This window comes from Columba livia, chromosome 3 (assembly GCF_036013475.1).
Source record: "Columba livia isolate bColLiv1 breed racing homer chromosome 3, bColLiv1.pat.W.v2, whole genome shotgun sequence".
NCBI lineage: Eukaryota > Metazoa > Chordata > Aves > Columbiformes > Columbidae > Columba > Columba livia.
Window position 1 is genome coordinate 66,020,980 of NC_088604.1, and position 288,358 is coordinate 66,309,337.

Here is a 288,358-nt window from a genome sequence, read left to right on the forward strand (position 1 = left end):
GCTTCCCTTCCATGCTTCATGCATGACCAAAAGTTTTGTTTCTAGGCCTGAAAGCCAAAAAAAACAAATACTATGTTTCCTTAAGATGCCTGCTGGCATGCTTGCTGCAGGGATGCAGGTGCAGGCATGAGAGAGGCAATGGTTGGGGCTGGAGCACCATACCTGCACCTGTTTACGCTAGCTATGAAACTGCACCTCACTGGCTTGGACTGCCTCTTTTTTTCCTCTGGCTTTTGATTTACACCCTCCTGTGGTAGTACAAAATATAACAGATTCCAAAGTTTTATAAAAATAGAAATGAGTTGCTCATCATGATTTGTACTTTTTTTATTTTATCTGCCTAAAAAAAAGCTGCTGGGTTCCACCGGACTTACAGACAGGTACCTGTGAGCTTGGGGTCAGTGTGTTCACTGGCAACACAGAGGGCAAAGTTGTTGTTCCTGGTGTCTGACCGTATTTCATCAATATTTTGGAAGGGCTCAATTATCATTCTTCTCATGTTATCATGGGCTGTTTCTTCCTGCTGGAAGAAAGTACCTACAGACACAGGGAAAGTTCCTGTATTATTTTCCTGTACTCAAGGAATGACCTAGTTGTCACAAGGGGATGTTTAAAATTGTCTGACAGAAGCCTTGGTAGTATTGCCGGTGGGAAAACACAGCTGCTTGCAAAAGGGTCTCAGCAAGATTTTCTGATGGAGCAAACTGATCCCGTAGCACAGCCTGCTGGGTGTTAGAGAGACAGCAAGTGAGGGAGAAAATCGCAGGTTTATGTGTATGAGCAGAAGTAATAGTGTTACTGCTGGAAGTGTGATGGTCTCAGTCTTCATCTGAGCAAGTTTTACAGTGACATGACAACATTTGCTGCAGGTGGAAATGGAGATGCTGTTTGGCACATCGGCCCTCTCCAGACCTGAAACAGAAGGAGTAAATGGAAACCAAGGAGGAAAAAGATGCTCTGTGAGGAAAAGCAAGGTAACACCTGAGAGGCCAAGGTGGGTGCTGGGAAAAGAGAGGTGATAATTATAGGGGCACAAAGGGGTAATTATTGCCTGTGAAAAAATGAGGGGCATGAGATCAATGGAAACCCACAATCTGCCATACAACTGATGTCTCAGAGGGGATGATTTTAAATGAAATTATTCAACATTCATGAATGGCAGCCAGCAAATTGTTAAAGCTGGTTTGTAGACCACCCTAAAAGATGAGGGTTGGGAGTTTGTTCTGTGAAAAATGCTCTCATGCTGGTGTTAAGGACTGTGGCATGCTTCTGTCCTTCATGAAATGCCTGCATAAGTCTAGTAAAATGCAAAAGCCACTGTCACAGTGTGGCACAGGAAGACAGCTGAAAATTCAGAGGCATCTCCAATGTCCTCAGCCCTTGCAATAGCAGCCACATCCTGGTCATCTACAGGCCTATCTGTGCTCTGGCGGACCTGTTGTCGAAGTAGAAGTTTTATTTTCTATGGTGCATTTTCTTAAATTTTATTTTTATTACAGACAGTAAATTCAGTTCGCCTCGGCTAGCGCTTATGTTAATAAATTGCAGCAGAGAAGAAGATGACTCTGGTGGTGGTGTCCTTTGCTGTGTAATTTGAAAATTTTGCCCTACAAATGCCAGGAGGAGCCCCAAAAAAGATTTCAAACTGCTGTAGAACACACATATCACCTTTCCAACGTAATGTTGTATTTCATCATGAGCATAATTTGTTTTCTGTGAAATAATTTATTCTGCTCATCTTGCTGATGACAAGATGAGGCACTTTGGATGGCTGTATCTTATGTGCTGTTTCTGAACCGTGTTTTCTAACACACAAAAAAGGATGAATTACAGTGTTGATACGTGTTGGAAGAAGCAGGTAAGACTCCTCACAACTGATGCAGCAAACAAACCTCAGCACTTTGGAGACAGTGTATTTGTGTATTTAATATATTTGTGCATTTTATAGTTCAGGATAATTCAGATTCTCGTATTCCTTAAAGAGTATGTGAATGTATCCAACCTCTTTTACTGAGTGTTTGCTTATATTAGTCAATAGTGCAGAGATGATACAGGCTGTTCAAATTTAATTACTTTTTAATATTCCTCATTGGAATATTTCCTTGTATCTGATGTTCCAGTGAATCGGAAGGCAAAAGAACAGGGAATGGGAGGGCTCAAGGCATGTAGCAATCACATGTAAATGATGCATCTATTGGGTGTTTCTGCACATCTGTTTACTGTCACAGCCTCTTTCTGTAAATATCTTATTTTTGTCTTGTCATGCTGTTAGTATGCAGCATCAGAAGAAAGCATTCTTCCCAGCTCCCTGCATATTGAGTCAGAGGAATAAATACAACCTGGTGGATCCAAATGTGTTAGGGGTCTGATTATTAGGACAGTCAAACCCTCTTGCTCTGAAAGATTTACAAATCAGGGTTCCTTATATCGTCGTGCAATTAGATCAAAGCAGAGAATGGTGGCATCATAACACTGACTAACACAAAAGTTATTTGTACAGTGTGTAAGAGATTTTTTTATTTCAGACCAAGTCTAAGCATCAGCTTATGATGGATCAGAATTCATGCATTGACATTAATCCTTAATAATGGAGAAGATGAGTATCATCACTAGATGAACTCTGAATAGGAGGCCTCCTATTGGTGTTTCTAATAACTATAACCTCCCTCTGTGCTGATGGTCTCTGGCTTAATGCAGTTCATTACAGCACAACACAAGACTAATTTTTTAAAGCATTTGATAGAGCATTTAAGTTGCCTTTTTATATTGCTATCATTATCTCTGTCATTTGGAACTGGAATATGGAATAATTGCAAGAAAGCTTTTCTCTCCTAAGAAAACCATGCATCAGAGTTGGCAGAGAAACCCCATGTTAATTGTGTAAAAATAAATGAAGTAGCAGCAGAATTACACATTTGCAGTCACACCGCCTGTGTTTCTGTCTATTGCTTGTGCTGCAGTAGAATCATGGAATAATTTTGGTTGGAAAAGACCTTTAAGATTGCTGAGTCCAACTGTTAACCTAACACCACCAAGTTCACCAGTAAACCATGTCCCTAAGCACTGCATCTACATGTCTTTTGAACACCTCCAGGGATGGTGACTCAACCACTTCCCTGGTGAGCCTGTTCCTGTGCCTGACAACTCTTTTGGTGAAGAAATTTTTCCTAATATTCAATTTAAATCTAGCCTGGTTCTACTTGAGGCCATTTCTTATTATTCTATTGCTTGATATTCAGGAGAAGAGACCAACACCCTCCATGGTAAAACCTCCTTTCGGGTAGTTGTAGACAGAGATAAGGTCTCTCTCCCTCAGCCTCCCTTTCTCCAGGCTAAACAGCTCCAGTTCCCTCAGCCACTCTTCATAAGACTTGTCCTCTGGACCCTTCACCAGCTAAAAGTTTTAAATTTGAATGTGCATAACTAATAGAGTTTAAAAGCAAACAAACAGAAAAAGACCCAAACAGCAAGCAAAACAAAACAAACCCCAAATCAAACAAAACCAAAACCAAATAAAACAAACAAAACCAAAACAAAGAAAAAAAACAAACAGAAAACAACAGAAAAAATAACACAACCAAAGATTTGTTTATTTGATGACTATTTAATTTTCTTCAGTTAGTTTTTAGGAGACTGAAGAATTTGCTTCAGTTTTGTGTTCAAACTTATGTTTGCTCTCTATTATTTTGGCTTTTGATGACTGAGCTTGGTAAGGGAGACTCATTTGAACCTTGTATGTCTTAATACAAAATCATGGTTCTGGGAATTAAAAAGAAGGTGAAATAAACTAACTGGGACATATTTGTAGATAAAAAACAAACTATTAAAAAAGTAGGAGCTCCTGGTATGATACCAATAAAGTGAATAAAGCTGTTGGAGAATATAACCCCTGGATGAACATGGCCCTCCTGAATATATATTTTTCAGGAAGGACAATGGCTACTATATGAATGCATTTCTGAAATGTCATGCATGCTTCTGAAACTTTGGGTACTGTTCTCACTTCCACACCAACACAGGCACTGGTATTTGCAGGCTAGTTGGCACCAAGTGATACACAATGAATGGAAATTTGGAAACCATGCCTTATAGGAAGAAAATTAAGAAGTGAAAAATGTTTCATTTAATGTATTCAAGGAAGCAGAAAGATTTTTTCAATGGTCCATTTTTTTTCGAAGGAGGATTAATCTCATCTCAGTTCAAATGAGGGTTCCGATGATAAATGCTTTGAACTGCCCTGGAGGTGCCTGCCTCTCTGCCTTAAATTTATTCGAGGGAAAGTTGGGAGAATAAATTTACTATGCTGAAGTTATCCTTATAAGAAGCATCTCATACAAAGCCAATAGGCAAGGAAGTGGCTTCTAACAGCAGGGAGTCCCTAAACTCTCAGAAAAGGCATTGCAATAGGTAGGGAGTGAAGCAATTGGCAATTCAGGCAGCACCACTTTGTAAAATGTATGAAGTAAATATACATTTTGGACAGAAGTATAAGGAGCATATAATGAGATTTCTGTCCTTTAAACTCATTGAATGAAGAATATCCTTCCTCCTCACTTTTCTTAAAAAAACGAATATGTTACCTCATGCTGTGGGATCATTTGGACTTGGTAAAACGTGGGCAGAATGGTTTTGTAGAAAATCTGATGGGAGGCTATAGCATTTGGTTTTGGTCTACAAACTGCTGGATTAGTGAATTTGTCCATAGGGATGAGCAAAACACTGTCTGAAGAAATCATGAGGGTGTTTTGGTTTGAAAGTAACAATGCAGGTCACAAGTAGCAGTAGATTTTAGGTAACCACAGCAAAACTTCATCAGGTCTCTTACAGGCCCCAAACAAATATACATCAACAACAAAATATAATTTAGAAATGAGTGAGAAAAAGGAAGCAAAGAGCACAGTATAAGTAAATCTACTGTGCAGGAAAACTCAGTGAAATCAGGATTGCCTATACTGGAGTAAAACCCAGGGCAAGGTTCTAATGTCATGTAGGTGGTTATCTCCACAAGCTATTTTACTAATTTTTCCCTTTACCACTCCCCACCCTTTTCTCTTTAACGTGACTACCTCTGCTTTGTCTTTGCTATATTACCTCCTGTCTGGTGTAAACTCAGTGGACCTACCACTGCTTCTGCCCAGCACAGCAGCAATCTTCTGTTTCTTGTGTAATGCTTTCTTTTTGGTCCTGTCCCTCTCTAGAAATGATTGTTCCTTTTACATGCATAGTTTCTATTAACATATTTGATGCCTGTTGCTGGGTTTTTTACAGAGATATCAGTGAGATAATAAAGAAAAGCATCATGTTTTTTCTCTAAGTTTACATGAAAAGAACAGTGAAATAAAATGTCATCTAAAATGTGTTACAAATAAAAAAATACTGTGAACATTCAATAATTTTACAGGTTTTAACAAATCTTTCTTCAAGCTCAGGGTGTTTCGTTTTGTCACAAACAATGTCAGCAAATTAACATGTGAATCTGTGGGTATTCCAGAAAAGGCTATTGGATTGGAAGTGATTAATTGGAGTAACACACAATAAATGTCTGTCGTCTTCAGCCATTCTACTTTTATACTCCTCAATAACGTAACACTTAAGAATTTGCCCTGGTATTACAAAACATTCTAAAACATTCACTGAATTGTCCAAAAAATGAACAAACAAACGAAAAACAAAACAAAATCTTGTATTTCTTTGGCTAATGCCAAAGGCGAATTTGAAGCTACATTAAAAGCTGAAAACCAGTTATTGTGCTGATCCTTAACAGAGAGGGTAGGAGTATGGAATGGCTGCAAAGATCCCCATCCAAAGAAAAATGCTATGTCCTGCCCTTAACCTGATGAGTCATTTTAGTGGGGAGTTTTGGAGGCTGCGGATGACTCTACATCCCAGAGGTCAGCTACCTCTTGCTGGGGAGCTGCACAGTGTCTGTGCAGCTTCCCTTGGACAATAAAGTCAATTTATCACTGCTGCCTGTCTAGGTAGGAAAGAACTAAGCTCACACAGTGGGGTTTCACTCTTCCAAAGTAACAAACTCATTAAAAGACTGAAGGCTGGAGAAACTGAACTGCCAGTGCTGCCCAAAGTGGCATCACAGTTCAGGCCACGGGGCTGACTTATTGCAGCTGCCTGTGATATACAAACGTGTCTTTGGGAGCTGAACCTAATGTGGTTTCTCTCATATTACCTCCCAATCCTTTCTTGACACCAACACATGGTTTACTGTGTCTGGATGCTCACTTATTTTCTGGCCAGGTGGTGCCCATGAAAGAAACAGAACATGGAGACTGAACACAGTTTTGCATCATCTTTTTTCTCTCTGCAGGATCCTCTTGCCTTTTGTCATTAGACTGGTTCCTGATGGCAGCTGATATGCTCCTTGAGGACAGTGGTTCTTCTCTGGGGGATCACACAGGCTAGGAATAGTTCAGAGCAGTGTGCTCAGCAGCTGCTGGCTTCCTTCATCTCACTTCTGTTCACACAGGCAGCAAGGCCACAAATATAGAGCACATATTTGCTTTCTTCTGCATCCAAAACTTCACTGAGGCCCTGTGTGTTGTACTATGCAATCACAGAACCATAGAAATGATGTTTTGAAGTGATCTCTGCATATAGTAAGTTACTTCTCTAGTATTTGTGATATTTTGCCAAATGGTGCAGTGTCTGACTGACAATCATATATCAGTTAGCATTTCTGCTTTGGACTTAGCTTCTTTGACTACTCCTGTTATATGTTGGTAATATGAAAAAACACTCAGGCCTAGAGTAAACATAGCATGACAAACTGGAAGGCTGACAAGGGTCAAATACCTTACCAGTAAATAAATAAATACATGGTGGAAAATGGAAAGATGCATGAATTTTTCACATGACAGTTCATTACAGAGGAGCTTAGGAGAGTTTCTGTGTTTCAGCCTCCAGAGGGGAGAAGCCTGAAGAGGCATCTCAGAATGAAGAGTCAACTGAAGTGGTTTAGAATAAATCAGGTTTTCCAATAGGATCAAATAGCAAGGGTCAGATGTTATTCACTCCAGAGTTCTAAAAGAACTCAGGTATGAAATTGCTGAACTACTAACTGAGTTGTATTATGCACTTTAAAAGGGGAACTACAGACAGGGGATTTTGATTTCTCAGTAAGCCAGGTATGTGGAAGAGCAGAGTGGGTAGACAGGTGGCAAATAGGACAGAATGAAGAAGGACTGACCCAGCAGTTCAGAGGTCATTGGAGGAGCTGATGAGAATGTGGAAAAAAACGAGCCAGCTGAAATACAGTGGGCATCACTTCTGAAAAACCTGTGGGACACTATATCTCCCCAAAGGCTCTTAAAGAAACCAAAGTAGAATGATGTAAAGGAAAAAAGCAAATCCTTCCTGAATTAATAACTGCACAAAAGGCAGTAGGAGTAAATAGGAAGTGGAAGGGATGTTTCCAGTGATGCCCCAGAAAGTTGCTCTCCTATTTTGTCATATGTTTAATGGAAGATGGACAACCAAAGAAGTAACAATGTTTATAAAAACACACAGTTATTTAAAGTAGTGAAAGCCAAGCCAGATGTGACAAAGAGCTATTAGCATTGGGTGGCTGGGGGAAAAAAATTATAGATTAAGGAATTTGTCCAATCACTTCATAAGGAAAAATTCCCCAAAGTCTTTTAAAAATTGTCAGTATTTCTACAACAATACAGAAAACGTGCCCGGTAGCGTTATTGGGACACCAAGACCGACTGGGACAAAACAGCTTGCATTTAAGCTAGGAAATTCTTTTAGCCTCCAAAACTCTCTAGGAGTTGCAGGTCTGCGGAGAGCCAGGCAGTAGCTCCAAGCTCTACCCTGCCTCTGGGTTTAGCAGTACAGGCAAGCTCCTTGCAGTGCCTGGGCATGTGCCCAGCTTGTTTAAATTTCTAGTAAAGGGCCTCCAAAGCCTCTGACTGCTAGAAGCTGGGAAGGAGAAGTCTTTCTGTAGCCCGAGGTGGGCTCCTGCTGGCTGGCTCCTGGAACTGATCCTCTACAGCAAGTTAATCAGCACAGGAAGGATGTGTGTAGTTTGGATGTAAAATGATTTCTGCCTTTTTTTTTTTAATAATAAACTCTTGGGATTTCCCCCTTTTAAAATAAAGAAATATAATGTATTCTTTAAAGCACTCAGATAACTAATCTGAGAACCTGCAAGACAATTGTATTGGTATCAGTTGATTGCGTGGCATTTTTTTTAAGCTATGCTATGGTGTAACATGTTAATCAATGTGCATTTGAATACAGTATGTTGCAAATATAGAAGAAACATGAATATTTTTATTAGAGGGTTACAGTGAAGATACAGAAGTTGTGTAATATGCTACTTACTGCAAAGCACTACCAACTAACATTCATGCCTTCTGGAAAAACAAACCAAAATCAAAAAACAAAAGACATTTTACTTATTTTTGCTAATGCTTTGCTAATAAAATTTTCTTCCTCATATCCTTAGACCATCAAAGCTATAATAACATTACTAATGCTAAAAATATTTACAGTCAGGCTGCTCAATTCATTACTGGACTGTAGAAACCTAAAATATCTCTAGAAACGTTAGGTTGTCTGTTGCCAAGTTTTAGTATTTTTCTGGTGAATTGATTCCATTCTAAGTACAAAAGAAATAATGGCTTCAATTAATTATATAAATGCTGTGACAGCTGATGAACTTTTGACTAGGCATGAAACCATGATTTTAAGTTTAATTAAATGTAGATCTGATTTATCAGTTAAGACTTTTCAAATAGTCATTCAATGTATTTCAATTTTCTGAGCATGGCTGAAATCTCAGAACCTGTCAAGTAGTAATGACATCATATGACGCTAATCCGTCTGTATTTCTGGTGTATTCTATATTCTTCTTGTTATCTAAATAATACTGCTCTGTAGTGCAAAACAATATGTCAAATTCTTCTGAGTGCTTATCTTATACTGTTTAAAAATTAAATGCAACACCTCAGGATGGTGATGACTCTCGTTTAAACTTTAATGATTACTATGAGGAGATCGTGCTAAATTAATACAAAACTAAATATTAAATCTCTATGACAGCACAGTGGAATTTTCAACAGAAGAGGGAAAAAAATAAGGCACTTCTGCTATATCTAGTTTGATATTCTGCTGATATGGAAAGCTACATATTTAGCTACAATACAGTGATGAAACTCACATATTACTTTATTTTACAACTTGCAGTGGTATGGCCTTCAATCTTTATTACACAGTCCATGGCAGAAACAAACGATTTCACAGGAAAAGCATATTGTTACATAGATTTTAACAATGAAAATAAGAAATACATTTTGACTGCAGAAACAAAATACAAAACCTTATACCACAGAGTAGCATTTTAGAATACTCTTAAATTCATCAAAGTACATTTTCCCCTGATTAAGTATTGATGATTTATTTACAAAGCAAGTAACAAACAATGTCTAGAAAATACCATTGCACTACACATTATCGACACAGATTGTTCTATTTTTCTTACTAGAAAACAGCTAAGGTGGCATTTACTACAGTACAATGTTTCTTTCATAAATCTTAACATGTTTTAGCAGCAAATACAAAATGGAGAAGCAGACTGTATTACATTAGTTATAAAAGCAAACATATTATGGGTTTGGTTAAGAAAAAATAGATTTCTAGCAAAATGTAACCTTTTTTATTTTAACAAAAGGTCTAATGCATTAACGGCTCCAAGTACTTCACGGAGGGACTGTCAGTGACTTACAAATTTGAAATGTTGTTGACAGGGCAGTTGAAATTTGAGAAACTAGTTAAAAGAGAAGTCATCATCAGCTTGTGTTAGCTCTGACAGGCTCATCGCTAGATTTTTATTCACACTGTAATTTCTGTTAATAGTCTCTGCTGTTCTGGGGATCATTCGACAGTCAGTAACAACACAGAATACTTTCATTTACTCATCTCTTTTAGAAGTGATAGCCCATTGTTTTGATTTTAAAGATTTCTCTTTTTTTAATGTGAGAAATAGAAGCAGAAAGTGAAGCTTGGACATTTTTGTGGGTTTGTTTGTTTGATGTTTGTTTTTTTGTTCTTAATGAGCACTGAAATACATCATTTCCCTTTGAAACTGTGGAACATGCAATCCTTGTAAGAGAAGGCCTCTTGAACTGCAAATATGTTGTTCTAGATGATCTTGTGAGACTTCAGCACACAAATAACCTGCACATAAAACACCTCTACAAATAAATTTTAAGAGTAAATTGAGTACCAACAGTATTACAACTTCATTTCCTATTATTTCCCGTCCTTGAAAGCTCACCATCATTTTTCAAGCCATTGTTGTCTAGCCTTTGAATATTTGCTTCCGACCTATTTAACTTGTTAAGAACATGTCAGACAGCTCCAGGTACAGTAGCTTTGTTTCAGACTTATGTATGTAGTCCTGGTAAACGTGACTGTTTTGAACACCAAAGCCTGGCAAGCCCCCATATCTCTTGGCTCTGCTTGCTGCTAAGTTTCATGCTTCTGTTAATGTGCAATGTAGAAGTGCTGCAGAAGCAATTTTTGACAGACTGGAAAAGCAGGCACTTTCCTCTGTGGTGTTTTTTTTGAGGGAAAGTGTATCCTACACATTCCCATCACATACTGCCCAGACACACTGTGGCACTAGTGTGTCATTGCTTTGAGAGCTATACGGCAGGAGACCCTGTCACGGCAGTGGAGTAGTTTCAGCTTCTTGAAGTTCCAACTGAAAGGAAAGAAATTGCAAATGCAATGAACAATTACTTGATTTCTTCCCACCCACAAGTTTGTTTTTGTGTGTGTGGTTTTTTTTGTTTGTTTTTATTTTTAAGAGGAATATACTTTTCATTTGCAGCTACTGTCCTGCTGTATAAAATTAAACAGGTAGACCAGGTAGTAAGGCAAGAATATGCCTTTGCAATGAAGCAACAAAGGCAGGGGGAATGACCACAGAGAAGTTTTATGTCTGACCTCTAAAGACAAAGAAATACTAGTAGATCTGAAATTTGAATTAGAATAAATTTAATACCAAGCTAGCTGTTCTCTTTCTAGAGGGTAGTCCTCTATGCCTTTAATGAATATGGCAGGATTTTGGGCCTCTCACTATAGGAAAGATGTGGAGGTGCTGGAGAGAGTACAGAAGAAGGCGACAAGGCTGGTGAGGCGTCTGGAGGACAAGACTTATGAGAAGAGGCTAAGAGAACTGGGGCTGTTCAGCCTGGAGAAAAGGAGGCTAAGGGGAGACCTTATCGCTGCCTACAACTACCTGAAAGGAGGTTGTAGCATGGAGGTTGTTGGTAACAAATGATAAGATGAGACGAAATGGCCTCAGGTTGCACCAGGGAAGGTTTAGATTGGATATTAGGAAACATTTCTTCCCATAAGGGTTTGTGAAACAGTGGAACAGGCTGCCCAGGGAAGTGGTTGGGTCACCATTCCTGGGGGTGTTTAAAAGATGTACAGATGAGGCTCTTAGGGATATGGTTTAGCATTTGATTTAGGCTATGGTTGGACTCAGTGGTCTTAGGGGGCCTCTTCCAACCAAAATGATTCAATGATTCTATTTCACTCCCTCTCTGTATTACTTCTGCAGTAATTGCAGAAGAGTTAGTATTTTAGATTATACCTTCTATGCTCACATCAGTACATTGGCTAACTTTTGGATTTGCAGCTAAAGTAGAGTTTAAATTCTGTGTGAGATGGACTTGCATCAGCAAACCAACCCAGCAACTGTCAGCAGTCAATCAGACGTCCCATTTGCATAGAGGCACAACAGCACCACAGATGTTTCCATCAAGAAAATCTGCTAAGTGAACATCAAGTAAATAAAGTCTGTAACCCTTTGTACTACCCAGCAAATGTTGCTCTGCAGCACTAGAACCTGTGGACAAAAGAGTGGGAGATACTGTGAATAACAGGTTTATGCTATGGAAAGCAGAGTCACAGGTGAAGCCCGATTGAGAAAAGACAGGGAGCGTGCTCCTGTGAAAGTAACCACACATGGGGAAGGATTTTTGTGCCAGGGAAAAGAAAAGTGCATTTTCTAACTGGCTCAATTTCCAAGCACATTCATCAGAGTGGAGGCTGTTTGGGCTTCTGATTTGGAGATAATTTTCTCCAAGGCCACAACATAATTCAAATGCTTCTTCAATTTAACATGCTATATTTAGGAATTTTCTTTATTCTCTATTTGGAATATTTCTCCTCAGCTCCTTTTGGCGAGAAATTGACCTGATCCTAAATGTGAACATTCCCATCTTTTGGAGAAGCCTAGATCCAGATATGAATTTTGAAGTCCATATTCACTCATTTTTATGGATTAGATAAAATAGAAGCCTGCTTATTATTTTATTTTATTTTATTTTATTTTATTTTATTTTATTTTATTTTATTTTATTTTATTTTATTTTATTTTATTTTATTTTATGTTATTTTATTTTATTTTTTCTTTTTTACCAGTGAACTTTTTCTGATTAAGGAAAGACTTGAAATGTTTTGTTACCCATTTATTCTAATTCACAATTTAAGGAATGCCACAAACACAGGCAAACTTAGAAGCCTTCTAATTAGTTCTGGTTCTCATACCACAGTTTATTCTTGTTTGCTTTAATGAAATAGTCTCACAAACACATTCTGTTTTCTTTGCTACTATAGAATTCACGAAGGGCTGGTATAAGTACACATCAGCTACAAAAGAAAGCCCAGTTTCAAGGATCTATTGAATTTAGACAATCTTTTCATAGATGTAGTTATTATCTTGACAGAAATGGTCTTTATAAGAGATCAGTTCTTAATAATTATTATTGAAATACAGTATTATTTATAAAGAAGTTGTGTTCATTTTCTAGAAATACACAGAAAGACCATTTTCTATTAATACAAGTAAATATGAATCTGCTGAGGTTTGGAGTTATAGAATCTGCCCAGCTTTTGTCATGTTTCAGTATAGGACTCACCAGCATTCCCCATATTTGCTTATATCTGTCATATAGCTCTGGGAAAATTCAAATGTAAGAAAATACTTCATTTATTTAATCAAAGTGAAACTAGCTTTCATTTTTTCCTTGTTTCACCTTAAAAATATGTATTTTTTTTTACTCTAATATCCTTTTTATTTCTACATATGGCTCTCAATCCAAACAATAAAGAGAAAACCTTTCAGGGCTGTGCACAAATACCAGAGCCTCTGATTACTGGACATATCTTAGGCTTCATTTTCAGCATATGAGAAGGATTTGCAGCATCCATTATGGCATTTAGACACGGTGGTTAAGGAGAAAGCATCAGAAGCTAAAAATACAAAAAAAAATAGTTACATAGGACGACTAAATAGTCCTTAAAATGTGACTATACATCATTTGCTTAGTTGCTTGGGTATATTGAGGTGAGGCTGGAATAAAAACTTAGATATGTCACAAATAAACTAACCCACTGAAACAAATTTTATTTGTCAGATTTCTATAGTTACTAATAACAAATTTTTCTGAGTATTTAGGATTTTTTAGTTATTAACAGGCAGATAGTAATAAAAACAGAAGTTATTTGGAAAACAAATTTTGCAGGTAAAAATAATTATGAATGAATTTTAAATTTTTTTAAAAATTCAAAATTTAAATCTAGGAGATAAATTAATGCAAAGAGTCTCTGTGCATCTAAAGTAAAAGCTACTTTGAAATATTTGTCAAGATCACAGAATCACAGAATGTTAGGGATTGGAAGGGACCTCAAAAGATCATCAAGTCCAATCCCCCTGCTGGAGAAGGAACACTTAGATGAGGTTACACAGGAAGGTGTCCAGGTGGCTTTTGAATGTCTCCAGAGTAGGAGACTCCACAACCTCCCCGGGCAGCCTGTTCCAGTGTTCTGTCACCCTCACTGAGAAGTTTTTTCTCAAATTTAAGTGGAACCTTTTGTGCTCCAGTTTGAACCCATTACCCCTCGTTCTACCATTGGTCATCACCGAGAAGAGCCTGGCTCCATTCTCGTGACACTCACCTCTTATATATCTGTAAACATTAATGAGGTCACCCCTCAGTCTCCTCTTCTCCAAGCCAAAGAGACCCAGCTTCCTCAGCCTTTCCTCATAAGGGAGATGCTCCACTGCCTTAATTATCTTTGTTGCCCTAAGATCTTAATTATGAATCAGCTTAATGTCAATGACAAAAAAAAAAAAAAATTGAGTATTTGCAAAAGCTAACATTTTGTCCTTTATTACCATTCCCTACATATATTGTGTCATACAGAGGAAAGTTCACCGTAAGCAGTTCTGCTTTGTAATCAATTTTTCCAGAATTCCATCACTTCTACTCTTGTTTTAACTCTTCATGCAAATGCAAGATTGCATATGCCTCCTTGAAAATTAAAGTGAGCCAAGACTTCATGCTCACTTTGGAACAAATGTTTTGTTTGTAAAATGTAACCTGCAACACAGGATACAACCCCCACAGATGTGAAATATCTCAGTCTTATACCATTTCTAGGTTTTGGATGCCTGATTAGCCACTGTCTGTTCTCTCTCAGAACTATGTTGCTTCATTGAGCATGTACTATTTTTATAAATGCTCACACCATCCATGTTATGGATCAGGTGCTACATTTGCATTTGAAATAAGGTACATTTCTGAAGGAATTTTGAATGTGTTCAGCTCTTCCACTTTTTGTAAATGCTGATAAAATAATAATAAAATTCTTAATATAGATCTTTTTAATAATGTCAAGGAGACATGGAGTAGGCCAAAGGCCAGTATCTTAACTCACAATGAGTATTTGTGATGTTTCCTGTTACTGATTTTGCACTGATAGAAAACACAGTTGTTCACCAGTGAATGCTTATTTTTAAGTGCTTTTAGATTGTGAGGCCCTAAGCTGCTGAATGACTGAGTGCTTGCTATTCTTATTAACTTTATCACGAGTAAAGAATTCTCACTTGGCAAAAAAGCAACTTCTAGAACATCCATTTCTTCAAAAATGACTTGAACTGTGCCAAGTACTACAAAGGCTTGCAATTAGAATTTGTACCAAATGCCCTCCAAGGCCTTGTCTATACAAGAAAGAGTCTTGTCTGTATACGTAGATCAATACAGATAAACTAACTAGACTTTCTTGTACAGAAAGCATTTATCTGTGAAAATGATGCTCTGTCAATAGAATTTACAAATGTTCAGTGTTCGAACAACGTTTTTTTTCTTTCTTTTTGTTCTTTCTTTTTTTTCTTTTCTGAGAGAAAAAATTGCATTCACCCTAGGACTTTTTGTTTTTAAAATAGTAAGAATAATTGTAATGATGATAATAATAGATGTTACCCTTGCAAATAGTACCCCAGAGAACCTTTATAGTGTACGTTAGTCCTACAACATTGTCTGTCATTCTGATAGTAGCAGACAAAGGAAGTGTTGTCTTTTACATAAATGTTTCCTGGAAAAAAAAAAAAAGTTTGAACATGGCTTGCTGTGAATGTATTTTATAAACTTTGTGGAGAGTGAGAAAGCCTGCCCCTGATAGCTGGTGTGCTGTAATCCAGGGAGTGCAGCAGTGAGAAGGCTCAGGTCAGCATCCAGTGAGCACATCCTGCAGCAGCCAAAGCAAGGACTGCAGGGATGGTGGTGACGGAAGAGAAATTTGGCCCATTTGTGGCCACTTCAAACTCTTTCAAACACCAGACCATGCAAAGAGACCTATTCACACATCTGTAAGGACATGAGCTTCCAAATGTTGTCTTCTTCTCCCCAGCCCTGGAGAGAACTGCTGGCTACTTCCTAGGAAGAGCTACAGAAGTAGTCAAAGCTGAGTAGTCACACCATTTCTTACAGTTCTGCATATGCTTTTTTTGTTCCATGTATATTGGCTCTTTGTTTCAGTTTCCTTCCTTACTGCCTCACTCGGACATCACTCCTGATATTCTCTTTTCTCCTCTGCACTCTTCCTCTCACCTCCTTTCCCCTTCAGCATCTACCCCTTCACTTCTTTTTACATGTGCTCTATCTCTTAACTAATTCCATCACTATTCCCCAAATGGAAGGAAACCAACCAACCAAGAACCCAGCTGTGAGACCAGCTTCCTCCTTATTGCCTCTATACACCTCACTTAACTGGCTTGGTCTACCTCTGCCTCATCTGGCTCTCTCACTTGTTGGTGTAGGTTAAAAAAACCTTTGTGGGAAGGATCATCTTCGATTCTGTGTTTGCTCAGTGCCAGGAGAAAAAGACTTTATTTCACTCAGCCTCTAGGCAGTAAGTATCACATCAATCTTTGCTAAGGCTAAAAGTTTAGAAGGTTACGGCTCTCCTAAAAATAACAGAAGGAAGCATAACTAAACGTAGAAAATGTGTGCATACACACTGCACTGTAAAAAGCTGGAATTGTACTAGATATAGATACAATCCTATTGTCAGACACATGCACAAAATTGACTCCACTGAGAATTACAAATGCATTATTAACAGCTGAATCTGTCCACTAAATTTTTGGTATACCTAGTAAATGCTACACCTATATACATACCTTTATGTATGCGCCTATGCAAAGTTTGGGCACTTCTGCTCTACCACCAAAGTGTGCAGGTACTAACCGATTTCGCAGGTCACAGTTTGTCATGTATGAATCAGATGCTGGTGAACTACACCACCAACTGCAGATGCTTAATAAAGCTTCCCCTTCTCTCTTTAGCTTCCTCTCTCCTCTTTTCTGGTGCAGTGACTATTTTGTCTGTTTGGAGATAGTAAAGTCCTGATGTGGGCTTTCTGGCAGCAGCCGAGTGACAGGTATGTGATTTCTTTCACAAGAAGCCATTGACTTGTGCCCCTTAAGAAGGCAGCTGGCTTATGGCTGAAGTGGCAGCAGTCAGAAACTGATGCAGGAGCAATCTAAGTATAATATATTGCTGAAAGGTGATGTGTCAAGGAATGAACTAATCTTGTGCCTTTTGTTCTTCTTTTTAATGAATTACAAAGGTGAGTCAGGCTTTTTTTAGCACTTGTGATGAGCATGAGTTACTTTCATGAATGTTAAGCTTGCCTTCATCTTTTGTTTGATGTTAACTGAGGAATGTCGATTGCAGGAATAATCACAGGAACATGGATGTTGAACACGTAACAAAATAGCTTCTTCACAAAAGCTAAGCAAAATTAGCCTGAATTAAAAGAAATCTCTCTTTGTATCTGCTGTGCCATAAAATTCCTACTTCTCAAAGGCTTTTTCTACATGGAAAAGGTATATTCTCAGTATACCTTATTAATAAATGACAAAATGGCACAATACTCCTTAATAGTTGGACTAGGTGATCATTGTAGGTCACTTCCAACTGAAATATTCTATTCTATTCTATTCTATTCTATTCTATTCTATTCTATTCTATTCTATTCTATTCTATTCTATTCTACTCTAATGTGCATATACATATTCATACATGTTTATATATATCTCAAGACTCACTCTAGCCAACACAGATAATTATCTGATATAAGAACTGCATGTAGACAGGACTTTGTCTGCTTCTTGCATGTGTTCCAGGACAAACAAGGCCAAGTAGGCCTTCTTTATACATCACCCAAAAGTGTACAAACACAGTTTCTTCTCTTTTTTATTCACTCTCATAATAGAAGAAATAGAGAGACATATATTCTGTCCCATTCCTGTCTCCCTAAGCAGACAAAGAGTATAAATAAAGAAATCTGTGATTATTCTCTAGCCAGTTCTCAAGCAGTCATCTGTTGTAAACATCCTGCAAATAAAACACTGTTTTATTCACTTTGTATATGCATGCATGCTGGACCCAATCATACAAGGTACCTCTGAAAGCCCTCAGCTTCTGAACATCAACTAGAGGACAGAACAACTAGCACCATGCAGGACTGGGGTTTCTGTGTATGCATGCACCTCTTTCAAATATAACCTTGAGGGTGTTTAGACCTTCAAAAAGCTACAAATCAGTATAAACTGTAAATTCAGAATACATGTCATCTCCAAGCGGGAGGCCTGGATCCAGAGATGACATCTCCACTGCTAGTCATACCTGATGGTTAGTCCTGTCCACAGTGTTGGCAGTGGAAGCATGGTCACGAGTGTTTTGTCGAACTCGGGTGGAGTTTTGCTGCTCAATAGTTGAGGAAGTGGGGATGCAGAACTCTCTGAAACACCTTTTGAAATTCTCATCTAGAAATGCATAAAGGACTGGATTAAGGCAGCTATTTGTATACCCTAGAGCAATACAGAAGTGCCAGGAGACAGTCTGGAAAGTAGTTTCTGGGATGTTGACCAGGGCTTTAATGATGACATAAATGTGGATGGGAGTCCAGCAGACAATAAACACTGCCACCACCACAAGAACCATCCTTGTGATTCTCCGCAGGTTCCTGTCCTTCTCTTTGGAGCCAGATAACATGCGAACACTCTTTAGGCGTAAAATCATCAGCCCATAGCACACGGTAATGATCAGGACTGGCATGATGAAGGCAAAGATGAACACACAGATTTTCAGGAGGTTCTCCCAGTACCAAGCAGGGTGGGAAAACGTAAGTGTGCAGTCAATGGAGCCTAGAGAAAAAAGAAAACAGCAGAGAAGAACAAGTGGTTCAGTTTTTCATGTGCTCTTCTTCAAACCATTATTTTTGAGAGCACAGGCAAATGTGTTAAGATTTACTAAATAAAAGGCTAAAATGAAGCAACCTGTGACCTGGCATCAGTAAAAACATTGATAGCACACAGGTCTGAAAAACATGCATGAAGTGTCAGGTAAAAAACCAAAACTGAAGTAATGTGTTTTCTTTGGCGTTTTATGGCTTGGAATTGCACGTATATTGGACAAGAAAAACAGCTGAATTGTCATAAATGCTTAAACTTTGACTCATTTTCACTTTCAGTATAAAATCTGGCCCCCCAAAAAAAAAGAGATGACATGACACTTATTAATTGTGCACAAAGGACGGCTTGGATGTTGAGATGCTATCGCTTCATGGAAGGTCTTTGACCATCATGCTCTGCATCATGTCTTGCCAAATTAGATACAAAATATCTGTGACTGCCAGCTTCTGTGGGAATATCCTAAGTAAAAAGCACAGGCTTCTGTGCTATAGGAGAGTGCATAAGCACCTCACAGCAGAAGGTACGCAGTCACAGATGCTCTTCCAACCACTACAGTAACTGTGTGGGGCAGCAAGACTCACAAGGATCTACAGAAGGAGCTGGAGCTGCCTGTTGTAGAAAACAGAACATGCGCAGTGCTGTGTCGTCAACTACAGCCAGACACAAAACTGTTGAAGGGCTCATCTGCACTGACACCTGCTTTATACAGGTGGAGGTCAGAAGTTAATTCAACGTCTCTACAGTAAAGTGAAACAATGCAGAAAGGAGTTTAAACATGAAAACATTCAATTTAGGAATGAAAGCCAGACTTACCATGCCTGTATTTAGTAGTTGCCATGAACATAACTGGCAGGCCAATGGCAGATGAAAGAATCCAGTTGCAGACATTGACAATTTTGGCATTTCTGGGGGTACGGAAATCAAGGGCCTTAACTGGGTGGCAAACAGCTACATAGCGATCCACACTCATGGTGCAGAGTGTAAAGATACTGGTGAACATATTGTAGTAGTCTATGGATATAACGATCTTACAAAGGATTGTACCAAATGGCCATGTTCCCATCAAGTAATTCACGCTCTGGAATGGCAGAGTACTTGTTGCTAGGGCATCTGCCAATGCAAGATTGAAAATATAGATATTCGTGGCAGTCTTCATTTTCGTGTACCTAGAAAAAAATCAGCAAAACATGTGAATGATCACAACTGACAGTGTTAAACAAAACTGAGTCCAGTGCGCCATGTATTAGAAACTCCTGTGAAATAATGTGTTAGATATTATAAAAGATCATATTTTCTGCTTTTAACCAAATGATCTTGCTATGGTTTATCTACAATAATGTTCGCAGTTCATTAAGACATTAGTTAAACGGTGGAAGAAAGAAAGACTAATTTAACTTGTGCAGAGAGAAAGGATACACATAGAAGAAACAAAATTATAGATGCTAAAGAACTGAGAAATAATTTGAAACAAAAGTGTTTGCACATATCAGACTCTGCATTGAATGGACACATTTTCTGCATCTGCTGGTTTCACGTCAAGTATCAGAACTACAGTCTATAGAAACTGGGAACTCATTTGTAGGTTGTGGAGTAGTAAAGACGCAGTTCCTCAGGGAATAAGTACATAAATGATTAGTGTAATTATCAAAACCACTATGTCTAAAAACTCAGGCTTTTAAGATTTTCTCATTTGTTTATAATTATAGAATTCTAAAATAATTTGTAATGATGGTTATTACATTGCTTTACTAATCTCAGTGTCCTATACAAGTTGGACAGATGGTTTTTCCAACTAAATGAGAACATAGATGCTATTGACCAGATGCACTGAGCGTATCAATAGAATCAGCACCCTGGGTGGATGCTGCAGCCCTGTTGCTTGAGGTGGGAATTCATGCTCTGTCTCACAGTGCCTATTTCAGCAAAAGGGTCTTCAAACTCCTTTGCACTTTCCTCTTGCTAAGTCTCTGGCACTAACTACCCAAAACCCACTGTCTAAATTTTGAATATGTCACACTTCAATCACAGCTGAACAGGGGGAGCTTTTTATGTTTTAATTTGTGTTTGCATTGCTAAAGGCAGAGTCTAAATTGCTCCCTAGTTTCATCAGCTTTTGTGAAGAGACATTTACAGCTGCAACTCCTTGTGTCAGCTGAGCAGCACTTGAGATCCACTGTTCATGAGCATGCTTTCTTTTTGCAGTGGTACAATGACTATTTCACTCTAAATAATGTGTCTGGCTATCTTGCCCTGCTGTCCTGCTTGCTGCTGAGGTTGCTGGGTGCTGTGGCTGCCTGGCTTTTGGAGAGACAGATGGCTCGCTCTTTTGATAAAACTCCATTCTGTTTCTGCAGAGTAACAAGTGCACTGTTTGATCAAATATTTTACAATTTATGGAGTGATTTGCCCTTTTAAAAGGATTTTCCCTGTCAGGGAAGACAAAGTGTAAAATATAGTATTTAATGTTGTTTTTTCTCTCTGACTTTGATGTCTCAGAACATTATTCACTTCCAGAAAACAGGCAACAGGGCTCTATAGGGAACACACATTTTGGTAGGGTCTGGAGAAATGTAGATTTCTTGCTGAATGCATCTAGATAGCTTTTATGACGAACATCTGAAGAAATATGTGCTGGCTTTGTTATCTCATTTTGTAGCACTGTGCATGAGGAGCCACTAACAAGCTTAACTTCAATTTAGTTTTTTTTTTTTTATTTAATATTTTCAAGTAGATCCAAGCTCGCTCTTGACTGTTGTCTTGAGAAAGTATGACCTGCGTATGATACTTCCAAGTTTTAAATAAAACCTATATTCTGAAAGTACCCTAAAAAACTTTTCTTACAGAAGCACTCCATTTAACCAAGAGATTGTAACACTGAGGAGGAGGTAAATGCTGCAAGCATCCATGCCTCTATCTGCCAGGAATTATTTAGGAAAATGCACAGGATTGTAGTGTAGGAGAGGTACACAATAAGGTGCAGCTCTAAGAAAAGTTTGGAGGGAGAAGAAAATATTTTCTAGGCAATTTGCTGGAGAATCTTGCAGAGGAGAATGAAATTAACAGCATTTTTATATTGACTTTACTATTACCCAGAAAGAAAATGTTGTATTAGGCCCTCATTTTGCCATGTTTCCTGTTGTTCATCAAAAATGAATGTCTTTCCCACAGGTCTGAAAACAGATCCAGGACTAGCTAAGGTTCTGTCCAGAGACCTAACCTGGAGGCTGACTGCATTATGAGCAGCCATCTCCAGCTTGCTCCAGTCTGGTCTGCTCAGTCAGCAACAGCAGCGGAGGGACAGTGGCTCTCAATTCTGCACAGACAAGAAAAGGTGATGATGATCCTGCACCCTCACCCAGGCTGCTGATCCCTCGTCAGTTCTGAGGTGATTGTCCTACCTTTATGGCTGAACAAGAAGTCATGCTTAGGTGTGCTGCTCAGTGCTGCTGCCATCATAGAATCACAGAATCATAGAATCATTTTGGTTGGAAGAGGCAATCAAGATCATTGAGTCTAACTGTTAACCTAACACTGGCACTAAAACATGTCCCTAAGAACCTCATCTACTTGTCTTTTAAACACCTCCCGGGATGGTGATTCAACCACTTCCCTGGGCAGCCTGTTCCAATGCCTGACAACCCTTTCCGTGAAAATTTTTTTCCTAATCCAGTCTGAACCTTCCCTTGCACAACTTGAGGCCACTTCAATTGTCATATCGCTTGCTACACAGGAGAAGAGACCAACATCCTTCATGCTACAACCTCCTTTCAGGTAGTTGTATTGAGCAATAATGTCTCCCCTCACCCTCTTTTTCTCCAGGCTAAACAGCCCCAGTTCCCTCAGCCCCTCCTCATAAGACTTGTCCTCCAGACCCCTCTTCTTTGGATACCCTGCAGCAACTCAATGTCTTTCTTGCAGTGAGGGGCCCAAAACTGAACACAGGATTCGAGGTGGGGCTGAGTACAGTGGAACAATCACTTCCCTAACCCTGCTGGACACACTATTTGTGACACAAGCCAGGATGCTGTTGGCCTCCTTGCCCACCTGGGCATACAATTCTGGCACAGTTCCATCTAGAGACCACATAATGATTTTTTTTTTTTTTTTTAATCAGCAATTAAAGCCATTCTGATGATTTAAAGGGAATACTTAATACAGAAAAAAAAAATAATACATCAACCAATAAATGGCTCTTAGGCTGACATGCCAGAAGATGAGCACAGAAATTCTCTGAATAAATGGAATAAAGGTTCTCTGCTGAGACTGGCACGGGCTTTATCCCACCTAAATGCTACACATTTTTCAGTTTTGCTATCTTGCTTTCATTGTCAGCTTATGCTTCAAAGTTCTGGGACTTATTTCATTTAATGGACTATTAATGAAAGATTTTGCTTGATATACTCTGTAATTTGTGTATTTCTAATCACACTGTTCTTAAAAAAAAAAAGAAAGCAGAGCTTTTGTGGTGGTAGAAAGTATTTACCTCCACAATTGCCTAATCAACAAAAGCCTATTGAAAACTACATTATTCTTTTCAGTGAATTCTATGGCATAGAATATTTTAAGATTTTATAAAGGGCTTACTTCTAAGAGGTACATTTTGTTAAACATGTCTTTTTCAAAATAAGTAGATTATCAGTGTTGCCAGGATTATTTTTTTTGGTACGAACAAATAAATACTAAACCAATTGATTAACAGCAATTTTAACAACAGGAAGAATAACAGTCCCTCAAAATGCAGCTCTTCAAAGCTTTGATATTAGCCATTATTATATCTTTCACTAAGGTATCGCTCTACTTATTTGAATAAGCAGCACAAACATTTCCATCATCAAGACATAGAGGTATATGTGACGAGATTTCAATACTTTGGAGGGACTGGATTTTATATGTAATTAAAGTCACAGGATGTCTGTATGGCTTATAATACCAAAAGTATTGGATTTAAATGCAATCTTTTAACAGATAACTGCTTTTGCACTTCCACTCAAGGCCACTAGGGAACCTAGAAATGAACAGGTATGTAACAAAAGAGTCTTAAATGCAAAGCCATAAAAATCTGAATGCTGATATTTAGAGTACATTGACATTGCAGCATCTGAAATACTAAATATATTAAACTTTGCATGACAAGTGAAGACATAAGTTGGCTTTGGGCAACATTATTTCTATTTTTACAGCTCTGCAATGAAAGACTAATAGAACATGATAGTTCAATTATTTTGTGCATATTTAGCTTGATACTGCTCTTGATACATATTCAGATTAATCATGCTCATTATAATACTGACACTCACTAATATGCCCTTTCTATCTCCTCATTGTAGGTCCTATATCATAAAATATCTGTGTTTATGGAACATGTTTTTGTTGGTACTAGCAGAAGATAGATCAGATTTACAGCAGTAGAAATATCATTTATGTCTGTCTAATTCTGTAGGGCAAACTCAGTCTTGCCTCTATCTTCAATCCAACAAAGCTTTAAAATATACTTGAAGACTGAAGATCTGATCTGTAGAGGTCCACTCAACTGGGATTTCTTGGAATAAGAAAAAGCAAGACAGAAAATCATGAGAACCCTTCTCAGATAGTCACTGAGTTCCTAGTACTCAAGGATAAATAGAAAGTCTCAAAATGACCTCTTCAGCTGGCAGCCCATGGGCCACTTGTAGTTTGCAAATGCAATAAAAGGTGGTTCATGAAACTAACCTACAGAGACCCCCAGCTTAGTCGCACAATGTGTAAGAGCATATTGAGCAGGAGCCATGAGCATCTTCCCTTCCACCTTACAGACACGTGACAAGAAAGATGTGAGCCTGCTTCTACATCTCTTTCTGCAAGACATGCCACAGCTCTCTTTCTGGCCTGCCCACTCCAAATGTTTAGTGTGCGCCTATCATGTGCAACAATTTTTGAAGATTCCTTTCTTTTAAGCCTCCATCTCTCAAAAGTAAATAAAAAAATAACATGGCAACAACATATTTTCTTTAAAAATCATGATATTTTTGATTTGCACCACACTTTTTCTAAGCCTAATAGACATAGTTGGTATTGTGCCACCTGAGTCTTGACCCTATCAATTCTTGGATAAGCAATTTACATCCACGTGGATTGTTGAAATATACCCTGCTCCAGACCCTTCAGCCTTTCCGTACCAGATCAGTTTTATATCATACTTGTACCACGAGACTGGTACAAAGAAGTCAGCAGGTCAAAGTCTAGCCCCATGAATACAGTGACACATACCATTACAAATTTGAGAACTGCTCCTATCTGAATAGGAACAGTGAGGAGAAAAGCAGAAACAGTCTTTTGCACTTAGGAAATTGGCTGGCTGATGGTAGATTGGTAATAACAACATTCAGTAACACAAAAGCATGCAAGCTTTTGTCCACAGAAAGCTAATTTGGAGACAAAGCCTCCTTCAACTGATCTGTTTTTAAGTTCAATGCAAAATATATGAAAAACGGGCTTAATTACAGGAGATTCATTGCAGAAAGCAGTTGTTCATGAAAATGGTTTGACTGCTGAAAGAAAAAACAGCCAGCAATTAGGTCTTGCATACAGACAACCTGACATAACTCTTGTTGATGCTGGAGGAGATTAGGTTAGTGTTTCAAATTAATGTTCTTTCTGCATAAATTACTTGTTAAACAAACGAAGAATCATTACATGCATACGTTAGATTAGTTGAGGTCTCCTTGGGTGGGAAGATTGAAACATGTGAAGAAGTATGCCTCGTTGAATCAATTTAAATGAACATTTATTTCCATAGCTGCTCTGCTGCATCTTGTATATGTAACTCAAAAACAGTAGGAAAGAGGGATTTTTTTCATTCAGGTTGGTCTGGAACCCTGTCCCTCTCCTCCCCCATCTCCTCCTCCCTGCCCCCCCCCGCCCGCCCTAATTTCTTCTGTCTGCCAATTCAGTTAGTATGTTTGACACTGAAATGATGTCGCTCAGCTAAGCCACATCCTGGAAAGTAACTTTGAGCAAAAGGGTCTCAAATGATAGACTTAACTGATGGCCATCATATCTCATTGTCCTTTTCCTTTCTTTGCATGGTAGTCGTTCTGTATAGAGTAAAAGACCCATACTGCATATCAGCCACAGTTGTAATGTGCACTGTGGCAGACTGTTACCTGCTAAAGTTTTGAAGTCGTATGTATTCTGGATGAGCCTAACCTACCTGTCAGGGAACATATGACTTCATCAGCTTGAAGATTTAGTCTTTGACTCTTTTATTCAGGAATACTTCAGAATACTTATGCCTTAAGCCATTAAATTAAACGCTGGGTACAAGCACCACAAATTTGTGGACAATGCTTACACATTATTACACAGTCAGGCCACCTAGATTGGAGGTGCCATACTATGGTTAACTATATACTTGTCCTTTTGATTTATGTTTTTCTGAAAAGATCATACACAAGAATGTAATTTAAAAATAATAAGCCCTCAGGGAAAACAAACAAACAAATACAAAAACCAAACAACCCTCCAGCAGGTACAACATTATAGCAGAAAATGTTCACCCTTAGTTACAATGAAATTGTGCAATTTTCAGGCATGTTCACTTACTCCCTGCACTGATCCTGAGTTTGGGGGTAAAAGCTGAACTGGGGAAGGGAACAAGATTTTACTGCCTTTAAGAAAGACAGAGGCAGCGGTTGTTTCCTCCTGTTAAAGCTTCGCATCTTGACTCCCAACATGGTGTGACCCAGTCACAGAAATACCAAGTATCACTTCAGGTGTCAAGGCACGACATGCTAAGGGGGTGTACTGGATCTAAAATAGCAAGGCCTTGTTATTTGACATACTCAGTGGGGAATGCTGCAAGGCCTCCACATACATTATGCCGGAGGAGCTTTCGCCTCACCCCTCAAACACCAGCAAGGGGATTTCTGTTTTCTGAGAGAGTTGAATGTATGTGTTGAATGCAGATCTGAACACAGGGCAGGTAACTGCTGGACTGCAGTTGCTTCAGCTGCTACCTCTTTTCTCCCTAATACTTTGTTTTCCCACTGCCAAGTTCCTTTTCCACTTTATTCTCCTCCGTAGCACAAATGAACCTAATCCAGAATTTCACCAATGTTTACTTCCCTTGGCTTATCATGCTAGCATCTTTAACTTCCCAGCTTGTCCTTTCCTTTCATCAGGGGCTGCTGCAGGGCATGTGGAAATCCACCGGCATTTGCGTACAGGACGCAAGCAGAAGCAGGCAGAGCACATGACATCTTGTGGAAGAGTATCATCTCAGGGCCATTTCTCCTGTACTGGGAACCAATTAGTGACTTCTCTCAGACCTCCGCTTTTGGGAGCAGGAGAGCCAAATGAAAGATTTTTAGGCAGAGTCAACTTTCTTCAAACTGCTGTGCAGGTCTCCTTGAGAATGATATGGCACCAAAAGAGTTGAGAAGACATCTAACTCATCCTGTTTTTAATGAATTACAATACTGTGTTGGGCTTTCAGCCAATATTCACTTGTTGCTTTCTTTTTGGCTCCTCCTGCTTTTTTTTTTGTTATGGAAAGGAATCATAGAGAGATCCTCCTTCTGCTATTTAGTTTGTATTGATGAGTCTCTCTTTTTCCAGAAAAACAAAACAAGCTTCTTTCTTTGGGATAAACATGTATTTTGGGGAGGAAGGGAGGAAGGCTGATCCTTTCTCTTCGTGTCTGACTGAAAGGATTAATGAGTAAGATTACCTCAGATAGAACACACAAACACCACAGTAGTCGTAACAGGTAACTATTTTACTATTTCTGTCCTACTATTTTCACGCCTTTTTTAGTTACATGTATATACATAATATCCTGGTATAAATTCATACAAAATAAAGCTGATACGATGCATTCTTTCTTTTTCCGAAAAGGGAAGGGGAACCAGAGAGGAACAGGTCTGTACAGACATGTCAGCTTGCCACACCAACATTAAGATGTTGCGATATCTTATAACTCCTATTACCCTATTTTCTTTTTCTTTTCTCAGGCACCATAAAAAGCTACTTAATGATAAAAAAACAAATGACAGTAACACATGTGCTCCAATGCCCAAACTGTCATCTGCTGGTACACTTCCATCCCCTCCAGCCTATTTAAATGGGGGAAAAAATATCTCCAAATTATTGCAGGACTTAATCTGGCCTGTTTGTTAAACCACATTTAGCTGAGTGTCTGTTTGCTTGGTGCTGAGCCATATATGGGTCTCCATAAAGGCTGCTGCTTTCACCGTTACTGTGTAACGCATCTCTCAGAAATAAAACAATGGTGCTAAAAAGGCCAGCTCAAATATATTGTCATTATGCAGCAGTGGGTACTTACTGCTGAAATTTTTGCTTTGCCGGGATGATGTGAAAACAGTTGGTGTCTTCAACTTAACCTTCTCCCCTCATGCTTTCAGGGAAGTGTGGTTGAAAATAAAACCACTGACCACATCTATGATAACTGCAGTGACATTTTTCCAGGAGGGACAAGTTAACAGCTATTTTCTCTGGTTTCCAGGTGCTGGTTCCCTCCTCCTGACCTATGGACTGATGACCTCAGGTGAGAACTGTACATGAAACATCACTAACTTGGCAGGGAAGGGAGCAGCAGAGGTAACACCCCCTAGTGAGAGAGTATCAAAGGGGCAGCACAAGTCTCAAGGCAGTGCCACAGACCACACAGATAGAAGTGATGCTAAGTATACAAGCTATGGTGTCTTGTATACAAGAGATCAGGATCTTCTAGTGAAGCTGTCAAGTTTGATCGGGAAAAGAACAACAGCGGTGAGAAAAAAGGAGTGGAGAGAGAATAAACGTGGAGTAAGACTTGCCTATGACAGGGAAAGTGGGAAAAGCAGGCGATGATGAAGGCAGATGTGACAGAAAGAGGGAGCATGATTAAGTGTTTTGAGAAGACAGGATCAAAAGTACCAGGAAACGTGCATTCAGTCTCCATGTGACAAGGAAGAGATTGCATCTGAAACTGGGGCTCTGAGGGATATACTGAGACCATCAGCTCATGACAAGGATATGGGAAACTGGCTTCTTGGATGATTTTTCTATAGAGGCAGCACATCCCAGGGCTGGAGGTTAGCACTCTGCAAGAGGAAAACAGGGAAAGATCCCCCAACTGCTGCTCCCCCTTACGACAGGGACTTCTCTGAGGTGGGATTGCTGTATAGAACACAATGACGAGGGGATGTTCAATTCTACACAAGCATTCAAACATTTTTGTTTTGAAGGTTTATTCTTGATCTGAGATACAAGATCTTACAGCTGATAATTGAACACTTCTCAGTGAGAAGAAGGAAAAAAACATGCTATTTCATGTCTTTCACAGTTACCTGACTAGCTATGGTCTGTCATCCTTACATTTTTTTCATCATGCAAATTCAAAGGGAAGTATAAATAAAATTTAGAATTTTTTATCATGAAACAGATGAATGAGAATGCTTCTTAACACAGCTGGGCTAAGCTGTGGAACCCCTTGTTAGTAAACACCATTAAAAGCCAACTTCCAAAAGGGAGCAGGGTCTTTGAAATATAACGATAGCAGCCCTACTTATAATGAAATAAATCCAAACTTCACGGTTTAACCCAAAGAAGGCACAGATGGTTATAAAAAAGAACTTCGTTTGAGACCAGTCTAACCACAGCAATTCAGAAAATAGTTGCTTTCAGTTTTTGCTGTTGTTGTTTTTTAATATTGTTATAATGATCAAGGATTGAAAACTTATTTTCACTTGGAATCATAATGAAAATAAATAATTTGTGGAAAATATCCACTAATGAGGGTCTGTATAACATCCCTCTAAAAACACCTAAGCTTAAAAATAGCCAACTTAAAATCTTTAAAAATGTTTCAGAATTCTGAAATTTTACTTTAGAGAATGTTTGTTTCAAAATAGCTTTGTTTAGACATGGTAATGTTGTGACCTTTTTTTTTCCAACATTATTTTTGATTCTGATTTTTTTTTTTTTTTGGACTACTGCATGGTAGAAATGTCCACAAAAAGCTACTGAATACAATGCTGACGCAAACTGCAACTCAGAAAGTCCCTCTGCCGTCTTAACAGACTGTTAGAATAATTTTCACACAGTGATGCTCCTATTTATTCCACTCTTCAACTGAAAACTGGCTGCTGGCTATGACTGGAAAAGAGGTTAGTGAGCTAGCCTATGATTCTGAGACATTTGGGCTTACATCACGTTATGTTTGAGAGTTTTGCAAATATGTCACCATCTGATCTAGAAAAATTATGAATGCTTATTGACAGTGCTCAGCAGAAGTTATGCCTGATGATTTGAAAAAATAAGATAAAATGAAATAAAGCAGTGCTTCAGGATTATGCTAGCTAATTAGCTCATTAGGCATTAGGTTGCTCATAATTACATAATACAAGCAATGTGCTTACAATATTTTCTGATTTTACTGAAGCAATGAAAAGTTGCTAAAATTTTACTTATTTCTATGAGGACATTTTGAAAAAAATCTGGAAGTGTTTAACATTATTTTTTCCTGGGAGCCATTACCAAAATGATACTCCAGGAAAAATACAGTGGGATCAGAACAGGTGTTTCAAGAGCAACTGAGTGAGAGGGGCTGTTTTTCTGCCCAGAGGTGCCTGGGGGTAGCTGCTAGCACAGTGTGGGATGGTCTGCCCTCCTGGGGCAGGCATGCTGTCCTGTACGGGGAAAATCTCACTCGGACTGGACACAGGGTGGCATAGAGTTGCACAGGGTCTGGTTTAGAAATGAGTATTTGGGCTGCAGAGCTGGCTGCTGCTCGCTCTTATCCCACAGTCACCTCTGCACCCTCAGGGTGATGGGGGTTGCAGGCTAATGTGTTTTTGCACAAATTTTGACAATAGCTGTGACGATATATTAAAAAAAAAAAAAATATCTCTCTCTCTCTCTATATATATATATATATAAAGGTATACATGCTGTTTTATCTGCCTGCTTCCCCTGATCTTGGGGGATGGAGAGGAGCAGCTTGCTAGTCAAACATTCACCCACTAGCAGAGGTTGGTAAACCTAACACAGCAGTGCACAAACAGGGACACCTGCCTTTCTGTCATGCAGGATGCTGAGCATCAGCCCCTCACTAGGCTGCTCAATTAATTCAGGTTCTGTGCTGTTCCTGCCCAACCTGACTCCCTCAGTTCTGTCTCCAGATCTTCTCTGCCTTGTGCTAGTGAGCAGTATCAATTCGTAATTGACACAACTGGTTAGGGCTGCTGTGGCTTTAGGTAACAGCTCTTAGCAATGGGGTGGAACCTTTTATTTGCAGACAGTGGAACCAGCAGGACATGCATTCATACATGCCATGCCACCCAAATGGAGAGAAGTTCATGTGACTGTGGATGGAAAGAAATAATGAATTTATGCATTTCTTGGTTTCTAAATTTCCGGATCTGTGTTGCTACATGAGATGCCGTAGGCCTTCTTTCACACAGCATCTATAACTCCACGTCACCTTGCAAAGAAGAACCCTTCATTTTTAGTAAAACTTGCTTTGTTTCAGCCACTTTTAAGCTTGTGATCACTTTCAGTTAATTTCTCTAAACAGACTCTCCCTGCTTCATATGTTATAATGTCTTTTCAAACCCCGTGCGTTTCCCTTTCTGTGCACATGTGAGAATATTTATTTCTCTGGTGATATCAATTATTCCTGGAATCGAAATTTCACCCCAAATTCCACTTTACTTAGCAAAAGTTTTCCTGAAATGTGAACCGAGCTGAAATAGCCAGAGCTTTTAGTACTGCATAATCTTTCCAGATGAGATGATGTTTCAGTCACCGATCTTTTTTTCAACAGTATTAAGAGGCAGTTTTGAGAAATGTAGAAAGAAATCTCTTTATTTCAGAGGACTGGTGTTCCAGTGTTTGTTTGTTTGTTTGTTTGTTTGTTTTAAACCAGGGTAATCATTTACACTAATGAAACAAGACATTTCCTTCCTCCTGCTGCAAAGGATCACAGAGAACCCGAGGCCCTTTTGTTTATGATACGTGACAAAATTAATAGCAAAGCAATTAAGGAATCACTTTAGTGACTTTAGTGGCTATTGGTGGAACTACAGTCCTCTCAGGGCACTTGGCATCACAGAGGACTCAAGCCTCCCAGAGCTATCCCTCTCTTTCAATCCAGTGATGTTAAGATTTTAATCTATGATCTATTACAGCTTCCAAGCATATTGCCTTAATCACAGGGCATATTCTTCTTCCCACTCTAATTTGTGACTAATATCCCACTGTCTTGATGAGAAAGCTGGAAAAGCCTATAGATTACTGTGTAAATTAATTTAATACCACATGGTACTAATTGTACACTGTCTTGTTGTACTCTGCAGCAGCTAGAAGTAGCATTTGTTGTTGACATAGCTATAGCAACACTGTTCATATTAGTAATTTACACTTCTACAAAGCACATGAGGAAAACAGATAATAAAAATCTACAGATTTTTCAGATTGTAGGAAATTTCTGGCTGGCAGTAAAACCTGACTACTACTGCTGTCACTCAAAAGGTAGTGTTTTGTACTTGACAAAAAAAACAGCTCAGTGTTAGTAACATGGGGTTCAGCCTCATACACTACAAATATAACACATAAATATTAATTAAAGAATGAAAGTATTCAGCTGAACAAGGACCATTTGGAAGAATGGGGAGGGTGGATGAGAATGTGTTAATTATGAAGTAACATGTATATAAATTGGAAATCCATGGATCTCTTTTGCATGAAGAGCCTGATTTTCATATTGATAATGACATTTTTAACTCCTTGTTGGACATATCTGCTTTCTGATCCCTGTTTGCTCGAACTGGGATAACAGGGTGGCACTGTAGACTGATAGTGATGGTTCCACATCAGGCAAATACTTGCACAGCTGTGGCTCCAAACCCATGGATCTGCTTCATGTGGAAAAGTTGAGAGAATTATAATGTTAGCAGTTAGCAATAGGACAAGGGGGCATGGGCTTAAACTCTACCAGGGGAAATTTAGGCTGGATATTAGGAAGAAATTCTTTACAGAGAGAGTGATCAGGCATTGGAATGGCCTGCCCAGGGAGGTAGTGGACTCGCCGTCCCTGGAGGTTTTTAAACTGAGATTGGACATGGCACTTAGTGCCATGATCTAGTAAACGGACTAGAGTTGGACCAAGGGTTGGACTCGATGATCTCTGAGGTCTCTTCCAACCCAGTTGATTCTGTGATTCTGTGATTCTGTGATTTATAAGAATAATATAATAATTATTTAAAAATATTTCCGAAGAAGCCTAGCATGAGATATTAGCATGCAGCACACTAAATATGAAGTCATGGTTGCTTTCACTGGGGCTAGACTCTGAAATGTGACTAGGGACTGAGTTTCAAATATCTAAGCACCTACCTCCCAACTCCTAGTATTGTCAAAGCAAACTAGTACCAATATTACTTTAAAAATTTATTTCTAGTAATCTTAATTCTTCTCAAAATTAATACAAACTTCAATATTTTATTCTTCCTGAGCAGGCATGGTGTGAGATGTAGATAAAGAAGGTAAGTTTTATATGATGCCAGATTCAGTCCAGTGAAAGGTTTGCCTTCTGTCTGTAGTTGGATCCAAGGATATATGAATCTGAGTACATATGCTCACCATTTAGTATCTACATATTATAGGATTGGGAATATTGTCATGTTAGTATAGCTTGCAACAGGTAGAAAGTTCCCTTATGCTGTTCAGATATACTAAACATATAGAGAAGCAGAGAAAGGAAATGCATTTTAATGTTGCTTAAACCACACATCGTGTTCAACCATTAACATGTGAACTCTTTCTTATCCCAAATTGGTAAACAGCTGCATACTATTAATTGGGAAGGAATTCTGTCATACCAAATGCTGTTCTTGCACAGGAGACTTGGATTTTGTCCTGCCTTTGCCATAGAATTCCTGGACGGTTTTTGGAGAATCCATTTAATTTATTTATGTTTTCCTCTGTAAAATGAAAATATATTTTTGCTTTCTCCTGTTGCTTCTGGCTTTTGTTTTTAAGCTGTAATATCAGGGAAAGATGTGCTCTTCAGATAGAAATCTAAATGCAAGTGCCTCATTCAATTTGGCTTTGTGGTGCAAGTGTAATTCAATTAATTAATGCAAGAAATATGAACCCAGTATGGGTTATGCCTGTTATAAATACATAATTCCAGTGACAATCTGTGGTATATTTCTCTGCGGACAGCTAGCCTGGCTCTGTTACATTGTGCATCTGCTTTTTCTCCCAGTGGAATGCATTCAACACTGGCTCAGCCGATTGCAGTCATGCCCCTGTTCAGAAGCCTTTCTGCAGATGTATCTTCACACAGATAGCTAGAGCCTCAGGCTGACTGAAACCACAGGGCAGAAAAGAATTTCCCCAGCTCTGTGCATTTAAAATACAGTCTCTAAAGTGTAGTTAAACTCACTAGGTTTCTGAGCTACTATAGTGTGAACCACTGATGTACATTACTTGTGTTCCCATTAGATCTATGAGCTGCACCAGTTCTGCAGTGACATCCCCAACACATGCAGAAGGAATCATCCTTTGCTACACAGCAGCACCCTACCTTGACTGCTATCCTCACCCCGGGCTTTTTATAGCCAGCACCATCAGTGCTGCACACACCACAAAGCCACGCCGCACCCACCTCAAAGCCACGCCGGTGCTGCCGGCCTACAAGCGATGCTAACCTCTGCTCCAGCTTCCAGCTCTCCGTGGCCACGGCCCCCCTACCCAACGGATGCTACCCCGACTCCTTGGGAAATACAGTGTTAAAGGGAAAAGGGACGCTTTATAGACCTGGAAAAAACGGAAGTTCTGTGGCTGCCCCAGCAGGGAAGGAGCGCGCCCCAGGGGCACCCCTGCAGCAGCGTCTGCTGGGCTCTGCAAGGCTCGGCGAATGCTTGATTTGGAAACGACGAGCAGCCAAGGAGGAAGAGGGGCTTGCTCAGCCCCGTCCCGCCGCCACGCTCCCGGGAGGTGGCAGTGTTCCCCCACGGAACCGCCCGCCCCGCTCTCCGGGCGGGCAAAGGAGCCCGTTGATTGCTGCTCTTACCCGCTTTGCGCCGATTTACGGGCGTGGGGTTTATCATGCGTGAAAGACACGGTTGTGAGTGACCTGTAAAAGCCCGGGTGGGCTTGAGGGCGGGAAAGCTGCGAAGGGTCCTGCAGCACCGCCGGGAAGCCGGGATTACGCACAGTGGCTGAGATCCTGGCGCACTTAGACACAGGCATGTACATATACATATAGAAATGTATATGAATATAGCAGGAAATCTATAAATCTGGTCAGAGAGAAGCTTTTACCCGAAATGCTATTTATATTTCGTTTGCGCGTTTGGGAGAAGTGGGGGGAAAGACGTGTGGATGTGTGTCGGGTGTCCGTGTGCACACACGCTCACACGCTCACAGGCCGTGGCTGAAGTCCCTTTAAATCCTCCCTCCTCAGCGGACAAGTGTGGGATTCAGGCCTCGTTGGCCAGAGCAGCTCCCAAAGGTGCTGCAGCACGGAAGGTCCGCAGAGCACCCCCGGATCCGCACCGGTTTCTGACAAACCGCCCAGCCCGGCCGGTCCTCACGGCCCCACCACAAGTTTCTCTTCCCGATCACCCGTTCCGGCGCTTTCTCAAAAGCCTCCTCCCCTTCCCCGCGGAGGCAGGAGCCCCTGCGCGCCTCTCAGTGCGCTGCCTACCGGAGAGGGCTCACAGCATCCCCCGTCGGGACGCCAGCCCGCAGCCCGGCTTCCGCAGCGGGGCGTCCGCCCCGACGGCAGCGGCCGGGGTCTGTAGGGCAGGGCAAGGCGGGGCGGTACTCACCTGATGATGACATACATGACCAAGAAGTTTCCGAAGAGCCCCACGACGCAGACCACGGAGTAAAGGGCCATGATGGCGATAGCCGTGACCATGGAGGGGCCGCCGCCCGCAGGCGCGCAGGGCCCGCCGCCGCCCGCGCTGCCGTTGAGGCCGCCGCAGGGCTCGGAGCGGTTCCAGCCTGCCACCGCCGCTGCCGCTGAGGCGTTGCCCCACGCGCCCGGCGGTGCGGCCGCGCAGGGCGGCACGGCGGGGCGGCAGGCGACGGAGGCGTTGGTGGCGAAAGGGACCTCCAGGGCGCCGGCGAGGAGCGGCGCAGAGCCGTTGCCCAGCAGGTAGGCGACAGCCATGGCGCGCAGCGGCGTCAGCGCGGCCAGCGGCTTTCCGCGCCCGAGGGATGCCCAGCGCCGTGCTGGTGCGGGGCGCGGATGGCGCGACGCGCGGTGCCGGGGAGGCGGCGGCACCCGCCCGCCCCGACGGCGCGCCCTGCCAGTGGGTGCGGGCACATGTGTGAGGCGGGCGAGGCGGGCAGAGGAGGAGGGGCCTGTGGAGGCAGGAGGGGCAGAGGGTGGTGGGGAGGAGGGGCCTCCCCACTCCGCTCCCTCCCGGGCCGAAGGGACACGGGCAGCCCCCCCGGCGCGGCCCCGTCCCGCGGTGAGCGGAGCTCCCGCCGGGGTGCACCTGGTGCAGAGCGGGACCTGCCCGCCCCGTCGCGCCGCTGGAAGGCCGGGGGGAGCGGGGGTCACGCCGGTAGGTTTCCCCTTCCCTGCTGGTGGCACTTGGAAAGCGCTTAAAATGTTCCCCTCCCGAGCGCCGCATGCATTGGTGGCGAACAACAGAAAGTACCGGTAGAGACTGACTTCGCGGGCCCTGGACCGGGGCAGGGAGGAGATCAGTGTGCGACTGATTAACGTAATGAGTCAGGAATCTTGACAAAACGATGCCCTCTGTGATTATAGAGGTAGCTGAGCCTCGTAATGAAACGTGGTGAACTGTACGGCACCACCCTGGGAGGGGCGACTGTGAACAGAATTGTGCTTTGGAAATGACTGGGACCTCACGAATTCTCAGGATTTTCACAGGACTTTCTGTGCCAGAGCTCCAAGGATCCTCTGTCCTAGACATTGGTATGATTGTTATTGGATGTGATGCCACAGATCAGGAAGACAACCAAACAGTTCTCTGAACTGTACCTGCCTTGTGCCGGGTGCTTGACTCTCACACTGTTTGTTTGCATCAGCAGATTTCCGTGATCATTTTGTTGCAGATGAGCAAAGAGATGCATCCTCAGGACTGCCTGCTGTATGGCTGATCATTAATTACTAGGACCTAGGTTTTTAACATTTCATCAGTGAAATCAGAAATAATCTTTGGTAAAGCAGAAAGAATACCTCCTAGTAAGCAGGAGGGAGATAGAAAGTCAGTGATTGCTCCAGCCGCCTCCTTATGGACACTCATCATGTGCAGAGCACCTTCCACTACTTCCCAGAGTGATACTGACAGAAATGGAGAAGAAGCAGGAAGTTGCACCCTGACAGAAAGATGCAAAACCTCTGGCATTTTACTCTGAAGATTTCCCATGTTTCCATGCCACAAACAATAGGGGCCAGTGCCAATTAGGGTAGGGAACAGTAGCAGAAGTAGGTCATACACTCTTCCAAAGTATCTCTGGTCATTAGCACAGGGGAAGAAGGGGAGAGAAAGGGAAGGGGGTGTGACAGGACTGTGAGAGGGACACAGATCTGGGTAACCGGTATTCCTTTTTTTCAAGTTATGTGCTGTCAAGTCTTATCTGGCATATAGTGGAATGGAGGATCTAGTAAGCTGTTAATGGGCACTTTTTGTGGATAGCATGTATTACTTCATGGCCAGAGAGAGTATTTTCAGCATCCTTTATTGACAGGAGAGAGCCATTTAGCATCGTATTCAGAAAAAGAGCTTTAGAATAGGAATTATATTGTCACTGGGAAAAGTTGTGTACAAGGAGAAATGAAAGCAAGAAGTCAGATTTCACATGGTCAAAGTCACTGCCTCTTTATCCCCTTCTGAAGTATAGCATGTTTAGTAATGCACAGAGTGAGAGGAACAAGGCTTTAAAACTGGGCCATTCTCAAAGACTTTTATGTCTGGGTATGTGTACAGTGTGCAAGAGCCTCTATCTGTGCCTGCCCTTTGTTCTACCAAAGCCATCAGAGGAGTTTAATGTAAGCCTGGACACAATTAGTATTTAGACCTTTGAATACATGCATGCCTGGCTGTGGAAGGGATGCGGAAGATGGGGAACAGATATCAAGGCTGCTAGGAGACCCACTCTGTATCTTTTGTCACAGCCAGATTTGTATCATACTCACTGTCAGAAGGGTCTTTGGTGTATTAAAAATAAATATCTTTTAAAAGTCTTAAAAATAGATGCCCATGTAAATCTAGTGTTATATACAAATCTTTATTATTAAAGATGGAAGACTTACCATGCCTAATTAAATCAGCCTTTTGGCAGGTGCATATAAAAACCTGGGCTACAGAAAGGACTGACAAAAAGCCCTGGGAGTTGAGCCCATTTAAGATAGGCGTCATTAAGCAGAATTTCACGTTAGGGGAGTGGTAGTTAAATGCACCTCTTTGTGAAGTTATTGCTCAAGGACATATGCAATATGAAATAAATCTTTACAACAATGGTTTCAGATTGTGAAGGACATTTTAAGCATGATAACGCATGAGACCCTTTATATAATTTCAGATAATGAAGGCCTATGTAGTCGAGATTCTGCTGAAAATGTGTTTGTAAAGTTGCAGACCAGTAATTCCTTCTTGTGGGTAATAGTGTTGTGCATGTAGGAAAGGCAAATACATAGCTTTGAGACCTGTACATTTTTTATGGGTGCCTCAACATCAATCACAATCTCCATCTCAAATCAGATTTTTGCTTGTCTCTTTTCTGCAACACACTGTGAACAGGAAAGTTTCCAGGGCTGTAACTAGAAATAGATGGGCTGAGGACTTGAGCAAAACTCAAGACTTGCAGAGAATTTTAGGGTGAAAATAGTATGTTAAAGTCTGTCCTAGGACTGCTGATCAGTGAGGTCACTCCAGTGCAGTTATACATATATGTACATATGTATATATATCGACAAATATATACATAATAGCAAGCCCAGAGTTTTGTGTAGCAGGTTCACTTCCACAGTATTTCCATGAGTCCTAAACTACAGCTTAGTTAATAAACAGATGAGAAATGGGTTGTTGAGGCTTGGCACTTTGTAAAGATGGCCTGTATACTAGTTTCTTCTAAGGCATGGCAAGAAGGGGTCTGGAAGCAAGCTGTATTCTCCTTCAGCCTGGCTGGTGGAAATATTCCCTCACCTTGCATCATTTTACTGAAGAGCCTGTACTGCATCCATGTATCCCAAGGAGAGCAAGGAGCAGGAGTCATGCGACAGAGGGGAAGAAGGGCACTTTCTCATTAACCCCAGAGCCTTCAACTGGTTCTGAAGTTCTCCCAAGACACATTCTCCTTTGTCTCCTCAGGCATATCCTCAAGGTGATATAGTGATGGGATTTTGCTAGTAACACTGTGAAGGCTGTTTTAAATCACATATACCGTACTAATGGGCTGCATGACCTGACCTCAAGTTTGGTTGCTGTTTGGGTAGAGCAAACCTGTGCATCTCTGGAACAGACTAATTGTGTTCTTTATCTCTTTGTTCATTAGTAACTTTAGCTTTCACCTGTGCAAAATGGGTGTGGAATTCTATTATGTGTAAGTAACAACATATGGTCCTGGGCAATAGGAGGATGAGATCCTACAGCTCTTTATCATGTCAGACTAGCCCACTGCACCCGCCATGCAATGTAAAGAATGTGTGGCATGAAAAATTCTATTTATGAATTTACAGGCAAGTCTGTTAATTAATATTAATATTTCAATGGCCAGGAGAGCCCACTGGGGTCACCTTGGTGAATAGTTTATCTAGCATAACCCAGCTAATTTCTCTGTCTTGTTTCTTTTTTAAGCCTTTTACCCAAAGTCACACTAATGGAGATCAGCATGTCTCCGCCTTCTTAGTTTCAGTGCAGTGTTTTATCTGAAACTTGTCTTTCTTTCCTGAAGTAAACAAAACCTCTGTTGTTCAATGTACAGGGATTTTAAGTATGATTTTTATATAGTGGTGCTACATAACTCTGGGACCTAGACCTGGGTTACAGAATTCAGATGATGACAAATACACATAACCTAGTATCATAGATTTCAACACTTTTTTCATTTAACTTCAGGATTTGTAAATATGTTTAGCATTGGCCTATGTTCTCTTGAAAATTGTGCCCCTAATCTTCCTAGACAGTTCTGTAGATTTTGGCAGCAGGAGCCCAAGAGCTAGCCAGTTGAAGAGGTTAGAGTAAATGGTGGTAGCTAATGAGAAGAAATGTGGAGGCCAGGCTATGGAGCACTTGGTAGGAGGGAGGCAGCAGTGAAGGAAAGATGCAGGATGTGAGAGGCTTGGGTAGGACTGTGGTGTGCTTTTGTAAAAAGGAGATGGATGGGTGCTAATGGAGTGAAAGACTAAACTAACTCAGTTTAGGTGTCTAATATAAGCCAGTGTCAGAGAGGTTAGATGTGAGGTAAACCACTGACCTGATGTAGCAGAGCTTTTCCTTCGCTCTCACAGGTGTCGAGCTGTGAGGACACCAGGTGCTGACTTGGGGAAATGAGAGCTTTCCTGACATCCATCATAAAATCTCTGTGCCCATCATTTAAAGTTGTATGTTTAGAGTTGACTAGTTTGTGCTGTGTAGCAGCCGTGTGAGGACTAATGTTTGGAAAAGAAGGACACAGGACCAATAGCCACAATGGCCTGGAAGGCTGCTGTGAATTCTGGGATGCTAGGAATATGTGATGTGCTTGCTACAGTTTGAGTCTCTAAAATTAATTGTCTGCTTTAACAAATTTGATACTAACATTTTTGCCTAATTTTCTAGCATATGAATATTAATAATAAAGTATTAATAACTCATGTACTAGACTGATGTCCAAACAATTATCTTTGTGGAAAGTAGAAGTTTCTGTGTTCAGCTTTTTCCTTCACATTGAAGAAGCAATCTCAGTCATTTGCTTTACTTCTGTCTTAGTGACCCAGGTCACCTGTGTCTCCTTGCTAAGTTGTGGCAATGACTCTGCAGATAAGGCTAATGTGCAGGGTGGCATATATTAAATTCATTAGTTGAAAATAAGTACTTTAGGTTCTAGGATCTCTGAGTTCTTCTGCATTTGTGAAAAATAAAATGTATCTTCAAGTTTTAATAAATGCAGTTATGAGTGATAGCTTCTTTGTACAAGTCTGAAGGGCATCATGGTTTGGGGATATAGAATTGAACTTCCTAATCTGGCAAGGCTACTAGGCAGATTTGTTAGTGTTTGTTAAGGACTGTATTAACAGAACTATCCTTGAAGAAAAAAATAATTTTGCATTTTTGAAATTGGAGCTACATATTGAATGAGAAGAATTAAAGGTATTCTGAAAAACTACTGGTGTGCTGAATGACATAAGGGTCTAGAGGAAGTTAGTATGTGATATAAACAAACACTGGTTAGGGAGAACACTTAAGTTCATACAATCTTACATTTTCTAACTCCTGAATATTTTGAATCTGCAAGTTTAATTCATGGTCACTGGTTAGGCTTACCAAATCCAGTAGCTCAACAAATGGAAGGCTGCTGCAGCTCTGTGCCCTCAGATCTGACCAGAAGCAAGACTGAGATTGTATTCCCAACAGTCATGCACACAAACACCTGTACAGAACTTACACATAAACATATACCCATGGCTGGCCACACAGACCAGCACAGACACATCCTCAGCACTCTCAGAAACACAAATGGCACCAATGGTCTCATCCTGTTCCCCTCTCTGTCTGACACATGGTGCTGGGTGTCATCCCTGGCCCGTGGGGCTGAGGCTCTGCTGCAACAGCCTGAGAACAGTTTAGGAAGGGATTTTGTTTCTCTGATATTGTTACTGGGGTTCTCCCACCAGCCCTTGTGCCCTGGTGCTCCTTCCTGTGTGTGGAGATGGGCTGATGGCTCTTGTGGTGGCCACTGGAGTAGCCAGGACAGAGCACTATTCAGGTTCCCCCACCTGCTGATGTCTCTCTGTGCTCCTTGCATGTGTACAGACACATATCACATTACCCAAGAGTCATCTTTGGCAATCTCACTACTAAATACTAATTTCTCTGATATACCAGAAAGACAGCATTAGATATACAAAAAGGATGCGCTTGTTGGAGAAATACTGTCCACAAAGAGACTGACTCTTCTGCCCAGTTGCAGATGGTACTGTAGGGAAAAATGTTTCTGTGGCAATACAAGTGGCTTTTGCTGAAGGGAGGAGATTCAAATAAGCAATTTAAAGACAAAGAGATGCTTTTAGGAAATCCTCAGAATGCACTAGTAAAGTACTTGTTATGGGCCTCGCAGGTTCCACAAGGCATTTGGAAATAAACTGAAGACTCTGAGGAGCAATCATAAATCTTTATGTAACAAATACCACTTCTAAATCACAGTTTAATGCCATTTTGGTAGCCCTGAAAACAGAGCATTATGGGACACTAAGCAATTGACACTCATTATTTGCTTAATGAAGTTAAATAATTCAATGTTGCAGACTAAAGAGATGAATTTGGTTTATTGGAGTGGAAGAGCACTAGTGAAATTACTACAAAGTGGGCGTGGTGATGCCCAGCATTTAGATTTCTCCACGTGATTTTAATTTGAGCAACAAATTCATTTCAGAATTAAAAAGAGAGGTAAAATGTTGATTATGCTATTGAGCATTTTCCAATTTGTGTTTTGGTTAATTTTAGAGATAGTTAAAAGGTGCATAATTTAAAATCTGACAAGATCTACTTATTTTCAAATGAGGAAATAGTCCCAGTTTGCTCCTGTGTAAAATGTGAGCTTATGATTCTTTCCATAAACCCAACTCAGCAATCTTGTTGCCTGACATGTTTATCAAGCTTCACATTTATTTGCCTCTACCTGCTTACATTTTCAAAATGTTTTCCTGGGGATTCTTTACGGATTTTTTTTAGGATTGCATTAGTTATTTCATCCTTTAAACTCAAGTCCTGTTCCCTTTCAAATACTTTCTTGTTTCTCATTTCCTCTGCAGCACTGACAAGAAGTGATAAGAAAGAGGTACATTTATCTACCATGGGGAAATCCTCTGTCCACTGTAACTCTACCGATATGGTTGCCATCATTCATGTTCCCATATGAATACTCTTAATTTGAAATAATGGGAAGTTTTAAATATATTGATAGTTTTATTCCTAATTGTTCTTCCATGTAAACAGCAGCTGTCTGAGCACAGTTTGATCTCCGCGTTGTGTGTTTATATCATCATTCCCGTATATCATGAACCTGTTACACTAGTGATTCATCAGTCATAGCGTGCATGTTCACCTGGTTCTCCTTACCTTCATTAATTCTACTCTTCAGCTGCCTTACAAGTGAGAAAGTGGGGATCTATTGTAAAGAAAACAGCTAACCTCTCAGTACTTCTGCAAATGCTCAGGATGGTGCCGGTATTGTAGATCACAGATATCACAAAATGGCTGAGGTGAGAAGACCCCTCTGGAGATCATCTACTCCAACAGCCCACTCAGAGCAGGGTCGTCTAAAACAGGTTGCTCAGGACTGTTCTATCAGGTTTCAATAATTAAAGATGGAAACTCCACAACCTCTCTGGACAACCTCTTCCAGTGTTCGATCACACATAGAGTAATGAAATTTTTTCTTATGTTTAAGTGGATTTTCCTGTATTTCAGTTTGTGCTCATTGCTGGCTTCATCCTTCTTATGCTGCCCCACCAGGTACTTGTACACATTGATAAAATCCTCCTGAGCCTTCTCTTCTTCAGGCTGAACAGTCCCAGCTCTCATTGCTGTTCCTCATATGCCAGATACTGCAGTCCCTTCATCATCTTTGTAGCCCTTTGCTTGACTCTCTCCAGAATGCCCATGTCTCTCTTGTACTGGGGAGCACAGAATTGGACCCAGATGTGCCACACCCATGCTGAGCAGAGGGAAAGAGTCAACTCCCTCAACCTGCTACCAACACTTTTCCTAATGCAGTCCAGGAGGCTGTTGGCCTTCTTTTCTGTGAGGACACACTGCTGGTTCATGGTCAACTTGCTGTTTGCCTGGACACCCAGACAGGGCTTACTCTGCCAAGGTGCTTTCCAGCCACTCAGGCTCCAGCCCATACTGGTGCAAGGGGTTGTTCCTCCCCAGTGGCAGGACTTGACAGTTCCATTTGCTGAACTTCATGAGATTCTTGTTGGCCAGTTTCTCCAGGCTGTTGAACTCACTCCAAATAGCAGCACAAGCCTCTGCTGTATGAGCTACTCCTCCCAGTTTTATATCATCTGCAATCTTCTTGAGAGTGCACTCTGCCCCATTGTCCAGGCCATTAGTGGACATGTTAACTAGCACTGGCGCAGTATTGACCCCTTGGGTATACTATTAATGACTTACTGGTCTCCAGCTGGACTTTGAGTTGATCTTTCAAAGATAATCACAGTGACACCAGCCAGCTCCCTCAGCACTCATGGGTGCATCCCACCAGGACCCATGGACTTGTGTATGTCCAGTTGGTTTAAATGTTCCCTAACTTGATCCTCCTCCACTGAGTGTAAGGCTTCCTTGTTTCAGACTTTCTCAAGGGGCTCAGGCCTGGGATGGTTGAAGGGCAATTTTATATGTAAAAACTTAGGGAAGAAGGTATTGAATATCTTGGTCTTTTCCTTGTCCTTTGTCACCAGGTCTTCTGCCCAAGTGAGACATTAGTTTGTCCACTAATCCTGACCCATAAGCTCTCACCTGACTCCTCATCCATCCATAGACAGAGCTCTGCATTCCTACTGGGCTCTCCCTTGATGCACCAGCCTGTCCTTCCTACAGACCTCTTAACCATCCACCTTTCCCCTGTGATCCCAATGAGATCATAACCCTGCAACAGCACTCAGACCTCTAATTCCTTCTGTGTCCTCCCCATGCCACGTGTGTTAGTGTGCAGACATTTCAGAGAGGTATCCAGTTCTGTGGGTTCTCTAGAAGAGGTGTTAGAGTTCCCCTCTTTTCACTGTCATGTAGGCACTTGCTTGTTTGGGTGCATACCCTTGGCGTGGCTCCCTTCTGCCCTGTTTTGTCAATTGTCTTCCTGTTCACATCATCCTGCACACTTGTTGCCCCAGTCCACCACTTTCTCAGTCAATTGGTGCTCATCTGCTCCCTCCCCATCATTCCTAGTTCAAAGCTCTCCTCACAGGCTGGCCAGCCTGTGGGCCTTTGCCCAGATGGATCCCATCTCTTCCTAGCAGTTCTTGATCCTCAAAGGGGGTCTCACTGTTATATTGTCCCTAGAGCCATGCAGTCATTCATGTCTGGTATGCTCCAGGTCTCCCCTGGCTGCTGTGGTGTAGGGGAAAAAACTGTAGAGCGTATGAAATGTACCTTCCCGCCTTTCTAATTCACAGCTCCAAGAAAGAAAAATAGGATGCTAAGTCTGCATAGTTGTCTTTCCTAATGATAATCTCAATATTGGGATATGAATCTAATTTTTTTGAATTTTAAGTAGGGCACATATGCAGCTTGATCTCAAGGCAAAATCATGATCTTCAGCCCTCAGGAAAGCCATCTGTAAGCTTCTAAGGTTGGAAAATTGAAAACATTTGGATCCTGGCGACTGGAGAGATGGAGGGAGAGAAGGAGAAAAGTTTTGATTTAGACAGCTGATTAACCTACCCCTGGGCAGGTCCCCTGTACCCCTGTACCACTAAGCATATGTCTTTGTCGACATCTGTTTTAGTCAGGTTTAGTACGATTCTCAGCCTTGTATTTTGGCATGCAACAGTGAAGCTTTTTTTGTGTTTCTTTTTTTTTTTTTTTTTTAATCAGAAGAGTAGAAAGAAAGACCAAAAAGCACATCAGCTACATTTATTCATAGATCTTTTCATAGAGAATTTTCAATGTCTCACTTCTCAGAATGGACCTGACTTGGACAATTACTACTCCCTGTGCTGGCCAAGATTAAAGTACCTTTTATTCTAGCCTTAAGTTTATGGAACTTCAGGAAGAATATATGCTGAGTTACTTTAGAAAGCACCTAGTAAAAACAGTTTAACCACAAGAGCTGAAAGCATCAAGTTAAAATTAAATCTGCAAGTTCCCGCTGGTTATGAAAGGTAATTTTTTTTCGATGGCAGGAACTGTTGCCTTCCTAAGTTGTAAGAGCAATATTTTGTTAAATTTCAAGAAGAAAACTTAAAATCTCATGACTGGCACACCTTTGGCAAATATTTTTTCCCTCTTTGATAGTGACATCCTGGTGTTATATGTATTGCAAAAGTCATGCTGCATGAAAAAGAATTGCCACTTCTTTGTGTTATGATGTTCCTACTTTATTGCTGTTTTGCTGCTGTTTGCTCACAAGGGGTGAACACACTGAGACAAGATGAAAGTGCTGAAAAAGTGTGTAGCTGAAGCTGACAGATGACAGCGCAGTGTCAGCAACTTGCCTGAATCACAGAGATGTACATTTTTCCTTCTACGGAGTTCATTTGCAGCTGAGGTATACTTTAAGGTTTAGTTAGATTTGAATATTAGGTGTTCAGCATCCTAATGGATCATCTTGGTAATGTTTTCTATACAGGAATATGTCATTTTTTTATTAGCATTCAATGGAAGTTTAATTCTCTGTGTTCTTCTGGAAGGACCTCTGAATGTCTTTAGTGAGCTTCATTTAGGTTAGTGAGTTCACTCTCTCTTGTCTTCAGTCCCATTAGATTCAATACAGTTTAGGTTAAATACAGTTTACTTACAAGTTGTAATTTGGCTTAAATGAACAAAAATATCATCCTGTCATGGATAAAAATATCAAATATTAAGAGGAACTTGGCCAGCAGGATATTGGCATAGTTTAGGCTCTGAGGTTCAAAATTATGAATCCATTAGTTGCTCCTTAATTCTGGAGAAATCTGAGATCCACAGACACCTAGATTTTTACCTTCAAAGTTGCTCCGAAACTTCTTGCTTATGCTTAGATGAACTTCAGCCTCCACAAAAGGAAAGTGAGAAGTTTTTTGTTAAGGGTGTGTGCTTTTCAGACATGTCTGGGCTTCTGGGAGATTTCTGGGCCTGCTGAAAAGATTGTGCATTTTGTATTAAGTGATAAACTGAGTATGTTTCTTTTTAGGCAGAAGAGAAAGTAGTTTTCTATGACCTAATTTGATTATAGATTTTTGCACTTGCTTTCCTCTTTGTCATCCAGTGAATCTTAACTTTTCTTCTATTGATCAGACAAGTTCAACAGGAATAGCAGACTGCTTACCAGAGGTTTCCATGGGGTAGAGGATTTGAACTCATGTCTGTCATCATCCAGATTTACTACCTGTTGTCTAAAATAAATCTCTTTCAGCTTTATTTTCAGAGAAAATCACTGCCTTTTTCTAGACAGGGGTCAGAAGAAGGATCAAGTGGAAGTTATTTCTGAGTCACTGAGAAAGACAGGGTGTCTGACTCACCTTGATCCTTGCCATATAATGTCGGCCAACTTAGGGATTCACATCTTTGGCCTAAATCTGCTTGTTTGGTGCACAAAGAAACAAGAACCTCGGACTCTGTGTTCTCAATCTGAAAGTTGGACCAGCTGGTCAGCTAAGGACACAGTGGTGAATGCTGTGATAGTTAAGTCGGTGGTTTAGACTTTCATGTATTTGTGAGTCTTGCTTCTCAGAAAGTCTTTTAAAATTCAAATAAGTCCTAAAGACAGTATTTTAAATTTAAAGCTTAGTCAAGGAGTTATGATCTTTTTTTCTTAGCAACACTGACAACTTTAATAAATTTCTAGAGTTTTGCGGGGAGATATTATTGATTTTTAAACTCTACAATGATACTTTGCACTCAGATAGCTTCTAATGTAAGAAGACAGTGGTTATACCAAATGACCTTTTTATATTTGTTAACAAACGTCAGTGTTTTATTTTGATATCAACAGAAATATGCTTGCTGTTAATGTAAACCACAAAAAATAAACTTCATAGAAGAACCTTATGCTATTCAGCAAATCTAAAGAAAAAATGGTGCTTCAAAATGTCTCGCTGAGGAACTGTGTATGCTGTATGAAGTTGGTGGAAAATTTCAAAGGGCTACCAAAAAATTATATTAGATAGACTGTAAATTACTGTGAAGAAAAGCAGAGATTAATTTCTTGGCTCAGCTTATGGACCTTAAATCCTAGAAAAATATTTTCTAAGACATTTGGTGTTTCTTAAGAAAAAGTAAATTTTATATTTTATGATTTTTTTGCTATATTTTTTTTTCCAGACCAAATTGAATGCAATGTATTAAATGTGGATAAATAGAGAAAACCGTTGATGTGCCCTTCAAATACCCTGCCTGCTCCCTCATGAAAGCATAAGCCAGAGTTGAGAAACCGCTGGAATGAGCCAAAATAAAAATTCAGTGCACCTCCTCACAGGCTTTATCTCTCTATTCTTCCACATACAGGGGAAGCACACCTCACCACCATATCCAGAGTAATTTATGAGCGATAATTTTAGAGGGTCGTATAAATCATGAAAGCAATGTCCTCACAACAGTTCTTGCAAAAGGCACCAGTAACAAACACGACTGGGAGCAATTACCTACAGGCATGCCATAGGTTTTTCTTTTCAGACCTTTCCGCAGTAATTGATATTGCAAGGTGAACTAATTTCTCTTTTGTATTCCCAGTAAGTATCAATTAGTGTAAAAGAAGGCCCTCTGTTTGCCAGCTCATGACAGTAATTGTTGTTTCCTGCTCAATTTATCTGCTATGGCAATGAATACTCAAAATACTCCTTAATACATCTGTGTGTGCTCTTGCTGCAGGCAGTGTGCCTTGCTTATTTCAAAACTGGTCTGGAAGACCGTGTGTTTTCTGTAATTAAGTACTGTGCTTTAAAGCTTGTACTGAACAGATGTAGACCAGAAGGCAGAAGCAGGGCTAAAGACTAAGCAAAGTTATAAACAAAAGAAAAGGAAGAGGCAAACTGGAAAAACTTGAATTTCATAAAGAGTCTGATGTCAAACTCTGGCTGTCATTTATCGCTAGATGCTAAATATTTCATCATTACAGTGTTCATTGGAATAGGAACATGTACTAAGATCCAGCTCAAGAGGGAAAGCTCCTCAATTGCTGAAGCAGAAATTATCGTTGTCCCTTTGCTCTGGCTAAGTAAATAGCTAATTATCCAAAGGAAAGTGGAGCAGCTTCCAAAAAGAAAGAGCTGTCACTTCCTCTTTTCTCCTCATCTCCCCTGAAATACAATCTACTGTTTAGGCACTTGTCTAAAAAAATGTGCTTAAGTCCTTTTGATCTCATGAGAAAGGTGAGTTAAGGCCTTCCAGCTCTTGGACAGGTGTTCTTGTCCTTGAGGTACTGGTTAGGATGTATGAAGGAAAAAGCATCACAGCAATAGCAGTGATTTATGAAGTGACATGGAGATGGGCATCCAGAATTGGAAAAAGTAACGGATGTGATTTCAAACTGGAGGGAGGCATCTCCCTGAAATGTGGGGATAGGGAACTTAAGTCCCAAGCAGATCTGCTAATTTTGGTGTTCAGATTCCTTGTAACATGTGCAAATACCTTCTGTAAAGATGCCCTTGGGTCTGAACTCAAAGCACCCAATCCTCCATAGATGAGTGTTGCCAGATAATAACATCGTCTAAATAGAATGCCTTAAGCAGAATGCTGATGTAGTCTCCTGAGCTTCAGTTTAGATTTATGACAGAAAACACACTTCTCTTTCCGAGCTTGTTTACTTGCTTTTGTCCTTGTCATATCTTTGACAAATGTTCAAGATTGCATCTTACAAGTATTGGGTCTCTACATAATGCACCAAAGAAAGGCACTTAGACTTCTCCACTTCTCTTGCCTCTAAAAGCAGAACTATCTTGGGGTGATTCTTGTTTTCACACATGCCGTTCATGGGCTGAGGAAAGAGATGAACTGTTGTAGCTCTGTTCCCACATTAATCCCTTTTGAATGAACCTGGTGATGGGAGACATTGCAGGAGAACAAAGGGTCTTCCTGGTTAATTTTTGTCGTAGAGGTATACCTGTTCAGCTTATTTATTTGAATCAAGTACAAGAGACAATTTATGAACAAGTAGTAATCTTTCTTGGTGCCACATGGCACAGGATTTCAGGGGAACTTAAAGATGTATTATTGCTTTCAGAGTGCCATAAGATAGTTGTGTTGTGAATGCATGCAAGCATGCCTAGGCTCTGCTCAGTGTATTATTAAGCCTCTTTATCAAATGCATAACAGAGTCAGGAAACTACATCTGAGTCATAGTTTTCACATTTGTATAGGAGGGATAATAGTACTGCTTATAACAGGATGAAAGGTTGCAAGTATGTCCTGTATTTATTTATGTATTTTTAAGTGACATAAAAACTAAAATTTGAAAGAAACATTTGTTTCTGATTTCTCTGGTTTTTGTTCTGTCTTCCTTTTCTATTTTCTGTTTATTTATAAGTAGCTTGCAGTTACTAAAAAGACAGCATAGGAGATGATTCATTTCTAAAAAAACCCACTATAGTGGAAAGTGAACCTTCCACACTTGTCTGTATAATAAGCACTTGTGATTGCAAAAGCTAATTTGAAGTACAAGATGACATATAGGAAGATGACCTTTAATTTGCCACTATGATTTTGGATGCTAGGAGACACTGGCAATAAGAAGGTGTCCTGTGGGGGTACAATGACATTTGAAGTGAAAATAAAAACATAGCAGTTTTCCCCCCCCACTTTGGATTGTAGAAATGATTGTTTATGGAAAGTTCCGTAATTTCAACTGTGTTAGAAAATATTTTCTCTCATTGATTTCTCTCACCTATAAAATATCTGTTGTCTATTAAGATGAGATTTCTTGCAGCCTCTGAAGTATGACTTTGGAGTTTGATGCATTTGAGGTGCTTGAAATGATAGTAGTATCCATGTTAGCCTTATTCATGCCTGTTTTGGGTATGCTACCCTTAGCATCACATTCCAACACCAAATCTGTTCTTTTTGTGGGTATCACTATATTTATGTACTGTAAATAACTTAATCTAAAAGAAAACTATAAGTCTGATATGGCTTTGATATTATGGGAGTAAGTAAGGTATAGTTCCACTGAAATCAGTGGAGCTGCATGGGACAACAGAAACTTGAGGAAAGAGTTGCTGTCAGTTATCATTACCTGGGGGAACAGATTCTGCTTGGTATATTGATTTACTTAGACTGTTAATTCTGCAGGGAAAAGGTCTTCCTTTTACTATAACTAACTGTATGGACCACCAGGGCAGAGTCGTGGCAAACAAGGTCACTAGAGTCTTGGTCCCATGGAGTGGGTTTGCCAGGGAGAAAAAAAACAGCAACAGTAAGCTATTCACCTACCTGGTGGTGCCTGGGGCCACATGACTTTGTGCTGCAGCCATGTGAGTGCCCACAAGTTTGGGAAGTTGTACAATAGCTATATTTGATGGTACAGTTACCACACAGTGAAGCAGATGCTGCAGGATGTGGAGGAGAGAAGCAATGGATGGTATTTTTTGGCAGAATTGATACTGCACCAGTACTTCAGAAGGAGCTTGGGGGAACTTGTGCTACTAAAGGATCCACTCTCCTAATAGGAGAGAAAAGTGAATTCCTGACTTATGTATTCATTAATGATTCAGTAGATCTGATGCATAAGGAAGCCTTAGCCTTCTAGAATAAACTGCTACTGAATTCCCTTTGTTTTATTTCAAAGTAACATGCTGTCATTTTTCACTTCCTGTTGAAGTGTTTATATACTGTCAGATAATTTCTTGGTTCTCTCTTGGAAGCTAGTACATTTTACTGAGGAGCTAAAGCATCCATTACATCTTTTATGCATCTCAGAAGGGTATTACAGAGTTCAATTAACATTTGAGAAGTGTTCTGCAATCCTCAGATGACATGTACAGTGGAAGCACACAAAATGGTTATTACCCATTGAATGCATAATTTTTCATGCGTATGTATCTTTCATCAAGTTACTCCTGGGCAGAAGTGTTCTTTTCTTGGTTAGAAGGCCACTTGAACTGGTGCAGTGGTACTGGCCAAAAATAGCATTAGGAGGTGTGAGATGCATTTGTTCATTGAAATCACTCACAATTTAAGGGAGAATGACAAATCATTGTTCAAGACTTTATTTATATGAAAATCTTAACAATTTTCAGTCCTGCCATTTGTAAGAGCCTATGAAGTCAGTGTGAGAATAAACACAAAGGAAAGAAAGACTAGAAGGCAGGAACCATGATCTTGCACTGTGAAGATTTCACCTGCCATGCAGGAATGTCTTTGCAGTCCTCATACCACTTCTAAGGTCAAGTAGAGTAAGCATAGTAATTAGAACATTAATTTAGAGTTCATGTCATCATTGTAAGTTTGCACTTTGATATGGCAGATTGTGGGAGGAAGATTGCTAAAACCTTGAAGTTTCATTAGTCCTGGAATGAATCATTTGCACAGAAGAAAGGCTGAAGTCAGTCTGCCCTCTTTGAATGAATAAAGACTTTTTATATACAGGTATGGTGAAGCTGGTTTCAGAGCACCCAGTGATTCATGCTTTCCAATAGCCCACTTGATCAGTCAGGTGGCCCTTCTGATGGAGCTCTCAAAATGCAAGCACTCAGGAGAGCATTATACCATCAAATGCTATTTGGGGTTAGCGCATGAGCATAAAATAAAATGTAAGCAAATGCACACAATCATTCAGCTGTCATACAGAAAAATTAATTGCAGCTGAGGATCTGGCTCTAATAAATAACTCAGCAAGCCAGTGACCTTCTTTCTTCCCTTCCTGGTCCTGAGAGGAAAGTTATTCTTTGTGCTCGGGTACCATAAAAGTGCAGCAACTTCCAGTATCACTTTTCTTATGGCACCTGCTGTTATTCCAGCCCAGTCATAAAGAGATTTTCTTCCTGCCAGACGCTGAAGAAAGAGTTCCAGCTCTGCAGGATGTGCAGGAAGTAGAGAGAGCAGAGCTACAGTAGGGAGAAGTATTAGTTAGTGGCAGAGTGGGAAGTATATTGAACGGTGTGTGAGAGGGATTTCTCCTTCCTGAGGAAACTTCTGTGTCCATTGACTGTGTCCATGCTGGACTATGCTGGACCTGAAAATCCCTAACACAGGTGCCTCTGTTAAGTGCCCAAATGTAGTTAAAATGAATGTAGACTATAATTTCATTAATTCCTATGTGATAACTTGCCTGTAAGAACATGTCATGCCCTGTATTACCCTGGGATAAGCTGAAATCATTTTGTTTGACTAAAACTATGAGTTTCTCAGGCTGAGGCAACAGAAATTTGACTTCAGTTTATCTATTTATTTTCTTCCATGTCATTGTAAAACAGGAAGGAACAGGTTTTTTGCTGTATTGACTGTACATTGAGGTAGGTTTGCAGGAGCTGGTGGACTTGTACCATTTCAAGGCTGGTATTATATTCTCTTGAATTCATTCTGCTTATTTTCCTTGTAAGTTTGTGGTATAGATTCTGGTGCTTGTTATCACAGCCCTGGAGAAGGGAAGAGGGATGCTGATGAGCTGCAACAACTGGTTTGAGTCTTATCATCAGTGTGGATCTGAGACATGAGCCCTCCTCTGGGGCTCAGCACATTCCCTGACTGGTTTCTTAGCAGACATATCCTTGCTGCTGAATCTGTCAACATCCCAAGCTGTGCTCTCACTGTGTTGGGTGCCCACTGTATCACCTGCCTCTTCTGATAGATACCGGGCTGATTGGCTGATTCCTTGCTTGGTACATATTGCTCTACACCTCTAAGTTTTCTTCATTGTGGTGTTCTTTTTTTAATTTTTTTTCTGGTGTGTGTCTGTTGTGTGTGTGTGTGGTTTTCTGTAAGCAAGCAACACTAGTGAATAAACCAAAGTATATTAATCACCATATCTGTCATCAGATATTAGTAAATGATGTGAGTGTCTTCTCAACATAAATATAATGCTATTTTTAACTATTGATTTTAACTTGTGGTGGTAGTATAGAAAAATATGAGTGGAGTAGCTTTATGCACTCTTGTGAAAGAGTGAAGGGCTGATTTTTGTCCCAATGTGCTATTAGAACAATTCAGTATCTCCTTTTTAAAGGATTTGCTCATTCCATGTAATAGATACTTGTGTGGCAAAGAGTATGAGGCATCATTACCAGACATTCCCAGTCGTATTATGAAATAGATTTGTGCCCTGCCGGCTGGAAGCCATTCACTTTAAAACAGGAGTTTGCTTTTAGTCCCAGAACAGTATTCAAGGATGTATAAACGTGTATTATCAATGTTCACTTTACATGTGATGTTCTTTAATATAAAGATGCATTTATATTTCTGTTTTGGCCTTAACTCCCCACTCCTACAAAGCCCATCAAACTTGTGACTTTTATACTTTTATTTCTAGCATTAAGAGTAGAAGAAAGGGGAAAGAAGGGAGAAGAAAAGAGAAGGTGGCCTACTTGTGGAGAGATATATTATGTATACAACACCTGACTTCCTTAGCATTGTTCTCAAGATAGAAGAAAAGATCAACTCCTTTGCCTCTTTCTGAAATTTCTCTCTGAAAGAACACTGTAAAAGAAGTCAGAAGTCTACATTCCGGACTGAAATTGGGGGCACCAAATAATAAGTGCCCCATTCTGATACAACTAATATATGTCCCAAACAATTCCACAAATGGAGAGCACAAGCTGCCTTCTCTGTCTGGCCTTAATGCTACTTTCATTTAGAATACCTTCTCCTTATATCCAAGCAAGGTTTGGATGTAATTTACAAGTCCAGCAGCTAAAAGGTAATTCAGTTTCAAATTGCCTGATAGTACAAATTCCAATGATTTACTTTTACTTGCATCTTTTTCTGTCTCCTTTTGAAATTACTTGTTCTTCTGTGCATGGAATGGTCTTCTCATTCTGCACCATTGTATTAGTCAGTGTTGGGAGTCCCTCTTGTTTCTCTCATCATGTTCAAAGGACTGGAATTATGTTAATTAATGAAATGCACAACATCTTCAAGTTTCTGACCTTCTTTAGGGCAGGTCCCTGAGCATTACTTTTCTTCTGGCTTTTAGACCATTAGTAGTACCTTCCAAGTAGTAGTTCCCAGGCAGCAGACCATTAAGAGTTCTTTAATAGCTATTTGCCTAAAAACTCTTTGAAACGTGGGCTCCTGAACTTGAATTAGTGGTCTCAGTCCCAAACTGTTGTAGCCTTTCTCAGTGGCCAGTGCAGACAGGGTGAAGTTCAGTTGCTTGAACTTAGACATCTATTACCATTAAAGATATCCTATATAGTGTTCTTACAGCCTCACGTTCTGTCTTCAGGAAGTCTTCTGTCATTGCAGCCACACAGTGTCCTTAAATAGTACAAGAATCTTGTCCTTATGGTTTATTTAAAGTGAATCATATCAGCAGTTCCACTGAATTCAGTGTTAAGCAGATGCTGAAGTTAACATATCACCTGCTGACATGTTTCTGCAGAACTCAGACCTTTGAAGGATCAGGGTTGCATTTACTTGGGAAAGCCAGAATACCATTTATGGTTCACAAAACCCCATACAAAGTAAGAATAAAAAGATGTTAGCCTAAATCCTGATAGCAATCTAACATCAGTGTTGTTGGGAACAGAACGGTAGCAGGACAAGCACGTAGCAGTGCTTCCTCAGATTTTCTTCTGGTTTCCACAGGTTTTCACCTGGGGACTTGCCAAGACAGAGAGGATATATTAGCATTTGCTAAGACATTACTTATTTTTTTCTTGGAATTCATCCAATCTCCTTTGAACCTATGTAACCTCTTACCATCCGTGGCATTCAGCAGTATGTGATTTAACAATCCATTATGTGAGAAATATGTCCTTTTGTTCATTTTGAACCAAGTATCTACTAGTTTCTACAGAGATGTTCCAAAAAGAAATTGTGGAGAATCACTCTTCAGTCACTGCTGCAATGCTAGTTATGAATGCTTAGATTTCTTATCCCTCAATCATTTTTTTTCCCTGGGTTCAAGAGTTTTTATTATAAATATTGTATAGTGAGCTATATTTTTAATATATTATATATAAAAATATTTGTATATATTAAACATTTTTTCTTTCATAGACAACAAAGTATGCTACTTTCTGCTATTTTCTGCTGTCTGAGAGCAGCCTACACCTATCTTTATCCTCACTATTCATCAGAAATCCAATGTCAGCTGTAAATAACAACAGAATTGAAGTGTAGGCATTTTGTATTTAGCCCTCTCTTGTCTGAAAGTCATTAACACCCATCTGTACTTAATGTAATATTTCCAAATGCCAGTGTCTCTTCCACTACAAATGCATCATGTCTGCCAGTTGGCAATGCAATTAAGGATGGAGTTCGATGATTTCCAAAGGTATAGTACCATAATGTTAGGTATGCAGGCATTTTCTACAATTCACATTTCCTCTTGTATGATATTCTGCTTTTTTTGGCCACTGTTTGCCACTCAGTACATATGTATTTTTGACAGTGACTTACTGACCTCTATTTGTTTTTCTGATTAATCTGATGTCATGCCATTGTCAAATCTGAACTTAAATAGTTGTCATTGGAATGATGCCCGTGTTTGACTTTTCTGTTTTGGCCCTGGTTTGCATGAGACTAACAGTATCTTATGTCAAGTCTGGAGCAACTGGAAAAAAGCTTTTTCCAGTGCCACAGTGAAGCACTATAGGACATTTTTCTTGGAAGAATTCTTCCCTGTTCACTGATTTGGTGCCAGTTATGAATTTATGAATGTGTATAACCGGGCAGCATGGCAGATGCAAAGATTATGTATTTTATTGCATAGTTCTGGCCTTAAAAGTGCTCAGACTAGCCTGTAGAGGCTGTGAGAAGCTCACACTTTTCAGACTGACTCCCTGGTCTCAGACTGGACCGCTGCCATGTGAGGTCTGCAGGATGGAGGAATATCCTGAGTGCCGGCATGCAAACAAGCACCTTGACCATCCAGTTTGCCTCAGCACACTTTACACACACATCTAGTACCATCTTTGCAAATAGTTCCTGAGGTGGAAATCCATTTCTCCTGTTCATAATTTATGCAGTCAGAGAGTTACGTTGGTTTGCTAAAGCTGCATCTACTCTTTGCTCAGCATTGTCCTTTACTGTGTCAAAGCTGAATGAATTTTCTGGGCATGCTGTTCCATTAAGAAAACTAATGGGACAAGACATAAAAATCCAGAGAGCCTTAGGGTAATAGAAAATATTTTTGGCAACGAAAATGCAAAAATGGAAAAGCAAGGTCTTTTTTTTTTTTTTTTTAGGGAAAAAAATGATGCTTCATTTTTTCATTTTATTTTCTTTGCCCCTGCCTCACAGCTTGAGGAAAACTGGCTTGGGGATACTAGTTTTACCTCATTTGATTTCTCCTCAGAAAGAGAGAGCTGTTTACTGTATGACCAAAAGCCAGTGATAGATTAATTTTGGGTGTTATTTGAATTGTCTTTATGTTTGAAGGGAAAAAATCGAATCTGTAGACATGCTTTATGAATGTTAAGAAAACTGTAACTTTAGTACATTAATTCCTGATTTGCAGTTCAGCCAGAGAGGTATCCATGACATTCACCTATTTAAATTATGTGCTTTAGGTTAATTAAAGTCAGGGCTGGACCTAAAACAAAATCTGCTTGCTTTTTTTTTTTTTTTTTTTTTTTTTCAGGTAGTTTTATTATTTATGCATTTAGACCAATTCTTCTAGCAGTCTTAGCTGTAGCAGCAACTGTCAGATAATGTACGAAATAATACTTGACAAGCATGAGGGGCAGAAAAAGATGTAAGCAGCAGTAGCATATATGAGCAACTGTTTCAAGTGGTTCATGTCAGCATAGCTTTAGTTACATTGAAAATCAGATGACTGGAAAACTGACATGAGAAAAAGAGGTGAGTTGGGGATTTCCACCAGCAAGCAAGTAAAGGATGCAGGCAGTGGACATGTATTTTATCTTATTTTGTTAAAATGGTATCCAGTCATTTTGTATACATTAGGATGATCTTATATTAAGGATAAAGATAAGAAAACAGTCCTCTATCAAGGTGTTGCTCCTCTGGCACTGAATTCATATATATGCTGAGTTTTCCACATGCTCAGAAACCCCATTGAAACGTTTCTTTGGTCTTAGGCAGAATTTTCTGCCTTAATGAGTTAGCTTTTTGGTAGTCAAAGCGTAAACCTGATCTTTGAGGCATATTCTGGAGCTGGGGCAATATTATGGGCCATTGCCCTCCCTGGTACTTTGGAGACTGTTGTATCACAGGCAAGACAGGACCACACACTGCCTGGGACAATTCTCTGGCCCCGCAGTGGACTGTCTTCCTTGGGGACAACTAACCCTTGCTTATGGAGATCATGGGATCTTCTGCACTGGAGAGTTTTAAAAAGCTGGAGAGAGACGTACTCATAATAAATAACTAATCCTGATTAGAAAGGCATAAATTAGATGACCTTCCATATTAAAGGTTATTTTTAGGTTAATAACTTTGTCTATTCAGTCATTCTGAGTAGTGTTTTCCATAATTTCTAGTTTAATTTTGTTCAAAAACAGACATGAAAGTGGATTGTCTTGACAGCTTTTGTCTCAAGCTTTTAATCATCACATGGGATGCCTAAAGGTTTTGCTCCATGAAGTCAAAAGTACATGGTTAAGAGTGGGAAGGAAAAGAAAAAGGAGAAGACTCAATAGGCAGACTTTTGATGCTGACAGTTCAGTCCTTCCAAAGATTTCAGTCCACGGTTTGTTTGAGAACAGAATGGACCTGCTTCTGGTGTCAGGGGAAGGAATTGCCATGTGGGCAAAAATCTGAAAAGAGTTAAACTGAACAGAATTAAATATGCAAAATACAGTTCTGACAAATGTTTGTCTGTCCTTTTCTAAAATGTCCAGTGGTGGGATGCCTTGCCTGAGGTCATGTGGAAGGTCCACAGCAGAGCATAGGGTAGATGCAGGTATTTCTAATATTCCATTTGTCAAATAGACCCACTGTCTTATTTCTCCAAAAGAAGACCATTGTATTTTAAATAGCTCTGCAGAAGAGCAGAACAGGTGAAATTCTCCATAATCAACTATTTTATTCTAGTGGCTTTAAATAATTAAAAGACAAGAGAAAACCTATGTATAGAGGAAGATTAAGTCCAACTTTCTCTAGTTTCAGAGAAAAAAAACTGAACCACTCCCATTGATGTATCTTATGGAACTACATTTCAGGTAAGTAGAAATGATGCATATGAAGTGGAAGGCTACTGGGCTACTGAAAATTACTGGGTCCAGAGCTGGGTCCAGGACCAAAAAACAAAACAAAACAAGATAAAACAAAACAAAGCAGAGCAAAACAAAACATGCAGAATATCATACAGAGGATTTTGGTTGACACTGAAGGTTCTAGCACTAAAAATAAGATATGATTGAATTATACAAAATATACTGTCATGAATTTAGGAACTAATAAAATGGATATCTATGACAATTTTTGAATTGGAAAATTCAGTTGGAAATTACAGAGGAAGAGAATGACCCAGCTATACTGCTTGGTCATGGGGTGACCATGGCTTGAAAATGTCCTGTATTAACAAAACCGAACTGCTGTTCTGTATAGTTTCAGTAGTAAATGTTAGCAGTACAGATGGGATATGTTTAGTCCTTTTAAAAGGCACTGTGGAATTGCTCTGGAGTACCATGTTCAAATCAGCTGTTCCCTGTTCAGGGCAGAAGACCTCAGAAATGCCTGCTGAGAGCAACTGCTGGGGTGAGGAGTAGGGGAAGAGAAGGCACTTCATGAGAAGACATTAAAAAAGTTGGGTCATTTAAGCTGGCAAAATGCAAGCTGTGAAAGGACATGATTGGAATCTGAAAATGCATTGGGGGGCAAACTGCTGAAGGGGAAATGACTGGACTAAAGTGAATGGCTAGCAAAGATAGTGGGTATGAATTAACCACTAATTGGTTCAATACTAGAAGGACGTTTCTGCTCCAAACAACAAGTCTCTGTAAACATTTTCCAAGAGCAGTAAAGGGATTGTAATGCTAGCTAGTGTCAGGATTGAAGCTTAACCAGTTTGTGAAAGGGATCTCTGGTATAACTGTTGGTGCTAATAGGAGACTGGAACTGATTGCTGGAAAAGGTCTGTATCTGCTCTATATTCTTAGGAGGACCTAAGTATTCTGCCAAGAATAGTATTTAATTCAATTCTAGAGAATTCAGGCTAAAACTCTAGCTAACTCTAAACTTGGTTGTAGAGTAGGTGTAAGCAAGATACAGCAGTGCAAATCAGCAGGGTGAATACCTGGGCTCAGCCTTAGCTGAAGGCTTTGGTCAGACCTTACTGTGGCCTTTCAACTCAACTCAGAAGTGACTTATAAGAAAGATGAGGACAGACATTTTAGTAGGGCCTGTAGTATTAGGATGAGGGGTAATGGTTTTAAAATAAAAGAGCGTAGATTTAGACTAGAAGTGCAGAAGAAATTTTTAACAATCGGGGTGGTAAAACACTCCAGAGATGGGGTGGATGCCTCATCCCTGGAAACATTCAAGGTCAGGCTGGATGGGGCTCTGAGCAACCTGATCTAGTTGAAGATGTCACTGCTTATTGCAGGGGGGTTGGACTAAATGACCTTTAAAGGTCCCTTCCAAACCAAACTGTTCTATAATTCTATGACTGTGACCTCCTAGCTGGCCCAGAGAAAACTTGTTGTGATGGCTTGGTGCCACTAGCGAGCCTCCCCTGGGTTTTTCTGTTCTCCATGGGCCATACTGAGTCCTGATGGGATATGACCACCTCTCAAGTGCTACCAAGATAATATTTCATTGAATCTCCTAGAAATTACACACACACACCCACACACCCACCCCTGTGCTCCCCTACATACTTGATAATGTGGCTTTCAAATGTGAATAAGAGCTACATAGCTCTGATAGGGCTGAAATCTGTTTCTTGTAGCAGATGTATAATCATGGTAGATGCTGGTTCTTGTTCAACTTAAACTGCAATCCAGATTTCCTGATATGCCGCATCTCCAAATTAGATATTGTCTTACATTTTTCAGGGGTGAAATAAAGATGTAATAAAAATGAAAAGCAAGCTGTCTTGAGTGTATGCAAGACATAAAACTCCATGAATGTAGATAGAAGGACAGTTTTTTATGCAATGATAGCCCTAGATCAAGAAACTGAAACAGATAAGTGATAAATGTACAGAAAACAAATAAATGCACATCAGGCTGCTTGATAGGAAGACAGCATTAATTTTATCTTGCATAAACCATCATGACTGAGGAAAATAAAATGTTAAAGAAAGGCTGGTAAATGCTACAAATAATGTAGGATAGAAAGATACTTTGAGTAGATTTACTTTGCATTATTAAAGTTTTTTACAAGGGCCTGTCTCAGTTTGCATCAGATTCTATCACCAAATAAGAGTACTGTGAATAGGTTGTGGGGGACTACGGTGGGTCTGTGGATTCCCTGACAGAGGGCATGGGAACCAAAATTAGTCTTGAAGATATGAAGGCCTACCCGTGAGAAAGATGGGAATAAAGGTGTATCCGGAGATGTTAAGGATGTACCTGTGAGAGAGAAGGGAGTAGAAGAGTAACATTGATGATAGCAAAATTAGCCAATGAGATGTTACTGCTGTAACTTGTAACCAATAGTAAAGAGACACATGAATTGGTAAAACTGTATAAAAATGCACTTGTGGCAATAAATGGCATCTACTACTTTCATCCTGAAAGAACTTGGTCTATGTCGTTTGTCCATCTCAACCAGGACAATACGTTCAAGTATTTTTGATTCATCCACAGGCAAAAATGTAAGTTAAGTCCACGTTGAAAACATATCTCAACAGGTTAAGTTGAAATATGTTTAAATATATGTTTAAAGTGTGTTAGGCCCAAACCAAAAGTAACAAATTAAGATATTTATTATTAGATAAGTAAATCTAAACATTATAAGGTGTAAGAACATGTATTTACATGCGCCAGCAACTGTAACATTCCCTTCCAGACCCTTTCCAAATTATAACCTAATTTAAAGGCTGCAATCCTTTTCACTGGCCGCATTTTAAATGGTTAGATATTGCTTCCATTTTTTCTTCATTCATCACTGAAATTACTTCCTTCGGAAGAAATCTTGACTTTCCTCATAGTAACCTTGTGCAAATCCTGCAAGATTGTGATTTGGTAATTTTAATGGTTATTGATCTAAATTCATTTACACTATACTAATTTTTAAATCTCATACTCTGATTTGTCCCCTTGTGCTTCGGTGGCATTGCTGTAAGAAAATACAAAGTCAATAAATGTTGGCAGGGATCAGGGGGAGCTGGTGGGAAAACATTGGGTTTGTATCACCAGCTTATTTTGTGGACACATTCTCCTGGATGCTAAAGAGAGATTAGTACTGTGTTCAGGGCATCAAGGATGAGAACTGTAAGCTGTGATGGAAAGCCAAAGTGTATTTAAAATCTGTGGTGGACTGCCAGTGGAGAGGACTTCTCACATTTGCTTTAAACTAGCTTTCTAGTGCATGGGAGCACTGCAGCCACGGGAGCAGCGCAGGACGACAGCTGTGCTCTTCTCTTGGTATCCCTGGCCTGGTAGGACAGCCTTGAGTTATCACAGTGATCTTTCCAGCAGCATTCCCATGCTGCGCTGTGAAACTGACTCAGAAGCCAGATGGGTTTTCACATCACTGGGTTGCAGTGGAGAGGTAACTCTCACTCTGTGAAAACAATTTACACCAGCAGAAATAAAAGAGCTGAGAGATGTTCTGGTGGTTTTGAGTTTCATGTGAAGCTGGTGCTTAGGAACTTTATCTAAGCCTTTGTTTGATTCCTTTCAAGAAGTGTTATCTTTTGTTAGTGGTTCTCCCTACCTTCAGTATTTCTCGTTCCTTTGTAAAGTGAATCCCAAAGCCCACTGCAGTCCATGGCAGGATTCCTACAGGTCTGTGTGGATTTTAGACATCTGCACTACAAACAGTCAAGGCTAAGTTATGCCGTGTCTCAAGCTGACTCACTTTTTATTCAAATCAAATTTTCTCAAAGGGGATAAATGACAAAGTTTTTGCTAATTAGCTTAGAGGATCTGAATGCATTTGACAAACCTAATGAATTTTGCACAGCTGGAATGAACCCTGAGAGTGTTCTGCTTTTATCTTGTATCTCCATGCATTTGTGCCAGTAACAATCCCTTCTTCCAGCTTTTTAGCAACTTGATTATACCCAACGAGTGCCACCTTACCATCTTATAACTTACCCCAGCAACACTTGGTTCATTGTGAGCTACAAAGTATGCAGTGTTAGATCCCCAGCTGTCATAAATCGTCACTCTCACGTGGCATTTATTACAAAAGACAGCCTTATGCCAACCATCATAGTAGTATCTATGAGAAATCAATTGACATTGTTGCCAGGTGGCCTGGTAATATCAGTATTGCTAGTAACAGGTCACAGGCGCTATGGTAATTTTGCAACTTGAGCAACAACATTTTTAGGCTTATAAACGCTTCAAATAGATATATGGGTCAGAGGCAGATCTAGTTTTGCTTCATTGGCCTCTCAGGAGGAAGCATTGAAAAACACTAACTTTCAGTGCAGCACTGGAAAATATCTTCAACGTGAAGGCAGATTTATCAAAGTGATGGAAGGCAATGGTTGACAGGAGATAAATTAATCAGTACTAAAGATCCTGACTAGACCTCAGACTATGAGGCTGTGGTGAGACTCTGACTGGGATGTCTCAGCTGAGCAGATGAGCTGGCTGTGCAAAACAGTCGACCAGTCAAATGATGAAATGCAATAGCAGACCATTAAATTTTTAACAATGTAGCTCCCTAAATATGCTTTTTGTTGTAGGAAACGGTCTGTGCCTAAAGTGGCTGTCTAGAAAATGGAGTAGGTTAGAGAAAAATGTTGTTTTATAATCAAGGAGAGCTGTCAAAGCCACTTGACAAACAAACACACAAAGTACTTAATGCCAGAAATATTTATGCATTATTCCTAAGGAAAAAAAACAAAACCAAACAAACCAAAACACAACATTGAGTGTATTTAAGAGTCCAGCACAAGTTGCCACATGAGTATTGTGAGACAGAAGGGATGGGATAGTAAAAGCTCATCAACCAGGCTCTGAAATTGTATTTCCCTCTCATTAAGAAAAACAGAATGAATGTATGTGCCTCTCATTTTTGGTCAATCTGATCATTTTAAAGCAAAGATCTTTGTAAGCATTTTATGAGTGTTTTGGTCTCATTTCTAGCATGGCTAACCATCTCTGTTGCCCTCAAACTCCACTGCCACAGACTATACTTGTTGGGATTTACTGTCACTCGTTTCCTAGAAAGCCATCTCGTGAATGCAGGCAAAGAAGCAACTACAGATCAGGACATCCTTGATTGCCTTATCTACAACTCCTTGTATGCTACATCAAAATTTCTTGCTTATTCCTATCTTTTCTGTACATTATTTTTCTATTACATTTTTCCTTCTTTCTTCTGGCTTTGCCCTCTAGCTAAAAAAATTGTAAAATTGAACCTAGGGTGACTAAGTCTGAGAGGTGAAGATAATGACTGAGCAACTGGATGGGCTGCAAGTCTCTGAAAGGAGCACCATGGCAAGCCAGCCAGGAATTTCTTAGCAATGGGGGTGTGATGTAAGGGTCTAAAGCTGGCTTGTGGTGATGCCACCTGCTCCCAGTGTGTTTCAAACATGGAGCAGTAAGCTGAGAAAGGGCACTTCAGTCTCCTCTTTTGCCATCTATCCATCTCATTTTGTTTGAAGAAGAACGAACAAATGGAGCAACAGAGGTGAGAGCTATGGCTTCATCCCTGTTGTCTCCTTTGCCTAAGGAGGGAGAGTTTCAACCAACAAATTTCTTTCAAGGTATTTTTCCTCCTGAAAAAAAAAAAAAAAAAGAAAAAAAAAGGAGAGGGAAAATAGAGGTACTGCTTGTCTTTTTCTCGACTACTACTGATTTCATGTTTGCTTACCTGAATAGTTTGTCAAGCGAAAATAGGTACCTGACAACCAACTCAAAGCATGAATTACCCTGAGTGCTGCGTTCCTGGAAGCCCCTGTGGTTGCACCACACGCAGAGCTGCGGGAGGGGCAGGGCTGCGGGAGCAAGGCCGGCCGGCGTGCGGAGCGCCGGCGCCGGGCAGGGGCACTGGGCGGAGGACCGATCAGGCCCGGCGGTCCGCGGGAGCGCCCCGGCCTCCCGGCAGCCTCTCCCCGGCTGTGGTGCCCGGGCCCGGGCAGCGGGGCAGCCCCGCGGGGCTCCCGGCCCTGCAGTTGCGACTTCAGACCCAACAGGTGGCAATCGCAGCCTGGCCTCCGCGCCTCCACCTCCACCGAGCACCTGCATAAAGGACCCTGCCTTCTGAATTCCTCCAAACCCAGCAAAGCCCGTGCTTAAAATTCAGCTTCCTCTGAACAAGCGGCTGCCTTTCAGGTTTCAGGCCATTTTCTGAGTCTGATACAGTACTCTTGGTCCGTGTCACAAGTCTGAAATAAAATAAAGCAGCTGCAAACTATGGCTAAAGCCACAGTCTCAGTGACATTACTTAAAAGTCACACTGAAGTCTTCAGCCCTTCACAGGTTTTAGCCTCATACAGGATTATTAACCCATCTTGTTTAATTTTCATTTCCATATTTGTTCCAGAGGTATGAAAAAATAAACAGTCTCAGAAAACGAGAAGGGGGTGTGGCATGTGGAGAACAGTGCTGTTAGTGAAGCTGAAGAGTTCACTCATTGCCATGGAAACGTTCACATCCTAGCAACAGCTTATTGATAGCAAGATGACATGGAAAGACAAGAGCTGATGCCTTTGACTCATGGGAAAACAAGCTATCCTGGTTTTCTACTTCTTTATCTCCTTTTCCAAAAGTGCATAGTGCTTTAACATAAAAAACCCTGTTCAACATTTTATTTTTTCTTAATTGTTTGTGCTTCTGTTGAAACATTACTTGCTAAAAAAAGTTGATGGAGTTGATGTATTATCATCATTGGCTATCTGGCCAGAAAAATTATTAAAAAGCAAAGAAACTGAAACGCATTAAGCTGTTGTGTTCTTTTTTTTTTTTTTTTTTTTCCAAGGCGTTGCATCTTGCATTTAGCAAGATATTTTTGGACTAATTGAAAGCATCTAGAAGGTCGATGCACCCACCATTTTCTGTTCATCTCCACACTTCCCAGAATATTTGCTGCAGCTGACATCACTAAGATTTTGCTCAATGGGATGCAGGGTGGAATCAGCTGCAGTACAGGCTGCATTCTTCACGATGCCCAGGGAGTGTGTGTACTGGGAAGGAGAACTGAAAAGCTGTCTCTATTTGTGTGACCTTGGGTTAGGGTGGGTAGAGTAGCACCCAGCTTCATTTGCTGAGAAAGTGCATTTCCTTCATTTTCCTGACACACAGTGAGTGGTACAAGGAGCTTCTCCTGGGTGATGGTAGGGTACCACAGCAGTCACCTTGTGTGCGAGGAGATATCTTTGAAAGCAAGGATCAGACTGCTATTAGTATTATTATTATTACTGTTAAATACAATGGATTACAATAGCATGGTAGAGTCTCAGTCACAAAGCATAATTTAAATGTGAGTTGTTCCACACGGACACAGATGGTCTTTTTCCCTCGGAGCTAGGAGGTTATGATCATTTTGTTTGCCAATATGATTATTCATTCATAGAAAGAAAACCCAACAATTCCTCTATTGATTTTCTGTGTGTGGTGTATAGTTGTCGGAAATGTTTCTGTCAAAGTAGGTATTCAAATAACCATTTTGGAAAAACAGGAAATGTATGATGTTGTTTTGTACATAGCATCACTACAGTGCAAACATTTGTTTAACAGCTTTGCTGAACTGAATCCATATAAAGGACTCCCTGAACATTACATTTACTGTGAGAAGAGCATTGAATCATAATATTTCTACAACTAATAAAAGCCACTTTTCAAAAGTGTGACCTTTCATCTGTACATGAATTAAAAATGGAGCTAATGAAATATTCCAAGAGAAATAGTGATGTTTACATAGTTTATAAACCCTGCTTCTTTACCTACCTATTTTGATAACAAAAATAATTTAGATTTTCTGAATATTTTCTTCTATTAGCAGTATTTTTCCCTTTGGAGACAAGGACTGCTTGGCTGATCAGCAAGCCAAGTTGATGTTCTGATACTATTGTTCTACCAAGTTTACAATAAATGAGGTAACTAGTACTGCAGAACCATTGGAAGAACAGCTAGAAATGTCTGAAGGAGGGGAGAAATAGAATAATAACACCACCAGAATAACTGGAGATTTTCATGTCTGCTGCTTAGATGCAAGATTTCTACAGGGAGAGGGAAGGAACAGCTAAGAAAGGATTTTGGGAATTAAAGTGGAGCTTAGATGACTTTAGGATCCCGTACTGTGATCACTGTTTTCTCTCTAATGCCAACAGCACTTTAGCTATAAAACTTGGTACCTTCTCTTCTGACCTGGAGGTCCCTTCAGTGCTGGCACTGCTGTGTTGCTGCATTTCTAGAGCAGATTCTATGTGAGTTGCAAGGCAGAGGATGAGGACTCTGGCTAACACCTTACTTGCTTCCCACTAGTAAGCAATAAATCAGAAGTAATTCTGAGAGCAGGAGTTAGACTTGCCAGGTTCCTCCCAGTTGGCACAGGCTTTTGCACAGTATTTCTGGGGTTCCTAGTTATGATTGCAGCTCCAGGTTTGAGAAGAGTGGAAAGTGTGGATGTGGGGATTGCCCTAAAGGAGTGTAGTAGAACCTCCTCCATTTCTTCAGTGCTTGCAAGGCAAAGCAGCATGCACTGTGAATGGTGAACCATGTTCTACTGGGACTTTCACTTACTCAGTTGTGTATTTGAAATTCTTTTTCCCATTCACCATTCTTGGATGAATTCCTCTTAGAGTTAGGGGCAAGGGAAGTAATGGTAAATCAAGCTCTTCTGTCAAGATTGGGAGAGGAAATCAATTTGTGTGACAGTATGTCACTAAGTAGCTTAGCTAAAAATGCATATTCCCCCCACTGAACCTTTTGAAGTCTTTAGAGGTTTTAAAAGATAGGTGTTCTGGAAAGGAATAGGCAGGCAGGGAACAGCTGCAAATTCTGCTGCTCTTTCTCCAAAGAATCAGGAAAGAGTTATGCATGTTGAATCTCATAATTTCTCCTTCTTTACTGAAGAATAATATGCAAAAGGTACAATGCAGGCTTTTCAAGAAATGTGATAAACAATATTACTTTTCTTGCAGAAGCTGGGGGTATATTAACTTTTTGGATAGAAATATTTTTTTTAATTCTAGAAATTCACATTTATTCATAGCCTGGGGCATACACATCTAATGCTTCTGTGATCCTGATTTCTTGATTGACTTGACTGATGCTTTGACTGATTTGGGAAAATGCCCTTTTCCTTACTTTAAGTTGAAGGTGTGTTACCTGTTAATAGCAAATTGATTAGTCAACATTAGCACCTGCCAATGCATTTATTTTTGTCACTTAATAAGCAAATATGTCTACAGCTGGAGACATAATTACATGCATTACTGAAACACGTTTTTGCTATTCTTTAATTATATTTTGACAGAAAAGAAATGTCAAGGGAGTAGCACTTGCTTTTTAGCTCTGAAACTTTTATATCCATTGTACACATTTGCCTCTGCTATCCTTTCAAATCTTACTTTTGCTGCTTTGTGGTTAGTATCTTGCCATTGTTTCATGATTTAATGCTAAGATTTTATACAGATTTCATAAAGAGCAGCTACAGATTATCTTCTCTGAAGCTGCAGGCCATCTTCAGCCGAAAAAGTATGAAATCCAGAGGAGCTTTACTGATTTATACTGAACACAAATCTGGTCAGCCTCTCTGAGACTTCACTCCTGGCACAGGCTTCTCTCTGTCAAATGCTAGTGGAGTCTCTATCCTGTGTGACAGAAGTCAGAGGCATTAGAAAGGGTTACACATGACTTCAGGATTTCTGTAAGGATTTTGATTCTATTTTTCTGGTATTTACCCTGATATGCATCAAACATCTGGGAAGAAGAGATAAAAACTGGGAATGCCAAAATTTAGTTCTGTCTCTCTCCTATACTAGAGGTAAAATTTCTGTCTGCTTGGATTATTTCCCTGTGCAACAGCCAAGACCCAATCTCATCTGCAAGCATTTGTATACACCTGAAATACAAAGTAAAATTTACTCTGGGTTTGCACCAATTTCTTAATTAAGGTAGAGTTTGTCCTACTGTCAGTAATCATTTCCATGTTCAAAGACATATTTCTAAGGCGAAAGCTCACTCTTAAAAAAAACCATCCAAAGCTTATTACAAGAACCCAGCTATAAGGGGATATGGGACAAATGGTCTCTTAGTGATGTTGCTGAACTTACGACAACAAGCACCAGCTAAGTAGCTGTCACTATATCCCAATCACAAGAATTTACTAACAGGTCTCTTCACTAATGTATGGCATTTTTATATCTAGGCTGTACTAAGGAGCAAATGAAAGGACACCATGTATCATGCTTCTTTTTTGAGGTGTTACGTTACTTGTAGTTGAGAAATACTCTAAGGGAATGATATACCGTCAATAAGTGATGCTGATGATTTGGGTGTCACATTTCCTATAAAGTTATTACTGAGCCAGAGCTCTGATACTATGTTAGGAGACACTGTTACTGCTTTGAAGAATTGTCAGACAAGGCACAAATGAGGCACAAACTTCAGGATTCTGCTATTTATTGTCTTTGATGGTGCTGTTGTACTTTCTAGAAACAAGAAGGCATCCTGCTGAGTTTTCTGCATGCATAACCATGCCTTTTTTACCTAATACTGGCCTGCAATTCAGGTTGACCACTCAATTGCTGCTAATTCTTCTCTTCTAACTAATCTTCTTTCCAGTATACAATTTGGAACCACAGTTCGGAAAGGTCTTGTAGCTGCCCTACTAACCCCAGCCCTACAGAAACTTAAGAACATGAATCTTCAATACAGAAAACAGGTACAAACCCCAGTTGAATGAAGAAATGCCACACATGCTGCCAACAGTTTCTCCTCTCCCTCAAGCTGAGCTCTTTTGCATTTGTTTTCTTATGCTCTTTTTTCCTAGAGCTGAGAGAACAACTGTTAATGAAAGGTTATTTTAATAATGTTGTTCTCTTTGCAGCATGCCTTCAGGAAAAATGACCATGTTCTTAGCTGTACTAATTGGAAAACATTTAGTGATGTTCTGCATGCTTGTGTTCAGTCTGGGGCCCATCACTGAAATCAAGACCTACTTGATTGCATCAACCAAGATTTCACACTACATGGTACATTGGACCATTTCTCTGGAATATGAGATTTGAACATTGCATCTCATGAATGAAATTTCAGACCAGGTTCTTGGCAATGGCAGACAGAACACTACTGAATTGAGAGGAAAGTAATAGTTGGGATTTTTTTTGACTGTTTGTTGGTTTGGTTTGCCCAAGGAGCCAAACTGACAATTAATTACATCCATGAAGCAGTCCAGGGCTTTTCTTCAGCATCATAATTCTTGCTTTCCTTCTTTCCCCTGATATTTCCACCTCAGTTGAGCAAGGTTCAGTGTTGTCCAAAAGTTGTTTCCCCCATCCTCACTCTTCTCCACCTCCTATGAGAGAAGGTACACTAGGTCTGTGAGCAACCTCAGAGGAGCTGTGAGGTGGAATAAGGAGGGAACAGGAAGGTTCAGGTACACAGGGAAACCTTTTGCCTAGCAAGCAGCAATGAAGGAATGGTTACACAGGTGTCCTGGTGTGAGAAAAAAGGACAGTGGTAAACAGAAATGGGGAGACCTTGTGTGTAGCAATATGGAAAACGGAAATATGGGACCAGATGAAGATGAATTGATACAGAGGATGTTGGAGAGGTGAACTCCCTGGATGAGTTAGCAGCAGAGGGAGCAAGGGCAGATAGCACACAGTGAGTTGAGGGGATAAAACAGAGGGAAGCAAGGAGCCCCTGCTCATGTAACACTTGCTCAACTTTCAGAAGTAGTGAAGAGTGAGATCTTCTAGGACTGGGGCACAAGTGACATCTGACTGTGGTGGTTCCATGACAGGATGAAAGCCAGTTGCTTATAATCAGGTTTCCAAGCAAGTTCTTTTGGACACTGAGTTTTAAATGCACTTGACCTCAATTTTTAAAGGATTCCCATCTAATTTGCTTTTTACAAACAAATTATCCTGTTGAAAATCAGGTGCTTTGTACCTTAACAGGAAGAAAACATGCAAGAAATAGGAAAACACAAGACATCAATTAGTATAAAAATCTGAGCAAATACTTGGTGAATATACAACATTTTTTCTGCTTGAGGTTCTTGATTAAAGTCTTTTCCATACTCGCCAGGAACTAATAAAAAGTAGAAAATTCAGATTTATTTTTCATGTCTTTAAAACATCTGAGAAAATGCAGTGGCTTGGTTCATTGGTATTTGTTTCATGCCTAGCTACTTAGCATGCAAATGATATATCTAAATCTATTAATAAATAGGTGAGAAATAGATTTTCTGATGTGGCATTGTCTAGTCTTTAGGTTATTGTAATACTTTTTTTCTAAATTGCCTTTCAGGCCTTTGTAAGTTTGAAGCCTGAAATTTCTCCTATTAGTCAGCCGCCGTTTTGATAAACCATTTAAACCAATGAGGTGATGGTCAGTTTGTAGTGGGAAGAAAAGCACTCAAATCCTGTGAAATGTGAGCCCACAGAATGAAGATAGAAAGGAAGACTTGTGTTAAGTTTGCCTCAGTGTGAATTTCTGAGTTGTTTTGGGTCAGGGATCAGAACTTACTATACAATTGAAATACACTCTTGCACTTAGCACAGATTTAACAGGTGGGACGTGACGGTCCTTGTCCTATGAGCATGGAAATGCAGTTGAAGATTTTGTTCTCCTCTTGGTCTTTGCTAAGTGTGCATTTGAGACCATGGGAAGAAAAGCAGATGTGAGTAAAACCACTTGGAGAGATTTAGGCTTGATCTAATCCATGCAGCCTCAATATTGTATTTTTTCTTTTTTCAAACATGTATGTATGTAAGTATATTTATGTGTGTCTGGGTAGGGTTCATGGCAGTTATAGCTTATGTAACTAGAGAGAATAATTTTTTCAACTCCAGTCATTTACTCTTTCCTCTCTATTGTTAAACCACCAGACTCATGCAAACAGATAAGATAAACTTGAATTTTCCCAAGATTTGAAAGCAAAAGTGATGTGAAAATTAGATTCAACATATTACCTTTATCCTTCAAGTACATTTACACCTTATTTATGAAGAAAAGATGCAGGTTTCAATATAGGGTAAGAAGGCCGGGGATGGCATTTTTCTTGCTTCAGACACATAAGCTCAAATTCAGAATTTTCCTCTGTAATAATGAGTCTTTGAATTTGTGGTTTTGGTTTGGTTCATTATGGTAGGGAACCAAGTGGGAAATATGGGTACAAATCCCAATAGGGATTTCTTCCCCACTGTTGCCTCATGCCTAGTCCATAATCCTGTGGCTATTAAATAGTGAGATTGATCTAAAGACAGAAAACATTGTCATCCTGCAAAAGGAAGCACGAGGTTTTAATGCTTCTTAGATAAAGGAGAAATAAAAACACAAATTAAAAAGCATAATGCATAATGCAGAAATTTATAGACATTTTATAGTTTTATAGAAAGAACTAAATCAGATTTCACATATTTTTCACTTCTAGGGGCACCTTATGTTCCAGACGAGTAAGGATCTTTTTTGTCTACAAAATCTTCAGGATAACTTAATCTCTCCCAAGTCTTGTGAATTTCATACTGGTGATTTTTGTTTATTTGAATTTAAGCTTGTACTTTATGCAGCTGGCCAGAGATGGTGCTGAGTGCTCAGGTACTGCAGAGTGAAGTGCAGTGGAAACTTGAACAGAAGAGATTTGGGGCATTAATCATAGCTGCACTCAGCTGCCATGAGTTATGACTTTGAGTGAATTTAAGATTAGAGAAAAACACGTAACTTGTAATACTTAGGCAAACAACAACAAGCAAAATTATTTTAGAAAATGAAAAAAGGGTTGGGAAGCTGTGAAATTGGGAAGATTTATTTGTTTGGTATATTTGCTGATATTTTATTGTTTAGTGAAATAAAAGTAGTCCTCTGGAGATAAATTTATCTAGCCTTCATCACAGAGGTAGTAGAAATGCAAATAACCTCAGTTTAGTAGTATCACTTGTGGGTTGCAGGTAATTTCTTGCTGTGTTCTTAATCACTCTCTCATTTCATGTCTCTCTTTTAATCCAATATGAAAGTCCATGCAATAGTGGGACACTTAGAGTGTACGAGGAGTTGCACTGTAGAGATCAAGCTCTGAAAACCTTTCCTTTGTTATGAATTCTTATCCAAAACCAGTCCTACTGTAGTCAGTGCCAGCACTCACCGGGCAAAGGACTTCTGAAGCTTTCTGAGATGAGGCTGGAAATTTTGCCTGCTTTGCACTGTGTACTGGTCTTGTCCAGCTCCATCTTACCTGTAGCTCTTACACTCTGATAATGTCCTTTCTGATTCACGTTAATATAATGAGATTGTCAGTACAAAGAACAAACAAAACCAGTCAAAAATTCCCTTTCACAACCTGATTTTATTCTAGTTTTTATTCCGCATCTGCTGCTGCTAGCAGCTGGATTAAGCCCTTCTAATCCTGGATCTGTGATGTTGATCTAATTTGTTAATAAGAGGGACATGGTCCCTGGATGCAGCTGGGGGCGTTCCAATACATCGAGAAGGGCTTGTCCCTACTGGGCTCTTCATTGGTGCTTCTGGGTGGCTCCAGGATGTCGTTCCTGCGTGGGCAGGTATGTAAACCTGGAGCAACCTTAGGTCCAGGTCCCCTGGCTGTTCAGACAATTTTGCCTGAGTGGGGCAAGAGGCGTTCTGGCCTGTGTCAAAGACAACTTGTCATGGAAACCAGCACACAGGGAAAATGACAATTTTAAAGCTTTGTGAACCAATAGAAAGGAACACTTCTTCAATCAACTCCTTGCTCATGCACATTACTTGTTAAAAATGCAGAAGCTGAAGAAAAATAAGGCCTATTCTAATTCAAAGACCCTCATATAGGGGACCTTCAATTGGGAAATATTGGACCTGCTTACAGGTTCCTGAAGATAAATGGGGAACAGAGATCTTTATGTAGTTCAGTCCTGTATCATTTACTTCACCTTGCAAAATGAATCGTATTTGGTCAGATGAGTGAAGCAACATGATAATAAAGCGCTTGATCTGATCACGCTCTTTCAGTTGTGTATTTTGTCCTGTACACCATGTACAAACAAACAATAAGTTAGTAGGGGGTAATTATGACCTAAAGGGTCATGTTTTGTGGGCACAACATGGAAGGTTCTTTGATGCGAATGAATAATCCAAGTAATTTCCTACTTTGCCTAATATATCTTGACACCTTTTAAATTCAAGTTTGCATTCCTTGACAGGCGTAGGACTGGGCACCAGATAAATAATGCATGAATCAGTCATGTTATTTAGACATGTGTAAGATAGATTAGGATGTTGAGAGAAAATAACTGTGAATTAATATATTGAGTGCTCCATTGCATTCAAATAATAGCTAGAAAGACCTTCCAACTGTCTTAGAATATGAATTACACACCTGCACTGAGAGCTTTTAAAGTAGGTGTCCCTATAATTCCCTGTTTTCAGTGTCTAAGAGATGTTGGAATGTGCTACAGACAGCGTAATGGTGGCCTGTCTCACCTATCACTCTGAAGCTTTATATGAATTTCATTACTGTACTGAAACTTTTGTGCTGAGCTGGTGGGCAAACCTGCTGTTTGTTTGTTGAAAATAATGTCACTTGTCAAATCTTCTCTGATGTGTGTTTTCTCCATTGCTTATCCTGTTGATTGTGTCTCTGGACTTTTGTCAGGACAGAGCACTTTCCTCTGCGATCTCTGGCACTTGTGACACTTTCATATACAGCTGTCATAAGTCTTATTAATCTTGCCTGCTTTTTTCCACCTGAAAATATATCCTTTTCTATTGACTAAATTTGACAACAAGAAGGAAAGTGTGTGGATTAGATTCCTAGTTTGAATCTTGGGCTCAGCTCCTGCCATTGCCCTTCTTCATGCCCAAGGTTTATTTTGAGTGTGCATTTTCTTATACACCCACCTCTAGCCTTCTGCAGTGCAAATTAAATTAAATCCATTTGTCAGAAGGCACCAAAAAGGGCTCTGGGTTGGCCACAGCCTTCCTGTCTCTCTACAAGGTCTGAGGAGCACTGGTAGAACTGTGACATGCCCATACCTGTGCGAACTTGCGATGTGTCTACAGCAGAGCTCTTTTTCACACAGATTTTTTTCCAAAAGGCAGTAAAGTAATGCAGGAGAATGAAATCATATTGTCACACTGACTACAGATGAGAGGCTGTGCAAGGCTGCCCAGTTTTCTATTACTGGGAAAAAGGTTCGAGATTGAGGTGCACAAAACAAGTTGTTTATGAGGTGTTTTTTTGTGGCTTTTTCTTTATTTGATAGTGAAAACCAGTACATTTCAAACTCATCTTTCCCAGGGGGTGATTAAGACCCATAAGGAAACAGCAAGTTTCTGGGAAGAGGTTTGAAGAAGCAAGCCAGGGTGCCAATGCGCAGTGCTATGGACCGGGATGAGCAAGTGCTCAGAGCTCCTGCTCACCAGCTGCATCCAAGAGGAGAGCTAACTTGCATTTGCCACCATGCACATGAGCAGCTCAGCTGCAGTTAAGCTGTAGTAGTCATACTGTGATTTCAGACCCTTGTTTACCAGAGGACAATTTTTCTGTGTGTGACTGAGGGCACCTGTAATAGATCTGAATTCAGTAATTTCCAGAAAAAACCAGATGAATTCAATTTTATGTGCAGAGAAATGAATCAATATAGTTCTTTTTTTTTTAATTAAATTGGTTTTGACATTGTTTAAACTAATGCTTCTGCTTTAAATTTTGTTTAGTTAAACCTCTTTTTTTTTTTTTTTCTGCATTTAGGTAGCTGTCTGTAATAAAAATATTATTAAACACCTCCATTACTGTGCAATCTCAGGACTTGAAGTTAAAGCAACATTGGCCTCCTCAGGTTTTGCTGTTCTGGTTCCAAAACAAAACAGTAATAATTCCTCACGTGGCTTGAAGGATATTTGTTTCAGTGAGATTTGTTTTTACAGCTTTTACGTAAGCAGTTCTTTTGAACAAAATTGTTTGGAAAACGGTGTTTCAATCTGGAGGTGAAATAATAACATTTCATGCAAGCAGCATGGTGTTTCAAAAACTGTGTTAGCCACACAGAAGCTGCAATATGTTTTACATTTAAATATTTAGAAAAAGATTGCTCATGAGTGGAATTAAAATACAATTGTAAAATAAGAAAGCAATTAGAAAAAAACATTTTATTATCTTCTGCCCATGAGCCAGATGCCAGAAAATTCACTGAATTCAGTCTTACGTTATATCATGAAGTCAAAAGGTAAAAACAAGAAATGCAAGGAAAAGCTGAGTCATTACTGATGAACTAGATAATAAGTGTTGCTCTATTTTCCATCAGAACTAGTAACTTTATCAGCTCTCACTTCCCAGCACCCTCTTCTACCCTTAAAATGCAGGACACATTTTGTGCGAGATTGTCCAATTGATTAAAATTGTCATGCTAAATATGGAATGTTCATTCTTAACTAGCATTTGTATTTGAAGGTTTCTGCTTCAGTTCTTAAATAGAGCTTATGTTTTTGACAGCTTCTCTTTTTTTTTTTTGTTCAAAAATAACAGCTGGTCTAAGAAAGGATGTTATTTCTTTTCACAAACTTATTCACACTTTCAATATTTATTTTTTTAATTAGATTTTTCTTTGATGCTCTGTATAATAGGCCAAATTATTTCCTTCTTGAATATTCAAAACTAATCTTAACCCTTTCCTTCTCCCTCTTGCAGAAATACATTTATTTATTAGCATATCAGTGTACGCTACTTTATTAATGCACAACTCTTTGAGACAAGAATCTTGAGAAAGAAAACCTGGATTTGCAATGGTTCCAATATGATTTTTAGAATAAGGAGGGCAAGATGAGGAAGGATACACATTGTCTACTATCTGCGGTAAAATTAAAGCCCAATAGCACTGCAGTTATAACCAGCTTACTTTTATTTTTCATGAGCTATTTCTTATAGAGATTATGATACTTATATTCTGAGATGGCTGGAGGCCCCCTAGCATCACCTGAGTTTGACACCGCTGGCACCCTATATGAGTGATGGTTCCATCCTCGGGGGATGCCATGTCTTGCCATATAAAACCTCCTGGGATGAATTAACTTCCCTCACTCCAGTCCTGCCAGCAAGTGCACATGAATTTAGGGGGCACAAACACACCCCGTAGACTCCATTGTTTGGGGCTTACCCACACATCACACTTACCTGTGTGGATCAAGGTGCATGGGTTGCTGTCTCTCTGGATGAAGATGCAGCTGGAGAAGGTGCGGGACCTCTAGCTGCAGTTGCTATGGAAACACACCTGTATTTCACTTACTTGTCCAACTTTTAATCCCCTTTTCAAAAATACAGCAAATTACATTTTAAGGGAGTAAATGAAAGTAAAATTTTAGCTAACAAGGGTTACTTCCATGTGCTATAGGAGGATGTAACAGCATCCCAAACACCTCACAGGTTCAAGTCCAGAGGCTCTGTCTGAGCTGGGAGTAGGCCATGATGAAATTCTTTAGTAATCCTTTTTTAGAAGAAATGATAATATGTGAAAATCCAGCAAAACATACTTCTTCAGCTTCATAGAAATCTGTTACCTGTCAGAGAACCTTCTCTGATTTTTATTACTGCTGATGACTTCTACAAAATCAGTGTCCTCTTTCTTAAAAAAAAGAAAAAGTTATTGCTATTGTGATATTAACATTTCTTCAGAAATGTATATTCTCATAATTTTTGGTGCATTTTTTGCTGCATGAACAATAACTTCAGGCATATTTCTTCTTTATTACTTTCATAACCTCCTTCGTTTCTAAAATTTCACTTTTTTTTTTTTTGGCACATTCTTCCCAAATTAGCCTAGTTGTATTGTGCACTAAGAATCTCTGCTATGTTCTCAGTAAAGCTATTTCAGCAAGGAAACTTGCCTAAAGACTATTCCTTTGACATGTATTGTGGGAGTTTTAGTTGTATTGCTCTACATTTCTTTAAAAAAGGAAAATGGAAACTAATTGAGAAAAGAGATGGTAATTTTAAGGTCTGATCTTGCACTGTGTACTGAAATGAATGGTGATTTAGGTGAGCAAGGAAGGCAAAATCCAAGGGTATAGTCATCAATTCTATTCAAGTTAAACTTCTTAATAACTTTTTAATAACCTCTTCAATTTTAACTTTTGATAGCTGTTTTAAGGGGCACTCTCAAAATCAGATCTGTCAGCTGTGAAGACCAAAGTGGGAAGACCTATAGGAGACAACAAAGATGACATAGATATTGGGGTGACCAAATACTCCATGCAAGCAGTAAATCAGTCAAAACCTGTTGTAAGGCTTTTTGGTGACGTGTGGAAGGTGCTGCCAGAAGGGGCCATGGGGTCCACTCACAACCAGTCTGGAGGCTGCTTTTTACAGAAATGTTCATCATAACCACTAAAACCTGATTTTGAAACCTATGGAAGAACAAATGTTTTTATATGAACTGGGTCAGGTAATTTGGGGTGTTTTTCACTACTCTGAGAGACAGATGAACTTCCTGTATTCATTTATGGCTATTTGCAAAAATTCTGCCTGTGTAAGTCTGACATGGGTTCAGGCAGCGTCCTCCTGTGTGTAAGAAAAGTTGAGAAATGGGGAGATTGTAGAGAGGAGGGCTTGTCAAGCTGATGTAAGAAAGTTCCTGGTAGCAATGCAAAGAGGTGAGTAAAAATCAGAAGTGGAGAGAGAAAATGAAGGAAATGAAAGGGGTCATCAGACAACAAAAGAAGCTGGCTCTAATAGATTCACTGTATGAATGCTTTCTGGGATCAACTGTATCTGTGTCTACTTCACTGCTTCTCCAAGTGCTGGATGTTAAGGCGTTCTATACGGTGGAGCTTGTTCAGGTGGCAGGGACCTGTGGCAAAAGTTGGAAAACTAGTGCTGGGCAGGTGTTTAACAGGGTAGACACCAGCTTACTGAAATGCTGGTCGCTATAGATAGGCCCATGGTCTGCAAGGTGGGAAATGGGGAAGCTCAAGGCTCTGCTAAAGCTATTGGATAAATGGTGTGAAAATCTCATGTCGTGAAAGAGGGGAACTGTGGGATTTTTGTTAGGCTTTTCATTTGTCCATGTGGTTGGTGTGGATTTCATTGGTGGGATGAAAGAAGAAACCCTAATGATGCAATGGACTGACCTGTCCAACAGTGAGTCTGTGCTGAAGGCTGGTGGAGGAGAAGCAGAATTACCAGGTGTCAAATGTAAAGGACTTGCTGATGTAGTTTGCACATATAAGCCCAGTTTCTAGGAGTCTTTCTGCAGCACACAGTACATGGATTTTTGCAGACAGGAGGAAATTTCATATATAAGTTAATTATAGTTTATATTATTGGGAAGTTGAATGAACTCTCATACTTCGTGAAATATTTTCTATTTGAGTCTTCAGCCTCAGTAGAATCAGTAAGGTTTGTTATATGAATTTAATTAACATGGAAATCTGAATATATCGCTTGGGTTAGGAAAAAGATATTAGAAGTAATTCTACATCATCACTTATACATGAGTGCCTGAAAAGAAGGAGCAGAGGGGCTCTGAATCACAAGTGGGTATAATTGCTCTACCTACTTGCACATGAACTTTCAACAAGCACTCAGTTTCTGGTTCTATAAGATGTCTTAAACCCGTGAAAATGAACTTATCCAGGAGATCAGCTAACAAAAAAATTATCAAAAGTTCCTAGTGGTGACGAAATAACCTATTGTGGAAGAACACATTAGGATCCAAACTAACATTATCATTGAGTTTTTCTGCAATTCTGTCCCTGAAATGAATACAGCTAAACTCTCCTCTCACCAAATCACAACAAATCCATTGTTTTCTTTAAAGAAAATATGCAAGGCTTGAACATATATCTACAGAGCCTATCATATGAGCGAATGGCTCTTTCCAAAGCATAGCAATTCTGGTTTTATTAAGTTTCAAGTTTTATGATTTCAAACTTTTCCTCTTGGGCTTCATGTGACTCTGAGGTAGAAAGCCTACTGCAAATAATAAGCTGAATTTTGCAGAATATAATAAACATGTTGCACTTCTGCTGATGAAAGTTTTCTGCAAACAGCAATGAAACATTGCAGCATGGCTTGCTCAGCAAAAAGGGGTAGTAGCCTTCTGCCTCTGCTGCTCAGTTACTGAGGTAGAACAGCAAGGCTGTTCAAAAGCATGCAATAGCACTGTATGAATCTTGACTCATACCAAGAAGATTTGCTTGTTAGAGGGGAGATTTGTGCTCTCACTATGGCTATTAAAAGGAAGGCCATAACCACTTGCGGTTGCAGAAGCCCTGGGAATTTTTTACAGGAAAGAAGAGAATGCTGTTTCTAGCATCAATTCCAAATTTCATATACAGAATTCTTGTTTGCATGGCTAATGTCTTGTGCTTTCATTTGCACAATACATCCATTGTATACTATCAATACATTCTATGGGTAGATAGGTTGAGTTTGAGGTATTTCTCTGATTAATAAAGAGAGTCTGGGACAGTTTGCAATTTGATTCATTGGCTTTTTTATTTAAGGACTTCACTGGAAGCTGGGCTCACTGGACAGCCATAGAACATAGTATGTAAATCAGCTATGGAGCTGTTGGGCCAAGAGGCAGTATATAAATGTAGGATCAACACAGCTGTTTTCTGTATGTGAAGCTTGATTAAACCACTGATGCACATGAAGATAGAACCACAGCACTAAAATAATGACTCTCAAGCTAAGCTGCTTAACTAAGTTAACACTTTTTTTTTGGTAGATCTGAAGGGTCAAAACATTTTCAGGAGCCTAGTTAGGTAAGTTATTCCCCAAATTTGATACTTCTTCTGCAGTCTATTGAAAAAAAAAATGATCCAGTCAAAAGTATTTTTTAAACTTTTGTCAGTAGGTCATTCCCAAATAATCTCTTTTGATTGCTTGATATTCATCATGTCAGCTGTGCTGATTAAGTAAGTTATTTTGTTATTAATTGAAGTCATAGAGTATATTTTCGATACTTGGCTTATTCAAAGACAGAACTAACATGTGCATTTATGTTAACATCTCAGAGCTTGCTTCATTTAATACTCTGTAATATCTTCTTCATAGTCAGTAACTGGAAAGTCAGTGATTTTGTTAACAAATGTTTATCTGGAAAGTTAACAGAAAATCAACTTGAGCCATATAGACACAGGCAAACACTAGCCCCATGTTCTGTTCTTTATTATATGTATTTATCTGCAATATCATTCTGTAAGGTAGCATACTGAAATCACTTTTAAAACTTTCCTTTTAGCAATTCTTAAACATGAAAACAGATGAGAGAACTTTCAGAGCAAGAAAAAATGGAAGGAATGTGAATAATCAGAGTGATTGAAATGGTCTCTTATTAAACAGCAGTACAGAACAGGTATTTTGTCAACTGTAAATGGAAATGCTGACTAAGAAGTTATATAGAGTATATATGAAGGGACAAAAGGGATAAAGAAAGATTTAAGGCGGTCTGACAAAAAGTGTTGTTATAAACTTTTCTAGCTTAAATTATAAGATATATGATAATGCATCCCAGTATAATCATAATTCAAATTCCTCTCTAACCCCTCAGGAATTCCCAAACTTAGGCCCCCACCTCCATCTAGAGGGTTCACTTAGTACAAACAGGTTATAATCTGCTTTTAGAGACTGGAACACAGATGATCCTGCCTCTGAAAAATACTTAGTCCTTGGAAATACTAGCAACTTAAAATGAGCTGCCAGTGTACTCTGTAGTAAAAATGTTAATGCAATCCTAGGATGTCTAACTCAGTGAGCAGTGAGGTGATTTTTATGTCAACATAAAGCAATGCTGAGACTGGAGTGCTGAGTACAAAATCCACTGTTGTCACTATGAAAAGACTTGGAGAATGTAGAGGCAAGTAAAAGAACTCATCAGTTTATTTATGAAAGCAGGGAAAATGCCCCTTGCAGTGGAGATGTCTCAGTTTGCTAAGGGCACTGAACTGTAATTACTTCATGGGGGTGCATTAATATTTTCACTAAAAGAAAATATGAGGACCTAAAAGACTACCTACTGTGGCCTACAAAGGCACACTGTGAACTCATGGCTGGATGCGAGCAAACTGAGCAACTTGAGAGTAGAAATGAGAAACTCCTTTTTGAGTATGACAATGTTCAGCAGCTAAAGCAAATGACCAAGGGGAAGGCTAAAGGCATGTTGGTATGCAATACAGTTTTTGAGTAAAGCTACTAGATAGCTGGAGAACAACTTCAAGCACAATAATTAAGATAAGCAGAAGGAAAATGACTGTAGAGAAATTTAGGATGTGTGTTTCCTAGACCACACAGACTTCTCAAACTCTAAGCTGCTTACAGGAATATTGTCCTTTGAGGCACAATAATTCATTGTTCATTGTAATTTTATTACTCCATTTTCTCAATCAACCAAAAGTTAGTGACTATCATGTATTTTATTATAAACATTTTCCCCATTGTGGAGCATCATTCTGAACTTTACAGAAGTCAAAAGAAAAAATGTTATTATTTAAGTAGTAATTTTTTCTATGCTTCCTTCATATGAAAATAATTTGTTAATAACGGAAGCTCATCTGACAATGACGAAAGAATGTTAACCAGCTGGAAAACTGTTGCAGATCAGAGCTTTAGTTAGATCCATATGGCAGTTAACAATAAATCACTTAGTTTCCCCTGTGCTAGTTTTACACAAAGCAATAGCTTTGACCAAATTAAATATCGTTCCAGTGTCCATGAGCAAAGAAGACGCAGCCACTCCTGTTCATCAGTGTTGTGCTAAGAAGCTGTAGTTGAACTCCTGTGCAGCCCTGTGAGCACCCCAAGTGTCTCCAATAAGGGTGGCATAAAGTGAAGAAACAACCCTGCAAGTTCCTGGGGCTAGGATGGTTGTACAGGGAAAAGGGCTCACACATTCCCATGGACATAGGTAGGAGAAAACAACTCCCAACACCACTGGCTATCCTCTGTGTTGTCATTGACTTCACTAATATTAACAGCAGGTTTTGTTCTGCTCTGAAACCTGAGTGCTGAAGATCAAGTGTGGTTCATCATGAGCTCATTTACAGAATCACAGAATGGTTAGGGTTGGAAAGGACCTTTGGAGATCATCTAGTCCAACCCACCTGCTAAAGCAGGTATAGCTAGAGTAGATTGCACAGGAATGTGTCCAGGTGGGTTTTGAATGTCTTCAGAGAAGGAAACTCCAAAACCTCTCTGGACAGCCTGTTCCAGTGCTCTGACATCCTCAAAGTAAAGGAGTTTTTCCTCATATTCAGAAGGAACCTCCTTTGCTTCAGTCTGTGCCTGTTGGCCCTCATCCTATCATTGGGCATCATTGAAAGTAGTCTGGTCTCATCCTCTTGACATCTACCCTTGAGGTATTTGATGAGATCCTCTCTCAGCCTTCTCTTCTCCAGGCTGAACAGACCCAGCTCTCTCAGTCTTCCTCATAAGAAAGGTGCTCTAGGCCCCTAATCATCTTTGTAGCCCACTGCTGGACCCTCTCCAGTAATTCTTTATCTTTCTTAAACTGGGGAGCCCAGAACTGGATGCAATATTCCAGATGTGGCCTCACCAGGGCAGAGTAGATAGGGAGGAGAACCTCTCTCGACCTGCTGGTCACACTCTTCTTAATACACCTCAGGATACCATTGATCTTCTTGGCCACAAGGGCACATTGTTGAGTCATGGTCAACCTGCTGTCAACCAGAACTCCCAAGTCCTTCTCTGCAGTGCTGCTTTCCAGAAGGTCCGCCCCTAACCTGTACTGGTGCCTGGGGTTATTCCTCCCCAAGTAATTTCCTAAGTGTAATTAACTGTCCATCAAGAAGGCTGTAAAATGCCCCACAGAGTGCACAGTCCTAAGAACATAGTGTTAGAAGTCATGCTAAGCCCAGTTTCAATCCCTTGTTTCCCGATTTCTGAGAGTTTTGGCCAGAACTGTAACAATCCTAGAAGCTGTAGCAACTGATAAGGGTATTTTATAGTGTTTTGTCCACTCACTGGTTTCTGAACCAGAGAAATAGGGGATCTTTTTGCTCTAGGATAGGAAAAAAACAAAAAGAACCTGAAATACTGATTACTAGGCAGATTATACATCCCTAGATAACATCCATTTACAAATGATGGCTTTATACAAAACCAGCCTGTTTGAGGAAAGTGGTTAAGTGTCTTGCACCTCTTACAAAGTAGAATAGCAACTGGTCTTGTCTCAGAAAGATGACAAGGAATAAAACTTTGACCCACAAGAGCTTTGTTCGTTGATGTCAACAACTTACAAAATGGAAGAAAGCCACTTAATCACTGGCAATGTGTCTATTATGCAGTGTGTAGAAAACATCTGTGAATATTCTCATCATTGACTTTGAAAATATCCATTATAAAGTAGGATGCACAATTACCTCTTAAGGTGACAAAGTGCTCAAGAACTCATAATCTTCCTGGAAACTGCATCTGAAGGGTCTTCAGTTTTTCAGGTTTTCTTGCATCTCATAAAAATACTTTATTAGGAAGATCATCAAGCATGTCCCATCATGATACTTGCAAGACTCATCTATTTGAAGTCTAATGGCCACCATTATGCAACCTCAATGAAAGTACAGAGGTCACTGCAGCAGTAGACACTGAGTGCAATACAATGGAAGTATCGTTACACAATACCATTATGTAAATAAGTGCTGTATAGTGCTTTTCAAATACACTTCAAAGGAAGCTGGAGGAAATCTTAGAAGCTGAAAGATTTGAAAAGAAGTACAGGCAGGAGTTTGAAGTGCAATACTCTTGAACATACACATATGTCAGAATCTCACAAAGGCACTACTGGGTGGTCTAGGTGATCTAAAGAAAAAGATCAGGGAGGTAAGAGTTCCATATCTCAAGTAAATGCAGTTACTTGTAAGAGATGAATGACTGATTCTAAGAGGATGTTCAGAGAAAAATTACTGAAGAACTTCAATGTGAAAGCTCTCCACAAAATAATTATGTACAAACTGCAAGGGACAGAATGCCTCTAAGCACTATTTTGCAGGGCATTTTGTCCCCAAAGTGGAATTTAGCTGAAGATAGTACCACATTTCACATTCTGGCCACAATAATCTAATTAATATGAGACAGTGTTTTAACAGCATGTGTTTGATCTTGAATATTCAGCAACTATTTTTACCCAGACCCACTGAAAAGCTGAAGTGAAAAACTGCAATTACGTTTTAGTAATGTATAACTGCTCTCACCCAGCTACTTTATTCAGTCAGTGCATGAGAGCTAAACTAATCATGCTGGCTGTTTGCTGTTGACATTTTGCGGCATTTGAGAGGAAAGTGCAGAAATTCTAAAGCTCAGAAGGCTTGAGTTAAACCTTAGCATGTGTTTATGCAGTTATAAATTCCAAGAAGTCACTTCCAGAAGGAAAACAGAGTTGGATTTGTGTTTTACTGGTTTTCTGTAAGGTGGTAGATAACCCATTGTACTATTGCTGCTTCAGCAACTGTTGAGGAATCACAGAATGGTTTCAGTCAGAACAGATCTTTAAAGATCATTGGGTTCCAGCTCCTTGCCTTGGGCAAGGAGACCTTCCACTAGACCAGGCTGCTCAAAGCCCTATCCAGCCTGGCCTTGAACACTGCCAGAGATGGGGCACCCACAGCTTCTCGGGGCAGCCTTTTCCAGTGCTTCACCACCCTCATTGTAAAAACTGTCTTCCTTGTATCTAATCTAAATCTACTGTCTTTTAGTTTAAAACCATCACCCCTTGTTCTGTCACCACAGGCTATGGTAAAAAGTCCCGTCCATCTTTCTTATAAGCCGCTTTTATGTATTGAGAGGCTGCAATAAAGGTATTGCCAGAGCCTTTTCTTCTCCAGATTGAACAACACCAACTTTCTGAACTTTTCTTCAATAAGAGGGGTGTTATATCCCTCTGATAATTTTTGTGGCTCTCCTCTGGTCTTGCTTTAGTAGGTCCATGTTTTGCAAAACTATACTTTTATCATTCTAATTGCAATTTTTTTAAAAAAATATCTATTTTAATAACATCAGTAGGCAAGTAACACTTTGAATACCACATATTATTTATATTAATCTTCCCATTGTCCACAAACTGCAAGCAATAAACAATTGGTTACAAACTGATTTATGGAATTTTTTTCCCACAATATTCTGTGGTCTTAAGGCTAGTGTACTGAAAAACACAATACCGAAGTATAGGCATTCAAAAACTATTAATATGAGAGCCTTTGAGTAAGTAACAGCAGCAAATGGAGTGGTACCTGTGACTAAGAAGGGAACATTCATGGATTTGTTTTCTATTATTAATGCTCAAGTATCACTCACCAATATTCTGCCAATTAATAAAAATGCCCATGTGCACTTACTAAAAGTATTTTTACTGTGTGTTTTAGCTTACTGGAAGTGGTAATCTCTATTGTGCCACCATTTGACTACTAGAAGTTTTCCTGTTGTGGTGCTTTGGGTGTGCTTGTTGGTTAAGGTCTGGAGTTTTCTCAAAAACAGACTTGGTTTATGCTACAGCAAAATGGTCTGTTTGAGAAAGAAGGAGAACTGTTATTAACTATGTCTAATATTTTCCCCTAATTTATTTAATCTGCATGGCATTTGTCTTCAATTATTTTCTATAAACAGAAACTTTTAAACATTTATTTTTTAAAGCAGATTATTTTGTTGAAAACCATTGCCTTTGGAGGAGTGGAAGGTGACAGTATTTGTAAAAAATGAATGTTTTTTTACCATAGAGTCACCTGAGGATGACAAATCCTGCGCACATAGCCAGTTTTTATTGACAAGTTGTACATGTTAACAGTAGAGCTGACCAGGGGATAGTAGTTCTCTTTCGTAACACACTGAGGTTTCAATATGTTTATTTTAGATTGAGGGGGAAAGAAGATGTTCTTATTATTGGCATGAAATAAAACTGAAAACATGTCACTTTTGTATTGAAAGGGTCAGACTTCTGATTTTATACCAGTCTTGCACAAGAAATGGCCAGCAAGACCTGCTCCTCAAAGTCTTCCCTGTAAATCATGTATTTAAATTATTAAAAATCTGCTTCTCTGAAGTATCTGAGGTAAAAAAGCACTCAAGCAAAAAATAAATATGTTGTTCTGTTTTAAACATTAAAGATTGTGTTGAAGATTTGTATACTTGAATATCTCATAATTTTTTTCAGTTGTATCAGTAGACCTAATAAAACATCTCTTATTACAAATACTGCTTCTCTTATATTATTGTTCTTATGCTTGCATAGGAACAAGTAACTAAGTTGAAATAAGAATCTATTGACTTGCAAGTATAGTTAAGTTCTCAGTGAAGTCTGAATTGGTATACACATTCATGCTTTCCTACTGTATAGCTGAAATAACTTTGAATTGCTGACATGGCCTGTACTGCTGGAGTACTGATTTCACTACAGTGGCACATACTGAAAATGAGGAAAAAATGCTAAGGAAAACCCTTATCTTGAAAATACAGACCTATTTAATCAGATATTTGCACTGACAGATTATTTATTCCTTCCCTCTCTTCCCCCCCCCCGAAAAGGAAATTCAGCAAAATATCTTCTGTCTTTGTTTCCATCTTTCAATTAAACCCTCATTTCCACTGTGAGTCTTCCAACTAGACAATAGTGAAGACCATAAGAGTAAAATTGAAGCATCGTGATAGTCATCAAACACTAAAGTCACTGAGCGCTCATTCATCAAGAGAACGGTTAGATCTCAACAGTTCAGAGTTCACGTTTCAGACAAGAAAACAAAACCAGGTGTGGAGCAGAGCTTAATTCAATGTCTAAATCTGTCACATCCATCTCTGAGACTCTGCTGTTGAGTTCAGTGCAAATGGAAAGGGCCAGGTCCTGTGCTGACAGGAGTCAGCAAGAGCTCAGCCAAATGTAAATGTACAGCACTGCATTACAATAGCTAAGGAAACTGCCTTAATGATGTTTAAATATCAGCCTGATTTTGAGACAAAGCAGTGAGAAGCATTTGACTTCATCCCAAGCATAATGCTGTGCACAGCTGTGTGTTTTTCCTGAGTGCAGACTGCAACGTCTTAATCATTTCACTTTGCTCAAAATGGGCTGTATTTGTCTTCAAAAAATTATACAGACAAATGACATGGATGTTTGAGCTAGAAATTGTGTCCAGACAGCAGACACCCAATGTGTGGCCACTGTCTGAACAGACCAGTCATTTTATTAAAAAGGGTTTAAAGATTTATATCTCATTCTTCTCCCATCTTTCTCTTGGTGACTAAGCGCTGTAGCAAAGAAGAACTAAGAAAAAAGGAATTGGGAGAAGAGAGAAAGGAGACTCTACAATGACCAGATACTTCCTCTAGACTGTACCTTTGTCTGCAGTCGCCTCCACTGCTGCTGTCTGTAGTGACATCCAACCTCTGTTCCCTCTTTCCTGAAGGGAGGACACTGTAAACAAAAAGTTTCTAGGGAAATTTTCCCACAGTTTACTACTCATATGCTGGTGGTACTCTGAGTTCGCTATTGAGCTGGATGATACCTCTTCAAAACGTATAATCTACATGCTTTCCTCATTTCATTTTTTTTTAGGGCTATTGAGGATGCTCCCTGGGGCCATTTCTGTGGTGATACTGTAACATGGCAAACACTGGCTCTTCCCACACTACACTGTCTTAGGACAGATCAGAGTGCCCCAAGTGCTCAGTATGCTGCACCACAGACAGCCAGAAGCCTTTGCTAGTCTTCAAGTGGTCACAGAGCACCTCCTCATGCTTCCCAGCACATCCTAGGGTGCCTCCTGCACTCTGCTCTGTGTCTCAGCCAGTACCTGGTTGAGGGGGACAGCCTGCACAGGATGATGGTAGACCTACAAGAATCGGGAAACTGTTTCTTTCCAGTGACCAGCACAAAACTCATGCTTTTTGAGACAGGTCATTTGTAGTAGTCAATACTTCGACCTGACACCATAAGCTGCAGATTTTAAGTACTGAGCAGTTGTTATCTCTCTCTTCAGGTTATCTAAGGCTGTACTGGAAGCTGCAATAGGGTACAAGCAGTTGCTACCCTCTGATTCAGCTGTCCTGGTGCATGAAGCTCACTCCTCTGCTCCAAGGTTGTAGGGCCAAGTAACATCGCTGAGTATTTTCTGTTCATCTTCCAACTTTGGAGTTACCTGGGGCATGGATTCATTTTTATAAAGGTAACCAAGAGGGCAGCAACCCTTTGGGTAAGTTGTGAACAATGTAAAAAAATCCAAATCACAGAACGTTAAGATTTTCACAGCTGCTGAAGCATCAATGTCTTGTCTGGGAAGTTATGACCATATAAAAAAAGGCTATCTAGAGAAAGAGGTTTTTTCACTTTTCTGTCTCTTGGGCTAGCTTCTGGGTACAACACAACACACTTTCTTTGACTTTAAGCACTTTTGAATTTATTTTAACAAGCTGTTTTACCAGTGACAATGTTGCTTTCTGCTCAGATTTGCTATGAACAATGAAATGCACAGCAACATCTGAAAACAGAGTAAAATTTGTAATTGCTGCCAGTACAGTAATTCCACAAGCTTCACTGCAACTCATATGTCTTTTTGTTGACATTTTTTCTCTCCCTGGATGGATGCATCAGAAGCAATTTAATGACTGCAGCATCTCCAGCATGACTGAGACCTGGAAGCATTCACCTGTGTATCCATTATGTTTTCTTTCTTTGAAATTATTTTAGCATCATTAGTGGATCATAGCATAAAACTGTTACTGTTGCATGAGGCTTTAGCAAGATGGAATTTCAATTTCTGAAGTTTCAAAATTTGAGATATGGGATTAACTGTTTAGAAAGCATTTTTGAACTCACTGAAATTGTCCTGGGTGGGGGAAGAAAACCAAAAAGAAAATCTGCACATCCTGTAGAAATCTCTTGTGTCCTTCTGTTTTCATGCTCCCTTTTCCAAACAAATTTTGGAATGTTTTATATTGTTTTAATAATAATATATTTTAAACTGTCTAAAAGAACATTTTAGAAATACATGTTTAATGTATCTGTTATATATATATGTTTTAATAAATATTTTAAACTTTGTAAACCACGATGGATTGGAATCACCTTCCAGTGAATGTTCAGCAAGTTCTCTTACACTGTAATCATGTTTCTGGTCAGTAACCTCTCTTGTGTAAGGAGGGGGACTCTAAACTCTTTAAGTCTGTCTCTGCCTTGTGGCCTGGAGTGTGCACCCAGATGACTTTTGGACACAGACTGATATGGGGGTGTATGTCATACCTCATTCATGAGGTAGCCTGAGATGTGATGCTTCCTCTTTTTGCCTCTGGTTTAGGCCAGTGTTCACCTCTGCCTATACTTCTTTTACTCTCTGAGCTGACATTTTGTGGCAATTCTCTCATGATACCTACTTTTACTTTTCTTATTTTATGGGTAATACTTTCATTGACCCCAGATGAATAACTTGGCTGTTTTTTATTCTTTCTGTCATTATGTTACTCATGACACCCTAAAAACCCTAAAACCCTAAAAACCTAACCAGTGGAAATGGACCACTCAGCTACTCTCTAAGACCATCCAAGTGATGTGGAAAAGATTGTCCCTAGAGTGAAACCCATCCAGATGAGACAGTGGGGAAAGACCAAGGCTGGGGAAAAGGAGGGATCAAGGTGGACCGAGGAGGAACAAAAGTGGAAAAAAGCCCCAAAAAAACAAAGTAAAGGGGAATGGGCCAACTGAGTGTAATGGTCAGCAGCTTGCTTGACAAAGCCCTGTGGCTTGATAAGCACAGTCTGCCCTCTGTTTTGCTTAAATCTGATTTCTGACTGACTTCTGTGTGGTTGTGCTCTCTGCTTAGTGTGTGTATGCACGAACACTAACAAACCTTAACCCACACTAGCTGGTGAAGACAAGAGGTCTGTGTGCCAGCAGCTGGAGTGAGCCATGAACCTCAGGGGCTCGTGGGTGCTGGTGCGAGCAACGGGAGCAGGGCAGGAGCACTGGGGTCTGCTCCTGGAGAGACTGAGGATCTAAGGCCAACAGTAGCAGTGACCTGTATCATGTGTGCTATATTGCACTAGCAGACTCCAATCCTGATTAGCAGGAGAGGAGGAACAGGACTGGGCCACCTGTGGTCTTCATGTTCATCTGAAGGCCATGTGCATGCAGGTGGGTGCTGGGGAAGGCACGACTTTGTCTCTGCATCGATCTGTGTAGCTGGATGGATTTGGAGTGTGAGTGTACACATACAGTCATCAGGAGTGGGTGCTTAGCATCTCTACTGCCTGCAGCCTGGGACAGGGAACTGAAGCAGCCTCACATCCATGGGGCTGGCAAAGAAGGAGACACCCCTGGCTCCCAGTGCCAACCAGGTCACCTCTAACACAAAGTTTTTCTATCACCAAAACCCATGAACACTATTAACTTTGATGGATTCCTTGCCACCTTCTGTCTGTCTTCACTCCTAACTCACTTTTACCTGTCATTCTCTGTGGAGGGCACTCCCTGATTTGTGGCCTTCTTACTGTCCTGCTGTGGTGTCTAATCCTGTCTTTCAAATCACTATCTAATCTATCTTATATTCTCACTGTTCTTTCTTCCTTCTTTTTTGTTTTTGAAGGAAACTGCTGAGGCTAACCATTTGAATAAATATGCCTATTAAGGAAAAGAAAGAAGAAGCAAACCTCTGCTGAGGCTCCTTGGCTATTCCCTGTATCCACAACAACTTCTTGGAACACTGTAATTTTCTGGGGTTTTTTGAATTTTGTTTCAAATTCTCATTCAAATTCCTTAGCATCACCTAGGTACAGCTGTACTTTTGAACTGTACACTGCAATATACAGAAAGAATGCACTCAATCTTACTTAACTGGGCTCCTTCTCAGCTGTTCAAAAGCCAAATTCCAGCTTTCCAGGAGCAGTAATGTGCACAGTTCCCTGTAAATCAATTTAAATAGTTTACCTTTGATAGGCAAGCAAAGTCTGAAATGGAAAGTTAACATCTAACAAGGATATCTATTGCCTTTAAGAAGAAAGGGAATCCTGGATACACGTCAGCCTTTGTAAATGGATATATTCACAGAAACAGCATGGCATAAAAATGAAAGATATAAGACTCATGACTAAGTGAAAAAAAATAAAAAGGTGATCTGGATATGTTCAGGAGAAACCTGCCTGTGATGAGAACTTTTTTAATGCTTGACCATTTAACTCAGATTCTGTATATTCATAGGGAAATATAAGATAGTTCAGCAAACTCATTGAAAGATATGGGGGTCACATGAGTTAAGTAAAGGGTGTCAGACTTTTGTGTAAAATTCTCAATCAGATGTCAAGAAACTTTATTTTCTGCCTGGGGGCTAAATTGCAGCATTTTGCTCCAGTGATTAGTTCCAGTGACTAGACACAAAGTTAGTTTTATGAAGCTTGGACTACAAGGTCCTGAAGGGAAGAGACAGAAGGCCTTGAAACCCTGCTGGATCTGTGAGAGAATAAATAATTGTAAGACTCTGAGACTCCACACCAGGAATTTAATTGAATGCATCAGCTTCTCTCAGAAACGATAACAGGAGTTCATAAGAAGGTAATGCCTTTCAGATACATCTGTTAGAATTTCTAGAACAAGATTGCCCCTGACTGTGATTTGCTCTGTATGGAAAAAGGTATATGTATGCTTTCTTCTGACTCTTTAAAGTGGTTCTAACGTATCTGACTTTATATCTTAGAAAACTCACTGTGAGGGAAGCTGTCAAAGTCAGAATCAAAAGCAATTAGCTAAGATACTGCATTTCAGAGTGCTCATAAATCATCTCCATCTGCTTAGTAGGATGTTGATATTGTAATCTATTTTTTTACCTCTTCTTAGACTAACAAATAAATTTTGTTTATTATTTGGGAGTTGTTATTAACTTATGTTTATGTTCCCTGAAAAACTTGTTCCATTCTGATCACATTAAACAATTTGATTGGAAAAATAAACAGGACAATAAAGAGTCAGAAGAGGAAGGCTGTAAATGTGAAGGAAAGGCAAAGGAGGGATTGAGAGTGGCACAGACTTAGAAGGCGAGAAGGAAAACTAGAAGAGAGGAAAAAAAAAAGGAGAAGATCAAATTCCTTAAATAGAAAGAAAAAGTCATCCAAGCAGAGTCAAAGGAATGAAATCAAAGTCCTGGAAAAGCACATGGGAGCAGTCTGGAAAGAAATGTAAAGGGACAGAAAATTACCAAGCTTCTCATTTAAAACAACTTTCACATGAAAGCTGTAAATGTGATGTTTCACACAAATTCAGCTGAATGACATCAAAAGCCAAAAGGGCTAGTTTGATGATCTTGATAATCTCTTCACTATAAATTGTTGTTTTTCATGAGTGACTTTAATACCTTTATGGAAAAAAGAAAAATATATTAATTTAAAACATTTTTAGTAGAAGCTCCTCTCATTAGTTTGATCACAACTTTTTTATTTCCGTAAGCTGCTGCAAATCTTTAACAGTTAATTTATTTTGATCCATTTAGTTGGTCCGGTTTCAACCATTCTGTTTATTTTGACCAGAATTTATGGACATTGGTTTGAAAGGTGTACAATTACTCAGTCAGCCTAGCTAGCCTCTAAAAGGGATGCCTCAAATGTTGCATATCTCCAGCACTTTGGGGTCTCTAGAAGGTTCAGAGACCTACCAAAGGTCCCTGTTCCTGACTCAGAAAGCTCACTGGCTGCCACTTCAAAGCTACTCGTATGGGCCCTCATGCTGTCTTAGTCATCATTGCTTTTGTATCATACTGGTTTATTATTAAATTACTGCCTTTGTCTTCTAGTATTTTTGTCAAATGCAGAACATAAATATGGAATATTTCTTTCATTCCACTGACAGTTCTATAATTTCTATTTGTTGTGGCAATTTACACTGATAAAAATTTTCTTTCTCTTAAACGTAAATATCTTTTATTCTTTTTACTCTGTTTCCTTAGATTTTTTTTTCTTTTTGTGTGAATTTACTACAGCTATGAGGCTTAAATAGTTCTAATTTTAGTTACCAGTTAAGCAGATTAAGCAAACTGAAGTGTGCATATGTTCACATTCTGATAGCCACCACTACCATCTTTCTTCATTCTGAAATAAATCCTTTGCTTCAGTTTTTGCTGCAAAGAAGTGGATGTTTTTTGTGTTTAGCAAGATTGATTTTATAATTCCCTTGTCATGAATTCCCTTTATAGAATAACCAGAATCAATCTTTCAGCTGCATTTTGTAAGAGAGTAAGGATGGGAAATTGCTCAGGTTTGTGAGCTGGAAAAAAAAAAAAAAAAAGAAAAGCTCATGCATAAAAAAGTATGGATTAAAAATCCTTTCGCATAGTAAAAACATGGGGCACCTTTTGGGGCAGAATGAGAAGGAAAGACGAACTTTTTCACGGAAATGTCTCTGACAGAGATACCCACCCATGTCTTGAAGGTGAACAAGGGTGTGTCATTATTTCTTGGGCTCATGTGACATCAGGTTCAGACATGTGTAGCCCCCTGGTGAATTCAGGAGCTATCCTTGTCCACCATCCCTTGAAAACACTGTGTTGTTAGGCTTGGTGAAGTGAGTATTTCAAGACTAGTGTGGGAAGAAGGGTGGGGGCAAGTGGGATGAGCTGCGCTTCACTCATTGCTGACAACTTGCACCCCACCTGCAGGAGGGAAAAGTTGCTGTGTGGATTGGTTTTGGCTACAAAAAGAGTTGAAGGCAAGTCATTTGGAGCACAAAGTGACTGCTCATTCCCTATCAGCAGAACAGGGAAAACTGCTCTTACTGGCATGAGCAAGGCAAACCTGAGGCTATTCTTAACTTCTGCTGTGAGATACACAAGAGGAGATGCATGAGAAGCTTGGAGTTTTTCTTCTTTTTCTTTCCAACATCAGCATCAAAACTATTAATGTTCTAAACTATCTTTTTAAAGGGGATACTTATTGATGCTTCTAATAACTGTTTATTTATTTTCTTTGTGTTTTTTTGACCAAAAAAATCACAAACCCAACTGAATAATAAAGAGATAGAGTGTAAATGTAAGTCTCCTGCTGCCTAATAGCTTATCTACAGAGTAATATTCCCGCTAGTGAATCTCTCAGGCAATTACAGAATATAATTGCATGTGCAGATGAAGGAATCAAGTACCTAGTATATAAAGAGGGAGTGAAAAGTGCTATGGCCTTGCAATAAAGCACTTCCAGGGTTTTAGCTGTGTAAACTGTTCTTTTAGAACAAGTTGTCATAAAAAAATGCAATTAGCATAATTTCTCATTCTCTTTAAATAGAAAGACCTGCATGACATTTACAATGTGCCCAAGCAGCTGTACTATAGTGACTCAAGAAGTGAAATAGAGGTGTTTATGTTACTTTATGTTAAATATGTCAGTTTCAATTTGAAATGGAAATGAATACAACCCACCTATGATATTCATACATTTAGTGTTGTAGCAAATAAGTAGGTAGATTTGGCACACCTTTTTGGATGCTAGAAAAAGTGATTTCCAGTAAATTTGGCACAAAAGCAAATTAATCTCATGTCATTGTTGTTGCCAGAGTACAGAAAAGTCTTATTTTTTCTTCTGAAACATGAAATAAGAGTGGATGAGATAAAAATTGCACTGATAGTGAGAAAGAAAACACTTTATGGATGAGTAGAGCATTGCTTGTAGCAGTAAAGTATCATATCTGAAATGAAGCCATGGGTAGTTTCCAAAATACAACGTACCATATGCGAGGAAGAGGGTAGCATAAGCCAGGTGGGAGAGGGGACAGACGAAAAAGTAATTTGGAAAACAGTGGCATACAGCAAATGATTCCTGTTACAGCTTTCTGGATTTCACTAGGTTATTTCTAACAATGAATAGTCCTAAAATCTTAAGATCAGAGAAGGTTCACTCTGCAGAAAATACAACATGGGCTTGTGAACTTTGTCTCTTTCCTCAAAATCCAGATGGTGTGTTGAGTGACAGACTGAGATGGATGGACCAGTTAGGCGTTCATGTCTGTGTAGCTCTTTTCACCTGCTCTATTTTAAAATAGAGTCTAAGCTCTCCCAGAACCGGAAACACTGGTGCCAGTTAAGTATTTTTTCTTGACACATCTGTCTGTAAAGTAAGGTCAGTACAGTATAAAGAGAAACCTTCAACCCTGAATGGGGAGGCAGCAAGCAACTTCCAAACATATACCACACCAAATACTCATGGAGATTGAAAGGCTGACAGAACAGATAGCATGACACTGTAGGTCAGGGATGTCAAACTCATTTTCACTGGGGGCCACATCAGCCTTGTGGTTGCCTGTAACTACTCCTACAGTCCTAAAATTACATTTGGCCCTTCAAAGGCAACCGTGAAGCTGATGTGGTGCCTGGTGAAAATAAGCATGACATCCCTGCTGTAGGTCATCCAGCTTTGATAAATAAGCAGAGCAACCTTAAATAAAGAGCCAGGTCAAAACGATTAGCCGAGGTCTGACTACTAGAAACACAGCAATCTATCACCTGATAAGGAGGCTTTGATCACCTGATGAAGCTGATTAGCAAATGTGGCAGCTGCACACGCCCCTCTCTCTCCCTTCCCCCCTTATTTCGGTGTGGAAGGTGCGTGCACACCCCCACCCTCTTTCCCCAACACCTCCTGCCTCTCCTGCTATGGGGCAAGTTAACAGCTCCTTTTGTTTAATGGTATGTCAGTTAGCTAGAAGGGAAGAGGTGCCAGAGAGTCAGGAAGTTTCTGTGTGCTCACAGCCAAAGTGGAGGGGTGCCAAGAAGTTTCTGGGTGTCCATAGCCAGAGTGGGGGGAGCAGAGAAGCTTCTAGACTGCCCACAGCCAGATCTGACACGACTTTAAATGGGGTCTGCCTAGGCTGCCTTTTTTGTGGTCCTCTCGGAGTGTGGGCCAAATGCTGCCACCGAGAGCCCTCCCCGGACTGGGACACCGTCTAAGGTAACCTCCTGAAAGAAAAATGGGACTGCCTCATCTTCACATGTGGGTGAGTGATAACTTAGAGATTTCCTCGCTGGATAAGCAAATGTATTAAATAATTCCTCGTCACTTGGGCGGGTGCTTTCCTCACGTAGGAAGCAATTATTCTGCAAATATAATAGACTCAGGCAAGATCTATAAGCAAAACAATTTTAATAACAATATTGCAACACCAGGTGTTCTACCTAAAGGTAGGCACACCAAATAGGGCAAAAAGCCCCTCCTTATATCCGTCCAAAATCCCAGCCACAATTTCCCTCCCCTGTTCCCCATTGGTTGGGTACTTCAGGGTTTCCAGACTGTCCCAATGCATACAATACCCTTCCCCTTATCAGTCTGTTTAAGATATGGATTTCTGGTTCTTTGGCTACACTTCCCCGTAAATTAACTTGTCAACACCGGTATTGGTATGTATACAGGTGTCAGTACATATTCTGGGAAGAGACTGTGTGTTACATTGAGAATTCATAGTCTGATGTCTCTCAGTCCTTCCCCGCCAAATTAGCTTGTAAATACAGGTATCAGTATGTATACGGGTGTCAGCACATATTCTGGGAAGAGACTGTGTTCTACATTATGAATTCATAGTCTGATGTCTCTCGGTCCTTCTCCCCTGCTGGGGTCAGACACCAGGTCCTCAGTTATGTAAAAAACAAGAGTTCTTCATTAAATGTTCCTTACATTCACTAGACATGTGAGTGTATTCCGTGTTTAAATATAAGCACGTGTATTTTCTTTAATAATTCCTTGCCAGATTCAGGCAAGCATATATCCTCAATACAATTTCTCACTAAACACACGGGTGTATTTTTCCTGGAGTCAGGGACAGCTCTGGCATTGTTTTTGGTGACCCACATGCATGCATACTACGGATCTCCATTATTCTTATTTGCTGTACCCCAATAATTTCCTCAAAGTTGATATACGAATCTGTATTTTATGTTATCGGAGTAACTGATTGTATAAACCCCGTTTCTAGTTGGTTGTTTTCCTGGACTTTCCCAGACCTTCCTGGACAGAATAAAAGCCCGTTATGGCCCTTGTTGTCCACCTAAAACTAACTTGGGGTCCCTCCATGACACAAATATTCTGACAAAGTTATAAAAGAGCCTCCCTTCCCCTCCTTTAGTAAACCTCTGGTGAGGAACAGCAGGAGAAGAGTAGAGCTGATGGAGAAGCTGCAGAAAGCCTTCATCTGGCAAAGTCTCCAGAGTAGGTGGAAAAGAGACAGAAAGAATGGTTACAGGTGTGTTTATCTTCTGTTATTTACTTATCTTCTGTTATTTACTCTTCACTGTCTTTCTCAAGAATAACTTTTCAGAAAATCTATGCAAAACGTATTGATGTGATGTGATGTGCTTTACCTCCTGCATGTCTCTGAGGAGACAGCCTTTGAATTCGCAGACCCCTGAGTCTCATGCCATGATTTCCCAAGTATCAACACTGGACATTAGACACTCTGTGGGATTTCAGATATCAGGTAGGGAGAGCACCATGCCTGTGCAAGCTTGGGCACTTACCTGTGGTTATAAGGTCTGACTCCTCTCATAGTAAAAAGAAGCAAGATCTATTCTGTGAGAAGGTCCTTAGCTTTTGAAAACATTATAGTTTTTCACATGGACTTTGAGCTGCTGCTTGCCTAACTTCCACCAGTGTCTTCTGTGTCCTTAGATAAGGAGGACTCAAAAGGATCTCTGGATTACGTTTTAGGCTCATTTGGCTTCATTGGGAGGATCCACTTGCTTATTAATTGGAAAGCATGCTTGGTTCTGGCTCCCCTTCTGACAGTCAGCTGACTATAAATATAGGGCTCTTTCAACTGGAAACCAGAAGTCATTTTCTGGAAATGAGGGCAGTTGCAGCAGTTTAAATCCTTTTGTATAAACTGAATTCTTTCTGCCCAGATTCTACTTCATAGTAACAGTATTGAGAGCAAAATTAAAGTTTAGTTTAGATTACTAAGAGACAAGCACTATCCCTGAATAGTTTAGAACAGAACAGACTATTTTGGGAAGGAAACTACAATGATAATCTAGTCCAACAGCCTGACCAATTCAGGGCTGACCAAGTTACAGCCTGTTATCAAAGGTATTGTCCAAATGCCTCTTAAACACTGACAGGCTTGGGGCATCAAACACCTCTCTAGGAAGCCTGTCCCTGTCCCCGTGTTTTGTCAACCTCTTGGTAAATAAATGTTTCCTAATGTCCAGTCTAAACCTCACCTGGAGCGGTTTTGAACCATAAAACACTGTGCTGAAACCATACCAGGAAGTCAGCAGCCTTGAAAGAGCAAAGCCAAAAATACTGCAGCAGCTGCCCAGTTGATCATCTTGTACATATTCAAATCTGTGCAGACCTGGCATTTAGTACAAAAATAACCATTTCCCAGTTTATTCACAATTACACGGGGGACTTGGGTAAACTTTACAATGTGTGCTTGTAAATAAACCTCTCTACCCCTGGAGAGAAGCATTCCTAGTAAGTAATTAATTGAAGATTAAGCTCTACATCTTGAAAATATTACAATTTTGCAGGAGCTGGCCATTATCTATGTCCTGTGTTACTTCCATGTTTGTCTTATTTGTTTAAGCAGTCACCATTTTGAATCCAAATCACATTATGTGTTCTGGGATGGGTACCTTTTCTAACCTTATTGTGCAATGGCAATTACCTTCTTGATTGTCACACAAGGAAAGTAAGTTGCATTTTTGAGCAGGGGCACCGTGCAAAAACTGCACGATCTCAGGATTGAAAGATAGTCTTGCTATTACAAATAGACTTTTCATTAACTTTGCTTTCCTTTGCACCGGGGTATTTCTCAGGCACCAGGCATCTTGTTCTTTCTGTTTACTGCTCACAACTTTGCTTCTTGTATTTGAGTTCTCTTTTGCAAATCTGTTTAAAAATCATTCTCTATGTCCCAAACACAACTGTTTTCTGTTACCTATTAGGCTGTAGTGTGTATTGCTTTGTCCTTTGTTTCTGCTCTGTCTCTATTTTTCTTGAAGCAGCATGTTGGTCCATGGTTAAAAGAGGAGGACAGAACTGCCAAGTCCAGTGTTTTCCCTTTAATTTATCTGGTCAGAATTCCCTCCTTAACATTTCTCTTTACGTATGAGGATCAGTTTGTATAAGAAAAATACAGGTTGTGTGATGATGAAGACATGAATTTTACCTAGTGACCTCCAAGAGCTGACCAGGAGTGTACTTGACCACAGGTACCAAAGGAACAGCCCTTTCCCTATTAGTAATGCCTGTGTGCTCAGACTTGTACACTTATTCCTATTTTCTTCTTTTTTCAAAGTCCATATTAAAAATGGGGAAGTGGATGATCTAAGATTTCAGAATTCTCCTTTTTTTCAGGCAATGATGCCTTAGCCCAAAATATGTTCATGAATAAGGCTGTAAAGCCATTTCTGACAGAAGAACCAACAGCTGGTTAGTACAAGTAAGGGGCAGATCTCATTGGAGTCAATAGGACCATGGTATTCTGCATCTCAGTTTTTATGCACGAATTATTCTAAGAACACCAGTGTAATATCTGAGTATTGTGCCTTTGCTTAATCTTTTTTTTTTGTTTTGTTTTAAAGTGTTCTTTTCCAAGCTCAGCTGAAGTTCAAAACCATTGAGCTACTCCTTTTATAACTGTCAAGGACTTGAAGGATAACTAATTTTTAGTTCTGGTAACCTGAGGACAATGATCAGCCGTTTCAAAGACTGTGTGTGCTTTTGTGTCTGAGACTGTGCAGGAAACTCTTCTATTCTGTCAGTTCCAACACCATCTGCTTCTCTGGAAAACAAAAAAACAGCCCTCAAATGTATTAAGAAATGATGAAAATACTTTGGATAAAAAAGGGTAAAAGATTGATTCAGAGTACAGTCAGATCAGAATGTTTACTCTGAAGGGCTATCCTAGTGTTTGAAGTCCTAATCAAAGCTGATGTTACAATTTATGTCTAATGTCAGTGCAATATATGCACTGCAATAATATATGAAAATAAAGAATATCTGTACAACATTATATGACAGATATTCCGCTTTGACCTTAATAAGTAAGTAAGCAATAGACGTAGAGAATCCATTCATAATAGATTCTGGGATGTACACTCATTTCTTAGCTTTTAATCTGGAAGACTGTCTTTGTTTTCTTGTGAAGGATTTTGAAGACTGAAGCATCTCTGTATCACAATGGAAGATAGCCATCTAGAATGAGACAATATGATTAAATGACAGCAAAGGTTACTGTGTAGTCAGAAGGCCTGTTCTCCTTATTTATATGAAATATTTATTTTATGGAAAGCCAATTTTTTAACCTTTTTCAGTCCTTCTAGACTAAATTAGGTTACCAGGTATTTACCTCTGCTCATCAAAGGCATTATTCAAAACAAACTTTATTTTCAATCTGCAAAACTCCTTCTGTCCTACCCTGAATTACCCCCTCATCCCATGGATCACTTTGAGATATTTGTTGCTTTACCATTTTCATTTATCCTTAAAATTAATTTCCTTTTGTTTGTTGTTATGACTGGCTCTCTTTTGTGCTGTTCCTTCAGCATTTCTGCCTGATTTCCACTCACTTCACATTTGTTATTCTTATCTGATGATTTCAGTGACCAGCTCTTGCATCAATCAAAACCTCTTTTGCTGTGTACCTAGATATTTCTTCTTCTATTTGTTTGAAATTTCTTGAATATCTTCACTCTAAACGAATGCACTCATGACTCCCAGGTTCCTGCTTTACCCCAAATGTATTTCTTTCATGTATCCTTCAGTCTTACTTCAGCTAAGGCTTTCTACAACTGTGTACACAGAGCCTGTATGGTGAAATACAGTCTATGAAGCGTGGCAGTCCAGAGGAATGACGAAACATCGAACTTGGGGCTTGTCTGAAGCTGTTTGTTCCAGCTGCAGGTGGCAGATTCAGGGCTAGAGAGAAGTAACACTCGCACTTTACAGCACAGGCCCATGTCATGAGTCCTTTCTCTGCCTCTGCATAGCAAGTGTGTGCACTGACATATTCTTCAGACTTGTTGCAAAGCTGTGTATTCATGGACAGCATATCTGCATATCTGCTTACTTCGAGTGTGCACGGAAGGGTTCCCTTGCATGTACATTTGATGACTGTGGCCTCTTCATATATCACTATCTGCATGAGACCCAGGGTCTGTGTAAGCCTCCAAAGGCAGCCTTTCTATGCAGCCTTTCTTTCTATGATGCCTGTAACGATTTCCTACAGAGTACCATAACAGTTGAAACATCTCCCAGAAGGCAGAAGACCAAGACGAAGTATCTTTCTCTGAAGAAGTCAAAACCCGTGTCTCTTGCATTTAGGAAAGCAGCCTATCTGCTGGCATGGATTAGGACAGAATCTGGTTTTCCTTTGAAAGCTGTTCTGGTAACAGAACATCGTTGGAGACAGAGAGAACACAGTAAAAAAAGGTTGTCAATGTCACCTACCCCTCTGGCAGAGGAATTTTCTGGGTGTTAGTCCCTGTCATTAAAATTTCCGTCTTTTTATCCATTGACTGAGAAAAGGAATTCCATTTCCCTGTCTTTTGAGGGTTTTAAAGCCTTAGCTTTGGTTTATCCTTTGCTTTTTACTGTTATGGCTAACTACATCGGAGTCCTCAGTCAGTCTTGTATTAACTACAGCACCCAAAGGAAGAAATTGAAATTACTTGAATCCAGTCAGTGAGTGCTTTTGGCACAGGGGTTGCCATAATGTGGCAAGCAGACTGAGGAGGAGACCTGCAGGATTCAGCCCTTGCACTGCAAAGGAAGGAGACAGTTTTGACCAAAAATTGTTAGCCTGAGTCTTGCATGTACTTCATAGTACATGCAAGATCTTGTGCAGACTGCAAATCTGTGGGACCATAGTGCAGTTTTCTCCTGACCTGCTTTCTGTGGAAATGGGGCACACGGGGGAGAATTATTGTGTAGTGGGATTTTGCCCAAGGACAGGGTGAGAGTGCAACTGCAGCATGCAGCCAGGCCCTGAAATGGGAAGGCACTCAATGGTCACAGCTAGAAATGAATGCATTCATTTTAAAAACCTTAATTTATAATTGAATGTAAATCCCAGCACATTTTGGTACTCAGCTTCTTATCATCTAATGACAGTTGTTTGAAGTAACAAATTGTTCTGGTCTGCTCTGACCCACAGGTCCTGTCTATATTCTCACATAGGACTTCAAAGCTGCTTATGCCTGTCTGCATTTCCTTTTTATAGACCATGCCTTAAATAGGTATGCAGTTGTGCAGTCAGTGGAAGCCCTCTCTTCTGGGGCTTTCAATATGCTTTTGTCACAGACAGTCAAGCATCTGATGTTTGGTAACGTTGGCAAGAGGTTTTTCTCTCCCATTACAGCAGAGCAGTGGCAAGTTCAAAAGCTGAGCCTGAGGCTCTGCTGAATAAAAGGCCTGGTTGGTGCCACAGCCAATCGCTTTTCTATATGGCTGTCTGTCATATAGCAGTCTGATGAATTCTGTCACTTCCTGTCGGTTTAGAGCATGGATGTTGGAAACACACAAGCTTACAAATATTTCCAGATGCAAGTCAACAGCAGTAAATCTTCCACAAATGTGTTTACCGTGTTTAAAGGAGCTGTGCATGTTTCTAAGCTCCTGTAAAGCCATGTGTCCTTTTTCTCTGTAGATATACAAAATGTTTCTCAGACTCTTACAGGTGGTTTTGGCTTATCTTGCCAAGAAATAGTAGTACATGCCTAAGATCTGTGCTCACTGTAAAGCGTGTTCTTGGTGACTTATTGTCATCCCTCTCTCCTCCTGTGAGAGATGGAAACTCAAATCAGCTGAAGCTTAGCCCTTGTGCTCTGTTACCCTCAGCAGCTCAGAATATTTGCTGTAATTCAGACCACCTCGCCTTGCATTTTACTTGTCTGGATACACATACAAACTGAACTCAGTTTTGGGAGAAGGAGAAATGATAAACAGAAGAAATCAAATCAGGCTGCAAAGGCTGGTTTTGTTATGTCACTAGCAAAAGTTTATGGGAACAAGGTGAAAGGAAGCATGTAACAGGTTGTTTTCATGATCCATTCATGATGACAATTTTTTTTTGAACCTTGGAGAAAGACCAGTCTAGCCTGTCCTTGGGCTGCAACTGTAATCACAGCTATAAATAACTGTTTAAAAATAATTCCAGCAAGATCTCACATATTTGGAAAGGAAGAAAAGTGCTCTTTTGCTCTTCTACCTTGCATGGAAGCATAGTGGAAATAAAAACAAGTAAGGAATATGTAACACTTCACCGTGTTGATCTGAAAATCTCTGTGCTCACTGAAATGCTATGTCACCCAAAAGAAAATCTACTTTCATAAAAAAGATAAATCTAAGAAATACAAAACTGAGGATAAATAGAGAAATCTCACCAAGATCTCCAAGTGTCTGAGGGAGATGAATGCTCGGAATGTGCGATTCTGCACTAAGAATGAGAAAATCGGGGACATAAAGCAGCAAGTAGGTGTTCTGCAATACCAAAGAGAAGGAATGAAATATGTTCATAATCTGGCTTCTTAGCCAAGTCAGAAAATAGATCCTGGCAATAGTGCGTATCAATACTGATGAGGGAACTTCAGAGGATATCATAGCTCTTTTCAGAGAGGAAGAAAGGGTGACCTTTTAAGGCATGTAATGTAGATTCACTGAGAAACCCATCCCTTTAATGTGTTCTCCTCTTAATAAATATTATTTATTAATAAATAACATTGGGACTTCAGATTTCTGGTGCTTCTTACCTATTCATAAAAGACAAAAACCATAATAAAACATTTGCATTATATTGATTTTTATAAATAAGACACTTTGACAGGTGTGAGGACAGACATACATTTACACATACTTTCACTTAGAGCATTGTGTTTTAAGTGAAATGACAAAGTAGGACACTCTAGCAGTTGTAAACGAGATGAGGTTCCTATTTGACAGGCAATACAATGTGCATGGATTACTTTCGTATAAATACTTTTCATAGCTGTTTCATCTGGTTTGTTTATAAATTAATCAGACTTTAGACAAATACTCTAGGTCCCAGGTACTATGTGTTCTCTTATAAAGAGATTTCAGTAACAGGTCTGGATCTCAAAAAAAAGGAATTTGAAAAGTAGCTGAAATTTCCTATCTTAGTTGCAATCCAAGTGGAACTGCTTTTTTCTATATTTACCAGTCAACCTTTGCTTCAAATTTGCACCATACAGAGATCCTATGGAAGACACCTTCTCTTTTTCAGTATTAGATATCTACCTTCTGGGTTGTTAACAATGGAGGCAAAGCCAAACTCTTGCAGGTTTATATTCAAAGGAAAAGAAGCAGTGGATACAACCGGAACATAAGTTTTCTCATGTCTTTCCTTAAGAGTGGTATCCTTGGGTCTCTTCAGAACACAGCTGTAGATCTTGTGTAACCTGCTTTTACTAGACTCACTATGAGCAGGAGATTGGGTTAAATGAGTAAAGGAGGCTCCCTTACAACCCGTGTAGTTCTGTAATTCCTAATAAATGGTTAAAATATGAGAAAGTTACAATCATTTCCCTGAATCAAGTGGTGGAACTGCCTGTTAAATATTTTTTACCATCTGAAAATGTCCTCTGTATCAATGTATTAAAGCTTTTTTTTGGAAATAGCAAGTCATTAATTGCATGAAAGTGTAACTTTCCAGTGTAACAGAAGAGTCAGTGACAGTTCTTTGTGAAAAGGAACAGTAATTAAAACATTTGTTTTTCTAGTTAAAGAATCTGAGAGTCACTGTAATGACTCTGACAAAATGTCTATCTAGCTCTGCATTATCATACTGAAAGTGGTAAATAACAAGAATATGAGAACAAAACAAGTGCTTGCTGAAGGCTAGAAGGTTGATTCAGAAGCATTGTCTTAGAAGGTCTTTTCTTACATGTGTTCAGTCACTTTCTGAACTCATGTAAAATTCTGGCATTCACAGTTTCCTGGGCTGAGAAACTCACAACTTGTTGCACATTATGTGAAGAATAGACTCCTTTTGCCTGTTTTGGACATGCTTTCTGAAATTTCAATTAATGTCCTCTAGTTTTGGTACTGGAAGAGAAAGGGAACCACTATCTTTCCCATAGCAGGTGTGGTTTTACAGATCTCTGTTTTGTCTTCCTTATCAGTAGTCTTTGTTCCAGGCTAAGGGGTTCTATATTCTATATTCTATGCATGTGTGTGTAATGTCTTGGGAAAGCTGATGACCACAGCTGTGGGGTGGTATTGATGTCCACTCAGCAAAAGAAAGGCTGATGTGAGTAGATTTCATTCCCAGAAGTCAGAAACTGACAATGCTTGTTCATTTGTGTTTATTTTTTGAAGCCTGGTAGGAGATATTATCCATCCCATAACCCTTCTAAACTTATTTCATTGGAAGAGTATTAGCACAATATACCGTCTCGGAGGCAACATTGAATCCTCTGATGCTGTTTTCACCATGGCGGTCTTTGCTGTAAAGCATCAAACAAGCTTGCCTGTAATCAATGAATTAAGGCATCAATGAATTAAGGCATCAGAGTGAGAATTCAATCTATAGATTAAATTCTCTGATCTGCTTTTTCTTTTTTCTCATCTTTTCGTACACCTTTTCCCCTCTGTCCTTTCCTCCTCCTGTGAAGTGCCTTAACATGAGTATCCCTCCAATCGTGCAATGGGTAGTGATCACATGTGGATTAAATCTTAAATCTCTTGCCCCCATCCCAGTACTGTCTCTTTTATTTGCTACAACAGACCTTTTTTTCATTTTCTTTTTTAAAATTTAATTTAATTTATTTTTTTTTTTTTTCTACACATGATTCTTTTGCAGCAGCCATTCTTAAGAACTGGGACTTCAGTTTAGATTTTTCTCTTTCTGTCCCTTCATGATGAATGTGAGCAGCTAAAACATAAGAATGAGTCTTGTAAACAAAGGGCATGCCAAATATATTGATCTATCACAGCTTAGACTGCAGAAAGCTAAAATGTGAAGCACTGTGACTCCTGAAATGAACAGGAGCTTTCTAAAATATTTTCTCCTTATAGCAAAATATAATTGCTTCTATAACAGTAGAGTACATAGAAAATGTGCACTTTTCTCTGTACATCATGTTTTTTGGCATTGGATGCATGACTAAAAAGCCTGTCCTTTGGCAGATAATGGTGAAATCTGGATTTTTTTTTTTTTTGGTGAGCTAAAAACTTTGGTGTTTAGGAGCAAAGTAAATATATTACCTTGTGTTGGCTCAGGCTCCAATGGGAAGTGCCTCAGGACAAGATGGATGTAGGGAGCAGTAATGAGATACATAGCTGTTTATTTCTAGGTCACTTACTTGAATCTTATCCAGGTCAACACCACCTGAAATTTCTTGCAAATTGGTAACTGGTTGGTTAAACATGAAATGAGTTGGCATTGGCTCTGCTACATTTTAATTTCTTTATCTTCCTTAATTTTTGAAGCAGAAATGACAGACATTACACAAATAAAAGCAACCGCTGGTATAAGTTTTGCTTCAATTGGAGGAGTGCCAATGTTTTATCACAGAGATCATTTTCTCAGCAAGCACTATCTACAAGATTGACCTTGCAGCCAGGTCTTAACTTCCCTGCAGAGATGGGAATTTTTTTAAATGCCTGGGTAAACTACTCATAACTACAGGGTGAGACGCCTGTTGACAAGGAAATTGCTTTTTGAAAAGTGCATAGATAAGACCCCTAGCAGCTGCAAGTGTATACTCAGGGTAGGTGCCATCTATGGACCTAATGGACCACCATTTCATATGAAACCTCTTAGGGGCACAAACCTTGTGAATTCAAAGTTCTACACCCTGTTTTCACAACACATAGCCTTGTTATTCTCAGAGCCCCCACTCCAAACAGTGTTTTCAAGACTTCAAGGCATCTGTCCTGTCTCCCAGCTTGGGCAGGGTTCCCTTCAAACCCTATTTGCATTCATCAAAGGTTACCAAGCTGGTGGTATTTCAGATGAAATTTTGTTTCACTGAAAAATTTCTGACCAGCTGTTCTCCCAGCAACCTGTTTCTAATGCTGTCTCTGTGAAGCTCTAATCTCTCTGAAACTGAAGATCGCAGATGATGCTTGAATACAAAATAGTGGAACTAATATGGTGCATGCTAATCTTCTTGGCTCAAAAACTTCAGGTTTTGATGTATCACATCCTCTAGCCATCATCTGATAACTGTCTATTTTTGCTAGCTATTTCAATTGTGAGCTCTTTCAGGCAGAAAACTCTGCCCCATTTTTCATGTTCAGCACTTTAAAAAACTCTATAAAATAATAACTGCACTTGTTACGCCCTTCCATGGAAGTCTTGTGACTAAAAGGAGAGAAGGTTCTGCTCTGGCTTTGTGCTCGAACTCCAGCAGCACTCTGTGCCTTTCATCCAGGCACATCCCATTTACTCAGCCCTTAGACAGATTAGTTTACAATAGAGGTAAGAGAATATTTATAACAAATAATTTTTGCTCTCAATTTTTTTTTTATTTCCCCAAGATCAGAAAAACTCTGAACTGTTTCATTTAGTACAAACACAGTAGAAGTCTAATTATGAAAGAAGACTCTAATGCATTACAAATCTCTGCATTTAAAAAGTGGCTTATAGTTTAAAGAATGTGGAGGAATTTCAAAAGTTGTGTATACCAAGCCCTGTGGGTCAGGGTCCAAGCTACTAGAGTAATGTGCCTATGCTGAGGACAGTCACTGGGTACACAGGCTGGTGAATATAGTTCCTCAAAATAGAGTTCCAGGTCCCTGGGGCCAAACATAGTTGAACTTTTAAGAAAGCAGTGGCCAATGCTAGATGCCCGTGATTCAACAGAGGGTATTACAATGTTACTGCATTGTAGCATGCAGAACGATTTATAGTACCCTGCAAGTCCATCCTTTTCCATAAAGAAATGGATCAAACCGTGACACAGGGCCTGCTATTGAGGAGAAAACACTATTTGGGGCAGAGAAGGCCTGATTCGTCTTCAATGGCAGAGATAACATGCACTTTACTGGTATTACCAGGCTATTTGATCAACTTTGTACAAATGAATGGAGGAAGGATGGTGATGCCCTAGTTGTGAAGAGCTCATAGCATTTTTCAAGGTCTTGCTGTCTCATTTGGGCTAAAAGCTAGCTTAGAAACTCGTGTCCTGGCCAGTGCACTGTTACGGCATGGCTCAGCCATGGTCTGGCCCGTCCTCACACAGGGAGGACCCTGTGGTCTAAGATACGTATGAAAATGTTGAAGCTGATCAAAGATCAGCAATTCAGATTTCACTTCCACTCTGGAGTGACTTCCACTGTTTCATTAAAAGGCAGATCATTAAGAATCAAATTGCCATAAAAAAATGTGAAAAGTCAGAACAGAGCAAAGCAAGTACTTTTCATCTTTTATTTTTCTTGAAACTATAAACTGTGCATTTTTTTCTAAATTTATTTTTTGTGTCTTAAGCCAATATCAGAGTATTGCCCTGTAGAGTGCCAGACTAATTCAAATGTAGGACAGAAATTTAATAACTTGTTCTCTGCCACCCTCTATGGGTAATGCAATATACTGATTTGAATTTGGTGTAAGTCCCAACCTGTATCTATGTTCAAACATTTATTGGAAACACTAAATTGTGACCTTCTTATTGATAAACACTCTGGTTAATAGTCCCATTGAAGTGAAGGACTTCACAGCATAGCTGTGACCAAAGTGATTATGAGAAATTCCAGTGAAATACAAGTCAAGTCAGAAAAATAGATGCATTAAACAAAAAAAAAATTCCTATCTTCATCCTCATTTTCTCATTAGCAATTGTCCATAATTTACTGTAATATAAGTTGTTATCTTCCAGAAGAAAATGTGCGTATTTCCTAAATAATAAAGAAGTGCAATTAACAGGCTTTGCAGAAGTATGTTGTTGAAGTCAAAGACAAATACTTTGCATTATTAGGCCTCAACTCTTAACTTAATGAATAAACCATAAATACAAGAAAGAATAACTCAGTCTGTTGAAAATTTGGTCCTTGAGAACAAAAGGAAAAGATGCCACAGTGCAATAGGCACTGCTCTTTAAATATGAGTTGTTGCATTTATCAAACTAGTAGTGACATACCAAAGTGTAAGAAAGATGCAGTTATGATCATAATAGTAATGGGTGTAGTGTAAGTCATGAATACTTTCCTGCGAAAGAAATGTGGTAATTTTTTTAATGAGTTTTTGAAAATTTAGCTGCGTGCAGCTCTTTTGTGCCTTTTCTTTTGCTGCTGTTCAGTTATCCTGAGGCGTTCAGCTTCACAAGAAAGACAGTAGGGAAACTTCAAAGAGCCATCCCATTGTCATTTCCAGGAGAAGCTGTACCTCATTTCACAGCCAAATCCTAGAGGAAATAGCAGAGAGATGATGAATATATGGGTCTGTTGTTGGCATCCACCCATGTTGAGGGTGGTGAGGAGGAAGGAGACAAGAGGGGAAAAAAGTCTTGTTACTGGGAATAAAAGAGAAAAGGGAGTTACTGTGAGTGGAGAAGAACAAATTTGATTGTCTCTTTTTAATACAGTGAAACTTCATATATTTTTTTCTATGAAAAGAAATATAATAACAAAACCTCATGTTAGTAATAACTCATGGTGCATTAAAAAGAATATCTGATCTCCAAGACAGGGAGCAGCTGTACTCCGGGAATTATTTAAAAAGTTGAAAGGTATATCCAAATGGTCCTCTGTATCTGAGTAATGGTGCTATTTGTATTAAACACAATGTTCCATTGATATATGCTATCTAATTTTATGTTAAAAGTTTTGTATTGTTATGATGAAGAACCTAGACATTTGTCTAGAGAAGGAAGAAAGGACACGATAGCAGATTAAAAGACGATTGTAACAATGTGCATATTACAGAGCTAAGAATAATTGATTATTCTGTTGCTGACAAAGTGGAAGTAGAAATCTTAAAATACTTTCTGTTGCTGTAAAAAAAAAAATCTTTCTGGAATAGCAATCCCAAAAGATCGTGTTCTACTTGAATTTTTCATCCTCTGGTTTTAGGTTCAGTCCATCACCAGCAACGGTGAAGGATCTCCTAGTGGAGGTGGAACACAGCAGAGAAGACAGTGAGGCCAAGAGATGACATTGAAATGCAGGTGGGGTGGTCAGTGGTGATTTATGGAAGTGAGGGAGCTTTGGAGAACCAGTGTGAGAATGACAGATAAGGGTATGGAAAGGAAAAGTCAATAAACTGTTTTCAGGGAAATTTCAAGGATTCAAGTGCATGTTTTCCTCTCATTGACACTTTTCCTTGAAAGACTATTACCCTCCCTCAGTACCTGCCTGACCTTACCCCCTATGAGAAGCCTGCTGTACCTCTTTTCAGCACTTGCTGCCCAGGGAGCAAAGCAGGGAAGGACCCAAGGCTGCAGCTGGACAAGGCTGCCCCCTGCCAGGGAGAAGGCACTGGGACCAAGAGGTGCTGGGGAGCCCAGATGCCCTAGCTGGGGAAAAGCAACATGTGGAAAGGTCCCTGCAGACTTGCCCTTCCTGGAGCAGCAGACCCTGCAAGCACTGCTCATGCAGGGTCTACAGCTTTGTCCACCATCGCCATGGGCCCTGCCAGCCTGCTGCCTGTCTCTTGGGTCACCCCAGTGCTCCCTGTGGAACCACCCCAGTGCACAGCCAGCAGCTGACTATAGATCTACTGAATTTTCACCTTTTTTTCTGAGTAATCACTGTCCAAACACTACATTGACGGAAAATGCCCATTTACAGTTTGGCAATTTGGCTGCCAGACTGGATAATTTGTATCAGTTTTTCCGGCTCTGAGGGTTCTCAGTGTAAGGACAGATCAGTTTTGTTTCCAGAGATACCACGCTAACTACTATTTCAACCTGTTGAATGCATCATCTTCATTAGCTGACAGAGTATCAACATTTTTTATATTTTGTCTTGTAAAGCTAGAAAGTATTTTAAACTTCCCAGTTTTCTATTTCACCCCTCTCAAAGAGGAGCAGAAACTCCTAAAGACTTTTACCTTTATATTTACTTTTGTTCCTGTTGTCTATCTGCTGCATACTATTAGTTTAAGAAAATGAATATATTTTTTTGTTTGTATGGAATGGTTTTTCTCAAGTTTTTTTCACTATTTCCAGCTTGCCTAAATATTTTTTTTTTTAATTTTCTGACACGTTAATGCTCTACATCGTCTATTGTATTGAAAATCCAAACACTGTCTCAGGGGTCAAAGTGGAGAGGAATGGTGTAGCTCCACCGACTTTCGAGCTTAGATTTCACTCCCAGAGATCATTAGATTTACAAATCTTACTGCCTTCTATACAGGTACAATGTTTGGTACAATTACTTTTGAAGAACAGGTAAGCTAAAAGGGCTCTCTGCTGTGAAGCTGAGAAGACAGGGAGGTAAACAAACATGGTGAACATTGGTTAAGGTAATGGACATAAGCTATGTGAATAGGTGGTTGGTAATGTTATTTGTTTATATGTTGTTCACAAATTCAGTGTTAGAGTCTTGAAACACACAGTACCTGCCCCAAAGAATGATCAGTGAATGGACAGAGGGAGGTTCTTGTGCTTAAATACAACTCATCGTTGAAGGACACAGAGATAATCAGCTGAATTTTGAGGAGAGACTTGAATTTCCATTTAGGAAAATAATTTACCCAATACACCTTGGCAGATACTAGAGAATAAAGTAGCTGTGCAGAAAGTGTGGATTCTACCCTGCAGACTGAGATTTTTCATGGAATCATACAGAATCCAAGAAGTGCTCCTGTAAGTTACCCGTAAATTTCAGAACTGAATCCAAATTAGAAACTTTTAATTACATAAACCAATAATGTACAAGATGCATTAGCAAATTCTCAGGTCTAAGGCTTTATGTTGTTGGTATATTGGATAATCCCAAACATAATGAGCCCTTGATTTTCACGTGTACTGCATGGTAAGCCTGGTCATGGTACTGTCTTAAAAAGGATTTGCACATAGTTAAGGTTACTGGCATCCATAACCTACCACTGTTACTTACCCAGATGAATACAAGATTAGAAGTGATACGCAGGGAAGTTCTTTAAATCCATACAACTATATTTTTAAGATTTTATAAGATTACATAAAGAATAAATCAGATGGTGATTGAATTAAGTGGCATGCTTTGTTTGTATTCCTTATATTCTTCCACTGTGAAAGTCTAAGAAGTTTGATTAGCTTATGAATTTTTTTCTTTGATTAAAAGCAGTTATTAGACAGTGTGAGAATTTAATTTTGTGAGTGTCATTTCCATTACTCATGAATAATTATTACAGGAATACTTAAGGTCAAAATAATTATGTTTTAAGAGATTTATTGCCTTGATTATATTTTCTTATGGCTAATAAATAATTTTTGTAAGTTGAATTTTTAAACATTTTAATTTCTGTATCTGAATTTATCAACTAAACAATTTGGAATGGTGTTATGTTGACTACTAATTAAAAAATACCTCGAAGTACACTTCCAGCTTAGCTATTTATGACTCCTTTTGTTCATGCAAAAATATTGATCATGAGCAGAGAGAGAAATAATTTTCTGGATATCAGATATGAGGTTTTTATTATCCCCAGTAGTTTCATTTTCATGGTAATTTTCAGTAATTTACAGTCTTTGAATGTCTTTGGGGAAAGGCTAATTCATAAATATTCAGATTTGGATGAGTTGAGAAGAACCCAAATTCATAAATACTAAGCATTTACTCTCAAAAAAGCCATCTTCTTTCAGATATTTCAGAATGATAACACCAAAAATCACCAAGATACAATAAAATATTTGCTTTTTCAGAGTTATGAAGATAGGAACTTATTTGCCTGGTGATGAATAAGCTTCCAAAGTTTGAGAATTTTTGGTTTAACCTGGACAAACAAGAATTTGGTTGATAGTTGAGACCAAGATCAGTTCCAGTAGTTTTACGGATGAATATTGGGAATACTGCAGGTCAGAGGCTTTGTCCTGCTGTTTCACAGGAACCTCAAGTATTCCATGTCTGGTTTTAAGGCAGGATTTTTTTGTTGTTGTTTTTAGTGGAAATAGCTTTTAGAGAGTTGTAGACCGTAGGTGTACGAATTCCACCATCCTTTACTTTGGGAGAAAAATAATACAACTGTACCCTTGGAAAAAAATCAAGGAATAACTTTCAGAAATTTCTAAAGGACTTCTCATGTTACTTCAAATTACTTGCATAAATTTACTTTATTGTAGCATGATTTGTGTTACATATTTGTGCTCTAAGTGTAAGAATGACATGCAGGTATTACTATTATGTTTAGCAAACAGTAATTTCTGCATACGAGTCTTGGGGTTAACACTTGAACCTAGTGGCTGTGCTTGAAAACTTGTCTGCAGCTGCATCTGGCTGGCAACTGGTCACCAGTGGTGTTCCTCAGGGTTGAATTCTCGGGCTAATTCTGTTAACTTTAGTTAATGAAATGGTTGCAGGAGTTGAATGCACCGTTATCAAGTTTGCCAATGATACCAAACTGGGAGGTCCTGTTGACTCTTCTGAGGGACAAGAGGGATCTAGTTAGATTCTAGCACTGGGCAATGAATAATGGCATGACATTTAGCAAGTTAAAATGCTGGATTCTGCACCAAGAATGGAGTAATGCCGGGCATAAGCATAAATTGGGAGAGGGGTGGCTGCAGAGCAGCCCTGCAGAAATGGATCTGGGGGTGCCAGCTGGCAGCAGCTCAGTGTCAGTCAGCAGTGTGTGCCCTGGCAGCCAAGAGGGTAATCCCCACCTCGGGGCATCACACACGGCATCACCAGCCTGTCAGGAATGGTGATTATCCTGCTGTATTCAGTGTTGGTGCTGCCTCACCTTGAGTACTGTGTGCAGTTCTGGGCCCCACAATTTAAGAAGGATGAAAAGGTCCTTGAATGCATCCAGAGGAGGGCAACAAAGCGGGTGACAGGTCTTGAAGGAATGTCTTATGAGGAGCAGCTAAGGACTTTGGGCTTGTCTACTTATGAGAAAAGGAGGCTGAAGGGTGACTTGACGGCTCTCTACAGCTTCCTGAGGAGGGAAAGGAGAGAAGGAAGTGCTGAGCTCTTCTCCCTGGTATCCAGTAACAGGACATGTGGGAGCGGTTCAAAGCTGCACCAGCAGAGGTTTAGACTGGACATTAGGAAGCATTTCTTTACTAAAAGGGTGGTCAGATGCTGAAACAGGCTTCCTGGAGAGGAGGTTGATGCCACAAGCCTATCAGTGTTTAAAAGGCATTTGGACAGTGCCCTTAATAACATCCTGTAATTTCTGATCAGCCCTGAATTGGTCAGACAGTTGGACTAGATGATTATTGTAGATCCCTTCCAACTGAAAATATTCCGTTCTATTCTATTACAGGAAAGCAGGAAAGTGTAATAGCTGGAAGTCAGCTAAAGGATCCCACCTTTTTTTTTAAGGTTTTAATAGCACCAAGGACTTTTCTTTTTCATCCATCTGCATTCAATCAAATTCTAAAGAGTGGGATCTTAAGATCTGTGTACAAAATTTTCTGTACAGAAGTACATATGTCCATACTCCAGAATGTGTATAGATATTGTACCTGCATTCACAAATTATGTAAAAGAATACAAAAATTATATTTTTGGCTCCTTATACACTGGGTTATGTGATTTGCACTGAAATATCAATTACTATTCTGTAGAGACAGTCTTTTTTACCTTTATCAAGCGACATGATTCTCTGTAGCTTCCATCTTTTTTTTTTTTTATTATTTTTTTTTTATTTTGTGTTACATTTTTCCTTTTCTTCTCTGCGAAGAAAGCTTCCAGGAGCAAAATAAAATACATTACCATTTCTTCCTATATTGTTAGAGTGTATTGATCCTTCCTGAAAATCATCACAGGTAGTAGTGCTGATGTGTTGCATTTTATTTCTTTCTTATTCCATCCTTATCTTCCATCTGCTCTACTGGAATTGTACCAGGTGCAGTCATTATTTTACCATATAACAGAGCAAATAATTACAGGCTTCCTTGCAGAATTTACTGTGTAAGGAAATTACTACTACAGCCTGGCCTGGAGCTAGATGAATCAATATAATTAGCTCTATCCACTGCTCTTTTCAGAAATCTTTCTTAGTCTGGCTGTCAACAGTTTTTAATCTGAGAATATTTCATAAACTGTAGATTATGTGGACTGTCTTCACCCTTACTAAATGATGATGGCATAAAGTAGGCTTGGGTTGGAAAATGGAATTCAATATCACCCTGAAAGCCCAGCTAAAGGAAACAATTTTGCAAATAAATGCTTGGCAATTGCTGGTATGTGAGTTCACACATCAAAGCTTTCAGTAAGATTTCCACATTGCCTCCACTCTTGGATGTAATAGCAACTTTGGTGTTTTCAATCTTATCCTCTCAGGGGTGTGCATGCAAGGGAAACACTGCTAACTCTATTTTAATGCCAGCACAGTGTTTCTTGCTGTAAGAAGCACTGGCTGGTCATTGCACCAAAGCTGCACGAGAAGAAAGGGAGGGGAGCTCAAATTCAGCTGCGTTTGGAGCTTGCTGTGCTTTGTTGCTGCCCAAGGAGACTGACTGTTTCCATGTCTTCTGAACTGTCCTTTGCAAGCGATCAAAATGCAAAGATCTCCAAGTGCACTGGTGTGTAGGTACAGCATCCTGCAGTGCTGAATGAAAACTTCAGTCCATCCCAAACCCACCATGGTGCCACCACGTGGAGACAGGAGCCCTGCCTCTTGACGGAACCCGCTGGCTCAGGGCTGAGGGGAGGTGCCAGCTCTGCTGCTTGTTCCAGAGCTACCCTGGCTTATGCTGCACAGAGCATTTCTGCACTTCATTCCATCTTCACGTGATAGGTTGCAACTGGACACAGCTTGAAGTGGACAGTAAAAGTGCAATGACTGAGTTTTGCAAAGTTATTAGTATTATACTACTTGACCGAGTTCAGAGAGATTTTATATGTAATTAAACTTCCAGTTGTTTTTTGGTTTTGTTTTGTGGTGTTTATTTATTTGTTCGTTTGTTTTCCAAGTCAGCTAAACTAAAAGAAAAATGGAATGGAAGTGTAATCATCACAAACAAGGGCATGCTTACTTTTTTGTTGTTGTTGTTCCTGAAGAAAAAAAGATGAAGCGTCTACTGCTAAAAAAAGTTAAAAAACCTCTTGCAGCAAATATAATTAATACATTGAAAAAGTTGTGCAATTCTGAAAATTTTACACTGTGATAGCAGAAAAATGCCAACAAGCTAGAAATGCTCAAATCCACTGACAGCTGTTCAAACACACTATTATGCGCTATTAGCTTTAAGTAAATTGTTTTAGGTGCCCATGAGACATGTAAGTTGTACATGGATCCAGCCTTGAACTGAAAAATAATTCATCATAGAAAGGTAATCCATCACATATACTAGAATAAAATTTATATTTTATTTATATTTATACTTGATGCTTTTCTAGCCAGTTGCCTTGCTAAGGCAGTCTGATAGCATGCGCTAATCACTTCATGAAATATTTTTTTAATTATTTTTTAGATTATTTTCTTTAGCTGCAAGTTTCGCTTTTTGGGAAAAGGACAAAGAATCATAAAATTTATCCGAATGAATCCTACTGGTGTGGAACATGGTGCAAAGGACTAGAATTTTAATCCTCAAACATATAACTAATAGGTTATGTATGGGGACAAGAAGGAAAACTCAGTGTGTCATTGCAAAAGTGATCACTTCCAAAGGACAGATAGATCCATGAGCAGCTTGTTGTTTCCCAAACCTGTTTATCACAAACCTAATGTGAAGGGGAGATTTCTCAGAAAAAAATCTGGCATGCAACTCTCCTCTTTGTTAATTTTCTTGGTTTTGCTGTTTATATTTCAACCAGGAAGCCAGCTGAGGCTGAGTGTAATGGTCAGATCCAGGTACAATGAGGCCGGAGAGAACACTGACTGCACAGAACAGTACAGTGGAAGACAGTTTGCCCAAGAGGTCCACAGTTGCCTGAATAATGTATGGGCTGAATTCTCATGAAAATTAATGGGAATTTCTAATCCAAACTTCTGAACTGTGTTTTTAAAAGATATCTCAATATGTGCTTCTGCAGACTCCTCATAGCCAACAGATGACTGCCTTTACTACCTGTTGATAGTTCATGGTGGGCCTGAGGTTGGTAATGCCTGCTTTGTGGATCTGTCACAGTATTTTAAAAGTGAAACACAGGTCTCAGAAGAATACACTGATCTGCATTCGACACAGCAGGGTGCATTTTTAGCAAGGTAACTGTCACTGTTCAGGCACAGGACTAAACCACCAAGCCACTTTTGCCATGTGGTGCCATTCAGCGGGTGCTAAAATATAGCTCTTGAGAATGTCAACAGTTGTTTAGAGACTGTTATTTTGCTGAACTATGGTTATGTGAAGTTACATAAACCCTAAGTCTCAAAGATACGCATCCGTAGTTGGGTAACAGTTTCTAAAGTCTTCATGTCCAAGTGGCTTTTACCGGGGCTTTTGCTCTTAAATCAACCATATTTTTTTAAAAAAATGACCATATGGTGCCAAAATATAACTGTAGGAGCTTAAATTTAGCTTCCTGTTTTTTAAGTGTTTGTCTTCACTCTTTTAAGCTTTATTTGAGACTACCTTTTAGCTTGAAAGTGTAGACCCCTAGGAAGAGCAGGTTCATCCCCTCCCAGATTCACAGTGATAATTGTGCATTTGTTTGTACTCAGTAGTTTCTGTCAAATAGGTTGAGACCATGGCATGCTTTTTCAATATCTATTTAAATGCTTTACTGTGAATTAATTGGTATCAACTCTTCCAGCTCTCACATATATGTTCTCAATGACTGTTCCAGTCATTTAAAAACTCTGGAGCCACATTGCTAGTAGCCTGCTGTGCAGACACAGCATAGGAATTGAGGATGGGAAAGACCTCTGGATCAGTAACTCCAGATACCTGCCAACACCTCCTGAAATCCCCCTATAAAGTTTTCAGACTATATTCTAGAGGCCAGATAGGTTTTTTTTTCCTTATTCGTTCTATTGAGAAGCTGTTATAAAATGCAGTGTTTGAAAAGTTATTTTTTTAATTGCCAGTTTAAAATTATTTATTGGCTCTTGCTCAGCTGTGGATGTAGAAAATACACATTTGCAGTTGCAGTGATTGCTATTTTAAACTGCTTTTTCCCTGTCTGGTTTGTACCTGAGTGGATTAATCAAATGCTTTTGTTTTACTAGACCATATGAAGTTCTCCAGCTATTCTATAGTTTATGCCTGGGTCTATTGATCGATTATAGGCCTGTTCTTAGGGTGCATAAACTGTGGTTTTAAATACTTATGTCTGTAGAGGGCTTAGAGAGAAAGGGACCAGTTGTTTGAACAAAAAAACATATAAGCATATAAAAGAATGGTTTTGAATACTGATTTCTCATAGACATCTGGGCATAGCCAGCTAAATGGAGAGTGGATTGTGGGGGTGAATTTCAGGCACGTGTGTTCTTTCATTCATAATTTTCTATTCTCTAATAGAGGCATCCCACAGTTTAGCTGAATGGATTTCAGAATCACATCCAGCTCCCTACCTTTCAATGTACAGAGAGTTCAAGCATCTAATGCAACCTTGTAAATTTGCTTTAAGGAGCTGGGTATCCGATTTTGTCATTGTGTTGAAAATTAAAAAGCACTAATTCCTGTTTTGATATCACCTTAGTGTGTGTGGGTTCATGCTAGTCTATGTAATCCATCTTTGGTGAAGGCTAGTCCCACATGCTTCCTGTTCTCTTCTAATTTGTGTCTGAAGAACATTTTATTTTTTTTGTCTTTCTTTTTTTTTTTTTTTTTTGTTTTGTTTTTCTATTTCTCATCTACTTGGCATAATTGGTGATCAACAGTGTTTATTGTTTTTGAAGATTTCTATTACTCTTTTATTTCCCAGAACACTTCCTCAGGGGACAATCAATTTAGTTCAGTCTGTAGCGTTGCTTACAGACTGAAAGTGGAAAATGACTAATTAATTTGAACAGAGGCAAGGAGTTTAAGCTTTTTGAATTTTATTATTTGATTATCTGTCCCTGCACATATTGCTCTGTTTCATGAGAAAATTCTCTCTCTCTCTCAACTGGTGATAGTGATATATGCAAAACAGGGGGAATCATGAGACTAAATGACTATCCAAAAAACAGCTGAGAATTTGCAAATTCAAAGGTCTGTATAGAATTTCCAAATGTTCATGATGGCTAAAATTTGGTTTGCTTCTAGCAGGATTTGTTCATAAGCTTGTTGGCTTTTTTTTTTTTCTTGGTGTTCTGTGCCTTGCTTATGATGAAATTTCTATGAGATATATGTGGTTAATCCATTTGGAAAAATCCAGACTAATTTCTACTATGGTAGAAAGTCGTGCAGCAGTCTCCTGGAAGGCTGCCCCTCCTATGTACGAAGTACTTCTAACTCCATGATTAAACAAATATCGATTACAACAAAAAGCATTTTATTCTAGAATTTTTGTAAGTTTCTCTTCTATAATGTCTGTTTTAGTAGAGAGGATTGAAAAGGCATTAAGAAGAAAAGGCTCATGCAGAAAACACACACTAGAGCACATGAAAAGGCTTGGAAGAGCCTATCACGACTGAATTACAGGCTTTATGCATTCATAGGTCAGAGGAAAATTACCCTGGTTTTACACCAGGGTAGTTCAGTGTGGGATCCATCTCATGACTGCCTGAGACCAAGTACAAATTTATGTACTATTCACAAGACATTGCAGTGAAGGAGAGGTTGAATAAATGGCAATGAGACAATGGTATGGAAAGATGAGAAATCTTGTTTGCTGTTTGTTGCTGGTCATAACATTTAGTTGTCTATTAGTTATTGTAAAATAATAAAAATAACAAACCATTACTGTAAAAATTGGACTTGTTGGCTCAGTGCTGCTGATAGAAATGAACAATCTTTGTATCAACAAATTTTAGCAATCCTGAAACATACCATAACAGGAGAATTGACCTGCAGGTGGAAAAATTTTTGTTTACTTCCACTAGAACCACAGATTTCCTGTTTGTGTGGAGATTTAGTAGCTGCTGTTCAACAGCATTTTGCAATGACAAAACAGTCCCTTTCCTACAGTGATCTGAAAGGTCACTGTGTATCACCCACGTTCAAACTGAGAACCCATGTTCAAACTCACTAGAAGCCAGAGAAAATTCAGTGAATCTAACCTGAAGGAGACCGTGTTGTTCCAGCCCCACCTCTGCAGACAGCCTGATTCACAGGTTTGTCCATTCTCTGCAGAGAAATGAGATGGCTTTTACCGGTTTGTCTGTTTTTTTTCCATTCAGACAATGAGAAACATCCCTGGATGATACTTTTTAATACACATGAACACAGTGACTCTGCTTCCAGACTGGCGCCAGCATTCCTGAACCGGGCTGCGTTGTGCTGTAGTGGATGTACTACCTCAGTCCACATTTCGCTCTGTATCCTCCATTGGTGCTGATCTTTGTGGCACTGTTCAGATACTCTTTATGTTCATTCTTTTTATTTTTCTGCCATCTGCAAACAGCAGTGAAAGAAGAAGAAAACAATAAAAATAGCATTATTTCTTGGTCCCTATAAAACCGACAAATTGAAAGAAAAGTAGGAATTTGAGATAAACTAAGTTCAGTGTAGAGTCTTTAACAGTGCTGAAGACTGAGATAATTAATGCTTAAGATTATTTCAATATAATGAATTTAAGCACCAAAGTACTACAATATCTAATATGATTCTTTGTCTCACATGCATTGTATTTAGATTTATTTGTCATTAATGGGAGAAATTGCTTGTTCCCAACATGGTTTTCACTATACTAGGGATAATGTGGCTATTTATTGAGGCAGAAAAATGTTGAAAAAAATTAGAATCTGTTTCATCATTGCCTGGTCTTTTTTAGAGCTGCTGCATCTGACTGAAATACAGTGAGTATACCTGTACTTACTTGTAAAGACAGGCGTGTTAAATGTGAAACATTTGTTTCTGACTGCTGTCACGTTATGATCAAATCCTCTTGACCATTGGACTGCACAAAGAATTGAGCACTGATACCCCCACTGGCTCTAGTTCAGAAAGAGCTTTCCTGGAGTGTCAGGAAATCAGATATACAGACTAGTTCAAATATTGAGTGAATCTTAATGAAAATACGTTTTGTGGAGTTAATTTATTCTAGAAATGAGTGCACTGGAAATAAATTACAAATGAAAAATCAGTTCAAATGTAATTAATAGACTATTATCTAAGTAGTGACTTATTTTTAAAAGAAATATGCAAATAAATTATATAACTATAGGTGTGACAAATCCGTTGTTGAATCATGTTGTATGGCTGGGCAAAGCCAAGCATGTCCTTGGAGACAAGGGATTAAAATGAGACTGTTGAGTAGACAGTAGCAGCATTAAATGAGCAATGCACCTAGAATGACAGCAGCAGTCTGGATTGCTCCTCTCCCATGGGAGACTGGTCAGTGGCCATTTGGAGAGGCAGGTCCTATAAAAAGCAGTCAAAAGTGTTGAGGTAAAAAAATTCTGGACTTCAACCACACGTGCTATGGAAAAACATTTCATTCAGAGTTATGTAAGGCCTGATAATTTTATTAGATGCTTTTTCTGCCTTGTGGCATGAAAAATAATGAATAACTGTGGCTTATTTATGTTTTGTCCCCATGTCATTCGTGTTTTTCTAGCCTTTTCTCAGGCCCTCCACCAGTTTTCTCTGTTCCGTAGAACATATTGAATTTCTACTCATCTGAGCAGTATCTTTGTTTTTGTTTTTGCTTTTGCTTTTGTTTTTGGTTTTGTTTTTTGTTTTGTTTTGTTTTCAGAGATGCAGAAAACAATGTGTCATAATTTATGCAGTGGCAAAATGCAGTTTCTGTCTGTTACTTTCATAATAGCTTCTAGCATTTTGTTTGTCTAGTGGCACTTTACACAACACTGACTCTTCTGGAGAACAGCTTGCATCCTACAGGATTTCTTTCTGTGTGTAACACCTAATTTGGAGCTCACCACTTCTTAAGTTTACATCACATGGTTTTTTCTACAGTTTTGTTTCTTTCAGTTATTGATGATGAATTTATTCTGTCATTGCAATGCTCATATGAGAAGATCAGTTGAATCTTTGCAGTCACCATTAATTTTCACTCGTCTGGATAGTTCTGGTGTCATTGATATGATTTGCCACCTCACTATTCACTTTTAAGTAATCTTTGAATGTGTTGAATAGGACCAGTTCTGACACAGAACCCTTCTGGGATGTGGTCATTGATTTTCTCTAGTGTGGAAACTCTACTTCTGTGCCCACTTTCAGACCTGTTTAAGCAGAGGTACAACAGTGAAGCCGTGCCTGCGCAGAGTCAGCCCACTACTGAAGCCACTGCCAGGGTCCAGAATAGCAGATGTGGCTTGAGAATGCAGGCAAAGCTGCAAGTGATTAATACTTAAAAAAAAATAAAAATACAGTATTATTCAATGAGACAATTGATCATGGATATTTTGCAGCAAAAGCATTAGAGAAATGGTAGTGTGGACATGGGAAAGGAGCATAGGGAAATGTAGCAGTGTTGCAGTCAAAACTGTTAGCATTTGTGGAAGATTTCAGCAGAGGTTGGTCTAGCTGACCCCCCAAGTGTCCTTCCAGCCTGAATTATCCTGGAAACCTAGCAGCAATCCCTGTTGTTCAGCTTTGCCACTTAATCCAAATGCTTCTTCCTCCTGTGAGATGTTGTCATGAAGCAATGCAGGCTCTAGTAGAAAGCACATGGTATGGAGGAGTGTAAACAAATATGTTAAAAAATAAAAATCCTGGATATCACCTTATATTTGGCTAAGAAATTCTAAATGCCTTCATGTCATGGTGTTGTTGCAAGCTCTCTGCTTGCTTCCCAAGTTAAGATCAATTTCTAATCTTTTACTCTTCGCATTAATGGTCACTTTATTTTATGTGCTAAACAGTTAGGTGTTCTGACCTTTCAAACTGGTTGGTCTTTTAATCAAAATTGTATTCATGTCCCTATGTTCAGCATTTTCACTTTATTAATCTTTTCCACTGCCTCTGGAACCTGGTATGCTCTTTGTTATGCATTTGAGAGCACAAAATACTTGACAGGAATTCAGCAGTGCTCTAGTAGAAATCAGCCTTTTTATAAATCACCTCTTAGCATAACTTAATTTCATGCTCCTTTAACTCCCTACTGTCAAAACTGCTTAATACCTGTGCTTTAATTTTGTTCACATTTTTGTCCTAAATATATTTCTGCCAAATGTACGCTTGCTGTTAAATTGATAGTATATAGTGTAATCATTGCTTCTGAGAAGGAGTAGGAAAGATTGGCTGCTTGAGAGGGGTTATTATTTCCGTATGGTTTGGATACACTAACACATACGGCCAATTAATATAAATTAAAAAAAAAAACAACAGGGAATATGAATTTCACTGAAATTCACATGGGTTTTCCTTTACTTTTTTTTTTTTTTTTCTTCTAGTTTTATTATTGTTTTATTCTGGCCACTGGGTATTTTTGATCTGATGCTCATGGCAACATTGAAATAGTTAGATTTGTCCAGATAAAGGCTTATCTAGTTCCAAGTGCTGTCTTAGTGACCCATAGCAGGTTGTCAGGTAGAAGTAAAAGACTAGGGCATGTGTTTCACTAGGTTTCCTAGACATAAACTTCCAGTTTCAAGATACCTACAGTTTAAAGGTTGTTGGATTTAGGGGTTTTGATACCTTCATGACTTTTAAAACATACAATTTTTGGCTTCCATGCAACCTATAGCAATGTGTTACAGAGTTTACCATCCCATGGAGTGAAAAACTCTTTCCTTTTGATTGTTTTCAGCTGCTTCTTGATCATTGAAGTTGCCCCTAATTCCAGTCCTTGGATGGTGAACAATCTTTTCCTCTTTACCTTCTTCAAGATGCTTGTGATTTCATGAGCTCCTGTCACAGATTTCTTTACTTCCTGCTTTCAGTGACTTAGGACTCCTGTGAGTTCATTGTCTTTAGTGGAAAATAGTGATAATTTACACTGGGAGGATGCAGAGAAGTGGCAGACTTCAGATGTAACTTGTGCCTTTCCAGTATCACAACAGTCAAGTCAGTTTACACGAGTTACTTTGTTATTTACAGGGTTGCTGACCCCAGCGTCCATGGTGGGCAACAAGAAATAGCACAGTGGACATTGCTTTTGTAATCTATGTGTCAACGAGTGCCATTTCATTTAATAAGTTAATAGTGACATTAAACAATTCCAAGAAGTAATGTTTAGTTGTTTTTGAGATGTCTGCTGGAATTTATTTTGAAGCTTTACAGAAAATTTTCAGCACATTGAATGTTTGCACAAGAGTTATCGATGTGATTTGGTTTAGATAGAAAAATATTACGTAAATAGCAGTGTGACTCTGTACATGCGCTTTTGAATTTAATGGATTGAATACTTGCTTCAGTAGGTACAGGGTCATCCTCCAGAAAATTCAGATGCACTTTTGAACTTCTAGTTTATATGATACAGCTAAAATTTGCCTAATTAGAAGTGATAAGAACTTATTTCAGTAAATTAGGCTTCCTTCTCTGCTTTAATTAGGAAAAAGTGTTTTGTTGTGAGTGTGGCAATTATGAAATCAGCTTTCACTCCTAAGAACAGCACCGAAGTTGGAATAACACACAAAATGGCAAACTTACATCCATACAGCCCAATACACCATGGATTATCTGTGGTACAACACCTCCTACTGAAAAATGGAGTGGAATGCTAATTTACTTCTATCTTCATACAGCAATCTTCTGGCTGAGCAAAAAAAAAAAAATATTATTTCAGGGTACATCAAGGTAAAAAAATCTTTATAACCTCATCTTTCCAACATGTCTGCCTCAGGCAAGGCATATGTCCTTCCAGGAAAGAAACTGCTGGCAGGGTTCTGCAGTACCACTGTATTTCTCATTTGTTAAGTTTTTACTCAAAGATTCAAAGTCCTGCAGCTTTTTGAGCTTTTTCTTTTGCATCGATTTTTTTTCAGTCTTCCAATACTCTGCAACTTATATAACCAATCCTAATTAACCAGCACAGCTTGAATTTTGAATATCAAATTGTGACTATCTGTCCTAAAATATTTATGCGATACCTTGCTGGAGAAGGGTGAACTCATTTGTGAAATGCTATTGGCTGCAGTGATTCTGGCTGCAGTTTTTCAACCAAGTTTTAAAATCAGAGAAGAGCCTTGCACAACCACAAGTAACAAAAATAAACTGGAAGAATATGTTTTACACCCAGGTATAGTGCCTATGAACACAGGAGAGGCAATGTTAAAATATAACTTGCTGTGAGTTATTTAGTTTTACTATAAAAAAATCATAGGCAGTCTGTGAAATTCCACATTGGCAGTGAAAAGGGACAGCAAAAGCACAGATTTAATCACCAGCTAAGTATCTGTTCAATCCCTGTCAAACCAATTGATTTGGCCTGTTTTAATTAGGCACTGAGGGAGTAAGTTTAAATCATTAGCTGTTCTTGCCTCATCACAGAGTTGTTTGAAAATTGTTTTTTAAGGTCTATGTGCTCTGCAGATAGAAGGAAAATGTTCCACACATTTTTATGATATGTTATTACTTGGATTCTGAAATTCAAGTTAATATTTCATATTTATTGCAACAAGTGTTGCCAAAGTGAAACAGTTATTGAAACTCTAATTGACAGTACAGTTCAGAAGTATTTAAAATTGTTTATATTAACAGATGTTCATGCACATGCTGTTTATTTTAATAAAGAGAAAAACAGTGTAAGTTTTAGTGCTTTTATTATATTAATTTCCAAGGTAGTGAATCTGAAGTGTTTATATGTACACACAGACAAATGTGCAGATGGTAAATGTGCCATCAGTCCATGCTTTATTCATTCATAGGTACCGTCACTGGGATTCCCTTCTGAAACTGCCTGTTTCTCTCTGGCTTTAAAGAGAGCCTAGGGTAAGTGACTTGGGTCTAGATGTGTCCCTGTAGGTACCTGCAGCACGCGATCCCCTGGTTCAGTGCATTCCATTGGTGTCTCTCCTCCCTGAATACTATTATCTTGAAAGGCTGAGGGAGCTAGGTCTCTTTAGTTTGGAGAAGATGAGACTGAGGGGTGACTTCATTAGTGCTTATAAATATATAAAAAGTGAGTGTCACGTGTGTGGAGCCAGCCTCTTCTCGGTGACAACCAATGGTAAGAAAAGCGGTAATGGGTTCAAACTGGAACACAAGAGGTTCCACTTAAAATTGAGAAGAAACTTCTCAGTGAGGGTAACAGAACACTGGAATAGGCTGCCCAGGGAAGTTGTGGAGTTTCCTTCTCTGGAGACATTCAAAACCTGCCTGGACACATTCCTGTGTAGCCTCATCTTGGTGTTCCTGCTCCAGTGGGGGGATTGGACTTGATGATCTTTTGAGGTCCCTTCTAATCCCAAGCATTCTGTGATTCTGTGATCTTTGAAAGTTAAAGCTGCCCAAATCCTGTGGTTGTTTTCTCAAGAAGTTCAGCTCTCTGTTCTGCATTCCATAGGGAACTGCAGTTTCCCCTCCAGGGTCTTTTTCATTCTCCCAGTCCAAATGAACAGTTCTTCAACTCCTTATATTTAATTTGGGAATTTGTATATATATCTTTTTTAAAAAAAGATCTATACCTAGTCAGCAAGCTCTCTGATCTCAGGACTACCCCACCAGTTATGGGTTTCATTATTAGTGAATAACACTTTATCTAGCTCTTTCTGGATATAATTCCAGAGGAATTTTAATTCTTCTAAGGGTTTCTTGTCAAGGCATAGCTTTATAATGATAGATAGAAAAGAAATGATGGAGTTGTTATTTATGAACAAATGCCCAAATTCTTGGATTACATCAAATCCAGAGTGTCTTGATTTTTTTTTATTTTTTTTTTTCCACTTGTATTGGGGGTCCTATTTTGTTGTCTTTCACAGCTGGTTCAAACACTGGTTGCTCTTGCAAAGTAAACTTTTTTATTAGTTTGATTAATTTGCTTTGCACATCCATGTCCTCATAATCTACTGGGCATGTCTTCTATGTAGCATTAAGGGATCCTTGACAAATCTGTAGTAGTGCTGGCACCTTAGTGCTGCCTGAAAATTTCTAGTTTTCTTGTAGTAAGCTAACACACGTGCAGAATGTGGACCTTCTGGAATTTTGTTGGGTGAGCTCACTTGAATGTCAATATTTTCCAAATACTTGTATATTCTGCTGCACAACACTGCGTTTTATCTTCTTCTGTTTTTTTCCTGATTAGTTCTAACGTGGCGCTTTGCAGTTGGCTGTATTAATAACTCATTAAATGAAAATCTATTGATTCCTCTGGAACTTTAAAGGCACAGGCAAGCATGTAGAAAAGTTGATTATAGTGGTGTTAAACTTTCTTTAAAAGGGATTAATCATATTCTGAATGCCTGGTCATGCTGCCCTCTCAGCCCATCATGCACAGATTCTTAATATTTAGAAAGAAACATGTCTTTCTGTGTGACTTGTAAAGATCAAGATCTCTAAGGATATAATATAGGGGAGTATCTTAATTATATTAACTATTATAAGGACTGGTATTTGAAAGCCCCTCTTTTATAACATGTAACATAATGTTACCAGCAACTGTAAGTATTTGTTCGTCTTGGTCTTTTTGTTTGCTTGTTTTGTTTTCTGTCCAGTTAGCCAGCTCCATAACAACCTGTATTATGGGTACTGAGGCTACCCAAGCTGATGTGTCATCCTTCTGGCCGCTAATTGGTTCCCTGCACAGAGGCCACAGAAGTGGCTGAAAGGTTCAGGACACCCCTACCAAGTCAGTGCAGTGACCAACCTCCCAAAAGACCAGCCATCAATTTCTCATGAACTAACATGAGAAGTTCCTATCAGAATTATTTGGTTGCTGTGGTTCTTATAATTGATAACATCTTCGTTCATCTTCTTCACCCTCTTACCCATTTCACCTCTGAATACTTTTCATGCTAATAGATACCTGGGTACTCCTGTCATCACTGTGTACCAAATTCTTAAAAAAAAAACCAAACAAAAAAAGAAGTGTCAGAATACTTTATTCTGTGATGGCTGGACTCAGGAGCGAAATGACCTTGGTCTGCAGCTGCTTGCTTCATTTCTCTAGCCTAAACCTTGTCTCTGTTGTGCTTCCCTGTTCATCATCAGGGCCTCCTCCTCCTGTTTTTCAGCAAACCTTACAGTCTGTTCTCTTTGAATTACCTTCATGTTACATTCTAAGCTTTTTGGTCTATGATTTGTCATACAAATAAGTCTAGCTCTGCTAGATCCAGTGATACTTCTTACAACTCTTCCCTCACTTTTATGCTTCTCACGACTTGACCCTGAAGTGTCGTCATACCTTTATCTTTACCTATGCCTTATGTTATTAGTCAAGAGCTCTCCACTGCAAAATTTTCCCCAGAGCTTCAGAGCAGGGATAACAGAAGGATCCCTCTCTGGTACCTTATTTTTAAAGAAAAAGCCTCACCAATGGCAAAACAGTGTTTCTCTTTAAAGTCAGAAGACTTTAACCCCTTATGTGGGTAATCACATTGCTGTCATATCTACATATACCCAGGGAAAGGATTATTAATGATACAGTAGCTCACTGAGGAGTTTAATAATTTGAGTGAGTACAAGTTTTGGCTAGCTCCAGCTATTTACAGCACAGCTGCAAATGGCCTTGAAAACACCTAGTGGGAAAGATTTGTTTTTCCGTGATGGAGGTAGTATCTGTAGGTACAGTACCACCTGGATATTACTGTGTGATGTTTATAGAGTATGTGCTACTGCTGATTAATAAAACTTTGGTCTCCTCTTTTCAAGTCAATGAAGAATTACCTAATGATGTATTTTAATGGTCTTTCCTTGCTTGGAAGCTGAAAAAGACACGGGAAGAAATATTTCAACTTCCAAAATTAAATACCTAAATCCAGCATTAATAGGTGTTTTAGATATTTGAAAGACATCAGCATGTAAATATAGCTACTCAAGTCCATTTCCAAGTGATTAAATACTGTTGGCATCTCTAGGTGGCAGTTCTGTGTTCACAATACTACTTTTCTAGAAGATACAAATGCCTCATTTTTCTGTATTTCTGAGGTGGTAGAAGTACTGACCAAACAACTGCAGCAGTTAAGAGGATGTCTCCATTTCCCATAACTGTCCCCTTTGCACAAGGAGCAGGCATAATGAGTGGTGGCATTATATCTCTACTGCTTGAAAGAATTCTGTCCCCAGCATACTGGTTCAGGTGACCCCATGGACTGGATGGACCTTGCTCATCGTTCCCACAGCACTCCCCCTGTGAATAACAGTTTTGCTCAAAGGTCACCTGCACTAGAACGATGGTATATTAATTGATAAATGCATGCTTTTGTGGGTAGGACTTATCTGCATATTAACATACTCTTTGAGGGAAAATGATTCATCGCTGAAATTAAAGACAACTGGGAAATAAAAATTACAAGATTAATCTATCGGGAAAAAAGTATTCACAGGTAGTGTATCAAACTGTTGACTCCTACCTATAGCCAGTTCTGTCTTACTTGTTCACTCGTATGCTTGTGTTATGACAGAGGCTTTTTACTTTGTCGAACACAAATGTGTCAGAAAATCTTCCCATTTTTCTCATTGGAAGTCCAAGAGTCTTAAACACTGATCTTTAGACAAAAGGAGTTTGTAAATTTTCATGGGGGGTGGGGGGTGAACATTGGAAAAATGAAACACTTTTTATTTCTATTTTAAAACTTTAAAAAAGCTGTTCTCCTTATCTAGTAATTATGCTAGCCAGGAACTATGAAACAATCTGCAGTTTAGTTCAACTAAATATCAGATATTCATCAGCAATCTTTCTGGCTGTCCTGCAGCCAGGGGAGTTGGAATAACCAAAGCATTTATTTTTACAGAATTATATTTATGTTCCGCTTGCCATTTTGAATTTTATACCTAATAAACCCCCCGTTTTTGAAACAATGATGCAGGTCCACATGTTATGCATGTGGTCATTTGCAGATTACTGAGGTTTTAAATTATAATTCCTTCTTGAGAAGAGGAAAGGAAAATTAAATGAAAATGAGGAGAAAGTAATATATCTTTAAGGCTATTTGCTGGTTCAATTTCTCCAAAACGCCTTTGAATATTTTGTAGACAGAGAGAACAACTACAGTATATAGGTATTATTTATTTTTCAGTGGAAATACGATACATTTGTCTTTTTTGTTAGAAAATCTTAAACAAAAATTATGGGATGTAAGTCTTAAAATGTGTGGTACATAGAATCATAGAACAATGTGGGCTGGAAGGGACCTTAAAGATGATCTAGTTCCAAACCCTCCTGCTATGGGCAGGGACATCTTACACTAGACCAGGTTGCTCTAAGCCCCATCCAGCCTGGCCTTGAACACTGCCAGGCATAGGGCATCCACAGCTTCTTTGGGCAGCCTGTTCCAGTGCTTCACCACCCTCATGGTAAAAAATTTCTTCCTTCTATCTAATCTAAATCTACTCTTAATTTAAAGCCATTACCACTTGTCCTATCACTACATGCCCTTGTAAAAGTCCCACTCCAGCTTTCTTGTAGAACCCTTTAGGTACTGGAAGGCTGCTGAAAGGTGTCCCCAGAGCCTTCTCTTCTTCAGGCTGAACAACCCCTAATCTCTCAACCTGCTTTCATAGGAGAGGTGCTCCAGCCCTCTGATCCTCTTCAATCTTTAATAAATGCAAAACATGAGCAGTTCTCATGTTTTTGTGTCTGAAGAAAAATATTAAAGTTCACAGCACCCTCTGGAGCCTCAAAGGCCAATTCCTCTGCATATAACAGAATGTAGCTATTGTTCTCATTATGACTGTAATAATATTGTTGATAGGAACATAATAGGAGCCAGGACCAAAGTAGAGTTTTAGCTCAGAGAGATATTTTGACAGGAATTTTAATAATGAAAGTAAAGCAATTAAGGCTCCAGACATATTCTCTGCTTTTATACCTACAACCTGTGGTTTATGTCTCCCTCCCCTTTCCCTCACAGTAAATGCCCAGAACTCTTCTTTGTTACTTGACAGAATTTAAGGTAATTTTTACTGAATTTGTGTTCATTGTTAGGAGGGGAAAGACTGTCACAGGTGAAATGTTGGCAAGATTTAAGAAGCAAGACCGAGAGCAGCTTGGTTCTGGCTTTTATAAATAATTTTTTTAGCCAAAACTTATTAGCTTTCTCTTCCCTGATATCTCTCTGTGCCAAGTGAGCAAGAAAGATACAGTTATGCCATTTCTGCGCTACTTAGGAGTCTCTCTGCATCAGATGAAAAGTCAAGGTGGCTTCACAAAGCCTCTGGGTCTCACGAGTCTTTGTAGAAGAAGGTTTGTTGTTTGTTTGGGTTTTTTTTGTTGTTTGTTTGTTTGGGTTTTTTGTTTGTTTGTTTGTTTGTTTGTTTTGTGCAAAAGGATACAGTTTAGGGGAGTAACTTCTCTGTTTTTAATAAATACTTTAAAATTCCTACTCCAAATGGCAGTTATGAGCACACAGGTAAGTAATAACAGAATAAAATCCTGAAGTGTTTTCTACAGTACTGGCTACTGAGTAGTTCTTACTTCCAGTTCCTTGCTACTCAGTGGTATGACATTACTTTTCAGGATCCTTCAAACAGGAAGCAATCTTTTAAAAGCAGTGAGGAAATGAGTTAAATATATAGGGTTATTTTTGCACATTTCTCAAAATTCTGCATATGATCTGATTTGTAGCATCCATCACAGACTGCAGTGTTTGAATACTGCAATCAATGAAACCCCAAAATAAACAGTTGAAATAATCAATCCTGGAAATAACAAAGCCCTTAATCTGTAGCATCCGTAGGACTTATTTGCTGACCACAGTTCTTGGACTGGCATAATTTCAGGAAGACAAACACAGCTCTTATGATATTTGCAAAGTGTTTGTTAAATAATAAATCAAAATACAGCTTGCCAGATTTTTAGACTTGACAAGGGTTTACTAATAGTATTGTAACACGAATGCCAAAGCAGAAGTGTGCTGAATGTGCCCATCAGCTTACCACTGTGGTAGAGTGGTGCCTATTTCTGTTAATGAATATTTAGAATTTTGTGAAAAATAAAGATGGCATATAAAGCATCCGAGGTTTCAATAGCTTGTGAAAGGTTGGGATTCCTGCTCTTTACTGTTTTCAGAGGCTCTGAGAGAAAATCCTGCCAGAATTTTCCACAATACCAAATGCATGTATGTCCACTGCAGTGCAATCCACATCAGTATCCTATATTTCTGTCAACATCCAGCTGACAGTCATTATTTCCTCTTCCCAGTTTGCCAGTTCTCCTTCCTGCCTTGGTTATATTCTGGGGTGGCAGGACTAGGTCAGCTCTGAAATTAAATAGATAGTTTGGGAAGTTATATAGTCAGTGTAGTTTATTTCTTATTCTGAGAGCAGTTAACTTTTCAGTACTCCATGGAGGAAACGGCATGCTATTGTCTTCTGCAGGAATGGCAGTGCCATGTCCATTATGGAGGTGTGACTTGCAGCTGGAGGCTACCCTGGAAAGCACCTTTGTGGAAAAGGGCCTGGGAGTCCCAGTGGATACCTTGTTGAACACAAACCAGCAATGTACCATCATGGCAACAAAGGTGAATGGTCTCCTGTGCTGCATTAGGAGGGTTGCCAACAGGTCAAAGTAGGTGATACTTCCCCTCTACTCAGCACTGGTGAGCCACACCTGGAGTACTGTGTCCAGTGCAGGGCTCCAGAGTACAAGAGAGACCTGGATACACTGGAGAGAGCCCAATGAAGTGACACCAAGGTGATGAAGGGACTGGAACATCTTTCAGATGAAGAAAGGCTGAGCAAGCTGAGACTGTTTAGCCTAAAGAAGGGAAGGCTCAAGGGGATCTCATCAATGTATATAAATACCTGAAGGGAGAGTGCAAAGAAGAGGGAGACATGTCCAGTGGCAGGACCAGATGTAATGGATACAAATTGAAACACAGGAGGTTCTCTCTGAATGTCAGAAAACACTTTTTTACCATGAGAGTGACTGAGCACTGGCACAGGTTGCTCAGGGAAGTTTTGGAGTCTTCATCCTTGGACATATTCAAAAGTCACAGGGATGCAGTTCTGTGCAACCGGCTCTAGGTGTCCCTGCTTGAGCAAGGGCTTTGGACCAGTGTTTCCTTCCAACCTCAACCATTCTGTGACTGTGACTTTCACAGACATTGCCACAGACCCACCATTGCCAGCATGCAGCCACCTCTGTGACAACTTTTTGAAGATCCTTTACTGACCTACTTGTTTTGCTGAGGAAATGTTGACTGTTGCTCTATTTTAAGAGTATGGTAATGGAGACGGCATGACTATTTTTTAAGGAAGCTACATTGGTAAAGCCTGTTTTCCTGCAGTTTTGCTAGGGTTTTTGAAAACCTGTAAAAATGTCATATAACTATGTTCTCAAGGAAAAAAATAAACTAAAAAAAATAGGTAGGTTAGTTAAATTTCACAGGTTATGCAAAAAGAATAGCCAGGTGAAAAAATTGCTGGAGCGGCAAATTAGCGTGCTTAATAATGTAACCAATTTATACTATCAGGACCCGAAATCTGCTCTTACACTTGTGAAAATGAAATGTCAAATAAGAAAATGTTCATGTTCCTGATTTTAAAACAGGAGGTCAGCATTATGCTTGCTCTGATTTTCTGTGTACCTAGAGAAGAATGGGATATAAGATAAGATGCACCTATTTTGCTGATGCAGCTGGTGGCCAGTTCTTAACTCACGATTGAGCCTGCCATTACTGGATGAATGCATGCTATAACACCTTGAGAAGGCTTTGCCTAAAGAAAAACTAAGATGATGAGATATTTTTCAATATCCTGTGTGTAATGAATTCATCAAACACTCCTGTCAAAGATAAGTACTGTCAGTTCAGCTTGGGGCATCTGTGGGCTCCTAGAACTTATATCTGCTGATAAGTAACAAGTAATTATAAACAAGAAAGCCCTGAGAAATAAAATTAGATTGTTCATTCATGGAGAAATCTATCCTTGTACAGCAGCTTACTGAAAATTCATTTGCAAATAACAATGTATCTGGGAAGCTTTCAGACTGTTCCAGAATTCTATGAATTAATGAAATGTTTCTTTAAAATAGTTATGGTTATTTAATGTGTTCTTTGGATTTCCACAGTAATTTTTCAAAAACTTTTTAACTTCCATCTCTGTTACATTTCACAGGACCTTTGTACAAGAGTAGAAGCATACAGAAGTCACTTGTTAAGGGTCTAAGAGGTCTTCAATTACTTTGAACTTTAACGTGCAAGATGTTTGCATTGAAGTGCAAAGTCCTCTGAAGTCCTCAAATGCATAACGTGTTATTTTCTCTACTGTAAATGTCTGCCATTGCACCCAGATTTTTATTTCATGTTCTTTCTCTGTCCTGAAGATGCATATCCCAGTAGCTCTTTGTCTTGCTAAAGACCTGTGGAGGCTATACTGTACCTGAACATTGAAGAAATCACTGAGTAAATCACTTGAGAAAATTATCAGGGTTCCTCTCTAGCCTTACAGCTGGTACCAGGATCAAAAATGAAATATCTACCATAATGTCATTTGGATGTCGTGGGACAACCTGTGGTCAATCATTAGGTCTGTGTCTTAATCCTGCACATATTCCTTTCTATGTTCTAATAAATACTTTACTTAAATGTGAATATTTTGGAGAAACCTCACATGAGAATATTTTCCCTGTTTTAACAAGTGATTTCCTTGACAGAATTCTGTTTCCCAGTTTAGATCCTGAGTCCCCCCCCTTTTTTTTTCTTTCAAATACTGTAATCCACTAATGTATTCATTATCACCATGTTGTTTAGTCCTCTGAAGTTAAAGGTTTTCTTTTCATTATAGTCCACTAGGATTTTATGAAATCCCTAAAAAAGGCCTGATCAGATGTGGTACAGGTTTACTTCGTTTTAATTCCTTTCTAAAAATGTTTTCGTTTACATAGAAAACCCATGGAACCTATAAAAAAAGTTTCTCTCAACAAGAATGACACATGAAATACATATATTTACCTCTTTTCCTAGTGTCCTCATTAATTTGATCAGTAAATTATTTCTTACATGTTTAATAAAATATGGAATTTTATTTTTTGTTTTGTTTTGCTTTGTTTTGCATACCCTGCAAGGGAAGAATGAGAAAGAGAAGCTTCCTTTCAAGTCTTATGTTGCTTCTCAAATTTCAAGGTATTCTGAAGCCCTACATGTGGTTCACATAAGTTAAAGTGGTCAGAACAGTAAAAAGCTATTAATATGAAATTAAACTTTTGAAAATGTCTGTTAAATGCTTCTATCAGAATAGTTAATAATAAATCATTAATTGATGGAAAAATTATTTTATAAATGCAAACTTCATTCTTCAAGCACCTTTGAATGTAATCTTACTTCTGGAAAATACATTAGAAGAATTAAAGTCTTTACTCTGTTTTGACCTTTATGCTATTTTCTACATAAGTTAGTGGAGCATGGTTTTCAGCAAGACTATCCACAGGGTGATAACTTTCCAGACTAGGCAAAGAAAAAACGGATTTGAAGAGAGTGAGTGATGTAAAAGAAGAGCCACAACCACTTTTCATTTTCTCTCAGAAATGAAAAGCTAATTCAGATAGAAATGGTACTTTCAATTCTTTGCCTGTCAAGACTGAACTAAAACAGTGTGTCAAATCTCCATATTTGTTCCTTTCTGTAGTCTCAGACTATAGGTGAGCTTTGGAAAAAAGTGTGTGGGGAAAAAAAAAAGAGCATATTTTCTGGAATGTTTCTGGATTTTTCCTGGTTTTGTTCAATAACAATTTTAATTCCCGTCTATGTCAAAGGGTGTCTGTCCCTTTATTGGTTTTCAATCTCTGTCTGAAGTGAAAACCAGACTTTAAACAATTTTTAAAAATAAAATATAGTGATGTATGTTAAATAATTAGAGCAACATATTTTAATTTCTATATTTGGATACATAGGTTAATGTAGTATGATATCAAAACGTGATACTGAAAAAGAAACACCTTAGTTCAAAATCTTCATCTTAGTGCCTGCATTACTAGATGTTCTACTTTACAAATAAGTTACTTTACAAAGGGCTCTTTCTGGTTTTGTTGTTTCCAGTCCTGTCAGCTCAGACAACATTTTAAAGTTAATCAGGAACTATGTGTGCATGAACAAGAAGATTTCAGCAAGTGCTACTGAATCACTATCTGGGCAATGCCACAGGATTTCACAATGGAATCTATGTGATTCCTTTTATGTGCTTTTTATGCAATGGCACTGCTAAACAGTAAAATGCAGAAAAAATACATTATTTTAAATACTAAAGTCAACAGGTCAGATGATGATTGTGTTCTGCGAGTATATCTGCTGAGTGAGAAAGTATCATGTTTTCGAACTGTTTTGTGGTCTGGTTCTGTACCATAAATGCTTGAAATCTTTATCATAAATTTTCACCTTTCATTTTTGTGCTTCCATCAGATCTAATCTAACAAAAAAAGAAATAGTGAGTTAGTGGTGAGTAGTAAAGAAAAGTGAACAGGATCTCTTCCGAGCATTCTGCCTTCCAAGATTACCTTCTGCAAATGACTGTAAGCTGGTTATCATACATTTATATCTACCAAATCACTATTGGATTAGAAGTACACGGCAAATAGAAAAAGAAAAAATAATTCAAATAAAACCAAAGAAATTAATGATGTGTAAGTTCAATAAAAGCCAGTGGTAGTAGCTACTTAGGGGGATTGCCAGTACATTTTAAGGATGAAAAACATTGGAACAAAGAAGACGTTCAGATCAAGAAAAACAAAAAGTCATAGTTAAGGCCAAATTACTTGTTTTGCAAGTCATTAGACCTGTCTTTAAGCTAAAAAGTTCTTCTTGGCTCTTCAACTCTTCAAGTAATATATAATGTATAATAGTCAGATTAACCTGGCAACTTCTGGTTTGAGTTTGTCATATAGTTTTTTAAGCTGATGGATATCTTGCCTCCTTAGAATGTGTACATCTTAAAAAAGCAAGAGTTTGTAGTCAAAATGGCTTTGATATTTGAAAACAGATTTAACTGATAGTCCTGATCATGCTGTGTTGCTTATCAAGACTACCAGTCTCCTAAGCTCGTGAATATATTAGACATTTTGACACTGAATATTCATTTGTGGATATTAAATCAAGAATATGAGGAATAGCAGATAAAAATTATTCTATGTAGTTATCAAAGTCAGAACAGCATGATAATTCAGCTTCAGTAGCTCTGTTAGAAGTTGACAAACTGAACATCTTATTTTCCAGCAACAAAGCATTTGGGCACAGCATGAAAGAAGTGCTTTCCAGACCTACCATTAATATTCGGCATTCTCACACCTCCAAGGGGTAATGACAACTTCAGTTCTTTGTGTGGATCAAAACCAGATGAATGAAAGCAACTGCAAAGATTTTAAATTAAGGTGGTTTGTTAAGGAAAACATTTGATTTACTGTTGCTATGAAAATGTCAGCAAAGCTCCATGGCATAGTGAAAATAAACTCTTTAATGTCTTCCTCAACCTTGTGACAGTAAAGATTGACATAGCATTTACAAAAGAGAAAAAAGTTCCTAGAGGGTAAATAGTAGGAGAAGATATAATATAAATATACATAAAATGAGAAATAATTGTTTCTTTCACAGTTTGTGCATATGGTCTACTCTTGTCCTTGCATTTTCTCTACAGCTATTTTTTTTTTTCTTTTACTGAGGCCTGGTTTTGCTGGACAAAAAGTGAGTTTATATATTTTTGATCACTGCTATTTCACTTCAAAAAGAAAATACACACTGTGTTGTCCCAAATCCATTCCCTTTCTTCCTACTTTCTTGAAGTGCACCTCTACCTTTGTAATATGAAATACCTCCTTGATCTATATTGAAAAAGCTAGTTTTTGAGGATAGCTGTGATGGCACTTCTCTTTCAGACAAATCCTGACTACTTTTAGTCATTCGAGCTGTTAAGCTTGATGGAAAATCCACAAAATGAAAGCCTCAAAAAATAGTGGAATCTTCCTAGAGGTATCAGAAAAGTGCTGTGTTTGATACACAAACACAAAAATATCATTTTCTTACTGTTGGAAGTGAATAGGGATTTGATTTGATGCTATGAGGTGTAATCCTGACGGTATTATTAAATTTAATTTATCCAACTACTTATGTGAAAATATCTCTGCAGGTACTAAAAGGCTGTTTCATCTGCTCTAAACCAAAGTTTGGTGTTGTTTTTCCATGCTAGAGGTGGCAGACAAGTAGCTAAAGGCAGTAACCCAAACTAATAGCAGCTTCATAGTCCATCTGTTTTTCTGACTTGTTTCTTGGGGAAATTTCCCACTTTCTCCAAGGACAAAAATAACAGCAAAGTGTTGATGCTCAGATCAAGAAGTAGATGTCAAAATGAAACTTGGAGCAGCAAGTGATTTCATGGACTAGATCACTGTCTTTTTAACAAACTGCATCATGCTGATCTACAGATGATTTCATAAACAATAATGGCCAACATTTTAACGCTGACTGAGATAAATTGAGATATATTTTCAGGATAAATTAAAATCGAGGCACCATGTTATTGCATTTCCTTTATGTTTATATTAGTTTCAGTTCAAGGAGAGAAGATTAGTTTTTATGTATCTGTTATTTAGAGAGCATGACCTTTCAAGCAGAGAATAATGTGAAAGAAGCGATCTGGGAAGTAGGGGTTTCTCACTATCATAATAGTGACTCAGAAAAAGTTAGAAAAGATCACTGATTTCTCTCTTCTAAACATGAAAATTTCAGCCACAGCTGGAAGAAAAATAAAATTTACAATGTTGGTACTTAACAACGCCTGCATGTATAGTATAGAGAAAAGGTCAGGGACTTAAAGATGGAATAAATTTAGACAAAGACGTTGGAAACAGTTCTGGGATGACTCAGCCTCCTGTTTCTGTCAAAAACATTTACTGATATTTTCCCTAAAGCATCCAATATTGAGTGCCTTGTTACTGATAAGCCCACTCCTGTCCCTGTTCATTGCAGGGGACTTGAACTAGATGACATTTGAAGGTCCCTTCCAACCCAAACTGTTCTATGATTCTGTGATTCTTCCACTAGTAAACTTGACTGTCATAAATAATGATGAGGAAGATCCTGACTTTGAGCAGCTAGACAATGCCAGACCAGCCCTGCAAGATGTGCAGCTCATAGAGGTCCAGCAGGCTGCTCTCAAAAGAGCTTTTCAGCAGCTGGATTCAACTTGGCTTTCATAGCCTCATGCTGGTAAATGCCATTCATCATTTTTATTATATTTTTTACAAAAAGCAAATGAAGGAATAACTGGGCAGAAAGCCAGTGGCTGTGAAATGATGATCGATTAAGGGTTAGTGGGATGTATCCCCACTATTGGCTCAGGGACAGTAACCCCCGCAACCACTCACCATTCGGTTATTTTGCCGAAGTGCTTCCTGCACACTTGTCATTGCTGAGTGGAGGAAAGATAGACTATAATTTAAGCAGTGTCATAATATTTCCATGACTGGCTGTTTCATATGGAAGTCCCTTGGGCTCATTATTACTTGGAAAACTCATAACTGATGTCCTTGTGAGTTTGTCCCTCAAAAAGCTGTCTTCATGCTACAAGGCACAAGAGTAAAATATATCATTGGAAGGGGGGAGGTGGTGTCTCAGATATTTGCCAGAGGTTCTTGCTCAAACCCTGGCTTTCACATACCCTTGCGTATCTTTGGGAACTGGTCAGTAGTGCAATTTTGTGGATGTAAGTAATCCATCTTGCTTTTTGATTCTGAGACTGGGCTTAAATGTTAAAGAAAAATAGATTTGCTTATCTTCTTGCCTTTGTGGAAGAGCCCTACTTCAGTACTGAAATGCATAGGTAAGCATTTAAGGAGGCAACCAGCAGGGAATTAGTGTGGACAAGACAAAACTTTTGAAATAAACCAATGTTGCATTAACACCTGGACTACAAAATGCAGAGGTTCTTGGGCTAGAGTGGCCAGCCAAACTTAGCACAGCAACCAGCGGCACCATATGCTAACTCTTTATCTTCTTACATTGTTCTCTGTCTCTCCTACATTTCATTTCTTCTTTTCTTAAGTAGTGCTTCTTCCTGTATCTCATGTTAGATTGCATTGTTGCAAGTGGACAATGTCCACTTTGGGCCCCTTCTTCAAACATATCTCTGCTTCAGTTTTCTGCAGTCACACATTCTTGTCTCTCAACGGAGGGCAAGATTTTGCCATCTCCTACTGCTTAAAGGCAGCATACATAAAAGCAAGCAAATACAGAAAAGCAGAGAGGAAAGACTAAAATTTGGTCCTGTGACAGAATTATGGTTAGTTGTAATGTTATATTTCATTTTAAAGTTGTAATGTGTTGTAGTCATTAATGGAATTAAAATGTGAAAGTTGGAAATTGAAGTTATTTCAAAACACCAAATATTTTATTCTGAAAAGCTGAAATAGTAGCTGAGGTGCTTTTTTTATAGACAACAAACCTTTTATTGTCTATATCATTTGTATTTATGTAAAGCTGGATGTATTATCTACCTAGTATACAAAATGCATATATACTGTTAGTATAGCTTTTATTATCAATATTTTACCAGATTTTTAAAATTAATTAACTTAAATGGATATAGACTATCCAGTGGCAGGTAATTTCATCAACACTCATGCTTTCTTCAGCCATCTGTGAACTAGTAGCATGAGGTGAGGCTAAAGGACACACATGAATTTCTAACTGTATCTGGCATTTGTTTGTCACTGGTTATTCATTCATTCAGCATCTGGGTGTTAAATGAACAATGGAAAATATCAAAAGTATGGGTAAAAGGCCAAACCAGCTTTTTTCCTTTGCACATATTAAATGAAAAAGGAGTAGATGAAACACCTGAAGAAAGTAAAGGATTCAAAGAGAAGATGGGATATATTAAAAAAAAAAAAAAATAGGAAAGGAAGATGAAGGAAATTAAAAGAAAGGAGAAGGAAATTGACTGAAGCATGTTTGACGTGGTCTGAGCATTAAGGCTGCCAGCATGCATTTGAAGCACATAGAAGACATTAGGACTGCCCTGGTGAGGTAGCCATGATGTAGCTGGTTTGAACACATGTATCCCCAGGCACCGATGGATCACTGAGAGGACATCTGAAGGACAGATCTGTTAATAGGGATGTCTGGATGGTCCATGAGCACATTTGTTGCACTATTTGGAAAAGTTGTATAAGCATCTGTGGAGCTCCAAATACTTCAATTGCTTGCTCCAGGATTTGAACTCTGTCACCTCCTACAATTATTGAGCTGGAAAGTGCTGCTACTGGATAGCACTTTTTCAAATAACTTTAAATTGGAGATGAAGCTGAGGCTAATCAGGAATAAAAGAGGATACATAGGAACTCTGAAGACTATTGGGTTAGGGAGACTTGATGAAATAGAGGGAAATTTAGAATGTAAAAGTTCTTGGGAAAACTCTGAGACATCACCTAACAGGCCTTGTGGCTCTGTGGAGCAATAAATGACATGTGTTTTCAATCCTGAGAGCAGTGTCTCTAATCTAGTCTTAGAGGCATCTAGTGATGCCACCCAAATGATCTATTGTGATGCTTCACAGATACTTATGATAAAATCACAGTAATCTTCCTGGTTGCAATTCATGCGCATCATCTCATGGAGAACAGACTATTTCTCCTTCAATCAGTAGTGTGCCATATTATTCCCCTAAAATTTTCTTCTTTAGGCTAAATGACCTAGGCTGATGCAAACTCTCTTCATATGCACCTATTTTCCCATTACCTTCCTCTTTACTGTTTTAGTTGTGCTGTATTTTCCTGAAGAATCCGGTAACCCAGCTGCAAAAACTGCAGTGCTGTGGAGTGGAAGAATTACTTTGTTTGTCTTGTGTGTACAACTCTGCTTCCTGGAATGAGCTTGGCCTTTTTCGCAATGGCGTGACGTTTTTCATTTCTGTACAGTTTACAATACATCTCAATTATCAGTTTTTTTTTCTTTTTACTACGTAATCTCCATTAAACCACCCTATATTTTGATAGTTTATTACTCCTGCCCAATTCCTTAATTGAATAATCTTCCTCTGTGTTCCTATTGAATCACAAATTTCTTCCACACATTTTTTTCCTATTTAAATTTTAATTATGTTTCCCAGGAAGATTATTGTACTCTTAGCTCCATGGAATCTGCAAGTTATATGTATATACTTGTGCTCTATTCCTTTGTCTTGATTTTAGTGAAAGTACTGAACAAAACTGGATCCAGAACAGACTCTGCAAGAGCCTCATTCAGCGTCTTTTTCCTTGAAAGAGAACCATTGATTAATATTTTTTTTGGTACAATTGTTCAGTGACTTTGTCACTCACCTTTCCTCTGGACCATACTTCACTAAACTGGTTGTAAGAATCTCATCTTCCGCTGTATTACAAGTCAAGATACTTGACAGTTATTTTTTTTCCGCTATTCACAAGGTGACTATTTCGAAGAAAAATTATTTTTCAGAGATCCATACTAATTGCTGCCGAGTTGTTTTCTTCCATATGCTTTTTTTTTTTTTTTTCTTATTTTAAATATGGGCATTATCTTGTCCCATTTCGTCGTCTGGTACCTCTATTTCCTCCATGAGTTCACACATATGTAATGGCCCTGAGAGTCATTTGGACAATTTTTCAACTACTTAGAAAGTAATCAAGCCTGAGCAGCACAATAAAATGCATATTTATTTCAAATTCTCCCTGACATATTCTGTCTCAGTTGTAGTATGAGATTTTATGCCTATGACACTGATACTAAGTTGTACTGCCCCACTAAATTGTAACTGACCTGTTAAAGAAAAATGCCCTTAACACTTTGGTCTACCATTATCTGTAGTTAGTTTTCCATCCCTGCTATACAATTGACTGACGTATGGGGTTTTTTTGGTTTTGTTTGTTGTGGAGGGTTTTTTGTTTGGTTGGGTTTGTTTGTTTGTTTGTTTATTTTATGTTAACACACTCTACTTCTCATATTCTTTATTTTCTCTTGCAGGCCATGTTTCAGCTTTTCTGAGTTTCTGTCTATACAACCTACTCCTTTGTACAAGTCTTTTATAATCTTTTTCTGTAGCTGAGGTCATGGTTTGGCCATGGTCTCCATACTTTTCTCTGCACCAGGACAGTTTGTACCTGCTGTGTCATTTCCTTGAGGAAATGCCAGCTTTCCTCGTAGATTTTTTCATCTTAGTTTTCTCTTATGAGATCATACACACCAAATTTCTGATTTCAGTCTTTAAAAAAATTGTTTTATTTTTCTGTTCTCCTTTATTGCCTTTCTCTTAGTCAGGTACCTTTTCAGTCCATGTTGACCTTTACTAAAAATGCTTTCTGTCCTGACTTTTCCCTCAGCTGGTAGGCCTCAAAATCACAGGAACAGCCTTCCTAACTGCATTCTCCATTTTTCTACCAAACAGCTGTTGTGAGCGTATCTCAACAATTGGGCAGACATTCTAGGTCTACTGTTTGCCTTTTTTATATGTTTCTTAATGCCCAGTCCTGTGCTTTAAATGATTCCATCAGATATTCAGGAAAAAAAAAAATCATCCAAATGATGCTTGTAAGCAAGTGGTCTGTGTATACCTTCATCCGAATACTGTTCTTTCCCCATTTTTCACCATCCAGCAGGTTTAGCTCTTAGCTTTCATCTCTCATGAAGTGTTTCCCTCTTTAATATGTGGGAGAATCCCATATCTCTTATTCATTCCTTAGCCGGCCCTTCTTGGACAATCTATTGATATTCCAAAAACTGTTACATATCCCAAGAAGTCTGTGTTGTGCCAGTTAAATCGGAGTTGTCCTCCTCTTGTTTATTCCCCATACTCCTTGCAATGCTGCACAGACAGCTGAGATGTTTGGCAAATAAATCAGTGCTCCTGAGTGACATATTGTCCCAATCCAATCCACCAGATGCCATTATTACATAAGATATTTGTACATAGCATGAGGGAATTGCAGCATTGCAGGCATGAAGATAACTTCATAAGTGACTAAACACTGCTGCTACTATTATATTCCGGTTTTGCTTTTAGTGTTAGACTTTTTATGTACAGAAGTTTTAACAGATGGACTTGTCTTCGTGACAAGGTGATGAGTCCACCTGAAGTGACACGGTGATTTACTGGAATCAAGAGTCTTGGGGTTTTCTCCATCCCTTTCCCTTGATATCACTAAAGAGCCTTCCTCTTATCACTGAACTGCACACAGATGTCTTGTCTCTCTTCCTGACATACTCTTAATATTCAAGCTATTTTTTCTGGTTCAGTTCAGAATTTGATTCCTCTTCAGTAACATACTTTGTCTCGTATTCATGTTATGTTTATTTCAGTAGGAGTTGAACATGTGCTTAGAGTTAATCAGGTAACCAGGTATCTTCCTGAATAAAGAGGCATTGCAGCCTTGTTTCAATAGTGTACTATTCTGAGGCCTCTCTGGAAATGTTTTAAATTATTTGTTTCCAAAAATTTCCATGTCAGAACTTCCTATGAGATAAACAGCCTGTTTCATAGCCTGAACACAGTGGCCTGCTTTAGTATAGCTCTCCCAAATTTCTGCCTAAGTATTTGCTTGCTAGGCCACAGTGTGTTCATCCACAGTGACCAGAATCTCATAGAAAGAAAAAATATTTTCATCCTTCCTTACTAAGGATAATTAGCTCAAGGAGAAATACAAATATAAGAGTTTATATAATTTATATTCCTTTTTTCTCTATGTTCCTGACTAGGTTCACTTGGAAAATGTATTTTTCTAGCAGTTCTGATATATTTTGATATACACTGACAGGTGAAGAAAAGAAGAGATAAGGAACAGTGACAACCCTTTGTAAGAACTCCTCTCAGTCTTGGTCTCCCTAAGGCTGCAAAATATTTCAGTGCAGAGTTTTCCAAATTTATTACACCATCCACTCCTATACACACATACGAACACACACAGAGAAAGGATCATGTTTGTTAATGTCATGATATCCTCCCTTTGCCAGTGCCTGTTTCAGTACCAGCACAGATTTTAATCAAGATCCTTCCTTTTCCTTTCTCTGCATTATGCATCTCCCATGATGTTCATGACTGCTTCCTATCAAATCCCTGCTTCACCTCTCCTTAATTTATCTTCCCCCAGATCAGCCCATTCTTATAATCTCTTTCTGTTCTATTAGCCTAGTTTCCCCTGAGTTGTGTTTCTGTTATAAAGAATAAAAATGTAGTCATAGGAAGGATGTGATCATTTAATTTATGGGACCAATTTAATTAAGAATTTTAAAATGTATAAAAAAATAACTCGGACCCATCTTATTGGAATGCAGAAATTATGAGTTTAAATCATGATTTCCAATGTTTAAAAGAGCTTTCAAATTGGGTACTTAAAAAATTGAGACAAATACCCTGGTTGTATTTTAAACTCCTGGTGCATTCGCAAATTTTCATTATTTCCAGAAAGCTTCTCTTCCCCCTCATAGAGCTGTCAAAGTCATGTAATCTATTTTGATCCCAAAGTGCATGTAAGATGGTACACAACCTTGATCTGTTTCCCTAGGAGCTCTATAAGTGTGTTATTTATGTCTGTACAAACTACTTTCAGCATTGCTTTTACAGCCTGATTAAAATTTGCAATTACTTCTCTTAAAGCTTTTTATCATCTTGTGATAAACTGGACACTGCAAGTCCACTTTTCATCAGTATTTAGTTCAGGTATCAAAATGTTCCACTTAATCAAAGTGATAGTTTATCTTTCTGAGTAATGTTACTGCCACATCCTCAGTTTACTTCAATTGATGAAAAAATGGTTTGAATCTGACATGTTTGGGTGAACTCAGAAATAAATTTACGGCTATATATATGTTAAATTTAGCCATGAGAAAGGGAAATGTTGTTTGGCTGGAAGGTTAAAGGCACACATTTAAGAGTGAGACAACATCATAAGTGTTAAAGTTTATGTTCCACTTGATAGCAAAAATTAAAAATACAAGCCCTTACTTTTAGTTGTGAACTCACAGCTTTTTGATATATTGTGTAGATCAAGAGAAGCAAGAAATAGCTAAAAAAAAAATAATTTAAAAGACTGAAATGGCTAATATGTCATACAAACCCATATGAGAGTTCATCTTCCTCTTTGTTTCTTAAGTTCTCCATATTATATATGTATTAATAAAATAGAATATTTGTTAAAAAGTTTGAGGTTTCTACTACTCTTTTTCTTCAGTCACAAGGCAGCCTTAACATTACCTTTTACTGCTATTTGCCTGAGCTACTTTTTAACATTTGCAGTGCTTATGACTCCACATTACCCACAGCTAATTTACTCAAATGCTCTATCACTGGCACCATTAGAAAGGTTTCTTTTGTGTTTATTTCTGCCACTTTTTTCTACAATCACACTGCACAGTGAAAACAGATCATTTGCTTCCTATTTACAGCAGCTTTTTACTCTTTTTTGTATTTATTATTCAGTCAGGGAATCTCCTTCTCCTGTTTAGGTTCACCTGCTCTTTGGTTCAGTCAGCCTTTCCCCACAGGTCATGTTTTTTAAGCTTCTGATCATTCTCATTGCTCTCTTTGGGACAGTCTCCAATTGGTGAATGCTCTTAAGATGCAGAACACAGTTCTCAAGCTGAGACCTTACAGATACTGAACCAAGTGAAAGGGTATCGCTTCACGTAATTGTAAATTACACCTCTGTGTGCACTCAGAAAGGATATTTGCCTTTCTTGCTATGTCATTATTGATGTGTTTAACTTGTGGTCCAAAATTACCAGGATCTTTTGACTTTGAAAAGCTTGATTCCTTACTTTTTTCTCATATTTTACTTGTGTCACTGACTATACCTGCAAAGATACTTTACTTTCACCTATCAAATAGCACAGTGTTTAGAGTTTGTTTGTTTGTTTCACCTTCTCATGAGCAAATTATCCTCTAATATACCTGTTGTGATTTCCAGGATCACCTAATCTGTTAAATCAATAAGCATATGATTTATTCTATTCTTCAGTATCTTAATGAAAATCTTGATACTGGAGCAAACAGACCCCTTGTACACACTCACTTAATCTGTCCTTCCATTTTTCTGAAGAATTACGTATGACACATTTTTTAACATGATTCTGAAACCTGTTTTGCATCCTTCCTATAGTTATGAGAGCCAGTGGATGTTATCCTAGCTTGATATCGGAATAATAAATATTGTGTCAAAGGTATTAAAGAAAAAATATATTACATTCCTGTTACTCCTTACACAAAGGCAGTTTTCTAGTTGGGGAAAAAAAAAATGTCTGAAGTGATTTCTTTTTGACACCTGTCTTGATTTTTAGTTCTCCAGTTTTATTCTCATCACAATCATTATGTTTCATTATTTGTGTCTTTCTATTAGTTGAAGGAAATTGACTGACCTGTAATTCTTTAGCTCCTCTTACCCTATCCTTTGAAAGATGGGCATTGCAAAGCCCCTTTTGTTAACTGTTTGTTACTTCACCTTTCTTCCATTCTTTCTCGAGGGTAACTTTGAACAGGCATGAGATTTATTCACTCCTCCTTTAATTTTCCTAATATTGCACCTGGCCAGTCTGGAACATTTTGTTTCCATGTGAACTCTCCAATGTATGTTTATTTACCCTAAGCCAAGAATGCTTTTTAAGAAACTGTCTAAAAATGATTTTAAAGACTCCAGTTTGCATGGCACTATTTTTTGATAGATTTTTTTCTATGTTGAATAACCTTTTCCTTAGTTTATCTATTTCTTGATGTCCTAGATATCACCTGTGAGATGTGCTTCCATTTGTACCTTGGCCTATTTGACTTGTCTCTGTATGGATGCAGTGTTCATCTATAGGTTTTATGTAACCTACTCTGGTTTCCACTTTCTGTATGCTTCCTTGGGGTTGAAATAATGGAATAAGACATCCAGAGCTGATTCTGACTACACATCCCAATTCTTCCTTGTAGTAGGATAGGTTATATTTCACTCCTGGTTTGTTCCTTTGAAGAACTGCCAGCTTTCCTTAATCCTTTTTTTATTAGACTTGCCTAAAAACTCAATGAGTTTATTGACATCGATTTTGCAATAAATGTTCTGTTTCCTTTATTTGTGAGAACTAGGAGCTCTTCCGTTTTTGGGTCACTCCTCCTAAAATCACTTTAATTTTAATACTGTAATACATGGAGAGGTCTCAGTCTGGAAGAGTCTCTTAACTATTCGCTTTCTCCAACTCTGTATTAAAGGGCATCCTAGGACCTTGAGGGACAGGCTGTGTCTGGCTCTGCCTACTCCACAAGTACAGTTAAAAGTTCTCTCTAATTGGTATGTCCTCTTTGCAGGGCAGTTTTCTGGTTGCTCACAAAAATTCCTATTTATATAATCTTGTAGCCATGGCACCACTTATGCCTTTCTCATGCATTGTCTTATAATTCATGCACTCTGTAATTGAACAGAGACCTTTTTTCACTATATATTTCCTGCTTTATTGACCTCTTCATCTCATGCAGAAATTTCATGATCTTTTGTGTTACAATGTGTGAATAATCTCATCAAGTTTCTGCTATGCCAATCATAATTTTCAGAATCTGTTATTCTTTCTAATCACTCTTATTGATCTTCTATTTATTTTCAAATGTCTACAAATTTGTAGGATCTTTGGAAGATTGACACACTATCCTATTGATTCTTCTATGAAACTTTTACAAATAATCTAAAATCTCACTCTTAATTTTAATAACCTCTGCTAGATCAACAGCAACAATGATAATATCTCTGTGAAATATGGCATGTTGTTAATGACTTCAGGCTTGTTAGCCTGGCCAATATAGTGAAATCACTGTGATGCTCTGATATGAAGTTCAGAGCATAACATTGTGATGCACTTTTCTGGAAGTGAACTTGACTTATGGTAAACTTAGTTTACCATATTCTTGTGGGTCAGGCATGGACTTGAACCATTTTAATTGTATAATCAGCCTGGAATTTCAAAAAGTCAGTGGGCAGGATAATAAGCACCAAACATCTTAACTTCTTAGTCCTTTAAGTGAAACAAAGGCTAGAATTTATTTCCTGGGGAGTAAACACAGAAGAAGCATCTTTAAAAAAGAATTGAACTCAAAATATCTAAACTCTCTGTGAATCAAAACTAATTAGATCTACAACTGTCAGTTTGGCTAAGAACAGTGTCAGTTGTTTCCAGGAGCTTCTATATTTTTTTTTTCTTTCTCTCCAAGCCTAACATTGCTAATGTTGTACTTATTGCTTCTTAATTTTACTCTCATCTTCGTGACACTGACTGATCATCCAAACACTATCTGCTACTGTGCCAGAGCCTCCTGGGTAATAAAAGTGCCAATGCTTGATAAGTGTCTGCCAGATAAAGTGCATGTTGGTTCAGAAGAAGCTGTGCCAACTGTAATGCAAAAAGCAATGAATAAAGACAGGAAAAGACTATAAAAATTACTTTAACTTTTGGTTATTGAAACTGTGCATGTTCAAGTAAATCAAATGTTGCAAGTGTCAGTGCAGCCTAATTTTATTTCTCATCAAATGAAACAGCAACTGAAAGTATGATATTTTTCTATATGTCTAGCTCTCTGTTGGGATATATAGTGATTAAGTCTTTGCTATGTTTGGCTATTTTTTTATAAAAGATGAGTTGGTAATATAAGCCCATTTATGAGTGAAAGAAAATATACATAATTTAAAAACTTAACACAAAGCCCATAAAGAAAGAGAGATCTAGAGATGGAAGTGCAATGTCTGTGTGTTCTGGATCAGAATGTGGTGGTTAATCAGAAAGAACTGTGGTGCAGTAAGATTATAGTAATTTTACTCAAACAAAAATACGCTTTGGAGGGAGAAGGAATATGAAAAGGGCCAGGGAATTGGATTCTGTATGTGATCAGAAGATACCTTCATCCACAGAAGCGTATGAATCCTTTTCTGACAATTTTGCATATCCTTAGTGAGGAATAAGAAGTTTAGGAATACTGCATAATTCAATGTATTTGGCTTTGTTAAAGAAGATCCATGAACTCAAGGCACATGGATGATTCTGCTCATGAAGTTTACTTAGTTCAGGTCATGCATACGGGGAATGTACAAAATGTCTCCTGTTTTGACAGACTTGTTCAGGATGGGAAAACAGTCATCCTAGAGTCCTTGAATATTTAAATTACCAGGTAGTTCAGTAAGTGAAATAGTGACATGTACTCCAGGTTGTTCTGATCAGCAGAACTGTGCTCAAAGGGATTGTAGCAGCAATACTTTGAGAACAGATAGCAAAGTGAAGAACGACAGCCATGAAAGAGAAAGTCACTTTTGAAAGGTTTACTTTTGATTTTTACATTACTCTTCAAACATATCAGGGCAGAATAGTCAGGACTAATGAATCTCCTTTTAATAGCTCTTCTGCTGTTTTATCAGCGAAGAAGAGGAGCAGAGGGAAGTTTCTACTATAAGCACTGTTGTAATTCATTCACAGAAAGGCAAAACTAATTCAAGAACAGAAAGGTTTGTTATGGGAAGGCTGTGTGGCCTTTGAATGATGACTTCTGTGGAGTCCATCTATGTCCTAGCAAGAGGAAAATATCTACATCTGTTTTGAAAATGCATTTTAATATTTCCCCATTTGAGTTTTTAAATCAGATTTTAAAATTAAATCTCATTTGCGTTTTTAAATCAGGTGAAGCTGGTGCACTGGGCTGGATCAGATCCACTTCTACCTTTTTAAAAGCATGGAAAAATTCCAGAGGCAGCATCTGCTTAACCTTTCCTACCTCTCTTGTGGAAAAGGATGTGTTTTTTTATATCACCCAATGTGCTGGGTATTACATGTGTTATTTAGGTCTCCTAATTCTACTTTTCTACAAATCAGCCACTCTGATATGTATATTAGTAGGTAGCTGGGGTAATTTTTTATGTTGGACAGACCAGTAAAATGCAGTGAAGCATGCAACAATAACCACAAATGTCCATCACTGGATGTTTTATTACTGTGTTGAAGCATTTGATTTGTTTGCCTGCAAGGACAGAATCTCCTTAAGGCTTAGCAGAGTCTTGATTTGAATGCCTCTGGGGTCAAGTGTATGTGTCATGACAAACTTCAGCAGCCCTGTGAAGTCATGTAGTTTCTATCAGTCGGTTTGTGAGTACGCAGCTCGCTCCACTACCACTTTTCCCTTATAGTCTCTGCATATATATTATAAAATGTTCTCTTTCCATTTGTCTCCCCTGGTAACGACTTCTTATCTCATCAAAATTGTAGCATATTGAACTTCATATCTTCCTTCTCTTATACTGAGTTCCCTAGGAACAAACCCTGTCGAAAGTGCAGGATGAAAGGGGTTATCATATTTCTCTGTAACCTGCCTGTTTCCCTTGTAGATTTTGCTATAACCATTATGGAAACTTTCAGAAGTCATATACCAGTAATACCACTGAAACCTACTGTCCTCACAATGTGTATGTTTTATACCAGCTATGCTAACTTAAGGATGACAAAAGGGTCCCTCTGGGAACATCTACGCTTCGTGAGGCCTCCTTGGTGTCCATGTTCATGCTCATGACATACCCTTGTTCTTTTATTATTGTGCAAAAACATCATTAAAGCCTTTTGAATTAAGGTACAAAGTGAAGCCAACATCAGCCTATCTTCTGTTCTAGCCGTCTCATTATAGACAGTTTTCACAGTGTCAGGAAGGTACCAATAGGAGCCACTAAAATCAATATTAAATCTAATTATAAATATATTTTTAAATGGTCTTGAAGATCAAAAGAAGTGAAGAGAAGGAATAAGTTTCTTAGAACACTGCCTGATAAAATGGCAAGTGAAGTGCAATGACAAAAAATGCAAACGACTGTGGAACACATTCTATAGTGGTCTATATATCTATCTACGACACACATTACATCCACTTCATGTGATCCCAAGTTTGCTTTCACTGTGATCGCTATTCTGTGCTGGTATTGTGGCTATGAGGAACAATATCAAATTGTTCTGAATTTTTAAATCAATAATAATTTTTCAACTAACCCTCAGCCCAATCCTTTCAGAGACTGTTTATATTTAGCTATTAAAGACACAAAATAAAAATTATTATATTTTTGTCCTGTAGGAAGAACAAAATTATTTACTCTGACAAATAAGAATGGTCTTGTTTTTTTTGACCTTACAGACAGAATAAAACTGATGGTATCTAATCTATTTCTAACCAGAACTGACATAATGTAATGCATCTCTTTATATTGATTCTTTCTGTAAAGCTTTTAGGACTCTGAATGTTACATTCTTTCTCTCATTCTGTGGTATTAGAACAGACTGAAATATTTTATTTAGATGGAAATTAGATGGTTTTGTCCTCTCTGATGAATTCTTTTGAATGCAAAGCTACTAAAGTCACTGACTTCGAAAACTGTCTCAACTCAGGCCAGCTAAAATAAAGTTGTTTATTTGCATTTAGCAGAACCTGCAGAGATTGGAGTAGAAGCTCAGCTAATTTGGTACGGCTCTGATGTCTACTTTGGGCCACACTTTTTGAAGGAAACTACTGAATATGCTTCTCAAATTAGAAGAGTTCTATGTTATGTAAGAAACCACCTAATCATGTGTTTTTAAACTAATTTCAATGGCTACACCCTTTGCTCTGAATAAGATCCAGCTGCTCTAGTGACAAAGATGCGATCTGCTCTCTGCAGTGTCTAGAGGTATCAGATGGGAAACTGAGTATCAGAAATTTGATGGTGCAGCCCTGACATATTTTCCCAGTGACATCTATACCTGCTGCTCTTGAGGTACAATTGTTTAATGCCGTTATTTTATAATACATGATAGAGTTTACTCTGCTGACAAGTAAATTTTTTGGAATAATTTGTACTTTGGATGAAATCTCTCCTTCTGTTTGCATCAGAGCACATATGACAGGGTCTGATAAACTAGCACTTGGCAATTTGCTACTGGATGTCATGAAGTTATATTTTGCTGATTAATCCTCCTATCTGTTAGAATGGAATAATTCACGTGCATTAATAATGCAAAAATATTTTTATGATTTCTTTTAGGGCACCTCAATAATTTGTACCTACTGGTACCATTTTCCCCTAAAACTCTACCAAAGTTTGGCATTGGTCTTTCCCAGTCTCTCATTTTTAATCAGTCAGTTGCGCTTTCTTTGTCCTATGTGAACCTTCTTGCTTAATCTTCTAAATGTACCATATGTTGTGCTGTTTCTTTAAAACTGCAGCAACACTCAGAGAGGAATCATGAGAGAAAAAGAGAAGAAAGCTCTAGAGATAAGGGGAGAGTGGTAAGTAGTGGCTTTGCAGAATATTTTCCTTACTCATAGCAGTATCTTGTTCGTGAAAAAAAAATAATATTTTTCTGAGATTTTGTATTTACATTTTTACTTGTGTCTGTTGATAATATGTACTGGTTAAGCACCTCTTAAGAAGTAAGAAATAGCTATTGGGAAGTGAACTTGGTAAGCTGGTATATAGATTTGTGGTGCCAGAGCATCAGTGTTACAGATTTGTGGTACCTATGGTGCCTTGCCAGATGGGGTGAAACACCATAATATCAGTTTTATTTAATCCTGGGAAGTCAGAAAATTATCAATGTTAAAAAAAGTCAAAGAGAGGACTGAATGAAATTTTAATTTAAGATGACCACAGATCTAGAATATCAAAGGAATTGTTGCCATCCAATTAGTTGCTAGGAAACAAAAACCTCACTGCAAATCTCTGTGGCAAATCAGTGTCAGACCATGGTCAGCAATACCTCTGACTATCTCAGATGCAATGATTAATGTACAACTGAGGAGGTGACATTTTATATCAAAAGATAAGAGCAATTTTAGTATATCAGCGCCTTTTCAGCTGAAATGATGGTGATGGATTCTATTCTCCAGGAATACTTCCAGCTATCACAGGGGAATGCTTTGCTCTTTCAGGAGAAGCGGCGAAGTAAATCTAAATAAAGTATCTAGTTGAAAAAGACAAAAATTAGTTAGCTGTATTTCAGGTGGGACAATCATAGCATCTTTAAAGAAAAAAAGATTATCATCTTGCAATGCTGATTACTTGTGGAATGAACTACATAGCCAGAAATTATAATGATCTTCATTGACATGCCATACACTATTTACAAATCTGAAGTATAAAGATCTGAGGGTGTATCAGTATGTAAAATAGCATGTCTATGTATATGCAATGTAGAATGTAGAAAAGTAGAAATTAAAAAGTAAAAAAAAGGTTGCTATAACTGCATAGAAAGTAAGTTGTGGTTGTGTCCATGGTAGGCTCCTATGAGAAGGTGACCTTTATAAGAAAATGACCTGCCCAGAGCAAATATAGATGATGTTACGTTTAAAGAAAAACACACCAAAAATGCATAACAGCAGTTAATGATCATGCTAATCAGGAGACTATTATTACTGCTGCCCTAGAAGGTGCAGCATAACATCAAAGAGATAGAATGAAGGATACTGGTGAGATCCACAATGAACATTGTGTAAGATTTGCCATGTAGATGAATTTTCAGATATTTTAAGCAGACTCTATATTTGTCCTAAAGGTGATTAATGTATAGAAGTGTGCTTTTCTAATTCCAGAACCCACTGCCAGCAGGCATTTCTGTGGCATTAGTCAGAGACTGTGCTGTAATAAGATCTACATTAAGGGAACTGAGAAAGAGGTCTTTGCAATATGATTTAAGTTAGATGATGAAATATGGTCATTTCTTGGCATCATATAGCTAAACTAGGCAGAACTGAAGCTTCTAAGGTAGAAAAGATTATGAGTTTGCTAGAGAAGGAACATGAGCTTGATAATGAGCCAATCTTCCTGTATACACTTCCATCAATTACCAGTCTTGTGTGTGTTGTATAAACCCATGTCTGCTACCAACTACATTTCAATATCTGTGTTAGGAGATTGTACTGTCTATTCTATATAGACTGAAGGATTTAAGAAGAATTATTTCCTTAAATTGCTTGTGTGCAGGAGTTCTGGTGAAATACAGGAAGGGAGAAAATGTGTTGAAAAATGTACTGAGATACAGTAAATGTTTTCACAACAGGAAATCTTACAGATAAAATCAAGTAGGAAATTCTGACTTGCACTACGCCATAAGGACCACTTGTTCCCTAAAGTCTGGTTGTAAGGTCATATCTTAACAAGTCGACTTAGTGGAGACAGGGAAGCAATACAGTGACATATCCCTAGGGCTGTTTTAGCACTGAGTACTATCATCTTGGCCACATCTTCTGCAATTAGATTTGGATGGTAGAGTAAGTCTCAAAGTTCACCACATACATGAGTACCCTGAGCTGAAAGACAATCTGTGGTTTCGTATGGACTGCAGAGACCAGAGAAGGCCTTGGGATACATATGATATTGAGATAGCTGGAGGGACACCACTGGTATGATTTCAAGAGTCAAGACATGAGGTCTGACTGAATCATCCATGCAATTCATACTTTCTTTGGGGTGGTTACAACATTAAATGAATACTGGGTATGTACTGCTCCTTCTGATTCCCTCTGATGATCACATCATGTCCTGCCTTGAAATCCCTAAATCATAGTCATCATGGCTGTACATGCACATTCTAAGATTATGCAGAGGGGGACAGTGCACTGTTCTAGGCCATACATGTTGAAAGCATGTAACTTTTCCAGCTTACATGATCACACATGATCCTGCGGGTGGGAGATCCTGCAGACCCCATGGCTCCTGAGACCATTGTAATGTTCATGGATGGCTCTCAGACAGGCTTTGTAGCTCTAGGCAGATGGCAACCTCCACCATAATTGAATGACAGCTATGGTTTAAAATAACTAGTTTTCAGTTTCCTTTCTCAGATGAGCTGATATAAAAATTCCTAAAGGCCCTGCTTCAAATTATATCCATCGTCTTGAAGATACAGTACCTGTGAACATAGGGAGAAAGAGAAATACTCCCTTCATCTTTTAAAACATGTAATTGTAGAATTAACACTGATGTAAGGAAAGAGACCCTTATAAGCCACACTACGGGCACATGTTAAGCAAAGTATATATGAGTCAGGTGTCTGAACCCATCTTACTTAAATCACCATGAAGAATGTGCTGTGATATGCTTTCTTGCCATGGTGCTAGCTCACTTCAATGTTTTCAGTTTTACTTTGATGCGGGTCAGATATCGGTTCAGGGTCACTGAGATGATGTATGCTTTTTGGCAGGGAGGTGCCAGTGAGGCATGGTCCGTGCAGTGGTAGGCAATGTGCCTGACTGCTATTAGTTGCCTTGTGTTGCTTCTGCAGCAAGGCATCTCAATTTGCTGCTTACCATTCCAGGCACTACATCTTCATACTGTAGTTTGGTGACACTTAATGAGAGGTTACAGAACGCTTAGCACAAACTGAAATTTAATAAGGAAATGAGTAAGCTAACAGATATAGGAGAAAGCCTATGATGCAGCAGGAGAGACTTTGACCTCCTCTCTGGTTGCTGAGCACAGATATGACTAGCTGTATAAAATATTTCTCCAAGAATACTTCAAAAAGTCTGCTCACAGCATTACATGGCTCGATGCATTTCTCTTCAGCACGTGAATGATCAGTAATGCTCAGAACATAGAATCATCCCATTTCCCACCAGTCTTGTATTTTCTACCTTCCTGTCTGCTTCAGTGTGATGTTTGGCTCATCCTGCAGCAGTGTAAGACATTTGTTGCCTGCAGTATCTTCCATTTCAGAACTGGAATATTCACTATCCATTTCTTTTTTTCCCGCTCCATTTCTGAATTAAGTTGAACCTTATCCTCATTCTTCCTGCTAGAATAATGCTTTTTCATAACAACCTCATGACTGAGTAGCAGTGTCACTGGAGACAGCTGCCTTTTCCATCTATGGTCTCCCATTCTTTTCTGGAACACTGTTATGGTAAAAGGTTTTATCTTGTATCATACTTCATACTTTTTCTGATTTTTTTTTTTTTCCATAGCATTTTCACCTATACACACTGCTACAGATTTTTTCTTGGTGACTACATACTCAGAATTTATCATCTGTGTTTTTTATTGAACAACATTTCAGTTGCTGAGTTCCACATTATGGGTACAGATGAGTTATTAGTGTCAAACAAGGGCATGACTGAAACACTTTCTGAAAACTTTCTTTAAAGTATTCTTTAATCAGATGGGCATTTTATAGAAGGCTCTAAACATCCTGAACTCAAAATAATTATGATCTATGAAATCCCAACGGTACACTTCCAGATGAATTCTGTCCACCATGACACTCATATGGGAATGTGCTTCACAGAACTTAATGAATAAAATATGTCTGCTTATAAATCAAGTAGTTTTATGCCCTTTGGTGCCTATGTAGCAGTTCAAGGTATATTTTGTCAAGTACGAAATGAAAGCTGTTAGTGTATCTAGACTAAATTTCAGAAAATATTCTACCAATGTTATACTGTGGTTGATTCCCCCTCTCCTCCAAGTAGCTTTGTGTCAATTCACAACGTGGTTTACAACCCTGATTTTTACAGTCATTCTAAGTTAACATCTCCATAGTACAAAATCCTTCATTTCTTCATTCCTGCTATATTTTTGTAAACTTATTATATAGAATTGAAAATATTGTTAGAGTAACTGCAGCAACTAGAGCAAAGCAGTGATTAATTTCTCAGTCAGGTCCACAAACATGACCAAAATCCATCTGTCAATTAGGTTCATGCAAGAAGTGTGTTGGGTTTTAGAAGTGCCCAGCCACCATGTCTAAATGAGGGAATACTCGGTTCTATTATGAAGAATACTAGGTAAAGATACGATTTTATTAAAAGTTTGTGAAAGTGAACTTGTTTAACATTCCAGCAGTAGAGAGACGTCTGAGTGTTTCTCTTCTCAGCTGATACTAAAAGTGCAAGGGAAGATAAATGTTGCAGTGGTAAATCTCCTTCCTAACAGAGGATATTTTGTGGCTTGAAACATCATAATGCTTGGAATGTTTTGCTAAACTGTGCTTATTTAGCCAGGATCCAACCCAAAATACCAGCTGTGCAAACTGATTAACACATCCTTTTGTTTATGGTGACTCATTACACAGGGGAAATGTAGGAACAATTACTCTTGTTGAAGAAAGTGCCATTCTGTTCAGTTTAATTATGTGAGATTTGTTGTAGACTGATTATTGTTACAAACACGGACACAAGGACAGCAGGAATCTAAAAGCATGAAAGAAATACATGGACATCCATATAACTTCTACAAATGGCTTTGCTGAATGGCAAGAACATTTCCATAGTCTTGCATATATATTGTCTATTCTACCTAAATGACAATGTAACTTCTGCTAGCAGTCTTCTAGAGCCATTTGGTTGTAATATACAACACTCACTTTTGTGGTAAACTTGCACTGAAAAATAGCTGAAATTTTGGATTGTGAAGGTAATCACAAGTGATACAGCAATTTCTTTTTAAGAGCAGGCAAGCTATGCTTACAGTGCCAGTCAACCTAATTACAAGAATTAACTGCAGGTTTTGCTATGCCAGAGTAGAACAATTAGGCCTCCTGTCGTGCTTTTGCCAATGGATAATACATTGGTTGGAGACAAAAATTCCCCTATTCTACCTTATCAGTTCAGGAACGGTATAAAAACACCATGAAAAACATGTGAGGAAGGCTTATCCCTTCCTGAACAAAATTCAGAATGAATGTCTACTTCTGAAATTTTTCAGCTGAGATTTTCACCAGATCACCCAAGGTTACTTGTTGTCTGGGTTACCTTTTGGCTCCTGGTTAGCTAAATGAGAATTCAATAGGCCCTTCTAATGGCATGTTGCTAAGTGTTAGGAGGGATCAGCCTTCATTCTTTACTGCCTAGCACTCTTTATCATCATTAACATCTGTGTAAAAGCTTTGATAAGCACTCTCCTCAAGATATCAGTTGTTTGTCCCCTATTTTTACATACATTATGCTATATGAAGTGACATTAGGTTGATGAAGAATTACGTCCTTTAGTTCTAATGTACAGGTAGTTTAATGGTAAGGAATGGGTAATTTTTTACCACAGAAAATTTCTTTGTACATAAGTAAGCATTCAGATTATATCTCTATCAGCTTGAAATAACAAATTAAGAGAAATTGAGCAGTATTTTTATGTTATTTTTCTGACTTTTTAAAAAGCTGGGCATCAGGACATTAATGTTCATTACCAGATTCATCCCAAGAATGAATAAAGGATGACTTTGGGCTTCCAACCATTCAAAGTTTTGAGTTACTTTGAGGAGTCTCTATTAGTAAGAGGCTGATATGTGGATGACTAATCAGGCTGCACATAAGAAAGAACTGAGCTCTTCAACATGTCTTTTCCTCCATACCTCAAACTGAGTAGCAAACTGGGGAAAAGATCAAATATAATATTTCAGTATATGGAGATAAAGCAAAAAATCTGAGCAATGCTTTGTAATAAAAATTCTTTCTATGTGCTTTAGATCCAACCACAAATTCTGCTCACTGCATTCTTTTTCCTCTATGTGTCATCCTATTGGTACACTTCGTAAAAGCTTGTTTTTAATTAGAATATATAAGACTTTAACCCTACAAAGACAGTGTGTTCCCTTAATTATATCTGATCCTACACCACTACAGTTAAAGCAGAACTGTTGCGGAACTGGACAGATCTAAGTCTTTGAGCCTAAGGAAATCTTTGTATTTGATACTGACACTTACACACTTTACATCATATTGGTGGGATAATCCAATTAAAGCTTTCTGTCTGACACATCCTTAAATTCCACTGTAAGCAGAAGTACTCATTTAGCTAACCAGGTAAGTACCCAATTTGGCTCCAAATTCATGAAATGTTTGCTGTGATACTTGAGCCAACCCATTTAGTAAAAGGGCTTACATAACTCTAACAGGCTTTTAGCCATTCAGGCTGTCTGTCCTTTCATTTAGGGTCAACTAAATCCCATTAAATTGCTAATCGGGCAGTCTGAACAGCTGTGAAAAAATCCCTGTGCTGCTGCAAAAGAAACTATAGTTACAGAGCTATCTGAAACTATGTCAATGCTAGACAGTGGGAAAGATGGTTTCTACTGGAATAAAATGATGTGTCAAAGTATGTAATTAAATACAATAATGCACAGAGAGAAAAAAAATCATAGATAGTAAAATTCTGACATTTTCTAACTTCTGTGTTTCTCTTAGAAGTTAATCTCTAAACTGTGTTTGTTTATTTATTCCCCTAGACCTGCAAGCGATGATCCCATTGGAATACCTGTTTCATATGCAGAGCAAGGAAAACATGCAGGTACTTCAGAAAGTATACAGGGACTTGGCTGTGTTACGTAGGAATAAAACAAAACAAACAAACAAAAAAAACAAACTAAAATAAATACCCAGCAGAAACATTAAAGGATCAATTTATTTTCATTTGCATGGAATTTAGTTATAAAATAAGTTAGAGTGCCAAGTGCTTCCTCTGTCAAGCAAGGAAACTATTTCCAGTAGCCATAAAAACAAGTATGGGAGAACCAGTTAGACAAGGTAGAATTGTTTGCTCAAGCTTTTGGAAGTTCCAGCTACTAACACACTTGATACTATATTCATAGGATACCTATGAGTACTTGTGAAAGTTTCTGTCAGTTCAGACACAAACGTTTTACTCTACAATTCTCACATTATTTTTCTTTATTGTTATTTTAGATTTCTGCCTTGAATATATAAGAATAAAAATATTAGACTTTCCCTGCCCCTACAGACTTTTGGTTTTGTATTTAGTTTAGAGCCTTTACCTCTCTTTAAATTTTGTCTTTCTTGTTTCTTATGCCATGTCAGACTTCCATGCCAGTTTGGTGGCACACGGTAATGGAGACAGCTGTGGAAGCATGCTAACAAGTAAGATAACTGTGAGCAGTGGAACTGATGAAGCCTGGCTTCCTATGATGGACTTTTTGCTGTTTATGGAGCTGCTAACTCAACACAAAGTCTTCCATGCTGCTGGAGTGCTTGTGTTAACCATCCCTTATAACGTTCTTCAATGTCTATAATAAAATCCATACCATGCTCTTTTTCTTTTTAGGGCACAAATAGGGTCATTTATCCCGACTGTTTTCATGACACTTGTAGATTGTTAAAGCATCTGAAGGCACTGTCCATCTGTCGAATCGTCTGAAATTGTGAATAGACAGAGACATGTGTTTGTGTATAAAAACCCATGAAAAGTATGTTTGCATGAGTTTGCTGGACTACAAATTCAATCTAAGGTAAGATATAGTTTTCCTGAGGAATCAGCTTTAAGGAAACATTAAAAAATGGCGGGGTGGGGGGGAGAGGGGAGGGTGGCGGGGGAGAGGTCAGATGGTAGGGTGGATCAGCTCCCTAATGCTATTTTAGAAATACAAGCATATCCTTTCTGGTCTCCAGCAGCCTCTCCCAAATTGTATTATGTATCTTCTGTCTATAACTGCCTCCATGGCTGTCTTTGATAGCCAGATCATCTGAAACAACAATAAATGCCTATGTTTGCACAAGTGAATCATTCCCTTAGAATTCTGGTTCTTCAAGACAGTAGCTGTCTTCATAGAGAGAACTGCAAAGTGCCTAAGTGGTACTGTTATGGAAATAATAGCAGTAGTAGTCAATGTGATTTTGCCGCCGTCATCACATTTACATTTGAGGCTTCTGAAAACAAGGATTTACAGATTTGTTTAAAGCCAAGCAGTATAAATGGCTGATTCTGTTAATAGAAATTTCCTGTCCCCCTGTGAAGTTCTTAATTTCTTCCCTTCCTGTGAAGGCTTTACTCCAAAACTTAGGGCACTTAAATACAAAAAATATTGCAAATCATCCTTATAGAATATTTCCTTATTTATTATCTCTTCAGGTTTCAAGTAACGTGACTGGAGATAATGGACATTAATAAAGTTTTCATCCTCCACTTTTCCCTTATGTCTGTAAATCACACCAGAATTAACATGATGAACTTTCCTTTTGTAGGCTAAGAACTCTCTTAGGAACTGTCCATTGGCAGTGAGTCCTGGAGAGCTTCTTTGCTAACTTTGCCTCTTTTAAAATTTCACCATTAACAAAAACAAACAAACAAAATAAAATTGAAAACTGTGACTGTTCAAATGAAAACTGAAGCATCTTTTTCAGAAACAAACCAAATCAAAACAAGAAAACAAGCCACCCTTCTTTTGAAAGGGGAAGATTTCTGAAAATCACTGAGTGAGAGAAAGTGAGAGTGTACAAATTAGCATGACTTTCCAGGCTAAGGTAGTCATCTTGGTGACAGTTACTATAGATATGCATTACTAGAATGCTCTGGATAAAATTTTTAATCTGTAAAATTTGTCAAAGAAGGATTGGAACCCAGGACTTCTCACCCTCCCAGCCTTAGCACTGGCAACTCGAGCCACCCAATTCTTGGTTTAGATTTGTGGATTCCATAGCAAGAATCAGGCAACTAAAAGTTACATGTTATTGTGCTTAGATGGCTTTAGATACATGAGCTTATACACTGCCTGAGACCAAAATCTTCTTCAAAATATTCTTACTCACAATGCAGTCTCACAAATCGTGACTGAGGTGCCACATTCTTCAGACAGTGATAGATAGACTTGTTTTTGAGAAAATACAATCTGTGTGTATGAATCCTTCTGAAAGTAGTAAACCTGCAGCCTGTTCTTCCTTTATTTGTGGCACAGAGACATTTTGATAAATGAGCTCTACAGATGCAAGAGCATACTAATATGCCCACATATAATAAAATACTAAAAACAGAGCAATGAAAAGATTATTCTTAGGCTATGTTATCTTTGGATTTAAGTCAGTAAAAAGATGTATTAGAATGAAAAATATATCGTGTCTATAGGTCACTGATGAGTGCCACAACTTCTCCCCTTCTCATCTAGACAACATATATACATGTATTCTATCACTTGAAAGCCTCTCCAGCAATTTATGTATTTGGCTGTGGAGGGCCACAAGCCTGTCTTCACTGGGTCAGTGAAGAGGCAGTTATTGTACAGACTTTTCTGAAGCAAACTCAAACTTATAGCTTCCAAACACTTTCGACATTTTTTCTGTGGCAGTGATATACAGTGGTGCTCTTTAGTACTCCTTTCCTCATTTGTATTTGGCCTTCATTATAGAGCTTTTTTCTTCACAAAAACCACTGCAATTATACATTTACAAGCTGTAATTCTTTTCTAATATTCAGGTGCTTCTATGCAGTCTTTCAGGTTTGTTAATTTTTTCATAACTAGGCCATAATTTTTTCCTTTCTCCTTCAAAAATTCCATTTTGTTTTTAGACTTATTCTATCCCATCAACTACTCTGGAAGGTTTCAATTCTGTGTAGCGCTATTGTCTTTAGACTGAATCCAGGCATTAAAATCTGTTCAGCTGATGTTTGTCTGTATCACACTATTATTCTTTGCTGATGCTTAAAGCATGGCCTACTTCTTCAGTTGCTCAGATGTTCACCCTCATCCAATGGGACTTCCAATGCTTTATTGTATACCCTAATAAGAGGCTGAAAGTTTGAGAGTGTTTGCTTATCCATAAAGATCACTTGACCTTAAAACTATGTCCAGTCATTCAATACCAGCTTGAGACTACACCTCTTGAATGAATCAACATTTTGGCTAAAAATCGAACAAGATGGTTACTGCTTAAATAAAGTGCAAGAAGAAGGCCTGCAATTACTAGAAGCAAGACAAGGAAGTGAAGCATAAAAACACTGTTTGGACACTTGTGGGTCAAATCAGGAAAGCCAAACAAAGCTTTTTAGCAAGAGATGTAACTTGTGAGGGACAGAAAGAGTAACAGAAAGTTATTCTACAGTCAGTATAGAAAGACCTTATGCACTAGGCAATTTGGCCAGCAGAAATCACGTAAAGCTCAAGAAGTGCAAATCTCTGCACCTGGGACAGAGTAACCCCATGCATCAGTGCAGACAGGGAAGGGAATGGCTGAATAGCAGCCTGGTTGAAAACAACCTTGTGTTAACAATGGACACTAAGCTGAATGTGATCCAACACTGAGCTCTCATTGCAAAAAAAGCAAACTGCACAATGACCTACAACAGGATGTGTATGGCCCGCAGACTGAGGGAAGCTGTCATTTCCCTCTGTTCACTGCTGGAGAGGCCACATCTGTCTCCTGGGTCTAGTTACAGATGCTCCAGTTCAAGAAATACATTGAAGAAGGCTCTGCAGAGGGCTACAAAGATGGTTGGTTATGACTTTCTGAGGAGAACATGAGGTTGTGGGCCTGTTTGTTTCTGCAGAGAGAAGTCTAAGGGATTGTAGCATCATACATTATCTCAAGTTGGAAGGGACCCATCAAGATCATCAAGTTCAATGCCGGGCTTCTTGCAGAACTACCTAAAACTAAACTGTATGATTAAGAGTGTCATGCAGATGGTCCTTGAACTCCAACATGCTTGGTGCCATGACTACTTCCCTGGGAAGCTTGTTCAAGTGACTAACTACCCTCTCAGTGAAGAACCTTTTCCTAATATCCAATCCAAACTTCCCTGATGCAGGCATGACAGATCTGATAACTTACGTTTACTAGATTACACTAGATTACTGAATGGTGCGAAATGATGTAGCAAAGAACATGGGCCACAAATTGCAGATTGAGAGGTGCTCTGGCCTTGAAAGATTTTGAGATTTGGCTAGACAAAGCCTAGGCTGACTGTGGGAAAGCAAGATGTGGGAAAGCAAAGGCTTCCACAGCCTTTTAAATGTTTCTGCTTTGAGTGGAAAACTAGCATTGATGACGGGCAGCACTCCCTTCCAGACAGAATTTTCATGTGCTCTATTCCTATATATTGTTTTTCTCTGTGGAATGCTGAACAAAGGTCATGGATTTTTATGTGTTCTGTCTTGACTGTGGTTTTTTTTGTTTGTTTGTTTGGGGTTTTTTTGTTTGTTTTGCTTTATTTTTGTGTGTGTGTGTGTGTTTGTTTTTTTTTTTTAATTACCCTCTTAATTGCCTGACAAAATGCAATTTAATGAAATACACTACTTCACAAAATTCAAGGATTTTTTTTTTCTAATTAACATAACAAAGCCAATGCAATGAGGCTGCGTGTTCTTGTCAAACCCTGAGTGTTGAGTCATGCCCACTACTTAACACGTGATAAAGAATAGATCATCACCTTAAATGTAGTTCCTAATGTGACTGTCAGGAAGACATATCAGGTCATTTCTCAGTACTGGAAATACAATTTCAAGTGTTCTCTCCTCTAGCTGAGACCAATGAAATATTTTCATAGTATCACTTCCTGGGAAATCAGCACAAGTGGGTGACTCTCTGAAGTGTCTGTACGCTAATGCGTGTCGCATAGGGAACATGCAAGAGGAATTAGAGATCTGTGTACATTTACAGGGCTACAATCTCACTAGGATCATAAAGTCATGGCAGGATAAGTCATGCAAGTGGAGCATTGCAGTGGCTGGATTCTGGCTCTTTAGGAAGGACTACCTGGGATGTTGAAGAGAGGAGTAACCCTGTCTGTGAGAGAGCAGCGGAAATGCATGGAACAGTGCCTTGGGGAAGATGAGAACCTTTTGAGGGCTTATGGATCAGGATTAGCAGACAGATCAATGTGGTGTGTGTCTGCTACAGACTGCATGATGAGGAAGATGCAGCAAACAAAGCCTTCCTCAGGCGACTTGAAGAAGCCTCATCTTTTCAAGCCCTGGTTTTCAAGGAATGCTTCAGCCATTGCAATATCTGTTGAAGAGGCAATACAACAGACTATGAGCAATTTAGGGTGTTTCTGGAGTGCATCTATGATAACTTCTTGACAAAGACGATCAAGCAGCCAATGGAGGAAGATGCTCTGTTGGACATCACACTTACAGACAAGGAAGAATTGGCTAGGGATGTGAACGCTTAGGTGTAGCCTCGGCTGCTGGGACCACAAAATAGTGAAGTTCAGCTTCTGTTCAGGGAGCTGCTTTGAAGAATTGCATGAGAGATGGCAAATGGTTGATTTCTAAGGATCACATCCTCCAGGTTAAAAAAATTGTCAATGCAGGAACTTGAACAAAGGTGGTAGGAAGCCTGCATGGATGAACAAGTTCCTCCTGATAAAATTCTAACAGAATTAACATAAATGGGAAGCATAGAAGTTGTGAAAGGGACATGTTACCTTGGAGGAATATAGAGAGACCGTTGGAATGTGTAGTGATGGGGTTAGGAAAGCTTGGCAAGGGATACAGTGGGCAAAAAGAGCTGTGGGCTGGAAATAAACTGACAGCAAAAAGAAGACTATGGAAAATGTGGGCAATGGGACAGGAGAACTGGTGATGAAGGACACAGTGGAGGTACTCAATGCCTTCTTGGTCTTGACCATTACTAGTAAGATTTGCTTTCAGCAGGCATAGGTCCCTGAGCCCCTTGGGAAAAGTCTGGTACAAGGAAGACTTTCCCTTGGTGGAGGTGGATCAGGTTAGGGAACATTTAAACAAACTGGACATACACAAGTCCATGGGACATGATGGATACACCTAGGAGTGCTGAGAGAACTGTCTGGAGTCACTGCAAGACTACTGTTGATTATCTTTGAAAGATCGTGGTGACCAGGGGAGGTTCCTGAGGACTGGAAGAAAGCAAAATTTGCTCCTGTCTTCAGGAAGGGCAAGAAAGAAGATCTGGGAAACTAAAAGGCAGCCAGTTTCACCTTCATCCCTGGGAAGGCAATGAAGCAACTAATCCTGAAAACCATTTGCAAACACTTGAAAATCAGGAAAGTAAATGAAAATATTCATCATGGATTGATGAAGAGGAAAGCATGCTTAACCAACCTGAAAACCTCCTATGTTTGATGTCTTGATGTCCTGCTCCTGGGATGAATAACCCCTCACACCAGTACAGGGTGGAGGCTGAGTGTCTGGAAAGCAACTTGGCAGAGAAGGCCCTGGGGATCTTGGTGGACAGCAAGCTGACCATGAGCCAGGAAAGTGCCCTTTCAGGGAAGAAGGCCAACAACCTGGGCTGCATTAGAAGACCAGGCCCTTGAGGACCTCATCAATGTGCATGAATACCTGAGTGAGGTTGGGGGATGCAAATAAGGTGGAGTCAGACTCATCTCAATGGTACCCAGTGACGGGACAAGAAGCAATGGGCACAAACCAAAATACAGGAGGTTCTTTTTAAGTGTAAAGAAAAACTTATTTACTGCAAGGGTGGTCAAACACTGGAACAAGTTACCCAGAGACAGTATGGTGTCTCTATCCTTGGAGATATTTAAAGCCCCACTGGATAAAGTTGTGAGCAAGCTGCTGTAGGTGACCGGTGTGCAGGGGGTTGGACTGGGTGATCTCCAGCAGTTCCTCCCATCTTGGTGACTCTGTGATATCTGTGATTACAGGAAGTGCAAATCTCTCAGGGAAAGCAAAAAAGATTACAGGCAAGCTTCCATTGATTCAAAATCAGTACAGACCAGTGCTGCACAGTCTCAGTTTGCACAGTCACAGTACTATTAATGGTGCCATACTAACCAGAAATAAGCGAAAAAGAGAAAATTAAGCCATTGTCGTTGTATGTATTGCCACATGAATGAGTGACTGAAATACAAGCTGGTGTCTGAATTTGCAGCATATTAGAGACCCCTCAGTAACATGCAGGGTGTATTTTCTCTGTAGCAAACATACAACTGGTTGCACATTTCTAATAATGTGTATGCATATAGGCAACAGCCAAAGAAAAAGAATAATACAAGCCCAAACCCTTGCTTGTATTATCGCAACTTAATCAAAAAGTTGAAGAATTTTACTGCTGGTATTGGAAATTTGAGCTCTAGGGCTAGCACTGAGAGGCCCTAGGGACAGAATAACGTCCCATATTGGGTATATGTAATTGCTTCAGATGCATTTTGGCCCAAATGTCTGGAATGTTTAGGATTCAAAAAGAATATTTTTGTAAGTCATTTGCATGTATTTAGCCGCTTCAAAAATGGTTCTTAAAACTGGAGTGAGCAGGTTGTCTAAGCCAATTTTCTCAATGCCTCTTGAAAGTGCTCCTGGGGAGAGGACAGGGAAAATATATTTCAGAGCCAATCAGAAGTTCAGCAATAGCTGCACACATGCTGGGCATCAACTCTTTATTCAAATAGTGGTGCTTGCAATTTCAGTGAACACAGAAAAGAAAAATAGAAATTAGACTTATGAGAAAAGCTGATTTCCTTTCCCAGTTTAGATAGTCCTGCTGTTTTCAAATAGTAATTTTAACTAAGTAGTTGTTTTGCAATAGGAGATACTGGTCCTTTATGATCCCAGTAAGAAAGGCATTCAGACTCCATATTAAAATGCTACTTATTAGGTCTAACCCTGTAAAGAAAAAGAGAAGAGTACAGATAATCTTCCTCCCTTTAGATGCTGGGAACCCTGAGCTGGGCAGATTTGAACAGGCCTCTGATCCATGCACAGAAGACCTTGATCATGGAATGAGTGACCACATTTTGGTCATTTGAGTTACTATATTATTTTCTTACATGAGAACATCTCTGTTCATAATTTCTACTGTCAAACAGAAAGGATGCGTACGTAAGAGATTTTTGCTGCACTTTTGGATAAAGAAAAGAAAAGGGAGGTGTTTTAATCACCAGTACACACACTGTGAGCAACCTGTAGGCTGTCCTGATGCAATAAACCAGCTGACATTGTCCTGCAGCCAAGGAATTTGTGCTGCCCAACATGGTTTGAAGGCCATGCTGGATGTGCAGCACAGCACGGCACAGGACTGTGTGTACTCAGATATTGAAAAAAAGTTACTGATAGGAAAAAATACCATGCATTCTGTGAAATATTAAAGCTTCTCGATGATTTTGAAGCCTGGCAATGAAGTACTTCCGAGATAAACTTTCACAGATGTTTTATATTCCCTGTATGAAATATATATGAAAGAAAAAAAAAGTACTCTATTATGATTTATTAGCTTGTCACTATTAATTGCAATAGACATGGGTTTTTTTGAGAATATCACTCTACTCTATGAACGGATGCTTCCAATGGAAGTCAGTTCAGATAACTTCATTTCAGCCTTTTTTGAAGATTTTTCTTGAAAGCAGAAAAGGGTAACAAAGAGATCTAAGTAGGCAACAGAAAGACCAGAGGGAGGAATGAAAGAAATATGAAATTCCCCTTGTAAAGAAAGGACCCTGGACAATCAGTAAAGATAACTTTTGTAAAACTTCTCATTTTTAAAAATGAGACAAAGCAAGGAAAGCCTGTGCAAGGCAGCAGCCAAGCTAGAGACACCAAAAGTGAGGCAAATCAGTATGTCGATTGTCACTGCTGGATTTTTTTGCCACTGTGCAAGGATGCTACAAAACCTGAGCTGTGTTTAGCGCTGGTTTAAAATAGGGACCTTTCAGAGTCCAGGGGAACATGCCAGTTGCTGAGGAAATGGAAGTGTTCAAGCTGTGTTAAACAGGATGAAAGCACAAGATTTTATTTGCTCTGAAGGTGATTGTAGAAGTGGCGAAAATAGGTAAAAAATAAAAGCTCCAGGGGGTAGAGCTGTTGGTGTGTATGAAGCAGGAATGGGTACTGGTGGTTCACAGACAGAAGTCACTATGAACAGTTGAGGGTTGATTACAGGACGACTTATAGGTTTGTGGAGGACTTGTCGCTTTGAGGCTGTGACTGACCTCAAAAAATGGCTGTGCTGTGCAGGAGGTAGTGGTGGAAATGTCTGTGTCTGGCTCATTCTTTGACATTTTCATGTTGCCTGAAGCTGAGCAAGATAACTGGGCGGTGCAATATTGAAGGCCTTGATTATTCTATTGTGCTTTGCTATTTTTACTTCCTTGTGCTGTCCTGGTCTGTAAGACCTGAGAGGTGCTTGTCTGTTGACATGCTGTATTGACTGAAGCAGGAAATCTGTTCTGCGGCATCCAGACTGCTGGCACCCAAATAGGAAAGGTAGGAGAGGATTCTGGTGACTAAGTTTAATCAAACATTTTACAGTGGTTGCCTTAGCCCTGAGAGCAGCCCACAGCCACAGGTATCATTTGTGCTTCAATATACACATGAACAAACTCCATGAATGAATGGCCCTGCCCATATTTTTACAGTTGTTTTGTTAGGCAGATGATAACATGGTTCCTTAACATGGTAAAAGAAAGAGGATCATGGAGTGGAGCAAGAGTTAGGCAGTTGACTTCAGCTAAGGAAATTCAGTGTCCATTCTCACTGGGATTATGTGCTGTCTTTCTTAATCCAGGGATCAGATCTCCTTCAGGAAGCTAGAGATCATGAAAGAGTATAATTTATATAGCCATAGTTAAAGGTGATGGTTTACAAAGTCAGAACTTCCACAGGAAGGTGCCTCAAAGAGGCTTCTGCAGTTGTTATGCTTTAAATGAGCCCTTTCTTGTACCCACTGGAAGCCTGAAGATGTGCAGCACATCAACATTAAAAACAAACAAACAAACAAAAAACCCACCCAACCAAACAAACAGGGTGAACTCTTGTGGAGGGAAAACAAGCCTGGTGTTCTAGCAGTAAGATGATTCATCTGTTTTTCACATTAAAAGATGTGCATCATGGCCAACAAAAAACCTCCTTGAAACTAATTCTTGTCATGTGAAGCATATGTTTTCATTGACAAATCACAACAACAAGAACAAAGGAAAGTTCCATGGTTAGGAGATCATGCATTTGTCTTATCTAACCAAGTAAAAAAGGACCAAAAGCAAGGTACTGATCTTTTTGTCTTTAACCCAAGCCTGAAGTTCCCATCTTTAGTATGGTATGCAAAAATAAAGCTGCTTCTTTCAGGTTTCAAGGGAGAGATCTGTGGTATATGAATCAAATTAAATAACCATTGGCCTCAAAATTTTTCTAGTAAAGAATAATGACAGTGAGAAGAAAGCTCATTATTAATCAATCACCAAAAAGAGTTTGAAAGAATGGCAAGTGGGGAAAGCAAACGACAACTTTAGACACCTGAGGCAACTTCAAATCAGACATTTTTTGGTCTATGGTTATATCTGCGCTGGCAAATATTGTAGTGCGAGGGAGAAGGTAGAGTGAAACAGCTGGTGCTGAGGACCAAGTCACATTACTGTATTTATGCTAGGACTTTTTTTGGTCTATATTTGGACTTTCATCCCCTATTTGGATTCTAGTTAGACCCATGGATTGGCTGTCCATTAGCACTTGCAGAGCACTAGTTGCGTTCCTGGAGCACATCTAACCGTTTAGTCATACAAAAGAAATGCAGTTCATGCATTCGATGGCTCGCTTCACAAAGTGAGTCAAAGTGTGGTAATGCAAATGGACCCATTGAATTCTGCGGAGAGGGACCACTTCTTTCCTCTCCATACAGTAGATTTACACAGCTCAACCCTTCCCTCAGCTGCAAGAACCACAGTAATGAACAATGATGGTAGGAACTGAGCTTGGTAACTGAGTCTGGAAGAACCTGTGCCATCTCTTCAAGCACTGTCAAATGTACAGGTCATTGTCCCCAGCCTGCTGCCTTAGGCAGTTGCCTCCTTACCCTTTTCTTCAAGCCAAGACTGCCCATATAATTGACTTCTTTTATAACTTGGAGTAAATAATTGTTATTCTTAACTCAGTACTGCTGAGACTGAGCTGATAGGAGATGTAATAATCCATATCATTTATAGCATTCTGTATCATTTTATGAGAGATTTTCTGTTCTCCTTGCAATTATAAAATCATCAGCCTTGCAGTGATTGTTTTGTCAGATCCAAAGGGCAAAAACATCATTTCATAGCTGAGACAATTCCCTCTCATCTGTTTTATTAGAGGGCCCAGTTGTAATTTTTCACCTTTAAGCAGCTTCTTATATTTTTAAATGCTCAAATCTAGCAGTGTTGGTTCCCCAAACTCCAAATTTCCTAAACTCTCAAAGAAAAAATATTGAGTGGCTTGGTTTCCTATAATATTTGTTTGAATCAAAACCTTAATTAATATATTTGGTCAACATTCCAGTCACCACTTAAGCTTAAATTTCTGTGTATATCTCCAAACATTTAGTTCTCTGTGCATGAAAGCTTGCTGACAACATTTTTTGGTGTGGCTGAAACATAATTTCGTCCATTTGGAAGTACAATTATATTTAAGAACAATGTCTAGCCAAATGCGGTTCAGAGAATTTTCCATAGATATCCTATTTAGTTACCTAAATACTTTTTTTTGGAGATAGGTCTGTATTTTACAGTAGAGAAGGTGAGTGAGGTATATATTCTGTTTTTATGGTTATTAAAACTATGTAGTTTCTAAAGGAGATCTTCAAATTTAATCTTGTTTGAGAGCTGGAGAACTGATAGCTTTATTTCTTTACGTCTCTTAGAAACATCTGTTTTATGTTTTTATTGAACAAAAAATGTTGTGATGTCAGATCTGAAGAAGTGATTTACTGAAGAAGGGATTTTCTTCAGTCCTTCTTCTGAAATGACCACCACATTATAAAATAGTCTCTACATGTCCCTTTTTCCCTTTTTGTACTTTTCTACCTATAAGTGGAATTTTAGAATATGCTGCGTTACTAAAATCCTGTTGTTTATTTTGAAACTGACTCCTACTACGTTCATTTGATAGCCCCAATTCATTGAAAGATGCAGAATATAGTAATGACATACATTATTTTACACACCTTTACATAATGTGTTCACATTTCAGGACCTCAGGTAAAAACACTGAGAGGCAAGGACTGGAAGGAAACCCTTGTCTAATACAAACTTTTTGTCCAGGCTTACTATCCCTTCACTGACTCACTGTAAAAAGTTTGTAAGTTTGTTTGTTTGTTTGTTTGTTTGTTTGTTTGTGTGCTTTTCCCCCGAAGATTTATAGTTTGTACAGATGTGGGTGGTTTTTCATGTTGTTTTTGAAGCAAGAATAGCAAAAGGCCTGGTACAAAGGATGCGCTTGATAAATTCTGAAATACAGCTCCACTGCCAAAGCACTAGTGATGAGGTGTTATTTTTTAATGTGAAAAAACCACTTAAATTTCTCTAGTCTTTAAAATGTCTGGAATTTAATTGGTAAATGTAAAAGTATGGAAAACAGCAAATTAAAAATTAGAACCCAAAATTTTAAAGTTCAGATCTCAACTATCCCAAAATTGTAAGACAATTGAGAACTGTACCTCAAAAAGGGGATGACAGTAGCCATAGTTAGAAACAGGGCTACCAGACTTGCCTGTTATTCAGCTGCAGTGGTTGCTGAAAAAAAAACAGACTGAAACAGCAAAATGGCTGTAGAAAGTCATTAGCCTTGTTCATATTTACCAGGCCTACTCTTCATAATTAGTCAGCCCAAAACACTTATCAACTAATTGTATTAAAAACAGTCATTCCACAATTTTCCTACCAGATAGAGAACTGAAGAAATTACGAAGGGTGGTGATAGGTATTAATGCATTTCAGAAATTATATACAGCCTGATAAAATGAGTTTTCATGTTTAACTGGTCTCAGCTCCTACTGAGTGTGCTACAGTTCATCCTGAGTTCATAAAAATGTCCTTTTGAACAGGAACATGCTTTTTCTTTGGGAAGTATGCTGGAAGGTAAGCAGACAATTGTCAAAGTATAGAATCTGGTTGAAGATTGCCTATGTCCCAACATACTGTGGTTGAATGGATGATTTAATTGTATCAATATTTTATCTCGGTGAGCAAGAGCTCATGGCACTGGTGTTCAGAAACATCATTGGTTTTGCTATGCAAGCAGCACAGCATTTGTTTGTGAATGGGATCTGGAGGTGGCGTCTTATGGTTCCTATACCCTGAAAAATGAAACAATCTTATACAGAAGAAAGGGTTTCTCCCAGTCTGACTCTGCAGAAATGAAGGAATAAATATCTGATATTTAAATACATTAAATCTAAAATTTAAAATTTAATAGAACCAGACTATGATACTTCTCATGTCTACTTGTCCATAATTTTTCCCACAACGCTCCAACCATCTTTGTCATTGGTGAGATAGTTTAAGATTTGTGCAGATAGGCAGGAAAAAGTGAGTGTGACTGGAATTAAAGAAGTCAGGGAAGAAGAATGCAGTATTGGAGGAAAAACAGAGGTAAGAAGAAATGATGGTACAAAGAGAAGAAGAAGAATAAGACAAGAAATATAATGAATTAATACCAAAGATCTATTTTTATTAATGTATAATTTTTCTGTATAAACATTTATAAATGTCATTTTTTTCTCTCTAGAACAACACACTGAGTATTAATTAGAAGAGTGAAGGACAAAAGTGTCAAGAAGCAACATAAGGGAAAATAACTTTGGGAAGATCAGAAACGAAGAGAATTTTTAAACAGATTTCAAATAAAATGTTTTAAAATGTCAAAGTTGAGTGCATAGTGTAACATTTAATTAAGGAATCTGTATTGTGTTTTGGTTGATTTCAGAGACATCAAAACAGCTCTGAACTTTGTAAGGCAAGATTTTGGGGGATACTCATCTAGGTGGAACTAATGATAGATTGGAGAAAACAAAAAAGCTCTTGGACATATAAACAATTCTACAGGTGTGTTTTCAGACATCTAAAAAAAATCAGTATGTAATTTCAGTCAAATAAAACTAGAAAAGAAGCAAAAAAAAAAAAAAGCGTAAGTTATTTTTTGTATTTGTGTTTGAACTGCTTTGATGGGTAACACTGAAAGGCCCGTTCACAGAGCCAGAAAGGGCAATAAAATGCTGGGGCTGCTTAATCCTTGCGAGAGCGTGCGGCCTTCCTACCCTCAGCCAGCTTTAGGAAGAGCATCAGTAGCCTCCGTGTCTTCCCAGGAGAGCCTTGCAGGTCCCACCACAGTAGCTGGGAGCCAGGGGCTTCACGGATATGTGTTTTTGTGCATGGAAATCCTGGAAATCCAGGGGCCTGGCAGTTCAGTGAGGACATGCCAGGGCAAGTTTCAAGGTACCCTTTAGGAAAGCATCAACAACGGTGAGATGATGCTTTGAAGCCACATCCTTTTTGAGCTGTTTTTTCCTTCTTCCTCTTGGGTTGCACCTCACTGCTTTTTCAGTCATCTGCACATCCCCCCTCCCTTCATTTATTCAGGATGTTTTGCTTTATAAGTGGCATTTCAGGACTCTGCTTTTAACCCTGCTTCCTTTTGTGCAGTTGGGCTCCTGGAAAAATAATGCAGAGGAATGAGTACAACACATCCTTTGGAGATCGCCTAATTGCCACTTTTCTTTTATACCATAATTTGTCCTTCCTTTTCAGCTTGAGCAGAAAGTCTGCTTATCTGTTTAATTTCTGAGACTGCTAGTCTATTTTATAAATCACATATCATGAAAAGGATACATTGTACTTGTCTCATATCAATCCACACACTTTGGATCACTGTCAGGTCTTCACAGTATCACAGTATCACAGTATGTTAGGGATTGGAAGGGACCTCAAAAGATCATCTAGTCCAATCCCCCTGCTGGAGCAGGAACGCCTAGGTGAGGTCGCACAGAAACATGTCCAGGCGGGTTTTGAATGTCTCCAGAGAAGGAGACTCCACAACCTCCCTGGGCAGCCTGTTCCAGTGCTCTGTCACCCTTACTGAGAAGAAGTTTTTTCTCAAATTTAAGTGGAACCCCTTGTGTTCCAGCTTGATCCCATTACCCCTTGTCCTACCATTGTTTGCCACCGAGAAGAGTCTGGCTCCATCCTCGTGGCACTCACCCTTTATATATTTATAAACATTAATAAGGTCACCCCTCAGTCTCCTCTTCTCCAAACTAAAGAGACCCAGCTCCCTCAGCCTTTCTTCATAAGGGAGGTGCTCCACTCCCTTAATCATCTTCGTTGCCCTACGCTGGACCCTCTCCAGCAGTTCCCTGTCCTTCTTGAACTGAGGGGCCCAGAACTGGACACAATATTCCAGATGTTCTGGGGCAATTATAGATTGCAGGATGATAATAAAAATTATAGCTTTCCAGTGTAAAGTACATTTTTAAAGTAATCTCTCCACTGTCTTCCTCTGCATTTTCCATCAGTTTCAGAGCTGACTGTTACAGCAACTAAAAAAGAAAAAAAAAATTTGTTTGCCATGTCTAAGTTTTACATTCAATAATGAGTTTTGGTTTGTTTTTTGTTGTTTTGTTTTTGTTTTGTTTTGGTTTTTAATGGGGCATAAGCATCAGCTTTCATTGATGAAACAAATGAAAATTCTCAACTAAGAAATTTCCACAGTGATGTTTTCCAGAAGCTGGAGCACTGTGTAAAGGGCCATCTGATGTGTGAGCATTTTTTGTGCATTTCCTAGGAGAACTGACAACTATTATCTGATATAGATATTATGGTCTTAAAGGCAGTCTGAAACTGGCACTTAGCAGTCTTTCTCCACTCCAATAATATTCAATCTTTTTAATGGACTGCCATGATAATTGGCTGAAACTTCATCTGGAATAACATTTGTGTAACATACTGTTACTTCATACCAAGTAAAAAATTAACAAATAGTTATTTGGCTCATTGACATTTCATCATCAAATTAAAAATTTCCCTTAACCACTGCTTATGAGACTTCATTTGTATCTTATGGTAAACAAGCCACTTAAAATGACCGTGATCAGAAATAGCCAGAGCATTGTGTTACTCACCAGGGCTCACGTTACCCTGGGTGTTTAAGTATTGCTTACTCCATGTCTAACATTGAATTGACTTTGGTACTAACAATTCCTCATAAGCTCCATTTGACTGTGTGGCTGATTTGCTTCTGTGACAGGGATTATGAAGCTGAACAGCTTCCACATAGTACAAACCTCCTGTTCCTGAATTATGGATTTTACTTCTGTGCTGGGATGGTGCCCAGGTATGTGTTATCCCATTCTATTTTCCTAAACCCTTATTTCTATGAGAGAAAATATAGGAAAACCAACCATAAAAGAGTTGCTTGATGATCAGGACAGATAACTGAGCTAGATTTGAATGGCACCAGCACTCTAGGGCATGTGATCCCTGCAGTTTAGACACTGCTATTTTGTACCAGAAGGCAAATGATCCTTACTAATATGCCTGATTTCTCTCTGCTCAGTGAACACTTGCAACCCAACATGGTCTGAGAGATTTTTCTTCTTGCATTTGAATTATAATTTCAAAGGCAGACTCAAACTTTCTGCAAACGATTTGCATTTCCTCCATCATCACGAAACACAGTAGCAGCTTCTTTTTTCTTTTATCTTTTTAAAGTCCCTGTGGCAAATGTCTGAGATGCTCAATTTACTGAATAAATGCGACATCTTCAGAAGGAATAGATTTCATGTGTTATTTCTGTAACATACTATCTGTTACTTGACTATCTGATGTTTCATTTTCTCATTCTCCAAAATCTTGTAATTTTTTTGACTAATATATAGGAGAAAAAAAATAAAACTAAGCTTTTAAACCATGCTGTCCTTTCTATACAACAAACATTTTTTTCCTCACCAAAACTTTAAAGTTCCTGAGTTCTCCAGGAGAAATGATGCAAAGGAGTCTTTCCAGGAAAAAAAATAACATTGGTTGTGGTAAAACAATGAGATGTTTGCTGCAGCCTGAAAAGAAATCATATTTTTCTTCTCACATTCCCAACTCAAAGGGTTGTTCAGAGAGGAAATTCCTCTCAGGGTGGTACAGTAACAATGTTCTTCTCTGCCTCCTGTAATCAGAGCTGAACAAAAGGTTCTACCTGGCTTCCTAGAAATTCTTTTGTTGCTGAACTGAATCTGTGACATCCCTGTTGACAGACTTCAGCATCTTCTAAACCTGATTCTATTACCTATCAGCCCATGACATGCCACGGTGCAGTAAGAACCTGGTAGGAGGTGAAATAAAAGCTTAGACCACTGACACGCTTGGTGTTCTTTCTAAATAAGGAAAATAATTCTTTATGTTTCATTAGAAAAGAAAGACCTTTTAAGAACAACTGAGTTGAAAATATTGGGATCTTGCCGAGTTTCAACTGTAACAATATTTCGTGAAAAAATCCTCTATACGTCTTTCATATGCAATTTTCAGTTTTGATCTAACCTCTTTATCTCATGGCTGACTCTGAGAGAAAAAAATGCAACAAAACAAACAAACAAAAAACCATTAAAAACTCCATCACCATTAAAATCAAATTATATTCAAACCTCCAAATTCCTGCAGACAGATTCTCCAGTCACCATTTCCTTTTCCCATAGAAACAGGTAAGTAGGTGCATTTTAATTGCCTCTTTCTTTCTTTAACAGGAGAAGGCCTGAAAAAATAAATGTTGATGCTTCTGAAGTGACTATAATGCTGTCTTCAAGCATTAAGCAAAACTCCCATGAAATATATCAGCGCCAATGATATAAAGAATCTAGAGGTCTTTCAACATGCTATGTAACCCTCCGTCTTCCACAAGTTTATTACAGAATAAAAATGAATGCTCAGCCATTGCCACATGGCTCCTAAGACTAAAGCCCCTGAAGATACATAGATTTTTTTTTAAACTCGGAAAATTGTCAGTATTCTGGGCAAAAGAATCAGACTCTCATGTGAAGACGGTGTGAGACCATAATGTCTCCCATGCTGGTTGCTCAAGGAAAATAGCAAGGTATTTTGCTTCAAGAAAACCTGAGATTCTTCTTCATCAAGCCCCAAATTTCTGCCAAAAGAGGCACCTGCTAACCCCTCCCAGCTCCTCTGTGGGTCACTGATTCCGCCGGACATGACATACTGCCTGAATTCAGCTGTCAGATAAGTTTCTCCTTATTCAGCTTATGCATTTTCTTCTTGCAGCTTCTGTGATCCATGTGATAATAGAAAGCTGTACTGCTCATCAAAATTTCTTTTTCCCTTTCTGCTAAATAAGAAATGAAGGTGGGAACTATATGACTCCAACAGAGTTATTGAAACCAAGACCAGAGAGAGGAGCAACATTAATCTTCAAAATGAATTTTGGGGGAGAAGGAGAATGGGTGACTGCTACATAAGGAGAATACCTGCTGATAACAGACTTGGGGAGTTTGTGCATAGCTGAAAGTTGTTTCCAGCTGCTTTTTAAGCATGTGTGGAGCCATTCTTTGGAAGAAAGCATACATGTGGTAATCATGATAGTCCACATTAGGCCCATCAACCATCCTGGCTAACATCTGGTGTCAGAAGGAGAAACGATTAATTTTAGCTTTCTCTTCAGAGGTGCAGGGGTCTTTCTTGTGGCAGCTGCTCTGAGGCAAAGCACAGAGGACAACTGCTGGTTTTGTAATTGTAATAAAATCTTCCCAATTTTTCTACCAACAGGCAAATCAAAATTCAGAAGTACATTCACCCTGGAATAGAATACAAATTTTCCCCATAAACATGATAGCTCTATTTTTAGTATTCAATTATATTTTATACATACTCTGATTGATTGGTATTTGCAAAAATATGAAAACAAAATCTTCATTAAGCTGCGTGTTCAAAAAAGGGAACATTTAAACCAACCTGTGCTTTTACTGCTTGACTTAAACAGAAGAAGTCAATCTGAACATTTCTAACCTTTTGTTTTATTAGTGTTATATCCCATACAGTTTTTCCATGCTTGGTCACTGACATTAGATCATTTTTTATGGTACTTGATTCTATCTAACAGCATAGCATTATATGAACTTGATCTGCAAACTTACGAAGAAAACAGATAAAAGTAAATATTTTTATATTTAAACAACATTTTACATTTTTTTATTTTATAGTTCATTATAACAGGTTCTTGACAAAATAAATAAATTAATTCTTAGTTTTTAATAAAATTGTTGCAATGTCTGAAACTTGTCTCCACAGAGACTATGATAATATTATCTGTCTCCTGGTTTGTGGGAGACAATAAAAAGCTAATTTAATTGAAGCTGGACTACAGATTTATATAGAAAAAGTGACTTCAGAAGAAATTAGATCTAACAGGAACTTTTCAGGGAAAAACATTCATTTCATCTACAATTATCACTTTATGAAAATCAGGACTTGCAATGGAAAAAAAAAAATCAACATACTTTTCATATCAGTATTTTTACAGGGCTTCATCTTCCTAACATATCTGACATGTATTTCAAGACAAAATATTTTATTTAAATTTAAACTAATTATGCTTTATTCATATTGAAATATAATTTAAATCTTTGAAAGTAAAAATGAAACAAATGAAAAAATTTCAAAATCACCTGAGAAAAATATTTTTTACATTATTCCTCTTTCATTTAATTTGATTTTGACTTAGAATCATTATCATGATAAATAGATAAAAGATAACAGTTATATCTTGTGAATTAGCATAACTATTCAGAGAACATTTTCCAAAGAATAAGGAATTTAATTCTATATTAAAATGATGATTGCATAGGGAATTGGAAGGAAACATTAACTGCTTTTTTCTCTTTGTAAGTAAAAGTGTACTTTTATGGCAGCCATTTCTTATTCTCAAAGGAAGATATCTGTGTGAAGTATAAAATAGAAATGTTCATTTAAAAGTAGTTGTTGTTTGCTGTGAATTCAAGGCAACTGTACATAAAATGATTTACTAGGTCAAGACAAAAAATTGAAGAAAATGAGGGTATGCCTTATATAATCTTTTTATAATCTTTAGTAAACATCATAAAGTCAGCCCAGTAATCTACTTACTCCTTAGCGTCTCTGATTTGATTTCCCTCTGAGGCAAGGTTCTGGACGGTGAAAACCAAAGAACAGCTGCCCAGTTCTGTGGAGCTGAAGAAACTCCTTCTTTCTCAAGGAATCTATTTAAATCATAATGATTTGTACACCTAATCCCAGGGAGAACTTAAAACAGGCTTTTCTCTAATGTCTTTGGTAGGTGGGTGTGGAAGGTCTGCCTATTTATTGTTTTATCTAAAGCTCTAGCTTAATAGGCTAAGAGACATTCCTGAAACATATTTCTTAAAGGGCTTCCAAAGACATCTAATGTTATGTTAGATCCTTTCTCATTTACTGTCAGTATCAGAGGCAGCAGAAGAGAAAAAAAGACAGTATTTGCCTTTAGAGAAGGCATCACTTAAGAGTCTAGAAGGATATATTGGTTAGAAATCAACTCAACTTGATCTTGAAGAAAGTTGAATACTCGCCAGAACAGTCTTTGATCCACCATGCTGTGTTTGATCCTGTTCTCACAGGATCTTCTTCATCAGAGCAACCTTAAAACAAATAAATTGAGAAGGGTTAAGAGAAGAAGGCCTTCAATTTGCAGATGGACAAACAAAAAAAAAAAAAAGAGGTCTTCCATGGTACCATGGATGTGCATGTGTGTGTATACACAGAACAAACACCTTTCAAATCTGCCCATACACTTTCCTCCAACTCAACAGCAGTAAAAAAAACATATACTATTCCATATGTCTCAGAATAATAAGTGTGTATAACAGCTTTTCAGAAAAGGAAGCCCAAGCAAGTAGGTCTCAGAATGGGACTTGGAAACATTATCTTAATTTTCAACTGTATAGTATGCAAGTAAGTAAACTATGTTAAAAGCTTGCTGGTGTACGCTGCAGTTTACTTCCAGATAATCTTCCCCTGTCTCTAATCCTGCATTTGTATCTATATTATATCACAAGCCTAAATCTCACTCTCTTATCTGAAGATTCCAGCAATTAGCTGCATGAATAGGTTTGTTCTCTGGCAGATATTCACAGGGCTGCACTTCTAAACATCCCAAGGTCCTGGTTTTCACCAGCTCTGGACAACATGCAGTTATCTGACTGTTGTACACAAGGGAAATTGAAAGCTTTTAGCATCTTAGCTATGTTTTTCTTCAAAAAAGAAGAAAAATAATACTATTAGTATAATCCATGTTCTACACTCTCAACTGGCCTCCACTGAATTAAAATCCTTGCTCTAGTTGCTTTTATCCCAGTCAATGTTGTTTTTTTGTTTGTTTGTTTGTTTTGTCGTTACTCTGTCCTTGAGTTACTCTCATGTCTGTGACATGTTGGGCTAAACAAAGTGATGTGTGCAACAATAATTAGATTTCCATGCAGCAAGTGCTGCTGCCATTTACAGTGCATAATAAAGAATAAAATGGACAGAAATTTTGTATTGAAATGAAATCTAGTATTACCCTGGTAAATTATTTTTTCATGTTTCATTGATTATTCATGAATGAAAGAGGTGGGAAAATGTCTGGATCATACAACTGCCTCACTTACAAACAAAACTGAAAAAACCCTCCCCAAAATTTACTATTCCTACTTTAAAATATTGTAACAAAACCTGTCTTTGAAGGGGTGAAGACCATTCCTAGTAAGGAGACAATAAAATGATAGAAACTCTTTAGAGTCCACTATGAAATAGTGTAAATGGGAAAAAGCAGTCCTAACTGAACATAGGCAATAATGACACTTAAATTACTTGTACCAAGGACAGAGAACTGCTCAGGGCAGGTCTTTCTGTGAGAATGTCAAGAGAGCCCTCAGTTATTGCTAAAAAACAGCAAATAGAGTAATGTGAATAATTAGAAAGAGACTAGAAAACAAACTCAAAACATCATTGTGCCATTGTAAGTGCCTGTGGTTCAGCTGAATGTTCTTCATGTTCTCTCTCTGAATGAGCCTATAGGAAAGAAACTCATGCAGGACAGCAAGAAAATGACTTCTAAACTTCTAAGGAGACAATTTTTATTAAGATCTCTTCAACCTGGTAAAAGACCGCACAACTCAACCTAGAAAATACGGGCGTCTTTAAAGCAAGAGAAGACACTGAGGAGGCAATGGAAATGGACCTGCACTGTTTCTCAAAAGACAAGAACTGAGGGGTACCACAACAGGTTTACAGGAAGGGCAGGAAACACTGTTACATATAGCATACATAGCTCTTGCCACATTTTTTGCTTCAGGATGTTTGGGTAAATTAATGTATAAAGAAAGCCAAAGAAATCTGAGGCCATTTCATGAAGCATGTGTCTAATTTGTCTACACTTCAACACAGTGGCCTGGATACAGCTTCTGTAGCAGAAAGTGCTGCTTGGTATTGGTCTTCAATCTCATACTTTCTACAGGAATCCACTTTGTTGTTGCCAAGGACAGGATATAGTCTATAACTGACTTCTTGTTTGGGGCGGTGGCTTTTCTACTTCTATATACTATCATTGAAGACAGAGTAAAATTCAAATAAAGTTTTAAATTCATACTACAGTAGCTAGCTATTACTTTGCTGATCTGTAAGACTAACTCTAGTTAGGGCACAGAGTACTAGGTATGAGAGGACACAGCACAGACTGATGCACCTGTCCATTAGTGTCAGGAAAAACATGGTATGACATAGTGTTTCACACTGTAAAACAGAGAGTTCCAGAGAACCTTTCTTATTTTTACTGCAAATACTTCATGCCACCATGGCAAAGCTGAAGAGAGTTACACCACAAAAACAGTCCGCCCACTAACATTTGTTCAGAAAACTTGTAGCCTGCTGTAACACAAAAAAGGTAAGAAGTATTTGTGCTTTAAAAGATTTTAATAAGAAAGATATACATTGATTGCTGCTTTTTTTTTTTTTCTTTCAGCCTTCTTTCCTCAATCCAGTATCACTGATCTGTTGTTGTTGTTGTTTTTTTTATTGTACTCACAGCATCTGCTGAGAGCTCCTTTCTCTGGCAGCAGTAAGTAGCTAACAGGTTAGCTCAGAAGTGATGGATTAGAGAAATAAGAGTAAAAGACATTACCAGTATCACAGATATTAATGATAAAACATATATTGTTAACAGTAAAACACTCCTGTAAAAGCAAATATTTTTAACTTGAAGCCACCTTATGCCTTAAAGGAAAACGAAGGAAGCCTATTTAGATGAAAGGGATATTCAACATGCTCTGCTGATGTTTGCTTTTAGGAGTCTGTGGGAGTAGCTCACAGTAAGCAGAAAGATTGCTCCAAATACCATCTGAGAACAGATATAAATCTAGACTTTGGGAAGAGAGCACATGAAAAGGGTGAACGGCACTTGGAGAGGTCTCCAGGGATGCTTTGACAAAACATACATAGTTTCCTGCAAGGTAAATAATTATTTCAAAAATTTTTTCAAAACTAGTAAAAAGTTCAAAAAAATGCTGAAGTGCCCCTGACAAAGCTTTAGATGTGAGTGGCACACCCCTTTTCTTCACAATTTAAAAGGGGAAAATAAGAAAGATTGTGCAAATGTTTCAAAGAACCTTTGTAACCTCTTAGGCTACATGTAGCAGTCTGTGTCCTCTTTGGATATCAGTATTGCAGAACAAACCAAATTACAGTTTAGTGCCAGTTATTTTCTTATGTGAGCAACTGTGTCAGGGTTGTATTTCTCTGTCTCAAGTCCAGTGCAGTCCTGAAACAGTAATCCACGGTTGCTACATGCACATCATGCAAATGTGTGGTCTGAATTACTAAATGCATGTATTTCTCCTAAACAGTTGCCTTTATTTCATTATAACTTCATTTTATGTCCCATTTCCCATCAAAATGGATCTGTGATATTAGAGATGCAACATAATAACTAATTTTTGCTAGCTAAAAAGTCTCAATGAAAAGCTCACTCTCCATTAATTAGCATGTAAGTTAACACTTAGGAAATGATATGAGATTCCAGCTCCTGCACTGTCTTTTCTTCAGTGTCGTGTACTCTGGACAAGTTCTTGCAGGGGTCACCAGGGTAGCTAACCAGAGTGTTTGTAAAGAAAACACAATAAAAATCTATACTGCAACATGACCTGGAGGTTTGAGCTCAATAACTACGAAACTGAACAGAGCTGGCTGATGAGAATGGGAACTTTTACTGACTCACTGCGTGTTAGAGTAAGTATGATAATAGGAAATGGAATAAGTCAGCTAGTGAAGGTGTTAAGAAGCCAGAAAAAAATAAACTTTAAAATATCCTGTTAACAGTAGTTTAAAAATTAATGGAATTATTTTTCCCATAATACTGGAAATGAATATGAACTGGTCCATTGAAAGTCAGCCTGCTTTGTTTTTAAAACTCAATCAGCTTGTTAAATAACATTTTAGATACAACTCTTCATATGTCATTCAGTTGACACTAATAATTTGGCCAGCATGACACACTTTGATCATATTGCAGGAGGGAGATTGAAAACTAATTGAAGTGGAAAAACATATTCCTTTCACTGCGGAAATAAGGGAAGAAAGAAATATTAGTTTTTGTGCTGTCATTCTCTATGCCTCAAATTTTAATGAAACAGATGCTTTATAAACAATCAGATTTGAAATGTAGCTCAAAGATGAGACTTTTGTCATCTTCTTAAAAAACTTAAGGTTAAGAGCAATGTTAAATTAGCCACATCCTTAATCCCTAGTAAAATAGAAATAAAACAAATTACAGAAGTACAAACTGATACTTATCATGTAGAAAAGCTAATTTCTGAGAAGTAGTTCCTAACATCCTATGAAAATCACTGTTCATGCCTAATCCCTGACAGAGATTCAGTTTTATATATGTACAGGGTAACAGCTTGTAATTTTCTATTAAATGTCTGGGGCTATCTGTGTTGTTCCAGAAGTACGCAGGACTGCTGCTGTGAGTGAAGGGCCAAGGTTTGAGACCGGTGTGCTGCACACATGCTTTGAGGTGTGCCATGCTAGCAGGCAGATGACACTGATTCCCAGGGGAGCTAGGAATGGCCTCGGGGGCAGAAGCAACTGAAAGCTGTTAGAGAAGTGTTGTCACAGGCGAAAAGGTCTTCCAGGTTCCAGACAACACAAAGAGAAAGTTTGGGCTGAAGTGCATTGCTGCATAACTTAACACAATGGGGTAGAATTAAGTTGGTCTACTGTGTGAAGTCCTGAATCCCACTGAAACCACTGTCTTATGTTATTGGTGTAAGCATGTATTGCACTAAAAATCTTGTTTATGGGCAAAGCAGAAATACACTTTATACATATATATATATATATATATATATAATACTTTACTGTTAGTAAAGTGGAAATCTTCAGAATCTAGTCATTCTTAGTCCAGATATGAATGTTACAGGAAAAGAAAGAATAATACTACAATTAGAATTTTTATACACACACTTATTAGATTCCACCCCTCTTTTCTGGTGTTCATGCTCACCCTTTCCCTACTCATCTGCATCCTAACATTGGTGGTTTCAATCTGGTGGCAGTGGTGACTTGTCATGGTGAGTTTCCAGCACCTGGAGTCCTTTTCTGGGAGGAATGTAATTTCATTTTGATAGTTTCTTTTTCTTCACTCTAGGGTACTCCTGAAGTAATTTCTATGTGTTTACCATCACATTTTTAGGCCTTTTTTCTTTGATCTTCAGCTCTACATTATGCCTGAATTATCTATATATGATGCTTTTTACATATGCTGGATGCCATTTCTCTGCTTTCTTTGTGGCATGTAAAACCAGTTTTGTCCAGTTCTACTGTTTTTTTGACTGACTAGGGGTGCGCTGTTTATAGCTATGGGATTTCCAGTATCAAGTATGTGCCCCATCTTTTATCACCCCATGACTGCCCTCCTCTGTGCCGCATCCTGTGACTTCACTATTCAACAACTCTGCGGTTGTACCAGGCCTGTGTTTCTTTACACGACATCATTATGTCAGGGTCATAAACATCTCATTCTATGTAGAAAAACATGCTAGTTGCTACTACTTACATCAAATTATGTTTGTGCCATACAAACTAACATAGCCATAAATATCAGGTCAGCTACAGAAATTATTGTCACAGCTAAAACAAGTAAGACAAAACTGCAACAGTTCAATAAAAGTTTGGACTGAGTATGCCTGTCAAGATCCAGCCCTGATAACTTGCAAATTCTTTATAAAGCTTGTAGCCTGTTACTGGTGATGGAAATACCATATTACAAGGCTGAATGGTTACACAGGGCTGAGATACAATCCTTCACAGAAATTATGTTCTGAGTGAGATTTTTTATTTGTGTGCAACTTTATTGGGCACTGGTATTTGTTAAGGTTTTTATTTCATGGTTTTATTAGGTATAGAAACTACTGCATAGAAAACAGGCTTTGCATAAAAATTAAATGGCTGTTTGGAAACTGTAATAGCTCTACAGGAAGCAACAGGTTTGTGCAGTCTAAGAAATGCAAGGTATCTTGCAATGCCAGCCCTCGCACATGATCAGTGGGAGAGCCTAAACTCTGCAGTGGTGAGCCTCAGTGATGAAGCATTTCTCTCAAACCTGCAGCACCCCTGAAGCCCTGGTTAGTGCTGCACTAGCACACCAGGTGGTCCCAAAACAGGAGTTCATCTCAGCATGAAATCAGCCAAATTCAATTATTGTGTCAGGGCTCAGACCAGTTCTTGCTCAGGTTAAGAGAAAGCCTTTTATTAACTTCAGTTGCATCTGGATAGTTCCCACACTGACACTTGAAGAGATTTGACAGTAATATTTACTGATCCATTTTGCACTAGCACAATGAAAAATAAAGGATGGTTATTTGTTCTTCACAGTTATAAAACTGAATCACATAGTAAGCAGATCTTCAAGGATTTCCAGTAGTAACTGATGTGTGGAATGAGACTGAAAATGTTTTTTAAATCTTGTAAATAAAAATATGACTGAAGGAAGACTTATGAGCCTTTAAGATCTTAAGATGCTAACATAGAATTAGAAGAACAGTATTTTATATTAATAAACAATAAAAATATAAAGAAATAATACAGGACCATGCCATCACCTCCTTTAAATCTTTATTGCTCATTTAATACTAAGGAAGTAACACAGCACAATAGATGCTCTGAAAGTATAAGTCCCATAGAAATGTAATGCACAGATATTCTGTATTACTCTCTCATTCTTTCTGTTCCTTTCTAAGGAGTCTGAAAATCCACTTCTATCATAGTGATTTTTCAAAGGCTTATTTTGATTTAATGCAAAAAACTTACTTTTCATCTTGACTAACTACTTATTGTCCAATGGATCAGAATTCATATTCAACTGTAAATCATAAATAAAATGTGTTTCTGTAAACAAAAGCAGTCCAACTGGGTGTTCATGTTCTCTTCTTACTCCTTCAGGCATGCAGCAAATTCAAAGACATAATTAATTCTCTTTCATTGTCTCATTGTCATTGAGATGATATTATTTGAGTTGTTTCCTAGCACCTACTCTAGTGCCTGGTGGATGAAAGTTTGCTGAGGTGAGTGGAAACACACACTTCTTTCTTGCTATCTGAGTAACACTGACATAAATGATAAAAGTATCTTACAGGATTAATAATGCCAAAGTACAAATACAAGCAGAATTACACATAGACATAAGAACGTGCGATCTTCACATTGGCTCGTGCCAGATTAAATATGTGAGTGGAGACCTGAAGTTTAAAACTTTGCTTGTTGAGGTGGGAACAGAAAAAAATAAGAATTTCTGATCTGCTGGGGTATGTGGTTGCACTGCATCTCTCAGACATCACCTAGAAATCCTTGAATTGCAGCAATTCCTGGGACAAGGTACCCAGGCTCCCTGGCTGCTGCAGTTCTGTCAGAGAAGCATTTTGAACCTTATCAAGAAAAGGCTTGAGGTACTTTCAAAGAACAATCTGAGTAATTTTTTTTTTCTTTTTAAGTTACCTCTGCAATGGCTTGTAAGACCAAGTCACTAGGATGGTGGAGACAAGTGAGCTCTGGGAGACTGAAGACATAGAAAGGGTCAGCACAGCAGACATACAGTCATCTCTGAGCACACACCAGCCTAGTTCAGGCTTGGAGCACACACTGCCTGCTTCTGGAAAAAAAAAAAAAAAAAAAAGAATTATTAGCCAGAAGAGAGATAGTTTCTTGTTTTGTGGAAAAATACTGATATTAATTTCTAAAAAAAAACAGAGAAAATGAGAAATAACCATTCTGTCAGCAGTGATATGAAACCAACAGCCTGTTAAGATAGGCTTCCCTCTCAGCATTTCTCATAAACCAAGGAAAGCACTGTCTTTCTCGTACTTAAAAATTGAAGAAAGGAAATGTAATGTGATCTTCTTTGCTCTTTGTCAGTGGAATTTGGCCATTAGCTCTGCAATCAGAAGGACTGTTGAGACACCTCTGTGTACCAGTCTCCATCAGCTTATTACTAAAGTTGTCAACCTGAGATGACATTTCGTGGTACACTTTTATTCAGAACTCTGAGTTGGATATGCCTCTTAAGCTCTGGTCTCTAAAAGTTTGCTCCATCTCCAGAAGATATTTCTCATCCCTAGCTACTTATGATACATGGAATTAACAATTAACTAATTAACACTTAAAGAAATAACACTTAAATACTTAAAGAGCTAACAGAGAGCTAACCCTTTAACCCACATCACTATTGCCTAGCCTTACTTAGCTTTGTGTAACTTATTGTACAAGAAACAAGAGTTTGCTGATGCCTTGCAAAGATAATATTTCTTGGGTGCATCCTTGGTGCATCCTTGGGTGAACTGGACAACAGAAACTTGGGCACAGGACAACAGATACGCCAGTTTTAACCAACTCAGCAGTCTGAGTCCCAACCAACTCTTCACACTGGACAGAAGGTAACCGTGTACAGAGAAGAAGACCCGGGTTCGTGATCACTGCACAGCTGCAACCAGGAGGAGCCAGAGGTGGAGACTATGGAAATGGTCTCCCAGAACTCGTTGTAATAAGAACTGCCTTCTCAGGGACAGGTTATGAACATGTACAGGCATTCCTAAAACTTTCATGAATATGTAACACTTTACTGCATTTAACCAAGCTCACAGCTACTGTAAATTTACACACGTATTGGGATTAATTATTCCCCATGTGTCTGGCACCATGTAAATAAACATACCTCTTTACAATCTTATGGGTTGTAAAGTAATTTCCGTTCCTCACTTACAATAAAAAAAAATAAATCTTCCTGATGTAAGAAAAAAATGTTTTAAGGCATTTTAAGACTTATTTTAGAGAAAGTTTCAAATTGGCTGTAAAACAGCCTTATCAAAGTTTGTCCTGTCAGGAAAAGGTCTCCTATTGACTATGTTTTGCAGCCAGGCTTTAGGACTTGAAGCAGTGATATATCAAAAAGTTTAAAAAATAATGAATATGGGTTTCTTTTCTTGGAGTCACTTGAAGCTGTGAAACATGGAAATTTAAAAGTGCACAGCCCATTATTTTTCAAGCCATCCAAAAAGAAGCTTCAAAGTATTATGCTGAAAATGGAATTAATTTGGCAAAGCTGCACTTCTAGTGAAAAGAAGGGAACATGGGATTTGGATTGTTTTAAATGCCATAAATTGTTCAGTTTGATGGTAAGTCCTCCCTGAGTTTCTCTTAACATGTTTCCAAAAGAGGAAGGCTGTAAAAGGAACATCCCAGATTACTCCTACCAGTGAAAAAGTCTTCAATACCATCCTATGGTCCTTTGTTTTTGAAAAGAAATTATCTTGCTGGAAAAGAATAGGAAGCTCCATTGTCATGCAAACACTTTCAAATCTTCATCTTTGGGACTCAGCTGGGTTCTGGCTGGAACAGGAAAGAATCTTATTTTCTCCTGTATCTATGTGGTCTGTGGCACTTCTCTTGACTTTTTCTCCATGTCTCTCTCAAGTGACAGAGATTGTAGGAGTAGTTGGCCAGAGCTTTGATGTGAATCTGTCTCTCCTGTTGTGTTTTCTAAGAAAGTAAAAAGTAAAAAGCCAAATTCTGTTACATGAAGAACAGAACAGTTTTCAAATAGCAAAAACTCAGAGTAAGGAAGATAAAATGTAAATGAAAGTTATTAAAATTTACTCATCTCCGTCCCAGCTGACAGTGCATGTCATTGTTTCTAGGGAGTTACACAGCAGCTTCCGCATGGCAGCAAAATGCTACCTAGAGAATTTCTTTCACCCTGTCACCCTTTCCAGTCCCTGAGATCGAACCTACATAAACACAACAAGCAGCTCTAAGGAACATTCCTGGGAACTGGGAGTCAGTGATTTACACAGCCAAACTGCTACAGTGGTCACTGATTGTGCTCCGTATCAACTATGTCAACCATGTCAAACTCTGGGTGTGGTTCCAGACCCAGCACAGCTGGAGGCCATTCTCAAAAGGTGCACTGGACTCAGCCACCCTGTTTCAGAGGATCGGAGAGTCTGATAGTGCAGACAGGGGCTGCTCCATGCCAGCTGAATGCAGTGTCAGAGAATGGTATCACAAATATTAACAGAGGCTTAACCTCTCCAGATTCTGTCAAGTCTCTGTGGAGCCTCTTAGCCTTGGCCACCCCAGAGGAGCTGGTGGATCTTAACTCTACATTGTGCCTCCCTGCCCATAACACCTTGCAGCCCCCTCCCCTTCTGAGCAACCTCCAGGGAAATCTCGGTCTCCAGTCTGGGTGCTTCCAGCTCAGTCAGTCTTTCTAAAATTGACCTACCAAAGTAGGGGACACAAATCAAATAAGCAATTATATAAATCAAGGTGAATAGTGACTTGTGTGTGTCAACTCTGCAACACAGAGTATATCTGTGGCACATAGCTCACTTACTGACCCAGGCTAACGCTGAGTGCTTGCTTTGCATATATAAGGATGTCATCTCCCAGGCTTGGTAGACATTGTATGAGGAAACACAGAAGGAAAAAGAACTGCAGCGTCAGACATGATTTGCCTGATGGGATCATCTCACCATAACAGTTTTCTGATCGTGAAGGAGCCTAAGGCACTGATCATGGTTCGGTCTGTCTTTACCGCAGCCTACAGCAATTTGAGAACTGAAACATCTGGCTTAAATAAATCTTTAGATATTATAAAGTATTTGAGTTAACCTTCTTGACCTGTGGTGTATAGAGGGTCAGACTAGATGATATGATGTTCCCATAAGTCTCTTACTTCAACAAGACTAGAAAAATATGACATTTTCGAAAACATTTTGTTCAAGTATGCTTGAAGCACTGATGAAATCCCCTTGTGATATACCTCTTTGAGGAGGTTTCTGGGCCAACTTGTACTTATATAGTTATCATAAAACAACCATCTACTTTCAATGAATATTCAGTTATCTGAGAGCACACAAAAAAAGTGAAGGCCAACATTCCTCACTTCTCAAATCAGCTACCCACTGTGAAAGATAAATAACACTTTTTTGGGACTCTGGATTTCTGAATAAGTAAAAAGAGTTGAAAGCCTATAATAAATATTAATAATTCAGTATAGAGGACAGAATCCTAACAAAATTTCTGAGCATATGTATATGCAACTTATATTAATTTTTCTCTTTCCTTTTCTTCTTTCCTGAATCTGCTCTGACATTTGATGAACATAAAAGAAATTTCATTAAAAAGGAACTTTTTGAAAAAAAATGAAAGGGTGCTTTAACAAAAAGTTAAAAGTGGGAAATTGTGCTGCAACTGTAGCAGAGCACGGGTCTACATTGCATTTAAAAGAAGAGCAACTATGTAGATATAAAGAGAAAACAAGATGAAATGCTGACAGAACTGTCTAGAAACAAGTCGCTTTAAAGGTCAATGTATCCATTCTTCAGGGAAACAGATATTAACCATATTTTTAAATTGCCTCACTTCTTGCTTTTGCTTAAACTTGTTTCAGGTTCATGGTTCTCTATATGCTTGACTGAAGTACAACTTTTTTTCATGTATTTAGTCTAGGTTTCCAACCAAACAATAAAAAAGGAGCAGGCTTTACACATTGTGGTGAAGAGAATGGGAAAGATTCTTCCTGTGGTAGAACTTAACCTTAAATATGATATAAAACAGAAGGTGGAAGAGGACTTAAGATGGGAAAGGAATGAACTGAAAAGTCAGAAGATGACCAAAGGAAAGAAAAGATAGAGAAAACATGGGTGGAGACAACAGTTTTCAAATGTGAGAGATATACATTTCTGCAAAAGAATTGAAGCAGCAACATGAAAAGAGAGCAAGAGAAAAACTTCATTAGTGACATGAGAGAGCAGATTTTGCAGGCTTTGGACATACTGAAACTGCAGAATTTTAAATGGTGGATTTATTTTCCTTAGCGTGGATCAAATGTTGAAACCTTAAAACACAGGTGAAAAACATAAGATGTTCAGACAGGCCTGCAAATAGTCCCAGAGAAGTCATGTGAATTCAGACTGAGGGCCTGGGAAACATTTTACTGGAGTAATTTTTAATAATTAAAAAAAAAAAAAAAAATCATTGAGAGAAGAAGAAGAAGAAGAAGAAGAAAAAACCCCACAAACCACAACAGTTTTAAAACCCTTGGTAAAGAAGATCCTGTCTTTTAAAGGGAAGTCAGAAGAAACTTTCAGAAATGTGAAATTTGGTCAGATAAATCCCTGCACCAAATGTGGGAGCTGTACAGCAACTCTTTCATACTTTTAAATGGAGGAAGGAGACAAGGTCACAAAACAGAAGATATCTTCTGAAGCTTCAGAAAATGGGGAATAATTTCAAACTCTTTGTAACAAGATGCAGGGGAAGAATCATGAAGTAGGAGGTAGAATAAAAAGAGAAATACAGTGAACACAATCTAGAACTAATCTAATTTTATACATGATTATACTAGTTACTTTGTAAAACTAGTTGTAGATTTCACATATGTTTAATAGCATGAAATCAGAATACATAACTAGGAACAAAAAGGTCTAAACATTAAAGACTTTTCTGGTAGACTTATGAGTTATAACTTAAACATGGTGCCTGAAACCTAGGACTGCAGAGAATTTGTGAGTCACAGAAGCTACTATATTTAAATCAAGTTGAAGAAGAAAGAAATCGAAATATTGGGTAACATTATGTTTAGGATGCCTCTAGTCTTAAAATTAGTGTGATTATGTATATATCTCAGGGACTGAATGCAGAAGAGTTGTCACTGTATGCCACCTCCTGAGGATGCTTATCAAACATCAGCACTGCTGCTAGACCTAAAAATTTGGGCTACTCCTGGTAATAAGCCCTAGAGGCAAACAACAGTCACTTAAACTAGCACTGACCAGAAAAGAAAAGTGAAATAACTTTCTTAGGGTGTGAGCAGCATAGTCAGAAAAGAATGTATAATAGACATGTACTCAAAGCCACTTTTCTTCCATTTTGTTCTCTTAAACTTTTTTTGATTGTTTGCTACTGGCTTCTTAAAGTGCATAGGTCTGTGTGTGTGCATTGTTCCATAATGAAGTTTTTTCTGCCTATATATCTATGCTTACTCACATTTTTCTTGGATTTAGAAAGATTATGCTGTCCTGTTTCCCCTAAAATTTGAAAGATGAAATGATTCTGAGCTCACTGCAGAGATCCCTCACAAATGGCTTTTTAGCACTCTGTGCATAAAGAAACCCTGATTTCCAACAGCCTTGTGGGGTTATTTGTACCTATTTATACATTATGAAAAATCCTACTGAATCAGAATAATGCAGAAAACTAAAAAATATACAAGGCTGTGGAGGATCAAACATAATGTCTGACATTTCCTTGAGCTTTGTAATCAAGAAAGATGTAGTTGCTATTCCACCATATCTATAGAAACATCAGTCAGAGCTCTTCCTGCAAACCATTGACTAAAAATATACTTACTCAGTGAAACACAATTTAGCTTGTCACTGGATTGACTTTTACCACTTGATTTCTGATTCCTAAGGCTAAAATATTAAACTAGAAAGTAGTCAAAGTTGTGAACAACTGTATCTTCTGAATCATTCTGAATTACTGTGACCAGAACCAGGGACTTTTCCGAAGTCCTGTACACATTTTTGTTTCAAATTACGTACACCTCCAAAACAATTGAAATTAACAGTATCAGGAAATAATATATTATTCTTTTAACATAAACATTCATTAATCATATAAAAGAAAAACAGTGAACTGTACTTAACACAGGGTATTTTACAGTATTGAAATGTTGATATTAAGTAGTCCTAAAAAGGTAAAAGGATAAAAAATCTTCTTGCTGTCATTTTTCCCACGTGGATAAAGGTAGGAAATGTTCACCAGATCTCTTGAAAAGTGAAAAGGACAACAGTGATACCATAAGAACCATTATCCAGTTGTGGAACTTCAAAATTCAGTTTGGGGCAAATTTCTTTTGAACCTGAAGTCAGTGCTATTCAATGTCCCTTGTCAACTTCATGTTTCCCTTGTCTGATTTCCTTGTTTACTTCATGTTTCATGAAGGAAATAATTATTATTATGTAATTAAATGTAAATGTAATTGTAATGTAAATGTAATTAAATGTAAATGTAATTAAATGTAAATTAAATGTAAATAATTATTATGTAATTAAATGATACTTTTATTATTGATTATGTTTTCTTTTAAAATGATTAGTCTATATAGCTTGATTAGTCTATATACCTCTCTTTCAGTTGTGAGTGGGTTTACCTTTCCTGATAATTTCAAATGTCAAAATATCATGCACAAAATCAGTGACTTAGTTATCAAATGTACTGAATTAAAGCCACATTCTGAGCTTGATCTTCTCACTGAACACTGTTTTAAAGGTATAATGCACAGACCTTTGGTAGTTAGTACAACTCACATCATTCTGCTTAAATTACTATAATCCATACTGGGGCATATAATTTATACTGGTCTTCAACACAGAAGACAAATGAAGACTTCAGGTTTTATTATACTGTCATTGTTAAAAAATAATCTAAATCACCAACAAGAATGTCCACATTATACTGAAATTGTACCACTTCAGTCTAACTCTGACTAATAGTACACTTCAGCTACGCTGATTCAAAATAAAAAGACAGGTAGCTCTGCTGGTTAGGACAAAATAACAGTTTATCCTTTTCCTTGCTTCTCACTCTGTTCTCATCCTCTGACTCTGCTTACATTGTTTAATTTTTTCAGTCCTGAATTTCCTCAGCTGGGGACACTGTGTCATCACCTCCATCCTTGCAGAGAGGATTTAAGGCACAACTAATGCAGCCATACTGGACATGAAAGGTTAGAGCAGAGTCAGATTTAACAGCTACAAGGCTGACTGTCATTTGTGCTATGAAGAGAATGTATCCTACTAAAAGGTCCAAACACAAGAGTAAAGCTCACTCATATTGGAATTCTTGGCTCACAACGAGCGCTAATGTTATCCTGTGTGTTTCCTGTTCTATGTAACTATAATACAAAGGCAATTTCTAGCTCTTGAGCCATTAGACTACCTGCAGTCTTGGCCAGCTGAGGCCCTGGCTTCCACAACAGTGATACAGGACCTCTGGCTCGAGTCTCACAACGTGCACCCAAACCCTTTGGCAAGGAAAGCAAGCAGGTTTCACAGAACATTTATAAAGGAAACACTTAGCAATTTTTTAAAACCACACAGAATTAGAAACATTTGAGAAAGAAATAAACAAACAAACTAGCAACAGAAATTTGAAATGTAATATCTTCTGTTTCATATAAGTGTCATTGTAAGTCCTGGGGTTGATCAAGAGGTAAAAACTGCAAAGGCCTTTCTGTTTTCTAGATCTGGTCTACTGGCAGGCAGCAACAGCTAACATTTTCTCCAGTCATGGCCTTAAACAAGGTAATATCAAATTTCAATGACAATTACAGACTATTTTATTTCACTTGGGAAAAGTAAATTAGAAATGAAATGCTTTAAAAGGCTGTTCATTTGTGGATACCAGCCACAAAATAGGAAGGTTGTTCAAACTAAAAAAAAAAAAAAAAGACAGAAAAAAAAGACAAAAAAGATTATAGTGAAGACTGCAAAAAAAACAAGGCAGTTGAAATATAGCCTGCTGTTCACAAAATAAACCAGTACTCACAGTTGCATTCAGGTGCTTCCAGGCTTGTTGCTGGTGGCAGACAAAACAATGTTGCCATTGATTGTGGAGTAAATAGAAAACAAATGGAGCTGGGTTGTGTTTTGTTGGAAAAAAAGAAAGACCATACTTAATTAACTATAAAAGCAATTTTTTTTCTTTTTTTTTTTTTACTTTGCTGACTGGGACAAAGGCAATCTTCATCACTGTAATAACAATAAATCAATTAAAACTGGTCTATTTTCATAACAAACTGTGCAGTTTGCTCCTTTCTAAAGTACAAAGCCAGTTTGATCTTAGTTAATTTGAATGTCAGAGCAAGAAAGGAGAAATATTAATGCATTCACTTTTCTTCACTGGAGTTTGAATGTGAGAAAGAGAATTCACGTTGCCTACATATTACTTTACAGCTGTGCAAATCCAATACAACGATCCTGTTGCCTGTCAATACCCTATTCAGAAAATATATATTAAATGCTTTAAGAGAAGGAAATGCTTATAGAACCATGCCTGGATATTGATGTTCTTTCTAATTGCTTTACTAACAAACTATACAGATTTTTTTTTTTTTTTTTCTGATTTAGTCTTTGTTGAGATGACTCTGTCTGTGTTTATCATTATCATTGCAGCTGGAATTCTGCATTTTTTGCTGTCTAGATATTGTAAAAAAAAAAAAAAAAGGCAGGAAGATTAATGAGCATTGGGAAATACTGAGGCAACCTTGACTAGCTAACTGAAAGTCTTAGAGTGCTGGTAGGTTGACACTTGAATTTTATAAATATCTTGGATGCTTCTTGCTCAAGTTTCATTACTGGCAATAGAAGAGAGAATCCATGGATGTCAGTGATTAACTCCTGCTAGTTACAGATAATTGTGTCCCTGCTAATACTATTGAGAAAATAATAAACGGTTGCTGTCATTTCCAGTTATTTTTGTTAGTTCACTTTGGACAATGTGTGCAAATGTACCTTTGTTGGATTATTATGGTGAGACATCTCAGGCATTAGTCTTCCCCCAAGGCTGTCAGCCAGTGAGTAGTCACAGTAGAGTTTGCCACGTAGATAATTTCTACTTTTGTTAGCTTTTTGAAAATTAGTCAGTTAATTCTGAGCACAGTTTCGGGATTTTGAAGAATACCTTGATCGCAGAAGTATTTTCTTAATCTCTTTCCTTTCAAATCTTAAGGTACATGAATATTTTTCCTCATCTAGCTTCAAATGATGAAACATCTGTCCTGATCATTCCTGTGTTATTATGTGGAATGCAAACTACTTTCAGTTCAGTCATATATAGAACATAGGCAGCTTCTTAAACTGTATAAAAGGTGAAACTGTGTCATGGCTTTGCCAGAAAATGTCTGGATCTGTGTAGATATAAACCCAGTGGAAAAGAAAATCCATTAAATATTGCTTTTTAATTAGAATGATGTGAGTTAGCTCTTCAGAAACCAATCTGCCTTGTTTTTCTTCTCTTCCCTGTATATAAAATTTTATATCATGTCATAGCATTTTACTAGACAAAACCAATATTAGATTTTTGCCCCCATACTAAGATAGTCTTGGAGCTGAAGTGCAAATGCAAAAGCTCATGATGTCTTTGAGTGTTTTCCCAAGACACATACTATGTCTTTCTGAAGATATAAAGATTTTTTCTCATATCCTATTTTAAGAATGTTGTTCCAATCTGATTTCAAGCACAATGAACTTTAAAGATTTTGGTTGTTATTGAAAACATGTATATGTTTTCACTGTACAGTCCAAAATATTTCCTCAAGGGTGCTTCCAATAATTCTGTTCGCAAGGAATAATTTATGGTTCTGGAGACAGTCTTCAGTCTGTTTACCTGAACAAGTAAAAGTAGATATAAGAAAATAACATTACCAATCATTTGCTTTTTACTTTACTTTACTTTACTTTACTTTACTTTAATTTCTTTTCCCCTAAATATAATTGCACATCTTAAGCTGTTTCAACCACTATGTACTGTAGAAACAAGAGATGCTCTTCATATATCTTTTAGAGGACATTTTGCATGACTCACAACCACAGATACTGCAGAATGGCTGAAGTTGGAGGCAGCCCTGGAGGTTGCCCAATCCAACCCCTTGCACCAACTCCAACCACCTGCAGTAGGTTGTTCACAGCTCTATCCAGTTGAGCTTACTGATCTTTCAAAGAAAACCAGCCCTGCAGAAATCATCCTAAGACAAAATTAAAATATTAATGGAGGGATAACTTGTCCTTTTACAAGCACTCTCATAGGGAAGTTGATTTTTTCCTAGGAGAAATGGATGATAGAAAAAACTATATATTTTCTGAAGATAAAGGGAAATTGACACATTTTATTAATCGTACTCAGTTATTCTCACTCATATGTAAGTATTTTTCTGTATTGAAGATTGCCCTGATCACTCTGAGAATTGGGCCTTTTGATTCTGGAAATGAATTATTAGAGAAGATATTTGTTTTTGACCACGTATTTTGTTCAACTACATGAATGGATGGATAAACTTCAAAAAGTAAGTTAAATTCTCCATACTGCTTAGTATAAATCCAGTCTCCTGCAGAAAAGACTGGCAATGAAATTCTTTGGTGCCTTGTCATTCCCATGTCTGTTTCAGTCACAGTAGTTATCTAGTTACTTGCTGAGGAAAAATCAAGAGCTATCTGTATTAAACAGAAATGATCTTTTTGTTTCATAGGTAACTTTGATAACTGGCAATAAGCAAATGCCTTGCACAGCAACATTAATTACTTTATAGTCAAAAAATGTATTAAAAGAGGAAAAAATTGCGGGCAATGTTTGCAATTGTGAGAGGTTCTGAGTTAATGAATATGCAAAGTGCTTAAAAGAATTGATTGCTCAGAAATGAGAACCATCTCGTTTCATTGTCAAGCTTTACTTTCTTGACAGCTGCAGCAGTCAAGGCTGACAACACAGTCACATTGTAGCTCTACAAAATACATCCTACATGGTTCCACCTGGAGCTTTTTTCTCTCAGTAACATCTGCTCTGCTACCAAAAGGACACCCGTGTGTGATGTGTGCATCCACCTAGGAGAGCATAAGGTACTGGTGACTAGTAGCATTCCTGCAGACTATACCGTGACTTGCTGAGGGAGACTCAAACATTGAAAATTACATCACAAGCTGAATAAACTGATATTTCTGTACTTGTTATACCATATTGCCAAATACTAAAAAAGGGAGAAAAAAATCTCACAAAACCAGAAGGAGAGAGAAAAGGGAAAAAAACCAATCCTGTGGACAATTTCTAAACCAAAATATTACTTAATTTGAATAAAGTAGCAGATTATGTACCAGAATCTGGTCATGTGAAAAGCTGGATTTTGAGATCGGAAGTGTTTGCAGAAAGAAAGATAAGAAAGCAGAATGTGTCTTTTCTCCTAGTGCAGGGCCATTTCACACTCTGTAAGTGGAAGCTCAGGGAAGAAAGAAAAGCTGGAGAATACCAGCAGAAACGAATTACTACCTTGAGGGAACAGAATGAGAAACCATAGGTCCGTGAAGCTCCCTGAAGCACCTCTTTACTTCCAGAAGAGCAGTGTGCCATTCTCAGCTGAGACTTGTCCAATTCTGTTCCGTACAAACAGTAAGGCAGTGGAAACCTACATTTTTTCCTCTCTAAGATAGGGAAGTGTAGGCACAGAAAGGCTATGGTGGAACTATAATCTCTCCCCTCACTTTAGTCACCTAATGGATATCTAAACTAAGGTGGTTTTACAGGCTTCTTTTAATCTCAGGGATGAAACAGAGAACACAGGCCTTACCCTAGTACAGAAGTGTCCTTACTCACAGAGGGTGACTACACAGTGCATCTGACTTTCAATGATTTTCCATCTTTTTTTCTTTTATTATTTTGCTGTTTTTTATGTAGGATTTTTAATTATCTTTGTTCTTATTCATATGTTAAAATGTGCAAATTACAAGATTAGTGAAAACACATTAATTCAAAAACTCTATTAAATTTAAGGAAATATTTGAATTTAGGCAATTAATCTCAAAGATACTTATTGTGTAGGACTCTCATTCGAATCAGTGGAAATTGTATCTTTGGATAGCTAGCAAAAAATCTATGAGTTCTAATTTAGGTAGCTTAATCGCTTCTACAAACTGCACTCTGAAAAATGTAACATTTTTTCTAGAACTGAAGCAATTGATTAAAAAATCCCGCTAGAATTTGTTGAATAAGAAAGGAAAGCTTTCGATATTTCTTGGATTAGACGGCATTTATAACTAGTGGCAAGTTATGTTGCATGGAAATAAAGTTTTCAAAGCAGTTTTCAGGCACTTTCCACTCTCCAAAAATAGAATATAGGTTTATGTAAGTGGATTATAACACAAAATATCTCAACAATGACTTATTTATCACCAAAATTTAATGTACTATGCATTATGTACTCTTCATTATAAAGAATTTTAAAAGGTTTATAGAACTATTCTTTTGTGAAGAGCATACAGTTTTCAAGGCTGTATTTTTCAGGACATAAAAATGTGTCTGCAGCTAATATAGAAAAAATAACCTGTGAGAAGGAAAACTTCCTGTATGCTTGTCTTTTCTGTCCAGATAAACAGTCTGCTTTAGCAAATCATGTTACTTCTGATACAAGCCTTGGCCTTCTTGTATATTTAGGCCATCACATCACTAGGTTGATATACAACTTTCTCACACATTAATTGTTGTAGATAAAGTGGACACATAACTTTGACCGTGTAAAGGTTTTGTATTTGTTAACAGTAACATTCTGAATTTTTTTAAGTACAATACAAGCTACTTCATAAGAGGTTAATACCAGTTTTGTGAGAAAAACACTGTGGTATGGATTGATTCAGAAGTGGTGTGAAAGAAATAGGATATTCAAATAGGACAAATGTGAAGTTCTACAGTTAGGTAAGAATGCATGCACCAATATGAGCTGGAGAACCGCTGTTTGGACAGCTCTTCTTCACAATAAGATCTGCTGCTGACATGAATTACAAGGTCAAGATGAATCAAAAACTCTGCTCTTCCAAACCAAGCACAATTCTCTCACGCTTCATGAAGACTCTTGTATTAGGGGAAGTAATCTCTCCACTTTGTTGGCACAGGTTTATCTGGGGTAGTGTGCAGTCTGAAACAGTTCTAGAAAGCCTTTCCAGGAAGGACATAGACTGACTGGAGACAGTGCAGGAGAGAAAAAGAGATCATCATCTAGAAAATATGGTATCTGAAATATGGTCTGAGTTAACACCATGTTTAAAGGTAGGTACTTATTTACGGAACTTCACCTATGTCCCATAAGTTCTTAGGACCATGCTAAAGGCATACAGACTTTCTTGGTCAGTTCCAGGGACACCTTCTCTCCTATGGAAGTTTCCTATCAAAACAGTTTTTACTTGTTATTTTTATGCAATTTACAGATTATTTCTGAGTAAAATATCTAGCAAATAACACAACTGGATGTGACAGACCTTGACAAATTCCACATGATGAAAAAATTGTGCTGGTGTTAACTTGCTCTTAGCTGCAAAATTTTAAGCTTACTCTTAAAGCAAAGAATTTTGTCTAGAGCACATTGACTTCCATTAGGAGGTACAGAATGAGCAGAATGGCCTCCTCATGATCGCTGTGTTTCAAGTAGTTTCTGTGATTTGAAGGCTGAAAAAGAAAAACCAATAGGAACTATAGCTGGCAGTCTTCAAAAATTGACAGAAAATTATTAAGTGGTAAAGCATGTCAGCATGTACCAATATTCACCCCATGAGTTCCGCTACCACCTCTATTTGCTTTTATGGTGAAAAAGATTTCAGTTAGCAAAATATCACATGGTCATAATCAAATGCCCTAAGTCAGATTCCCTGCTGTTGGGAAACAGATTGTTGATAACAGAAGTACAGAATGAGCAGTAGCAGTTGTTTCATTTTCACCCCATAAAATTGAAGTACTTCAGAGAATTTAGAAATAGGGATAGTGAAAATTTTTCTAATTTTGAAAAAAATTAGAGAATACATTTTGGTGAAAATTATTGTAAAAGCTCTTTTTGTTTGGTTGGTTTGTCATGTCTGACTGGATCTAGACTGCAGGGGCTAAGTTATGCCATGGTTATTCTTGTTTAAACAAGGAACTTTTTCCAGTTGAACTGGTCTTAGATTTATTTTATTTTATCTTTTTGGTCAGTTGCAAGTTTTTGTTTATTTTTTTCCAAAGTAATTTAAGGAGTTGTCCAAAAGCCAAAGGGAATAATTGGATTATATACCTTAGGAAAAATCATATCTAAAAGTTAGAAGACAATGTTACATTATGCTGCTATAATTACATTTACCACTAGAGAAATCCTGAAGTAGTCACACAGGGAAAGCAGTTAAAATAATTATGATTAGTTTGTTCCAAATGGAAAGGAATAAAGGGAATTTTGATATTTGTGCTGGACAGTTTGTCTTCAGATAGACCAAATTATACCCTTTTCCTCCAAAATCTCCAGGTAATATAATAATGTAATATAAAGACAGAAAAGGCCGACGCATTAAGGTTTTGGTCTCTGCAACTTCTCTTTGGAGATGTAGCCAAATGAGGTTATGGTAAAAGTTTCTTTTAATTTCTGCCACATTTTGTTGGGAAATCTTGAATGGCTTTAAATACTTCTTTCCTCTTCCCCAGCCAAGAAAGCTCTGTTTATCTATTATCTCAGCTTTACAATTCCTATATCTCATATTTCTATATTGATATGGCTTCCAACTATACTGGAATTGACTGATGTGAATAAGAATTTCTGAGTTTTGATGGCAGCTTTTGTTAAGTTCGGGTACATGTTGCTTGTGCTGAAGTGTGGCTTTGTCAGTTAATCATCTTAACTCAAAAAGTTAAACTTTGTTCTCTAATAAATTAAGGACATGAAGAAGAAAGTTGTAGCATCTCACCAGGGGCAGCATTTCTAGACACAAAGGTACAGATACCTCCCCGGCAAATCACCTTTAGATACATAACTGTTTATCTATCTGGTGCTAAATAATGCATTTCTAGGCACATATCTTGCTCATGCATGGCCCAAGAGATTCACAAATCCGCACAGTGTAGTCATATCAGTGACCCTGAGGTCAGGAGCAGTTCCTTAAAGTCTTTCCCGATAAGGAATGAAATTAAGTGAGACACTGTCAGGACATTATTGTCTCTAGACAACAGAGATGTTTCCTTCTTTTCCATCCACCTCACCTATCACATACTGAATATCTTTGGTCATTTCACTCCTTACTCATTCAGCAAGTGTATTTCTTTAATCAGTTTTATAAGTATTTCCAGAAAAACAAACAAACAGACAAACGTGCACCCCCCACACACGCACACACACAAACAACCTTTCAGACCAACAGACTGATACTATTTTTAAGCAGCTTGTTTTCACAGCTTTTTTGACATCTCTAGAAACAATGTGCCAATTTGGGGTTTTGTTTTGTTTAAAGCCCTGAATCAAGATAGGGAAAGATGTCAGACAAGCAGAAGAGTAATTCTCTTTTCATCTCCCTTTAGACACAGGTCTATATTTAAAAATTTTATCCTAAACCAAAATAAATTAAAAGAGTTTTGTGAAAGTAAAAAGAAGCTGAATTACCCTAATGGTGAAATACATCATGCTGTCATTTTCTTGAATTTAGTCACATGATAACTATTATTCTAAGGTACTTTATTTTTAATGTGGTACATCACCTTTAAAGTTGGCATTTAAGGAATAAAGGTCCTACGACACTAGTCTAAACATTCATTGGATTTAAGGCAAGCTGTGGGTGTTCAAAATTTCATTGAAAGGGAGTTAGTCACTACAGGATCTGTCTCTCATAGAAACAGCAAAGAAAAAAGTGACAGTTAAGGGAGAAGAAGAATGTTCAATTTGAACATTTCATCAAGAAATACATACAAACTCAAATTGTGCTGCATAAAATTTGGAGTGGATGCAGAATAATGGAAATGTTCAAGTCAGATACAGTGGAAATCTCAGTTTGATTAAAAAATGACAGTAAGAGAAAGAGAGAAGAATGTTGTTTGGCAGTTTCATGTTGAGGAAAAAGATTATTCTTAAATAGATTTTATAATTAAAAAAAAATCATTTTAAACTACATAAGAAGGAAATGGAGAAAGATTGATAATATAAGCAGTTTCGTCAAATAAAAGAAAGTTTTGGAGAAAAATGAACCGGGTTGGAATCAGCTGAATTCTGAGCCTTTTCAAATTACACTTTGTAGTAATTTTAGTGCCAATAATTTTAACAATTTCTCATGAGCATTTTGAAAGAATGGAAGATATGTGTCACATGTAGTGGAGCGATTGAGATATGTCAAGGTGAGAAGAAGCAGGACTCCCTCTCAGAGTAGCTGCATCTTTGGAAATTGTTATTGGAAAAAATCTGCTTGTAAAGCAGAAAACTATTATTTACAAAATGGGGAACTATGTTCAAAATATGAAGGAGATCAGACGATAACTATAATGGTCTTATGTGACAATAACATTTCTAAATAAGTTTTTTTGTTTCCTTGAGGGGAAAACATATTTTTTATTGATTCTAAACACCACCGTATGTTGCAGTTCTTATGCTGTACTTGTTCTTTTTGGACACAGTTCCTAGATTGTCAGTTTATTTGTGGTATTACCCTAGATTGCCATGGTTCTTCCTGACATCCATTTTAAGTTGTTTGTTTGGTTTTCTTTTGGTGTCAGTGCATAGAAATGGGATGAGTCTACTATATTTAAACTTCGTAAGGAATATGTTAGACTGATATCTTGATATTTCATTAGCCAGCCAAGATAGGTTTTCAAATAATGTCCTTTCTGTTATGCTCTACATATGCTTCTGTGTAAAAATCTCCAAATTACAAATGTCACACACATAAATAAGCCACTTTCAAGTATTTCTCTTCTAGCTTTTTTCTCCATTAAATCAATTATTTGTCTCAAATCTTCCACTCTTTCATATTCTCTGCCTGAAGTCCCATTTGAAAAATGGTGTTAACTCAAAAGAGAGGTTTTTTTTCTGAGCTATTTTAAGCCAGTTTTACATTCTTGGTGTCTACAATGGCTAGAGACTTTCTTTTAACCTTTAACATTTTTTCCCCCAAGCTAGTTTGGAGCATTCTCCCTCTTGGGTTCCGACAGCATTACACATGGATATGAGGGTACCTTCTCCTGCAAAGATTTACCCCAGAAGAGGACAGCTATAAATCCCAATCACACATTATCAGGAACTAAAGCAAAAAAATGCAGAGGCAATAGGTCTAACATCCTCTTCCAACAGCCTCATCTCCTGTTACCCTTTCGTATCACTCTTGCTGCCATCAAGATTTTCAATCCACAGAACAATCTTGCTGTTTATTGATTTTATGATTTTATAGAATGTTTAACTTTTTCTCTAAATTTCCTGTTTAGCTTGTTTTGGGGTCAAAGCGTTATTAAATCTAACACTTTCTGCAGTTTCCTTAGCAGGTTTTCCGACCACTTTAAGGAACACTGTAAGCTTCTGGAAAATAGATTTGGAGATCCCCTGTTGAGTGCTCACCTGTTTTCAAGCCACTCTGGAGAACCCTTGAATGGTTGTTTTCTAAAAGACAAATATGCCAGCATTTGTAATTTTCTCCAAATGTCTCAAAAAAAAAAAAAAAAAAAAAAAAAGATACAAAGGCTTTTTTTGTGTGCCTGGCAGAGTTCCTCTAGACATTAAACATCTTACTAATCAGGCTGTCCAACACTTCCCAAACCACAGACAGCTGTGGCAAATGGCATAGATAGGGCCTGAGCAAATCCCTCCGAACGTTTTAATGCGACAGAGTAATTAACTCCATTAGCACAACTGGGTCTGTCTACACTTAGAAATAATCAACCTAATTGCGAGGCTAAGAGGATGAAACGCTTTTGATGAAAAAAAATGCATCTCAGAGGCACATGCTGGTTGGTAATTTGGGGAAAAAAATAACATACTCAGTAAAAAATATATTTGAACAGAGCTGAAATATGCTTGTAATAAGCCCCAAAACAATTTAAAGCAAAACAAAATTTTCTGAGTTGTTCTAAGTCCTAAAGAAAATTATGAAAATATATTAAAATAATCGTATTAATGCCATTTAAACTACAAGAAAATGTTTGTTTTCCTTTTGTAAGTCTGCAGCTCTTCAGTTAAAACAATTCAGAAGGTACACAGTATCAAACAAGCAAGGTTTGAATTCCATCTAAAAGCATTGCCCAGTGTGTGGTCCTGCACATAAAACACAGTATCTGAGAGCTAAGTTCCTGAGGTATGCAGCATTCCCTTCCGACCATGGGTAGTTTTTGGCACAGCCATATCCAGGGATGTAAGCTGAGCAGCCGCAGAAGATGGGAAAGTGAACCTTGAGTAAGGGCATCCTCCTTGGTCTGCCCTGTAGACCATTGATATTCTACATTCAGCACCATGCTTTGTGCTATCAGAGACATCAAACTTTTACTCCAACTGCTTCACTTAGATGTTGGGAGGAAGGTCTTTTTAGACAGTCTTACAGGCCACACAGGTACTGCTGAATAAAACAGGGACAGAAAGTAAACTGAAGCATCATCTGCTGCTTGCTAACACAGTTTTAGATGATGTAAACTATGACTCTTTCAGATGGCGCGTGGGCTTGAGCCAGAGCCAATACCCTGTATTGGTATACACTGCCAAGACATAACCCAAATGGGCTCTTTCCACAGTCTTCCAACATTACATTTCATACTCCTTGATACCCAGATTTATCTACATGCTAAACACCAGGGCATGCCACACATACTCCAAGGTTTATGTTAGAAACTGTGAGAAGCTACTCACATTATCTCAGAAACTGTGAATTGACAAAAATGCCCTCAAAAAATTATAGTATATTGGACTGAGATTGAAGACATGTAGAATCCATGGGAGCATCAGTATTGGTCAGCTTGTGCAACTTGGCTTCAAGGCCAAAGAGTGGTCCATGGCTTCACTTTATTTAGAAAAATACATGCAGCCATGCTTCTTTTTCTTCTTTCTCAAAGTTTTGTACATCTGCTATCTTCCTCTGTCCAGAAACACTGCTACAAACCTCACCTTTTTACTCATCTTGCATAGAAGAGACAATGTAAGGTACAGATGCCAACCTGATAATCTTACTGTCCTAAAAAAAGACATTACAAATTCTGGTAAAATATTTACCCAAAGGCTCTGTGTTTCCATAGTGACTGACCTTCACATTAAGAATTCCACTATCAGGTGTCTCGTAATCCTGCTCCTCCACTTCATCTATCACAGATCATCTGAAACCTAAGATTGCTTGTGAGGATGATTTCAGGAAAATATATACTGAGGGACCAAGGAATTGACAGTTGTGGATAAGGACCACTACAGAGTCCACAAAGCCATGAAAACCATGATCACGTAGAAGGAGGATGTGAAAGTATTTTTATAACTGAACACTAAAAGCAGGCATTAACAGTTCTGAAATGTTTGCTTCTTTATTATAAACTACCAGAAAAGCAATTAGAATACTTTTGCTATACCATGCTTTCCATGTAACTTTTGGTCATTTTCCTTCATTTGCAAAAGCAAAAATTAAAAAAAAAAAAAAATGGATGGGAAAGAAAATATGGGGGAAAACAAAAGTGGAGAAAAAAAAAAAGGCAGGAAAAAAATCCCCTAAAGATTAAAATGTTCAAATTCAAGAAGTGGTGCAAAAAAAATTCATGCTCTTCCAAGCCTCACAGTTTAGACATGTTCTTTATTGTCCTTCTGACCAATTCACAGCATCAATTCAAACCAGAGACTACTCAGTAATAGAGCAAAGCTTTCAGAAATCCCATCCCTAAACCTGACTGAAGCACATATATCAGACAAGACCTAGAGAGGAATTGATTCTATTGTCTCCTCAATAAATATCTGGTTATGCCACCTTCGATCATATTGAAAAGTTCTTAATTTCAAAGTCATAGTCAATAATACATTGAATTACCAGCAGATTAAGACCTCACTGGATATGAGGCAAGAAGGTAAAATCAGGCTGCTAGAAGAGACATAAAGTTGAAGGAACAGCCGTGGTATGTTATTAACTCCACTCTTCATCTCTCCAGGCTATGATATGCTTAATTACCCTGATGTCAGGAAGAATTATTTTTCTCCATTCCCCCTTGTATTTAAAATCTACCTTGGGTACACTTAATTATTTCCTTTAATCACAATTACAATTTTTTAAAACCTTGTTTGCATGCCTTCCTGGCTTCTGTCTTTAATAGGTTGGAATTTTGCAGAATGGAGAGAAAATGAGAAAACAAATAGTTAATATATACATATAGATATGTCTAATGGAAGAGAAATCATTGTGATCACTTAAGCAGGATCTAGTAAGAGGTAATTTAGATGGGACAAATGATATGAGAGTGCACTACATTCATTTTGAAGTAGCAGTCATCCAAACTCATTATGTCACAACAGACAAGTCACATAGAATAAATTAGCAAATATCAAATACAGCTCTCCTCACATCAAAAGAAATGGCTGTATTAACATCAGGCTACTGCAACAAGGACAAGAAGCATCCAGCTGGCTCTTGAATCATACAAAGACACATTATCATCTCATTATGACTGTGAAGTAATAACTGAGAAAAGCTAATTTCAAGTGACAATACATAAATATTCATATTTTATTTGTATGTCCTGAAAACAGTGATGAGTAAAAAGTAGAAGAGATTGAACCCTACAAAGAAAATTATTAAAAGAAGAAAATTTACATTTACCTCCTGAAATTACGTTGATGTACAAATCATATTTTCTGAAAAAATTAAATGTTTTCATCTTCAAAGTCTATTTTTTTTAGCAAAAAATCAGCAAAAACAGCATAGGGAGAAACAGCTTGTGATCATCTGTTTGAGCAAACCAAGATTTTTTTTAATGTACTTTAGGACTAACTTTATTCGTACAACGTGAATCATTATTTTTGATCAGTAGAGTATCTCTTGCAATAGAAAATGTCACAAACATTTGGTCAAGCCTCAGTTTGCATTGGTATTTGTGTATCTAGTCTAAATCTTTTCCAAAGGTAAAGGCTTTTCCAAACAGAGAGTAGAAATAACACAATGTAAAACAAGTACCACATAGCATAAATAGAAATTTACTAAGGACACATTCATAGAACTGTATATGCGAGAGATACCATGTGAACAAATCCCAGGCTAAGCTCTACAGGCACAAACTATACCTTAAATCACAGATGCTAAACAAATGTGTCATAGTCAAAGCTTAATCACTAATCCTTCATGACTGGAAGACGTGATTTTTTTTTGTCTAGCTGACTGCTATGAATCATTTGCTCACTCTGAGTGAAAAAACATAGTCAAGGTGTTGCTGTTTAATTTAAGCCAGTATTTGTTGAAGTCAGTGGGATTATGTGACTGAGGTATGTGAGAAGCTGGCCCAAGTGACACTTTCCTACAATGTTACCATTTCTTTCTATATTTGCACCCTCAATTTCTGTAAATTTGTTGAATCTTTGGGTCCGTATTTTGGAGAAGGCTCTATTTCATTTTTTTCATAGGAACTCATGGGAACTCATCGAGAAAAAATGAAAGTTACACAAATGGCACAGATCAAGCTATGCCCCAAAATGCAGCAATGTGTAAGGCGATCTGGATTCCTCTGTGTTGGAAGGCAATAGATAAACCCGGAGGTTCACTCTCCTGGTACCGTCTTGAGTCAGGGGCCTGCCTGAGCTCTGAGTGCTCTCATGTTCCTCCAGAGTGCACTGTAATGGAGAGGGTACTTAGTAGGGTCAGCCTGCTGTCCAGTCCAAGTGACTGAGGCCTGTAGATGCACAGTCAACCCTGGCAACATCTTCATATCCACTGGTGGATCACTGTCTCTGCAGAGCATGATGGTGTACCAGGGCCAGGGCTGGTAGAAGTGCGTCATTACTTTTTCACCCAGTACAGTGTGCAGTGGGATAGACCAGGGACAAGGCAGTGCACAGTGTTCATCTACAGGTAAGGAGTACTGCAGAGTGTGATGACTGCTGTCACAATCAGCTACACAGCCTCATTCATCACAAGATTATCACTGTCTTCCCATTTCCGATCGCAAAACAGCAAGAAGGCACACTATCAAAAACTGCAGCCTCTTAAGGGGCTAAGTCAAAATACACCCACAATGTCACAGCATTCTGTGATGTTGGAAGGCAGTGATATTTCCCATCAGCCCAAAGGTTTTTTCATGGCTCTTGTTGATGATGTAGTGCTTAGATAGATTTTATGTGAGCAACATTTCATTTTGACTTACTCTCAGGTGCATCTTTGGGCATGAACTGTGGATTTAGCACAAACCCTACTTACAGGAGATCGTGTAGATCAGAAATAAAGTTTCAGCATTTTTCAGCTTCTCTGATACTCTGGGAATGTCTCAGCCTTAGATTTTCTAACTTATTTTTCAGCCACTTGACAGAAAAAGAGCAGTTTCAGAGAGTGCTGATGTGTTTTTTGCCCATACTTCTCAAAGGAGATGAAGAAAAGAGGTACTGAAACAGAGACCACTGTCTAGCTCTCATTCTGTGGAAATATTGCAGGATGCATATGCCTGTTTGAAGTGGCACATCACTCCCATCCTACTCAGATGACATCATCAACCTTCAGCAGAAACAAAGTGAGTAAAAAACCACAAAAAAGCATCAGGATAAAATAGGTCAACTTCACAGCTACCGCGAAGCCTTGTAGTGTCTGTCATTTATAAAATGGACATATGATTAAAAAAAAAATAAAAGGAAAAAGTTTGACCTGGATTCTGAACTGAAAATTAAAACTCAGTTCTTCAGGTCAAGAATTTTTTCTCCACCAAAGCAAGACAAAAAAATCTATTGAAACATAATAATAATAATAATAATAATAATAATAATAATAATAATAATAATAATAATAATAATAATAATAATAATAATAATAATAATTTAAAAGTCTACTGTTCATTGATTAGATACTTATGAAGCATAGATGCTTCTATTGATTTGTTCCTTTTAGATCAGCCACAGACATGCTAGATTCTACTGCAAATGATTCTGACATCTGTTTTTAACCTTTTAACCACACAGTTCCAGTCAGAACCAGTCATCAATGTGTTGAATTGCCTAATAGATATTTTCAGACTGAAGTAAAGTTTTGCATTGGAAATGTTTTTGAAGCATGGTTTTTGCACAGTGTAAGACTCCTCTTTCACAGCATACAGATACAAGGCCTTACATTTGATAATGAAATAAAACATGGATGGAATTTTAAATGTATTTTATTGTGATTTCTTTTACTTATATGAATCTACTTAGTTTCAAAATGTGTTATTTTGAGCTCTAGTATTACAAAACTTTTTTTTTTTTTTTCTCTGTAAAGACTTTTGAAAATTTCACATGTAACTTTGGTGTCAAATGTCTCTTGACTTTTGGACTTTTCCCTCTGCACTATGTCTTCCTGCCCTTATCAATTCTGTCTGTCAAACATCCAATTTACAATGGTATTTCCTAACCATGAAAGAATTATCTAGAAAAGACCATTCAAAACTATTCATTAATTTGAATAACTTCATCTTTTGCAGCTGATCTCTATACATACAAAGTCATTCAGGTTCATGTAAAGTACTACAAGTGTACTTGGGGTGTAAAACTGTTCTAATGAGCAAAACTAATCTTGAAAGAAAATAGGAAACTCTCACTGGATATTTTAAGACCCATATCTACCAAACTAACGTTTATAAAATGAACTGAAAAAAAATATTAATTTTAGCAACTAAGAAGATTATAACCTATGCTTAGTCTATAGGTGGTAATAGAAGAAGACGCAGTATCTTCAGAAAGATTCAATTAGTACCTTCCAGAAAAAGGAAGCCATGTGATTACCAGAAGGCAGCCAGTGAAACACAGCATTATTACTGATATTACCAGAGAGCCATAAAAGTTGAGTAGCAAACTTTATTCTTCATAGCAAATCTATTACTAAGATTTCTATGGTTGAAGATCAAATGGCAGATACCTATAGAGATCAAAAATAAAACCAAATTATTCTTAGAAAGATTAGACCCTAAACAAGCTATAGGTTTAAGGCTTGCTAAAGTTAGAGATTCAGCTTTAAGTCTAGATGTGTGCATACAGACCTATATACACATAGAAAATAAATTCTTTGAGAGAATTTATAGAAACATTTGACCATTGACAATATATATCTCTGTTTACATTGGCATCTGTTTAATTTTAAATGCACAGTTTGCATTTCTTCTCTTTCAGTATTCAAGAGCTGCTACACAAAAGGCGGCCTACAAAACAGATCAGAGCAGGTCACTTCTGTGATTCTCTACCTCCTCATCCATCTTCTGTGTACCTTAAACAGATGGTTCAGTGAGACAACTGAATCGACTTTGCCGGAGAAAGGACCTGAAGAAGACAGGTATCTCAGAGTAAGCTCGAGCGATAAGCAACACTGCTATCTAGTGGCAACATTTCAGTTCTACACTGGACGGGGTCACGGTGACCTGCTAAGCCTGTCCACAGAGTGGCCCCCCACATTTCACTCTGCAAGTCAATGTCGCCATCCTCCCCCAAACAAGCACACAAGGCAACTGCTCCCTTCCACTGCCCCATTATGTCCCCTCCTCAGTCGAGTTTGTTTGGCTTTGGCCATGAAAACATTTACTAGCAGAAAAGAGACACAAGTGTCCAATGCAATTTATGTGTCACTTTGGGTATATCTAACCTCCTCCATTTCATCATCTAGAATGTAGATGTAACAACTTTTACAAACAAGGTGTTATATGTAAGGTATGCTTCATTAATGTCTGAAAATTACTTTGAGGTCCATAGACAGTAAATGATACAGTGAAATTAAGAATAAATTTGTGACAGCATTTTTGAGGATAATAGTTCCTCAAATCCCATGGAAGCTTTCAACTGATGCTTTAAATTAAAAAGAAATGTGTAGGTTGATTTGTTTTTCCCCAGTTCTAATATCCTCCCACACGTTCTTTCCATTTAAAAGCACACTTCTTTTTAAAAAGAACTCTAATGTGTGAAAGACATAAGATGTGCTACTCCTGTCTATCTACAGCTGTGCTAAATTTTTTGTGGGAGCAATTATATTATTGTACAGTTCTTGTACCTGTACTTCATGTCTCATGATTGGAAAAAAGAGGTAAAATAAAATAACATTTGAAATATTCTAATTCTGTTTCTTCCCAAAGTTTGTCTTAGAATTACAAAAAAATCTCTACTTAATTATAGGATAGGTTTATTATTCTGAATGCAAGTAGAAATGGAAATTAAAATACAGTGACTTTCAAACACTAGTCCATACATGAGTTTGAATGTCTTCAGGAAAATTGCAAAAGCGAACCAGTAGAGAAAAGATGCAGCAGATCAAGTAGAGCAGACAAATTTCCATAGCTTGCAGCAGATAGATACCTTAACATTGCTAGATGATCTGAGAAATAAGCACCTGGAGGAGTAAGGTTACTTTTATGAAAAATAAAAATAAAAAAAAAAAATAAAAAGGCAAAAAAATCCCACAACAAACAAAATAAACAAAAAACCCCAAACAAACAAACAAAAACAAACCATGCAAGAAAACAGCTACAGCATAGCTTCTAGATGTCACCACACAACAAAGAAAGATAATGTTAAGCATGACAATCAGAAAGCCATTCTTCCCCCAGGGCACACCATGAGTGAGTATGTTTTCTTCCCTGGTGAATGCATGGCCCTATTTTGAAGCATTTGTATATGTATATATATATATACATATACATATATATATATATGTATATGTATATATATATATACATATACATATATATATATATATATGGCTGTTCCTGAGGACCTCATGATCTTCAGTGTTATTTCTTTCCACTGCACAACTGGGAGAGATGCCTGCTGCACTGGTGTGAGCAGAGGTCTTGCCCTGGAGTGATATCACAGGGCATGCATCCAGTGCCAGAAGCACTCCTGTGCCCCTGTGTTCTTCATTTAAACATAGCCAGGAGGACTACACTGAAGAAAAACATCCTAATTGGAAGTGGTTTTGCTGTTTCATGCAGTGTAGCAACTGCATGGAAGAGTTCACAGCTACTAATCAAAAGTATAGCTGCAATTCCTGCCCCAAAAAGTTGGATTTTCAAATAGGAAAACAAAACAAAACAAAAAAACCAAACGAACAAACAAGTATCAGCAAAGATTTTAAGATGGACAGACATTTTTTTCCAAACTTCCTTCTTGGAAATGCCTGGAGGATATTAGTTGCAACTAGAGTCATCAGCACTACGTTATGATAATCATCAATTCATGCTGAAAAAGTCTTCTGTAATAGAATATTTCAGCCCAAATAGTGCAATTTTAAAAAAGACCTATCCCATTGAAAACAGAATTTTAGTGCGTAATGAAAATAGGCAGTGATAGCAGCCCTGCCAGTAATATTATTAAGAGTATTACAACTAAAGAAATTTAGAAAAGCAGATTCTGAAGTAAATTACGTAAGCTTGTAATTCTGTTGATATCTTGCAACAATACCTTGTAATGTTTCTTAGACCGTGTTGTAGTTGTTTCCTCCAAGAAAAGGGGATCAAAAAAGCATTTGGGTTGAAATAGCTTTAAAATAGCTACTCTTTCGAGGAAAATGCTGGAACCAGGAAGAACAGATCAGGGATAGAAGTTGGTCTACTGATTTAATTTACAATAATTCCATTTCTGTTCAGGTTTACTACCTGCAATTGGACGTTTGACATGACGTAGATAATTTCTTCCTTTCAACTAGACTTGGTAGGAGCAATTCTAATCCTACCATGAACTTTTATAAAGAAACGTATGATTTCGTATTTTTACTATGGAGACTAAGATTTGAAAGGTAAAGATTGAGAAGATGAGAAAAAACTTACTCCCAAGACATGAAGAATTTGACAGTACTTTATATTTTAGTAATTATTTCCACTTACTCTGGTGCTACAAGAGAGCGAAACTCCTTGACTGTGGAAAAAACAGTGTGAGAGATAATGACGAACACTTGATTTGCTTAGTCTGCTTTGCTACCAGGACTCTTGTGCCAAATCTGAGTCTAATCTAGAGCAGGAAATAATTTTAAAAAATTAGGAAAACAGCCTTTTTTCATCCTCAGAGCAGTGGTAAAGAATATAAAGCACTTAGTAGACATAACCGTGGAGTTTTATAAAAGACACTCAAGTGACCTATAGTCCAATGCCATCAGTCTTTCTGTAGCTCACAACCAGAAGAATGGAAGTTATTTGCTAATTTGAATTATTCAGTGTTTCACGGGGAAATCCAAGTCGGCAACTTCCCTTCCCTGTGGCTTACTCATAGTGGTCTCTTCTTCTCCGTCATTTCACCACTTACCAGTGCTGCTGTCTCAAGCAGAAGCAGACTGGAAGTCTAGCATTCTTCATCATTTTTAGTTCTTCTGCATAATTGTGGCTGAAACTGGTGGAAAAACTGCCATTGACTTCGATGGAATCAGCATTCATCCTGGTTAAAACATTAAAACTTGCTTCAGAGCATAAAGGAGCTGAAGAGCTAGCAGCAGGTGGTGGGGACAAGCCTAACTAATCCCACTTTGCTACAGTCATCAGGAGTATTGCATAATGTGTTTCAGCATAATTTAAGGGGGAATTTGTAAGAAACTTGTTTGGGAAGATTACTGTGACTGTTATTTTTCATGCCAGTGGACATCTTGCTATTTATGAAACATCTGTTCATGATTTTTGCTGCAAAATGGTATCTTATCTATCAGAAAGCACATACTCTAAAACTTCTCAGTAGCAAATGCAAAATCAGAGCTGGACCTCCAAGGCCTCCCTTCTGCTTTTTCTGTAAAACAAATTTCTTGACTGCCTGGATTTAGGTTGCTATAAAACAGTACCGGTACAAATCTCACAGGCTGAGGTTAGTCAGGGTTTGTGATGTGCTTGTGAGCTGTGAGGGAAGACCATCTTCTAAGGTGTTTTGTCATGTTTTCCGTTGCTTATCTATTTTAGCAGCCACCTTCAGGAGAGATCTGCTCTTAGGCAATAGTAAAAATCTGGACAGCTGTGGCAGTTCAATGAGTTTAGAAGACTGAGCTGCTTCTTTTTCTGGCCAGGAAGAGTCCTTCCTTCCTAGGTCTGGCTGGAGAAGTCTCCCTCAGCCCAAGTCTCCAGTGTGGTGGGTGCTATGCACCTTAAAGACTTACAAAGAAGCTTCGCACATAAAGGAGGACTTTCCAAAGCACTCAGATAAGAGCAAGGTGTCCTTGTGGAGCCCCCTCTGAGCAGACACAGTGACAGTGATGCAGGAGGCCTCATCTGCAGCTGGCCAAGCTGGCACAAGCAGTGCCTGAGGCTGCTCACTGTTGGAGAGGAATGTGCAGGAAAGAGCAGGGAGAGGGCACCTGGGCCTGAGACATTTTTGAGGACTGGGTTCAAGTCATCCTGAGTCAGTCTAGTGCCATTGCATCTGTCCTGCCTTTGAGAAGAGGGCATGAATTTGATGCAGGCTACCTCTTATGTTGAAGTGTTGTTAGGGGCCAAGGCAACTGGGGCATTTCAGAAAAACCAAGACAAGAAGGGCGTGTAGGCAGTGTGGGAGTCTGGGACTGATCACAAGCTCTTTTTTCAGGTAATACCATGCCCCAGGCACTCACTGCAGCTGGAGTCGTTTAGATAAGCCTTCACTTTTTTTAAGGATATTGTTACAGAGCCCATGTGATTGTCAAAACAGTATTTAAAACTAATGGTTCCTTGGCTCTACCTTAAGTATTTGGCACAGAATTGGCATAACCAGACATACAGACAATAGGAAAATATATTGAATTTTCCATTTTGCCGTTTTCCAGCTGAAGATTATTAGTAAGATTAGTAGCAAATTTGATACCTCTCCCTGTTGTTTACTGATGTTCACAACCATTAGGGGATTCAATAACACATCTGCCAAAGAAATGGGAATGTTCAACTGCTATCAACTTCCTAAGCAACACCATACTGGTTATATTTAGTCAACTGGCTTATGTTTGACTTATCATTACTGTTAAGCATTTTATACAAAGCGAATTATAAAGGTCACTAAGACTAGTTGGATTTTAATGCTAATGAAGCTAATAACTTCGTATTATCAAGTCATCATAATTCTGTGTGTGTGATCAGACATATTTTTTCTAGTTCCTTCTAATAATGTTTTGTAAGCACAAATAAAGACACTGACACTGCTGACTTTCTTTTCATGTAGAGGAGATGTAGAGATTTCCAGTTCCTTCATAGCAATATGTTCCAGAGTGCATTATGACATTGAGACTGTTTGTGATTGTGATCTGTTACTCAGGGATTAGCCCAAAGGAAGTGACATTTCATTGATCTGCATACTAAATGTAACACCCGTTGTTCACACTTCTTCAGAGAAATAAACATAAAACTTCTGACTTCTGGAATAAATTTTTTTTTTGAGATAACCTGTAAATTCAGTTAATAGTATGTGGTATAGACACTGCTCATCACTCTGATAATTGGTTTTGACGGGACTTTCTGAATTAGGTAAAAAAAAGAGATGAACAGGCCAATTTAGTGAATGGTGGGAACTTAGTTAATAAACCTGGAGTACAGACTGACCAATTCATCTAAGATGTGCAGCTTCAGAGTAAAAGTTCCCAGGAAAGCTGCGAAACTTTGCATCTAAAAGAAATAAATAATTTACTTAGATGCAAGAGATTAATACAAGTATGTTGTATTGCAACAAAATACATAATAAAAGTAATGCATTATTTGGTAGCTTTAAGACTACATTTCTAAAAAGACAAATGTAAGGAGTATTTTTGTTTCTTTTTGAGGTAGGAGATTTCATATTTAGAACATGCAGTTTATCAGCATGCAGAAAAAAAAATTAAAAGGCTTTACAGAGAATATAGTCTTAAAAAAGCCCAACATTTAAAAGGAAATACATGCTACAAAATACACAGACTTTTATTAGAAATACATACATTTGGTGAGTGGGAGTGTTTGGTTCCTTGGTTGGTTGGTTTGTTTGTTTGTTTGTCTGGAGAAAAAAAGAAGGATTTTGTACTTAAGGAGAACAGCTTGAGACTCATTTCACTTTTCCCAGATAGCTGATGGTTTGAAAGTATTTTAGCTTTGTAAAGGAACACTTGGCATTTGAATCAAATGTTCATGTATCTGGTGCCTTTTGAGTGCTCTTGGATATGCCAGCTGGCCTCCGACATTTAAAACTCTCTGTCTTTAACTCCTGTTATAATTTTCTCACCTCCTCTCCAAGGACAGATCCAATGCCCTGTCTGACACGGCAGATCTGTGCAACCTGGGCTCAGACTGCTGCAAAAGAGCTGTAGAAAGGAAAAAGCTATAGACAGGGTAGGACCATTGAGATGGGAGCATCCACAGGTCAAGCAGACAGACGTGCTCATCCACTGAGCACTGAAAGGCAGTAAATTAAGAAAAAAGGAAATCCCCAAACCTGAAAAATTAGCAAAATTAATAGAAGAACTTTTAAGGACAGTGATCTCCAAATCTCACCCTGTAAACTGTGACGACAAGGCCACAGAAGAACCAAATCTGCTGATTCAAGATAAAAATATGAGCTTGGAAAATGCAGCAGGAAATACCACTAAAAGTTATGTCAGGAGTACAGAGACTGCAGTTCTCTGGAGTGTGGACATGAGGGCCTGGCTCACACCTCAGAAACCCATACATGTTCTTCACAGAAGTTCATTTATTTATGAAGATAGTTCATAGTGCAATAAATCCAAAGAGGCTTTCCTTAATACAGGTCTTCACAGATTTCACCTAGGTGAAGCCAGTGCCAAACATGGGCTATTTTGTCCATTTAACCTTTACAGCACAAAATTTTAAGGCATTGCCCCCAATTCGTAAGTTATAGCAGAAGCAGACAGAATTGAAAAGGAAGTTACAAAAGAAAATGTAAAATATAGCTTGCTTAGGTAATCAGTAGAAAGGACAAGATTACAAAGCTTTGAAATCAGTTGACAGTCTTATTCAAACAGTATGATGGGGATATACATGGTGTGGTCATCCTGTGCCTTGGAGTCTCAGCTGAGAGGTGCAGGCACTGTACAGTGCTCTGTGGAGACTCTTGAGGGAATTGTCTGTTGTATGTATGAGCAATGATTTGAAGTTTTCATTAAGATTTGGGGTTAACTTAAATGGAAAATTCAGGAGAAAGATAATAAGAATAAGAAATAATGGAAAAGAGATTAATATAATAGCTTTCGGATAGCTAAACATATGCAACTATTTCTATGAAAAGAGCATAATTCATAATTAGAAGACATATTGTTATATAATTACCCTTCAGAATAGAACAGCTACTTTAAAATAAAACAATAAAACTGCTCTGACAACATTGTTCGCATCAGTAAAAATCCAATGGGGAAAAAAAAAAAAAAGAAGTTAATAAGTTAAGAGGCTTAATAAATCTGCTTTTATTAGAAATTACATTGTATTTTCTTTATCCTATTTAAGCTTCACAGTGGTTTTGCATGCCATTAACTGCCAATGTTACTATAAACTTGCTTGAATACTATGGTCAGCAGAAGAACTTTCTTCGGGTGGAAAAGACCTGTTTAGTTTGATTTCTCTTGTTTCTCACCAACAATGCTCTTTCAACATAATTATTCAGAGCAATTTCTATGTCTTCTTATCTGGGAACAGCTACTTGTGTTTGTCTTCCACAGATTCTACTAGAGTTTTTAATGTGGTGATAAGAAAAGGACCAATCTGCCAAATATATTTGATGAGGATGTTACCATTTCTGTTGCTGAAGGATTTTTATTTTGTTGTGCTCTAACCTAGCTGAGAAACCCTTCTTTCTTTGCATGCAATCTATGAACTAAAGTAAGTCTGAACAGACAATCAGGTCTTCAAAGAGATCTAGACATCTTAGAGGGATTAAAATATACAGGATCGTGCTCCATGCTGGACACAACAGCAGTACATGCTTCAGTTTTACCTCCATTTCTACTGTTTCGAACTATTTATGGGGCTCCTCCATGAAGCCATGGTACTTTGTCATTTGCTCTGTCTCCCAGAATTTCCATAGAATTTGTCCTTTCCTATAACCTGACTTATTCAGGTTAGTTTCAAGTGCTCCTCCAGTTTCAACATCTGTTTGTGACTTTCTTATTATTAATAGGATCCAAAATCCTCACTGTCCTTTCTGCATGCTCTCAATTTGACTTTAATAAGCCCAGAAGCTTCTTTTTTTCAAAACTAGCTCCTTCACTGAGCACAGTTGCCTTCTCTTGCTCTTCATTTTCAGTTGCACAGATAAAGATTTCTATTAGTAATCTAAGCATTTTTAGAATCTCACTTTTAGCATCTCTTTTCTAAGTATCTATACTTTTGTAAACATAATAACTATAAAAAATTTGTATTTTCCTTCCTGTCTCCATGCCCTCGCCCCTCTTTTTTTTTTTTTTTTTATTCCTCCACTGAAAGAAGACAACCAATTCTGTAGGTTTTCTGATACACTTTGATGGAGTGCTAATGGAAATAAAGAAGAGGTCATGATGTTTCCAGATTTCAAAGCAGAAACCTCTCTTTAGGAATTCCAAGTTGGACAAAGGCATTAAAAAGATTTCTTCACCAAAGATACTAGTCTAGCTAACCAGAGCAACAGAGGTGGAGGAGCTGATATCACCAACTCCAATCTCAGAAAACTTTAATAGCTGTTGCATGATTGTTTCTGAGGTCACAGCATTAGAAATGTGACAAACGGTGTGAAATAGCCATAACTGCTCACTCCGCATGATATACCAAAAAATACTTCATTTATGATAAGCCTGTCCGTGACTCAAAAATCTATCTGTATTTACTGCTGGAAAGAAAGCCTTAGGTCTAGCCTCAGCATAGTTTCAGCATTTCAGAGCAGCAGCAGAGAAGTGCAGCAGAATACCTCATCAGGCTGAAGTATGGGCATGTTTCAAGAAGCATAATGTAATCATCTGCGATAGGTAGTCTGGTCACACAATGCTAGAGAAACTTGGATACCAAAGAAAATAGCAAAACCTTCAGATGCTGCCCATTTCAAGGTTGTTTAACATTAAAATGGACCACTTAATGAAAACAGTTCAAAGCTAAACCAGAAATCCTCAAAACAACTTTTTCCACAACTGCCTTGGCATGATATCAGTTAGGTGTCCATCTTGTCAAATTTTAATCTGCCAAAAAGTTCTGTTTGATCAACCTTGAATAAATAATGTCCCTGGAGGTTTTGTAGCTTTTTTGATAATTCCTTCCTGATCCTAAACTCTCTTATCAGAATTACTTCAAGTGCCTAATCAGAGACATCAGTCAAGCACCTTCAAGCACTGTGCCACCTCAAAGTATGGGTACCCCTCACTTGATAGCCAGCTGCAGTCAATTGTCAGTGCTTGAAAAGACGCATGTGTAGAGGAAGAGGAGAATTTACAAGTCAAATTATGGCCCTGACTCTTACAGCTGATCAGCTGAAGCGCTGAAGAATGAGATCTGATTATAACCATAGTCCTAATGCAAAGCTGGAAGTGTTTTGAGGGCATACTGAGGGCAGTGAAATCTATCCTGCTTTATCTGGGCTTAGTGGATGAAAAAGGAAACAGAATGACTCAGACCCCATGCATTTTTTGGATGCAGGCAGAAGAATGCCTTCCCAAAATAAGGTTAAAGAATAACTCTGTGAACAAAATGTGGCCTTGCTTTAAAGTTCTGATTTTTAAATACATATCTTTCTGGAGATGGAAAAAGATAAAGGGATTTAATGGTAATCATATGACTATTTCTGTTGCTTTTTTTCCTTGAATTGGGAATGGAGACAGAGTGACTGAGGGAGGGAAGGAAAGAGGTATATTGAGAAAATGCATTATGGACTTAAGTTTGAAGTTTGAAATGCTTGATATTTCAGAAAAGGCTTGTACATTCAACTCTGGCTTTTATTGTTGCTTTAACATGGTTCGTGTGAGTTGCTACTTGTCTGTGACTCTGCCTCTGATCTGTTCTGGTTGCTAGTTCTATTTAGTTAATCTCCCTGACTGGCACAGGAAAGAGGAAGATTTTCCTCTAGGTAGTTATTAATTAGGCAATTATTATTTATGTTAGTATAGCAAGCTAGAGACATCTAGAGACCTTGACTTCAGTAAAGCGTTTGACACAGTCTCCCACAGCATCCTTGCTATTAAACTGAGGAAGTGCGGACTGGATGATAAGGTGGTGAGGTGGACTGTGAACTGGCTGAAGAAAAGAAGCCAGAGAGTTATGGTCAATGGGGCAGAGCCTAGTTGGAGGCCTGTATCTAGTAGAGTGCCTCAAGGGTCAGTACCGGGGCCAGTACTGTTCAATATATTCATCAGCAACTTGGATGAGGGAATAGAGTGCACCATCAGCAAGTTTGCTGATGACACCGGACTGGGAGGAGTGGCTGACATGCCAGAAGGCTGTGCTGCCATCCAGCGGGACCTGGACAGGCTGGAGAGTTGGGCGGGGAATAACCTAATGAAATTTAACAAGGGCAAGTGTAGAGTCCTGTATCCGGGCAGGAACAACCCCAGGTTCCAGTACAGGTTGGGAAATTACATATTAGAGAGCAGTGTAGGGGAACGGGACCTGGGGGTCCTGGTGGACAACAGGATGACCATGAGCCAGCACTGTGCCCTTGTGGCCAGGAAGGCCAATGGCATCCTAGAATTGGACACAGAAGTCCAGGTGTGGCCTCACCAATGCTGAGTAAAGTAATTCCAATACATGACAGTCTTTCCTCCATACAAGAACTACTACATTTGAAGTGCTCTAAGGCCTGTACTTATTTGAAGAAAGTTTTCCTGTTATTTGTTCCGTGTTGGAAAGAATAAAATATCTCTATGGTGAGGTCCACATAAGGTCTGTCTGTACAATAATTACCATGTGCTTTTAAAAGAATGACACTCATTTTTCATAGGCTGTTCTGAGAAAACACAATGTGTTTATTGATTGTTTGGGTGCTATCAATCCATGCAGAGCAGTCATGTTTCCTGTAATATTTTTGTAACCAAATTGAAGGGAATAATCCATCTAGGTTTTGCTACATACATTATTAGCAGGTATTAAGTTCATCTGACTCTTCCTTCAGGTCATGAGGCAATTGATTTGAAGTTAAAAAGATACTTATGCAGAACTTTCTAGATGGCTCACATCAAAGCTTGAACACATCCTTCACAGAAAGCCTGCATTCAGGTAGGAACAATCAATAACTCAGTTTGGGCAAATAACATTCACAAAGATCCTTTTCACTGCTGTGCTCAGGGACATCAGGAAACATATCTGTGGGCTTCTACAAAAGCTCTAGCAAATACAAATAATAGCTGAAGTTGTTGAAAGAACCGGTGAATCACTGACAGACAGAAGATGTTTCTCAGTTGTGTTCCCACTCCCAGTGCCAAGGCAACCTAACAAAGGAATGCACATAAAAAAGCCTAAACCAATGGAATTTTATGCAGCTTTCCATTTTCTGCAGGTTTCAGCCTGGTGTTGCAGATGCAGTTCTGACTGCAGCTTTGGCCCGCCCGTGGTGCTGGGTAGGGAAAGTTCGGAGTGGATTCTGCTGCCCTGTTTATCATTGCCTGTTCCTAAAACTGAAGATTTTTGAAAATCATTTGTCAGCCCTTTTGCAGTCAGGATATGTGGGTGTTTGTTATCTTAAGATGTTAAATATTTATGCATGCCCATGATGCCATGGTCTTTGCCTGTACTTAGTGTGCTGGTTGAGGAAGTGCAGTTGGTCTACTACATTAATTTTTAGAAATATTGATTCAAAATACGGGACCATAAAGACTGCATTGTGCTTATGATGCTTCAGTCAAGAAACTGTTTCTAACAAGCACTGAAATAGTGCTTTATATACAAGTTTTTTAATTTACTGAGCCTCTGTAACTACCAAATAAGATTCTAGACTGGAACAAACTTGAGAAAGTCCTTTTCCTTTGTCTATTTTTTTTTCTTTCATACTGAAAGTTGTCTGTAGCGTGAAAATCCTCTTAATTCAAATAACGTATGAAACACAGGCTCACAATGAGTGCAGCACACTTCTTGAGAGTGGTTATCTTTCAGAACAATGCAGTACAGGGGCTATGAGTTATTCCTTCTTTATTTGCTTTTCTTAATCTCTGCCTTCAGAAATTTTCTGTGCAGTAACATTGACTTAATAGAGGTTGTTTCTACTTTTAGTAGAAAGTAGAACAAAATATGCCTTCAATATACAGGTAACATCACCACTACACCTGAGTTGTAAAAAAAAAAAACAAAAAACAAAACAAAACAAACACAAACAAACAAACAAACAAACAAAAACCAACAAAACAAAAAACCCCACAACAAACAACAGAAGAAACAAATTAAAAAAAAAAATAAAAAATGAACAAACCAACCAAAAAAACCTACCACACACAAGAAAAACCCCAACGAACCCAGTATATTTTTCTTGTCAAATTTTGAGCATATAATATTTTGGGGACCCAATATAAGCCATGGTGTTTTGGTACACCACCTTTGCAGAAAGCAGTTTAATGCAATTAACCTGAACTACTTACAGAATAGCAGAGTATTTCTGTATGAAATATATTGTTTTATATTAAAATATTACGTTAAATTTCAGACAAAAAGCTGTTTGAAAAAGGATTAAGATTGCAAAATTTGAGATGTCAAATGACAAAAAATGCCTATAAAATGTTTAGTTTGACCCTTTTTGCATGTCTCAGATAAGTCATTCAGTAGTAGCAGGATGATAAGGTGGCTTCTGAGAGTCTGTGGCAGAGCACATCTGCAGATGATTTGTGATAAAGCTGTTGCTTGTGACATCATCATCTACAATGCTACTGTTAGCAAAGAAGTATTTAGGAAATTAAATGAATTTTGTAGGAAGATGAAGTATGATCTCAGGATTAAATAATTCAATGCTGCCCTAGATTAGATGGCTCTTACAGTTAGTACAGCTATGGCCTGTTCCAGTGTTCTGTTACCCTCACTGAGAAGATGTTTCTTCGCATATTTACGTGGAACCTCCTGTGTTGCAGTTGGAACCCAGTGCCCTTTGTCCTACCATTGGTTGTCACTGAGAAGAGCCTGGATCCATCCTCATGACACTCACAATTAATAAACATTAATAAGATCACCCCTCAGTCTCCTCTTCTCCAAGCTAAAGAGACCCAGCTCCCTCAGCCTTTCCTCATAAGGGAGATGCTCCACTCCCTTAATCATATTTGTTGCCCTGCGCTGGACTCTCTCAAGTAGTTCCCTGTCCTTCTTGAACTGAGGGGCCCAGAACTGGACACAATATTCCAGATGCAGTCTCACCAGGGCAGAGTAGAGTGGAAGGAGAACTTCTCTCGACCTACTAACCACCCCCATTCTAATGCACCCAGGATACCATTGGCCTTCTTGGCCACAAGGGCACAGTGCTGGCTCATGGTCATCCTGCTGTCCACCAGGACCCCCAGGTCCTTTTCTCCTACACTGCTCTCTAACAGGTCGTTCCCCAACTTATACTGGAACCTGGGGTTGTTCCTGCCCAGATGCCAGACTGTACACTTGCCCTTGTTCTATTTCATTAAATTTTTCCCCGCTCAACTCTCTTCTAGCATGTCAGCCACTCCTCCCAGTCCGGTGTCATCAGCAAACTTGCTGACAGTACACTCTATTTCCTCATCCAAGTTGCTGATGAATATATTGAATAATAGTGGCCCCGGTACTGATCCTTGAGGCACTCCACTAGATACAGGCCTCCAACTAGACTCTGCCCCACTGACCGTGACTCTCTGGCTTCTTTCCTTCAGCCAGTTCACAGTCCACCTCACTACCTGCTCATCCAGACCACACTTTCTCAGTTTAGCAGCAAGGATGCTGTGGGAGAGTGTATCAAACGCTTTACTGAAGTTCAAGGTAGACCAAGGTAGACTCCCATCAGGGAGACATATAATTGGGTGATGGGGCCATCTATGCATGAAAGGCAATAGACTGTACTTTAATTGTAGTTTAAGTGAGAGGAGTGATTATGTATTCATGCAACTGCTAGCTGTGGTCTTCTGAGACAATTGGAGGTAAATTTATCGAATATTTTCTCCAAGACTGCTTGTTTATTTGTAAGTGCAAGAAAGGAGTAAGTTACACCAAACCCCTTCACCCCCTCAGCTCCCCCCAAAAAATTAGATGAGGAAACATGCACCAGAAAGTCATTGAGTACAGCAGATGAAGCTGTATGCTTCCCTCTTTGGTCATGTTTCACCTGTTTATTACAAACATCTCCACAGTCACTCTCAAATAGAATACAAGAAACTATTTCAGTCTAGTTCCTCAATAGCAAAATATCAGGTTTCTCAGTAGTCTTTGTCTTGTTCATAATAGTTTTTTTTTTTTTTTTAAACCTGGTTCTTACACATGTAACAATCTGCAGATTTTATTCTCACTTATAAGGTATCTTTTAAGAGATCAGCATACCTACACACAGTCTTTAAACACTTTCTTAAATCTTTATGGTGCTAAAACATTAATATCTGGGAAGAAGACTTATTAAGCAACATTTGAGTAAAGGAACTGATTTCTTACTTCAGACAAAAAAATTTGATTGTATTTCTTGCAATGTAATGAAAGGAAGAATAAAGGTTTGACTGTGATATCAGATGCTTGGATAAAAACTTTGGTTCCTAGTAAAGAATGAAACTGAAAAAAAAAAATAGAGTCTAATAACAGGGGGAAGAAATTTGTAAAATTTCAAATATGAAAGAGCAATTAAGCTTACATGTAGGAACTGTATATGAGTCTAAATATGTTTCTAGTCTTGTTATATGAGTTTCTTTTTGTTTTATTAGGTAATGAAAATATCTGTAGAGATCCAAACTGCAGTCAGAAAAAGTTTATTTGGTAAATACTTCATGGGAACGTGTCAACTCCTGTGAAAAGTGTCAGTTGAAACCAGACAAAATAAAGGCTTTTCTTCGTACTCCAATATTATGTTTTTATTACTTTGTCTTATGCTGTTAAATACAGTAGTTTGAGTGCTGTGCAACATTAAATTTCCTTTTCATCAGTACAGTGGTGAAGGTGGGAAATTAGAGTAACGCAAGCCCAGTAGACAGACTTCTGAAGTCAAGCACAAGCTGTTGTACAAACCTGGTGCTGCTACCTTCCCTTCTTCATTAGAAGCCAGTGGCTCTGTTTTGCTAACTGAGAACTTCAGACTGTCTCATGTGGTGGAGAACAAAAATGTGCTACTACGCTACTATCAGCAGTTGTTGCACTCTTTAAAATCTGTCTAGCTGTGTGAAAGTCTTTAAGGGGTGTCAATCCACAAGATCTCTCAAGGTAAGCATGGTGGCATTGTCCTTGCTAAAGCAAAGGTTTTAGAAATAGCTTTTCACTTTCGTTATACTGATAATTAGCTGGGATAGATAAATTTCTTCACAGTAGTTTATATGGTGCTGTGTTTTGGATTTATGACCAAAACAGTATTGATATTAATAACATAGGGGTGCTTTGGTACTGCTGAACAGTGTTTGCACAGTGCTGAGGCCTTCCATTTTTCTCACTCTGTCCCATCAGTGAGTAGGCTGTGGGTGCCTAGGAAGTTGTGAGAGGACACAGCCAGGACAGCTGACCCCAGCTGACCAAAGGGATATGCTGTTCTGTATGACACTGCACTCCACAATAAAAACTGGCAGAAGAAAGAAGAAAGGAGGAACATTCAGAGTGATGGTGTTTGTCTTCCCAAGTAACTATTACACATGACGGAGCCCGGCTTTCCTGGAAGTGGCTAAAAACCTGCCTGTTCATGGAAAATGGTGAATGAATCCCTTGTTTTGCTTCGCTTGTGTGCACCATGTTTTTACCTATTAAACTGTCTTTATGTCGACCCACAGGTCTTCTCACTTCCACCTTTCTCATTCTTTCCCTCATCCTGTTGGGAGGAAGTGGAGATTTTTTGGGGCTGAGCTGCCTATTGGGGTTAACCCCCAACACAGGAATTGTGTTGTTTGGAATAACATTTCAGAGCAAGATCCAGTCCTTAGTATTAGTGGTAAACTCAGAATAATTGCACTGACTTGCTCAGGAACATTTAGACCTGTGCAACCGAAAGCATATGCTGCCATGGATCAGTGTGTATATGCTAGACGAGCTAAAAGCACTTCTCCATCCCCCTTTACACAGTACAAGTCCAGCATGAGTGCTCTTTCTAGCATTGCATCAGAGTGTCACTCAGATTTATCATCTCCTATTTATGCTTTGATATTTTCTAACACTGCTACTGTCTCCACCTCTTTATAGTGAAGAAACAAAGATGCTGAATACCTGCAGTAAAAACAGCTCTTGGGGCACTTGGGAAAGGTGTAATTACAAAAACTTGGTCTTTTGTTCAGGTCTCAAATACTGAATTAAATTTAGTCTAAGCACACAGTCACAGTTTCTTTTCAGTTGTCAGCACTAAACTGTTGCCAGTAAAATAATAGTCATCAGTATCATGTCATGGACATTTCAGTGGTGATTCTTTAGCAAATATTTTCTATCTTCGAAGGTATCTTGCAAAACTTTAACCTGGCAATTAAGCACAACATAGCCTCTTTTATCAGATACACAAAGTTATCACTGCTGCTCTTCAGGTTACAGAACTAATATACTGGAGGCATATTCTCCATGGCAATATTTTCTGTGATGCTTGGAAACTCTCAGCTATGTAGCCCACAGATTTGGCTTTTTTCAAATCTACAGAGCCCTATAAAGTCCTGGAATTTTGTGGGAGTTTTTGTAGTTGTTGTTAGGGGTTTTTTTTGGTGTGGATTACATATATATTTATTTATTAAGGTTAACATAGATAACAGAACTTCTCCTGTGACAAACAATTGATGTTTTATTGACAGACTATTGAATGACTATTCAGCAAAATGTAACTATGGCAACAACCACTGCTCTATCTATCATCATCTATGCAAATGAGGCATTTAATTTAGATCAAGTTCAACAGCATAATCTGTTGAGATACTGGTGAAGCAAAAGGATACTCTTCTAAAATATTCCCACTACCATTTAGATGATTTATGTTATAAGCTCCACACAAATTCTGCCTTAGAGTAATTTCACATTAAACTATAACCCCTAATCCTTGAACTACAGAAACCCCTTAAATATTACAAAATGTCACTGTCTTACCATAAAAAAAACCCTGTTGTACTTTCTTACTAATGGGCTGATATAGTTAAGAAAATATTTATTTCATTTCAGAGTAACTGCTATATCTAATAAAATAAGATATTTTCAGGTTCTTCAAGCCGAGTTGTGCTCAATTTATTACATGCACATATATGCAATGCCAACTAAAAAATTACATTCAATCCTTGATACTCTATCTTTAAATGTGTTTCTTGACACTTTAAAACAAGACAGAAAGGCAACCATTAGGAGTGTAGTTTCTTAATTCACAAGATACTCAAAAGTACATATTTCTACCACCCATCCAGTAAAGCACTTACATGTGTACTTTAGAACATGTGAAGAAAAACTATTTTAGCTCATCTGAGCCCCGACAATGGTCTATACCATCATTGGAATATGGATCATCATATGCTATTTACCACTTGCAAATGAGATCATTGCAAATAAACCACTAATAGATGAGATATAAGTGAATGATACCAGAGCTGTAATAAATTAAAGCCAAGCCAAGTTATTTATGTGAAAAGGGAAAAAGGAATTCGTAAGACCATACACAGATGTGCAACAGTATGCAGATTTTAAAAACAAATACACAGTTTTGGTGTCAAATCTGGTCCCAGATTCTCTAATATAGAAATGTAAATCTGTAGTTATACTGCTCTGCAGTGCAGCACTGTCCATAGAGGTTAATACATGTAATTTTTCCAGACACAGTAGGTCAGTAAATATATACTCAAATGTTGAAGACTCAATATAGCAATTTCTCTCTCTGTTTTTTTTCCTAGTAATTTAATTTTACTTCATCTTTCTTCAACTAATGTAATATATTAGGGATTTAACTATTAAATTGAAAGAACAACCAGTAGCTTGCAAACTTCTTACCTTAGGTTGTGTTGTGTTTTGTTTTTTTTTTTCTTTAGTAGGTGTTGATTTTTTTAATCTGACAGAATAAGTCTGTCAACCTTCTTTATCACAAACAGGAAAATAAATACATGTACACACTGAAAAAATGAACTACACCTTATTAAGGAAACAAAAAGTCGACCAGTGGAAAGTTCATGTTGTACTTACATTTTGGGTTACATTGTTAGATTTAGATGACCACATCATTATCTCAGTATAGATTAATTAAATTTAATTAGACTGTGAAACCTTAATAGGAATTAATTTGTGTTTATTTTTATCTAAAAAAACCCAAAACATTGAGGAAGAGTGAATTTTCTTTCCATCAAATACATCAGCCAGAATTCTCTTCAGCAGATTTCACCAAATTACTTGTGAAAAATCTTGTAAACACAGGCAGATCTGAAACTAATAAATCTGATGTGCGATACAATGGTTCTGCACACATACAGGAAGTACAAAATATTTGAGATTAAAAGGTTTGATCACACTAGTAATATCTGTCTTGTTCAATTTCCATAATAAAGAAATACTAAATATTGTTTAACAAAAATGACAACAGCAATTTAATGCAATGTGAAAATCACATTATGTCAGATTAAAAAAGATTCATCAAGCTACATAACAGAAAGTCTTCAAATTTTAAAGTAAAAACAAAGTAATTGATAGAAGAAAACATATTATTTATTTTCACCTATACTAAAGAAGGTTTTGTCAGTACATTTAGCTGAGCTCTTGGGAAGTGTAATGTTAATGGAAAACATTAATAATTTCACTCTTGTGAAAGGAGCACTTCACTGAAAAGTTTGTCAGCGAAGTACACGATACTCACATTGCAACCTTTCAGATCTACTTGTACCGTCAAGTAGATCTACTTGATCTACCATCTACTGAACCATTAAGATTTCAGTGCAAGAAGTTCAGTTTTGTTTGTTAGCCCTGAAGTTGAAATGGAAGCATATAATCTCTCTCAGTTTAGAAGAGATTTTACTTGGTGATGAGGCAAATCTCTGGTGTGGAATGAAATGACTATGTACAGCTGCTGAAATGAAGATTGAACATTCCACGTGTGAATCATGTAAAAAATTCTTGCCATAGGGAAAGGGGAGTTTCATGCTTGGCTTTAGCATTAATTTAAATTCACTTCCATAAAGCATATAAAAATTTTCCAACCACCTCTTTTGAAAGTCACATGTGCCACAAGCAATTATTGTGACAGTCTATATTTGAAAAGAGATGTTGTCAAACAAATTACGATTCAATACTTTTTATTGTTTTTTAGTACTTTCTTAACAGAAGTAATAGGCTGAGTATAAATCACTTTGAAAGAAGATTTTCCAGTCTTGTAAACAGCCATATGACTCATTCTGTAAATAAAACAGTGGTAAATGTGAAAGTCTGACTTCTGTTATTTTCTATTCAAGTAATTAAGCAATTCCATATAGTTAGATGTGGTAAAAATTCAGAAAAAATTACAGCTGGTCAACAAGAGTGTGTAGTGATTTTAGAATTCTATAATTTTGTGATTTCCTTAAATTTCTAAAGATAGCATACACCTGCAAATAATTACAAAATACGTAGTAGTTCAAATCCTTTTTGAGGACCACTAATTTCAATAGGAATATCACATCTGATTTCAAAACACTTGGGATCACTCTATGACTTCTTTTTTCCTTTCCTTTTATGAATGTATGCTGTATGTCATAACTCAGCTGGAACTGTATCTACTTCTATTTATTTAGTGCATATGTCTCAATGTCAATCAACATGCATTGCACTTAGATTCTTTTCTAACTGTTTTCAGGCCATGATTTCAAACCATGTACCTGGTTTTTACAGATGTCCACATGCTTGTGTAACTTCAAGAGTAAAGCTTTCCTATGCTTAATATGGTCTCTTAGGAAAATTTCTCTGCTCAGTGATAAAAGCACCGGATAACTGGGTGAGCAATGTTTACTTTACAACACTTTCATCATCTCTGCCTGTCAGCTGCTGCCAACCTCTTCTGTAAGTAGAGAATATCAAGACATTAATGTAGACTATATTAAGCTGATAGGCATGTTAGCAAATCCTACTTTAAATTCTTCACCAGACTTAACTTTTGCTCTACTGAAAGCATGGATGAAATTGTTAGCTATGCCAATTCAGAACAGGAAAATTATTTTTAAACAATGATGTAAAGTTAAGATATACATTAAATAAAAACAACAGTCTCAATAAATTACTTCAATTCTTAATAGACAGGCCCATGAATAAGTGCTAAAAGCAAGTGCAACATATTAAATATGATCAAAATGTAAATAATATCTTCCTAAACAGTCATACGAGGTAAAACAAACAAACAAAACAGCAACAAAACAAAACAGGTGTTACATGGGACACATTCACAGACAATACATCATGAGAAATCAGATCAAATAATAAAGCTCAAAAATTTATTATATTAAATGCATTTTGATTGTTTGTATCCAGATAACTCGTCAAGTGCAATAACTTGATTACTTTAATGGTAACTCTCTGTTGCTCCCTTTTCTCCTACCATCCAGATCTACGCAGGTCTACTCCCACCCTACATTTGATCAAAGAACTACTCAGCTTTCTGAATATCTTACACATGCATAGAGCTTGCACTCCTTTCTATAGCATGTTTTTTTCTTTCATGTCCACATTGTCTATATGGCCCTTAATTTTAACGCATCTCAAACCAACACAAACTCACATAGGTATTTCAGAATAAAGATCTTAAACAGTCAATTTTAGATCTCACTGGCGTAAGCACACTTTTCCTCTTCCTACTCACCTTAGCCTTGGAGTTAGCACCAAACATGGAGACTGGCCAGTTAATAAGTATATTAGGATGGCCTGAGAAAGAACATTGGGATTTTTTTTGACATATTAGTAGAAGAATAGGAGCAGATTAGGGACAGATTTATGAGGTGATCAGGGACTGAGCAGACTTTATAAAATTTTTACACAAGACACAGACAGGAAGAGATGTCAGAGGAAAGTTTCTAGGTTGGTTTGTTTGTTTGGGGGTTTTTTGTTTTCTTTTGTTTTGGTTTGGTTTTGGTTCTATTATTATTATTATTATTATTCACAGCAATTTTAACTTGCAGACAAATGGAGAAACTAAAACTCAGTAAGCAAAACTAAACCATACTGAAACAAAAATCTCTGGCTTAAAAAGAAGCAGCTATTACCTGGTCTTTAAAAATATCTCAGAAGAATCCTTCAGTATTACAAAATATCATATTGTTCTAGACCTAAACCGCGTATCAAGGAGATACAGAGCACTGAAGTCCCCTTGTGGAATCAATCCAAGTTCTAAATGTCTCATACATTTTTACAGTCCAAAAGAATGTATCAAATATCAAATGCACATTATCATCTGTGCAGAACAGAACTACGATTTACCTACTGCCTGTACATAGTGCCCTGAAGACAAAATGACAAAGCGGAAATATGCACAATGGAGAGCTGAAGCTGACTGCCAGTCCTTGTGCACATCCTGATCACTGATGTTAGCTGCTCACAGATCTCAGGGGCTTTCAAGAAGTGGTTTCTTCTTCCCTATCAGAGCAATATACAGAAAAGGCTGCTGGTTTTGCAAGTTCAGTATTACCAACTTTGTACTGGCCTTTTTCTTCAGGGCACAAAAATTTATCATGTGCTTTCCCAGCTCTTTTGAAAGAGTTTACTGTACAAAGACACACTATGAAATTCTTCTGGGTGTTAAGCCTCAAGTCTCACATCTTCATTCATTTGGTTTTGATCTTCATCTCTTATAGTCATATGGTCCTTATTAGAAACTTTATTCCCAACATTTGTTTATCATCCCATTTTCCAAGTAGAATAACTGTGTGCCATCACTCCTTACCTCATCCCTCTTGTTTTCACCCCACCAGCAAAGCATGTTTTCTGGTAACTGCTGGAGTTGATATTTGATTAAGCAAAAGTGTAGAGGCAAGTAAACTATGACTGAAGCAATTTACCTTCTTGAACACTTTTGTCAATGTGGGATCCTTAAGATTTTTCTTTTCCCTATAGGAAGAATACACATCTCAGTCATAAAGCATTTGCTAAATGATTAACCAGTGGAGATGTAAATGATCACCTCCTTTCACGAATGCCTTCTTTCTCTTCTAAACTTAAATCATATATACTTACCACTCTGAATATTGTAATCTTCATTCAGGATTCCATTTTCAACAATGAATTCTAGACAGAGTAGAAAAAGCAGGAATAGTCTCATCCCATCTGTAACTTGGAGAAGCAGCACTCAGACAGCTATATATAATTCAGCTTTCTTTTTATTTATCTTGATTAAAAGAAGCTAGGACAACAACTTTAAATGCATCTATTTATTTTAAATGCTTTGAGATCAATAGAAATGCTAAGGGTAATTTGTGATTGTATCAACAACAAACAGTGGGTGTGTGAAAATAGTTATAGTCTTCCTCACTTAATTTCTCTGCAAAGTCCAAAGATGGAGCTGTCAGAAACTTGAAACAAATACTGTGTGCATATATGTACCATGTTAGTATTGTACAAACTGGTACAACAACTCTGGTAATTCCCAGTTTGGCTTTATATTTTGAGAGCTTTCCTGCACATCAGAGATTTTTAATGGTAACGGTTGATCAATACGAGTTTCAGCTGCTGTGTTTTTAATATAAAACACCTGCATTTTCTAAAATGCTGTTTGGCTATAAAAACTTTAAGACACGCAAAGTAAGTTGTGTTGCCTGAAGAGAAATCATATTATATTATACATTTACAGAGATAATTTTACATTGCAAAAAAGTGGATTTAGAGGCAGAATTTTGAGGCAGAACTAAAAATACATATAATCTTATTCTGTTTTATTAGAATTTATTGTAATATTCCAAAGTACGCAATCTTCAAGCACTAAATTAAAATTCTGTCTGTTTTTTTCACAATTTTGCACAGAGGTTATTCAACAATACTCATAATAAACACTGCTGGACTCTTTGGTTTTTGATTTGACACTTGCTACATATGTTAGCCTTGCCACATACCACAAATAATTGCCATGAATACCACAATGCATGCTAGCAAATTCAAGAGTAGAATTACTGTGGCGTTTTTTTTGTCTTTTGCGAGAGAATTCATATATATGCTAATTAATAACAATGTTTGCTGTTTGACCTGAATCATACAAGTTATGATGCAAAAGTGTGAGTGGTTGATACACCAGATGGTTGTGCAGCCATTCAGAGGGACCTTGAAAAGATGGAGAAATGGGCTGACAGAAACTCCATGAATTGCAATGAGTGGAAATACTGAGTCGTAGCCCTGAGGGCAAATAACTGCAGACACCACCAGTACAGGCTGGGAGCTGACTTCCTGGAAAGCTGTTTGGCAGGGAAGTTTCTGGTGATTTTGGTGGACACCAAACAGAACTAGACAGAGCAACATGCCCTCACAGCTAAGAATGACAATAGTTTGTTGGCCTGCATTAGAAGAAGAGTTGTTAGCAGGTTCAGGGAGGTGATCTTGCCTCTCTACCCAGCTTTGTTATTAACAATATTTATTGTTAATTATTGTTAATTAATATTGTTAATATTGTTAATATTGTTAATTAATGTCAATGTTATTAACAATAACACACATCTAGAGTGCCCAGTGCACTGCTGAGATCCTCAGCACACAAGCAATGGTGGGCATACTGGAGTGAGTCCAGTGAAGGACCATGAAGATGAATAAAGGACAGGAGTATATGCCCCAAGAGGAGGGGCTGAGAAAGCTGTGACTGTTCAGTTTGGAGAAGAGAAGGCTCAGGAGGATCTTATCAATGCCTATAAGTACCTGATGAGGGGAATAAAGAGGACAGAATCACAGAATCATAGAAACATAGAACATCTCAAGTTGGAACAGACCCATAACGATCATTGAGTCCAACTCCCTACTCCTTGCAGTCCTACCTAAAACTAAAACATATGACTAAGAGCATCATCCAGATGCTCCTTGAACTCTGACAGTCTTGGTGACAGGACCACTTCCCTGGAGAGCCTGTTCTAGTGACTGACCACCCTCTCAATGAAGAACCTTCTCCTAATCTCCAATTTGAACTTCGTGTGATGGAGCATCATTCCATTTCTTTGTGTCCGATCACTGGTCACCAGAGAGAGATCAGCACCTCCCGTTCCACTGCCCCCACCTTGAGGAAGTTGTAGACTGGAATGAGTTTACCCCTCAGCCTTCTCGTCTCCAAGATAACAAGCCAAGTGACCTCAGCCACTCCTCATAAATCTTGACCTCAAGTCCTTTCTTGGTTGCCCTCTTCTGGACGCACTCTAATAGTTTTATGTCCTTCTTATATTGAGGGACTTAAAACTGCACACAGTGCTCCAGGTGGGACTGCACCAGTGTAGTGTAAAGTGGCCCTTGGCCAACTAGCTATGGTGTGTTTAATGCACCACAGAACATGGTTGGCCCTTCTGGCTGCCAGGGCACTCTGTTGACTCGTGTTCAACCTACCATCAACCCAAACCCCTGGATCTCCATTTGTGGGGCTGCTGTTCAGCCTCTCATCTGCCAGTTTGTATGTATAACCAGTATTGCCCCACCCCAGGTGTAGAATCCAACATTTGATTTTGTTAAATTTCCTATGGTTGGTGATTGCCCAGCTCTCTAATCTCTTCTCTCAAGGGAGTCCACAACACTTACTAGATTAGTACTGTCAGCAAAATTAATTAATGTACATTCAATTGAATGTAAACAATTTGATGAAGCCAGACTCGGTGCCCAGTGACAGGACAAGAGGCAGTGGCTACAAACTGAAACATGGAAATTCCACTTATATGTAAGAAAGTATTTTTTAATGTAAGAAAATTCTTTTTAATGTGAGAAAATACTTTTTGTAGTGAAAGTGATCAAACAACGACACAGGTTACCCAGAAAGCTTGATGAGTCTTCATTGTTGGAGAAATTCAAAATCCAGTGAGACATGGCTGTGAGCAACATGCTGTAGATGTTGACCCTGGTTTGTGCAGGGGGTTAGACTAGATGATCTCCAGAGATTCTTTCCCACTTCAACCATTTTGTCATTCTAAGTTTAAGATCAGAGGTGAAACGAAGAGTTTCTAAGTGTGTAATTATTAGTAACAACAACAGAAAAATACAGCTAATATTTCAGAAAGCTTCTCTTTGACATTAGGGAGGCTTTTTGCTCTTTTGCAGTAAAGGACTTTATTGTGAAGAAGATTCAAGGCTTGCAGTTAAAATGATGAATGGACTTTAAGGTAAGATTCTGTAGTGGGAGCATTCAAAGTTTTATAAACTTTCAGAGATGAGAAAAAAAATTTTAATGGACCTCTGGATGTCATATAGTCCAGCCTCCCGCAATCTTTCAGCTTCTCATTAATTTAAGCATTATGTATATCAAAAATACTTCTATATATAGTAAGAGTTCTCTGAGCAAGTAAAAATGCATTTATCATTAGCCACCAAGCTCTGCATTAGGTATTAAACAAACAATGAAAAGATTCAAAGGAAAAAAATGCAGAAAATTGTATTTTGCTTTGTTAGGCAGAATAATCTTGAATAATGTCTTTCTTGTCATGTATGGTTTACAAAAAATCAACATACATTTTCAAATTATGTTTTTGGAATTACCAGAACAGAACACCATCTTCTAATGTGGACATTTCTACTGTCTAGGTTTATCACTCTTATATAGTTTGCAAAAAGTCTGTATGATCTGTAGTGAGGAGTGGGAAGCTGCTCTGTGCCAGAACCAGGAAGTGAATCCATACTTTGTCAGGTTTGGAAAGCTGGGTTTATATCAAGGTTAAAAAAAAAAAAATAATAAAAAAAATGGAATGACAGGGAAGGATGCAGGAGGCAGATTCATCATTATATGTATAAAAGTGAAGAACCAAATAATAGGGAGCAGAAGAGGCACAACAAATTGAGTGGGTTGAAATAGGCCAGAGATAGAAGAGGACCAATATTTCGAAGGTACTGCTGAAAGTGAGTTGAAAAATGTCTATGTCTACTGGTCAGCACATGTTGAAGTGTTTTCCTGAGGAGAGATTGTCCTGTCACTAGTTAATAAAAATGCAGAATAACCCCACTAATATTTTTAGAAAGTCACTATGATATTCACCATAAGATAAGAAAATCTGTCATGGCAGAGTTCTCTGTGATTATCAACGCTTTTTGTAAAGCTGTCGGGAGACAGTTATGTATCTGCACAACTCTAAGCTGTAATAAGGGAGTAGCTGCATTCAGAGAACAAAGTTTGACATTTATCTTCTCTGAAAAATTAAAACAAAAAAAAGAGAAAACAAATAGTTTTTCTTGACAGCAGTTAAGCCCCTTCATGATTAGCTGAAGAAAGAAATTAAATATCATTAAAAGGTCATAAGAACTTGCATGGTCTGAGAACTAGGGGGAGCACAAATCTGACAAAGAGCCTTGGAGAAAAATATTTTAATATCAAATGTGTTAACAGATGACATTCTGCTTGGAAAGTAGGTGCAGACATAGATGAGGAAGCATAAATTGCCATCCCCATCCTGTACCATAGTCATCCACAAATTGCAGAAGATAGTTATGTTTTTAACTGTCTAATGGTAATTTCATGGGTTACGCACTACATAAGCCTTCTTTATATAAATATAAGCAGAACAACTTAATATTTTGATTGTAGATATAAAGATATTTTGACACTTTATTCTCTATAATTCAGTTCAGCTTCATCTAAAAAAAATATTTTTTTTCTTTTTTCAGAGATTCCAGTCTTTTCTGATTTATGGAATAAGTTTTCTTTCACAACCACAGAAATATCTTTCCTTTTTCAACTTAGGAGGCAGAAAAATTAACTCTAAGGACTGGCAGTTTCTGGAAATTTAAAACCTTTAAATTAAATACTGTTAACTCAGAGAATAAGTTAAAAGTAACTTGATTCAGGTTGGTAGAGCTCTTTCATTGAAATAAATGTGTTAAGTCAGATTTTATAAGTATGTTAGACCAAGAATGTATCAAAAGCTTACAATGTAACTTTTAAAACACTTTTGCCAAAGGATTTCCCATGAAAATGTGAAGAACGAAGAAACTTTTCTAAGTCTGTAATGAGTCAGAAAGCAATTTTTTCCACATGGCAAGAGGTTTTAATGTTTTGAATTCAAGACATCCTGAAATATTTTCCTTTTGTTTTTCTTTAGTGAAGTCACAGCAGGTCTCCATAAATACCACATCATGTCGTCAATTAAAACAAAAAAACAGAGATGCGTGGGATCAGAAGTGCAAATGATCTAATGACTACATTATTTACTGTCCATAAATTTGTCTGTCTCCTTTTTGAACCTGAAAATACTGTGTCCTTCCATAAAATACTGTGGTAGCACTCTTCAGATCTTGATGACCTGCTGTGTAAAATCAAATTTTCTTTTACCTCTTTTGGAATGATCACCTGTCAGTTTTACCAATTTTCTCTAAGTTCCAGAACTGAAGAACTGGTAACAGTTCCACTGTCACCTTGTACAATGCCTTCATATGTCTATAGATCTCTTATCATACATCTCTTCAGAGTTTTTCTTTCCAAACCAAAAAGCATCAGGCTCTCTTCTTGTGAGGTCTGTGCTCATGCTCCATTCCCTTCATCATTCTAATTGTGCCTCCCTGCAGCTTCTAAAACTCCAATATATGTTTCTTGAAATACATAGGCCAGAACTACATATGACACCCAGATGTTAATTCATTAAAATTTTATATAGCAACAAACAGACATCTTCCTTCTGGTTTTCAGTACCTTTCCTGATGGCAGGTAGCATTATAATTTGCTTTTGTTGTTTCTTCTGAATGTTGACCTCTTGATTTCTGAAAACTCTTGAAGGCTGAAAGACCTATTTCCTGAGTTGTAACTACCAGTTCCAAGTTAAGTGTTATACAAGAATGTTTTGTGTTATTTTTATTTAGATATATTGTTTTTCATTTACCTATGCTAAAACTGTTTTTTCACCTTTTGTCCACTCAACTTTGAGAGATTCTTTTGAATCTCTTCTCCAATAGTGCAGCAATCTTCTTATAAATCTCTTCCCCAACAGTGAAGCAATCAGCCACAAAAAAAATAGTTTAGCATCATCTGAAAAAGGTGTACCTTTCATTGTGCTCTCCCTTCTCCAGCTGACTGTGGAAGAAGGTGAACAACCCCCCAACTCCCTGGAGCATGCATGCGGACAACAGAACCTAACTCAGGTTAATAATGGCTATAGAAGAAAAACTAATGCATATGCTAAGATGTAACTTTGGAGAAGTGGTAAAATATCCTTTCTCATGCTCTTTGTCTTGCAGGTCAGTCAAACCCATAAGGTATCTGTCAGCTGACATGAATTCAATTTCACAAGGAGCTACAATTAATAGGTTTCCATTGCTACACAGATTTTTGCTGGAAAACATGTCTGGAAATATCTTAACAGCTAATCAGCACAAATCTGTTTCCACATTTTCTCATTCATAAATTAAAATAAAAAAAAAGAAGGAAAATTTAAATTTTCAGCCAGGAAATTTTCCTGAAACAAACTCATTTTAATTTTTATCAGCCCTCTCCCTTTGAAACTTTACCTGACTAAACAGACTTGTCTGGCTGCTTTTGTCTCCTAAATATTCACTACAAGTCTTTTTTCTACAGAGGAGTCTGTAATTACTTTGAAATTACATTTGCTCAATTTGAAAGAGGGTTTACAGTTACTTTACAGTTATACATGCTAGTATATATTTCTGAGTGTCATTTCATTTCTTTGATTTATATCAGCCTATCAGATTTTCTGATAGCTGACATGCTTTTGATCTCAATAAGTAAACTGTTGGTTTAATTCATCCATTACTGGTAAAAACTCCCCAGCAATCTATAAAACTGACCATGACTTGAAAATAAGACTTTTATTAGGTGCTTTGCTTTTGCATAACACTGATAAGACATCAACTAATTCAAATGACTCCTTCTAGCTTGATAGGAAAATGCTATCTCTATTTTTCAGACAGAGAAATTGAAAAGTTGAAGAGACTTCCTAAGACCACAGGGTAAGATAGGATAGAGCTGGCACTTGAGTACTCCAATATTTGGTTTCTAGTCTAGAATTACAAAAATCAAATATCCTACCTAGTTAATGCATAGTTAATAGTTAGGATAATAGTAGATATGTTTCGCTAATTGAGAAAATATAAAATAAATACAAAATCTGTGAATTTTGGTATCAATCCGTTACTATGTCTAAGCAGATGTTCAAAGCCCACATGCTAGTGGGAAATCACTCTCATATTAGAAATTTACCCCAATCTCCTGTGGTCACATGCTTTACTCTGCTTCTCCTAATCAGCTTTTACCATCATCGCTATGTTACAGGTGAACAAAAATTAGCAAAATGCTACCTGCACAGACAGGGAAAAACTTGCATTCTGCATAGAACAGGCAGGTGCTGCTGTCCTGTTGCATGCTTGAAAAGAAAAAGATTATGTCCCACTAACTTAATGGTGTAAGGCCCTAAGGAAAGCAATCTAGATGACTTTATTAACTTGGAATCAAGTGGCCTAATTCTCCATAACAGGCTGCACCGATTCCTCAGGCTTCCCTTGCTTCCTATACTTTTGCTTTCCTAAACAGGCTGAATGCCCCATCAACTTTCTGCAAGACCTTAGACTCTCACCAGAGCGATGTGGCTGACACCAGACTCTGTGACATGGGCACTCTTTGAAGTGAGACTGTCATCTTATTTGGCCCACTTTTGGCCCCCTTTGGGGACAGCTGGGCTTTACCTTCCACCTCTGGGATGGTTAGGCCCCCTCTGGGACTCATTGGTTGCTTTTGGATGGCTTGGCCTCTTCTGAAATCTGTCCAACTCACTTGATACCAGTATTCTCTATCCATATAAGTAATCCGTCATAAGTGTACCTGCTGTTATACTGTTGACAAGTTATTTTGCTAATAAGTTTGTGGTAACCTGTAATATACCTACTTGGTTCTTGCTACTCTATTGATTGCTGTTATATGATTGGTTGCTGCTGTTCTTGATTGCTGCCATGTTACTGATTGATAGTATATTATTGATTGCTGACAGTAATTTGTAATAGCTTGAGATATATATACATTTGTGTTATTGATAATAGACATACTTGTCAGTGGTAATATGTATGGTATCTCTGATACTCTATAGTGAAGTACAGAAATGTAGAGGATGAAAGCATCCATGTCTTTGTGTATTGTGGAATCCTATGAACCCATAGTTGCAATCTGTACAAAACTACAGTCTTGGGTAACCCTTCAGGTAACGACAGTAATCTATTTGACTATCCACATCATATATCCATATACTCCATATGACTTTTATCTCTTTTTTTGTTTTTTCTGTCTCTGTCCTTGGTAAAAAGAGGTAGGAACATTTTGATAGAACCTCACAAATTGAAATGATGAAGCTACATCGGTGAAACTAACATTTAAACTCCAAATCTGAATTTTGCAGGCTAAGACTTTGATTCAATCCATTGTAGGCAAGCTGTGCCAGAATTCATGGAGTGCCTCTGTTCTATGCTCTTATTTGCTTTTGCAAACAGGTATCTGATTCGGGATCATCCTGTTTCTGTCCAGCAATTAAGCGTAATTATGTGGAAAAAGGAATGATTGAAAAATGTATAATTGTAAACCTGGGTTTTGAATAGACCTATATGACACAACATATAACTTTGCTGAACCCTGTATTCCACAATCACAGCACAACATCACAGTGCATACTATTTTGTTCAGTGCAACAGACCTCAGGGTAGCTGTAAGAAGTGCTGTACCCTTCTATGCTGTCACATTCATCTTTGAAGCAGAATTTTAACTGGAGACTTGAAAATGAATGCTGTTATTTGGTAGAGAAACTGGCTGGAAGGCTGTAAGACTAAAATCATATAACTATCAAGTCATAATTCTTCAGGTGGATTCTTCATGTTACCTTAGGCATTCCACTTAAAAAGTCATTTAGTCAGAAATTTTGTCAGCAGAAATATTGTCCCTATTGCTATACCATAGGGACAAAATTACTTCTCCAGCGCAATTACCTACGGTTCGTCTTTTGAGCAATATACAAGCTTTCTATATGAACGTAGGTAAATATCTATTTTGCGATCTTACACAAAAATGAGAAGAATCAGCCTAAGTTGTAGCAATTTAAAAAAAATCTTATATTTTATGGTTTTAAGTTTATGTTTTGCTGCTGTAGTAGAAATACCTCTCACGAGAAAATGTCAGTAACTGCATGTTATGATGAAGTGGGAAATCCACAACTAAAAGCCAAGGAAAAGAGTTTTGTCTACTTCCTCGATGTTGTCCTTGAGATCTCAATAAATTAGCAATGGGCAGAATTGCACATGTTCAGAACTAGTTTCTTTGTAGCTTTTCTGGAGTTTTCTGCCCTTTAAGGAACCTAAGAAGAAAAAGACTCTCATATTTTTCTGTACTATAAGAGCACCTGTTTTCATCATGTATAATTAAATCAATTTCAAGAGGGAAATTGTAAGTTTGGGTTTCCTCTAGGGGAACATTTTTTAATATTTCAAAACTCTAACATTTGTTTTCAGATCAAAGAGACAGCTTCTTCTGGTTGAGGATAAAGTTACAACATACTTACAAATTAGCTGAATAATTTTATAAATAATCCTATACTGTCCCTGGAGGTTTTTAAACTGAGATTGGATATGGCACTTAGTGCCATGATCTAGTAAACGGACTAGAGTTGGACCAAGGGTTGGACTCGATGATCTCTGAGGTCTTTTCCAACCCAGTCGATTCTGTGATTCTGTGATTCTGTGATATAATGAATGTTATAAATGTACATACAATTAATGAAATTAATTCTGATTCAAGAGGTAGTAGTACAAAAATAACACCTGGGATGTCAACAGTAGTGGCATACCTACTCATATTTGCATAGCATCTCAACCAGATATTGTTTGTTGCTGTAAGCTATCTCTTCCATACTAATAAAGATGGCTCTAGTCTTCAGTCCAGTGTCATAAACATCTTCAGTGTGGAATCAGCTTGTGATCAAGTTTTCAAACATGCACCATTTAAATATCAGATACTTAAATCTGTAAAGTCATAATTTAAATAAAGCATCTCTATGAACCACTAGAAAATTGTGCAAGATAGTGCAAGTAGCCTTCAGCTCATTTGGAAACTTTTCTTTTAATCTCCAAATTAGAAAATTATAACAGTTACAAACCTGCTATTGGTTCCATCATGGGCAAATATATTGGTTTGAAAAAGCTACAATATAAGACTATAAATTTCATCATATTTGTAAAATGATTTCAGAAGACTATTAGAAGATCACATATAGAGTGAGAAAAGGGATTTGTTTATGTACTTTTTCTGTCTTGAAGCACAGTCTTGATGTCTGACACAAAGAAATCTCTGCAGAAGCATGCAAACAATAAGGTCTGGACAAAGAAGCTCATGTGTGGAGATCTTAACATGCTAAACTGCCCATAGTGAATACTAATTACCCACAATAAAGAAAGATCAATTAGGCAGCACTGAAGCAATGGACATGTAACTAAATGCGTTCAAGTTGAAGCTGGTCAAAGTCATTGGAAGGTTGCTCTCTAATTTTTTTCAGATGACCATGTAATCAGAGGACATTCTTGAAGAGTGGGAAAAGACAAACAACAGGTCCATTTTCAAACAGTTTTGATGTGACTGTGAGGAACTACAGGCTAGTAAGCCTCCTTCCAGCCCTAAGAAAGATCATGGAGCAACTCCTCATAGAAACCACGTACATTCTCACAAATATTATTATACAGTTTTCCTTCATGATTCCTTTTCAGAATGTTTATTGTTTCTTGACTGATTCTCTTAAAAATCAAATTCAATGTTAGTGCATACTAATTATCTGCCTACCATAATATCTAAATACTTTCCAGCTGAAGTATTAAAAAAACAAAATATATATCTTAAACACAGACTGTGTAAAGACTTAAACACAGACTTATGTAAAGAACAGTTCTGAATAATTCAGTGCATTCTTTGACCTAAAGGTCCTTTGCACTGTTAAGTAGAAAAAGTAATTCTGAGATTCATGTCTCTGCTTCAATAGATGAAAATACTAATACTTTTAGAACATGTTATGTACTGCCTACTGAAAACTTCTACTTGGCCTTGATATGGATTGTATCTTTCACATTTTATATCTTAAAGAGTAAATATTGCTTTGAACTGACCTACATACCATTAACTAAATGTTCATGGTGGGCAAAAGCCTTCCAGTGTTGATGACCTGAACAGAAAACTTGTGACAACAGCACATCAGTTTTAATAAAGAGGCATTCAACTATTGAATTCAGGTAACTTCACAGCTCTTTTTTTATTATCATTAAGCAGTCTCAGTTCGTTTTATAATATCCTGCAAAACCTGCATGTAATAACCTATGGATGACACCATGTACTCCATGTAATAGCATCTGCTTAAAACAAATGAAATTCTGCTTATGCTAAATCTTGTTTTCGTTCACATCTGTGTACGATGTTTAAATTGTTCTTTCCATCACTGCGAAGGTTAGCGTTTCAGGAATACAATAATAACTTTGATCAGGAGAAGAAAGTATCCTCAAGTACAGAATGTGAACATATATCTATTCTGTGCTTTGGAAGAAGACAAAATAAGTTGTTTTATTCAATAATAGGAAAAAATACTTAATACGTTAATATGAGATTCACAATAAGCCTGGGAATGATTATATTCCATATTGAGGAAAAACATGCCACATACAGCAAAATCTAGGAGGAAGCTGTCATGAATGTCACCAATGACCAAAAATCCACTCAGACTGTAGGTGCCTGGGGTTTCCCCTGTGGCTCACCACAACTTAGACATTCAATGCTTTATTTTTCTTTCTTGACAGACCCTGGTACAAGAAATTAGTATTTGATTAAATAACACAGACTAAGCACGATCAAGTTTCACACATGGTCATAGACGAGTCCTTAATGGGAAACTCATAATGATGTCATATAACTTGTCAATAATTCAGCAACAGAAGCAAATTCCTGTGGTGCAGTTGTAGAATTTGGATTAACGTAGCCTGCACACTTGTATTGTACCTGCTCTTTCATCACTCGTCTTGATTTTTTTTTTTATTCTAAACTTTTGCACACCATTTCTGGATGCCAAGGAGCAGTCTGGTGTGTCAGTCCCTGTGCATCTCATTAACCACCTGGCAAGGTAGGGCACAAGAACAGACCTGGGGAGCCTATGCCATCTTGTACAGCTCTGCAGAGCACAATGGGGCTGCAGTGGTGCCATCAGAAGGAGCAGCAGCTGCAGGGTCTGACTTGCCACTGTGATAATTCTTGCTGCAGTTCTGGGGTTGAACACAGACCACAATGACCACTTTATCTGCAGGATGTTTCTTTAGAGGAGAATACTGATCTGTATTTCTGGACATGTGTCAAGTCGCATTTGTGAAGTGCTGTACAAATAGAGAACTTCTATAACACTCTGCGAAGATCAATGTTGGCATACTCCATACAAATTTCAAAAGGGTGTTTCAAAACTGCCCTGTTTTTCTGAGACCCATTAGGAGCAAGAAGAAGATGCATTTTCATGAAGTCATTTCTCTTACATATTTCAAATGACAAAACGGTTTTCAGACCTGTGCGTGAGTACTTGTCAGTCATCTATGAACTACAGCAACTGCAAAGAGAAAGAAGAAAGCAATCCCTTTCACCTGTTCTTGGATGTCAGCTTTTTCTGTGTTGTTTATCATCACAGCATCTGAAACACACTGACATGTCAGAGGCAGAGGTTGCTAATACAGTGATAACTGCTCTAACATGGAACAGCCACACTCCTAGCTAAGGGCAGAAACTAATGTAAAAGATCTGAGAGAGCAGGACAGGTGAATCTTTTGAAATGTCTGAGGAAAGCTCTTGAGTGGAGCTATGAAGACTGATCTTTGCCGGATGTATGTTTACTTCAACTGTGTTGTTAGAACAGCTCACAGACAGTAAAAAGCATTCACAGACTTCTAGTTACGTACTGTAAAAAGACAGAGTATGAACAGCTGAAATGTGAGAAACTCAGGCATAAATGTGTTCAGTTCTGAGGGAACAGCTACAATGTATTTTGTATTTGGGGATAATGGTGTCGTTAGTATTCCATACCCTCTTCTCCAAAGTCCCACTGGGAGTATCTGTCGAATGGTAAACTCAGGGCTGCTGTTCTACCCTTCTCAAATAAATATTTCTGAAAATACCACAGTTTTTCTCTCCGTAAATGCCTTAGTTACTCTGACAGGGTTCTCTGTGTGAAATGAAAGTAATTTAGGCTGTAAGCAAAACATTTATGTATATTTTCTGTATTTCTTATTTCTATATTTTTTATGTTCCTTGAGGGAACATCCGTTTCAATACCATGAACTTGCTTGCTGAGTAACTTGATAAAAGAGAAGTTGTGAGGGCATTTCTCAGAAATATTGCACATGCGGTTTGTCAATATTGAAGAACTGCCATGATGTTATTATATTTGATGCTACTGACTTTTTTATTTTTAAATGTAGCATAATATTTATGTTCTGTGCTACAAAATACTCTGCCATTTACCAAGGAATTAAAGAAAAGGAATGAAACAGTCAACTAGATTGTGCCAGCTGCAGGAAATGATACCTAGATTTGACAGTGAGCTATCCTAAATTCTTTGGAATAAGTTTTCTAAAGAATTTATTGAAATCTACAGCTGCCTTACCTGAAACGTATGTTTCTTCCATGATAATGTGAATTGCATGGACATATGTTCATATGATTAACATCATAAGAAGAGATTGAGAGGTGACATATCTTATATCTGAAATACTGTCAAAACTTTTTTGTTTCCTGTCATATTCAGGATTACGCTGTCTGCAGTGGAAATGAGATAAGCATTATAAAGTTATTTTGAGTCCTACTCTATAGAATCCTGCCTAAGCAATCAGTTGAAATTATTTCAACCTCTTTGAAAGACACATTTGGAAAAGTGAGACATAATCAAGTAATACTGCTGTCAAAGTAGTCTGAGGCATCTCCTCTGATGCTTTAGATTTTCTGGTTACTATGGAGATATGTGAGGGATACAGGTCAGACTTTTACAGAGTAATTTTTTTGTTTTCTCTTTTTTCTCTGCCTGTGTGGATAGATGACTGCAGACAGGAAACAACTAGTATGCCATTTTCTTGTCACTGTTGCCAGTTTTATTTCCAGTGTAGCTCCACTTCATTTTGCCTCCATCTTTGTCAGTCAGCAGAAAAGTTGTGTTGCTAAATAGTGCATAGCTTTAAGATTCAGTTTGTGCACAATCAATAGGTTTCTTTATGAGTGGACATCTCTCCTTCATTTTAATAAAGGAAAAGCAGACTCTCCATCAAAAATATGTCTGAGTTGACAGTGGGGAGGGAAGGGTCGTGTATGCACATGCTAGGTGGACAATGTCAGGGAGGCTGAATTAGTGCAACCTCAACAGTTGGCAAGAAAAGTTATTAAGGCAAAAATGTCATAAATGTGGAAGAAAGGAAAGAACAAGGACAATTCAGAGGGTGTGAAAATGAAAATTTGGCAAGAAAATAATGCAATGAGGTGAAATTGGACTGATTTAGGCAACATTTTAGAAATAGCATCAAGATATAAGAGCAACACAGACTGATTTAAAATGAACCAGTGCTCTTCCTCAAAGTGCAGAATCTACAGCCCAGGAAAGCTGTCTACATAACAATACCCTTCAGTCCAAGATTCAGGAAGGGAGTAACCCAGACTGCCTTTTCTAACATATTTTTCATGTGTACTACAGGGACTTTATCTCTTTCTACAGTACATAGAATTTTTGATTGGGCAGGCCCAGCTTGATTGGTTGATCCTCTAGTGTTGACCAACCACACAGCTTTTGCTAAATATGAATACCAGTTTTTAAAGGTTCTGCCACCCACTGACTTTAGTGTAGTTTTTAACAGACCATTGTACCTTTCAGTTTTCCCAGAGGCTAATGCATGATATGGGATGTGATATACCCACGCAATACCATGCTCTTTGGCCCAGCTGTCTATAAGACTGTTTTTGAAATGAGTCCCATTGTCTGACTCAATTCTTTCTGGCATGCCATGTCTCCAAAGGACTTGCTTTTCAAGGCCTAAGATAGTATTCTGGTCTGTAGCATGGGGTACAGCATATGTTTCCACCCACCTAGTTGTTGCTTCCACCACTGTAAGCACATAGCGCTCACCCTGATGGGTTTGTGGAAGTATAATATAACCTAATTTGCCAAACCTCTCCATACTTATATTTTAACCATTGCCCCCCATACCATACAGGCTTTAACCATTTAATTTCTGTCATTTTGGTGCATGTTTCAAGTTCATGGATAACATGTGACATAGTGTCCATAGTCAAGTCCATGCCTCAATCCTTGTGATTTATATGTTGCATCTCTTCCTTGATGCCCTGAAGCACCATGAGCCAACCGAACTAGGAAAAGTTCACCTTTATGTTGCCAGTCCAAGTCCACCTCAGCTACTTTAATCTTAGCAGCCTGGTCCGCTTGTTGCTTGTTTTGATGTTCCTCGATGGCTTGACTTTTAGGCACATGGGTGTCTACATGATGAACTTTCACAGGCAGGCTCTCTAGCTGGCAGCAATGTCTTGCCACAGTGTGGCAGCCCAAATGGGTTTACCTCTGTGTTGCCAGTTGCTTCTCTTCCATTGCTGTAACCAACCCTACAAGGTATTTGTCACCATCCATGAGTGTAGAGACCAGTGTACTGGACACTTTTCTCATTCAGCAATGTCCAAAGCCAGCTGGATGGCTTTCACTACTGCTAATTGACTTGATTCACCTCGTCCTTCAGTGGCTTCTGTGACTTGTCACGTGGGACTCCACACAGCAGCTTGCCAGCCTGATGTTTTCCTACAAGACAGCGGGATCTATCTGTGAACAGTGCATACTGCTTTTCAGTCTCTGAAAGTTTGTTATATGGTGGTGCTTGTTTAGCATGTGTTACTTCCTCCTCATCTGGCGACATCACAAAGACTTTATTTTCTGGCCAGTCTGTAATCAGCTCTAAGATCCATGGATGATTGGGACTCCCTGTTCGAGCTCATTGTGCGATCAGTGCAATCCAGTTACACCAAGCAGCATCAGTTCCATACTGCGTAGCAGGAACCTTCCCTTTGAAAGTCCAGCTCAGCACTGGCAGTCAAGGTGCCAGGAGAAGCTGTGCTTCAGTACCAACCACTTCTGAAGTAGTTCGGACCCCTTCATATGCTGCTAGTATCTCTTTTTCAGTTGGAGTATAGTTGGCCTCAGATCCTTTGTATCCTTGACTCCAAAAACCTAAGGGTCAACCTCGAGTTTCTCCTGATGCTTTCTGTCAGAGGCTCCAGGTAGGGCCATTACCTCCAGCTGTGGTGTAGAGCACATTTTTAATATCCAGTCCAGTCCAGACTGGTCCCAGGGCTACTGCCTGAGTTATCTCACACTTAATTTTTTCAAAGGCTGGCCGTTGTTCAGGGCCCCGCCCAAAATGCTTGTTTTTCTGAGTCACTCGATAGAGAGGGCTCACAATCTGGCTGTAGTCAGGAATATGCATTCTCCAAAAACCTATAACACTCAAGAAAGTCTGTGTCTCCTTTTTATTAGTAGGTAGAGACATAGCTGCAATTTTGTTGATCACATCCACTGGGATCTGATGATGCCCATCTTGCCATTTTATTCCTAAAAACTGGATCTCTCCATGCGGGTCCCCTACCTTGCTTCATTTTATAGCAAAACCTGCATTCAAAAGAATCTGAATTATTTTCTCACTTTTCTCAAAGACTTCTTTCACTCTGTTGCCCCATATGATGATGTCATCAATATATTGCAAGTGTTCTGAAGCTTTACCTTGTTCCAGTGTAGTTTGGATCAGTCCATGCCAAATGGTAGGGCTGTGTTTCCACCCCTGGGGGCAAGCAATTCCACTGGTACTGGATGCCCTTCCAGGTGAAAGCAAACTGTGGTCTGCACTCTGCCGAGAAAGGAATATAGAAAAATGCATTAGCAATGTCAATTGTGGCATATCACTGAGCTGCCTTTGACTCCAGTTCAAATTGCAGTTTTAACATGTCAGGCACTGCAGCACTCAATGATGGCATAACTTCATTCAGGCCATGATAGTCTACTGTTAGTCTCCACTCATCACTAGAATTACACACTGGCCAAATTGGGCTATTAAAAAGTGAGCGAGTCTTACTGATCACACCCTGGCTTTCCAGCTGATGAATCAACTTCTGGATAGGAATCAAAGAGTCTCAATTGGTGTGATATTGCCGGCAGTGCATCATTGTAGTAGCAATTGGCACCAGCTGGTTGTCAACCATCAGCAGTCCTACAACAAAAGGGTCCTCTGAGAGACCAGGCAAAGTAGACAGATGTTCAATATTCTGTGTTTCCACAGCTGCTTTGCCAAATGCTGATCGATACCCTTTTGGGTCCTTAAAATGCCCTTTCTTGAGGTAATCTATACCAAGGATGCATGGAGTGTCCGGGCCAGCCACAATAGGGTGCTTTTGACAGTTTTTCCCAGTTAGGCTCATTTCAGCCTCTAATACAATCAGTTCCTAGGATCCCCCAATCACTCCAGAAATACTGATGGATTGTGTTCCTTTGTAGTTTGAGGGGATTACTGTGCATTTAGACAAAAAAATCACAAGCTTTTGTTCCCTTAAGCTATATCTTGATTGAAAAGACAATGTAGCATATATAGCATATATAGATGCTGTTACTATATATAATTAGGTAATTTGCTATTAATACATGCAAAAGTATTTTGAAAAAGGTAATGCAGGAAGTAAATACTTGCCTCAGGAAAGTTAGACTATTGTACATGTGTTTGCCAGAATATTGTGTTTCTAGACAGAAACTCTGTTTGTCTAGTATTTTGTTTTCCTCATGTCTATTTCTAAAGTGCATTTACACCTTCTGTTTTTGTACACAGGCTGAAAAAACTCTGACATTCTTACATTTTCATATCTGCAGTCTTACTCTTCAGCTACTACTTTTATCAACCAAAATCTAGATGTGGCTTTCTCTCTTCCTTTCACTTGAGTAACTACTTGTATAATTTCTGAGCTCTGATGTCCAGGTTGTCACCCAAAGTAAATAAAGGGATAACATCGGGGCTACTCTCCCAGTAAAGCTAGCTCAGACTTTTCTAGCACTGTAGGCAAAACACCGCCCTAAGGTTACAGGTACGGAATTAGGTCATGGCTACAAGGCTCCAGAACAGGGTGGCATCAGACCACAGAAGGAAGCAGAACCTGGATGCAGTGGTGGGTTTGCTCTACCACCACAGGCAAAAACCCGAGCTTGCAAAGTAGAACCAGCCCTCCCTGAACAACCACTGCTCTTTCTGCAGACATGTGACTTCTCTTCCCAGTGATACAGTGAGATACACTTGCTGGGTTCTGCTGTGGATGAAGTGCACAGTAATTGATAGTTATTTTGCTATAATACAGTAATGAGATTCACAGGGAACCTGTCCATTTCAACAATTTCTAGGACTGATCTTGCCACTAAAGGCAGTTTTTGCACTGTTACTAAATCCTTAGAGCAATGAGGAGCTTCTCAGACATGCATACTGCATTCAAACTCATTCTGACAGTGAACTAAACTTTAAAGTAGAAATAATATTTTGATATTTTTAATAATTTTTAAATACAGCTCTTAAGTTAGTCCAGCCATGAATGATAATCACAGGCGTGCTACTGCAGGGTAGTATCTATAGAATGAAAAAAATATTTTCTTTAAAAAATAGGTTTCTGAAATAAGCATTAAAACAAGATAGCTTGTTCAGCCACAGCATTTTAGAATTAAAAATTAATAATGCAGAAAATTACTTATTCACCCACTAGACTAAGAAAAAAATCGAATCGTAGCACAAATTCATCTAAGCACTCTTTATATTTCATTTCAGTTCCACAGCAGAAATGAGAAGGAAATGTTTGGGGAATGTGGTTTTCCATTTTAATTCCACTTATAACTGACAACAATTGAAGAACTGGATTCAATTGCCTCAGGCCTGTGTTTGCAGGTTGTTTACAGTGCAGAGTATTGCACTACCAATGAGGTTAAGGATATCAGAATCCAGTTCATAGAACAGGAAAAAAAATATATTAGTCTGTTGCAGTTTATTAAAAATCTAAGTAAAACCCAAAACAAATCCTGAAGAGATACAGCCTTGGGTTCCCAAAAGCTTATAATTTTTTCCAATTCATTTTACTTCACCAGATAGAAGATATTACTTCTTTCTGTAAATCTTGTGCAACTGCAGTATGACAAAGATGCCTCAGTTACCAAATGCAGGATCACTGTGGTACCACTGAACTTGTGATGGAAGACCCAGCACTGAGGGTAGTTCAGCATTATGCTGCTACCAGAGAAGTTGTCTCTCAGAAACGTCAGGGAGTGTCACATGCTAAAATATAGCTTACACTTCTGTTTCCAGCTTTCTTTGCTGCCCTGTCTTTATTGGAGAAGCTAAAGCAAACAGATATAGGAAAAAATAGAAATCCTCACAAGTTCTTATAACTGTAAAAAGTAAAACTTCTTACTTTCCAAATAAGTACAATTCCAAATTTCCTAAAACTTCCTAAATAAGTTTGTGTTTAAGTTAGAATGACAAAATTCCATGCTACCATATCCTTGACTGACTTGTGACTTGTGAACATAGCATCTGGTTCTGTTAATTAGAAAGTACCCTTAACGCCATTGTTCTTTGAAGTAATGTGTTCATGAAAGCATGTAGAATACAGTGCATATGTTTTAAGCCATGTAGCTGGAAGCTTATGCCTGTGAACTGGTTGCTATGAACAAAGTTTTTCAATCAAGTCAAGCAGATGTAGACGAGAGTTGATATCAGTACTGTACAGGTCTGGTGGATTCCCTCAGTCTCTACTAATGCCCAATTTGTTATGCATAATCAGATGGATGAAGGTGTATTCAGGGGTGCTGGCAAAACCAATTATGGTAACTTTAGGTGCAATGGAATGTGGAGAGGGAATGAGTATCACTGTTATCTTTTGGAAATCTTCATACATTTGTAAATCATATATTAATTGGCTGGAAGTGCTACTGGGATCTGACATCGAGATCATGCAAGAATACAAAGAAAATTAGATTTATTATTGATCTCTAACAAGAATAGGTTTTCATACATACTATATGCATTCATGTGTAGATGTATGAACACATCAGGGAAGCTCTTTGCTTTCACACAAATGACCATGGTGTGTCACTAACACAGACACCACGTTCCATACAGAGACTCACACTACAGGAAAGTTTGGTTTCCATTATTTCTCATTTGTACAGGATGCCACACAACCTGCTGCCCAGAATCCCTCTGGCTTAACAAAGGCACTGCAGAGCATAAATTGCAAACTCCATTCTATGGCTGCAGCAGCTACTGTAGGATGCCATGTCTCTGGTGAACTGAATACAGCCCTACTGAGAGTACTTTTATCTGAGAAAAAGGATATAGGGAAGGACTTTCTTAAAGTCATTGTTACTATGACTGCTTGAGCTCTAGTCAGCCAGAGATCCTGGGCCAGAGGGACTAGGTCAGAGTGGTGGGACTGCTTCATCTCAACAGCGAGGGAACCAGAAGTGTGAGAAAATCTTTTGGTTGAGTAAAATGAAAAAGACCATCTGCTATGAGTTGTTTAAATAACTTTAACTCCTGTTGGATAAAACTGCAGAAGCCTCTACTTTTGTGCAAGAGCATGGTTATTTCTCTGTGAAACCTTTCAACTCCTAGCTATGATTCCCAGCCAGTTAGTGACTAATCAATTTGCAATGGGGAAGTCCATCATGGGCAAAGTCATGATCAATATCTCCAAAGCCATCTTCCAAATCTACTTTAAAATCTGGTTCCAGGTTCTTTTGGAAAGTACAAATAGAAGGGATAAATAAACACAAAAAATCCTTCACCCTCCACTGTTTCCCAAAATGTTTAAAGACAAATTACTATACACATTTCCATCCAGCGACCATCCAGTTGCTGCATGCTGGGTATCATAAACCTTAAGTTAAGACTAAGAATTCCTCCCAACCTTTAAAAATACACAGATAAATTAAAAGAAAAAATATGCTAAAGCTATGCTAGGAATACTGACAATTGCCTGAGAAGAAGAGATTGAAATGGATAAGACAATGGAAAAGGCAAGTTACAGAAATGCTTTGCTTCACAGAGAGTTATCCATGAAGAAGGAGAATCCCTATTTTGAACTGGGGACTTATTTCTATTCAAATTCATTTAGCTTCAACTTCCAACTATTGGTCCTTGCCAAAACAAATTGCCTTACAGGACTTTATAATTTCTACCTGTGAAGAAATAAATAAACTGTAATTGTGTCTCATTAATCTTCTCTTTGATAATATAAATTACACTAAAATAATTCATTCTTTCTGTAATAAATTTTAAGTTATTTATTCTCTTTTTATTTTCGATGTCCTTTTAAAAATGTGGATATCCGCACTGAATGCACCATTGCAGGATTAGTTGCATCAACACAATAAACGTAAGTCATGCATGCATTTAATCAAAACTTTCCTGCTTGTATTAAGAAGTCTTTTCGTCCCAGAATCTTTATCAGAGTCACTGTTTTCCAGTTTCTCTTTTCTTTCATTGTTATGCATAACTTTGTATTTTGTGGAACTAAACCAGTTACAGTTTTTGAGTTGGCACAGCTCATAAAGAATGATCGGTGTAACTGACTCATCATAATCATGTTTCCTGATCTGGAAATTTCATGTCAGCAGTAATGATATTTCTAAGCAATTTAACATAAATTCTTATCTTCATCCTGCAATGATAATTACACTTTATAACCCAAGAAAACAAGCCTTCCATTTTGATCTTTATGTTTTCTAAGTTCACCTTCAATTTTGACTCATGTTCTCACTTCTACTCCTCTACAGTGGGGAATTGGTGAACCACAGAATACTCAAGTGCTGAAAGATCAGAGAAAGAACGTTTAATGAAAACAAGATTAAGACAGTGCTCATCTTGGCAAATAGGGTGGGTTTTGAGATTGCAGGCCAGGCATTCTAGTTCTGAGTTTATTATAACAGCAGATATTACCAAAAGGAAGGTAAAGGAGAAGGAGAGTTCTGTTGATGCTACTAAAGGAAAGAGCTGGGGATGAGAGACTAGCTATAGGCTATATGGTGGTTCAGGGATTTCCTGAGATAATTCATCCCTCTACTTCATAAAACACCCAACTGATATGTTTTCTCTAGTCGTCAGTGTAGTCAGTCATGTAGATATGCAGCCACTAAATCTTATTGGAAAGGAATTTAGTGTGGCTAGTTGTTAGCATGGTAAATTCTGATTACGCTCACATTGCAACAACTTCACTCTATTTCCAGACACCTGTGCCCTTCCTGTGGGATCATTGCATAGAATAAACCACGTGCAGTAGAACAAAATGTAATAAGGCGTTGAAGCAACTGTGATGCCAATTTCTTTTGCAAATTCTTCCTTTTTCTTCCTCTTTTCATTCTTTGCAAGACTCCAGCTCGTTGTGAAGCAATTCCTTTTTCAGGGATCTCATTACTTAGTGTTCACTCCTGATAGTTTTTTAAATTGTAAACAGACCCTGATCCTGAAAAAATTTGAGAGTTTTGTATTGCCAACTGAATCAAATATTTAGATTTAAAAAAGAGTATCTACTAGTTTAAATATATAATAAAATAAATGTATAATGAAAAGGAAGAGGGTTGAAACTCCCTACATTTCCCCTTTATTTGTATTTTGTGGAAGCCGTAACAGAGAAAGCAGAAGGTATGATTCTTTTCAATTCTACTCCATGACAGGGAGACAAACAGCTGTAGACCCAAGTGTCAGACTGTAGCACAAAAGAACTGCGAATTTTGGTAATGTTATATTGGATCAGCTTCCAATACATGGATGGAATAAAATAGATGTCTTCTCTTATTTTAGAATCTTGCCCAGTGATAAAGCCTTTGAATTACCTGACAAACACAGACTCCGTGTGCTGGGGAGTCACATTTACTTAGTGGGCATCCTTATCAAAGATCAGTCAACTGCACAAACTGTGTGTTCCTCCAAAGTTAAGGCATGTGCTTTCCAGTGAGCCATGAAAGCTGGGGTCCTGAATGATGGTATCAGATACCAAAAAGCATCCTGAGGTATCTCTCAGAGTAAACTGTGCCTCTTCCGCATGCTGTTGGAGTGGAGAAGCTTGAATTAAAACAATATTCATGCCATGGAACCCTTGCTCAGTTTTCGCTCTTCTGACTTGTAGTAACTCCACGGGGAGAAAGAGTACAAAATACTAACAGATGTTATATTTTCACATTCCTGGACCTGTTGAACTCTAATTTTTGACTGTTTTACTCTCCTGATAACAGTGATTCAGACACAGCAGCTGTAGTCATGGAGGCTTATCTTCAGATATGCTCTTCTCTGATGTGCCTGTGTGACTGAATTTCAACAACCAAAGCAGTGCAGCGAATATTTCCTCTATAATATTCTTTCTGGTTACAGGAAACAAACAATAATTAGGGACCAACAAAGCGCCCTTCTCTCTCCTACGGCTACAGCATTGACAGTAAGACAGCAGTTTTCAGGGAGATGTCAGATCAGACAAAAGCAGAATAATACCCCTGCTCCTAGAATGCAATCTTTGCAGCAAGTGCTATACTTGAGCAATCAGAGCACTTAATAAAATAACGTCCAATTCTAAAGCATGTAAAATGTGAAAAGTCTGAACTTTCAACATGAGACCTGATATGCAATGAAAAACTCCAGGGCTAATTACTCAGTCCATAGATGTAGGGAGATCTTGTTAATTTATTAAAAGTAACAAGGTTACCTGGCTTTAGCTGCTGTCTTTCCATTATCAAAATGCTGTGTTCCTTGTCTTTGATGGCTCTTCAGAGTTACTATCTTCTATTTTTCTTTTTCTGCAGAAGACAAGCCAGTCAAGGCTCTTACAGCAAACAGGCAGAGACAAATTCATGTGCAAATCCGAGGTATTTTGAAGTGGGTGACAGAATATGAAGGGAAGTTCAAGCATTCCAAGTGGTGGCTACTGAAGAGTTGTAAATAAATGATACAATCAGAGGAGCTAAAACATGTTTTGCGGATGTTAATAATCACACACACACACACACAAAACCCAAAAATACTTACAGACAAGATGGACTGCATATTTGGAAAGCAATACTTAGAGGTAGAGGTTGATATGCTGGAATAGAGGTCTGCCATTCAAAAAAGATCTTAATAGACTGTATTAATAGAATTGGTCTGACAGGAACTTTATGAAGTTCAATAAAAGCAAATGCAGAATTATACACTTGGGATAGATTAATCCCCTGTAGCAGGACAGACTGAGCACTGGCCAGATGGAAAACAGTTTTGTAGAAAAGGACCTGGAGATACTGAGGAACAGCAGATTAAAAATGACTCAGAAGTTTACTTTTGCAATGATAAAAGTTAACTTCATATGGGACTGTATTAAGAAGTGTGTAGACGGCAAGTCAAGTGAAGTGATTAGTCTGTTCCATTCAGCATTTTTACAACAGCACCTGGAGCCTCATGTCTAGTTTTGGCCTTCCTAGTACAAGAGCAAGTTCAACGGGGGACCACAAAGTTGGGGGGCAAATGACACAGAGGATGATGCAGAGACAACTGTGATTTTTGACTTTTAACAGAAATCTAAGAGGGGATCTTGTTACTATTTTCTGCTACTTATTAGGTTACAGACAAGTCAGAGATGAACTTTTTGAATATGAACAATGAAAGTACAAGAGGCAATGGACACAAAATGCAAGAATGGAAATTCAGTAAATATTTGTTCATACCTGGAAGCTGGCCTTAACTTTGCAATTCACCTTCCTTTGGATCAAATGGCCCCCACAGTTCCAAAATATTCTATTCTACTCACATTTATACAAAATTTATTCCAGGGTTATCTTCTGTTGGTTTTACTGTTCTGGGTGGTTTTACTGAAGCTATAACAAAGAAAACCATATCATGTTTTTATTCTTCATCATAGATATATGAAGAGTATGAAGAGCTGTATTTAACTTTTTTTTTTTTTTTGAGATCAAATGAGCCCTGACTAGTGGCACTGAAAAGTTTTTGAAACACAAAAAAGCAAAAGAAAGTTTCCCAAAGCACATGGTTAGAAGGAGGAACCTCTGAAATATTTTAGGAAGCCAGTACATCAGAGAGTGAATAGTTCTTAGATCAGGAAACTATTGATTTGTTTCTGAAAACTACAATGAAAGTTCCTAAAAAAGGAACTGCCAAATGTTTTCTTGGAAAATATGACCAGTTTATGATTGAATAATTTGTATAGCACACAGTCAGAGCTGAATCAATGAGACTAAGAACAGGAAGCTGTATCTCTGTCTATCCAATATTTTAACCAGTTCTGGAACTCTAAATGAATGCTTCAAATCACCTTGTGTTCACAGGTAAAAGTCTCATAGCATAAGTCTTTGGTTCTGCTCAGGAAATAGTGAAGCAGAACTTAACACCAGAGAGCTGGCATCCCCATAGAGGCAGGCAAATGTAAAACACAGGTAGTGCTCAAGACAATAATACCTCTTGATAGTCTTCCGCCATGTGAAAATTGGACAGGTCAATAGCTACTGTCACTCTTTTCTCACAGGCAATAAATTAAACAGTTGGAAAATGTCTTCCATTTCCACCCTACTTGTCCTACTCCAAACCCCAGAATCATCAGAAGTTGCAACAGATGAACAGATGAAGTTACAACCAGCAGGAGGACGCATCCGGATAATTCTCCACCTGAATTCTCACCACCTGGCAGACATTTACTTTAGATATAGAAAAGCAATGAAAAAATGATTCTTAACAGAAGAATATTTTGGGCTGTCTGGATGGGCTTAAGGGTTAATAAACACAATGTCTGAACACAAATTGACAATGCTTGATATTTCCAAGGTATTGACCTCAGTCATTCAATGATATATCTTTATAGATATAATCAAAGTGTTTATGTGTAAAGTAATTTTTTAATATCAAAAAACTCTGAAATACCCTGAAAGATTAGCCAATTCATATTGCGGGATAGATGAATACAGTTCTGTGTAAGGCTGTAACTGTAAAATAAAGAAGGGTAACACTTTACTAAAAGTCTGTTAAATGATTTTTCTTAAATACAATGGCAAAACTGTTGTACTTTAATTTTTTCTTTTTTTCTCTTTTTTTTCTTTTTTTTTTTTTTCGTAGAAGAGATACAGCCAATTAAAGGAGTATTTTTCACATTAAATGAGCATTGCCCACTAAAGTTTCCTCTCTATCATGCTGTGACTTCTCCTCTCTATCATGCAGACTATTTTTTTTCTCATAGGTTGAACTCATTACTTAAATCAGTGGTAAAAATAAGTGCCCTGCTCAAGGTGTATTTCAGCAATTTCTGAGACTGTCATGCAGTCTGGAAAACTCCTTCATGGCAAAAGGGATCTTCCTTTCTACTATATGCAGGAGTTAAAGCAGGAATTTCCACAGAAGAAAGACCATCCAGCAGTGACTATTCTCTAGATTTTTTGATGAACTATTCTGCATATTTTATTTCCTGATGTGTGGGAACTGGTGCTTTGTTTCTGTAAAGTCATGCTTTTAGATATAGGTAAAAAAATGCCACTGATACACAGTGAACTCACAGAAAAAACACAGCACTTTTACCATATTCAGAAGCACAGGACATGTATTCTGTTAACTGCTGATTTTTATAACATCTGCAGTGGTCTCTACACAGGCAAGCTCTCACCCCAGCACTTGTGAACCTTCCAAAATCTGATGTGTAGGCAGTTTTGGGGGTGGGAGATCCTTTAGAACCCTCTAATTTCACAGACCATTTTCCCTTAAAATCACCTGAACCATTTCTTCTCAACTCTGTCCAACCACCATTCTGGGCTCAGTCAGGGTGCTGGACTCTTCCGAAGGGAAAGCAGTGGGTCAGAGCAGCAGGAAACATTCCTGCACGTGTAGCTACTACCCCACGCTCTTCCTTCCAAGCTCATGATACAGTCAGCTGTATCTGAGGTGGTGTGAGCAGGAGCTCTTCCAACCCAATACTTTTTGGTGCTGCTGGCCTTGGTTTCAGCAGCCTGGGGACTGAAGGGGTCCCTGTCTGTCCCCAGTAATGCCATATTTTGTTCCCATTTGTGGTGTCCTCAAGTGGAGTATCTATCAACTCACACTGTGCTGATTATCACTCCTAAATCTCAAATCACCAGGAAGCTATTTCACTATTAACTTTATGCATTATTAGGTTCATTTCAGACCATCTCCTTTCTCAACATACTGGTAGTTGGTAGCAAAGTTGCTAGTGTGGTAAGTAAATTCAAACTGATTTGAATTCTATTGTCTTTGAGTAAACACATTGCTGAGAGGAATTAGCTGGAATCTACCTGACAGAAGAGTCACATCCTGTCTTATTGCACATCTGCACATCCTAAGTTTAATCAACCACTGGGAGCATGTGCCTGAAATGTGAGAGATGTAACTTCTGCTTAGGCCTGTTTCCCTCTGTTCTCTTTGAGTTCTAATGATTTGAAAGTATTTAACTCTAATGATTTGGAAGGATTGTAGTAGCAGACCCCTTTTCTGTTGCCTTTGAAATGAAGCAAATCAAATCAGGCTTTAGTTCCCTCACATCTCACCAGGACCAGGATTTACTATGAAGTTCTAAAAGTGTAATTGATTAGTTTGAATTTTAATAGCCTTACAAAAATAACAATAAAATTCCATATAATACCAGATAACTTGATTTGAGTAAAAACTGGGACTTGTTATGAAATCTGGAAAAGGCACTAGTTTTCTGTTTAAATTCGTTAACAAGTCATATTCATAACACTCCAGATAAGGTCAAACAAAATAGTAAATTCAGATTAATTTTAAAGTCTTTCTGTTGGTTTCTGAATACTTTAGATAAATGTCCATTTTAGCTACTTTTAATTACTTTAATTACTGCTGAAGTTCTTCTGAAATTTAAAAGTATATTTTTCAAAATGAGAATTTGAAAATAACACTACTCTAAGAAAACAATCAATTTGAAAAGCTCCTCATCAGCTTTCATTTTCAATACTACAAACAGTTTTAATTCCTTACCTATTTAGTAAGAGAAAGAAAAAAAAAAGGGCTTTCTCTTCCACATACGGATAAATGCTCTGGTGCAAGGAGATAAAAAATTATATCCTGGTATCACTTTTGCCCTCAAAGTCATTACATAATGTCTGCAGTTATTGTTTTAATGACATAAGACATTCTGCTAGTAATACAACTGTCAGATATTTACAGAAAGTTTCATTTTTAAAATTAATTTTTAATCAACTATTTTAACAGGTAATGTATGAGAAGAACATAGAGGAAAAAATATCACTTTTCAAGAAACAAATATTTGTAGGTTAGCAGACTTCAGCTTTGCTTCACTACCTTGTCCTTTATAGCTGACAGTCTGTTGAATCTTTGTAGTAAAATTATAGGCACTGTCAAAAACTTTTTTTTTCCTTCAGGAGGAGTGACTGAATGATTAGTAATAAAATAAGAGCAACATTTTAGTAGAAAGGCTTTTTTTTTAAGATAATGACATATCTTATTTTTAAAACACTTTTCTCCTGTAAACATTTTCAGCTATTTACTTATTTTTATTTTAAAGTTTTCTGACTAATTTTTCCTTCGGCATTTTTGGTTTTGTTGGTTAGAAAGAAAGGTCAGTTGTCATTCATTCATGTTCTTAAGGCTGAAGATTTTCTGCAGTATTGTTATTACAGTCCATCAGTCGGCCCCTCTGGATAAGTTTAGCTTAAAGAAACCTGCCCATCTCATAAAACATCATTGTCCTGGATTCTTTAACAGGGATCTTTGTCATAAGCTGATGTTTTTTAGCAACAAAGTCATTCAATTGCTATGAAAATGTTATAAAATGTATTTCAGAAAGTGAAATACACACAAGCAAGTGAATTACATTAAATACAATTTGTTTTCACACATATAACTAATTACTGCTACATGAGAGGATCAGGAATGGAATATCTGAAAAGGAGGAAGGATTGCTGTTTTTTTTATTTGCCTATTTCAGATAAAAAAGATTTTGTAGTCATTATTGTCTGCAAGCTTATTCTGAACAGAAACACCCTTATTATTTTATTATGAAAGTGTGGTAAATTGTGAATTACAGAAGTAAAATAACACTATTTTGCAAGGACAGAGATCACTGAAATCTTTTCAGTCAAACATTTTGAGTGCACAATAATAACTAGACATTGACACTGAAAAACCAAGTAACCATTATCAAACCAACCAGAAATTCAATTGCTAATTAGCATTAGTAAAACGTTAACAGATTAAATTTTGGTACACAATCTTAGGTGACATGTTTTTTTAAAGGTAACCCTTCATCTTCAGCAATTTAATCACATAAAATATTAAACAAGTGCAGAGAAATCTGTCCTGAAGGGAAGGAATGGGCTTTAAGAAATCATATTAGAGCACAGGGTGACTGTTAATTCTAATGGACACCAGGAAGAACATGTGAGAGACAGAGAGGAAATTTTCTAAGATGTATTTCTACACAGAAAACCTTAGAACCTATGAAAAATCCAATTAGAAAAGAAACCTAATTAGCCTTATTTAAAACAAAAGAGTACAGTGACTCTGTGTAATTTGTGAATTATTACATTCAGGACCTAATTGTGTTATTTCTTGCAATTTCAGTTGCATACTTCATTAACATCTAGATTATGACTAGCTATTAATTGAACAGTAATGAGATGAAGGCCTCCAAAAGTCCCTTCCCCTAATTCAGGCGGTCGAGTGTTGTTTTTCCTTGTGGAGTGCCTGTGCTTTGCAAACGTTCTGTCTCTTGATGAGTTCCTGCGACATTGAAAGCTGACTAACTGCAGACCTAAATTGTTCAGACCATTAATTTTCTCTCAGTCTGTTAAAAGTCAAGAAGCCTCAGTAAAGGCCTACAGTGCCAGCAGACTTGTGAAATGTCTGCATTCAGAACTAGAAACCTGGCCCATCACTGGAATCACAGGGCTCTACAAAGAACTGTATTGGGATTGTCTTATTTACCAATGCATGCCTCAGTTTCTCTTATTTGAGTATGTGTAGCACAGTGAATAAATCAATACTGAAGACTTGCCTGGGTAAGTGCTCTGTAACATACAAGTTATCACAGAATCACACAACTTTTTGAGTTGAAAGAGAACTTTAAATTATCATCTAGTTCCAACCCCCTTGCTGTGAGCAGGGACATCTTTCACTAGATCAAGTTGCTCAAGGCCCCATGCAGTTGTACCTTGAACACTTCTAGGAATGTGCCATCCACTACTTTTCTGAGCAACCTGTTCCAGTGTCTCTCCACCCTCATTGTAAAAATTTCTTCCGTAGAAGAGGCTGTCTACCTGACTTTCAGTTAGACAACCTCTTCTAAGGACGAAATTTTTACAATTTTTACAACTTCAAGTAACAACATGCAGATTTGATTTTAGGACTGATCTAAAATAATACTGATGTCTACTTTTGTCATCACACCTGAAAATACCATCGCATACCTAGAACAGTCACTTTATGAATTGCCAAAGAACTGGGCAAAACAAGAAAGTTCAGACAACCTAAAATCTTCTGGGTTTATTAAAAAATAATGCATGGGATAATTGTTCTATGCACTGGTTAACCATTTCCTTTTTAAATATGGTTCCTTCTAATTGCTTAATGCCATATTGAATCTGCTTAGGACCAGTTACAACAGAGCTGTGCTTACAGCCTCAGCTTTAGCGGCATATCTCAAACACTCAGGCTGTGTCTATGCCAGCAAACTCAAATGTGTGGAGGAACACTCCTAGGCCTGCAAACACAAGTCTCCGTATTCTAGGAAGCGTCTGAAGTCTAACAGAAAGCCTTGACTAACAGGATGCTTCCTGGTGCATGTCTCTGGAGATAAACAGAAGACAGCATGTCAGAAAGACTTGTCCTCACATGGTCCTCTGTACATGAAGAAACAAGATATAAATCAGCCATAAAGGTGATGCAGAAAATTCTTTGTTTTGCCATCACCCACTCTAAGGACTGTGCAAGGTTACTGTATGTTGGGACATGGCTAATAGAGAAGGGGCATGGCTCTATTGATCCGTTGTATCAGGAGAATTCTGTTCTAAGTTAGCATGAGTAGGCCTCAGTTAGCATGAGTTTGGTGTAGCATAGTGGAAAAGTACTGAGCGGTTGCTCTCTGGTTCAGCTGAGCGTTTAGATAAACAAGCTGGGGAATTATCTCTAGCAGGGTGAGAAGGTTGCATTCCAGAGAAACCACAAGAAGGTTGAGCTCATTATGTATACTATCCAATCAATAGAAGACGAGTAGGCATAATTATTGTATACTATCCAATTAATAGAAGACGAGTAGGCATAATTACTGTATACTATCCAATTAATAGGTGACGAGTATGCATAATTATTGTAAGTCTTATATAAATCAGCTTAGTGCATCAATAAAGTAGAGGTATGCTTATCACTCATATTGGGTCGACCGCATTCCTTCCTCCGTCCGCTCGGGTCTGGAACTCTGATGGAATTTTTCTCTCGGCAACTGTAGATTATAGAGTTATGTCTTTCGTGCCTTTCCCTCACTGTCATTCCCAGTTACCTTGCTCTCCATTAGGAGTGGAGATGAGCAAATAATGGTTTGTGCACCTCTCACTTCGTTATAAAATCTTTGCTTTTATGGGAAAAGAGACAAAAATCTTTTGAAAGCTCTTGAAAGCCAAAGACAAAACAAAGTCTGACATGAAATAAATTTATGAGAGGTTTCACACATTTTAAAACAGCCTAACATCCCCTGATTTCCCAGTGGCACATCCCATGATTCTATCTCCTTGGAAAATGTTATTTTCACTTGTTAAAAAATATATATATATATATATTGCTTAAACCATTTAGGAACTCTGCCTTTCTTGGATATAAGCAACTGCACAATTACTTTGCATCCTCCGTATCATGGAGATGCAAATGATCCTTGGATAATTTTTTTCTGGGACCAGGCCAGAGCATACATCAAAACAGAGGTTAAGCCAAGAGTTTTTTTCTTTGTTCATGTCATTCATTTGAGCAAGCTGCTTTCATAGAAAGGTTGTCCTGTTTGGGTTGCTAACATACTTGCAGTTGGACTTGTGAATTACACTTCTTGTGCATGGGTAAATGTATTGTATGATGTTTATCTAATTTCTGGACCCATGCTGGGAAAATTTATCTGAGATTATGAAAATAGACCTGAAAAGGACCAAATATAATTGCAGTAGAGGATGAAAATTAATTTATGTAAAGAAGCTGGAAATAACTACAGCAATATGTCATAGCACTTTAAGGTTTGTCCCAGTGACATATAAATACTTTTCTGAATAATGAGGCTTGAATTTCTTTAATTGGAAGGCAACACTGAAAGCCAAAATGGCATAGTAGAAATGAAACAGCACAGTGAAAGTAATCTGACCCTTCTTTTCATCTGAACTTTTTTCACATTGTTCATACATGGAATCACATATTATACATAATCATATTTCACTATATAAATTTTGCATTTCTTACATTTTAACTATTGTCACTTCATAACAATTCTGCTAAAAAATCTCCTCCTTAAAAGTCATTTGTTGGTTCCATACTTAAAAAGATGCAGCAATGAACTGTATGAAAGAGCTGATATTTCTGTTATAGTACACATTGGGCAGCAAGGCTACCTACACTGAAAATTCAGTAGCTAACCCTGACTATTATATATCAAGACAGTGAAATCTGTGCTTAAAGGCCTCAGAAATTGACCGTTAAATTAGGTGGTCATTCTACTGCTTTTCAATGGCAGCTGACAAAAAATGTGTTATTTCTCATCCAAGCAAATAATAGTAGTTCAGAAATTCGCAGAAATATTCTAAATTCTAAATCCCATAAATATGTGCAAAGAAATGCTAATTGAAGGGAGACAATGTAAGGTTAATATGCATAATTTGGAGAACAAAAGCACTGACTCATATGTTTCACGTGTCAAAATCTACTTAAGCATCTGGATTAGAAGGAGCAAATCTATCAGAGCACAAATGAAAATACTCCTCCATGAGTAAGTATTAAGGATATTTCTCATCCTCTGTATTGCTGAGATTACTCTTCATTTGTTTAATACAATGGAAATTTTGTATGAGTCCTCATGTTTAGGCGGGCTTTTCGAGGGAGGCCATATATTTCAGAAATTAGGAAAGAACACACCTAAAATGCAGAGATGTTTATTATTCTCAGTTTTTAATCTGATTTTATTTGGTAACAAGCTTTAGTTCCATACTTACACTGAAGAATATGTTTCTTAATCCACTTTGAAATACAGGCTTCCATATCACACAGTGGAGATCCTAGTAAAAGACCTCAAATGAAGATTACTTTTATATAGGAAGAAGTTTGGTTTGTGGTGTTATGTTGTTGTTGTTGTTGTTGTTTCTTTGGGTTTTGGTTTTGTTTGTTTACTTATCTTAATAAAAACAACTTTTTTTTTTCAAATGTTTCTTAATTTATTTTAAGAAATTCCTGAAAAAGTAAGGCAAAAATCAACATCACTGAATTAATGGATACTGAGAGTGTTTAAACTAAAAGAATATTGCTTAAATAACCCGAGATATTTTTTTAAGTATTTCTCCATTTGTTTGGAAATCCACATAAACAAACTGAGACAATTTTAAAGATGTGACAGACATTTATTGTCAGGGAAGTACCAATAATTTTATTTCCCATAGCTGCCTAAATCTTAATCTAAATTTCAGATAATAAGCAGTGTGTTTTGTATGAAAATACAACAATTAAAGAGACAATATTATAATGCATTTTTGGCCTCTGAGGAAGCAAATGATTCTTAAAATGTTAACATGACTCTATGTTCTCATACAAATCCTGAAACAGATACTCTCAATTACAATTAAATGCTTTAAAACAAATAATTAACTTACTGTCATAACTTGCCGAGACCAATTATCAAAGTATTTATTAAATAAGAAATTCAGAAAGAGAAGTAAATTATATAGTGATGTGGTTGCTAAAATTTATGAACACAAAGAGAAGCTGCCATCATTCTGGAATTTTACCCTTTTGTGCACTGATACATTATATGATACATTTATCTGCATTTAATTCAGTCTCTTCTCTGCTCTTCACGGAGAAAAATATCACAAACTTTTCAGAAATTGTTATAGAGCTCTGCCTGGAATTTAACATAACATTACTCCTCAGAATACATATACTTACTCCTAATAAGGTGCAGACCCATAATTTTTCATCTGCATCATTCACCCATACAAATGATATGAGGCTGACTCATGGCAACACTATATTGCCTAACCCGTTCTAGTAATTCTGGCAGGAAAGACAAGGAAGGATCCGGAGAACAGTGTACCTGCAAATATATATACGCTCTGGGTTTGTATATCAAGCACCATGGAAACCAAGACGCAAATTCCCAAAAAATGAGGAAAATTAAACACAGGAGCACTTACCAAGGGATATGAATGAGTCTGTGTCAGTCTTGATCTTAAATGGAGATCCAGTGTCTCTGTAATGTATACACATGTTCTATTGCACATCCGAATCACCGGTTTCAACTACTGATTTTTATTAAATTTGTTCAGTATTAAAAGTTACCATAGTAGCTCCTTCTAGCCTTAAAGCACATCACTGATTTCTGCAAATGTCACAACTGGGCATAATGATTGACTAGAAAAAAAATATATCAATTTTTTCAAAGAATTCATAGATTTATGTATTTTTTACTTATTTATTACATTTGTGCTTAGTTTAGTTTCAATTAATGTCACCATCACTGATGGTTGTTTCATAACAGAGAAAATTCAAGTCAGTTCCAAAATATTTCACCAGTTTTTCTTGTCCATATCATCTTATCAGTAAACGTAGGACCTCAGAGTGTGTTGGCCAAGGAAAGAAGTCAGGTTTACCATGTGTTCAGCTGTGAAAACATAGGACCATAACTTTTCCACATTTCTCCTGTATAGAATCCTATTGGACTGACACAGATCCCAGATAAAACAGTGAAAAAAGTTATGTGGGAGGCAAGCAGTAAATGATAAAGCCAATAAAGATAATTTTAGATCAATATGTTCTTTTAAAGCTTCATAGTATAAACATGGCTGGCAAAAATAAACTTAAGAGACCTTTGTTAGACACCTGACTTAAAACTACATCATATTCTAATAGAAATTATACCTTGAAAAATGCATGTAGCAAATATTAAATGTGTTTGTCAGACATTGAGAAGCAGTCATCTGCTGCAGAATTTCACATAGATTTATGATCTACATTCTCTAAAATAGCTGTAAAATAAATTAAAAGAAGATGTAAAGATTACAAAATATGTGACTTGATGGAATATCAAAGACAGGTGAAATGTCCATAAATATATATAAGTATGAGTAATCATAGAAATTGAGAGGGAAACAGCAAAATGCAAGGCAACATATCTAATAATGAAAAGAATATAACTTCTATGTACAAGACAGGAAACTGTATCCTCAAATGGAACTGCCCAAAAAATTATTAGGGAGTTGTGAGAGATTAATAACTGAATGCAAGGTCTTAATGAGATTCCAAAAGGTTGAATATCATCCTTGAAAGACATGAAAATTATATTCTTTGTATCTATCATTCATGACATCATTATTCAAAGTCTGTGTTGTTTCCAATTTCAGCACTTAAAGATGTGTAGTGATTAATATCTGTAGATTCAGAAAAGCATTCTGACTGTTGTTAAAATGCTTAGAAAATTGCCTAAGAAAAGTCTATCTGTTCAACAAATCAAAGAAAAATTTGAGAGACTACCTGGCTAGAAGCTCTACGCATCTGTATAAGAGAAGGTTCTGGAGGACAGCAGATGCTTGGATCAGGGAGATGAGCACTAACAAATCCAAGACAGAGAAAAATCTACAAGAGGTTGGTTTTCTTAGGACTGAATTTTAATTTCCATTTTTTGGTATATTTCTGAGTAATGTTATTGCTTTCTGAACAATCTGAGTCTAATTTAAGTTCATCTGAGGTGCTGAGACAACTACAGTGAAAGCAGTTTTAACAAACCTGATTTTTTGAGGCTAAATTGTAGAGGGTAAGTGCTGATAAAGTCTTATTGCATCACAGGGTTCTGTCAATTTATCATCTTAGAGCCACATTCTTTTGTTTCTGAAATACAGATGAAAATAAGAAAGTGTGCTTTGAGGCTTCTACGTAGATTAAAGTGGCCACTTAGCCTTCCCGTTTAACCATAACATGAATTTTACTACTGAGATACATTTATGTCTTTCTTTTCTGCCATCAACAACACGACATGTGCATGTATTAACTAGCAAGAAGGAAATAAACCTTGGCAGCAGAAGCAATCCAGCCACACCAGCAAATGACAAATCCAGACTAGTTTAGTTTAATTTTGGAGCTGGACACTCTTGCTTCCTGAGCTTGAGATCTATTACTAACTTGCTTTGCACACCCAGATAAGTTGCAACATGGTTTAGTTATCTGTATTTCATAATGCAGTGATCAGTACAACCACACTAAGAATAAAATGCTAATTGAAAAAGGCAATGGTTACTATTCTAAGTAGCATTCTGTTTCGTGCACGTTTTTGTGTGAATTTAATGGTTTTAGACATCTCATTATCAGTAGCTTGTGCAGAACATGCTCTCTCATTAATCTGAAACATGGCAGCTGGTTCATTGAAAAGTCACCAAGTGTCTGAAATCAACTGGAAGGAATATGTTTTGAGGGTGTGTAGACTTAATTAAGCACCAATTCTTTTATATACTTTGTCTTGTCGCATTAAAAAGCAACCATGGGGTCATTAAATAATCACGAAGACTCATTTATAAACGTCATAAAATTCCAAAGTGTAGCAATCTTAAAAATACTAAAAGCATAGTCCTGTGACTGTGGTGACCAAAGTAACTAGCCTATTTGAAATACAGATGTTTCAAAAAGATGGACCCAATTTCAAAGCAGTAGTGAATTCAATTTGGATCCATCTTTTTGAAACACCCTATGCTGCCTTACTTTGAGCTTGGTTTTGGAGACAAGCAACCTAGAATGTGGAAATCTATAGTTAGTAAGACTACAGATAGAAAAGCAGAAAAAAAAAAAAAAGGACATACCAGTAATTCTTTGGCCTCAGAACACTTTTGAAGGCAGCCAGCACTGCTGAAGCTTGATGTTCCCTTGTGATAAGCAGAATAAAAGAAAATACACATAGTTTTTAATGTGGGATCTGGACTGAAACTTCACAGAATGGTTTATAAGAGAATAAATGTTTGCCCTGCATTAAAAAAAAAATCTCATATCTAATATATAGTCAGACGGAAATGCTGACAAGACTGAGAATTTCATCTGCATCATAGATGGTAAATAAAAATTTTATAAATGTTCCTGGCAAATCCCAATATCTCTGTGTTTAGTGTATGTCTTGACTAGGGTGAGAAAAACCGATTTTTGTGTTTATCCCTTGCAGCTAAACTGTTTGGAGCTAAAGCAACGAGTCTGGTAATTGGAGTGGTTAACAGATGCAGAAACAGAAACAAAGTTCTGATCTCTAGAGGATGATAGACAGCAGTGTATTATGTATCTATCTAGAATGAGATGTAGATGATATAGATGATATAGATTAAACTATATATGTGATATATTTGATATAAATTATACAGATGATATAGATACAGTGTGAGTGAAACAAAAAAGTTTCTATGATATATTTTGTTTTCATAAAAATCTGAAAGATTGAGTGTGAGACAAAACAAAAGCCAAAAAAATCTGGAAGAATTTTTCAATAAAAGCACGCTGACTTTTCATTTTGAAATTACTTTCTTTATGGATTCTATTTTGGTTTGCTCCTTTGAAAACACTTGGAAATCAAAGGAGTATATGATATATGATTTATGATCAGGCAAAACATTTTATTTTCCTAGATCTGTCTTCTAGAACGCTACTTCTAGGCTGAAATACCTGGATTTGTTACCAGCAGCTATATGTAAAGGTCATAACTCCAAATAAAGGGATTTTCTAGGAGGTTCTCTTCCTTTTTTCTTTTCTTTTTTTTTTCCTTAATTTCATTGTCTATCTTGAACAGAAATAAAGTAGAATAATCAAATGAATGATCAGTGATTCTACCAAGCAAATGGGTCAGACAAAAATACATATCTAGAATCTGTGAACTCTAACTGGTGCTTTGAAAAAGGAAATATTTACTCTTCACTTACCCAAAACGTTAAAATAGGTATGTCAAAGGCAGGTGTGGTTTAAATACCTCAGTTTTAAGATATTAAATACCTGTCACAAGCTAGGAAATTAAACTAATTTAATCTGACTCTGATTCTCTGCTGTTATCAAGATTAGGTCAGGAAGACTTTACCCTAAATGCTGCCATTGTTGATAGCTCAGATGCAGCAGAGACTGGCTGGAGTAATTACCTCTTTTGTGATCTTCCTCTGGCAGCATTCAGCACTGACAAATTACTGGCTGGTATCTCAGCTCTGCAAGCCTTAAACTTATTTTCCAATAGAAAAACAATTATCTAATGCATCTCTCCAGCATTTTATGCAACTCAGTCTTATCTGGCAAACTGGTGACTACAATTTATAACTTTACAAATTCCACAATAAGATCAGTACAGTAGATTTTTAGGGTGGTTTTAGACAAGGAATATCTTTTGTATTGGAGACCTTGGTTATTTTGGTACTGCTTTTTCTTCACTGTATAAATAAGAATGACCTAATTCCTGTTTATTGAGCAGAGAAAGTGATCCCATGGTGATCAACACAGCAGGTGCTTTTTCTAATGTGCAAGTCTTTCCCTTCCTTTAGCTCCTCTAACAGTGAATTGAGAAAAGTTTGTGGGCTACCTGCTTATTAAGTTCCAGCATGTCCTTTGATAAGATCAAAAATTTCTGTGCTTCTAGGTGAACAGCCAGTAAGTAAAAGTGTTAAGTTCTCTGGAAAGATTTAATATTTTATTTTTTTTTTTAGTGAAGATAAGTAAATGGATCCAAGATTGCCCCCTCACAGAGAGAGAGAGGTCACACAAACTCATGAAAAGAAGATGCATAGGGTATAAATTGATCCTAAACAGAAATTAATCTCTGGACCTCAAGGCAAGTAAAAGCACCTCTTTTGCAAATAGGTTGTGTGTAAATCAGCAACAGACTAGCCTATCCAGCTGGGCACTACAAGTAAGCTCCTGGATCAATCAATGGATCTTATACTTTGATTGATCAGCTCAACTTACAGAGGCCACTTCTACTTAGAAAGTTTGGGTAGAGCTGATATCAAAGCCAATGTCCTGCTTTTCTAGACAGAACTCATGCTGCCAATATAACAAGGAAATTGTTGGTTTTAACTCCCAAACATCAAGAACAATCAATAAGATTTCGACATAAATACAGAAAAATCCCAGTATTGGTGTAAATTTAACACTATTCCTACAGATCTGAGATCGATCCTAGGTTTAACTTTTTTTCCTTTCCTTTCCTTTCCTTTCCTTTCCTTTCCTTTCCTTTCCTTTCCTTTCCTTTCCTTTCCTTTCCTTTCCTTTCCTTTCCTTTCCTTTCCTTTCCTTTCCTTTCCTTTCCTTTCCTTTCCTTTCCTTTCCTTTCCTTTCCTTTCCTTTCCTTTCCTTTCCTTTCCTTTCCTTTCCTTTCCTTTCCTTTCCTTTCCTTTCCTTTCCTTCCCCTTCCCCTTCCCCTTCCCCTTCCCCTTCCCCTTCCCCTTCCCCTTCCCCTTCCCCTTCCCCTTCCCCTTCCCCTTCCCCTTCCCCTTCCCCTTCCCCTTCCCCTTCCCCTTCCCCTTCCCCTTCCCCTTCCCCTTCCCCTTCCCCTCTCCTTTCTAAACTCATAAAAAGTGTTAACAACATTTTTAAAAAATAACTGCATGGCTGGGAGCCTGCCTCTAATTGAGACAGGTAAATATTTAATTGTGATGTAAAGATACCATTATGTAGTGATAAGGTCACAGTAGAAAAACAGAAGGAACTGTTTGGATCAGTATTCCCTATTGAGGAACAAAAAGATGTTCCCAGACCAAAACCATTTCTTATTGAGGATGAGTCAGAGATACCATCTCAAGAGTGAGTATCATTAGAAAAGGCTTTAGAACACACTGGCAGAGTGAATAGCAGCAAACCGCCAAGACCAATTCATACATGACTAAAATTTCCAAGGAAATCTAATACAAAATTACCAACTTATGACCTGTACTGTGTAACCTTTCTCAGTTGCTCAGTATGTGAGCAACAGAGGATAATAAATATAATGTCATTTTATATGAAGAGCTCCATAAGAAACAATTGGGTAAGTCTGGTTTACTGACTACTCAGACTTCTTTAGATTATGGGAAATAATATAATTAATAAATGGAGCCAGGAAAATATAGCAGAGAGTTTCCTCATATTTTGCAGGAAGAAGTCACAAATTTCTTGTAATATTTAAGAAATTCACAGACATGTGGGAAAGCATGATCCACCCAACAAAACAGTCTTTAACTACCAAATTCCTTCACCAAAACTCTTTAGGAAACAAGGTTGATGAAGAGTAAGAGAAACTGAAGTGGTGGTAACCCCTCAGGTGAGGGTCCTGAAGCACAAGTCTTATGAGGAGCAGCTAAAGGAGCTGGGGCTGTTTAGCCTTGAGAAAAGGAGGCTAAGGGGAGACCTTATCGCTCTCTACAACTACCTGAAAGGAGGCTGTAGCATGGAGGGTGTTGGTCTCTTCTCCCAAGTAGCAAGTGATAGGACAAGAGGAAATGGCCTCAAGTTGCACCAGGGGGTGTTTAGATGGGATACTAGGAAAAAATTATTTGTGGAAAGGGTAGTCAGGCATTGCAACAGGCTGCCCAGGGAAGTGGTGGAGTCACCAGCCCTGGAGGTGTTTAAAAGGCATTTAGATTAGGTTCTTAGGGACATGGTTTAGTCCTAGAGTTAGGTTAGGTTATGATTGGACTCGATGATCCTGAGGGTCTGTTCCAAAGAAAATGATAAAATGATTCTATAATTCTATGATTCTATATAATTCTTATTGGGCTTTTCTCTCCTCCCATTCTCCTTAAAATAAGCTACTTCAAAAGAAGGTGCAAAAATAGACTGCAAGAATGAGGAAAATATCACATGGTATCTACACAAGAAGAGGTTTCTAGAGCTTTCTGGAAAAGCAACAACCATGGGATATGTCAGTGATGTATGAAGTCATGAACTGACGGAAAGTGAGTAATGTATATTAAGTGAAAGTATTTGACAAGTTTAAACAAAATGAGTATTTCTTTACACAACACATCAACATTAGGAATTACAGAGGTCAAATTGAAAAATGAGATTCAAAAGGAGCTAAGTAAATTCAAGAAAGAAAAGGTGTTATCAATATTGCAAATTCTGACTTCCAGTCAATAGATTGCCAGAAGCTAGGAAAGGATACCAGAGGAAATAATAGCATGCACATACCTTGAATATATTCCTCCCTTCAGCATCTCCTATAAGCAAGCTGGTAATGAAGACACGATATTATGCAAGACAGACCTGTGGTCAGAGACAACACAGCCATTCTTCTATCTAGTTCTACCATGACCTCACAAAACAGGGCAAGAAAATATTATAGTCTTCCATTTAGGTTATTTTGAGAGCCCATTCTGTAGACAAAAAAATCTTGGTACCCAAAGACAGTCAGGGTGACAATTTCTTTATTCTTTAGCATTTTCCACTTTGACAAACTATTGCTAGGGCAGGGTGAATCACGAAAAACTCATCTGTGAAGTTGCTTTCAGACTCAGTTCCTTAGCATTCTTGTCTGCAGTTCTGTGAGATTTCAGATAACCGCTTGTTTTTAGAAAAAGGGTTGTGATGTACCTTTTTTCTCTGCAAATATAGACAGTTGTATCCAAAATACTATAAAAATACTGAAAACACTCTAAGTCACACAAAATATTTGGTAGTGAAGTTGTAATAGATATAAAAATAAAACCAATAAAAACATTCAACAACCACCGGTCCTTCTGTTACCTTTTGCTGGAGGAAAAGTACCTACACTTAGGTCTAGTGTTCTAGATACATATTATATGCAGGAAAAGTACAGTCTGGATTTTCAAGCAGTCTGTTGATTTTTCTGTTGGTATGCTTTTTGTTTCTTCCCTTGCAATGTGGGTAAAGGTGTCCAATTTCTAGAAGAAATAAAATCTAATTCTTAGAATTAGGTCTGAGTCTGGACAGCCAACTCAGCCACCGCTCAGCAGCTTCTGAAAAGTTAATCTACTAATATTTATCATAAAAGAGGAAAAAGAGATGAAATTTCCTCAGCTTGTCACATCTTTTATGCTGTGCTCCCAAAAGGTTTTACATTCCCCTGACTGAAGCAGATGCTATCCTGCAGGAACTGCTCATAATTTCACCAAGTCACACACCTCATGAACCGAATGTGCGCTGCAAAGACTAAATAGTACATCCTGAACATCAGCTACTCAAGAACTCTTTCTAAAAATGGGTAGAAAACTAATCTGTAAAAGCATTTCACTGAGAAAATTATGAACAAATAATTTTTAGAGGGACTGTAGTTGACAGTCCTGCATTTTGAATATGACCTTACATCATAATTACTCCTTTTGAGGCAAGTTTGTAGGGCAAAACATGACTAATACAAGTGGTAATGTCAGTGCAGTGATGTTTTATGAGTAGATGAACATATTATGATTAGAACAACCTGAACAATTTACAGGTCAAATGCATTATTTGCTCACAACCAGATTGCAAAGGACCCAACTAGTCTTCAGCTAAAGAACAGCTCTTATAAATAGGCCTAATCAGTAAACAGTGTTGTCCTTCCTGCTAGATATTTTTTAGCTTTTTATTTTAAAAAAGATCCCTCCAAAACAGAAAATTTATGCATAGCTTTTTCTGTTTTGCTTTGTTTAGGTAGAATTTTGATATTCCTTAGAAGGCAAATAATTTTCACATGTAATGCTTTGGTCAGAACCCATTTCCAAGAAATCGTATGGTTTCATTTTTCAACTAGCCATACTTACAGAGCCTTCCACTGAAAGTCTCAGGCAAAATTAGGTTCCCAAATATCATACACAATAGGAACATTAGTGTCTGTTTCCCACTTAGCTCAACAAGCCAAACAGAATTCTTAGGAAAAAAAAAACGTAAAGCTTCCAGTATAACAGATCTGCCAAGGGTGTCTGCCAAAAGACCAGATGCTCTGACTGGGAAACAGATACAATTTACAGTACTTGCCATTATTTTCTGTGTGATTTTGTTTCCAACTAACAGTGAAGAGTGACATTTCAAACATTTGCTTGTGTTAGAACTGAAATCTTTAACAGTAACAAAAATATTTAGAACACAATGTTTTCATAGTAGAAAAATATTGATAGAAATGTATTTTAAGTTTCATGTCAGTGGAAAAATAAACACCTCAAAATGTTTTGCTAGCAACACTACACATTCCAAGCTAATTAGCTTTACTGTACAGTTATAATTGTGCACTATGACATCAAGGACATTAATATTAACAATTAGCAAATTATTTGTGTTTTATGTAGACAGCTTTCAAAAGGACAAAGATGTTTGTGTTTTCTAAGTAGTGACATTTTGATCAAACCCTTTATGAAACATTTTAAAGTACGCTTATTTGGCTTTTATATGCCAACATTGTCTGTATTCTGTAATCCTTGATCCTCATTTGAAAGAAAAAAAAAGTATCATTTGAATATGGCCCTTACAATGCATAATAAATGCAGGGCAGAGTTCTGTTATGTTTCATTTTTCTTTTTCAGAACTTTCACTAAAGCAAACCCTGTGTAGACATATTCTAAGTTCAATTCTATCATAGGGAGAATTTATTCTGCAGGAAAATGTATCTGCATAAAGATCACAAAAACCAGTTACATAAACAGTGAAAGAAGAAATATTTTCATGTATATATTCTCTTTTATACAAATTTCATTGTGAATCACATGCTATCCATATTAAAAGCAAAAATTATTACATTAACCATGTAAATAGAAAGTGCAGAGTATGTCCAGTGTGATAAATACATCCCACTGCCCATTTTATGGGCAATCCAGTCAAAGTTGCCATAAAAACACAATAGAATAACTCATGCTATAGAGGAAAAAGTCCTTCAAGTATTTGGACATTCATTTGTGTATTATATGCATTAGGCTTTGGTATATTTTCCCCGCAAGTGCAGTAAAAAATCCTCAGTAATTTGCCTGGTAAACTCAGTAGAGATATTTCTCCTTAGAGAAAGATAATGCCATTTCTAATCCAGAAAAAAGTCAGAAATAGTTTCATGTTTAGTATGCTCTTTAATATTATAAAAAAATAATTAAGTGGCTCATACTAACTAGGAAAAAGCTACTTCACATAAATTGCTACTTATCCCTGGCAGAGAATAAGATCCTTGCTGTTTTAGAAAGGCTGAGAAAGAGGAGTGGGTAATTAAAGAAAAGTAACTCCAAATCCAGTGGAACAGCAAAGAACACAATGATCTTTCAGTCCAGACAAAGTTTGTATACGCTGTCTTTTCTTAAGCCACCCATTTAAATTATTGGAACATTTCTGATAGCCTGTGTATTGTGAGCTTGCTGGATATCTTAATAATACATCTAAATTCTCCCTTAAGACCCCACATCCATCAAGTCCATTGTACTGGAGGGTGCAGCTGGAGTGGAAGTGTCTCATCACCTTGCTGTGTACAGGGAAGCACAGCCTTGGCTTCCTCAAGATCACTGCACAAAAAGAAAAAAACACGTTGTTATACTTCTGCCCTTAGCCTAGCTCACTTCTTTCTTGTAAAGGGTTATTAATGAGTAGTGCCTATTCTAGGGGCCTTCAGCAACTCACCAAGTGTGTGTTGGCTTTCAACCTATTCAGACTATCAAAGAGGTTCTCCTCCAGCTTGAAGACAGCACAAACAATGCTCAGTGGCTCACCTGGCCCAGGCTTGTTTTTCTTGCTGGACAGCAGGACAGATGTTGGCAGATGTGCACCTCACCAATCTAGGGATAAGCCTCTCTGCTATGTGCCTGGGGGCTTGAAGTACATGGTATGCTCTGTGTGTAACCTGCTTGTGCCTGAGTGGTGACAAATGCTTTTACTGATTTATTTGCCAGGATCCCTTAATCCTTACATGAAGCACAAACTCCTTACCTGGCTCTTCTGTTATATGAATCCTGTAAAAACAGCACTAAATACCAGAGCAGCAATAGTCTCATAGAGGATAGTTAGGGTAGTGGCCAGGGAGGAAAAGGAAAAGGAGCTCGTGAAAAAATAGTCGATAACATCCCTAAATGACCAAACTTTTGCACCCATTTAGACATGCAGTTTAAAAAATCTTTTTAAGAATAGCAGTTACCAAGGTGTAATGTCTTTCGGGTTCTTTTAGTATTTATTTCAGTAATTACAGACATTTTTTCCTGATTGTAAAGTGATTACTGAATTAATAAACTCTTTAAAGGAAACAAGCACTTATGTGTAACAGTACAATTCAGTATTTATGAAGAGTTGATATTCTGAAAGTAAAGAAAAATGGTTATCAGTAAAAATATCTCTCACCACTCAACCATAGATGAACTATGATTTTTTTTAGGTTATAGGAATATTCTTTGAAATTGAAAGACATCTAGCTATTATATTTTTGAGGAATTAGCCTTTTTTCTCTCTTGCTAATAAAAACTCCAAAAGCTCTATTGAATCAGTCTGCAAATCCTTTTTTATTGTTGTTGCTTTTGTGGGCTAAACAGAAAACCAAATTAAATGTAAATATAATGAGAAGGTCTTACTGCTTAATTCTGGATGACAGAAAAAAACCTCGGCAGCAGATTTGCAACTAAAGAATGTTCCTTGCCTAAAGGCTTGCTCCTGGCCAAAGGACTGTAGGATAACTGTTTTTGATGGAATCTTTGCTCTTAGGAAAATAACTCTATGGTAATCTGATTATACTAGAAAAACCTACAACATTTAGATGTGAAAATAAGGAAAATCAATGAAGTGACTAAGAAACTAATTTGCAGTTGTGCTTTCTGCAGCTCTCAAAAGCATCATTGTGCCATGACTGAAGAATCGTCATCATACCTTACCATTTATATATATATATATATTTTTTTTTTTTCTAGAGAGATATCTAGCAGAAATTTTCCAATTATAATTCAAATCTTTTGTTCTTGCACTTCATATTTCAGACACTGACGAATGTTGTTGGTTGTTGATTTGGTTTTGGTTTGGTTTTGCTTGGTTGGTTGGTTTGGTTTTGTTTTAAGCAAGAAAAGACTTCACAAATATCTAAAACTGTAACCTAAAAACCTAAAAAACCTTCTCTGATTTTGTAAGGTGAACCTTTGGCAGTAGTAATCAGGGAACTGATCACCTGGTTGTCCTGTGTGTGCTGCGTGATGGCATTCGGGATGATCTGTTCCATTGCTTTCCCTGGCACTGAGGTCAGACTGACAGGCCTGTAATTTCCCACATCCTCCTTCCAGCCCTTCTTGTACATGGGCATCACATTTGCTAACCTCCAGTCAACTGGGACATACCCAGTTAGCCAAAACTGCTGATAAATGATGGAAAGTGGTTTGGTGAGCATTTCTGCCAGCTCCCTCAGAACCCTTAGGTGGATCCCATCTGGCCCCATAGACTTGTGTGTGGCTAAGTGGTGAAACAGGTCATTAACCATTTCCATTGGGGTTTCATTCTGCTCCCCATCCTTGACTTCCAGTTAAGGGGAGTGGGTACCCAAAGAACCCAAAGGTCTTACTATTAAACACTGCAGCAAAGATGGTATTAATTACTTCAGCTTTTTCCTCATCGTTTGTCATTATGTTTCCTCCTGCATCCAGTAAAGGATGGAGATTCTCCTTAGCCCTGCTTTTGTTGCTCAGGTGTTTATAGAAGCACTTTTTATTGCCTTTGATGAAAGTAGCCAGATTAAGTTCTAGCTGGGCTTTGGCCCTACTGATTTTCTCCTTGAATATCCTCACAGCACCCTTGTAGTCCTCCTGAGTTCCCTGCCCCTTCTTCCAAAGTTCATAGCCACAGCTATCTGTTCAGCCAGAATCATCTTTTTCCCCACTGGATCATTTTTGAGCACACAAGGGACAGCCTGCTCTTGTACCTTTAAGATTTGCTTCTTGAAGAATGTCCAGCTTTCCTGGACTCCTTTGTCTTTCAGGACTGCCTCCCAAGAGACTCTGACCACCAGCTTCTTGAACAGGCCGAAGTCTGCCCTTTGGAAGGCCAAGGTTCTGTTGTGTCCCCTCCTTACTTCTCCAAGAATCAAAACCTAGGATTTCATTGTAACTATGCACAAGATGGCCTCCAAACATCTCAATACCCACAAGTCCTTTTATGTTCACAAACAGGTCCAGTGGAATGCTTTCCCTAGTTGACTCACTCACCATGTCAGGGAGTTATCTTCCATACTCCAGGAACCTTCTAGACTGTTTCCTATGGAAAAGTTTGGAAACATCGTGATTTTTTATCTTCCATTTCTAAGCCACACATTTTTCTCTATAAGTGCACAATTACTGTTTGTTTTTTTTTTTTCCATAATATAGTATGATTTCGCTGTGCACCCCAAATGAATAGAAATACTGGTTTTGGACTCTTCAACCCCTTCAGCTGATGGTGAAGGGCTATTTCTGCACTGCTGAATGCAAAAAGACACTAGCTTTAGCTCTTACCTACAGTTTAACTCCTAGAGTGCTCCTCGGCATGATTATGGAATGTGCCGAGCAACATTTAGGCTAGAAATAATACAGAAGATGCAAATACACCTTGCAGGCTATCAGTCTGAACTACTGAAAACAGAGCTAGTTTATGTTCCAGTAGGAGGTTGATTTATGTGAACATCTATAGTGGTGGATATCTTGATATATTGGTAAAGCCTGAAGGGTTACAGTTCCCATCAACATTTAGAAGACAAATCTTCACCTCTCTGCTTCATTTTTTACATATAAATTGCTCTTCTTTTCCTCTGTGGATGAAGAATCCTCATGCAAATGTTAGTCCAAAGTAAGGTGTTCCTTGACTCCAACCCAGGAATCTTTCAAAGAATACATAGCAGAGATTATTTGGAACCAAAATTGTCAACTTTCTAGAAATGGTATCTGTTTAAGACTGAAAATTAAAGGTTGCAGACCACGTTTGTAGCAATGGTAAGTGAAAATAGAACAGTAGGTGCTGAAAGTTGAAACTGAATTAAAAAAACCCAAACATTAAATCTTCAGATAAATCCAATTTGGACATGTCTGTTGTCAACAATACTTCATTACAGAGTAAATCCTCTTTGACCTATAGGACGGTTTAATAGCCCTTAGAAACAAACTTCACATCAGGTAATTAGTGGTCAGTCTTAATGAAGCTCTGGGAATGTGAAAATGAATACACTTCTACATTAATTCGTCTTTGAAAACTATACTATACTGCTTCTTATTACACCTTTGTTTGTGCTATCTTACATGAATCATGGGAAAAACAGAGCTTCTGCTAACTAACGGTTAACAAAGTACTATAGATGCCTAAAGTGTAGTTCATTATGATCTGTGGAGCATCTTGGATTTGATGGTGGTTCTTTAGGATGAAAAAGCCGAAGGAATGCAGTGTAGGAATAATTTTTATGTACTTAATTAGATATTACTGAGAAATTTTTAATAGAACAGTGTTTAGTACTGGTAAGTATTAGATTCATCATAAATTTCTTCATCAGAAATAGGATAAGAATAAATAGAAAATTTTAATTAATTTATTTGAAGTGTGTGCTTGATTTCAAATGTATGCTGGACTACAGATGAAGTAATGAATTTTTGATCAAATAAATTCCACCATCTTAATTATTTTCAGCATAATTTTTACTGAAAGGCTTCCTTTGAGTATAAAGAGTGTCTGTTAATTGTCTTGATTAGTAGAATGCAATTCTAACTGCAAAATTGTAACCTGTCAATATACAACACCTAAAGCTTTAATGAGCTGCTTCTGATTTCAGTGGTACCAGGGTAATTAATCATGTGTAAGAATCAATATCTTGTATCAGCATAAATTTAAAAAAAAACCCTAGATATTTCATGAGGTGTCAATACTGTAAAGGAAGTTATTAATGGCTATCTTTATTAAATCATACTACGTAGTCAAGTATTCCTTAAAATGTTTTGTTGATTTGATTACAGGAACAGTGTAAAAAATTTAAAATCAAAGGTTTTTTAGCATGTAGCATGACAATATTATAGGTTGTCTAGACATTTTCGCTGTTCAACCCCAACTTACTGTCAGAAGATTACTGTCATAAGGGCCAGGATTTAATGATGCTAGCTGGTTATGTCACAAAGGCCAGGGTAAAAAGTCAATTTCATGTCGCTCATGGCTGCAAAACTTCTTTGGAAAGAAAAATGTTTGCTGTTTTTCCAGCTGGCAGAATCCAACAGACATTGCTTGTCCTAGACTGTTGTTTTATGAGACAATAATTGAATGACATAGCAACCTTGTATTCTACAACAGCACTCCCTGACATTTCATTTCATTCTGTGAAGAATGGAAGTTCAAGAGTTGTAATGAGCCAAGATTCAGAATTACAGAGTATATTTTATTTTTATCGGAAAAAATAACACATGGTTTTCATTAGTTCTGACAGAAACACAATGCTTTTCCTACTATGCACTATGAATAATACACTCAATGAAGATTTGAAATATATCTCCTACTTAGGGATTTGAAAACTGCTCCTCATGGTATACCGGAAATTCAGCTGCTGCTTTTGGCACCTTGCATGCCTCTTGCATGTGTTTGTGGAAAATATATAGGGCATTTAAAAAGCTGAGGCCTGATCCTTCAAGTGTATGCACAGTTGCCTTTGTAGATCTCAAGCCCATGAGAATAACTACTCTATGCTTAAAGTCTGACTGTACACAGTTTTTAGATCAACATTTTTTTTTCAGTCTTTAAAATCTCATTATTTTACTGGAAATACATTAAGCAGAGCCCAGGTGAATGGAACTACTTTAGTGTAGCCTTGAGAATACTGTTTTGTATTGTAGCTATTATTCTTAGAAACAGACACTGATGAAGCCAGAAATATGGGAGTATATACATTTGATTGTAAAAATCATTTTTTCTCAAGCAGAAAATTGACTGAATACTAGTCACCAGCACCTGAATAATCTTTTCAGAAAATTCCAGTGTGCTGATGTCCAGTGACAGAGATTGTTTACCTGTATCTTATCTCCATGTTTTTAAAACTGTACAGCACTTCCATGAAACTATTGTTAATACTAAAAATCTTCATATAAAAGTCTGACAAATCAAGTGATAAACTTGTTACTTCCCAACCTCTCTGGACAACTTTTATGAGTTTTGGTGTACATCCCCTGAAGATCAGAGGAGGCCTTAACCCACTGAAAACAGAGCAAAGGAGGAAAGGATAGCAAGGGTTGAAATCCAAACATGGAAGGCAGGCTCTATCAGAATCAGACAGTCACAGTTTATACATTATGTGGCAGGGAGGAACAACGTCACTAGGTAGGTTTTATGTGTGAAAATTATAAAGAAAGAAAAGGAGATTTAAAAGGTTAATATGTTGTAGGGGTAAGAATGGAGGAACTGCAGAGTGAAATGCCTCCTAATGGAAGCCGAGATCAGAGAGGAAAGTCAGAATAGCCAATAGCAAGATAGAGTCAGCTCAAAATTCTAAGCCTTGAAATTTCCACTTGCAATAAAGGAAATGAAGATGCCAGACTGGTGTCTCTTGGAGGCTTGGACTGAAGAGAAGTACCCATGGTTGTGGATACATAAAGTGTGACTCTTTGCATGCTTGACCTAGCTTTTAGAGAGAAATGGGATTCTAGGGAAGAATTACTACAGCTATTGAGGAGGCAAGGTGTTGCCAAACATAATTTAGGATTGTGTCTCCAGTTTTCCTGGCTCTGCAACCCTATATATAATTCAAAAACTGGAATCTAATTTTATCTCTTGCTAAAGGCAAGCTTTGTCTGTCTACTATTGGAGGGAAGGCCATTTGAAAAGAACCAATTTAGTGCCCTCTCTCCCTTACAGGTAATAAACAAATAAGATGAATAAGCGCTGAAATGTACCTGACTCCAAGATCTAGAAACTGGAGAGTGCTACCTCTAGACACCAGTGAAGTAGATGGTGTCACTGATTGTAATTTTCAGTCATTTAAAATATTCCTGTATAATCATAATTGTTCCAAGCACCTGAGTGTAGTAATTTTCTCCATTGGTGCTCCATGGGCTTAAGGCAGTGATATTTCTGTGGTTAAAACCCGTTCTCGCATGTTTCTTACCTGATATTTATGTGGATACAAAATAAACCAATTCTGAATTCCTGCCATGAAAAAGAATCACAGGACCCTTTTTCTTTCTTCATAGAAGAAAGGTTAAGGGAAATGTGCCTTAAAGTCTCATTGGAGAGCTTCAGCACAGAGCTGTTATTTCAGAAACAAGCTCATAGCTTGCATCAAGAGTGCCAGCACAGACACGGGGCTGGGGGTGGTGGGAGCCATTCTCCCAAGGGACACTGCATCAAAGCCTCACTACATTTGGTTGGGCGAAACACATTTTCTCAGGGAGTCCCTTAATATGATCCTCCTACTTCTGCATGTGTGTGTGAAAAAGGGGTTTAGCCTCCCGCACTCCCTGGCTCAGAATCACTTGAGATGACAACCTCCGCTTTGGGGCAGGGAGAGCAAGGACTGGAAGCTTTCCTGCAGCACGGAGCTCCAGCTGTAAGGAAGCACATGGTGTGCACTTTCCCAAAAGTGCATGTTTTGATATGGAAAGAGACATTTTGGCATAGCCTGGTTTTGAGAAAACATCGCAAAGGGCTTTGTTGCATTACTGTGCAGAATGATAAAAGACTTCAGCACACTGAATAGTGTCAGGAAATGCGCTTTTTGACCTCTAGTCAAGCTTCCTTCATCCCACTTTGGCCTGCTGCATTCAGATTGAATTATTTTGAACACATACTTCCAGAAGAGCAGAAAAATATAATGAATATGTCACAATATATGGTGTCTTGTTCGGCATCATTGTGCTGTACTGTTTTCTGTTTTCACTGTTAATTTTATCCGTTTCATTTCTTTCTGGTATTACTTAAGCTAAATTAAAATACAATATTAGAATTGAAAACTACATTACCTCTGGTGAGAGCATCTAAGTTTTCCTTAGGTTTTTATTCTGTCTCTGATCTACGCAAATTTTTTCTCAAAACATTGAAAAGGATCCTTTCTCTGTCAGTCACAATGCTGAGATTTTAATCTGACCTAATTACAGAATTTGGCATGTGCCAGTTAACATATATTATTAATACTTTTTTGTATACTTTCCTGTGTTTGATGTTTGTTTTCCTTTTCTTAATGTTTTAAATGTCAGTCCATTGTCTAGACCAAATAGCCAAGGATCTGTTTCTTTTAAATTCCCTTATTGAGTCTGACCTTTGTCACGGAACTTGTCAAGTTACTTGTCAGGTCAATTTATTTACACATCTTAAGGACTCTAGAACCTATTTACCATAGTGAGCTAACACTAGCATTGCTTGTAAAGAGGCTTCCATAGATAAAAGATGTCTTTTGAATACTATCACCATCTTTGGAGAATCACAGAATCACAGAATATTAGGGATTGGAAGGGACTTTGAAAGATGATCTAGTCCAATCCCCCTGCTGGAGCGGGAACACCTAGATGACGTTACACAGGAA

At 38.1% G+C, this 288,358-nt stretch overlaps 1 protein-coding gene and 1 long non-coding RNA gene across 5 annotated transcripts; one reads left to right on the forward strand and one right to left on the reverse strand.

Annotated features, from left to right (window-relative positions):
* Positions 1-8,260: 8,260 nt before the first annotated feature.
* Positions 8,261-35,902, reverse strand: OPRM1 (opioid receptor mu 1). Its single transcript, XM_005507657.3, is given in 5 exon segments — positions 8,261-10,723; positions 18,009-18,529; positions 19,391-19,743; positions 35,398-35,816; positions 35,819-35,902. Coding segments are annotated over 5 exon segments (1,416 nt in total). The 3' UTR covers positions 8,261-10,684.
* Positions 35,593-176,392, forward strand: LOC110362803 (uncharacterized). 4 transcript variants are annotated; one of them, XR_010471427.1, is made up of 5 exons: positions 35,593-35,729; positions 154,068-154,130; positions 161,060-161,121; positions 161,649-161,708; positions 175,025-176,391. It is a non-coding gene; the product is annotated as an uncharacterized LOC110362803 (long non-coding RNA). The 4 variants fall into 4 exon arrangements; XR_002420453.2 differs by lacking the exon at positions 35,593-35,729 and adding an exon at positions 149,033-153,618 and having other exon boundaries at positions 175,025-176,392; XR_002420454.2 differs by lacking the exon at positions 35,593-35,729 and adding an exon at positions 161,893-162,076 and having other exon boundaries at positions 153,629-154,130; positions 175,025-176,392.
* Positions 176,393-288,358: the final 111,966 nt, after the last annotated feature.